Raw genomic sequence first — 281,089 nt, forward strand, 5'->3', positions numbered from 1 at the left:
AGAATTACTCCAAAATTCATTGAGAGAAAACATGAAAAAAAAAACAAGAAAATAGAATTCATAAAGGGGAATTGTATTATAATAAAGTGTAAAACAAGAATAATAAACATAGCATGGTAATGGAATAAACAAACAGTCGTGGAACAGAATTCAAAGCCTGAATATATCTAAGAGCACTTACCAAATTTAATATGTGGTAAATCAAAAAAAGATGAATCCAGTGAAAACATTGAACTAGATTTAGAGGAGAAAGATAATTAGATCTTTACCTTATTCCCAGAATAAATTTCACATGGATTTGTGACTTAAGTGTAAAAACTGAAGCCAGATTCTCAATATATGTTGATTGGCATATAATTGGCACAATCTTTAGCAATATCAATTAAATATTAATAACTTTCAATACAGCCTTTCAATTCTAGAAATATATCCTACAGAAACAAAATATCTGCATAAATATGGGTAATGCAGTATTGGAATATCAAAAGTACTACACTTATGAAATAGGATATGAATACCTATATCATGCATTCACAGAGGGGCAATATCGCAACCAGGAGGTGAAAATTGATTTTTGAGGGAAATTTTTTTTTCTAAATCATAGATATGTGTAAAGCATATAAACAGATATATAGTATATATGTGGTATTAAAACTCCATGGGACAGTAATAATTAAGAAAAAATGTCTATGCTGGGTGCAGTGGCTCACACCTGTAATCCCAACACTTTGAAAGGCCGAGGTGGGTGGATCATGAGGTCATGAGTTCAAGACCAGCCTGGCCAAGATGGTGAAACCCCATCTGTACTAAAAATACAAAAATTAGCCGGGCATGCTGGCAGGCACCTGTAATCCCAGCTACTCAAGAGGCTAAGGCAGGAGAATCGCTTGAACCTGGGAGGTGGAGGTTGCAGTGAGCCAAGATCATGCCATTGCACTTCAGCCTGAGCAACAAAGTGAGACTCCATCTCAAAAAAGAAAAAAGAAAAAAAGTCTAAAAGGCTGAGAAAAACTGTCGTATACAATTTGATACCATGTTAAAAAGAATGAGGTAGACTTGTATGTTGACAAAAGAGGATGCCCCAAGATGCACTGTTTTTAAAAAACAAGTTGTAAAATAATATGCATAATAGGATTCCTTTTTTAATGATTAATATATGTTGATACAAACAAAAAAGTATTGATGGTGTTTTTCTTTGGGGTTAAAATTAATGTTTAATTCTATATTAAGTAGAGGGGTCCAGCCAGAGGAGGGTCAGAACAGGGGCCCCTACCTTGGTGTAAGTACTACAATATAATTCCCACAGTCTGAGTTTTGCAGATCGCATCCCCAAGGTGTCATTAAATAAGGTTTTTTTTTTATTCCCTCTATTTCCTGTAAATTGATGTTTAGATCTAGGAGCTTGATCAGATTCAGATTCAAAGATGTTGGTAGTATTTCATAAGTGACTTTGTGTGCACCCATCAGGAGGCACATAAAATCTATCACTTTTTAATTGAGTTATAATTAAAATACACAGATAGTAACAGCTCAATTTGTTTTCACAATTGCGTGCACCCATGTAGCTTCCTCCAAAAACAAGACACAGAATATTTCCTTCATTCTGGAAAGTTCTCTCATGGGTCTTTATAGTCAGTTCCTGTCCAGCCAACTATTTTCTCATTTCCATCACCACAGATAGTGTCTTAGTTATTTTATGCCACTATCACAAAATACCCTAGACTGGGTAATTTATAAATAATAGAAACGTGTTTATCACAGTTCCAAAGGCTGGGAAGTCCAAGATGAAAGCACCAGCAGATTCAGTATCTGCTAAGGGCTTGTCTCTGCTTCCAAGAGTAGTGCTTTGTTGCTGCAACCTCACATAGTGGAAGAGGCACTGTGTTCCCACATGGCAGAAGAGACAGAAGGACCAGGCAGCTCCCTGAAGCCTCTTTTATAAGGGCACTAATCCCATTCACAAGGGCAGAGCACTTACCCACTTACCAAATGGCCCCACCTCTTAATAACACCACAATGGAGATTAAATTTCAACACAAATTTTGGAGAGACATAGGCATTTAAACCATAGCAGGCCAGGCACGGTGGCTCATGCCTGTAATTCCAGCACTCTGGGAGGCCAAAGAGAGTGGATCACTTGAGGTCAGGAGTTCAAGACCAGCCTGGCCAACATGAGGAAACCCCGCCTCTATAAAAATACAAAAATTAGCCAGGCATGGTGGCACACACCATTAGTCCCAGCTACTCAGGAGGCTGAGGCACAGGAATCACTTGAACCCAGGAGGCGGAGGTTGCAGTGAGCTGAGATTGCACCCCCCTGCACTCCAGCCTGGGCAACAGAGTAAGACTCTGACTAAAAAAAAAAAAAAACAAAAAACCCATAGCAGATAGTTTTGCCTATTCTTGGACTTCCTATGAATGAAATAATACAGTATGTAGTATTTTATGTCCAGTTTCTTTAACTTAACAAAATGTTTTTTAAATGTATCTCCATGTTGTTGCATATATTAATGCACTAGTTCATCATTTTTTATTGCTAAGTAATATTCCATTATGTGAATATACCATAATTTGTTTATCCATTCTCCTTTTCATAGACATTTGGGGTGTTTCCAGTTTGGAACTGTTTGGGAATAATAGTTTGGGAATAAAGCTGCTGTGAACTTTTCGTTTTTCTGTTTTAGAGACAAGGTCTCACTCTGTTGCCCAGGCTAGAGTGCAGTGGTGCCATCCTGACTCACTGAGCCTCGACATCCTGGGCTCAAGTGATTCTCCCACCTCAGCCTCCAGAGTAACTGGGACTACAGGTGCAAAACGCCCCACATGGCTAAATTTTTTAATTTTTTTGTACAGACAGGGTCTCACTATGTTGCCCAGGCTGGAATTTTTTAGTACTTTTGTAGAGAAGGGGTCTCTCTATATTGTCCAAGCTGGTCTCAAACTTCTCTTCAAGTGATCCTCCCACCTTGGCCTCCCAAAGCACTGGTATTATAGGTGTGAGCCACTATGCCCAGCCCTGAACATTCTTATGCACACCCTTTTGTGGGCATTTTAATTTCTTGTCAGTAAGTACTTGGAAATGAAAATTATTATTATTTAACTTCAAAAGAGACTGTCAAACAGTTCAAAGTGGTTGTATCATTTTTCATTTCCAACAGCAATGTATGAAAATCCTAGGTGCTCCACATTCCATCAAAATTTAGTGTTGGTGGTCTTTTTTATTTGGGGTTGTTGTGTGTGTGTGTATATGTGTATGTGCAAGTGGTGTATGTGCTGTTAGCAGTTATTGATTATCATTACTTACATATATTAAGGTTTACAAAATGGTGATATTCTAATTCTGTCATCCATATATTTGCTGAAATGCTTTTATAAAAAGAAACTTCCCTTCAACATATATTTGGTCTCCCTAAAATACAGTTTATATGGGAAAGACAGGATTCATGCTTAATTCTTTCCCTTTATTTAACAATTTTCAGAATAATGAGTTGGTTCCCTCATATCCATCAAAGACTACAAGTGAGAGTTGTGAGGGTTTTAAAGAATTTAAGAATTTAAATGCAGGCCGGGCATGGTAGCTTATGCCTATAGTCCCTGCACTTTGAGAGGCCAAGGCGGGCAGATTGCTTGAGCTCAGGAGTTCAAGGCCAGCCTGAACAACATAGCGAAAACCCATTTCCACAAAAAAAAAAAATCAAAATTAGCCAGGCATGGTGATGCACGCCTGTAGTCTCAGATACTCTGGAGTCTGAGGTGTGGGGATTGTTTGAGCCCAGGAGGTCAAGACTGTGCCACTGCATTCAGTGGAGCGAAACCCTGTCTCAAAAAAAAATATTTTCAATAGTGGTTGAGCATTCCTAATCCAAAAATCCAGATTCCAAAATCTGAAACTTTTTGAGCACCAACATGATTCCACAAGTGGAAAATTCAACACCTGACCACATGTGACAGGACACAGTGGAGACTGAAAGCAGCCATGTTGGCTGTCACTGTTGTTTACCAGTTGACACAGGTGTTCTGGTGATGCTACTGTGCCATTTAGTTACCCTGAACACATTAGTTTTCACTGGATTAATAATGGTGGGTCACATTTTTTATTGTTAGGCACTTATGTGTGAACAAGTGTAAGAAAATGTTTGCTTATCAGTAGCATATAAATTCAGAGTCAGGAATAATGGTGATGTCAAACAACCACAGATTGTCCAGATGGGTGACTGAGATAGTGACACCTTTGCTTTCTGATAGTTCAGTCTACACAAACTTTGTTTCATGCACAAAATTACTTAAAATATTGTGTAAAATTACCTTCAGACTGTGTATATAGCTGTATATGAAACATACATGAATTTTGTGTTCAGATTTGGGTCCTATCCCTAAGATATCTCATTATATATATGCAAATATTCCAAAATCCAAAAAAAATACAAAATCCGAAACATTTCTAGTCCCAAGCATTTTGGATAAGGGATACTCAGCCTGTATATTTGATGTGTTTAATTCATTTCAATTCTCATTCTCATTGATGTTGAAATTGTCCCACCTTTAGCCAATGGGAATCTTCTCAAAGTAACTTCTGAGTTCTTTGACATGACTATAAAAGCCTTTGATAGCTTCCTTACCTTCTAAATAACAAGATGTTCCAGACTCATCTTCAACATTTCCTGCCTCAGATGTGGAATCAGCACGTCTCCAAGGAGCCCTAATTCTTCTCAGTGGGAAATGGTATTTTAGAGGCCACTATCTAGAATGGGTGCTTATTCCTACAGGGTCATTCTTGACTGGTTCATTGTTTCTAGACCTTTGCAGTGGGTGGAACTAGGAAATGTTGTTGTTTTAGAGATATAAAACATCATGAGTTTTATTGCTGTATCCAATTCAAAACCAGTACTATCTTCATCAACCTCATATCTGTATCTCCTTTTCCCCTGTGCCTAAAATCCCACCGTAATTACCTATTTAATTTTTCCCATCATGTATAGTCTCAGAATAACAGTCCACAGCACCACCACAATATGATCACTGAACATAGTTTGGGTTTTTTGTTGTTGTTTTGGGGGGACTTTTTTGCAATTCTTTTTCTGATTAGGGTATATTCCAATAGAGATGTATAGTCAATTACTATGTTTTAAAGTCACTTGGAGGCCGGTTGCAGTGGCTCACACCTATAATCCCCGCACTTTGGGAGGCCAAACTGGGCGGATCAGTTGACGTCAGGAGTTCAAGACCAGCCTGTTCAACGTGCTGAAACCCCGTCTCTACTAAAAATACAAAACTTAGCCGGGCATAGTGGCACACACCTGTAATCCCAGCTACTGGGGAGGCTGAAGCAAGAGAATTGCTTGAATCCAGGAGGCAGAGGTTTCAGTGAGCCAAGATTGCACCACTGCACTCCAGTCTGGGTGACAGAGCGAAACTCCATCTCAAAAAAAAAAATTAATAATGATAATAATGTTACTTGGAAAAGTTTCTCATGTGTGGTTATGCCACTAGCTCAGTACACAGGCTGATGTGCTTAATTTTTATTTCAATTTTTAGGGGTTGCATTTTTAGTTTCAATTTTGTTTTATAATTATATAAATTATTTGTGTGGTTCTAAAGTCTATAAAACAAGGTCTATTTGAGAAAAATCTAGCTTCCACTTCATTCCATAAATGCTCCCTCATTCCTTATTATATAAATGGCCATTTATTTTTATGGTTTGTCCTTCCATTTTTTAAAGTATAAGCAATATTTCAGATATATGTATATATGTCCATCCTCTCTTTAAATATAAATGGCACCGGGTGCGGTAGCTCATGCCTGTAATCCCAACACTTTGGGAGGCCAAGGCAGGCAGATCACGAGGTCAGGAGTTCGAGACCAGCCTGGCCAAAATAGTGAAACCCCGTCTCTACTAAAAATACAAAAAATTAATCGGACTTGGTGGTGGGCACCTGTAATTCCAGTTACTCAGGAGGCTGAGGCAGGAGAATCACTTGAACCCGGGAGGCAGAGGTTGCAGTGGGCTGAGATTGTGCCATTGCACTCCAGCCCGGCTGACAGTGCTAGACTCCATCCCAAAAATAAATTAATTAAATAATTAATTAATTTTAAAATGGCAACAGACTGCACTCAATTCACTCATTTAAATTATACAATTCAATGGTTTTTAGTATATTCACTAAGCTATGCAACCACTGCAACAATCAATTTTCAAACATTTTCATTATCCCAAAAAGATATTCCCACCAGCTGGGTGGTTTCCAATTTCTCTGAATCCTTGCCACCATTTATTACTGTCCATTTTCTTTATTATAGCCATCTTAGTGGAAATGAAGTGGGATCTCATTGTGGTTTGGTTTGCATTTCCCTAATGGCCTATAATATTGATATGGTTTGGCTCTGTGTCCCCACCCAAATCTCATCTCAAATTGTAATCCCCACATGTCAAGGGAGGAACCTGGTGGGAGGTGTTTGGATCATGGGGGTGGCTTCCCCAATGCTCTTCTCTTGAGAGTGAGTTGTCACAAGAGCTGATGGTTTTAAAGTGTGGCACTTCCTTGCTGTCTCTCTCCTGCTGCCATATGAAGAAGGTGCTTGCTTCTCCATTCACCTTCTACCATGATTGTGAGTTTCCTGAGGCCTCCCCAGCCATGCAAAACTGTGAGTCAATTAAACCTTTTTCTTTATAAACTACCCAGTCTCGCCGGGCGCGGTGGCTCACTCCTGTAATCCCAGCACTTTGGGAGGCCGAGGCGGGCGGATCACAAGGTCAGGAGATCGAGACCACAGTGAAACCCCGTCTCTACTAAAAATACAAAAAATTAGCCGGGCGCGGTGGCAAGCGCCTGTAGTCCCAGCTACTCGGGAGGCTGAGGCAAGAGAATGGCGTGAACCTGGGAGGTGGAGCTTGCAGTGAGCCGAGATTGCGTCACTGCCCTCCAGTCTGGGCGACAGAGCGAGACTCCGCCTCAAAAATAAATAAATAAATAAATAAATAAATAAACTACCCAGTCTCAGGTAGTTTCCTTATAGCACTGTGAAAACGGACTAGTACAAATATGGAGCATCTTTCATGTGCGTTTTGGCCATTTGTATATCTTCTCTTTGAAGAAATGTCTGTTCAGATCCTTCACCCATTTATCAATTGAGTTATTTATCTTTTTGTTGTTTTAAGAGTTATTTATTTTTTTTGGACGTAAGTCTCATCAATATTTAATTTGCAAATACTTTCTTCCATTCTATTGTCTTTTCTTTTTTTCTTTTTTTTTTTTTTTCATGAGATGGAATCTCACTCTGTTGTCCAGGCTGGAGTGCAGTGGCACAATCTTGGCTCACTGCAATCTCTGCCTCCTGGGTTCACGCCATTCTCCTGCCTCAGCCTCCCGAGTAGCTGGGACTATAGGTGCCCACCACCACTCCTGGCTAATTTTTTTTTTTTTTTTTTTTTTTTTTTGTATTTTTAGTAGAGACAGGGTTTTGCCATGTTAGCCAGGATGGTCTCAATCTCCCGACCTTGTGATCCACCCGCCTCGGCCTCCCAAAGTGCTAGGATTACAGGCGTGAGCCACTGCGCCCGGGCCCTATCGTCTTTTCTTGATGGTGTCCTTTGAAGCACAAAAGGTTTTTAGTTAGTTTGTTTTAATTTTGATCAAGTCCAATTTATCTGCTTGTTCATTTGTCACTTGTGGTGCTAGCATCATGTCTAAGAAGGCTTTGCCTAACCCAATATCACAAAGATTTACTCCCACATTTTATTCTAAGATTTTCATAGTACTATTTCTACATTTAAGTCTATGATCCATCATTATGAGTTAATTTTTGTCTATGGCATGAGGTAGGGATCTAACTTTATTCTTTTGTGATATTCAGTTGTCCTAGCACCATTTGTTGAAAAGACTATTTCCTTTTTTCTCTGATTTAATTGGGTTGGCACCATTATTTAAAAAAACAATTAGCCACAAATATAATAGTTTAATATAATATAAAAACAAATATAATCGTTTTTATAGAGATTGTGTTTAATCTGTGAGTCAATTTGGGGAGTATTGCCGTGTTAGCAACATTAAACATTCCAATCCATGAACGTTAGATGTCTTGCCATTTATTTATGTCTTCATTAATTTCTTTTAACAATAATCTTTTAATTCCTTTTTTAGTTTTCAGAGTACAAGTTTTGTACTACTTTTGTTAAATTTATTCCTATTTCTTTTTGTGCTGCTAATATAAATGGAATTGTTTTCTTCAAGCCATTTTCAGATTTCTCCTTCATTTTTTGTCTTGTTTTGTTTTCCTTTTTTGTTCTGTTTTTTAATAGGTTTTATTTTTTAGAGCAGTTTTAGGTTCACAGCAAAACTGAGCAGAAAAGTAAAGAGAATTCCCATCTGCCTCCTGTCCCCACACATGCATAGCCTCCTCCACTATCAATATCCCACACCACAGTGGTAAGTACATTTTTTACAATCGATGAACCTACATATCATTATCCATCATTTGCGTTAGGGTTCACTCTTGGGGCTGCACATCCTTTGGGTTTTGACAAATGTATAATAGCATGCCCATCATTACAGTATCACACAGAATAGTTTCATTGTCCTAGGCCAGGCTTGGTGGCTCATACCTGTAATCCTAGCACTTTGGGAGGTCAAGGTGGATGGATCACTTGAGGCCAAGAGTCCAAGACCAGCCTGATCAACATGGCAAAACCCCGTCTCCACTAAAAATACAAAAACATTAGCCAGGCATGGTGGCACACACCTGTAGTCCCAACTACTAGGGAGGCTGAGGCATGAGAATCACTTAAACCCGGGAGGTGAAATTTGCAGTGAGCTGAGGTCACACCAATGCACTTCAGCCTGGACGATAGAGCAAGACTCTGTCTCAAAACAAATAAATAAAAAGGATAGTTTCACTGTCATAAAAATCCTCTGTGCTGCCTATTCATCCCTCCCTCCCCAATAACTACTGGCAAACACTGCTCATTTCATAGTCATGGTTTTTCCTTTACCAGAATGTCATATAGCTGGAATTACACAGCATACATCCTTTTCAGCTAACTTCCTCTACCTAGTAATGTGCATTCAAGTTTCTGTTGTTGTTGTTAGTTGGTTGGTTGATTTGTTTTTTTGTTTGGGACAGGGCCTCACTCTGTCACCCAGGCCGGAGTGCAGTAGCGCTATCGTAGCTCACTGCTGCCTCAAACTGCTAGGCTCAAGGGATCCTCCCACCTTGGCCTCCTGAGAAGCTGGGACTACAGGCACCCACCACCATGGCTAACTTTATTTTCTTGTAGAGACAAGGTCTCATTACGTTGCCCAGCTGGTCTCAACATCCTGGACTGAAGCCATCCTCTCACCTTGGCCTCCCAAAGTGCTGGGATTACTGGCATGAGCCACCATGCTCAGCCACATTTAAGTTTACTCCATGTCTTTTCTTTTTTTTTTTTTTTTCTTTTTTGTGGACATGGATCTCATTGTGTTGCCCAGGCTGGTCTCGAACTCCTAGGCTCAAGCAATTCTACCATCTCAGCCTCCCAAAGTCCTGGGATTATAGGCGTGAGCCACTGAACCCAGCCTACTCTGTGTCTTTTCACATCTTGATAGCTCATTTCTTTTTAGCACTGAATACATTCCACTGTCTGGATCTACCACAGTTTAATTATTCATTCACCTACTGAAGGGCATCTTGGTTGCTTCCAAGTTTTGGTAATTATAAATAATGCTGCTATAAATATCCATGTCCACATTTGTGTGTAGATGTAAGTTTTCAGCTCATTTGGGTAAATACCAAGAAGCATGATTGCTGGATTGTTAGTAAGAATATGTTTAGTTTTGTAAGAAACTGCCCAACTGTCTTCCAAAGTGACTACACCATTTTGCATTCCCACCAGCAAAAAATGAGAGTTTTTCTTGCTCCACATCCTCACCCATATTTGGTATTTTCAATGTTTTAGATTTTGCCCATTCTAATAAGTGTGGCACTTCCTTGCTGTCTCTATCCTGCTGGTGTAGTGTGTAGTGATATCTCATTGTTTTAATTAGCAATTCCCCAATGACATATGATGTTGGCCATCTTCATACCCATTTATTTGCCATCTGTATATCTTCTTTAGTGAGGTGTCTGTTCAGGTTCAAGTGTCTGTTCAGAAAAATTTTTTAATCAAATTGTTTTCTTATTATTGAATTTTAAGAGTTCTTTGTTTACTTTGGATAATAGTCCATTTTCAGATATGTCTTTTGCAAATATTTTCTTCCAGTATGTGGCTTGTCTTCTCATTATCTTGATCTCCTTGGTTTTTCTAGACCTAAAGATCATACCATAGTAGTAAATATACTTCTCACTTCTCTTTACAACTGCAATTATTTTATTTGTTTATAGCTTAAGTTTTTCAAAACGATTGTATATTTGTGTAATTTAACAAGAAGCTATTATGTATTTTGAAATAGATAAAATAATATGCCCATCAGATAATTACTTTCATTACATTTTATGATGTGGCAAATATTAGTATATTTGAGATGCCAATAATTGCCTGCCTGCCCACATCTTCTAAAAGAACTTGTTTTGTGCACAGATTTTCTTTCCCTAAAGGATAATTTAGACAAATGTGGTGGCTCAGACCTGTAATTCCAGCACTTTGACAGGCGAATCACTTTGAGCTGCTCAGGAGTTCGAGACTAGCCTGGGCAACTGGTGAAACCCCATCTCTACAAATACTACAAGAAACAGCAGGGCATGGTGGTTCACGTCTTTAGTCCCAAATACGCAGGAGGCTGAGGCTGAAGAATCGCTTGAGCCCAGGAAGCAGAGGTTACAGTGAGCTGAGATCATGCCACTGCACCCCAGCCTAGGCAACAGAGCAGACCCTGTCTCAAAAAAAAAAAGATAATTTACTAGACCAAATAACCACTTATCATCACCATGACTGATCAGGCCAGGGAGTGCAACACTGCATTCAATACCATTCTCTCATTTTCCTTTTCCATCCTAATAGAAAAATTCCTTTATCTTAGCCAAATGTATTATGACACGCTGAGCACCTTCTCAGCCTAAGAGGATGAACCTTAATTAGTCCAAGTCAGCCACAATAGTTGTCATTTACCTTGCTTAATCTGCCAATGAGATGTAAGGGGAAGTTTGTGGGAGGCCTTCTGGGAACATTTTTCCCTGCCCTAAAAATGGAACACATAGGAACAGAAAACCAAACACCGTATGTTCTCACTCATAAGTGGGAGTTGAACATTGAGAACACATGGACACAGAGAGGGGAACAACACACACCAGGGCCTGTTGCAGGGTGAGGGGTGAGGGGAGGGAACTTAGAAAATGGGTCAATAGGTGCAGCAAACCACCATGGCACACATATGTATACCTATGTAACAAACTTGCACATTCTGCCGATGTATCCCGTTTTTTGTTTTTGTTTTTGTTTTTTTGAGAAATTTTTTTTAAGATGGAACACATGAGAAGGACAGTTCATTTTCTGTGTCCCAGTGTTGTGAACCCCTGTAATGCCTGAAGCTATAACAACCAACTTGGAATCATGAGAGACACCAGCCTCAGTGGAAAAGCCAACCTGTTGAGGATGGCAGAGCAGAAAGATGGGAGACACCTGGGCCCGCAGGTAATGAGGTCACTGAGCACATGCCCTATCTCTAGATTACTATTATATATGATAATAAATGCTTAAACAACTTTGGATTGGGCTTTTTGTTACTTTTAGCCAAGAGCATCACAACTGATCAAATCAGATACCTAACTCAAGGGCAGCCAATCCCTAGGCCTGCCAGTTGGCCACAGAAATATGCAAGGTGTCATCATTCACACTAATGCCAAAGCATGGAGCTGAGGCCCACACATTTCTGCTTAAATCCAGAGCCACTCTCCAGCTCTCGTCTGTTGATGCCTAATCCCAGTATGTCTCCTATTTGTCGAGTGCCAGGAAAATTGGTCCCCCTTAGTGCAATTATCACCTTTTGTTTGAACTAGCTTGAGTGGCTTATAACCAAATGAGTTTGATTAGAGCAATCTGGAAAAGTTAGTACCTCGGGAAATAACCTGATTTCTTTAAAAGAGAGATGAAGCTTGTCACCTTTAGCCTACAAGACATAATAGATGCATTATGCTGCATTTTGCTCTTTTAGCTACCCCTATTACAAATTAAGGAACTAAAGACAGTCCATTTGACGGGCAAATATGGAATCTGGCCTAAAAACTTCACAGAAAATTTTATAGTATATTTTATATACTATGTTTTATATACTTTTCAGGAAGATATTTTAGTACATATGTGAATTATAGGTATTTATTTTAGTTTGTTTTTGCTGAACCTTTTGAGGCTTATTACAGAGATTATGACTCTTCTCTCCTAAGCACATCTGCATGTATGTACTTAGGAGAATATGAGAAACCAGCCTCAGTGGAAAAGCCAACCTGCTGAGGATGGCACAGAAGAAAGATGGGAGACACCTGGACCCCCAGGTAATGAGGTCACTGAGGATATGCCTTATCTCTAGATTATTGTTACATATGATAATAAATGCTTAAACAACTTTGGAAGTTGTTTAATATACATTCCATCTTCAAATTTCAATATTATCAATATTGAAATATTGATAATAAAATACCAATATTATCCTTTATAGAAATGTTTTTTTACAATCTAGAATCACATATTTCATGTAGTTGTCATGTCTCTTCAGTCTCTCTTTTTTTTTTTTTGAGACAGAGTCTCACTCTGTCGCTCAGGCTGGAGTGCAGTGGTGAGATCTTGGCTCACTGCAAGCTCTGCCTCCCAGGTTCACACCATTCTCCTGCCTCAGCCTCCCGAGTAGCTGGGACTACAGGCACCCACCACCACGCCTGGCTAATTTTTTGTATTTTTTTTAGTAGAGACAGGGTTTCACCGTGTTAGCCAGGATGGTCTTGATCTCCTGACCTCGTGATCCACCCACCTCGACCTCCCAAAGTGCTGGGATTACAGGCATGAGCCACCGCGCCCGGCCTCTTCAGTCTCTTTTAATCTGGAACAGTTCTTGGCCTTGCTTTGTCTTTCATGACAGTGATGTTTTTGAAGAATACAGGCCCATTGTTTTATCCCCATTGTTTCCCTGTGATTCAATTAAAATTATACATTTTTGGCAGAGACACTACGTAAGCAATTTATGTTCATCACATCAGGACACACCTACAGTCAGTTTGTATTATTTGGGAGGATGTTGTTGACCTTGATTACTTGATTAAAGTGGTTTCCACTAGATTTGTCCTCCTTTTTTCTCCTTGTATTTAATAAATAATCTGTAGGAATATACTTTGGTACTGTGTAAATATCCTCTTCTCCAATAAATTTTCTACCAACTTCCAGCATCCACTGACAATTCTTTCCTGAATAAATTATTACTATGGTAATTGTTGCAGGTGTGACTTTCTAGGGCTAGTGGCGCAGGCTGTAAAGGAATTTACCAAGACAGTTGTAGGTAAAGAAAGTCAGATTAAGACATGACAATGCGTTGCAAGGATGCAACAGGCAGCACAGCAGAGAAGGAGCTCATGTGCAAAGCTCCTGCAAAGAGGCAAGGGCTGGAAGGAAGTTTTATAGGGCCATGCTGGAGGGGCCTACTTGCCGAACAGGTCATTGTGCCACAAGGTCATTGTGCCCTTGGGTTGTTTGATAAGCCATCTCTCAGAACAATTGTTCACTGTTCTTCTCCACCTGGGGCCCCTTCCTTGCTTTTGCTACTTATCAGTACTCCACAGTAATTGCATAAATGGTGACTTTCTAACTCATCATTACTTCTACATTAGTTGACACCCTACTGTAAAGAGCCCTCCTCCTCCCTTCCCTATCTGCATTTGCTTGCTTGCTTGTTTTTTACTGTCAGTATGAATTCATGGATTCTATTTTATTCAGTGGGATGTAATCCATTAATGTCACTACTTATTTTTATGCTCAAATTATCCCAGGTTTGGCCAGGGAAAGCCCATCAGCTGGCTTCTGTGTCATTTTGACATAATTTCATGCATTTTTAGCACTTCTTTACTTTCTGGCCTAGCAAATTTTTCAGGCCCATGTTACATTTTCCCTCCTCTAGCCATGAAAACAGTCCCATCTTCAAGAAGCCCTGGTTCCTTGTAGCAGACAGTGATTTTTTGAAAACAAGATTTGGAAACCAAATCTCTTCATTGAAACTTGCTCTTTCAGCAAACATAGCTAGGATGTTGTTTTGTTTGTTTTAAAAAGAGGGAAAAAAAAAAAAAACATGAGTGTATGCCAATCCAGCACCACCACAAGGTTCTTCCTTACCTTTCCCCATTCCATATTGAATCTCCCTCCTCAAAGCAAGAACTCTGGCTCCCAACAATTATCAATGCAATTATTTGCTCAATACTATAATATACAAAAAATAGTTTCAGAATTGCTACACCTGTGCCACCACCAACAATAAAGCTGTCAAGTAGAGCTCAAAATTTCTCACAGCTCTTTTGTTTTTAAACTCAGGATATATAGTCAAGATACTTTGTCCAAATGTTACTTGAGTAGGTTGGGTTTCTTTTTCCTTCTGTGTGATTCTCCATTTTTATGTACATTCAGTTTCTTTGTTTCTATTTGTATCCAATTTTAGGACTTCTTCCCCAAAATTGTTGATTATTTTATAAACACGTAAAGCATTAACATGATTCCAAAAGTCAAAATAATACACTAGTGGATATGGAGATGTGTCATTCTCTCTATATATTCCTCCCATTCTGTTCCCACTCTCCCCCTGCAAGTAACAAATTTCAGTCCTTTCTGCTTTGTCCTTCTAATATGTCTTTTTGTTAAAAGGAAGCAGATACATGTGCATTCTCTCCCCTTATTCCTTTTCTATGGTAGTGGCATACTATTATTCTCTTTTGCTCTTTGCTTTTTTCACTTAGCAGCAAAGCCTGAAAATCACTCCTTAAAAGCTGCCTAATATGCTATTATGTGTATGTAATGTAATATAATTTATTCACTCTGTATCCTTGTGTATACACATTTAGGTTATTTCCATTTCGCAATTACAAATAATACTGCATATAAAATCTTACACATGTGTCATTTTATATTGTTGAAGATGTTTCCTCAGGTTAAATTCTTAGAAGTGAGATAATTAAGGCTGAGCACAGTGGCTCATGCCTGAATTCCCAGCACGTTGGGAGGCTGAAGCAAGCAGATCACTTGAGTTCAGGAGTTCGAGACCAGCCTGGCCAACATGATGAAACTTGGTCCTACTGAAAATACAAAAATTAACCAGCCATGGTGGCGCATGACTGTAATCCCAGCTACTCAGGAGGCTGAGGCAGGAGAATGGCTTGAACCCTGGAGGCAGAGGTTGCAGTGAGCTGAGATCACACCACTGCACTCCAGCCTGGGCAACAGAGTAAGACTCCATCTCAAAAAGCAACCATAAAACAAGAAGATGACTGGATCAAATGGTAAACTTACATGTAGTTTTCATAGATGTTGCCAAACTATGGGGATTATGTCATTTTGCATTCAATACCAGCAATCTATGAGAATGCCTGCTTTTCCACAGCCTACCTGACAAAGGTCACAGTGTTGTGCTTTTGATTTGTTTGTTTGTTTGTTTTGAGACAGGGTCTTGCTCTGTTGCCCAAGCTGGAGTGCAGTGGTGCAATTATAGCTTGCTGCAGTGTCAACCTCCATGTCTCAAGTGATCCTCCCATCTCAGCACCCCCAAGTAGGTGGGACTACAGGTATAAGCTACCACACCTGAATGATTTTTAAAAAAAGAAATTTGTAGATACAGTGTCTTACTATGTTGCTGGCTGGTCTCAAACTGCTGGGCTCAAGCAATCCGTGTGCCTCAGCCTCCCAAAGCGTGAGACACTGCACCCGGCCCACAGTGAGTTTTTTTGTTGTTTCTTTGTTTGTTTGTTTCTTTTTTGAGACAGAGTCTCGCTCTGTCACCCAGGCTGGAGTGCAGTGGCGCAATCTCAGCTCACTGCAACCTCCGCCTCCCGGGTTCAAGCGATTCTCTTGCTTCAGCCTCCAGAGTAGCTGGGGTTACAGGCACCGGCCACCACACCCAGCTAATTTTTGTATTTTTACTAGAGACGGGGTTTTGCCATATTAGCCAGGCTGGTCTCAAACTCCCAACCTCTTGTGATCTGCCCGCGTCGGCTTCCCAAATTGCTGGGATTACAGGCATACGCCACTGTGCCTGGTCACAGTGTTTTTTAAACTACTGGTAACACTCATTTAAAAAAAAAAAAAATACAACTGGAATCATCATGTCTATCTATGTATCCTAAAATTGATGCATTTTCCAAAAGAATTCTAGGTAAAAGTCTGTGGAATCATGAGCAGCTTGCATCCATGAGTCTACATTACGTGGCTTTAGAACCATGTTGATTCTCTATTTGGATTTTTTTCCTTCTTTTTTTTTTTTTTTTTTCCAGCTATACTTTGAAACAGTATGGGACCTAGAAGAAGGCAAGCACCCAGCCCCTATCATGTAGTCAGTCTGGCTGCCATCCCAGCAGCAGGATATAGTGAAAATATTATGCCCTGGGGATAACCACCCAAATAGATACCCACAAACCCCTTATGCTTGTCAGTGTCTTGAGACTGGTATTGCATTGTGTTTGTCTTTCTTGCAAAATGTGTCTGTTTTATTCACATATTTTCATCATGTAAAAAAAAAATTTCACTGTTTTGAAACTCTGGCACCAAGGAACAGAGAAAAATGGATGTGAAACTAAACATTATGGATGTGAAACTAAACATTATCAAGAACTATGTGCCAGGAGAAGACAGCTAACATCAAAGGTTGCTTGGATCTGACTGAATGCACATTGCAAATCTCAAGAAGCTCAAAGCTCTTGAGTGGCTGGAGTGGGCACATGCCTTTAACCCTCATTTTGTTCTTACCATCCTCAGACTCCCACACAGGAAAAGGCCCATCTGTCAATGTGCAATATTGTAGAATCAGCCTGGAGCCACAACTCCTCTTTAAGGGAGTCAAGCACCTCACTCATGTCTTCTTCCTCAAAGTCCGCCTGCCTAGCTGGCCTTCAAGCCATCAACCTGTGGAGGGTGGAGGAAACCACCCCCACTAACTACAACCCTGCATCCAACAGCTTTCCCTGCTTATGCCTCACCTCGACTTCCTTTCCTTGCTCTTTCTTTCTTGCCCTGCACTTCTCCTACTCTTGGTCACTTCACCAATTACCCCGTTAGTACTTCAATAAGCCCATCTGGGTCCTCTCCTTCCCCAGCCTGATGGAGGCTGCATAGTATACTGGAAATAGCACAGGCTTTGGATAAAAATAGTAAGTTTGACTTTTGGCTCTGCTTTGATGAGTTTTCTTTGATGAGTTTTATGAGCTTGGTCATGTTATATAGCCCCTCTAAGTCTGTGTCTTCATCTGTTAAATAGGGGTAATAAGATTTACCTTGCAGGAATGAAATAATGTATTTCGCACAACTTGAATGGAGCTAGAGGTCATTATTCTAAGTGAAGTAACTCAGGAATGGACACCCTAATATCATAGGTTCTCATAAGCGGGAGCTAGGGTGTGGAGATGCAAAGGCATAAGAAAATTCGTGGGTGACTGAGTGCGGTGGCGCATGCTTGTAATCCCAGCACTTTGGGAAGCTGAGGTGGGCGGATCACAAGGTCAGGAGATCGAGACCATCTTGGCTAACACAGTGAAACCCCGTCTCTACTAAAAATACAAAAAAATTAGTTGGGCAAGGTGGCGGGTGCCTGTAGTCCCAGCTACTTGGGAGGCTGAGGCAGGAGAATGGCATGAACCTAGGAGGCGGAGCTTGCAGTGAGCTGAGATCACGCCACTGTATTCCAGCCTGGGTGACACAGAGAGACTCCATCTCAAAAAAAAAAAAAAAAGAAAATTCCTGGGAAGACTTTGGGGACTTATGGGAGATTGGGAGGGGTGAGAGATAAAAGACTATACATTGGGTATGGTGTACAACTGCTCAAGTGATGGGTACACTAAAATCTCAGATATCACCACTAAAGAACTTACCCATATAACCGAAAACCATCTGTACCCCAAAAACAATTGAAATAAAAATTTAAAAAATTTAAAAGATCTTCCTTGCAGAGTTGTTGCAGGATTAATAAAGATGGTTTTAGTGTCTGACATATTAGTAGTGAAACAGGACAGTTCCCTGACCCACCTTGCAGGACATGTGACAGGGGTGTGGCTCATCTGTTCAGACGCTGCCGCTGCTCAAACCCCTTACAGGATGGGAAGCACATAGATGCACAGGTTAAGGAGCCGGGGTGCTGGGCTCAGGCCCCATGGCAGCATCCAGGGTTGGGAGCCTGTGACTCTTGGAGCCCAACGGGCATGTGTTTCAGTGTGCACTTTTAGCCTTGCTAGTGTTAACCAGCTCAGTGGACTCTCTGCCTTTTTGCAAGGGCAGAGGGCCAGTGTGGCTGCTTTCTGTATCCTGAGCTCTTATCCAGTATCCCGGAAGTATCAGATCACATATGGACTTGAAGGATGAATGCAGGGGTTTTATTGAATGGTGGAGATGGCACTCAGAGGGATGGATGGGGAACTGAAAGGGGGATGGACTGGGAAGATGATCTTCCCCCGGAGTTTGGCCATCCAGCAGTCAGTCTCCTCTCCATTCGTCCCCAGCCGAACTCCTCTTGGCGTTCAGATGCTCCTTCTCTTCTCTCCTTCTCCATCATTCATCTGCTTATCTCCTTGTCAGCTTCTGGAGCCTGGGGTTTGGGGCTCCAGGTCTACCCCAGGATAGGAGGATGGCAGGCCAAAAGGCAAATTTTTGGGTGCAAAAACAGGAATGCCTGTTCTCATTTAGGGTGACAGGTATCTGGGCTTGAGGGTGGGACCTTTGCCAGGGAACTGCCCTCTTCTACCCAGTATTTCCCTGTCTCCTGTCGATATCATTAGCTCAGTAAGCAGTAACTGGTAGTGGTAGTGGTCATGGAAGGAGAGAAGGAACTTCAGGTTCCTATGCAAAAAAACACCACACAAGGAAGGCTGAAAGGTAACTTTATACTTTCTTTTTTTTTCCATCTTCTATTCTGTACTTCCTTACTTAAAAAAATAAATGATTTGTAAAGCCTTTCCGATACTAGAATTCTGTTTTTAATGTCAAAAAATAAACATCCATATTAAAGGCCTATTATGTACAGAGAAATTCAAATACATTGCTTTAGGTCAACCTGCTTAAGTTAAAATCTGCTAAAAAATAATCTTTAGATTTTTGTTTTTTTCTTTCTTCACACACTATTGCCACTAGTCTCACTACAATCTCAGAAATCATCACTAAGTTACCACTCTGAGGCTATTTTCATATATATGTATATATTATATACACATACATATGTGTATATAATACACACTCACATATATACATATATATATATATATATATATATATATGAAAATAGCCTCAGGGGCCAAAGTACTTATGTAGAGGAACACTTGTCATTTGCTGCTCCCTTTGATCACATACACAGTGACACTAGTGGCAATAGTGTGTGAAGAAAGAAAAAAAACAAAAATTCTACTAAGCTCATAAAATATGAATAATCATAACTGAGATGTGCTGTAAGTGCAGATTACGCACTAGATACCAAATATTTACTTTGAAAAAATGGAATCTACTTCACTGACCAGCCTGGCCAACATGATAAAACCCCATCTCTACTAAAATATAAAAATTAGCTGGGCATGGTGGCACACGCCTGTAATCCCAGCTACTGGGGAGGCTGAGGCACAAGAATCACTTGAACCCAGGAGGCAGAGGTTGCAGTGAGCCAAGATGGCGCCACTGCACTCCAGCCTGGGTGACAAGAGTGAGACTCCATCTCAAAAAAATAAATAAACAAATTTCTCTTGCTTATTTTTACTTTTCTTAACGTGGTTATTAGAATTACCTAAGGGGTTCACTTTATATTTCTACTGGACAGCACTGCTCTAAACAAATAGGAAATCTATATAACATCAATAATCCCCAAAACAGTTCTTGTCACAAACTTATAGTAAATTTAATTTACTAAAGAATACTATGTATGATTTCTTTGCCTCTACATACTCTTCAGGGGAATAAAATCAATACCCTTCTTAGTAATTTTTACTTTTTAATTTTTCAGAGTGATTCTCAAATCAGTAGATATCAGTAGCTATCTCATAAAGACTGGCTGTTCTACTCAACAGTGTGGTCTCATTCCAAGGAGTCCATGAGGAAAAGATCAGGCTGAGATGGTTGCTTTTCAGCTTCAGTGTCTAGAAATTCATTTTATTAAAATTGAATCTGTTCATTGCAACCCAGCTAAGTGTTCTCCTGGGTACTATGAGAGTCTTTGGTGGGAGAGAACAATGCTATCCCTAGGAAGCCTCATTTCACCCGTTTGTCTCTTCTGAACATACCTTTTGCCTTTTTAACATCTGCAAACATTTTTACCCTGGGTCCATGAGGTGTGCTCTGGTGAATTCATGAACCTCTCAAAGCTGTATTCAAAGTTTTGTGTGCATGTGAATTTTTCTAGATAGAAGATCCCCGGCTTTCACCAGGTTCTCAAAGGGGCCTATGACACTCAAAGAGTGAAGGACCATGGATGTAAGGAATTAAGTAGTGCTCTACCTTTTGTATTAGTTTTCTATTGCTGCACAAAGTACCACAAATTTAGCAACTTGAAACAAATGTATTATCTTACAGTTCTATAGGTCAGAAGTCTGAGGTGGTCTCGTGGTCTCATCAGGCTAAATTTAAGGTTTCAGCAGGGTGGCTTTTCCTTCCTGAGGTTCTAAGGGAGAATCCGTTTCCCTGCTCCTTCTGGTTTCGGGCAGAATTCACCTCCTCGTGGTTGTCAGACTGAGGTCCCATGTCCTTGCTCACTGTAGTCGGCTGTCCCTAGCTTCTCGAGGCTGCCACGTTGCTGGCCCCTGGCCCCTTCCTCCATCTTCAAAGCCAGACTGTAAGTACTTCTCACACTTCGAGTCTCTCCTGCCTCGTCTTCTGTCTCACCTCCCTAACTCATTCTTCTGCCTTTCTCTCCACTTTTAAAGGCTCTTACGATTCACATTACGACCATCTGGATAATCTAGGATAATCTCCCTATTTTCAGTTCATGATCTTAAATCCCTCTGCAAAGTCTCTCTTTTTTTTTTTTTTTTTTTTTTTTTTGAGACAGAGTCTCTCTCTGTCACCCAAGCTGGAGTGCAGTGACGTGATCTCAGTTCACTGCAACCTCTGCCTCCCGCGTTCAAGCGATTCTACTGCTTCAATTTCCTGAGTAGCTGGGATTAGAGATGTGCACCATCACGCCCGGCTAATTTTTGTATTTTTTGTAGAGACAGGGTTTCACCATGTTGGCCAGGCTTATCTCAAACATTTGACCTCAAGTGATCTCAGCCTTCCAAAGTGCTGGGATTACAGGCGTGAGCCACTATGCCCGGCCAGCAAAGTCTCTTTTACTATGTGATTTAACATATTCACAGATTCCAGGGATTAGGGCTGGACGTCTTTGGAAGGGGCCACTCTTCTGCCTATCACATCTTTCTACCCATGTTTGTGCCATTTGCTCTCTTCCAAGCACAGGGTGGGTGAGGCCGATCACTAGCCCCCATGCAGGGAATCCCTCAGCAAACATCGTGAGGCAATGTTTGTCCTCAAAAGCTTCCTAAGTCTTCTTTTAATTACTCATTATTGAACTATCATCCAAGCCTCTCACCTAAAGATTCAATGCACTTGGGCCCCAGTCACACCCACTCCTCCTGCCCCTCAGGCCAGGCTGTGACCACCATCTCTCCACCTTTCCTCCTAGTTAAAAATAAAGTTCCTCAGTGACTGCCTGGTAGGGATCTAAAGAACAATTTACTCTAAATTGCTTGTAACTGTTTAGCAGTAACCCTTCCATAATAATCTTAGTGCAAAAAAGAAAATCGCAAAATGTATTAAAGTGCAAAAGAAATTTGTTACTAAATTTCTGTGAATTGCAATTAAACTGTGTCCAATGCTAATTAAATACTTCTACTTACCTCCATCCTCCTCTTTTTTTCTTCTTAGCAGCAGCAATTGACCCCACTTACTTCGTTTTATCCTGGGGACTATCGTTCATCCCTTTTGCTCCTAGGAGACTCACCTTCTGTGCCAGACCCACAGCCCCTGGTTCCACACACAGGTCTCCAGGAGAGCATTGCAGGGCTGCCTGTGATGAAGCTCACAGACAATCAAGGAAGGAGGTTGCATTACAGGAAGATGGCCCAGGCTTCTTGGCCTAGACATTCTTTAACTGTCTTCTTTATAAATGAAATTTTTATAGACTTCCCAGCTAATTCCTTAAAGTATCCTAATTTTTTACAAAAATAGTCAAATGTAAAAAGATATTGAGAATACTTATATTCACCAGTAGAGATGATCTCTCTCTCACACACACACACACACACATGCACACACATGCAACTATTTCTGCTATGCGTGGTCACAATAAATAAAAAAATTTGTTGCTGATAGACTGTTTCATTTTTAAAAGTCAAAGTTTCAGGTGTGCCTAACATTAAGCCAACGCCTCCCTGACACCACAGACAAATGGCAGGCCAGGCCTCTTCAGCACAATACTTGCTCACCTACTGATGCTGGCCACAGTGGAAAGGGGAACATTACATTGTCATGCGGCTGTTTTGATGTGGCGCCATTTTTTAATAAGGTCTGAAAACCGACATCACTTCTTTTCTCCCTCTCTCTCCACAGCCCTTTCATTGTTCATCATCAGGTGGTGTGTGCAACGCACGTCCTCCTCTCAACCCTTCTCTCCCATCTCTGATCTCTGCCCCATTCCTCAGTCACCTCCAAGGGTGGACTCACAGTGAAGCTAATGAAACTTCAGCTTCAGGGCCCCTCACTTTCAAGGCCCCTACAAGTGTTGAGAGTTGCTGGGAGTTGTGAAGGGGTCTAGGTGGAGAGGGGAAGCCATGCTGCAATCACAAAGCATTTCTGCATGAGCAATTTTGGTAAATTGCCTGAAAGGCTATTAGGAAAAGGATTCTGGTTCCCCAAAGCATCAATAATTTTTCTGTGATTTATTGTCTCATCCTAAATAAGTACCTAAATAGGTACTTTTGTACCAAATTTAGCATGTTTTTTATTAAAGCACCCTCCTGCCAAATTGTAAAAGCTTCAGCCCCACGAAGCCTGGATCAGCCCCTGCTCACCTCATCACAGTTCCCCACAGCATCCGCAGGTGTCAACCCACTCATACTTCATTCCTAGCCCCAACCCCATCCAGCCTGCCTCAGCTGTGGGAGCCACAAGGGGGAGAAGTCAGTTGAAATACTTTATCACTTATTAGCTCTGTGGCCCTGGGTGAGATATCGAAGCTCACTGAACTTCATATTCCCACCTGTAGAAACTGAATAATAACAGTACCCATCTTGAAAGATTAAGGTTCAGAAAGAATGGATGAGAAGTACCCATCATCACGCTTGACATGTAGGTGTTAAATTTATATAACGTAAGGCTTTCAATTACTAGGGTGGATGGAGATGGGGAACACAGACTACACTCAAACTAGGTAAATTCCATAAATAGTTAAGTACTTAACATTTGCTTACCACAACTTATATATCATCATGCTCTTAACAGAGGGTTGCTTTAGGTTTGACCCATGTACTAACCATCTTCAGACCCAATCCTGGGTGTCTCGCCCTTTGGTAGCTGCAGAATCTACCTCTTAGTCCTTTTCTGCAGTTCTGCAGGTTCCCAAATTCTGCCTCAGACTCTGCCTCCTACTTCCCGATTCCTCCCAGTGCCTCTTCACATTATGTTTCTGCTTCAACCCTTTATTTCTAGTTTAGAAAAACATTAATTGCTGCTTCCCCCATTTATATTATTTCCAAAGGATTTCTCAGTAATCAAATTTTTTTTTATTTTTTGAGACAGGGTCTTGCTCTGTTACCCAGGCTAGAGTCCAGTGAAATAATTATAGTTCACAGCAATGTCAACCTCCTGGGCTCAAGTAATCCTCCCACTTCAGCCTCCAGAGTAGCTGGGACTACAGGCACGTGCCATCATATCTAGCTAATTTTTTAAACTTTTTGTGGAGACCAGGTCTCCCTATATTGTCCAGGCTGGTCTCAAACTCCTGGCCTCAAGGATTCTCCCACTTGGCCTCCCAAACTGCTGAGATTACAGGCATGAGCCACTGCACCTGACCCAATTGTTGTTTAATATTCATTGAGTACCTGTGTATGTGCTGGACATTTTGTTAGGCTCTTGAGAGAAAACAAGGAACATAATACAAGACCCTTTTACCTGAAGAGGGTTAGAGGAAATGAAATGGATTCTAAATTACTACGACAGTATAGGGAATATGTTAAGTGCGGTAGAAGTTCAGAAAAGTGATTTTTTAAAATGGTTTGGGCTAAAAGAATCAGGGAAGGTTGAAAGGACTATTCGATCTTGACCTTAAAGGATGGAAGGAATTTGGGTGATGACACAGAGGTAGGGGAAGTGAGCTCCAGTGTGCCTGAGGTTCTGGCTGGGTGGAAGTGAGTGGAGGAATTCTGAGCTAAAGCTGGAAGGAGAAGTTGGGATCAGATTTTAGGGGCTGAATGCCAGGCTTGAGAGCTACTCTGTAGGCAGTGGGGATCCCTGGGAGAAGGAGACTAAGAAAGGGAGAATGAACGATTGTGATGGGGAAAAGTGATCAGAACTACTCGTGAGCCAAGCTGGTGAGATCACAGCGGGAGAGAGGTTGCAAGGGAGAGGCCCAGGGGGAGGGAGCCCACTCCAACTCTAACTGTGGCCAGCTCCTGTCTATGCAGCAGAACCTTAGGGCAGAGAGGGGTGCTCTTACAAGAAAAACCTTTACAAAATGTGAAGACAAGCATTGAACAAATAAATAAGCAAACGCATGGTGCAGAAAACACAAGAGCAATTCTGTCTGGACCAGGCTTCTGATCCTGTTAGGCAGACTCTAGCCCAGAGTTGACTAGCCCTTTAAGGACACCTGCCTCGGCCAGTTTCCCCTTTGGTTCTCCTCCTCTCCTAGCTCCTCTTCTGCCCCTCCCCACCCATTCTTTGGTCACCAGAGTTCATCCTCTGCTCTCCCCACTGGTCACACACTCCGCACACTCTCTGGGTTTCTTTCATTCAGTTTTGTGATCCTAAACCCAGACCCATGTATTCAGATGCCCTCTTGACATCGACCTGGAGGTGCCACAAACACCACCACTATGTTCTTTGCCTTCCCTTCAAAATCTGCTCCAGGCAGGCCCCACGCCAAAACTCTGGGTGGCATCCATCCTAGACCCTTCTCTCTCTTACATTGCCTCTACTGATTTCTGTATTCCCAACAGTACTCAAATCCATTCTTTCCTCAATGTTCCCATTTCACTGACAGGACTTCGTCATCACTCACTGGGTTATTTCAGTAGGCTACTAATTAGTTCTCTGCCTCCTTCTCACTGATGCCAAAATTGTTTTGAAAACATAAATATGATCATTGTCACTCCTCTGCTTAAACCCTTCAAAGGCACTCCACCCACACCCTCTCTCACCTCTTCTAGCATGACGTTCAAATTCCTTAGTGTTATGACCTGCACCCCGCCCCCCATAACCTCTTCATCCTCCTCTCTCACCATTCCCACCGTCATCATTCATAGATGCATTCATTCAGCAAGGATTTATGCAGCATCTGCTACCTACCTCACACCATATGCTACAGCCCAGTGCAATGTCCCACCTGTCTGCGTGTGCTTCCCAACTGCCTGGGCCTCCCTCTCCAATCCCCACCCTCACCCACCTATCTGGAAAACTCCTTATTCTCTGAGACACAAGTCAGGTGCTAACTCCTCTCTTTTAAGCCTTCACTGACCTCAGGTAGAGGGGCCCATTCTGACTTCTGTCCTCACAGTATGGTATGCTCTTCCATTGTTATTGCACCTATCACATTACATGGCATTTCCTTGCTTTATTGTCTGACTTTTCTGCTACACTTTTAACTCTTTGAGGACAGGGCTTATTCATATCTAATTCAGCCTTAAGTCCCTAACAGCACGTAGTACAGAGGCACACAGTAAAAACTCAATAAAATTGTATTGACTCATTTCTAAGATCCTTTCCAGCTCTAAAATTCTATGATTCAAAAACAGGATAAAGATTTTTTTAATTGAGAATATGTCATAAAACTCCACCACCCCACTCCACCCAAAATTATGAATTGGGATTGTCATATTTGGGGTTTTTGTAAATCTCCTGTGGGCAGCAGGCAGCAGATACCACGCCAGCATCGGTGCTGTCCTGGCTCCTCCCGGAGCCCCATCTGCTTTAGGGCATTAAGTAAACGTTAACTGTTAACTGCCTTCCTTCCTGATCTGTATCTTTTCTGTAATCCTGAACAAGGCAGGGCAAAGGATTCCTACCTAGGGCGTCATACCACTTCTTGCCACGAGAGGACAGCAGGGAGCCCTGGCCTGTGTTAAAATCTTTCTGGCCACCAGATGGTTCCCAACACCACTTTAATGGAGGCCGGGACTTAATTTAAATCAGGTGCACTCGACAATCGTTTTCCTTTATTCCCGCTCCCGGAAAAGTGAAATCTCTCCCACCGGTGAACACACAAATACCTGCCAATTGTTTAGAGTTGTCATGTTACTTTGCTTAGGAAGAGGAAATGTAGGAAGAGAGAGGAGCAACACTGACAGCTTTTTAAACATTGGCTAGAAAGAGAGGCTCTCTTTTTTTTTTTTTTTTTTTTTATGACAGGGTCTCCGTCACCCAGGCTGCAGTGCAGGCGTTACCCACCGCGCCTGGCCGCTAGTGGTGTTTTTATTAAGAAAATAACAAATATACATACCTAAAAGCAAAACAAACAAAAGCCCTTCAAAAAGTCCTGGACAGGCCGGGCGCGGTGGCTCACGCCTGTAACCCCTACCCTGGAAGTCCAAGGCGGGTAGATCACTTGAGGTCAGGAGTTCAAAACCAGCCTGGTCAACATGGTGAAACCCCATCTTTACTAAAAATACAAAAAAAAAATTAGCTGGGCGTGGTGGTGGGCGCCTGTAATCCCAGCTACTCAGGAGGCTGAGGCCGGAGAATTGCTTGAACCAGGGAAGCGGACTTTGCAGTGAGCCAAGATCGTGCCACTGCACTCCAGCCTGAGCAACAAAGCAAGACTTCAACTCAAAAAAAAAAAAAAAGTCCTGGGCAGAGGGTGAATCCCTTGATCATCAAATTATATTCCTGTAAGCCCAGCATTCTCACCATGGCTCAAACAACCAAAATGAGAGGAGAGGTGTTGGTGAACAAAATAAAAACCGTGTAGGGGACAGTTCTGCTGTGCCTAGAAAAGTGTATAGGCCAAGTACTGTCACGTAAGCCCTTGGGGACTGGCAGGTGCAAAGAGAGGAGGCGAGATGAGGAAGCAAATCCTTCAAACCTGCTTCAAGGAAGATGTTTTGCCTTGAAGGGCAGTGAATTCAAGAGAGGGGCTTTTCATGTTAGTTCTGGATAGACCTCTGGAATTTAGATTCTCTTTCAATGCTTTTGGGTCCTCCCATTAAATATGGATGGTCATCTTTTACCTCAAGGAAGAAATTTCCGTGAAAAACCAAGATGCACATCCAGATTGAATGAAAAGACTGCACTTGGGGTATCTGGTGTTTGCATTCAGCAAGAAAAGCTATCCAGGGAGGCTCATGGCTATTTTCATTTTGTAGACCCCAGAAGAAAAAAGTGCATACCCTGCTTTTCTTCTTTGTATACTGGTGCTGTTTCTCCTCAGTTAAAAGAAAACTGTTTATATCAAAGCTGATTATAGGAGGGTTTTTGGGTTCTTTTTGCCATGTCATGAGGTGTTTTTTATTTTCAGTAATCGTACAAATAATGTTCTTTAATGAAAATTCTTTGTATGATTAATACAAAATTATTTGTATTAATTTTCATTACAGAAAATTATTTGTATGATTTTCATTATAGAAAATTATTTTGTATGATTTTTCGTTATAGAAAATTATTTGTATGATTATTGAAAATAAAACACACCTCGTGGAATGGCAAAAAAAAAACATCCTCGTATAATCAGCTTCCTCCACATGGCAGACGAAGTCTGGAAGATGATGGGGTAGGGAATCCTCCAGGCTCTTAGGAAGCCTCTCACCGTTTCTCCTGCTCAGCAGTCTCTTGGGTTGGTTGGCAGGGTGTTCTGCATCCCCATTTTCCTCAGCTTGACCTTATGAAAGCTGGCGACTTCCTCCATGCCCAGTTCATCTGCCATTTTCTTAAAACAATCCGAGGCGTCCTGCTCTGAGCCCAGGCTCCTGATGCTCCTGCTGGCATGGTTGCAGCAAAAGACCTGTAGGAGGTATTTTTAATTCCAAAATAAATGTTAGTACCCAAACACCCACAGAATGTGTGTGACCTTCCCTGACCCGCCCACTAAAGTCAATCCCATAATATTCTCTGTCACAGCACGTGTGTATGTACCGCACAGCACTTACGACAGCTGTTAAGTATTTTATTTGTTTACTTGTTTATTGATTATCCCTCTCACTAGACTGTAGGCTCCGTGAGGGCAGGCCCTAGGTCTGTTCACCACTCTTTCAGCTCTTAAAAAAGTGGCACAGATGGCCGGGCGCGGTGGCTCAAGCCTGTAATCCCAGCACTCTGGGAGGCCGAGGCGGGCGGATCACGAGGTCAGGAGATCGAGACCATCCTGGCTAACACGGTGAAACCCCGTCTCTACTAAAAAAAATACAAAAAACTAGCCGGGTGAGGTGGCGGGCACCTGTAGTCCCAGCTATTCGGGAGGCTGAGGCAGGAGAATGGCGTAAACTCGGGAGGCGGAGCTTGCAGTGAGCTGAGATCCGGCCACTGCACTCCAGCCCGGGCGCGACAGAGCGAGACTCCGTCTCAAAAAAAAAAAAAAAAAAAAAAAGTGGCACAGAATGTGAATGTGGTAAGCAGTTGATGGATGAGTAAATGAGTGAAGAGAAAGCTTAATGTCATCCAAATTGTACTGAATGCAAGACAGGGAAAAATGGAATCTTGGCTGGTTTCTCCTTTGAACATTCTTTCAGGCATGAACAGGACTATTAAGTCTATTGCTGTTTTTCAATAGAGCCCAATTATAATTACTGTTAATTTACCTGTGTTCTCCAAGAGGGACTACTTAAGTCAATTATTGACATTAAAACATAGAAATATGAAATTTCACTGTTGAGATGGCAATCTATTTAAAATATGTTCTAATTTGACTCTTTTGTTATGAGGCTCTCCTGATCTCCGTATAGAAGCCAAGTCTTCCCCTAATTGAGACTAATCATGGTAGAACCATTAGTATGCTGCAAAGAACGGGGCTGAAGAGTGAGCTAGTCCCAGAGTTGAATCCAAGCTTAGCCACTGACAGCCCTGTGACCTGGAGCAAATCAGCTTTCTTGAGCCTCCATCAGGGCTGCATGCCTGGTACAGGCCAGACCCTCAGAACTATTCCATTCCACCACTCTTACCACCAGCCAAGGGCAGCCAAGCTGCACAAGGCACTTCAGACTTCCTCACCAGGGCATTAGTAACGTTTCACTTAAGAAATGAGAATGCAGACCACATTCCTATTGCTCCAACTCAAACTTTCTCTCCCATCTCTGTTTATCTTACCTTTTAATAGAAGATGGGCATCCACAGCGTGCACGCTCCCTACCCTAGCTGCTCCTACTTACACAGAACTACATTGCCCCTCCTGCCGCCTCCACAAAGACTCCAATTGCAGCTTTTTACATTCTTGTGCAACACAGCTAGTGTTCAAGGGCCAAAGCGGGCAAATGTGGTACAGAGGCTCAGGTTTTTCTAGTTTCATCCTCAATGGCCTGCAGTGAGGAGGTACACATGCAGCACGTAGCCACATACACGGCAGAAACAGGGTGTATTTCTTTAGTATTCAGAAAGCCTTCACAAATCAATTAGGAAAAAGCAAACTACTCAATAGAAAAATGAAGAAAACAGAAGAAGAAATGTAAAAGGCCAGTAGCCTGTGAAAATATGCTCAAGCTTACCCATAATTAAGACAGATCAAAACAGTGAGACACCATTTTCACCTATCAGATTTAAAAAATTAAAATCATTCAGGCCCAGTGTTGGCAGGAGTGTGGAAAACCAGGCACTCTTATACACTATTGGCAGAAGTACAAGCTGAGCAATTAACAATATCAAAAATTTAAATACAAAACTCAACTATATTACATCAACTTCCGTTCATCAAAAGTCCACTCATTTTAAAAGTGAAAAAATAGCCAAGCATGGTGGTGCACACCTGTATTCCCAGCTCAAGGCAGGAGGATCACCTGAGCCCAAGAGTTCGAGGCTACACTGAGCTGTGATCGCACCATTGCGCTACAGCCTGGGCGGCAGACTGAGACCCTGTCTCAAGAAAAAAAAAGTGAAAAGATAATCAACAGATGGGAAATATATTTGCAAAACATTTAACTGATAATAGACTAGTAAGCATAATATTTACTGGAATTCTATAATCAATATGGAAAGGACAAGCACTCCAAAAGAAGAAAATGGGCAAAGGTAATTATCATAAGAGGAGATACGTATAGCAAAAAAAAAATATGTGAAGAGATGCCTAACTTCACTAGTAATCAGAGAAATGTAAACCACAACAAGAAAACATTTCATACCAATCCAATTCACAAAAATTGAAAGTTTGACAACAGTAAGTGATGGTAAGGAGGTGGAGTAATTGGCTGTGGATAAGACTGTAAATTACAATAACCACTTTGGAAAAGACTTCTTTTTTTTTTTTTTTTTTTTTTTTTTGAGACAGAATCTCACTCTGTCACCCAGGCTGGAGTGCAGTGGTGCAGTGTTGGCTCACTGTACCTCTGTCTCCTGGGTTCAAGCAATTCTGCTTCAGCCTCCAAGTAGCTGGGATTACAGGCTCATGCCACCACAGCCAGCTAATTTTTGGGATTTTTTTTTTCTTGTTTTTTTTTTTTTTTTTTTTTTTGAGACGGAGTCTCGCTCTGTCGCCCAGGCTGGAGTGCAGTGGTGTGATCTCGGCTCGCTGCGAGCTCCGCCTCCCGGGTTCACGCCATTCTCCTGCCTCAGCCTCCTGAGTAGCTGGGACTACAGGCGCCCACCACCACGCCCGGCTAATTTTTTGTATTTTTAGTAGAGACGGGGTTTCACCGTGTTAGCCAGGATGGTCTTGATCTCCTGACCTCGTGAGCCGCCCGCCTCGGCCTCCCAAAGTGCTGGGATTACAGGCGCAAGCCACTGCGCCCTGCCAATTTTTATATTTTTTTAGTAGAGACAGGGTTTCACCATGTTGGGCAGGCTGGTCTCGAACTTCTGACCTCATGTGATCCACCCACCTCAGCCTCCCAAAGTGCTGGAATTACAGGCGTGAGCCACCGTGCCTGGCCTGGAGAATACTTCCAATATCATTGAAGATTCCCATAATCTATGAACCAGTCAGTAATTCCACTCCTAAGCAAATATCCTAGAGAAACCCCCACACATGTACAAGCAAGAGATGATGTATACAAGAATGTTCATAGAAGCACTGTTTGTAACAGAAAAAAAAAACTGGTACAACTTTAATATTCATTAACCAGAAAATGGATACATAATTGTAGTATATTCATACAATTTGAAGTTATACAGTGAAAATAAATTTGTTTTAAAAAGGTAGCAACATGGAAGAATCTCAGAAATATAATACTAAGGAAAAGACAATGCGAGTTTCAGCCAGGAACAGTGGTGCATGCCTATGTAATCCCAGCTACCCGGGAGGCTGAGGCAGGAGGATTGCTTGAGGCCCAGAGTTCAAGAAGAGCCTGCGCCACATAATGAGACTCAGTCGCCACAAAAAATTTGTTTTCGCCAGGCACAGTGGCTCACGCCTGTAATCCCAGCACTTTGGGAGGCCAAGGCGGGTGGATCACGAGGTCAGGAGTTCAAGACCAGCTTGGCCAAGATGATGAAACCCCGTCTCTACTAAAAACTACCAAAAAATTAGCCAGGTGCAGTGGCAGGCGCCTGTAATCCCAGCTACTCAGGAGGCTGAGGCAGGAGAATCACTTGAACCTGGGTAGCAAAAGTTGTAGTGAGCCGAGATCATGCCACTGCCCTCCAACCTGGGCAACAGAGCGAGCCTCTGTATCAAAAAAAAAAAACTTGTTTTCATCAGCCAGGCATGGTGGCGCAAGCCTGTAGTCCTACCTACCCGGGAGGCTGTTGTAGCAGTTTGAGCCCAGGAGTTAGAGGTTATAATGAGCCATGTTCACACCACTACCCAGCACGGGCAACAGAACAACACCCTGAATCACAACAATGAAAGATGCAAGTTTCGGAAGAATACATACAGTAAAATATAATTTACATAAAATGTAAAAACATTCAAAGCATTGCACAGGAAGGATAAACGCCAAATTCTAGATCCTGGTGTCCTCTAGGTAGAAGGGAAGTGATGGCAAGATCAGGGTTGTATAAAGCAGCATTCTGCTTGTGTTGACAGTGTCATTTTTTAAGCTGCTTTTTTTTTTTTATGTCTATTCATATGCCTTAAATAGTGTATTTTAAAATTTAATGTATATATACTTTCATCCAATTCCATTGCCAGGAGTTTATCTTATGTAAGCATTAGTGTATGCGATAACTATCCGCAGAGCATTTTACCAATACTTGCCTTACTCAAATCACCATTCTAAAAACCACAAACTGTCTTTTCACCTAACAAGTTTTTTTTTTTAAGAAACTCATTCAAAAAGGAAATTAGGACCCAAAGTATATTAGCAGGGTGGGTTAGCATGCCCCAGCCACGGTGGTTCCCCGGCCGCCATGACTTCAGGTGCTGCTGTTCATCCTGCCTGATCAGAGACAGTGCACCTGGCCGTCTGCCTTGCCCCAAGCTCAGCTGGTTCACGCTCGTGCAGCTGAAAGCTGGGCAGAGCCAGGCTGTTGGCATCATCGCCAGAGTCAACACTTGGCTCACACAGAGGGCACACCTAGGGGTCTGTGAAGCCTTCTTGGGCTGGGGCCTGGCTTTCACCGTCAGGAAGTTTGTGGCTAAAAAGGAAAAGAATGAAGCTTAGAGGGAGAGGCTCTGGGTGCTGGGTTACCCCACAAGGAAAGCCCCACTTCTCAGCCTGGCCTGGGGCTGGGAGTGGGAGCACAGCCAAGCAGTCGTGACTCAGAACCTCCCCACTGCACTGAAACCAGAACTGGGTTGCCTATATCTATTTTATTTGACTACTGAGTAAAATTATTTCCAAAAATAAAGGGCTACAAATAGAAGTTTAGAAAGCTCTGAACTAGAGAGTACTGATTAGACATGTGGCTCTCAACAGAATAATAAAACTTTTTACAACCATTCTTCCATTTCTTCAGCTGTAGGGGGGAAAAAAAGGCTCGATAATACCTGCCTTCCCAAACCCTGCAGGGCTGCTGGAAGGATCCAGTGAGGTAATAGCCAGCTTCAGCTAAGAGGCCCTTAGGAAAAAAATTTATTATTTCCTTCCTTCGTAATGGAGGGTATTTCCAGTTCAAATAATTAGTCATGCAAACAAGACTGTGTGTTTCTTCTAGAAAAAGAAGAAGGAGATGAAGCAGAGGAGGAGTAAGAAGAGAAACAACAATTTGAAAGGAGAGAAACTGTGTTCAGGTGCCTGCCATGAAAGGACATAGAGGGTGTGGCAGGAAGGGAAGTGCGGAAAGGAAGAACAGCTGGTGCTTGCCCTGCGCCAGACACTGTGCAGTGTGTGAGATGCTTCAGACATTTCACGTCATCATCACAGAAAGTAAGGCAAGTGCTGTTAGTGCCATTTTATAGATGAGAAAACTGAGGTGCAGACAGAATAAACAACTTGGCCAAGGTCAGGCAGAGACACTTCGCGCCCAGGTTGGTCTGTCCCTGGGGTATGAACATTCCTTCCACAGCCTTGCCAGCGGCTCCTTCTCCTAAACATGGGTGTCCCCTGGCCCTACTTCTCTTTCTCCCTTTCTGTGATCTCCCTGTAAGATCTGCAAGATGTCTTTCATCCCTTGAGTTATTTCCTCTGACTTCCAGCCCACTGGACATTTCCTAGTTAAGAGCCCACTGTCTTCACAAATGCCATCTCCAAAAGGAGCTCCTCCCCCGGCCACTCGCAGCCCCACCACAAGGGCTGCCCTCTTCTCCATGCCACCCATGCTCAAAATCAACATCACTTCTGGTGATTTCTCCCCTTTTCTGTATACACAATCACTCAATTATCTCCATTCTTTCTTCAAAATCTCTTATTTCTCACTGTTCATTTTCACCTTTTCTCTTAACACCCCAGCACTGTGACCTTATGTCAGCCTGGTTCCTTGCAGAAGCCTCCAACGGGTCTCCGTCAATGCTTGGAGTTTATCCTGCACACTGCTGCCAGACTTGTGGTCCTTGAAAACACCCCCTTCATCATACCGTTCACCTGCCCTCCCACCTCTGCAGGCTCGCCCACTGCCTTCACCAGACCAAGTCCACACTCAGCCCTGCACTCAAGGCCAACTGCACCTGGCCCCCCACCCCCCACAGCTTCCCACCCTCATCCCCTACTCCCCCTCTCTCCAGTTCCTCAGTTTAGCAAAGGGATTACTCCAACATCATGCTCCTTTCTCCGCTCCTGACACATGCCGTCCCTCCTCCCCCAGCTCCCTGTCCCCCTCCTGCCTCTGGCCCACCTCTCAGTCAGGGCCTCCAGAGCCCTCCTCCCAAGGCCTGCAGGACTCATTATCTGTACTGTTGATCAAGCAAGTAATTATGCACAGCCTTGTAAGGCTCTTCTGTTTAGCCTGGAACAGGTATTGAAACTGACTAGTGCTATTTAATCTCTGTATCTCAGGTCTGCCTCTATGTCTGTATCTACATATCTCATCACCTAAATCCTATAAACCACTTGAAGGTGACAACTGTCTTAAAGGTCTTGGTTTCTCCCTACAGTGGCTAATAGGTAGACAATAGGTGCTGGATATATATGTTGAGCTCGTCTTTCTGCCCACATAACTTGGTCTCAAACAAATAACCAGGGCTGGTCAGAACAGTAAGCATCACCGTTAGAAGTCTGCTCTTGGCCACGGCAAATCTGCCACAGACCAATTTCACTGTAACCCCTCAGCTCAGGGTCCCCCACGGGCATCGCTGGTCTCCAGAGTGATCGCTGACCGAGGCGAGGCGCTGGAGGCCGCCCCAGCTCGGCTCTGCCTGCTGATTTGGCGATCGGATTTCCATGCCCCTCCCTGGTCCCCAGCTAAAAGGAAACATCCCGGGGATGGGGGATGGGTGGGGGGATTCCTGAACCCTGAACCCTGACCCCTCCTTGGTGAAACCACTCCAGCCCAGCTCAGGGGTCGTCAAAAGCACTCTGGGGAACCTCTGCCCTTGGGAGAGAAAGAAGACACTGCACCTTTAAGTCTGCAGCCGGTTGAGAAAAACAAGCTGTGATTTATATAAGCGGGAAAATCATGTGATTTGCAGGAACGCTCCCTCCTCCCCCGACCCCCTCCCCGCGTCGCCTCCAAGCCCTTCCCAGAGGGGCCCGGGCGGCGGGCTGGGCCCGGCTGCCTATGAGGGGCGCGGGCGGGGGGCGCGCCGAGCCTCGGTTCACAAAGCCTCCTCCCCGGGCCTGCACTCCCGCAGCTCTTCCTTGTGGACTCGGGGACAGGCGGCGGCGGGCTCTGGGGCGCGGCAGTTTGGTCCCCACGTTGCCTCGCGGCGGGATGCAGTTCAGGGGGTCCTCGATGGGGCCCCGCGGACCTGGGCCTCCGAGGGCGCACGAGGCCCACTCCCCCGACTGGGTGGGCTGTTACCCTCAAGCCAGGGTGTGCGGTGGAGAAACTGAGGCTCTCCTTCAGCTGCTCAGGGAGAAAGGAAAGCCGGGGACCCCACACACTGGCGTCTGTGTCCCAGAACACCCAGCAGGGGGGAGAGCAATTTAAGAAATAATCTGGTTGGCAAAGGGCATAATGAAAATCAGCCATTTCTAGAGCTGAGGGGCGGTCGTGTTTAGCCCAGAGGACCTAGCCAGCTTTCAGGGAAAAAACGGATGTGGCCTTTCAGGCAGAGCTCAGAAAAAAAGAGCTGTGATTAGGAGACCCTAAGAACCAGGAAAGATCTTTTAAATATTGGAGGGGAGGTGGTGTAGCTGCTGAGGAGCCCACACCCACGCTTAGTTAGCTCTGACAGCTTCTAAAGGAAAGGGAGATGCTTAGATCACCCTGAGAAACTGGAGGATCTCCTGAGTGACCTGAAAAGGTCATCTCATCCATCCCCCTGCTGCTGGAGGAATATACAGAGCCCATCCCAGAAGAACTCCCAATGGGAGAGGATGAACAATCACTTCTGAAACCAAGCTCAGGAGAAGTTGAGGAGCTTTCTCAAGGGAGAAGAGCTGCCAGGAGAAGCAAGGGTCTCTCTCATTGCCACTTCCTTTCCATAAACCATATTGATGGGCTCTGAAATTGTCCAAGGAAGGAAACCTGTGGCTTCTCAGAGCAACCAGTACCAGGGGTTCAAGCTCATCGGAGAGCATGTTGAAGTTCTGTTTTATTTTCCTCCATTGGTCACCTGCTGGGGATGAGGCATAGGCCTAGGGTTGTCACCTGGAGGAAAGACATGATGCAATTAACAAAGCTGCTAATGCCTCCTCTCACCCTGAACTCTGCCCTCAGCCTCTGTCCCAGCCCACCCTCTGCATCCTGCACAGCCAGCTGGGCCCTGGGGGGGTCCTCCTGGCCCTCCTCCCACCCGCCCTTTCCCTGTCAGATGGAGGGTCTTTATGCTGAGATCACTGAAGGAACAGAGCCTCAGTGCGCTCTGTCACACCAGCAATGAGAAAACCTTTCTAAAGGCGAAAGCTCATGGAAGGCAGATTCCTGATTATTCCATAAATCCTGGAGAAGAAAAATATAGTTAACATAAGGATTCAAGAGGATGGCACTCTGTGTGTTCAGGCATATGCTAACTTCACTCATTCCGTTATTTAGTGATTTTGTTATTTAGGGTGTGCCTGGCACTGAGTTAGGCACCAGGGCTACCACATAAATAAGACAGAGATGGTCCCTCCCCGAACCCTGCTGCGCAGTCCTTCACTCTGCCTCCCAGGACAGGAGGCTATGATAGGCTTTTCTCTCCTGCACCAGCATATGTCTGTCTCCTTCCCAGCCCACCCCTAGCAGGTGTTGCCCCCAGCCCCAGCTGCTTATGTCTCGTGTGTTCTGCCAAGAGCTGCTTCTGTCAGAAAGCACTAACTCTCTGGTGATTGGGTGGTGGATAGAAGAGGTAACCTAAAGGCCTGTCCAGAAAATGAGATCAAAGTTGGCAGCCTCCTGGGCTCCTCCCAAAAAAGGATATAACCACCACCATTTATAATTATTTCAGGCCCCACTTCACTCTGTCGCACCCACTTTCTGTCTCTCTCTCTCTTTTTTATTATTATTATTTTTTTAGTTCTTTTTCTGATATGCCTGGATGCCCCAGTGCAAGTCTCCTCTTTCTGAAGCCTCCTGTGCCAGGGACCTGTCCACCTCAGAGCCCTCCCAGGTGCAGCTCAGCTGCATCCACAGGGGGTCCTGAGTCCCTAGGCCCTGCACAGATGTCTACCCAGGGTCTCTTGGTCCCTCCCCATTGAGGGTGCCCAAACACCATCCTTAATCACAAGTCTGCCAGCCTCCACCTTCTAACTCTCCTAGACCACACCAGCCCCTGCCTTATTCCAGTATTTTCCTGATTTCGCCTATTTCCAGCTTCCCTCAGCCATGCACAAGCACAGCCTGATGCTGTGCATAGGAAGAACTGGCAATAAGCCTGTGGTGAACAAATATTTCTAATGAAAAAAAGGAATTATGGCCCCAAACTGAAAACACACTGGAAGCCACAAACTCTGTTACCTTCAAAAGAAGTCATATCTGGACCGCTGAGGTTTTAAAAAAATGCAGAGTGAATTAGTGAAATCAGCTCATCACGGACACTGTCTCTTTCAGGAAATGAAGCCTCAAAAGAAAAAAGGCATCCCAGCCCCTGCCAAATTCCATTCTGTTTCAAATTAGCCTTCCAGTAAAATGAGGGGGCTGTCCTAACTGGTCTTTAAGGTCCTCCTAGTACCAGCGCTCTGAGGCTCTCTATTTCCCCTGAACAACCTCTTGGAACTCTCCACATTCTCTTAACTGAGAAGAAAATGCATTTGTGCTCTGGGCTGAAGCTCAGAAGTGGGCTTTCACGACAGTCATTTCAGGCCTGTTTCCCTTTTTCTCCCTTCCCTGAAAGGGCCTCTGGTCTTTCCCAAGCTGCCTGAGTAGAAGGGAACACAGCTCCCCCAGAGCAGAGGGGCCCACGAGAGGGAAAGCTGGCCCAGGCCCAGGGCAGGCTCGCCTCTGACTCTGCAGGGACATTCTTCCCTCCCAGCCGGCAGGGAATTTCTGGAACTTCTAAACAGCACATCCTCGAGCCAGCCCAGGCCCCCACGGCATCCTGCACCCCAGGTTTACAAGCTTTTTAGTGGTAACTAACACATTTGGCAAACCTCCTGAAGTGTGAGCCAAGCCAGGCCTTTTTCCCCAGGTCCCAAGTAACAAAGGGATACTGGGCTGGGCCAAAAACAGGATCCATCCAGCCAGATGAGCCTAGAGCCTTGGTTCTCGGGGCCAAGGCTGGAGAGGACAAGAGGGAAATGTCCTCGGCCAGCCTCACTGTGGGCTCCGTCACCATGCAGGCTGGTCCAGAGATTTCAGGATGCATCACTGATTCCAGGCAGGGCTCCATCCCCGGCCCACATTCAGCCCAGGACCTGGCCAAAGAATCACCAAGAATTCCCAACACCACGACGCACGGCCCATTTTCCATGTCAGGCTCCTCCAGGATTTCTGGGTGGGAGCAGCCCGGCCTTCTCACTGGGTTCCTATGTCTGGGGGGTACAAAAAGCATATGTTGGCCAGGCACAGTGGCTCATGTCTGTAATGCCAGCACTTTGGGAAGCCGAGGCAGGCAGATTGATTGAGGACAGGAGTTCAAGACCAGCCTGGCCAACACGGTGAAACCCTGTCTCTACTAAAAACACAAAAATTCGCCAGGTGTGGTGGCACATCCTATAGTCCCAGCTACTCGGGAGGCTGAGGCAGGAGAATCACTTGAACCAGGGAGGTGGAGGTTGCAGTGAGCTGAGATCACGCCACTGCACTCCAGCCTGGGCAACAGAGCGAGACCCTGTCTTAAAAATAAAAATAAATAAATAAATAAATAAATAAATAAGGCATATGTCTCCATCAGAGATAGTCAACTGCCATATATCTCTGCTTTCAGATGATTTTAAAGAGAATGTTGTTTTGAAAGCTCGAGACATGTTCAGGGTTTGGCTTTGGTTCTACCTCCATCTCTGTTTTGAGAAACACAGTCCTCTTCTCTGTGCATCTGGAAATCTTGAAGGCAGTGAGCTGTGTTGCAGGGACTTCCTGATTACCCAGGCTGTGCCTCGTCCAAATGTTGCCGAAGGTCTCCAAGAAGAGAAATCCATCCACTCCTTCCTTCAGGCTGTCTAACTGGCGTGCCTGCCCTGTAATATCCAAGCAGTGACTCCAGCCCCATTCCCCTAAGTGCAGGGACTCCATCATTGTGTCCCCCCAACTTTGCAGTGCCTCTCAAATCTTGCCACAACCCCCTACCTTCTGAGTGCCAAGATTCTCAGGTTTGTGCTTCCTCTGGTGACCTCTTGCTGGGCTTCCCTGCTTCCCACCTCTCACCCTCTAACTGCACCTCTCCTCCCGCAGCTGCTCTCCTCTCCCACCCCCTCTTTATCACCCTCTGCTTAGCCCCATCCCTGCATTCCCCCAGCCACCCACAACTCACACAGCAACAAACTTTTACTCAAGGTTAGGGGTCATAGAGAGGAAATGGCAGTAAGCAAATGAGAATCTACGAATAGATATTACCCTGAAAGTTCACCAACCATCTCCCACCTCAGAAAACTTCTCACTGTCCCCTAAGTCCCAACTGTTTTAAACCATCTTCTCTCCAGCCTTCCTCTTCTCTTCTAGACCCTTCTACTCAAACTCCAAGTTCCTGGGGATTCATCTTGCAAAACAATTTGTCTTGCCTTCTGCATGCACAGAAAGTTCCATTGTTCTCACCGGAGCACTTCCCTATCGGGGTTCATCATAGCTTAATCCTCAAAACAGAGGCATCTACCTCCAGGATAGATGCCAGCCCGCCCCTGGAATGATAAAGCACAGCATTTTGTTTTCTATGTAACACTTTCTTCCTATCCACCCCCCACCACCGCCCCCTTACATCTGGTACCCCTGACAGTCAAGAAATCCACCCCAAAATGTTCCTGTTTTCTTTTTCCTTTTTGCTCCTTCTTTTTTTCTTTCTTTACTCCTCTATAGGCATGGCACATCACTGATCCGCATTCCTGCTGCAGTTGAAATGGTGATCTAATTAAAAATAAGTCAGCATGAAACAGATACAAAAGCACAAAATATTGTATGATTCCCCTTACATAAGGTACCTAGAGTAGCCAAATTCCCAGAGACAGAAAGTAGAATAGTGGTTACCAGGAGCTGGGGAGAGGGGAGAAGGGGGAGTTATTGTTTAGTGGGTGTGGAGTTTCAGTTTGGGAAGATAAAAATACTTCGTGTCACTAAACTGTACACTTAAAAATTGTTAAAATGGTTTATTTTATTTTATTTTATTTATTTATTGAGACAGAGTCTCACTCTGTCATCCAGCCTGGAGTGCAGAGGCGCCATCTCGGCTCACTGCAACCTCTGCCTCCTGGGTTCAAGTGATTCGCCTGCCTCAGTCTCCCGAGTAGCTGGGACTACAGGCGCCCACCACCACGCCCGGCTAATTTTTGTATTTTTAGCAGAGATGAGGTTTCACCATGTTGGCAGGCTGTTCTCAAACTCCTGACCTCAGGTGATGCGCCCACCTCGGTCTCCCAAAGTGCTGGGATTACAGGCGTGAGCCACCATGCCCAGCCAAAATGGTACATTTTCCATTATGTATACCTTACCACAATACAAACAATAATGTTAATAACATTCATTCTGACCTCAAGAGAGACCTGCAGTTAATTCCACAAATAGGGGCTTTTCCCTCAGCAACTTTGGATCATATCACTTCTGTGAACTCCTGGGCAGACAGCCTGTGCTCAGGAGATCAGCCTCACCTGCCTCAGGCTTGATGTTCAATCATCTTTCTGCTGACCCCACCCACGTGGCTGTAGACTTTAGGCTCCCCTTCCAAACTGATGGAAAACAGAAGCAGCACGCAGCAGCTGACACTGGAATAGGAGCCTTCAGAGTTGGTTTTAAGCCTAGTTCAGTCATTAACTAGCTATGCAGCCTTGGGCAAGTTATTTAATCTCTTTCAATATCCTTATAAAGAAAATGGAGAAGATAATAGCCAGTCCCCAGTGAAATAATGGATGTGAACACACTTTGAGAAGTATGTGCAAGCTTCATCATCTCTTAAACACCTCAGACATTAGAAAGAAGTTGCTACCTGGAAATAAGGAGGTAGCCAGCAAATAGCTCAGTAAATACAGCCGAAAAATACCACTTTGATCTTGGGCCAATGTCCCTAAATCATTATCCTCCTCAAAGATGGAATGAAGCAAGGTCCTTCACGGTCTGGTCTCTACTAAGAAAACTCCATTTTACTGAGACACTGATTTTCCCCATGATTTGCTTTTATTCAGAACCAATATCCAGCTTTGTCCACAGGGTGCCCACTGCATTGCTTCACTGAGGTGAGGAGTGGGTTCTGAGCAAGAGCATCATCAGGGAGGAGTGGGAACGGGACAGAGGGAAGGGCTGATTCCCAGGAGCATGTGTTCCCAACAGCCCCCTCTCATAACGTTCACAGCACTCGGGCATGTTGACTGTCAAAAGACAAATGAAAAGGTGACAGCACGAGTAGGGTGGATACAAGACTAAAGTTCTCATAAAAGACGGTGGCCTGATAGTGGCTTCAGACGGTGGCACTGGCTGCCCCTCAGTCTGGCTGCCAGCTGGTCCCGCTGCCCTGGCTCTGGTCCATTCGGATGTAAGAGGCAGCACTTCTTGTCAGGAAGTCCCTCTTTCCCTCAGGCCTTAGGAAGAAGTTCAGGTCCCCACAGCCCAGGTAAGTCCACACTCTTCCTCCCTCTGCCCTCCCCTGCCTCACCAAGACCCTCTCCGTCCTTCTCTCAGCTGTCCCCTCCCACCTCCAGGGAACGCCCAGAGGCAGAGGACCCTGTACTCCATGTCTCTGGCCCCAGCCACACTCAGGCCCGTCTCACACACCTCACAGTGACCCGGCTTAGCCCAGATGGAAGTCATCTGGTTAGGGCTTCAGACTGATTTCACCAACAATGACGTTATGCTTGTCCACACCCATTCCCACATCACCTCCTTCCGAGTCCCCTTCCCACTCACTCAGGCAGTGCCAAGAAGTGAAAATGGAAGCAGACTCAAAGGAACCCGGGCTGGGGTTGTGTCTGGGGACACGACCAGGGCCCAGGGCTTGGACCACGGACAACTTCAGGCTCCGACCTTATCCAGCCCAACCTCCCAAGCCACCACCACACCACAGCTGCAGAATCTGCAACCTACAGGAGCTCGCTTTTCACTTAAAGCCAAGGGAGGGGAACGGAGAGATTTCCCGCAAAGCCGTTCTCTCATAGAGTAGCCTGTTTCCCTGCTTGCCTCTGGGCCTCGGGACACTCAGGGTGGACTGTCCTTGCTGCGGCCGCACAGCCTTCAATCCAAGCCAGTCAGGGGCGTCTGCGTATCACCACACCCCAGGTCCGAGGACCCAGAGGGGCACAGGGTTGTTGTGGGCTCTGAGAATGTCACCGTGAGTTGCAAAATTTATGGGATTTTAACTTTACTTAGTACCCAGCCAGGACAGACCCAGAGGACCTTGATCCCACAGACGACCAATGGAATAAACTGTTCCTACAAATGGGACCTCATCCCAACCTCCTCTCCACCCCTCCTCTCAAAGGTTGCCTGTTTAAGAGCAAGCTGCTCTAACCTTACCACACCTTCCTGAGAGCTGGGTGGAGGGGAGGGGTAGGGGTGCTGAGCAATCACTGTGGCTGAGAGCTCCCTGGAAAGGGGGAGAGAATTCAAGAACTCCCCATTCTTGAAAGAGCCAGAGTGGTTCCTCACAAGAAACCATGGAGTGTCACTGGCCAGACCACTAGCACAGCCTGGAATGTATGAGCCACCAGCTTCTCCACCAGCGGCCCTCTCAGCTCCTCCATGGAGGCTGGGGGTGGAAAGGAATAACGTTTCTTCTGAGGCCCTCCGGGGCGTAGTCCACCCCAGCCTTCTCACAGGGTGCTTTGAGGGAGAAGCTGCAGCCCAGCCTCTCCAGCCTCTGCCCTCACAAAGGCACCCTCTGTCACAGCCTCCCCCACGCTCCCCACTCCCCGCACCCCGCACCACACACATGCACTTCCTACAGGAGCAGATTCCAAGCCCAGTTAATGTCGGATGCTGCCTCCCGCCAACATGCTGGAACAAAGGCTGCTCATGACTAAATGTGCCGGGGTGCTTGTCAGGGCTTAGGCAAATGTAATTATAGGGAGAGGCAAAGCCGCTCTTGCAGCCACACCTGGCCATACAGTAAACAGCACTTTTTCCTGTCGAGCTGGGGGGAGCTGAGAGACAGGGAGGCGACAAACCACAATTTGAATCATTTGGAGAGAAGCTATAAATATAATAATGAGTCATTTGTAAAATATAATTTCATCCAAAAGCCTGGAAAAAAATAGGAAAGAAGTTCTTATGCTATTTCAGGCTAAATTGTTCAAGGGTGTTCTGCCAGAACCTGGGGAGGGGACCCAGCTGCCCACCAAGAGCCAGGCTGGGATTCACATACGGGCCTTCCCGAGCTCCCCGCCTCCCACCGAGAGTGCCGCCTGGGACAGCGCCTTCCCCTGGCCCTCGGAATATGCCGGGATGGAAATGCCGCAGACTCTAGCGCTCACTCTGTGGAGAGCTGATAAGAATCATGGACAAGCCAACCTGAGGTCCAGGCTGTGCAGCCTCAGAACAGTTTAGGGCAGGCCCACTGTTGTTTTTGGTAAATTCTGGCCCAGCCTTGAGGTCCTACCAGCCTTTCATGCTCAGGGTGGCTTTTCTAGTGGTGTTCCAAGGTCTCTTCTAGAACACTGGGAAGACAATTCCAGCCTTGGGCCCCAACTGCTCTGGGGGAAGAAGGTGGAGCCTTTCTAAAGCTCTGTCTGGGGGAGGGGGCTGAGGTCACACTAGGGTTGGCCCAGGTCACCACCACCATTCTGGGTAGTTGTGAAGAGCACGTGCTGTGGAACTAGACTTTTCTTAGGTTCAATTACATCTGGGCCACTTAATATCTTTGTGACCTTAAGAAAGTTACTTAATCTCTCTGGGCGCAGTTACCTCACTTATTAGATGGGTTTAATAATAACTGTACCTTCCTCAAAGGATTCTTGACAAGATGAAATGAGTTAATATGGAAACACTTGGAATAGGGCTTGGCATAGTCAGTACTTAATAATGTTGACTAATAAGTATTATTATTTCTCACTGGCATCTCTGTACAACAGAAAACCACAGGACAAAGGTACCATGGCATACATTGTTCACCATGGGTGGCTGTGGATACACAGGGTCAGGTCCTCTGGCTTGTCCTGTCAACACTGAGCAAACTCTTCAATCTCTGCAGCCAGAGGATCCCCTTTATCCCTCCTTACACCCCTACTTTGCCTCTGAACCGAACTGCAAGTAGGGAGAGGAGACAGGGTAGCATTCTACCTACTGGGGTTTGGTTTTGGTTTTGTCTTTTAGAGACAGGGTCTCACTCTATCACCTAGGCTGGAGTACAGTGGTGTGATCATAGCTCACAGCAGCCTCTAACTCTTGGGCTCAAGTAGCTGAGACTACAGGCCGCACCATCACACCCAGCGAATGTTAAAATTTTTTTGGAGATAGGGTCTTACTATGCTGCCCAGGCTGGTCTCAAACTCCTGGCCTCAAGCGATCCTCCTACCTCAGCCTCCTGAGTCATGGGGATTACAAGTGCAACAAGCCACTATGCCCGTCTTCTACCTACTGTTTAGGGGCCCTAAGTCAGTTGCTACTTTAAAACAACTGAACACATCCTGACCTCTAACTTCAGCCCCTCCTTCTCTCGCCTCTTCTCCTCCTCCTTTCTTCGCTTCACTTCCCTCCATACTTTCCTGTTCTTCGTGCTATACCTCTCCTCCTTCCTTGTCTTCTAATCCCAGGGCAGAGCTGGGAGAGTGGGATGAGATCAATGTACTCAAAGCCTCTGTTCCACCCAAACCACCAGGTCCTTTTCTCTTGTTGCTAAGAGTGGCCTTGAAAACTCTCAGTAACACTTCTCCCCTGCCCTTAGGTGCCTGCTACACCCAGGGAAGCCAGAAGTGGTGGACAGAAATAGTCTCCATGTCAATATGCTGCATCTTCCTTTCTCAGAAACCAGAGCACCACAGTCAGCTCTAGCCCAGAGACAAAGTAAGAGGATGTTTTTGCAGCAGGTGTCCTTTCTCCTGTAACTACTAAACTGTCACCCCTCACTAAAGAGGATGTCTTTGCCTATGCTGTCCCCACCCCTGAGGCGAGCTTCCTCCTCTATTGGCATAGGTAACCATTTTCTCTTCAATAATTCTTTAATGTTATAAAATACTGCCAGTGTTCACATTCCCCTGAATGATTTTGAATTCTTTTTCCTTTTTTAGTATGTTTGTTTGAAGTAGGAATCTAAACAAGATCTATATATTGTGATTAATTGATATGTCTCCAGAGTCTCTTGTTTATAATTCTCTCTCTTTGTAAATCTCTCTCCCCTTGCACTTTTTTTTTGATGAAAAAAAAAATTTGATTGTTTATCTTACAGAATTTCTCAAATCTGGATTTTTTTTAAAAAAAATCAAAACACAGTGATATCATTTAACATGTTTCTCTGTCTCTTGTATAGACAGTAAATTGATAGTTAGATCCAGTGGCCAGGGTCAGGTTTGACTATTATTATCTCTTTTTGTTCTTATTTTTTGACAATATTACTTCACATGGGTGGTATATAATACCTGGTTGCCTCTCTTTTTGTCACATTGTCAGTCATTGTTGATCATTGCCTACACTCATTAATTCATTAGAGCATACAAAATTTTGTTACTCTATTCTGTTATTACTTATTCATTCATTAGATAGAATTCCCCATTTCCAGGGCTCTTAAATTGTTTTGTATAGATTCAGATTTCTATCTAGTGTAATTTTCCTTCTGTTTGAAGGACTTCTGTCACTGTTTTTTATAATTCAAGTCTTCTGGTGATCCTTGACATTTTAAATGCCAAAAAAGTTTTTATTTCCCCTTCATTTTTGAAAGCTACTTTTGTTGGGTATAGAATTCTAGGATGACAATTTTTTTTCCTTCAGTATTCAAAAGATGTTACTCTACTGTCTTCTGGCTTTCACTGTTTGCCAAAAGAAGTCTGTGGCCAGGTGCAGTGGCTCACGCCTATAATCCCAGCACTTTAGAAGGCCAAGAAGGGCAGATAACCTGAGGTCGGAAGTTCAAAACCAGCTTGGCCAACATGCCGAAACCCTGTCTCTACTACAAATACAAAAAGTAGCTGGGTGTGGTGGCCCACGCCTGTAATCCCAGCTACTCAGGAGGCTGAAGCAGGAGAATTGCCTGAACCCGGGAGGCAGAGAACGCAGTGAGCCAAGATCATGCCACTACACTCCAGTCTAGGCCACAGAGTGAGACTCCATCTCAAAAAAAAAAAAAAAAAAAAAACCAGCAGACTTCTTTTTGTTTTTCTTTTTTTTTTTTTTTTTTGATACAGAGTTTCACTCTGTCGCCCATGCTGAAGTGCAGTGGTGCGATCTCGGCTTACTGCAAGCTCCACCTCCCAGGTTCACACCATTCTCCTGCCTCAGCCTCCAGAGTAGCTGGGACTACAGGCACCCACCACCACGCCTGGCTAACTTTTTGTATTTTTAGTAGAGACAGGGTCTCACTGTGTTAACCAGGATGATCTCAATCTCGTGACCTCATGATCAGCCTGCCTTGGCCTCCGAAAGTGCTGGGATTACAGGCGTGAGCCACCGTGCCTGGCCTGCTGTCATTTTTAATGTTGTACTCTTGTACATAGTGTATCCTGTTTTCCTCTAGCTGCTTGTAAGACATTCTGCTTCACAATGGTTTTAAACAGTTTGGTTATGATGTGTCTTTGGGTAGTTCTCCAGTTTTTTGTGCTAAGGGTTCATTAAGCTTCTTGGATTTGTAGACTTACAGTTTTCATCAAATTTGAAATATATTTGGCCATTATTTCTTCAAATTTTTTTTACCATCTCCCTTTTCCTGGGACCCCAATTACACAAATATTAGGCCACTTGAAGTTTTCTTACAGATCACTGGTGCTCTGCTCTTTTTTGTTTTCCTCAATCTTTCTTCTCTGTGTTTCTTTTGGATAGTCTCTGTGACTATAGCTTCAGGTTCATTTGTCTTTACCTCTGCAGTGTTTACTCTGCTATTGATTTTATCCAGTATGTTTTTTATTTCAGTATATTTTTTGTTTCACATTATATTTTTCATTGCTAGAGGTTTAATTTGGATCTTTTTAATATCTTCCATGCCTTTATTTAACATACTTAATCTTTCTTTTATTTTCTTAAACATGTAATAACTATTTTAATGTCCTTGTCTACTAATGTTCTTTTTCTAACATCTATGTCATTTCTGGGTCTGTTTCTGTTGATTGGTTTATTTTCCTTGTTATTGGTCATATTTTCCTCATTATTTGTATGCCTGTATCCAATAATTTTTGACTGGATAGTATACATTGTGAATTTTACCTTGTTGGGTGTTGCATATTTTTATATTTATGTAAATACTCTTGAACTTTGTTCTGAGACACAGTTATTCGGAACCAGATCTTTTCAAGTTTGATTGTGTTTAAACTTTGTTAGTTAGGACCATAATATCCACTAGTTTAGTGCTAACTTTGCCCCACTACTGAGATAATACCCTTCTGAGTACTCTGATGTCTTGTGATTTATGAGGTTTTTCAACTGGCTGGTGAGAACATACACTCCAGGGATTAATTATTTCCTCTGCTCCTTTTGTGTGGTTGTTTCCCTAGACTCAGATACTTTCCTCACATACATGCTCTGATCAGTACTCAGCTGACGACTCAATGGGACCTCTGCAGATTTCTGCCTCTCTCTCACGCTCTCTCTCTCCCCGCATCTCCTGCCCTCCACCCTTATTCTCCTCCTTCATCTCTCTGTAGCTCTCTCCTGTCTGGCACACTGCCCTTAAAACCATAGCTGCCTTGGCCTCCCTGAATTCCCTGTTCCATCTCCTCAGCTCAGAAAGACTATTGGACTCTGCCTGGGTTGCTCCTCTTTGCAGAGCAGCCTGGAAACTCTCTCAAGGCAGTAGGATGGAGCAAATGTACAGCTCAGCTCACTTGTTTTCCCTCTCTCAGGGATCACTGTCCTGTGCTATCTGATATCCAAAACCACTGCTTCATATATTTTATACAACATTTTAATTGCTCCAGGAAGGAGGGTAAAGTCCATCCCTGTTATTGCATCTTGACCAGAAACAGAAGTTGTTCTGGATAACTTCTGCTTAAATTTGTATATTCAGCTCAGGACCTTGCTTTCAGAAGATTTCCCTATGCCCCACCATTATCTCCACCAGTGCAGGTTGGAAGCTCTTTATCAGTGAGCTTATAATACCTTACCTGTGAGTATGACTATCGCTCATGAGTCTCCCTGCAGGGCCACCAAGTTGCTTTCTAGTCTGTGAGTTAATCTGGAGTACAGTTATGTCTACACATCTTTGTATTCTCTCTGGCATCTTGAATATAGTAGGTGCTGAATTAAATGTTTAGGATATCTCAGTAAACATAAGATTCAGTTAAAAAAAATAAATAAAAAGAAAAGAAAAAGCAAACAAGAAAGAAAAATAGAAAAGAAATAAATATTTAGGAGAATGAGGCCAGGTGCAGTGGCTCATGCCTGTGATCCCAACACTTTGGAAGGCCAAGGCAGGAGGATCACTTGAGGCCAGGAGTTTGAGGTCAGCCTAGGCAACGAGAAAGACCTTGTCTCTACAAAAAAAAAAAAAATGAAAAAATTAACTGAGCATGGTGGCATGTGCCAGCAGTCCCAGCTACTCAGGAGGCTGAAGCAGGAGGATCACTTGAGCCAGGAGTTCAAGGCTGCAGTGAGCTGTCACCATGCCACTGTACCCCAGCCTCGGCAACAGAGCAAGACACTTTCTTTAAAAAACAAAGAAAGTTTAGGAGAATGAAAGAAGAGAAACCCATAGTCACTTGGCCATCACCAGCTATAACTAAACAATGATAAGACCATACCTATAACTGGCATTTACCATTAGACTCACCATAAACTATGGGCACTGACACTGACAGCTGTCTCTGGGCACCTCCCTCATCCTGAGCTGACCTGGCAATGTCCAGAGCACTCCCAAGAATGTGGCTTTAAATATCCTGACCTTGACAATCCCAAGGACTTCAATGGAGGGTGTGTGTGGCACTGAGACATATGAGTCATTCAAGGTGCCAGAAAAGTGTAACTGCTTCACTAAGGCTTTCAGAATACTCCCTGTCCTAAGGTGAGGTGGAGGAAAGAAAATAAACATGGAAAAGCCTAGTAAACACCCTCCCCAGAGTTTGTCACAGTCTCTACCTCCCACAGACGTGTCCAGAACTCTCTGACTATACAAGGGACACTGACAGAGGATCCCAGGCACACTCACTGCCAGGTCAGTGTCTGGACAAAGCAATCCTAATAGAGCCAAGGCAGAATCAAACATAATCAAGGAGTAAGGGAGCAGGGACTCAGGGCAAATCAGTTCCTGAAATCATAGTCTGCAAACTTCCCAAACCCACCTTGGCTCTAGAAACCCATGCTTTCCAGGTCTAATAGACAAGGCTGTGCTGAGCTCTCACTCTGGGCGCTATGCAGTGCACAGATACTATCAGGACAAAATGAGTCCTGCTGATCATCCCTAAAGAATTTAATACTAGGCCAGGCGCCGTGACTCACGCCTGTAATCCCAGCACTTTGGGAGGCCTAGGCTGGCAGATCACAAGGTCAGGAATTCGAGACCAGCCTGACCAACATGGTGAAACCCCGTCTCTACTAAAACTACAAAAATTTAAAAAAAGAAAAAAGAAAAAAAAAAAATATATATATATATATAAGCCAAGTGTGGTGGCACGGACCTGTAATCCCAGCTACTGGGGAGGCTGAGGCAGGAGAATCGCTTGAACCCAGGAGGCAGAGGTTGCAGTGAGCCGAGCTCATGCCACTGCACTCCAGCTTGGGCAACAGAGCGAGACTCCGTCTCAAAAAAAAAAAAAAAGGCTGGGCGCAGTGGCTCACGTCTGTAATCCCAGCACTTTGGGAGGCGGAGGCAGGCGGATCACGAGGTTAGGAGATCGAGACCATCCTGGCTAACACGGTGAAACTCCGTCTCTACTAAAAATACAAAAAATGAGCTGGGTGTGGTGGCGGGCGCCTGTAGTCCTAGCTACTCGGGAGGCTGAGGCAGGAGAATGGCATGAACCTGGGAGGCGGAGCTTGCAGTGAGCTGAGATCACGCCACTGCATTCCAGCCTGGATGACACAGAGAGACTCCATCTCAAAAAAAAAAAAAAAAAGAAAAGAAAAGAAAAGGTAATAATTTCCTTAAATGCAATGTTTCCCAAAGCAGGGCTCCCTAGCCCCCCACATGTGATTCATCAAGGATATTTGTTAATAATGCAGATCCCTAAGCCCAATCTCAGATGGAAGGAGTCAGATTCTTTGGGGATGAAGCCCAATAATCTATATTTTTAATAAACATCTTATGTACACAAAAGTGTGAGAACCACTGTTTTAATGTTCACAGAAGACATTAAAGCAGTGGTTCTGTGAAGACAGATTCATTGTGCTTTGGGACCTGAGAATTATGTTAGGAGTTGAAAAGTCTCCAGCCATTGTCATCTGGGCTTGGAGCTTCTTTGTGGGCTTCAAGTTTATTTGCTTCTGGTTGATTCTATCAGCTAGTATATGAAACCAGAGCTTTTTTTTTTTTTTCTTTTTTTCCCTTGAGGCGGAGTTTCATTCTTGTTGCCCAGGCTGGAATGCAATGGCGTGATCTCGGCTCCCTGCAACTTCCACCTCCCAGGTTAAAGCAATTCTCCTGCCTCAGCCTCTCAAGTAGCTCGGATTACAGGCAGGCGGCACCAAGCTCAGCTAATTTTTGTATATTTAGTAGAGATGGGATTTCTCCATGTTGGTCAGGCTGGTCTCGAACTCCCAACCTCAGGCGATCTGCCCACCTTGGCCTCCCAAAGTGCACTGAGACTGCAGGCGTGAGCCACCGCGCCCAGCTGAAACCAGAGCTCTTTGTGAGACTAGTCTTTGAGTCTGCAGTCTGCAGTCTGGCCTGGATATTTCTTTCTCTAAGCAAATAGGTCTTAGTTCTCTTCCCAAATACCCAGACTTACATTTAGTCTCGAACTGTACCTTTGAACAACTTGAAGAAACTGGCTGGGAGGCACTCTAAATCTGGTCATTGCCTATAAGCTGTGTCCCACTTACATCTGTCATGGAAGTTATGGCCATCTTTGTTTTAGAAGAAGTAAAAACCAGGAGGTGCTTGGGAAGGGGCTAGGGATAAGCCTTCAACCATATCCCATATCCTATATCCCATATTCCATATTGCATATCCCACATCCATATCCCATAGCCCATATCCCACATCCATAGCCCATAGCCCATATCCCATATCCCACATCCATATCCCATATCTCATACCCCATGGCCCATATCCCATGTCCCATATCCCACATCCATATCCCACATCCATATCCCATAGCCCATAGCCCATATCCCACATCCATGTCCCATAGCCCATATCCATAGCCCATATCCATATCCCACAGCCATATCCCATAGCCCTTAGCCCATATCCATATCCATACCCCATATCCCACATCCATATCCCATATCCCATATCCCACATCCATATCCCATAGCCCATATCCATATCCCACATCCATATCCCATAGCCCATATCCGTATCTCATAGCCCATATCTTATATCCATATCCCATAGCCCATAGCCCATATCCATATCCCATAGACCATATCCATATCCCATGTCTCATGTCCCATGTTCTATATCCCATATCCCATATCTCATATCCCATATCCCATACAATGCACTCCCCATCCCTGCTTCTGTTCATATTAGGTTAGTGCAAAAGTAATTACAGTTTTGCAATTCTTTTCGATGGCAAAAAACGCAATTACTTTTGCACTAACCTAATACTAACTTACTTTGAGACAAAGTTTTTGGAGTTTTCCAGTACTTCTCAGTCTTTTTTTTTTTTTTTAACCATAGGCACAAAAGGCTTCTCTTATCAAAGCTGTATTTTCTTCCTTCTTTGTTTTGCAGTAGGCTAGTTTGAGCATAAGCTTACCTTTTTTTTTTTTTTTTTTTTTTTTTGAGACGGAGTCTCACTCTGTCACCCAGGCTAGAGGGTAGTGGCGCAATCTCAGCTCACTGCAACCTCTGCCTCCTGGGTTCAAGAGGTTCTCCTGCCTCAGCCTCCTGAGTAGCTGGGATTACAGGCGTATGCCACCACGACCAGCTAATTTTTGTATTCTTAATGGAGACAGCGTTTCACCATGTTAGCCAGGCCGACCTCGAACTCCTGACCTCATGATCCGTCCGCCTTGGCCTCCCAACGTGCTGGATTCAGGCGTGAGCCACTGCACCCGGCTAGCAGCTTACCTTTTTATAGTGCTTTACTAATAGTAACAAGAAGGAGCCAACACAATCCAACACTCTACATTTTTTTACTAAGTAGTGTACCGCTACAGCCGCAGTAGGCACGTGATCTGCACATCAGGATCGTCACAACAGGAAACTGTAGAGCTAATTAGATGACCAGTTTCTCAGCCGAAAATGTACGGGTTCTTTATCCTTCATCTTACCTCTTTGGTTGGACAATCCCATTTTTAGGGCCTGTCTCTTGAAACACCTTATGGAACTCATTTCTGTATCAGTTAGGAATCTTTAGGTTACAGTAAACCAATCTCCAGTTCAACTGGTTTAAACAATACAGAGAATGTATTGGCTCACTTTACTGTAAAGTCCAGAGGAAGAGGTGGCTTTAAATAAGGCTTGAGGCCAGGCGTGGTGGTCATGCCAATAATCCCAGCAATTTGGGAGGCCAAGGTAGGCGAATTGCTTGAGCCCAGGAGTTTGAGACCAGTCTGAGCAACATAAAGATACCCTGTCTCTACAAAAAAAAAAAAAAAAAAATTTAATTAGCTGGGCACAGTGACATGCATCTATGGCCCCAGCTACTCAGGAGGCTGAGGTGGGAGGATCACTTGAACCTATGAGGTCAAGGCTGCAGTGACTGTAATCACACCACTGCAGTCCAGCCTGGGCAACAGAGCAAGACCCTATCTAAAAAAAAAAAAAAAAAAAAAAAAAACAGTAAAAAGTAAATAAGGCTTGATCCAAAAGTTGATACAATGTTACCATGAAATCAGTTCCCCCCCTTCTCTCTCTGCCTTTCATGGCATCATCATGTTTCATACAGTGGTTTTCCAACAGCTCCAGATTCTCCCATAATAGTCATGGCCTGGCTACAGCAATTCACACCTCACATCTTCATACTAGTAACTGCTATACAAGTCCTGAGACTCATATTCTCTCATTCACTTAAAATGGATCAAGTGCCCATCCCTGAACCAGCCACTGTGGTCAGTGCGCTAATTAACTTAGCAATGGTTGGGAGGAAGAGCTCATCACACCCCAATCAAATGGTTGAAGATGTGAAATCCTCTAAAGGAAAACATGACTATGGCAGCAGGTGGGGAACAGACACTGGCCAGGCACCCAACAAAGGGGTGTAGCCAAATAGCCAAAAATGAGTGTGATCTACTAATTTTTTCCCATACTTTGGTCAAAGTGATCTTACTAAAACTCAGATTCAATCCCATCACCCTCCTGCCTTAAATCTTCAGGCTTCCCATTGCCTTTTGAATAAAGTCAATATTTGTTCATAAGGTTAGCAGAATCCTGTATGATCTGGCCAATCTCTCTTCCTCCATCACACTTCAGATAAACTGACAAGGGTCAGTTTAGTGTCTTAAATTTGCCGTGCTCTTTTTGAGCTTTCACACATGGTCTTCCCTATAACTGAACTTTCGTCATACTTCTTTTTCTTATTCCTACTCAGTCCTCAGATTTCAGTTTAGAAGTCACTTCTTCCTGGAAGCTTTCTCCGCGTCCCCAGTACTGAGTCATGTACCCCTCCATGGACTCCACATCACCTCTAATTTTTTTTTTTTTTTTTTTTGACAGAGTCTCACTCCGTCGCCCAGGCTGGAGTGCAATGACGTGATCTCGGCTCACTGCAACCTCTGCCTCCCGGGTTCAAGCAATTCTCCTGCCTCAGCCTCCCAAGTAGCTGGGATTATAGACACATGCCACCACACTCAGATAATTTTTTTTTTTTTTTTTTTTTTTGTATTTTTAGTACAGACAGGATTTGCCATGTTGGCCAGCCTGGTCTCGAACTCCTGACCTCAGGTGATCCACCTGCCTCGGCCTCCCAAAGTGTTGGGATTACAGGCATGAGCTACTGTGCCCGGCCTCCAAAATCATTTTTTAGTGTCATTGGCATTTAGTAAAAGATAAGGAGATCATTACCATGGTACTCAAGAAATGACCACCTGAACTAAAAGCATGGCTGCAGAGACAAACAAGGGAGAGAGGGTAATGAGGGAAGCATTTAGAATAACTCCCATGTTTCTGGCCTGGTTAATAGGAGAACACCAGTGTCATGAGAGGGAGGTTAGATCCTATCAAGCCGGTGATGGAGCTGCAGCAGACAACTTTAGGTGTCCTGTACTCTATACCCTCTCTCCCTGCTCAGATTCGGGTGCAGCTGTGGCAGACAGTCCCTCCAGGCACTCACATGGCTGGCTTTCTGCCTTGGGCAGCCCAGAAATGCAAGGAGGCTAATATCCCCAGTACAGCGCTCAAGAAACGGGGCACGAGAGAACATTGAAGTGCCCTGGCTTCCTATGCTGCTGAGGGCCAATCTGAGATGCATTCACCCAGTTCCTCACAGGCCCAGCCAGATCGAGGTTCATTTGCTCACAGTGGTAACCAGCTCAATAACATACTCTTTGTGGCTTTTCCTTCTTCCCTGCCTCACTCTTTTTGCTCTCGCACCCTGCTTCCCAGGATCATCTCCCAAATAAACTCCCTGAGCTCAAGTCCAAGTCTCAGTCTCTGCTTTCATCCCAAACAGAAACTCTTGAAGACTCTTTGACAGAGAAAATAAGAGGAGAAGCAGGTTGAGGGGCAGCTGGCACCTTAACAGTCACATGTACTGTGTGAGAAGCCCATGGGACAACACAGGACTATGATGTCAGCAGGGATTTGACCTCTGCTCAACCTACAGAACATCTACCCTTTATTTGTCACTGCTGATCTCTCTCTTTGACGTGCTTCACTGACACAATCCTTTCCTGGTCTTCCTTCTACATTCCTGACTACTACTTTCAATTTCCTTTGTAAAATAAAGTTGTTAGTGTTGAGGCTGGGTATATAGGAGGTTGTGACAGAATGTTACACTTTTGTGTGTCTTACTCTTTCCAAAATACTTTTTGTTTTGTGTGTGTGTGTGTTTTTGTTGGTGTTTTTTGTTTTTTGTTTTTTTTGAGACAGAGTCTCACTCTTGTTGCCCAGGCTGGAGTGTAGTGGCGCAATCTCCCTCACTGCAACCTCTGCCTCCTGGGTTCAAGCTATTCTCCTGCCTCAGCCTCCCAAGTAGCTGGGATTTACAGGCACTCACCACCATGCCTGGCTAATTTTTTTGCATTTTTAGTAGAGACGGGGTTTCACCATGTTGGCCAGGCTGGTCTCAAACTCCTGACCTCAGGTGATCCACCTGCCTCGGCTTCCCAAAGTGCTGAGATTACAGGCGTGAGCCACCACACCCAGCCTCCAACATGCTTTTAAGGAATAACTTTTAGGCCAGGAGTGGTGGCTCACGCCTGTAATCCCAGCACATTGGGAAGCCAAGGCGGGTGGATCACCTGAGGTCAGGAGTTCCAGACCAGCCTGGCTAACATGGTGAAACCCTGTCTCCACTAAAAATACAAAAATTACCCAGGCGTGGTGGTGCATGCCTGTAACCCCAGCTACTTGGGAGGCTGAGGCAGGAGAATCGCTTGAACCCGGGAGGCAGAGGTTTCAGCGAGCCAAGATTGTGCCACTGCACTCCAGCCTGGGCAACAGAGTGAGACTTTTGTCTCAAAAAAAAAAAAAAAAAAGAGTAACTTTTAAATGGGGTTTCTCTTCTCATCTCTTCTTCATCTACCCTAATGGTTTTCAAATGTGTGCAGAAGCTTACATAAGTGTCACCTGGGGATCTTGTTCAATGCAGGCTCACCTTGCCCTACTTGAATGCCTGAATGGGCCCCTGCTATTTTTCTGACTTCATCTCCCACCACTCCCTTGTGCCTACATTGCTGCAGCCACACTGGCCTTCCTCCTCTTCCCCAAACACACTGATAAGTCCTCCAGGCCTCTGTGACCTTTGCACTTGCATAACCACAAATGACAAATACCATGTTACCTCCTCAAAGCAGTCATTCTAAACTAGTGTGCATGCACACACATGCATACACCCTCTATCACACTGACCTGTTTTATTGTCTGCATAAAACCTGTCACTATCTAAAAATATCTGGCTTACTTACTTGTTTACTTGGATTTTGGCCACTAGCTCCATATTGGCTAGCACTCCTAGAAGGTGAGTTCCTATTTACTGCCCTATCGCAACTCTGGGCATATTCAAACAGCTTCATAAATATGTGCTGTGTGGATAAAGAGCTATATGCCTACAGGACTCGGGAGGGAGAGCTGGGGGCATAGACATAGGAGCTGGCGTCATCACAACAGTAACAGTGGAAACCATTTCGCAAAACGGTTTGCCCAGTAAGAGTGGGTAGAAGTGAGGAAGACCAGAATAGAATCCAGGAGATCAGCCACAGAGTGGAAAAAGGAAAAGGAGCCTGGGAAGGAAACCAAGAAGCAGCCAGAGAGGCCGGACAAGGCTGGAGGGAGAACTGCCATAGAAACCAGGATAGAGAGCGTTCAAAAAGAGGAAGTGGTGGACAGAGCAGGCCAAGATGAAACGCAGTCAGTGGATTCTTGTCACTAGGAAGTCACAGGAAACATCCAGTTTTAGTAAAATGAGGGGCAACTGGCAGCCAATGAAAGTCTCTGGATAAATGCCCCAGCCTCCTGCCATTTGGAGGGACAATTATAACAATAAGCTCAAAAGTACGCCCTTTGTTGGCTTCTCTTCCTTTCCTGTTTCATTCTCCCCACTCCCTTCTCCCTCCTCCCTTTTCCCTGCTCCCTAGAATCCCTTACCCCGTAAACAATTAGCATTTTAATCCTGTCTCAGGCTTTGCAATCCAGGAAATCCAAACTAGAACAGACTAGCTGCATTTCTCACCTGTTCCTGTTTTCCTAGGAGGGAACGAGACTTTCTCTTTACATTTCATCATCCAAAACTGGTTTGTGTACCCATGTCTAAACTAATTACAGCCACCAGGGAAAGGGATTATTAGGATTCGCCTAGACCAACCATGCTTCATTCCCTGGAGCTGGGCATGCTGGGCGTCGATATCAAGCCTAGTCCTGGTTCCATCTCCAAACCATCAAGATTCCCAAGACTGGCCGGGTGTGGTGGCTTATGTCTGTAATCCCAGCACTTTGGGAGGCCAAGGCAGGCGGATCACAAGGCCAGGAGATCAAGACCATCCTGGCTACGGTGAAACCCCATCTCTACTAAAAATGCAAAAAATCAGCCGGGTGTGGTGGTGGGCATCTGTAGTCCCAGCTACTCGGGAGGCTGAGGCAGAGAATGACGTGAACCTGGGAGGCGAAGCTGAGATGGCACCACTGCACTCCAGCCTGGGCAACAGAGCGAGATTCTGTCTTAAAAAAAAAAAAAAAAAAATTCCCAAAGACTAATGAGTACCGGGGCCCCTGGAAAGGATGACACCTCCCAACCTCTGCACCTACGCCCAACTGCATCCACCACAGCGAAGAACTGCTGCACATTCATCCCTCCCCTCTGCAGGGCACTATGCTGAGGGCTGTGGGCCAGAATGCTAAGATCGTAACATAGGATTTCTGACCTGCCGGGGTTGTCATCTGGACACATTACATACACACGATATAATGTGAAAACACAGAGGACAGCACAGTGGATTGCAACGCAAAGAGGGAAGGCTTAGGGTAGACTCAGTTGTGCTGAAGAAACAAAAGGCCCCCTCAGATATATGTGTCTCACACTACATAGCGCCCACAGGTGGCCAGGAGATTCTACTCCATGGTACCATACACACTCCAGAACCTCCAGCCTGAGAACAGCTTTTTTTTTTTTTTTTTCAGACAGAGTTTCACTCTTACGCCCAGGCTGGAACAAAGTGGCATTATCTTGGCTCACTGCAACTTCTGCCCCACTGGAGTTCAAGCAATTCTTCTGCCTTAGTCTCCTGAGTAGCTGGGATTACAGGCATGTGCCACCACACCTGGCTAATTTTTGTATTTTTAGTAGAGATGGGGTTTCACCATGTTGGCCAGGCTGGTCTCGAACTCCTGACCTCAGGTGATCCACCCACCAAAGCCTCCCAAAGTGCTAGGATTACAAGTGTGAGCCACCACACCCGGCCTGAGAACAGCTTTTATCTGGATGTCACCCATCACTGAGCCAGAGGGAAAGACAGCTCAGAGGGTTTTGAATTAGCAATTGAATTCTGGAATTCTTGGCCCAGAAGCGAAATGTATGACATCCACTCACAACCCATTGGCTAAAGCTGGTCACATGGCCCCATCAAACTACAGGGAGCCAGGAAGAGAGATCCTACCATATGCCAGAAGGCAGAGAGGCACAGATATTTAGTGAGCATTGGAAAGACATTCAGAAACCACCAAGGAAGAATGATATTTGAACCGAGCTTTAAAAAATATTTTAGACTTCAATAGATGAAGTTAAGGGCCAGGGAGGAGGACCTGCCAGGTAATTACATAAGAGAAGTCACGGAGGCATGAAATGGCCTGGCAGATATGACCAAAAGCCAGGTTGAATAAAGGGATAGGGATTGGCCTGGGATCCCCATCCCAGGGGATGGTAAGGAAGGAAGGAGGAAGGCTGAGCCTGACTGTGAAGGGCTTTGAATCACATAATAAGGATTTTGTACTCTACTAAATTATTGGCAATAGAGAGCTACCAAAGAATTTTTAAGCAGGAAAGCACCATGATATGATTTGTGTTTTAGGAAGATCTTTGGCAGCAGAATGGGAAGAAGACTGGATGGGAGAGAGATCAAAAGCTGGGAGACTCTAAGAGGCTGTTGCAGTACAGTCCAGGTAGGTAGTAAGAAGAAACTGAAGTGAGGAAGGGGCTGGGAGAATATGAAGGAGGAGGTAGATGAGAGAGACAATTCTAATCTAAAAGGACCACTGCTTCTTTTTTTTTTTAACTTGTATGGAAATATTCAAACATGTACAAGAGTAGAGAGAATAGTTTAATGAACCCCCACATACCATCACCCAGCTTTGTTACCCACACATGGCTGATTTTGCTTCACTTCCACCCCTCACTTCACCCCACTAAATTATTGTCAAGCAAATCCCCATATCATATCATTTAATCTTTAATTTCTTCATTATGTGTTCCAAAAGATAAAAACTTCTTTGGAACATGACTACCATACCATTATCAAGCTAAAAATTAACAATGACTACTTAATGTTATCAAATAACTAGTCAATATCAAAATGCCCCTCATGGCCTCTTTTATTTTTTCCCAGTTGGTTTGTTTGGATTGGGATCCGAACAAGATCCTCACTTTTCTTTTCTTTTCTTTCTCTCTCTCTTTCTCTCTCTCTCTCTCTCTCTCTCTCACAGAGTCTCACTCTGTTACCCAGACCAGAGGGCGGTGGTGTGATTGACCTCCTGAGCACAAGCAATCCTCCTGCCTCAGCCTCTCAACGAGCTGGGACCACAGGTGCAAGCCATCACACTCAGCTAATTTTTAACTTTTTTGTAGAGACTGGGGTCTCGCCATGTTGCCCAGGCTGGTCCTGAACTCCTGGTCTCAAGCAATCCTCCCACCTCGGCCTTCCAAAATGCTGGGATTACAGGTGTTAGCCTCTGTGCCCGACTGGCCTTCACATTTCACTTGGCCCTCTCTCTTTTCATTTGTTCTTTGAGGATTCTAGGTCATTTGTCCTATAGAATTTCCTAAATTCTAGATTTTGCTGATGAAATCCCCCCCGCCACCACCACCATTTACCATGCTTATCTTCCTCCTGCATTTCCTGTAAACTGGTGGCTGATTACAAAACTCTTCTCCTTTTTAACAGAAGCAGAGGGAAAAGGAAAGGGGGAAGGGAACCATTATTTATCAGCACCTACTGTGTGCCAGGCACTGTGTGGGTTCTTGTATAAACATGATCTCATTTAATCCTCACTGATACCCTTTGAGGTGAATATTTATTATCACTATTCTTATGGATGAGGAAACTGGGACCCAGAAAATCTGAGATCTGACAAAACTGGAAAATGACAGAACCAGGGTTGGAACCTGGCTGTGTGTGACTCCAGAGCCCCTTCTCACTGCACTACACAGCCCCGGAGTGAAAAGGGGCTTGACACGTGAGCGATGGTGCAGGAAGGTGGTCTAGCTAGCCTGAGTCCTGGGACTATTATTCATACTGTTCAGTGTTAATAATACATATTGTGACTTCATATGTGCCAAGTACCTTACATGCATCACGAGGATCTGGACAATGGATGCTTTATTATCCCCATTTTACAGGTGGGGAAACTAAGACAGTGAGGTCCAGAAAGGGCAAGTGGCTTGCCCTGGGCAGTGCAGCTGGTCTCACCAGGTTTTGCTGCCAGGTTTGTCTGCCAGTGGAGCCCATGTTTCCACCACTGTCCTACATGACCTCTCCTCACGAATGGCTCCAACCTCCTAGATGCAATGGATGGAGCCAGGTGCAGAGATGGAAAGAGCAGCCCAACTTTCCTAACTGGAGGACTGGAGCAAGAGCTCTCACTGTCGGCCTAGTGTAGATCGACTCCTTTCCATCACATTCCCCAACCAAGGACAGTCTAAACCAAGCTCACAGCACTGAGGCACTGGGGGAGGGCCAGCCCACACCTAGCCCCGTCAATCTTGGTGGCATGGACTCCCTCCTAGGGCTTTCTCAGGAGACCCCATTTCCTACTGCAGCAGGGCAAGAATTCAGGAGGAGCCCACTCAAAGGGGAGACAGAGGCAGTGCTCCCTGTGAGCAGCTCTTCCTCCCCAGAGCTGTCATGGACAATTGGAGAGAAAAACCGGGACATTCTCCCCCACCAGGATATTTTGTATGCTTTGCACTTACTGCTGCGTTCCCTTCATCTGAAAGCTCTAAAATTTCAAATAAAAAGGTACAATGAAAGCAGCAGCAGGATAAATAGCCACAGTGATCTGAGCTGAAACCCTGGAAGCTTTATTCACATCTTTAGAAAAACTCTGAAGGCTCCTAGTAGCAGCTGCAGTACAAAGCCTCACACTTTAATTCTAAGGCTGCCAGAAATAGGTCTGTCAGGCCTGAAATATCACTGCATTTCATTACTCTTAAATGTGCATTACCATCTTCGCTTCATTACCAGCTGGGGGGTATTCTCCGGATCAACTCCGGAGAGCACCAGGGATCTGGGACATATGCGGAAGGGCAGAGGACAGAGTTGGGTCTAGAACACCCAGATGGGCGGGAAGACCTAGTGGGCTTAAAGATCACACTGAAGCCCACAGTAGAGGAGGATCCATGTCCCCAGCAGAGGAAGGCGAGCTGCACTCTCCAAGTCTGATGTCACCCACTTGGGCAGTGAAGCCAGTAGGAGATGGGAGAGGCAGCGGCAGGACTGCTGGGGCGGTGGAGAGGACAGTTTTTAAGCACGGAATAGGGCTTGTGGAAGCAATGGGTAAAGGGCCGAGGCTTTCAAGTCCAGCAGCAGGTAGGAACTGGTCAAAGGGAAATTAGGCCATCAAGGCCTGGGGAAATCACAGGCACAAAGCAGTCACTGCAAAATCCTGGAGGGAGACGGTTGCTGGAGGTTTGGAAGTTTGGAGCCTGGAGCAATCTGCATGTTTATAATAAAACTGACACTCAGGGCAGCTCTGAATAATTCAGTAGGCACTGTGATCTCGTTACAGTGCGTGTCCCTGGGGTACAAAGGGAGAGGGGCTGGCTCGGCCCAGGCTGGCTGCCGCCACCAGGCTCCCTGAAAGGGCGTGACAGATGGGCCGACACCAGCCACCACCCAGTCACGCTTCGCATGGTGATTGGTTTTCAAAGGAGGACAGGGTTTGTGAATGGAGCCAGCTTGTTGCTTGCGGCCTTCAAATGGATGCTGCTGGGTCGCGTGGCCGACCAGGCCCCCTTGTGAATGGAGCATCACCAGTGGGTGGTGAACAAGCCCGAGATGACTCCTGCTCCCCTCCCCTGTCGTTGCTGAAGCTGAGATGGAGGGAAAGGGGAGCAGGGCCCCTGACCCTTCTCTCTGCTGACGGGCTTAACCCTCCATTGGTCCTCCTCTGCTCTAACCCTGCATCAGTGAGAATAAAGTTCAGGCGCATATACCAAAAAACAACAACAACAAGTTAAAACTAGATGGGAGTGTCTTTTTCTCTCATATAAGCAAATCTAAAGTACAGACCTAGTTTGTGAGCTCCACCACCATCAGAGACCTAGGCCCCTTTCCCCTCACTGCCTGCCATCCTCAATCCTTAACATGCTAGTCCTGGTCCCACATGACTGCTCAAGCTCCAACATCATGTCCACATTCCAGCCATCAGGAAAAGAAGACGGGAAGAAGCTGCCCAGGGTGCATGCTAGTCATTGAAATTTCCCAGAAGCCGCCACACACGCAACAGATAACAATTTAGTTACATGGCTACACTTAGCTGCAGGAGAGGTTGGGAAATGTATACTTGTCTTATATGGCCGTTTGTTCGTTGGGAGACAATGCTCCATGGTTCTATTCCATTTCTACACATCTTGCAAGTGAGGCATTGACTGTCCCTTGTTCCAGATTATCATTTTCAGGATATAGTGGACAGCCTTGGAAGATCTACAATGTCTCCCTCCCAAAGGGGCAGGCATGCTGCCCCTTATAAAATATTCATGGAACATTCTAAAAGATCTGGGTTCCCTAAGTTCAGGGTTCCTGTCTTGAAATGCAATCCACTGGGTGTGCAGGCATCACCAGGCCCTTTCTGCAAAATCCTGTGGGAATTAGGACTGATACTCTTGTTACTGCTATTGCTGTGAATAATAAACTGTCCTTCATCTCTGACCCAGGAGTCTAGGCTTCTATCACAAGCTATGACACAGGTGGGCTAATTTGTTAGCTTGTAAGTAGGACAAAATCTCAGACCCTTTACAGTTCCTGGCAGTGTTCAGCTAAGAATCAGGGTTTCTGCAGGGGTAGTTACTAGAAATCTGCCATAGGCTTTTTCCAGCTACTTGAGTTGGCCATAAAGGCGTTCCCAGGTATCTGGACCCCTCCCACAACCAAACAGAGGAGAGTGCCTTCAGGTCAAACTCCAGTCACTTCCAAAATTATAGCAAGTCTCAAAATGCCTAAAGACAGTAGGAGTCGGCCAGGCATGGTGGCTCACACCTATAATCCCAGCACTTTGGGAGGCCAAGATGGGAGGATCACTTGAGCCCAGGAGTTCAAGACCAGCCTGGTCAAAACAGGGAGACCCTGTCCCTACCAAACAAAAAGAAAAGAAAAGAAAATTAGCCAGGCTTGGTGGCACATGCCTGTAGTCCTAGCTTCTCAGGAGGCTGAGGTAGGAGGATCACTTGAGCTCAGGAGGTTGAGGCTGCAGTGAGCCATGATTATACCACTGCACTCCAGCCTGGGTGACAGGGTGAGACCCTATCTCAATTTAAAAATAAAAAGTAAAAAAAAGACAGGGAGCTCATGCACCTGCTTACCTCCTTAGCTCTGAGTGTTCTCTAAAGAACCCCATGGACTTCCTTGTTGCTATCCAGTAGGACCAGGTGCAGGCCTTGGGATCCGGATTTATACCAGGTGCTACCGGAACCAGCAGGCAGACCTAGCAGGAATCCCTTAATAGCATTCTCAGGATATCCAGGGCTCGAGGTGTTTCCTGGGCCATCAGGACAAGGACAGGGAGGTCAATCCAGTGCCAGGGACTCTGCTTCCTGCCTCATTGTCAAGGGGAGAGACTCTACACAATGAAATCTGGATTACATACTAAAAGGCTTCAAACCCCTAAATGCACGGTGATGTACCAGACTGAATTCTGAAACAGAAAAAGGACATGAGTGGAAACATGTGAAATCCAAATAAAGTCTGTAGTTTTGTTAATAGCATTGTTCCAATGTTAATTCTTCATTTTGACAAATGTACCATAGTTACGTAAGATATTAATTTTGGGGGAAGCGGGGTGAAGAGTACATGGGAATTCTCTACACTATTGTTGTAACTTTTATGTACATCTAAAAATTTTCCAAAACAAAAAGTATACTAAAATAAAATAAAGCTAAAAAAATTCAAGACCTAAGCTCAAGATTTAAGAGGCAGGAAAAGAAAAAGACGAAGGGTGGGGCATGGTGGTTCATGCCTGTAATCCCAGCACTTTGGGAGGCCGAGGCAGGCAGATCACTTGAGTCCAGGGGTTCAGTACCAGCCTGGCCAACATGGTGAAACCCTGTCTCTACTAAAAATACAAAAATTAGCCTGGCATGGCACACATCTACAGTCCTATCTACTCAAAGACTAAGGTGGGAGAATCGCTTGAACCCGGGAGGCAGATGTTGCAGTGAGCTGAGATTGTGCCACTGCACTCCAGACTGGGGGACAGGGCAAGACTCTGTCTCAAATATGTATGTGTATATGTGTGTGTGTATGTATATATGTGTATGTGTATGTATATATATGTGTGTATATATATATATACACGCACACATAGATGATTGTTAAGTATTTAAATTCAAAGAACTGAGTTAGGACCCCTCTTCTGGAGTTAACTATAAACTGTCCTCTTTTCATCGACAAAGAATCTCCAGGATTGGAGTAAAAATGGAAGCAAAGGCGCTCTCACTCAGTACAGGGCGTCAGAGTGGGCGGTCAATCCGGACCAACGCCAACACAAGGTCGGGTGAGGCCCGGCACCCGCTTGGTCATTGGGCAATCCCGCCGGCGCTGCAGGAAAGGGTAGGCTGGGACCCGGGCTCTGCGGCCCCGGTCTCCGGGCTCGGCTCCCCGGGGAGGGCCTGGCAGCCGCGCTCCACTTAAACCCGGGGCGCTGCCAGAGGCCCCGGACACTAGGGCCGCGCCCCGCGAGGGCCCCAGCGCTCGCGGCCCCGCCTTGCCTGGCCCGCCGCCCTCGGAGGAAAAGCTGTTGCTCAACCCGGAGGAATGCGGGGCCGGCGCTCCAGCGGGGGAAGCGCGGGAGACAGCAGGGCCGGCGGCGGCCACAAACTTCGCCCCTCTGGACGCTGCGGCTCCGGGCGGGAAGAGAGGGGCGGCCCCAGGCCCGGCCCGCAGCCCAAGGGTGGCCCAGCCAGAGCTCCCAACTTCGGGGCCGTTTAAAAACGGCGGCAGACGCAGGCCCGAGGGCCGAGGCAAGACCCTCCCACGGAAAGCTCCAAGGAGGAGGGGATTTCTGCCTCACTGTTGTGTTCGTGATTCATCTGCGGCGCCTGAAGAGTGCCTTGAACATAGTAGGCGCTCAGTAAACATTTTTGAAAGAATAACATAATCCCTCCCGGCCTCAGTTTCCTCCTGTGTACAGGAAGGGTTTGATCTCGGAGGGCCTTATCAACTCTGAAATTCTAGGATGTTGAGATTAAATCCCATGTGTACTGCTGTGGTTTTGCTTTTAGTTTTTCGGGGACATTTTTAGTGCTACCCTTTATGATGTGCCAGGAGTGAATTTGACACCAGATGGCTTTTTTTTTTTTTTTTTCTTAATAAGAAAGAAGACAAAGGGAGGGAGAAAAATATTTTCCAACTGGCAGTGCTGACAGCATTTTGGAAAAGAATCCAGGGAGGAAAAGAGGAGCTGTTTCAGCCTGATTCTGCCTCCTCCTGCACACTCTGCCACCCTGGCCTCCACCATAAACGAGGTAGATCTGAGTGGAGCTTTTTATGGATGAGGCAAAGGGAGCATCATTACAGGAGGCTCCACCCCGAGTTAGCACTTGCTTTGTCCTCTGTGGCAGTCACAGCAAGCTGGCCCCTGAGCTGCAAGGTGGATTCCAGCTACAGGCAGGGCTCTGGCTAAAGGCTGAGTCTGGTGTTAATTAGAAGAACAGAGAGACACCTGGCCGAATCAAAAGCTGGCACTCCCTGCCTGGGGAACATTCAGGAAAAATAGCCAAAGTGTCAGTGCCTCTTCTGGAATTCCTCTTCTCTGGGATCCCAACTCCCACTCATGGAAAGGCAGAGTGGAGAAGGGTTCCTTGCTCAAAATGACCTCTAGCTGAGTTTTTAATATGTCATGGCGCAGGGAAGGGAAATTCCTAGAATAAGACAATTTGGCGGTGTGCACAGGGGTGCCAACCAGGGATGCTGCAGGCAGTCTGCTTGGGTTCAAATCGTGGCTCCACTACTTACTAGTTGTTTGATAAGGGTAAGTGACTTTATCTTTCTGTACCTTAGTTTCCCCAACTGTAAAATGGAATAATTAAAATTCCCACCAAAGGCAATTGTTGTGTGGATTGAATGAAATAATACAAGAGAAGTGTCATTGGTCTGCCTCTTTAAACAGACACTGGCACAAGGTAAGCACTCAATATTTTCTCATTTAAGTGTCAGGACCCCCAAAACTAGAACCTTGTGCTGGATAGGTCTCAAAATGACTGCCTGTGAAGAGCCCCACTGTGGTACTATCACCTTTGGGCAAAGAAGTCTCCATCCAGCTGACTGGTCCCTCCCTCCTCCTCCTTCACATCCCCAGGAAATTGGAGGAAGGCCACACACGATGAGCAGAAATGATATGTCAGGCTCCAACTTGATGGATCACCTCCAAAGGGATCTTGGAGGGAAGAAGGGAGTAGTGGACAAGGAGAAGAGGACTGTTGGTGCCAGTTTGGGAGGCTGGGACTAATGCAGTAGATGGTATATAAACCAGTGCACTGTATACCATAGGTGGCTTGTGATGGCCACACATGGTCTACACCTCTGTTGGATGTCCTTTATTTTCTACTGATAAATTATTTTCTAATTATTTCAGATGCAATGTTCTCGAATTTGACCAGCAAACTCCTTGAGGCCAAGTCTTGTCTTTCTGTCATGGTATCCACCCGACACAAACATGTCAAAGACGCTACTCACAAAGTGAAGACTTCAGAGGCACATATTGATTGGATGAGATGTTAAACAGGGGAGCAGATTGGAATTCCAGACTGCATAGGCAAGGGGAGACAGAGGCAGCTGGGCATGTAGGGATCAGAGGTGTGAGTCATCTGCTGGCCCCAAGTATCTTCCCTCCAACCCACAGTAGAAAATCAAGTAGCAAATCTATTTATCAGTAGAAAATTAAGGACATCCAACAGAGTTATAGACCATGGTGGCCAGCACAAGCCACCTATGGTATATAACGCACTCCAAATATTCCACTCAGACCTCTCCAGCTTCCAGAAAGTCAGCAACACCAGGGTTCCCAGTCTGTCCTGCCACAGGGGAGGTGATATCCATGCCAGCCCTGGGAAAATATATCTCTCCAGCTGCTCGGTCACTCGTGGCCTGCAGGAACCTCAAGGCAAACTTTGCTACCATTTCTTTTCCTTTTCTGAATGGACATTGGACTTCATTGCTGTAGTCAGGACAGAGCCCACTGTTGCCCTGAGATGTCTTCTGGAGTCCTCCTAAGTTTCTTCATGTGGCTGGCCCATCCCTGTACCCCCAGGCTATGTAACCTTGGGCAGGTGCATTACATGAATGTTCAGTAAATATTAAAGTGAACTGAAGGCCCCCCTCGGTGGCTCACGCCTGTAATCCAGCACTTTGGGAGGCCGAGGTGGGCGGATCTCATCTTCTTCAGAGGAGACTTTCTGGACCATCCTCTATCAAAATTAACTGCCCCCCCGCCAAATTACTTCCCATTATCTTATCCTGTTTATTTTGTTACTTACAAGTTCATTGTCTCTCTGCCCCACCCAGACTGAAAGCTTCCCTAAGAGCAGGGACCTTATATTTCTATCTATCACTGTATCCCACCCCCTTTCATAGTGCCTGGCATATGGCAAGTGTCTGCTTGATGAGTGGTGGCCTCCTTCTCCCTGAGTTAGTCCCCTTCTCTCTAGCATTTTCAGTCAGTTCTTTTCTATTAGGTAATTATTCTGCCTTCAAAAAATATATCAGCTCCTTTATTTTGCAAACTCTTTTCATTTCACCCTTTAGCCATCAGCTTATTTTCCCATCTTTAGCCCCACCTACTACCCAGGAAAAATAGCTAGCCTTCATGTGTCAGAACCTTTCAACTAAAAGCACAGAAGACCAACTAAAAGCACCTTAAACAATGGGCAAGTATATTATTTTTCAGAGGCAGAGAGCATTAAGTCCACCTTTAATAAAGTCAGCTTCTCTGTGTTTCTTTCCGAAAGCCCTGGCCTAGTGGGCTTCCCCTTGTGTGTCCTTGGCCAGGGCTGCATCACATGCCTAAACCTAAACCAATCACTGGCACAGAGGCAGGAAGTGCCCTGGTTGGCTGAGACTCATCAACATTCATCCCGTGTGGCTGAGGAGGGGGTCTCCTTTCTTGGGTACAGGCAGGTAAATTTCAGGACAAAATCAAGCCTTTACCAGCACAGAAAAAGGGTAGAGAGTAGCTGTTGAATCTATGAGCTGCCCAATTTTTGAATCTATGAGCTGCCCAATAACCTTCCAATAAATTGTTTTTCTGCTTAAGTTAGCCAAAGTTGGTTTCTGTGGCCTGTAACCACAGAAGCCTGGCTGAGCTACACTCAGGGGCTGCCTGATGAGATGACAGGAGCAGCCTTCTCGGCCAGGAGGAGTGCTATCAGCACACATCTGTGAGGCGGCATAGAATGACCATATAGAAGCACATGGAAAATAGTCCAAGGACGTCAGGAAAAGACTGTGGAGTCATGCATGAGAGCTGAGTTGTTACAGCTTAGAGTAAGAGGCTATGTATTTTAGGTGTCTTATTGTGACTGTACCCCAAGCTATGTAACCTGGGGCAGGTGCATTACATAAATGTTCAGTAAGTATTAAAGTGAACTGAAGGTCCCTTTCGGTGGTTCACACCTGTAATCCCAGCACTTTGGGAGGCCGAGGTAGGCAGATCAGTTGAGCTCAGGAGTTTGAGACTAGCCTGGGCAACAAAGGGAAAAACCCTGCCTCTACCAAAAATACAAAAATTAGCCGAGCTTGGTGGTGTGCACCTGTGGTCCCAGCTACTCAGGTGGCTGAAGTGGGAGGATCCCTGAAGCCCAGGAAGTCAAGGCTGCAGTGAGCCGTGATCGTGCCACTGCACTCCAGCCTGGGTGACACAGCAAGACCCTGTCTCAAAATATAAATAAATAAAATAAAGTGAACTGATCACCATTCCTTTTTAAAATTTTAAGTCAGGCGTGGTAGTTGGAACCTCTTGTTCCCACTACTCGGAAGGCTGAGGCAGAAGGATCATTTGAAGGCCGAGTGCAGTGCCTCACACCTGTAATCCAAACCCTTTGGGAGGCCATGGTGGGTGAAGTGAGTCCAGGAGTTTGAGACCAGTTGGGGCAACACAGCAAGACCCCATCTGTACTAAAAATACAAAAAAATTAGCTGGGTATGATGGCATGTGCCTGTAGTCCCCTATTCAGGAGGCTGAGGTGGGAGGATGGCTTGAATCCAGGAGGCAGAGGCTACAGTGAGACTGCACCACTACACTCCAGCCTGGGCAACAGGGCCAGACCCTGTCTCAAAAAAAAAAAAAAAAAGAAGGATCACTTGAGCCCTGAAGTTCAAGGCTGCAGTGCCCTATGATCGTGCCTGTGAATAGCCACTGCACTCCAGCCTAGGCAACATAGTGAGACCTCATCTCTAAAAACTAAATAAAATAAAATAGTATCTTTCCTTGGTTCCTGAGAGGCCACCCATCTAAACAACTGGCCTCTCCCACCTGCTGCCATTCTTTCTGAAGACTTAACCATTATACCACTGCTTCTTCCCACCTCACCTCTTGCCCTCCTCAGGGACACCCTGCTTCATGGGTCTGCACGTGAGCAGTCTCTCACCGCTGGAGCAGGAGACTCCATCATCACTCAGACCTGCCCCACTCCCACCTCCGGGACTCAGCCCTTCCTTCACTGACCTACACCGCCTTTCCTTTCTCCTCCTGGCTGCCCACTCCCACTGAGCCTGCTTTGAAGAACCTGGCCCAGTCTCTGGCACATCACCAACATCTAATCAGTGGCTGTCAATACTGTCTTGTCCTCTTCCGCTCCCTGGCCAACGGCCTGCCCCCAAGCCACTTCACTGCCCTCCTTCTGGCTCTAGAATGCCCCATCCCCTCACATCCTCCTCTGAGCTAGAAGCTGTTGCTCACTGCTCTCTGTCTCCATCCCTGTTCCCTGCTGAACTCACCACCGATTCTCACGGTCTCACCTCAACCAGGCCTCACTGGGGCCCAGTAATCTTTTTCCTCTTGGGCCCTCTTAGGAGGGCGGGGGTCAGGGGTTCCAAATCAAGTTCCCACAGCAGCTTGTCTAAGCTCCGGAAGCTTCTCTCCTCCCCTCCTCACCTTCCTCCTAACAGATGGCCCACTTTCAGTCACTTTGTCAGCAAGAGTGTCTGGCACAAGCACCACCACTTCCACCTCAAGAAGACATATCTGGCCGGGCACCGTGGCTCACGCCTGTAATCCCAGCACTTTGGGAGGCCGAGGCGGGCGGACCATGAGGTCAGGAGATCAAGACTATCCTGACCAACACGGTGAAACCCCGTCTCTACTAACAATACAAAAAATGAGCCGGGCGTGGTGGCGGGCACCTGTAGTCCCAGCTACTCAGGAGGCTGAGGCAGGAGAATGGCGTGAACCCGGGAGGCGGAGCTTGCAGTGAGCCGAGATCGCCCCACTACACTCCAGCCTGGAAGATAGCGAGACTCCGTCTCAAAAAAAAAAAAATAGAAGACATCTCTGCCTTCAGGTCACAAGATAGTGGAGTAAAGCCCCCTTCTCCTCTCAAAAATCACCCCCAAGATGATAAGGAAAATAAGAAACAGGAACCCAAAGTCCATCTTCAACGAAACAAGGATTTAGAATCCTGGCCCCCCATCATATGAAAACAGAAAATGGATAGAAGAATGGCAAACGACCCCACAGAGTCCAAGAAGGGCAGACCAAAAACATTTGGAGGCACAGACCCATGAGAAGCAAGCTGATTCTTCCCTCGGAAACCCAGGAAAGCTCGGGAATTGGAAGTAGCAAGTAAGTCAGAAGGATGGGCAGGGGTCTAAAACTGAGGCAAGGTCTGAAACTCCAGAGATCGCTTGAAGATCTCTTTAAAGAGCAATTAGACTGTCAGGAACCCTAGCCATCCCCAGCACAATCAGGTAGCTTAATGTGTCCCCTCCCCATTCCTGCAGGAGACAGGAAGATGGAGTCTAGAGATATTGAAGCAGAAAGATTCTGGACTTAGGGGTTGGGGAGATGCAGGAAAAGGAGTGGGATCAAAGACTGAGGGAAAGTCGGTGATACGGTTTGGCTCTGTCCCCACCCAAATCTCATCTTCAGTTGTAGCTCCCATAATTCCCATGTGTTGTGGGAAGGACCCAGTGGGAGATAAATGAATCATGGGGGCAGTTTCCCCCATACTGTTCTCAAGGTAGTGAATAAGTCTCACGAGATGGGATGGTTTGATAAGGGGTTTCTCCTTTCGCTTCATTCTCATTCTCTCTCTTGCCGACCACCAGGTAAGAAGTCCCTTTGCTATTCCTTCCTCTTCTGCCATGATTGTGAGGTCTTCCCAACCATGTGGAACTATGAGTCCATTAAACCTCTTTCCTTTATAAATTGTCCAGACTTGGGTATGTCTTTATTAGCAGCGTGAGAACAGACTAATACAGTTGGCATCTGAATGATAACACCCGGTCTCCCTGCCACACACTTCTCTCTTAACTCCCACACTATAGCTGGCTCTAGAACTCTGGATGAGGGGTTTGTAACCTTCAAGCAGGAGATGAAACTAGATCATTCTTTTCTGGAAAAAAACAAAATGTGCCAGAGAAAAAGCCTATTGACACTGACAATTGATACCCTCCAATGAAGGAGTCCAGCCAGCCACTTGATTGCCCTACTGGGAGCCCACAGGGAGAGCTTCCAACTGGATCGCTAGAGCCTCCCTCTCAACAGGAGTGGACAGCCAAGGACCACCAAACCTCTGAGGAGAGCCTCCAGCATGATGCAAATCAAAACACGGGGGAAGAAAAATTCAAGTTAATATCCTCAGAGAGATAAAATACTTCACGTGTCCAAAGGACATGAAACTATTTCTTTAAAAAAAGGGAGAAAGAAAGAGGCCGGGTGCGGTGGCTCACACCTGTAATCCCAGCACTTTGGGAGGCCAAGGCAGGAGGATCCCTTGAGGTCAGGAGTTCAAGACTAGCCTGGTCATCATGGTGAAACCCCATCTCTACTAAAAATACAAAAAAAAAAAAAAAAAAAGCCGGGCGTGGTGGCGGGTACCTGTAACCCCAGCTACTCGGGAGGCTGAAGCAGGAGAATCGCTTGAACCTGGGAGGTGGAGGTTGCAGTGAGCCAAGATCACACCACTGCACTCCAGCTTGGGTGACACAGCAAGACTCCGTCTCAAAAAAAAAAAAAAAAAAAAAAAAAAAAGGAAAGAAAAGAGGCCAGGCGCCAAGGCTCACACCTACAATTCCAGCATTTTGGGAGGCTGAGGCGGGCAGATCACCTGAAGTCCCCACCCAAATCTCATCTTCAATTGTAGTTCCCATAATTCCCACATGTTGTGGGAAGGACCCAGTGGGAGATAAATGAATCATGGGGGCAGGCAGCTCAAGACCAGCCTGGCCAACATGGTGAAACCAAGTCTACTAAAAATACAAAAATTAGCCAGGCACGGTGTCAGGCACCTGTAATCCCAGCTACTCAGGAGGCTGAAGCAGGACAATCGCTTGAACCTGGGGAGCGAAGGTTGCTGTGAACTGAGATCGCACCATTGCACTACAGTCTGGATGACAGAGTAAGACCGCATCTCAAAAAAAGAAAAGAAAAAGAAATGCTGGGCATGGTGGTACAGCAACTTCAGAGGCTGATGTGAAAACGTCACTTGAGCCCAGTTCTGGGCTGTAATGTGCTACGCTAGGATCAGGGAATCACCCATTTGCCTAAGAGGGAAGAGGGAACCGGTTCAGGTCAAAAATAGAGCAGGTCAAAACTCTCATGCTGGTTGGGTGCGGTGGCTCATGCCTATAATCCCAGCACTTTGGGAGGCCGAGGCGGGCAAATTGCTTGAGGTCAGGAGTTCGAGACCAGTCTGGGCAACACAGTGAAACCTCGTCTCTACTAAAAATACAAAAATTAGCCAGGCGTGGTGGCACACATCTATAGTCTCCTGCCTCAGCAGCAGAATTGCTTGAACCCAGGATTGCAGTGAGCCGAGATCACGCCACTGCACTCCAGCCTGGGCAACAGAGCAAGACTGTCTCAGGAAAAAAAAAAAAAAAAAAAAAACCTCCCATGCTGACCAACAGTGTGATCATACATGTGAATAGCCACAGCACTCTAGCCTGGGCAACGCAGTGAGACTCTTTCTCTTTAAAAAAATATTTATCTTAAAAGAAAGAAAAAATAGAGAACATGAAAGCACTGTTGAAAATTATATAAAGAAGGCCGGGCGCGGTGGCTCAAGCCTGTAATCCCAGCACTTTGGGAGGCCGAGACGGGTGGATCACGAGGTCAGGAGATCGAGACCATCCTGGCGAACACCGTGAAACCCCGTCTCTACTAAAAAATACAAAAAACTAGCCGGGCGAGGTGGCGGGCGCCTGTAGTCCCAGCTACTCGGGAGGCTGAGGCAGGAGAATGGCGTAAACCTGGGAGGCGGAGCTTGCAGTGAGCTGAGATCCGGCCACTGCACTCCAGCCCGGGCTACAGAGCGAGACTCCGCCTCAAAAAAAAAAAAAAAAAAAAAGAAAAAAAGAAAATTATATAAAGAAAAAAGAAAAAGAGTAATAACGATATACTTAGCAAATAGATTAGGATATAACATAGCGAATACCTACCAGAAAATAGAACAAAGAGATGGTTAATAAGAGAGAAATAATAAAAAACTTAGAGGATCAATCCAAGGAGCCTAGCATCCAAGTAATCAGAAATACAGAAGGAATGAACAGGGAAAATGGAGGAAGAAATTTCAAAGAAATTATAAAGCAATTCCCAGAACTAAAGTACATAAATTGTTTTGGGACAGAGGTTCTTAAGCTTTAGCATGCATCAGAATACTTGGTAGGCTTGTGTTTGCATTGCTGACATGTTCCCACAGGTGATACTGATGCTGCTGGACTGGGGACTATACTTTAAGAACCGCTGTATTAGATTTAAAGAACCTGACAAATACACAGAAAAATGAATAAAAAGCGACCAACAGCAATATACCGTGACATTTCAAAACAGCCGAGATAAAAGAAAACAATCCTAAAACTGGGGGTTGGGGGAAAGGGCAGAGGTGAATTCAAAGTCTCAGAAATCAAAATGGCAAGAACTTCTGAACCACAAAATTAGAAGCTGAAAAATAAAGGAACAATGTCTTCAAAATTATGAAGGAAAATGATTTTCAACTTAAAATTCCATACCCAGCCAAAACTATCAATCAAGTGTGAGGATGGAATAAAGCCATTTTAAGTAATGCAAAAGTCTAAAATGTTACCTCCCAGGCACTCTTTCTCAGGAAGCTACTGGAGGATGTGCTTCATCAAAACAAGGGAGTAAACCAAGAAAGAAGAAAACACGGAGTCCAGGAAAGAGGAAAAGGGCAAAGGTGATGAGAAACCCAGGATGACAGGTGTACCACGGCCCAGAGGGCAAAACGTCCAGAGTTATGTGCAAGTATGGAGCACCCCAGGACAAAAATCTCCAAGGGAAAAAGAGAACCAGTAAGATTATATGACAGGTTTGGCCATATGCAAAATTGTACTGAGAGGGCGTTTTACAGAACTGTTGAAGGGTGTGGGAAGACAGAGCCAGAGATTCAAAGAAAAAAACCAAGCAAATTAAAAATGAGGCAATTAACTCCAGAAAAAACAAAAAGGTTGTACAAGAAAGGAAATATAAACAGAGTATATGACAAAGTTATTTAGAAAAGGAAATGTAACCAGAATACTTGCCTTGAGAATAAACAATATTTACAAATTCAATAATGAAACCACTGAATATGGATTTAACTATAGATTATGATATAAACATAATGTGAGTCGGGGAGGGGAAGAAGCGAGTAGAGAATCAAAATCCTCCACTACCAAGACAAGAAGTCAACAAATTAGATGCATCCAGAATGGCAGTACATATACTATTTAGAAACAAGGGGCCAAGCATGGTGGTTTATGCCTGTAATCCCAGCACATTTGGAGGCTAAGGCGGGTGGATCACCAGAGGTCTTGAGTTTGAGACCAGCTTGGCCAACATGGTGAAACCCCATTTCTACTAAAATTACAAAAATTAGCCGGGCATGGTAGTGTGCGTCTGTAATCCCAGCTGCTTGGGAGGCTGAGGTAGGGAGAATTACTTGAACCTGGGAGGCAGAGGTTGCAGTGAGCCGAGATCGTGCCACTGCACTCCAGCCTGTGTGACAGAGCAAGGCTCTGTCTCAAAAAAAAAAAAAAAAAAAAAAAGCATAAATAAGGAAGGAAGTACCAGGAAAAAAACAGCTGAGAATTGAAAGCAGTTGACCCTGGGGACTAGGCTAAGAGCTGAGAGAAAAGCCAGGGGGACTTCTGTTTGCGTTACAAGCCTTTTAGCACGATTTGATTTTTCAGCTAGGTGTATGTATTATCTTGATAAAATAAATACTGATTTTCTAAAGCAACTATAACTCTGGTGCCACAATCTCCACTACAGCACACCTGCAGGACTGTGTGGACCCAAAGGAGCAGGGATTTCTCCACGCTCACCCCGTCTGGACAGGTATTATCCATCAGCTTAACCCTCTTCCACTCACTAAGGCAATTTCTCCATCTCCTCCTGTTCCTGTGGCAGCCATCAACTGGGTGGCTGTATTGAACTATAAGTTTCTAGAGGTCAGGCACAGTGGCTCACACCTGTAATCCCAGCACTTTGGGAGGCCAAGGTGGGAGGACCGCTTGAGCTCAGGAGTTCAAGATCAGCCTGGGCAATGCAGAGAAACCCTGTCTCTACAAAAACATTTAAAAATTAGCCAGGTGTGTTGGTGCTCACCTGTGGTCCCAGCTACTTAGGAGAGTGAGGTAGGAGAATTGATTGAGCCCAGGAGGTTGAGGCAGCAGAGAGCTGTGATCACACCACTGCACTCCAGCCTGGGCAATGGAGCAAGATCCTATCTCAAAAATTAATTGATTAATTAATTAAAAGTAAATGTCTATAACATGCTTTTAAGGCTTTACAGGTACTCACTGTGCCCCTTGCTGGAAGACTAGTCTTCCCTCCTCTGCTCCCATCCAAATGCTGAACTCTAGTTTATACTTCAGATAACATTTCCTCCATAGCTGTTGCTCTCTCCACTTATCTGAGCTATCCCCACTTAGCCCTCCCCCGGCCCTCCTGGCACTCCTCCCCTTCTTCCTCCTTCCTCCCTTTCTACTCCTTCCCTCTCCTCCTCCCCGCCCCTCCTCCTCTGCTTTCCCTGCTGAAGCCTTTAGGGCATTGTACTGTAACCGCCCCTCACTGTTAGACTGTAAGCTCCTTGAGGCCAGAAACTCTGTCTTGATCACTGTAGCCTCAGGACGGGGCCTGGTGCACTGTTAAGGAGTCAGTAATTATGCAAATAGATGAATGCATGACTCACTTTTAGTAAGAGCTCAAAAAGGATTTGAGCGAATTAATGAGTCACAAAAAATGCAGGCTCCCCTCAATATTTAAAGTCTGCCTCTCTCTGCCATCTCCATTCTACCATCTACTCTCCGTCTTTCCTACAAGGTCACACCCTCTCAAACAAGTTGGCTGTCGCCAGTGCTCCACGTCCAATTCATTTACGCCTGCCTCAACCCCATAAAGAAGCCAGGGCCCCCTTCATGTGACCAGGGTCAGCTCCAGTACAGGGCTTATTTTTTTTTAGAGATGGGTCTTGCTCTGTCCCATGGGCTGGAGTGCAGTTGCCCGATCATAGCTCACTGCAGCCTCGAATTCCTGGGTTCCAGCAATCCTCCTGCCTCAGCTATGGCGGCTGGCTTTCCCAGGGCTTTGCTAGCTATCTGAGTTTGTACTATACTGGAATGAGCTGCTTAGGGGATATCTGTCTACCCAGCTCTGATGGAAATCAATCCTGTCTCAGTTTCCCTTTCCCTAGGCCCAAAGTACAGCTCTCAGAGGTCTAGGACCCAAGCTTGACACGGGGTACCCAGGTAGCTCTGGACTTTGGCCTGCCTGACAAGGATAGATCTTGGCCTAAACTAAGTGGCTGGCCCTTCCCAGTCTTCTCACTTTCCCATCCATTTTGCAGGCCAAGAGTTGAGATTCTAGTCCTTTAAGTTCACCTGCCCCGGTGACTCCCGGCCAGTATCTTCGAGTAGGATAGCTATGCAGCCTGGGCTGGGGGTACAGGGAGGACTGGAGGACCGCTTAGCACCGCAGACCCTGGAGAGTGAAAACCTGCCTTGCGCAATTCCCCACTGAGTTCTTGAGGCCAGAACGAAGTTGGCCCCTGGGAGGTCTCGGGAGAAGGGCCCCCAGTCTGTTGATAACTGAAAGGCCTCAAGTACGCCCGCCCGGGTCAGGGCGGTCCCCTCCCCACCCCCACCACGCCACTTGACCTCAAAGAGCCACCCGGGTTTTGGAATACAGCGACCTAAGCTGTGCCCCCAGAGGGCCCAGCAGGCGGCGGGGAAGGGAGGGAGGTAAGGGAGGAGAGCACCCGGGCTTGGAGGATTGGAGAGGTGGGGGTGGGGCGCAGGAGAGGCCCCTTCTTTCCTTTGCCCACCACCGGAGTAGGGAGGAGCGTGGGAAGTGGGAGGTTTGGTCTGTAAATAGGGAACATGTAAATACCGGCCGAGAAACTCGATCGGGTCTCGTCGCTTCCCAATTTAGGAGAAGGGCTGGAGCCAGGCTCTCAGTGGCTGCTTGGGGCGCAGGTCACGTGGTCGCCCAGGACCAGAGGGTTGGGGGGAGACTAAAGGGGTGCTCCCGATGTGGGTAGAGGGGAGGCAGGAATCCCGGCAAACCTCGCCAGCTCTGGCACCCAGTAATTATTTTTGTCCTTACGGCACACTCCCCCAACACTGACTGTGGGGCTGGGAAGGTCGGGGGGCTGCGCTGCTCCGGATTCATCCGCCCCAGGCACTTTCTGAATGCTAAGGAAAGGTGTGTCTGTGGTTTTCTCCAAGCCTCAGTTGGCCTCGGTCTTGTTTCAGAAGACAGGTGTAGATCTGACTCCTGGGCGGCTCGCTGCTGCCTGGGGTGATGGGCAGGGTGCTGGCAGGCTCTGCCCTGAGTTGAAACTCCATCACTGACCGGCTTGTGGAGAAAGTGCCTAGGAGGCTGGCATCCCGCCTCCCAACCTCGCTGGCTCAGTGCCCCAGGGAGCTCAGCAGTGCCCAGAAAGGAAGGTGCCCGCTGGGACTGGTTTCCAACAGTGTGCCAGGCTCTGTGAGAGGCATTAGGGGTGTGCAGAAAAAGAGACAGCGCCTGCCCTGAAGGAGCTTACACTGCAGTGGGGAAACAGGCAAGTAAACCAGAATGAAAATACAGGAGCTCCGAGAACCTTCTAAGTCAGACGGGGACCTGGGAGGATTTGAGGAAGAGGTGGCACTTGAATTGTATCTTCAAGGATGAAGTTTAGCACACAAAGGAGGGGGAAAGGGCATCCAGGCAGAGAAAACTGCCTGTGCAAAGGTAGGGAGGCATAGGAGATGAGTAACAGAATCCCAGACACTTAGTTCCTCCTGACAGGAGCACAGGGGGCTGTGGGGGAAAGTGCTGGAGATGGGGTGGGCAGGCTGACAGGAGCCAGATCTTGGGGACCATGGGTGCCCAGCTAGGCATCTGAGCTTCCTTCTGGAAGTCTCAGGGAACTGCTGAATCATTCCATACAGACAGGATCAGGACAAGACAGAGTCAGATTTGCATTTTCTAGGAGAGCTGGGAATGGATTTGAATTTGGGATGTAGAGAATGAAAAAGGTTGATGAGAAGCCTGTTGCCAACCTCCCCTGAGACAGCAGCCAGCCATGCATTCGAATCGAAAGAAGGAAAAGGCCTGACAAATCTTTGGGAGTGGAGGAGCCATTGGTTTTCAGGACTGATTAGGGGTAGGCATGAGTTAGGTGGAAGAGAATTGGATGATCTCAGGTTTCTGGCTTGGGGAACTGGGCAGATGATGGATGCAGAAGGAACAACTTTGGAGGAAAGGAGAATGATGATGATGAGCATAGTATCTATTAAGCACTCAGTTTCAGGCATAAACACTTCATATATCATCTCATTTAATCCTCACGATAACTTACAAAGTAGGTACTATTGTTGTCTCCATCTTAAGGGGAAACTGAGTCAAGAGGTTAAGTAACTAAGTGGTGGTGTTGGAGTGAGCATGAGTGAGTGGATGAGCATGTGTGCACCTTGCAGGCAGTGAGGTTTCCCAGGCTGTTGCACAGAGGAGCTATCCCCACTACCACTAGCTCCTCCCTCCCTCTCCAGCCCTCAGCATCTGGCACCCCCACAGCAGTTCAGTCATTAGTCGCTGGGTCTCTCTCCCTCACCCCACCCGACCTCAGCCCCGAGACTCTGCCCTGGGAAGCCAGGACAGGACCATACCACACAAGCCTTGTGACAGGAGGGCACCAAGCTCTGGAATCGTGGCACTGACATCCACCTACCCATGAACAATACAAAGCAGAGCTGAGACTGCAGGGACAATCAGAAAAACCAAGAAAATAAGTGTGTTCCTTTCCTTTTTATTTTTTTTTATTTTATTTATTTATTTTTTTTTGAGATGAAGTCTGGCTCTGTCGCCCGGGCTGGAGTGCAGTGGCCGGATCTCAGCTCACTGCAAGCTCCGCCTCCCGGGTTCACGCCATTCTCCCGCCTCAGCCTCCCGAGTAGCTGGGACTACAGGCGCCCGCCACCTCGCCCGGCTAGTTTTTTTGTATTTTTTAGTAGAGACGGGGTTTCACCGTGTTAGCCAGGATGGTCTTGATCTCCTGACCTCGTGATCCGCCCGTCTCGGCCTCCCAAAGTGCTGGGATTACAGGCTTGAGCCACCGCGCCCGGCCTTTTTTTTTTTTTTTTTTTTTTTAAAGGTTTTAAGAAAAAAAAGTAGCATCTGAGTGACATCAGAGATAATCATGAAAGGTCAGTAACCCAACCTTGTACTTATTTTCTGTGGGGAAAAGGGCAATTAGGTATCTTCCATGGAGGAAGCTCCTCCAGCTGTTTCCCTTTCGCCGGCCTTGGCTCAGGACACCCAGTCCGACGTCAGTAGCCACAGCAGGAGACAGACAAGGACAGCCACACCGTGTTTGCCCCACCTAGTCCCCCGTTCCAGCATTTGGGGGTAATGGGGACACCGCTGTTGTTTCCAAATTGCCTCTTTCCAACCATGCCGTCAGAGAGGATAGAGGAAAGGGGATAGAGCAGGTAGGGAACCAAGTGAGAGTCAGTGGACATTCTCCTGGGAGAGTTGTTAGACCTGGCTTCAGCTATCTCCCTTGAACCACCTAAAATGAACCACCTAAAGTTACACAACCAGCAACTGGCCCAGGCCCTGTAGGCAAGATGTTATTTTTAAGGCTGTTTTAGGCAGAAGTTAGAAGGTCCACTTGCCTCCCACCACCCTCACCACTTTACAGGAAAGAGGCCCACCATGACCCTAGAGCTTTCCAGAATGCAGACCTTTTCTTAGTCATCTGTGGGCAGAGCAGTGAGAAACCTGTGGCATCAAGAGAGCAAGCCCCACCTATGTTTGGGGTTCCAGGCTCCAGTAGAGCCTCCACTGCTTTTGTAGTCTCTGGAAACACGGGGTCCTCACCAGGCCTCTTGGGAACTGTCCCTCCTCCCTCGTTTACCCCTCCTTGCTGGGTTCTATTTGCATCCCTGTGCCTCTGGCCTTGGAAGGGGTTCTATCTGTTATACGCAAACTTTTCTTTGACCTCAGAGCAAGAAATGCTTGAGGACCATCTCCTCTGCATTTTTCTTTTTTTTTTTTTTTTTTTTTTTTTTTTTTTTTTTTGAGACGGAGTCTCGCTCTGTCGCCCAGGCTGGAGTGCAGTGGCGCGATCTCGGCTCACTGCAAGCTCCGCCTCCCGGGTTCACGCCATTCTCCTGCCTCAGCCTCCCGAGTAGCTGGGACTACAGGCGCCCACAACCGCGCCCGGCTAATTTTTTGTATTTTTAGTAGAGACGGGGTTTCACCGTGGTCTCGATCTCCTGACCTTGCGATCCGCCCACCTCGGCCTCCCAAAGTGCTGGGATTACAGGCGTGAGCCACCGCGCCCGGCCTCCTCTGCATTTTTCAGGGACAGCCAGAGCCCTACACACGAAGGCATCCACTGTATCCAGGAGTGAAAGTAGCATTGTTTTAACACTGGGTGGTGGTTTGTGAATTCAATTTAGAAGGTCATGGCTGGCGCCTTAAAACCAGCAAATAGAATACAATACGTGCAATAGAAAATATGAGTGTGCACACATAGCCAGGGTAAGTATTGTCCATGAAATTTTTGTATCATTTATCCCACAACATAAAATGTGTTTCTTGCTGTAGGTCACTGAACAAATCCCTGGACAAAAGAACACTGGTTAAGACATAAAGTCAAGGCCAGGCATGGTGGCTTACACCAGTAATCCTAGCACTTTGGGAGGCCAAGGCAGGTGGATCACCTGAGGTCAAGAGTTCGAGACCAGCCTGGCCAACATGGTGAAACCCCGTCTCTGCTAAAAATACAAAAATTAGCTGGGCGTGGTGGCGGGTGCCTATAATCCCAGCTACTCATGAGGCTGAGGCAGGAGAATCGCTTGAAGCCAGGGGGCAGAGGTTGCAGTGAGCCAAGATCACACCACTTCACTCCAGCCTAGGCAACAGAGTGAGACTTCATCTCAACATGTACAGGTCACCTGTTCTGCGCTAGGCACTCTGCTAGGCACAAGAAACCCAGTAAAGACATCCCCTAGTCTCAATCCACCTTCTGGTTGGGAAGCCAATAAGCATACAGTTGCAAGATATGATGCCAAGTGGTCTGAGAGAGTATGTACGAGGCTATGAAACCCTGACATGAGGGCGGGCATCTGGGAGGGCTTCCAGGAAGAGGTGATGCAGTTGGAGCTCTCAGCAGGAAAAGAGAGCGATAGGTTCTAGTGTCTCCTCCATCCTATGGATAAGAAGGGAACTATGTTAAAATGTCAAGGGTTCTAGTCTTTTTTTTTTTTTTTTTTTTTTTTTTTTTGAGACGAAGTCTTGCTCTGTCGCCCGGGCTGGAGTGCAGTGGCCGGATCTCAGCTCACTGCCAGCTCCGCCTCCCAGGTTTACACCATCCTCCTGCCTCAGCCTCCCCCGTAGCTGGGACTACAGGCGCCCGCCACCTCGCCCAGCTAGTTTTTTTGTATTTTTTAGTAGAGACGGGGTTTCACCGTGTTAGCCAGGATGGTCTCGATCTCCTGACCTCGTGATCCGCCCGTCTCGGCCTCCCAAAGTGCTGGGATTACAGGCTTGAGCCACCGCGCCCGGCCTGGTTTCTAGTCTTAAAGTCCAAAGACATCCTGTCTCCTTAACAAGCCGTGAGGTCTCAGGTGAGTCAATTAACCTTCCCAGACCCTGATTCCTCATTTACAAAACAGGCATCTATAAAAATGGGCACAGTATCTGCTCTATCAACCTCAAAGAAGTGACAGATCAAATGAGACAGATTAGTACGTGAAAGCACTTTGTAAATTACAAAAGGGGAGGTATTGTCTCTATGGATGAGGAAATGGAAGCATAATGAAGTGTCCTGCCCTACAGTGCTATGGGTAGCAGGCCCCCCTCAATCCTCAGTCCTCAGCTCCTGCTTGCATTGCTCCCACTGTAACTATTCTACCTTAAAAGACAGCAGGGGCAGGGTCTAAAAGGCCCCCCTAGCAACCTGACTATTGAAGATTTACCTTAAAGATCCTATTGTTTTAATGATGGGAGGTGGGTATGTCAGAACTCCTCCGTTTCCCTTTCTGTTAATGAATTAAGATCTACCCAAATTCAGTGTTTAAAGTTACATAAGCATCATTCAGATCTGTAACAGCCACTTTCATTTTGGAAAAACAGCATTTCCATTAAAATGGTGTTATATAAAAAGGTTTTGTATACGTGCGTAGGAACAGCAGAAAGAAACAGGCACACATGATCACTGTATGGCACACAGGCATATGCAGATCATGACCTCACCTGTCCTCATGAGGAAGGGACCATAGGGAGCAGGTGTCTGATAGTACCTGGCAAGTTTAGCTGTGACCTAGTTGTCCTCTAACCATGGGTAAGACCTGATGCATGTTGGGCAATGGGAACTGCAGCAGGAAGGAAGCCCCTTCCCTGGCAGGGTGAGTGCCATTGAATCACAGAATATTAGGGTTGGATTTAGCTCAGAAGTCACCCAGTGCAATCTCACTCTGCACCACTTTTGCTGGCCTTGACTCGAACAGCTACCATTGTCCCAAGGCAGCCCGTGTCACCTGTGGACAGATGTAGATCACTGGAAAAGACCTGATTTTGACCTGAAACCAACCTTTCTGGAGCTACTGCCTCTGGGGAGCAAAAGCACCTACAACCTTGAGCAGAGACTCCAGGAGCCATAGCCAGCGGAGCATGTCCTGAGGCCTAAAGAGCAAGTGGGGAGGGCAGTCTGAGTCCACAAAGCTGAAGCTCCTCCCTGAGAGACCTCCATTCATCTAAAGGAAGCTGGGACGGTGGGGGCAGAGAGAGGGGTAGGATGAGGAAGGTAGGGTGGAGGGGAGGAGTCGGGGCTGCCTAAATTGGAGTAAGTCGTTGGCTGTGAGGAAAGCCCAGCACCTCAGGTCTCATTTTCAGTGTTGGGGGTGACACAGTCCTGAGGTCAGTTGCAGCTCTTATACTCTGGAGTCCTAGGTCCGCCCACACGCATACACCCCTTTCGGGATTCGAAGGTTGTACTTTTTTTTTTTTTTTTTTTTTGAGACGGAGGCTCGCTCTGTCGTCTACGCTGGAGTGCAGTGGCACGATCTCGGCTAACTGCAATCTCCGCCTCCCGGGTTCAAGCAATTCTCTGCCTCAGCCTCCCAAGTAGCTGGGATTACAGGTGACCGCCACCACGCCCGGCTTTTTTTTTTTTTTTTTTTTTTTTTTAAGTATTTTTAGTAGAGACGGAGTTTCACCATCTTGACCAGACTGGTCTTGAACTCCTGATCTCGTGATCCACCCACCTCGGCCTTCCAAAATGCTGGGATTACAGGCGTAAGCCACCGCGCCCGGCCTCGACGGTTGTACTTTTATGTGACTTGGTAGGTCCTTGATTCGAGGACTAAGCAAGGGGTAAGGTAACTTCCGATCCGCCCCATCCCCTGCCGGAGTCCGGTTAGGCTCAGCGGCTTGTCCTGGTCACCCCTGAAGGGCAGAACCATTCCACTTTCCCCGAGTGCAGCCACCGAGACAAGAACACTCCACCACTAAGGACAGAAACGTGAGCTTTGGAGTGGCCTTTTAAATAGTTGGGAAGGGGGTGTGGCCGAGGAGACTGGGAGGCCGCAGTCTGGCGATGGAGGAGTGGCCCGGGGGCGTGGCCGTGGCGCCTGGAATGTTGTTAGGTCCTCTCACCGCATAGTAAGGAGGGGCCACGCCCCTTTTCTCCAAGAGAGCCAATCGGAGCACCGGAGCGGTTTCAAGTCTCCCCCGCCAGCCCGCCCGCCAGCCCGCCCGCCCGCCACCCCACCCCCCTTGAGGATTCGCTTTTTCCGTAACAAAATAGCAAAGCTCGGGACTGTCCGAAGCCCCGGTCGCTCACAGGTGGAGGGTCCCGGGGCCTAGGACGCAGCCCCGGAGCGGGAAGCTCCAGTGGGCCGTGAAGAGGCCGGGTCGAGATCCGGGAGGCGCGGGGGTGGGCGCTGCAGCCGCGGGTTGTTTATCTGGAGTACGGAGGGGAGGGGGGAGCCTGGAAACCGCCCCGTGTCCCATTTCCTCCTCTTGTTTTCGCTCCGGATTCTCCATGTTGGACCCAAACTGAGGAGCCCGGAGCTGCCGCCGGGGGATCGGGGCCGGGGGCACCCGGGGGAGCCGTTGCCCGGGCCGCCCGCCCTCTGTACAGGCCGCCTACCTTCCCGGCCCGGGGAGGAAACGAGAGGGGGGATGTGAACAGCTGTGGAAGTCGGAATCTCGGGAGCTGGAGCGGGCCCCCGCCCAGGCCCCCCAGCCCAGCCCAGCCCGCGCGCCCGCCCGCCCGTCCTCCCGCCCAGCCAGCCCGGGCCCGCGGGATTGTTAGATGGAACACGGCTCCATCATCACCCAGGCGCGGAGGGAAGACGCCCTGGTGCTCACCAAGCAAGGTAGGGGCAGCAACTTCCCAAAACTTTGCGTCGCCCCCGGGCGAGGAGGGGGCTAGCACAGCCCCGAACCCCAGGTCTCGGCCCTTGACCTCCCGGGCTCAGAGCCAGTGATCCCGACTGGACCCCTTCGGTCCATCCGCCCCCGCATCCCGGCTGGCACTCAGACCTCCGTGGGGGCTGCACGGGACTGCACGGGCTGCCCTAGGGGAAGGGGCGTCTTCGGCGCAGCTGTCACCCTTTCCCGCAACCCCTCCCCTCGGGATTGAGAGACGGAGGGATCGCTCTCGAAGCACTGGGCCACTCCGCGTCCGTCCCCTCGGAGTTGGGGGATAGGGTCGTCACTTTCCCTCACAGCCGCGCGCGGCTGCCCTGGGATCGCGGGAGGGGTTAGGAAGGTGACGGAGGGACCCCCAGATGGAACGCAGCCGGGACTGGAATCCAGTACTTCCAGGCCCCCCAAGCCCGAGGTCGCTCCGGCAGCTAGCTGGCGGTGACGGCGTCCGGCGGGACTTGGGACCAAGTTCACCACTTGGAGGCGGGGGCGGTCGCGGTGGGGGAGGGGCCCGGGCCCTGGCAGACCAGACGTGGCGGGTCCCCGGCTCAGCGCGGGCCCCGGGACATTGGCGGCGCCGGGCTCCCTCCCGGCTGCCTCTGGCTAGTTTCGCTGAGCAAACAAGCCCGACTCCGAGGCCCGGCCAGAGCCCCTCCCTGCCCGGTGCGCTCCCCCGGGGCCGCCGCTGCACACACAGAGCCGCGTTTGTTTAGCTCGGGAGCGGTGTCCCTGGTTACATAATTCGCCGGATGGCATCAGACCCGGCGTGGTTCTGAATCGCGCAGCGAAAAAGTGCGAGTTCTCTGTGGGCAGGGGCTGGCGGCCCCCGCCTTCCAGAGTGTCAGGTGGGGGCGCGAGGGGGCCCGCAGGCCCTCGCCGGGGTGAGGCGGCGGCCGAGGCCTCTCCCGGGGCGGGAGAAAGCTGGGGAGCGAGGGTGGAACCTCTTAGTTTGGTCACAGTGGGGGACTCGAAACTCTTTCCCCCTCCGCCACGTTCTTCTGGCCTTGAAGAATGTGTCCAAAATAGCGGCAGAATTTCCGCGGGGTGTAAGGACGAGTGTGGCGTTTCTCTGGAGAGCCGCCGGACCCGGGCCACCTGGCCCCGGAGGCTGGGGCGGGAGCTGGCTCCTGGGGCGGAATCCGTAGCGCTCCCGCCCCTCCTCCACAGAGCGCGAGGGGCCGGTGCTGCAGTTGAACACACTGAGGCCTAGAGCCTGGTGGGCGGCCAGCTTCGGGGCCTTGTGTGCCCCACGTCTACCCGTTTGGCAACATTAGTCAGCAGGTCACTAATTCCTGGGGTTCACGTTCCAAGGAGCTCCCCCAACTTCCCTAGGAGCAAAGACGCTGAGTTGGTGGTGTCAGCCTCTCCCAAATTTCCCAGTGGAACGAGAGGAGCTGGGAGGGGGTTAGGGGTGGGGGAGGGGGCAGTGTGTTCCTCTTGCATCACTGGCCGGACTTTAAATAAGCCTGCCCTGAGGAGGGATGAGCCTGGCCTACTCAGATCCCAACCCCCCAGAAGGCTCCGGCCTCCCTGACCTCGGTGTTGCCATGATTTCTGCTCTCCTGGCTGCATCACTAACCAGACTGTGACCCAGGCGGCAACTTCACCGCCTCTGCTGGCTGCTCAACTGTGCTGACGGCTGAAAAAGGGAGGGAGGCTGCGTGTGTTCATAGCTCACTCCTGACTCTTCCCACTCCCTTCCCAAACTCATCCCAGGAAAAGGCCCTAAGAGCTAGCCAGAGGGGAAGAAATCCAGATGTGGGGGGATTCAAGAGGGGGCAGTGGTGATGAATAGGGGGAGGAGCCCTGTGCTCTGGAGTGTGCCTTGGGCATCGTGAGACCACGCAAGGAGTAAGGGATAGGTGGACTGCGCCGGGGCATCGTAGAAATCAGAGCTGGAAGTTTCATCCACCAGGGTGAATGGCAGGCCACAGAATAGATAACAGCAGAAAGCAAAGCAACTGGCTTGGCAGTGTTAAGTTGCTGGTGTTGGATTTTCTTGGAGTTAATGTTTCCCTTTTTTTGTGTGTGTGGTTTAAGCCAGCAGCCACTGAGTCTGTCCCTCCCCATGTAATTTTTTATTTTTATTTTTTAATTGAGACGGAGCCTCACTCTGTTGCCCAAGCTAGAGTGCAGTGGCGTGATCTCGGCTCACTGCAGCCTCCGCCTCCCAGATTCAAGCAATTCTCCTGCCTCAGCCTCCCGAGTAGCTGGGATTACAGGCGCGCGCCATCACGCCTGGCTAATTTTTTTGTATTTTTAGTACAGACGGGTTTCGCCAATTGTCCAGGCTGGTCTTCACTCCTGAGGTGATCAGCCCGCTTCAGGCTCCCAAAGTGCTGGGATTACAGGCCTGAGCCACCGCGCCCGGCCTCTCCCCAGCCCCTCCCCATGTAATTTGATTGCATTCCAGAGAGGGCATACTTTCTTCCTGGGCTGCTTAGGCACCCATCAGCCACTCAACCAACTTTCTCAGTCCCACATCATTTACAAACAAAACCTACATCTTCAAAACAAAACAAAAAACAAAAGCTGGGGGACTGGGGAAGCAGACGTTTTAATTAGCTCCTTTTGGAGTTCCTGCTTCTCCCCACTCCCTCCTGTCCATAACATCCCATCTCCATGCCTTGCCTGCCTTTGGAAAAAGGGGAAGAAGGAGTGTGAGGTACTTATTATTAATAAGTAAATTTCTGGAAAGAAACAAATTGCTCCTAGCTTGGGTGGCTATTTAGTGAAGTTACTTGCCATTGCAGATTTTTGTTTTTCTTTTTTAGCATTCTGTTCTCTGAGGTTTAAGGCTGTCTGGGTGTGTTGATGATTCAAAAGTAATTACAGTAGGGGAAGTAGAACAAAGTTGCTGAAAGCATTGATGATAAAAGCACCAAAATTGGATCATCTTCCCAGACAGATGGGTGAAATGGCTTTCTGGTACAGCAAGGACAGGATTGTGTGTAACATCAAAAAGAAAAAAGAAATGTTAATATCAGCTTGGCAAGAATGGCTGTTTACTGCAGCTCTATATGAGATTGTCACCCCATTGCTAAGAGGTTGTGACCTTGGCTTTTGGATTAGATGGGGAAAAGCCAAGAAAACAAGACCCACCCTGTAACCTCCCAACGTGAAATGAGAACTGGTGGAGGCAGCCTCTTTGGGAGCTCTCTGACCCACACGCCTTTTGGAGGAATCAGAGATTTTTTTGTTGTCCATGAATCCTGATGCCCCTTCCTCTCGATGATGCCTTGGATTACCTTCTCACATGCGGAACTGGACAGGTTCTGATAGCTAATCGCAAGGATTCTTCTGAGAGACTGACCATCTCTGAAAATTGGGATGTGGCAAGTTTTCAGGGTGGCTAGCTCTTTTGTTATCCGCATAAGGGGGAAATTCTGCCTTATTCCCTCAAGAAGTTGTTCAGGCACCCTTCATTGTAGATGTAGCCAAGACTTTAACTTGAAAAGCTTAGACATGAATCTTGCTGGAAGCTTCCTTCCATAGCTTGCTATGTGGGGGGCGGGAAGCCTCCATGTTTATAGCTGACTCCTCCTCCTGCCCTGCTGGTGCCTCTCACCTTCCTTTGCCTACCCTGGGTCTTGGCCTCTTTGTGCTCTCACAGTGACTGCTGAGGCTCCCTCCTGCATCTCCTTTGGAGTTTTTCCCCCATCTTGGGGTAAGGGTTGGAGCCTGTGTGGTGACTTAAGCTTGTGTTTGCTCCTGCCCCCAAAATCGCAGAAGAGTGCTGATAAATCAGCAACAAAGTTTGTAAATGTCTAACATCTGGGGCTGGGGGTTTGCAGTTGACTTGCGGAGCTTTCCACTGAGCAGCACTGGAATTGCTGTGAAAAATCCCTCGGAGGATGGCAGAGGTGGGGGTGTTCCTTTGTCCTCTCTTCTCAACCATGGAGGTCTTAAAGAAACTGGGTAACAGAAAGGTGTCATTTCATCCTCTCCGTGGGACCTTCCAAATCACTTATCATGGATTTTGTTAAAATGGTAAATACTAAAGAAGTCACATTTCTAGCCAACGTGAATTGATGCTCCCAACCTGTGGAGAATTAAAGTGTTTATAAATAAGTATGGGAAACAAAAGCAATATGTAAATATATATGGGATTATGTGTGTATGTGTGTACATATCAATACATAGCTTCCCTTCCTCTTCCTCCTCCATTTTTTTTTTCCTGGTAGTTTTTGGGTAATTTGGGGTATTGTCTTTTATTCCCATCATGGTCAGTTTGGTTCTTAGATTGGATGAAGTAGGACCAGGGTCGGGGTTAAAGTTTTCATTGTTACTTCAAAGCATTGTTTCTGAAGCAAAATTGCTTCAGACCTGGGTTCAAATCCCTTCTTTTCCTATTCACAGTGAGACTTGATAAATCACTTGATAAATCACTTTAGTAACTTATCTATAAAATAGTAATAATGATATCTACTCTTCTATTATACCTAGTAGGTGCTTGATAAATATTAACGTCTTCCTTTTTTACATAGTGAGACGACTCTGTTCGCCTTCCTCCATTCCCCCAAGGACACCGTGTAAACAGCACGTAGTCTTGTGGGTTTTAGTTTTCAAGACAGGTGGCCAGGGGTCAGAGGGGACACTGACTGTGGGGGCTTGGGCCTTCTGGAAGGATCAACCTCTGAGGCTTACAAAGAGCCTTGCTGCACAGACCCCTTCTTTGTGTCATGTGACTTGGGATGTGATTTTATCTGCCTGGGCTTTGGGACTTTTACCATTGTGTCTGATGCCTGGGCATCTGGGGGTGGGAGAAGGCCAGGCATGTGCCCCCTCTGAGTCTCTAAAGTCTAAATCTCTAAAGTCTAAACCTCCTTAGAGGTTCTCAAATATGGATATAACGAATATTCAAGACAACTGTATGCTACATTCTCTCACTGTTTGCTTTGAGAGTTAATGAATTCAGAGAAATTGAGGTTTCTTTTAGGTAATTTTAGTAAGAGGGGAAAAAGAAAATGGGGTTTGAAGAGAAATAGATGTTCTTAAGCTATTTGTTTTTTGCTGTGGTTTTAGGGTCCAACATTGAGAAAGTACAAAAGCAGCACTGATCTGCTTTTCATCTTGTCTTAGTCTAGCCAGCTCTGGGAAGCATGGAATTAACTCGCTTGTCTTGGGGACGTGGGATTGGGTGTGGCCCTGACATATTTCCCTCTCTCTTCTGAAATGGAGGAGTAGTTCTGAACTGGGATGCAGATGAGCACATTAACATACAAATCTTACGAAGAAACTACTAGAAATTAAAGTGGATAAGTTGACTTCTTAAAACTGGAAGCATCTCTGGACCAGAGACCAAATAGAATGGAGTTTCTTTGTTTGGCAAAATGCCCAGCCCTTCAGGTCTGAGTATGCCTGCACCAGGATCTGTTATCACAGGGTACTCCAGTGAACGCCACAGCCTCCCTCTAGGCAAAAGTGTGTATGCCCTGTTTTATGTTAGCTATTCTAGGAGTTAGCCTTGAACCTGATCTCTGAGTGGATCTGACCTTTCCATTTCCCTCCTAGGTGCTCTAGTCCTTCCCCAACCCCCATCCCCCCAAATCAGACTTTGCTCTTACTCTCTTTTTATTCTATACTTTCTTTTATTTCTTGCCATAGCTTTTTCCATCCTGTTGAATTTGCACTTTCCCACCTGCACTTTTCCCAGGGAAGAAATATGGCCCCAGTCCCAGTGACAGCCAAGCAGACTAGACTCATGGAAAGGCTCAGATTGCCTGTGGAAGGCTTCCTGGATAGTAGATCCCAGCTGTTCTGTTCCCACAGCAGAATAGAGCTAGGACCCCTCTTTCACAGGAACAGGGGCCTGCAGGTAGAGACAGCAGACCCAGGTTTTCTGTCTCACATCACATAGAACTATCCCTAGAGAAGAAAACCGGATCCTGGGCATGAGTCCTCCAAGGCTTGCAGAAACACTGAGCCAGTCAGGTATGGTGGGGAGAGGGGCCAAGGGGACTTTGGCTGAATTGCCTTCTAGCCCTGGGTTAGTCAGAGACCCTGGCACCTTTAGTTGTTGGTTCTCAGCCAGGGACACACATCAGAGTCTCCTGTGACACTTGCTAAAAATACAGACCCCCCACCTGGGATCTACTGAATCAGCTCACGGGCAGGTGGGTCAGGCATGCATGTGTTCCAAATGCTCCTTGTGGCTCTGACAGGTGCCCCTGGAGAAGAGCCAGGTAGGCACAGCAGTGGCCCCAACTGCCTGTTTTGCCCCGAGCAGGAAAATTCCTCTTGGTGGTCCAGTTTTACTCTTTGTTAAAGATCTGTGGCTCTTCAAGAGGAGTCCTAAAGTTTTCAGAGTAAATGGACAGAGTAATGATCCATCCTTGTTTACCCAGTAAAGGTTATAGCCAGTATTTATAGAGTACTTGCCATAGGCGAGGTACTATTCCTAGCATTTTGTATCTAGTATCTCAGTTCTCCTGACAACTTTTCCTTTCCGATAAGAGGAATTAACCTCACTTAACAGATAAAGAAAACTTTCTCTTTTTTTTGACAAGGAGTCTCGCTCTGTCGCCCAGGTTGGGGTGCAGTGGCACAATCTCGGCTCACTGCAAGCTCCACCTCCCGGGTTCATGCCATTCTCCTGCCTCAACCTCTGGAGTAGCTGGCACTACACTACAGGCGCCCACCACCACGTTTGGCTAATTTGTTTTTTATTTTTAGTAGCGATGGGGTTTCACTGTGTTAGCCAGGATGGTCTCGATCTCCTGACCTCGTGATCCGCCGGCCTCGGCCTCCCGAAGTGCCAGGATTACAGGCGTGAGCCACCGCGCCCACCCTGCAGATAAAGAAAACTTTCTTTTTTTTTTTTTTTTTTTTTGAGACGGAGTCTTGCTGTGTCACCCAGGCTGGAGTGCAGTGGCCCTATCTCGGCTCACTGCAAGCTCCGCCTCCCGGGTTTACGCCATTCTCCTGCCTCAGCCTCCGAGTAGCTGGGACTACAGGCGCCCGCCACCACGCCCGGCTAGTTTTTTGTATTTTTAGTAGAGACGGGGTTTCACCATGTTAGCCAGGATGGTCTCAATCTCCTGACTTCGTGATCCACCCGCCTCGGCCTCCCAAAGTACTGGGATTACAGGCTTGAGCCACCGCGCCTGGCCTAAGAAAACTTTCACAGAGAGAGGGGAAGGACTTTGCCCAAGGGTACATGGCTAGTGTCAGCCAGACATTTGCATTGTCTGGCATTTCACTTTTTTGAGTGCCTTTGAGTTCATGCTTCAGGTGCATGCTTCAGGTAAAGCCACCTTTTAAGGGACCATGCAGGGGAAACCTTTCCAGATTGACTTATGAGGAAACTGAACCCCAGAGAATTGTGCCCTAGCAAGGCCACGGAACTGTTGAGAAGCTGAACTGGAGCAAGAGCTGGGTTTCCTGATGTCTAGATCAGTGCTTTCTCAAGTGGACTCACCTATACAACTTGGCTGGTCCTAGGTGAAGCTGAGGGGTGTAGGGGGAGAAGGCGAATGTTCCTGGAGATGGGTGCCTCCCTGGCAGACTCCTTCCAGTCCTTCTGCAGAGGCCAGCCACATGAAGGAGGAACTGGTTGGCCAGCCTCAATGAGTGTGTATGTGTTTGTGCAAGTGATTGGTTTTTGTGGAGTCCCGGAAAACATCATTTCCGGTTTGGCCGTTACTACCTCTGAAATGAGGTAACCTCTGAAATGAGTTAGAAGAAATCTCTATGGTCCCTTTAATGTGAACATTTTGAAACGGGGACTGAGGTAGGAGTATGAAAGTGCTCTACGCTTAATGAGTAGCAGTTGACACTTACCAAGCTTTTGTTAGGACCAGGACTCTCCCTGAGCTCCCCGTAATTCTGACACTGAGAAATAGGTAGTCTTCCCGTTTTGCAGATGAAGAAACTGAGGCCCATGGCTGCATACCTTACACATGGCAGAGCCTAGATTCGAACTCAAGTCTAGGTGCCTTATGTATTGTTCCCTGGTCAGAACAGATACCCTTGCTTTGTCCTGTGTCCTCACTACTTTCTCCAGCTCACGTTTGTATCAACCTAAAGCAGGCCTACATACCTGGAAGGGAAAGAAGCACTGGATTCTTCCTAGGCTTCAACTGTATCCAAGCATTCCAGGAGTCAAGGGCACAGCACCAAGGCAGGAACTTGAAACACTCACTGAGAGGGTGTCTGTGTGTAGCCCCTCCCACAGGGGCTTGTTCTACACCTCCTTAAGGGGACGGAGGGGTTGAACTCCAGGTGGGCAAGTGTGGTTTCCAGTCCCTTAACAATCTTTGCTCTGGCTGGTGCTACATAGGGCAGGGTCTCCTGCTGAGGCAGGGGCAGGATCCAGCCCTTTGAGTTTTCTTGGATGGCATCTCAGGCTTGTCCCTGCTCCCCTGTGGGCTATTATATCACTTCCTGACATCCCCCAAGAGCCCTCTGGAGTGGGGCTTGCAGGGCTGAGCCTGCAGCTGACTTGTCTATGAGGAAATGCCTCCTCTGTCTCTGATCCAGGACCTACTACTTCTGGAGGCCCACCCCAACCCAGCACGTTTTTAAAGTATGTTAGAGCTGCCCAGGAGGGTGTTTTGGGAATAACTCCTTTAGAGGCTGATTCTGAAATCAGCATCCTTTAGAAGTTGCCAGAAGTCCCCTGCTCCCAAAACCGAGTCCTCTGACCTCTCTAGCTGAGGTCAGAGAACAGACTGCTGAAGGGGGAGAGACAAGAAAGTGTGTGACCTGTGACCCTCGCCCCACAGGTGGCATTAAGGACTCAGGTCTGAAAGAAGAGACAGCCATGTAGGGAGCTCTCCTGCCCAGGGAAAGGGAACTAATGGAGACACTGGCTTAGGTAGGACTGCCCCAGTTGCTGGTGCCCTCCCTGCACCAGCATACAACATGCTGGTATGAACCAAACAGCATGGCTAAAACTGCTTTTTTAAATTAAATTTAATTTTATTTTATTTTTTGAGACAGAGTTTCACTCTCCCAGGCTGGAGTGCAGTGGTATGATCTTGGCTCACTGCAACCTCCACCTCTTGGATTCAAGTGATTCTCGTGCCTCAGCCTCTAGAGTAGCCTGGATTACAGCAGCTCGCTACCACACCCGGCTAGTTTTTGCATTTTTAGTAGAGATGGGGTTTCACCATATTGGCCATGCTGGTCTCGAACTCCTGATCTCAAGTGATCCCCACCGCCTTTGCCTCCCAAAGTGTAAAACTGCTTTTTTCAAAAAATGTCCGTGCAGTTAGTTCACAGTTACTTTTTGGAACTTTGGGAGCCAGTGCTAAGCTGGGTCCGGCCCTGCCTTACTTGTTAGCAGTAGAGAACAGTGTCAGTGGCCGGGTGTGAAAGCAGTATACCCTCCCCATTGTTTGCAGTCTTTTGGGGGCTACCTAGGCATCCCACTCTCTTTTGTTCCCTGCCGACTCACCTGCTGGTCCCAGGAGCTCTTCCGTCCACCTGGCACTTTAGGGTATGTCCATAGCCAAGGCACAGATGCCCCTTGCAGAGGACCTGGGAGGACTTCTCTCCATGGGGGAGTCCCATTCAAATGTGTCTTGGCTGCAGGGTTCAGGCAGCCGGCCAAGAAGGGCCGGAAATGCTCCAAATACTCTCCTTCCTCCAATAGCTGAGAGGAAGGAGGCCCCTCAGAGGGGCCATTTTATAGTGATAGCCAGGCTAAGGCTAAGTCCTTTGCTGTGGGGGATGGGAGGTGGTGGGGAAGGAAGTACTTCTGGGGATGAACCAAAAAAGAAAGCAACTTTCTACGTGAATGGGCTTGTTAAAATCTGATTGCCTCAGAGGTTACCTTCTGCCAAATGCCAGGCAGATGTGTGAGAAGTTCCTTTGCTGGGACACAAAGCTGTGTTGTTGACAAAAGTGGTATCTGGACCTGACCTTCAGGAGAAGATTAAAAATACTGTTGCCCTGGTCACTCTGGTCTTCATTTATGTGTATGTGTGCATGTGTTCACGTGTTAGTACATGCATACGCTTTTTTTTTTTTTTTTTTTGAGACAAGGTCTCACTCTGTCACCCAGGCTGGTGTGCAGTGGTGCAGTCACAGCTCACTACAGCCTCGAACTCCTGGGCTCAGGTGATCAGGTGATTCTCCCACTTCAGCCTGCCAAACTGGGACTACAGGTGCACCTGGCTAATTTTTTTTTTTGTAGAACAGGATTTTGCCATGTTGCTCAGGCTGGTCTTGAACTCCTGGGCTCTAGTGATCCACCAGGCTCGGCCTCCCGAAGTGCTGAGATTACAAGCTTGAGCCACCTCCCCCGGCCCATGCATATGCTTCTTAAGAGGCAGAGGCAAATAGTGTCCTCACCTGGTACTTCTTGAGGGTGGTGGGGGTGAATACCAGGGGAGATGGTGATTTTTGTCTCAAGTGAAACAGTCTTACTTGCTTTTGTTTTTCACAGAATACCTAGTCAGGGAGTTTGTGAGCTGGAAAACAAATTTTGTTGTGGATTGGGGAGAAGGTATAGGGGCTGTTTTGACTTTCTGAAACCTGCTCATAGTAGAGCTCTCAGGCACCTTTCCCTCGTCTTCTTGGGCTTCATCCACGTGATGATGGTGGGAGGGCTCCTGAGCTATTGCTGGCCTCCTGGAATGAGGCCCATGATGTTGCCAATTAGTGGTCCTCTCCTCTTGGATAATTAATTAAAACAAGCACAGCATTTAGCTCTAGAGTTCGCACAGTGCCTTACTCTAACTTCGTTTATCCTTTCAGTCCTGAGTGAGGGCTTGCTGTTATCCCAGTTTATGGATGAGGAAACTAAGGCTCCAGAAGGCTGTGTGGCTGAGTCAGTAACTGGCAGAGCCCGGACCTCAGCCCTGATGATCCCCAGTGGGGGCATACTCCTCACATCCCCTCTTCTCCTCACACCCTGCCTCAGTAGGAAGCCTCACAGCAGTGAGCTGGAGGGCTGGCCTGGCTTCCCTGTCTTCAGCCACCAGCTCACTTTCTTCTTAAGCCAGAGCTGCTTCCCTCATTGGGTCTGTGCTGGTCCTCTCAGACATCTAGCCCCAAACCAAATGTTTGGGGCAGGGAAGACAGAAGCACGTCTGCATCTGGGCAGGAGAGGAGGGCTGGATGTCCACAGAGGGTAGCAGGGAATGAAGGAGGGAAAGCAGCTTGTCCTGGGGCTACATGGCATCCGCTGGAGTCCTGCCCTTCCTGGTTGGGGAAACCATGTGCAATGAATTTCCTGTGTGGACCAGGCATAATGGCTCACACCTGTAATCCTAGCACTTCGGGAGGATGAGGCAGGATCGCTTGAGCCCAGGAGTTCAAGGTCCCATCCTTTTTTTTTTTTTTTTTTGTAGATGGAGTTTCGCTCATGTTGCCCAGGCTGGAGTGCAATGGCGTGATCTTGGCTCACCGCAACCTCCACCTCCTGGGTTCAAGCAGTTCTCCTGCCTCAGCCTCCCTAGTAGCTAGGATTACAGGCATGCACCACCACGCCTGGCTAATTTTGTATTTTTAGTAGAAACGAGGTTTTTCTTTTTCTTTTTCTTTTTTTTTTTTTTTTTTTGAGACGGAGTTTTGCTCTTGTTGCTCAGGCTGGAGTGCAATGGTGCGATCTCCGGCTCACTGCACCCTCCACCTCCCGGGTTCAAGCGATTCTCCTGCCTCAGCCTCCCGAGTAGCTGGGATTACAGGCATGCGCCACCACGCCCAGCTAATTTTGTATTTTTAGTAGAGACCGGGTGTCTCCATGTTGGTCAGGGTGGTCTTGAACTCCCAATCCCAGGTGATCTGCCTGCCTTGGCCTCCCAACGTGCTGGGATTACAGGCGTGAGCCACCACTCCAGGCTAAGACAGGGTTTCTCCATGTTGGTCAGGCTGGTCTCGAACTCCCAACCTCAGGTGATCTGCCTGCCTCGGCCTCCCAAAGTGCTGGGATTACAAGCATGAGCCACCACGCCTGGCCTCTGTTTTCTTTTTTTTTAAAGAAGGAAATCCCTGTGGGCCTGTAAATCATCTTGTGCCCAGTGTTCCTCTCCTGGAAGGGCAGGCTGTGCCCCTCCCCATCACACACAGATGGGTAGGGGCTGGCCTGCACCTGGCTGTCAAGGACACAATGCTGAGTGCTGGCTGAAAGGAACCATGTGAAAGGCTCTTTGACACAAGTTTCAGATCCCTCTCTGAACTCTGTGGTTCCCTCACCCTTAAACCCAAGGAACAGTGCAGGTCTTGGACCAAAGCTCCTGGCTCCAGCCCCTCCTTCTTCCTCTCCCCCCATTGTTATCTTGATCTCCCAGAGGTATCTGCTGGTCACAGCAGGTCCAGGCAGGGGTGGGGGTGGATTCCCTGGAGTGGAATCCCAGAACCTTGCGCTGTTTTACCCTTTCCAACTTTGACAGCCTGCCCAAGAAAACCTGGGGCAAGGGGCAGGCGCTAGACCCCAGACTGGTCCTTTACCAGCTCATCCTAGAGAGGCAGAGAGCAAAAGTTCCCAAGAAGACTGTAGTCCTAGCTACTTGAGAGGCTGAGGTAGGAGGATTGCTTGAGCCTGGGACATCGAGGCTGCAGTGAGCCATGATTATACCACTGTACTTCAGCCTGGGCAACAGAATGAGACTCTTGTCTCCGAAAGAAAAAAAAAAAAAAGTTATCCAGAAGAGACCTTGAGAGTGCCCCTACACCTCCCATTTGTTGCATGAGTAAATGTGTATGAGACCCTATACAGGGTAATGGTTAAGAGCCTGGGCTCTGGGTTCAGGCAGATCTGGGTTCGAATCCTGGCTCTGCTATCATACTACCTGCATGACCGTGAGCCAGGTTACTTAACCTCTCTGTGCTTTAGTTTCCCTTCTGTAAAGTGGAGAACTAGTGCCTACCAAAGTGTTAATAGTAAGGATTAAATGAGGCTAATGATGTCAAGTGTCTAACGCAGGCCTGGCACATCCGTGATGCTCAGTAAACATGGCGGTGGCCTAGAAAGACTCAGTGGCTTGCCTCAGGGCCCCAGCTCCCTCAGTGTTCACCTTCCTCTCCTCACATAAAGGAGGCTTCTCTATCTAACTCTTCCGGGCTGTTGCAAATTAGTGGGGGCTTCCCCAGGTCCTGGCTCTGCAGTCGTGACAGGCCCTGGAGGACCCTGGAGTCATTTACTCAGCCAAAGTTACTGAGTGCCTGGTATGCAGAGGGTCACAGAGGCTGATGAATGCACTGAGTTGCGGCCATTGTGGGCCTTGCAGGGAGGCAGCCATGCTGGGAGAGGCTGATGCATTCTGATGAATTCTCTGGAGTAGTATTTAGAAAGGTAAGGAGGACAGCCAGCCTGGAAAAGGATTGGAGGGAAGCAGGACCCCATCAGGGGAGTGGGGAATGACGGATGCCTGAGGTGTTGACCTTGCTGTTGTGGGTCTGAGGTACTCTGCTTCAAGCTCCTGCCCCCAAGTTCAATGCATTTGTGGGCTCAGAGGCCCAGGGGCTGCCGGCCACATTGTGTTTTTGAGAAGACCCTCATCTCCTGCAGAGTCCAGGCTCCCTCCCTGTTTAGGACTGAGGCGTTTCTGCCTGTTGGGCTCCCTGCAGCGGGCACAAGCCAGGCCTTTCCATGCCCCCAGCCAGCTGCCCCTTTCACCGCCCCCCCAACCTCTCAGGATTACTCAGCCTTCACAGCGTCTGTCACTAAGATGCTGAGTGCATTCCTGACAGCCTCTCTTCAGGAAAAGCCCAGGCTGTGCGGCCTTTTAAAAAAGGCTCTGTGCCCGGGTTAAGCCTCTGATTGTGGTTCTGCATGAAGAAACCATAAACCAAAGGGAAAGCAATGGTTCAGCTTTCGTCTTGGAGCTTTGTGTCAACGTCTGCCCTGAGTCCCTGGGCTTAGAATTTAATGTGAGCCATACAGGCAGGTGGGGAAGCTGTCCTTTCCCTCCAATTTCAGCATAGAAATAGGGAAAGTCCAAGGAACCTCTGTCTTGATGACTTTTCTTTTTCTTTTCCCTTTTTTTTTTTTTTTTTTGAGCTGGAGTCTCGCTCTGTTGCCCAGGCTAGAGTGCAGTGGCCCGATCTCAGCTCACTGCAACCTCTGCCTCCTGGGTTCAAGCGATTTTTCTGCCTCAGCATCCCAAGTAACTGGGACTACAGGTGTGCGCCACTGTGCCCAGCTAATTTTTGTATTTTTAGTAGAGACGGGGTTTCACGATGTTGGCCAGGCTGGTCTCAAACCCCTGACCTCAGGCAATCTGCCCACTTTGGCCTCCCAAAGTGCTGGGATCACAGGTGTGAGCCACCACGACTGGCCTGTCTTTTTAAATTTGAGATGAGGTCTTACTATGTTGCCCAGGCTGGTCTTGAACTTCTGAGCTTGAGCAGTCCTCCTATATGAGCCACCGCGCCCAGCTTATCCTGGTCTCTTTGAGCACTGGGCTCTGCTCTGAATTTTTTCTCCTTGATAAAGGGCTCTGGGGGATGTCCCCAGCACAACTTCATGACAAAATCCCTGTCCCTGGAAATCTTGGTTCCTCTTCCAGAGCCAGGAGCTTGAAAGTGATGTCTAGGCTTTTAGGCTAATTGCTGGAAAGGCCCATTCATTTTCTAAAAGGTTTCCAATGGCCATACCAATGTTAAGGAATCTGGCCTAACCCAGGGAAGAGGGGGAGAGAGAGAGAGAGAGCAAGCTCTGGACCGGCCAGCAGGGGAGGGTGAGCCTGCACCTGCAGGAAGTCCTTTGCCTTTCTGTTGAGGCAGAGCTGAGTCCCTTATCCTAGGGGGTGATGCTGACTGTACTTGTCCAACTGCTGTGTAAAGGCCATTTTCCCACCCTTGGTCCTGGGGAGTAATTTGATCTTCCCCTGCTCCTCTCCAGGGGGCACTGGCAACCCAGTAACTGGATGTTATATGGCCCTCCCATCATCCACTTCTGCAAGGGTCACCTTGGTGCATTTTCTGGGTGTGTTGCTCCTGGGTAGCCCCTACCACATTGTCTTCCTCTTCCCTTCATCTTTGTCCCAAGTAATAACACAGGGCAGTTTGTCTGTCCTTCGTGGTACATTCTGCTTTCGTTTTTCCCCCACAAAGACAGAGGCATTTCCGGCATCCATTTTTCTGCACAGTAGTTTGCCCTGTGCTTTAAACTGGAATGGCTTGGGTTTAATCACTAGGCCCATCGGCTCAGGCTCTGGGAAACTCAAGACCCTCTGGAGAAGAGACCTGGGACCAAGGACCATTCTGTGAGTGGTTGTGCAGCGCCACCTCCTGGCCACAGTGCACATTGTAGCTTTCCACTCTTGCTCAACAGTCGTCAGAAAAGTTCATCTATAGCAGAAGGAACTTGCAAAAGATAATCTTTTTTTTTTTTTTTTTTTTTTTTTTGAGACAGAGTCTTGCTGTGTCAGCCAGGCTGGAGTGCAGTGGCATGATCTCAGCTCACTGCAATCTCCACCTCCTGGGTTCAAACAGTTCTCCTGCCTGCCTCAGCCTCCCAAGTAGCTGAGATTACAAGCACATGCCATCACGCACAGCTGTTTTGTATTTTTAGTAGAGACGGGGTTTCACCATGTGGGCCAGGCTGGTTTCGAACTTCTGACCTCTAGTGATCCGCCCACCTCGGCCTCCCAAAGTGCTGAGATTACAGGCATGAGCCACCACACCCAGCGCAAAAGCTATCCTTAAGTCCGTTTCTAGTTGATCCTGTAATGTTCATAGTTTTTTTCCGTATCTGCTTGGCCTTTCTGGGGATGTCTTGCCAAGTCTCCTATTAAAATGACTTTGTTTCCACCACCCAAATTATCAAGGTAGGACTAAGCAGCTTCAGTCCAGAAGCAAGGCTATCACCCTAGAACCTGAGGCTGCAAATGTGTGTTCCAAGGGGCTAATCCATGGTATCTTGTGTTTTACCAATTAGGCTCCCCATCCTGGGGTGGGGGTGGGGGGGCCTTAAAGAGAGCTGCTGGAGTGGAGGAGGAAGACAAGACTGTGAACAAAAAGTGTAGCTTCTTCCTTGGGGCTGGGGCTGCTCTGTAGTTCCTAGTCTCTTGTTTCTAGCCTGAAGGGTTTTTTTTTTGTTTTTTTTTTTTTGAGAGGGAGTCTCACTCTGTTGCCCAGGCTGGAGTGCCGTAGCGCAATATGGGCTCACTGCAAGCTCCGCCTCCCGGGTTCCCACCATTCTCCTGCTTCAGCCTCCCGAGTAGCTGGGACTACAGGCGCCTGCCACCTCGCCTGGCTAATTTTTTGTATTTTTAGTAGAGACAGGGTTTCACCGTGTTAGCCAGCATGGTCTCAATCTCCTGACCTCGTGATCCACCTGCCTCGGCCTCCCAAAGTGCTGGGATTACAGGTGTGAGCCACCGCGCCCAGCCTCTAGCCTGAGGTTTTTAGGCAAATTGGGCTCAGTTCTGCCTCCCCTGACCTAGTATCTAGGGAAGCTGATGCTGAACAGAACTACAGCTCCACTAACTCGAAGGGGACCAGGTTACTCCGTTGTCTGGAACTGATGGCCTTCCTGGGAATTGATGTTAGGGAGGATTTTTGTCTTCGTGAATTAATTTTGAGTGGGCTGCAGCTGGAGCAGCACAACACCTTGATTCTGTGCCTGGCCTCATCTTCCCCCATGGAATGAAGAATAAATGCTCTGTAGCTCAGGTCTCCCAACCCAGAGAATGGAGATTCCTGACGTTCCTGCTTTAAAGAGAAAAGGCTGGAATAAACATGTATGTTTTACTGTTAACTGTATGTGGTTGTTCACCAGCCGTATACTGTGTGCCCTAGTAGAGCTTACAAACTGGAAGAGCTATGGGCATGGTAGTATCTGTGGACAGAAACTGATGTCCCTAGAGCTAAGGCTTCTCATTCTGTCCACCCTAGGCCTGGTCTCCAAGTCCTCTCCTAAGAAGCCTCGTGGACGTAACATTTTCAAGGCCCTTTTCTGCTGTTTTCGTGCCCAGCATGTTGGCCAGTCAAGTTCCTCCACTGAGCTCGCCGCGTATAAGGAGGAAGCAAACACCATTGCTAAGGTAGGTGGGTTGGGGTGGTAAGATGCCAGCAAAGAAGGGACTGTTAGTGGGAGATCCCTGCCAATGATGGCAACCAGACAAGGAAGCCTTGCCTGAGGTTGCAAAGATTTCTGGCTGAGAGGGGCCCTTCCTCTATCCTTCCATAAGTAGTTCATTTCCTTTCTGTTCCTTCCCCTTTGCGGTATGGGCCATTCAGATGTCCCTGTGGTTTCTGACGGCCCCTGTGATCCTGATCCTTCCAGGTTCCAGGAACTAGGCAAGGTGCTTTGCATATATTGTCTCATGTGATCTAGCCAGCAGCCCTGTAAGGAGATCACAGGATTTACACTTTGCAGATAAGGGTTTATGGAGAGGGTCTATGTGGCACCTGAAGAGTTCATGGTTGATAAATAGTAGTGTCAGGATTTGAACTTAGATCTCTCTGGCTCTAAAGCCTGTGTTGTTGTTCTCAACTATGCAAAGCTAACTTCCAAGTTACCTGACTTACAGGGAACCAAGGAATTGAAACTACCATGCTGTTAATAACTCCTGTCAGTAATTCTCTCCTGTACTCACGCAAGGCATTTGGGATTTTGTGGGTATTTTTTATATGTCTAGTACTTCACAGGTGGGGCCAGCCCCAACCAACAAAAATTATTCTGCTCCAAAAGCCAGTAGTACTTCTCTGAAACACTGAGGTCTGGTTGTCCTTCCTTTTTCTCAAGACCAGGCTGAAGACATACATCAGTGAAAAATCACTGCATTTTGCAGTAGGGGAAATGGTTAAATAAAATACAACATGACAGTATTACTGAGTGATTAGCTTTTACAGAGTTCTCAATAACATGGAGAAGTATTGACTTGCAACATTAAGTAAAAAGGCAGAGTGTGTAATTATATAGCATTCTGAAAAAAGTCTGCTGACACAGATTTGAAGGCAGTACACTGAATGCCACATTGTTTATCTAAGTGCTAGGATTTTAATTTTTCTTCAGAGTTTTCATTAAGAACACTTAAAACTGTAACCTTTCTTTTTTTTTTTGGAGACGGAGTTTCGCTCTCGTTGCCCAGGCTGGAGTGCAATGGCATGATCTTGGCTCGCTGCAACCTCTGCCTGCCGGGTTCAAGCGATTCTCCTGCCTCAGCCTCCCGAGTAGCTGGGATTACATAGGCATGTGCCACCACGCCCGGCTAATTTTGTATTTTTAGTAGAGATGGAAAAGGTTTCTCCATGTTGATCAGGCTGGTCTCGAACTCTTGACCTCAGGTGATCCGCCCGCCTTGGCCTCCCAAAGTGCTAGGATTATAGGTGTGAGCCCCTGCGCCCAGCGGTCATAATATTTATATTAGCAAAAATTGGGGTGGGGGGGCTTGCTGATCTCTCTGCACTCCCTCCCCTCACATTTTGGGTACCCACAGTGTGGCTTACTTGATGTTTTGTAGGGCTTGTTCCCCCATATAACCCCTAAGGAGTGCATAGAAAACAACATATTCTCAAAGAGAAGCTGAGTTTAAGGACTTAGCGAGAGTTTGCCACTGTGAGGAATTCAGACTTTGGTTCTGCCTCGACTCTGTGTCCCTGAATCAGTTACTTGAGTTCCCTGTTCCTCACTTTGTCCAATTGAGAGGCAGTGTCAACTGAGAACAGGGACACTTGTCTTCTTCATCCTTCACCAGGCCTAATGTGGAAAGGAAGCTCTAGCCTTTCCCTTTTCCTGCCCCACTCCTAGGAAAAGTAAGTTTTCACATGGTAGGAGCTTCCAGGTGGCTGGGTCTGCAGGAGAAAGTTGCCCTTCAGGCTTAAGACAGAAGTAGCGGGTTTGAATGGGGTGGGAAGGGCGGTGAGATGGCGCTGACCACCTCCTCCTCTTCCTCAGTCGGATCTGCTCCAGTGTCTCCAGTACCAATTCTACCAGGTACGTGACTCTGGCCTGGTAAGTACTCAGAAGCCAGGACCCTGTGATCCCTGCCAGCTCCATGGGCAGGGTGACGTGCATAGTCCTTGGTGCCTGGCCAGCCACCTCCCTGACCTGCGAAGCCATTTATTCCCCATATTTGTTGAGGGCCTGCTGTGTGCAAGGCATTAGATTTTAGGGGACAGCTGGTGCTCCATGCCCTCTTCCCACAGCTGCTGTCCATCCCACACCAGCCCTGGCCACCACCTCCAATGTCCAGATCACTTAATAGTCCCATTGGGAGGCTGAAAGCAATGAAACAACTCCACCTTCTCTCTTCCCGGCCTTTAAGAGGTGCCTATCTTGGGTTGGTGATTGTCTCCACAAACAGCCCAGCTCTTCCCATAGTTATGCCAAGGGGTACAACTGGGCTTTCTTGGTGGGCAGATCTCAGCAACCTGGCTTGGTTTTAGATCCCAGGGACCTGCCTGCTCCCAGAGGTGACAGAGGAAGATCAAGGAAGGATCTGTGTGGTCATTGACCTCGATGAAACCCTTGTGCATAGCTCATTTAAGGTAACTCAACGTCTGGGGAACCCTTCCTACCTTTATCTTGGGCCCTTTTGTGAATCTGACAACAATTGTGTAAGGAAGCTAAAGGTGAGGAAAGAGGAGAGATTAGAAGGGAAAAGGCCAGGCCTCTGGCATTTTGGCCACCCTGGTGTCACAGGTATCTAGAGGCCCCACTAAAGACTGTTGAGTAGGAACCCTGTGTGTTCCACCAGGGCTGCTATCTCCAATCACTCTCAACAGGCTGCATCTGCCCCTGAGCCACATAGCACAGACAGCCACCAGGGCTCTGTGCAGGGCAGGCCTAAAAGAGTGGTTGAATCACCTTTGGCCCTTGCCCCTGCTTGTCTCATCAGGAAACTCAGGCCCCAAAACTCTCAGCTCAGGTAGAATTTGTCAGAGTGGAGGTGCTAAGGAGTAGGGAAAACCAGAATGGGATATCACATTTTGAACTAGGGTGAGAACCCCTTAATGGGGCGGCCAGAGGCACTTCCAGGAGTCTCTAAGATCTGTTTCTCCCCACCCACCTAGGGTTATGGTGGAGGCCTCATGTTTCTTTGCGACCATGCTGACAGCATTAACTTTTCTGCCTTCCAGCCAATCAACAATGCTGACTTCATAGTGCCTATAGAGATTGAAGGGACCACTCACCAGGTGAGCTGCCAGCCCGACCACACCCAGCCCAGAGGGTGGGGGGTCTGCCTTCTGCCCCACGCGTACTGGGGTCCTCCACCCGTCTCAGGGCTTGCATTCTGTCAGCTAATCCCTTTTCTATAACTCCAGCCTCCCCTTTTTATTGGTATCTTTCACACTCAAGGCTTTCTCATCTTAAAAAAAGAGTTTCAGCCCATATCCCCCCCAGCTGTCACCCTTGTTTTCTCTTTGCAACCAAGCTGTTTAAAAAAATAGTTTACATTTTATTTAATAATAATAATAATAGCTATCATTTGTTAACCACCATCCTCTCACGTGGCCAGCACTGTTAACATGATTTATTACATTTCTCTGTTCCTTAAGAAAGGTATTTATACCTGTTAAGATACCTTAACCAGGTATCTCTTTTCCTGTAACAGGCAAGGAAACCAGTAGTAACCATTTTCTCTGCTTGGAATGCCCTCTTGCCCATGCTCCCCCCCCACACCCCCACTGTGAATAGCTAGTGACTTTCTTCCTCCCCAGCCCAGACATCTCCTCCTCTGTGAAGCCTTCTCTGACTGCCTTCCCTGGGGCCCTCCATTGGATTCTGCCTGAGGAAGTACTCAATGTATGTCTGTCAATGTAAAGAGCACTCAAATCTAAACGGACCAGGCTCCAGCCTGCAGCCCAGGCAGTCCCGGCTTAAGGATCATGTGACATTGCTAGTGAAAGACCATTTACTCAGCTTGCCTGCCCAGAAGACCTGCCAGGCCCCGGTCAGAACCAGGCTTGGTCCAGCAGCCCTTTTACAGTCTAGCTGAGGGTATAGGGATGTGCTAAACCCTTGTAGAACAGGTGAAGGCATATTTTCAAACAGATACACACTGTGAACTCCTGGCTAACAAGGAAGGGTATGAATAATTTTTAAAAGGATGAGGTTAAAATAAGGGAGCACTAACTACCTGCCCAAGGTGGGTGAAAGGATGCCAGACTTGATGAATAGCTGGGATGAGGAAGGGGCTTGTTGGAGGTCAAAGGAATGGCAGGCTAACAGATGCTAAGTTGTGGCTGCCTAGAACAGAGGGTTCCTGCAGAGCTCTTGAGGGGTCTGGTGAGTTGGTGGCCAGTTCAGGCCCACTCTAGGAGGGAGAGTCACGGCAGGCTGACTCTCGTTGAGCTCGGGAGTTATGTGGGTAAAGGAGCTTTGGGAGTCAGGTGCCGTGGCTTACACCTGTCATCCCAGCACTCTGGGAGGCTGAGGCAGGAGGAACACTTGAGCCCACAAGTTACAACCAGCCTGGCCTCACACAGCAAGACCCCATCTCTAAAAAATAAGAAAAGAAAAAGGACCTTTGTGGAAATGGTTCTGATAGCACCTGTGTAGGCTAGAGTCATGGAAGCAATAGAGTGCAGACCGATGGGGGGTCAGGTAGCCAAAGGACTTGCCAAAATGTGCAAGATCGTAAAGGTGGACGCAGGTGTTAGGGGTGGCTGGCAGAAGCAAGCACAAAATCTGGTGCAGAGCAAGAGTCGGCAGGGTATCTGTCTAGAATGGGGCCATTGAGGGGAAAAAGTCACTGCTCCCTGGTGCAGTTCATTACCTGATCGTGACCTGGACAGACTGTCCTGTTGGAGCCAAGGACAGAAAGCTCCCATAGAGGCTGTGGCTGGATTCAAGTAATCCAGGATAGGCTGTTTCCATCTGTGAGGCCTATTCTTGATTACTTGTTTCTGGAGGCAGCTGATGGTCCGCCGCCGGAAACAGAGATGGCTCCTGGGACAAGGTGTATGCACTTCTTCCTGCACCAGGTTGAGGTTGGGACCACTGATCCATTGGAAACCTGGTGAGGGGATACAGCCAGTTCTCAGGGTCTGTGGACCCTCAGGGGGCCGCAGGCTTCCAGCCAGGTAGTCCAAGAGGCTGGGCTGCAGGGGTTGAGAGCTCCTTGCTGCTCTCTGTAACTGGTGAAGGTACCTCGTACTGCAAAGCTTCATCACAGGGAGGCTTCCAACAGGCTGCTCTGCTCTTCCTCAGGTGTATGTGCTCAAGAGGCCTTATGTGGATGAGTTCCTGAGACGTATGGGGGAACTCTTTGAATGTGTTCTCTTCACTGCCAGCCTGGCCAAGGTACCTAGGGGTGAGAGGGAAGAACCAGGAGTGGGTGTGGTGGCCACAGGGGTGGTCCAGCAGCTCCCTTTTGGTCCCTAGGGTGCCACAGGAGGACCAGGACTGCATCCATACTAAGGCATCTTCTCTCCTCCTAGTATGCCGACCCTGTGACAGACCTGCTGGATCGGTGTGGGGTGTTCCGGGCCCGCCTATTCCGTGAGTCCTGCGTGTTCCACCAGGGCTGCTACGTCAAGGACCTCAGCCGCCTGGGTAGGGACCTGAGGAAGACCCTCATCCTGGACAACTCACCTGCTTCTTACATCTTCCACCCTGAGAATGCAGTGAGTGCTCCTGACACGTCTCCACGGTAGGGATTGGGAGAGGAAGCAGACTGGAACTGTGGGCTCCACCAGAGAAGTACACCCCTCCAGGAAGACCCAGCCACCCTCTAGGGCTCTGGGGTGAGGGAGGAGGAAGCGGCAGTTGGGAGATTGACACCACATCTTCCCCCCACCAGGTGCCTGTGCAGTCCTGGTTTGATGACATGGCAGACACTGAGTTGCTGAACCTGATCCCAATCTTTGAGGAGCTGAGCGGAGCAGAGGACGTCTACACCAGCCTTGGGCAGCTGCGGGCCCCTTAGCCTGCCCTGCTTCCAAGCAACGGCCATCCCAGTAGGGGACTTTCCCACACTGTGCCTTTTTGATCAGCGTGACAGAGTAGAAGCTGGAGTGCCTCACCACACAGCCCGTAAAGAGTGAGAAGTAATTGGAAAGAGCTTTAGGACAGCTTAGATGCCGAGTGGGCAAATGCCAGAGCAACGATACCCAGAGCTATCTGCCACCACCTTGTTGAGATGTGTGTTTGAGAGAGAGTGTGTTTGTGTGTGTGTTTTGCCATGAACTGTGGCCCCAGCATATAGTGTTTCAGTGGGGGAGAAGCTGAAAGACCAAGACTCTTCCCAAGTTAGCTTGTCTCCTCTGTCACCCTAAGAGCCACTGAGTTCTATAGGGATGAAGACTATTGAAGGCTCCATTGCCAAACCATGGCCTTTCCTCAGTGTTGTAAGGCCTATGCCAAGGATAAAGGAAGGGTATGCCTTTGGGTACTCCAGGCACACACCTTTCTGAAATCCTTCTCCAGCCAGCTGCTGCAGACAAAAGATCACATTTCTGGGAAGATGAGGACTTATTTCCAGACCAGCACCCAGTGGCCATCAGGTCTTGTGGCCCAAAGGCTGTGCTTGCGTCCAGCTGAGTGCCTGGGACGGGCCCTTTCTGTTTCCGCAAGGCTGGGGTGCTGAGCCTGCCTTCCTCACCACCTAGTCATAGTCTCAAACGTGGGGAAGGAGGTTTTCTCCCTGCCCGGGAAGAGGACAGATAACTGATTTCCGTTCTTTTGACTCTGTTTTAAAATTCTCTTTCTAAACACGGAGTGTCGGGCCTGGTTTGTTTCTGACAAAGTTACAATCCTGGGCCTGTGATGAATGTCGGCAGCGCTGGGGTTGCAGGGAAAAGATAAATCCTCAAAGCGTGGACATGTGTGTCCCCGTGACTTGTGGATCAGCTGAGCTCGGGATCATTTCCATAAGTCTGCTCTTCAGGGATTCTCTGCTGGTGCTGGTGCAAGGACTTTTGTTCCAAGGGCTGGGGAGAACTAAGCTGCCCCAGCCCCTCCCATTTCTTGGGCAGGGCTCTTTCCTGTTGTGTCTTCCCCCAGGGCCTATCCTCTACTGAGCTCTGTCTGTTCCAGCCTTCATCCTTCCTGGCTGTTGCTTTGCCTCCCGAGGGCCTCAGAACTTCTGCTGTTCCTGGGCTGAGGGGGAATGAGTGTTCTTGCCATTTGCCAGCCTAATGCACATGCTTTCTGCCTCTGGTAACAGGAGTGAGTGAGCCCCTCAGACCTGCACTCTGGGTATCTCCTGCTTTTAAAGGTTCTTAATAGTGAATGCTTTAGAATTAAAGTCATCATGAAATGGAAGTTTTCCCAGGGTGGAAAATGAGGAAGTGCTGCTGTAATTGGGAGCACAAGGGGCCTCCCAAAAAGGAGCCCCACCTCAGCATCACTGCCTTAATTATGGCCTCCCTGGGTGGGTGGGGTTCTCTCTTCCCTCCCTCCCTCCCTCCTGGGGTGGGAGGGAGCTCCTATTCCCATCTCTGTTCCCTGGAGGCAGGTATCACAAAGCATTTATGAATTGCTTCAGGTGCAGGGACACCACCCACTCAGGACTCTTCCCCATTATCCCTTCCATTGCCACACCCTAGGTCCAGCCTCAGGAACTAATAAGTTCCGAGAAAAGCAGAGGGTAGAGCAGCAGCTTGGTGCTCTCAGTGGTAGCTGGCTGGCTGGCTGGCATCTTTCTCTAGCGTTGTGGTACCACCTTCCCTCCTGTTACAAGGTTATAGGGCCTTGTCTTTCTCTTTGGAATCAAAGTGGAACAGAGTCCCCAAAACTCATGTGGTCATTTCCGCCAGCATCATTCCCCTGGCCTGTGGGGTCCCAGTGTACCTAAAGGGAAAAGGGCCCCATATGCTAGCCAGAAATACCATCTCTTGAAGGAAAGCTGGAGCTCAGACCCTTAGAGCCAACTGTGGCTTTGGACCCAAGGCCTGGCCTAGGCTGCTATCCTAATATTGCAGGAGGGGCCTCTCTTCCAAGCCCCACCCTAAGGGTTAGCCCTTGGCCAAATCTTTTTCTGTATGGGCCCAGCTAGGCTCTTCTGACTAAATAAGCAATAAGACGCTCTAAGCTGACTTGAGTTTCTAGGACCCTTTCCACCCTCCCTTGGATCTCCATGTTTTTCCAGATGAAAGAAGAGCGTGTGCCACCCCCTTTCCTAACAGGCTTGTCCAAGTGCTTGGTGTGGGGCCCATGACCAAAGCCCAGGATGGCTTGGTGGGAGTGTCCCTGCTGCATCTGCATGAAGCCCCTGCTTTCTAGGCCTCGCTCCCATCAGAACCCTGCCTGCCCACCTGCAACTCCCCCACAGCAATGCCATTCCCACTTGCCCCAGAGAAGCTACTCAGCCAAACCTAGCCAGGGTCCATTCATGTGAACCAGAGCCAGCCTAGTCATTATTTGCTGTCGGGTTTCTAGTTTCACCGTGTGTTAGGGTGAGGGATGACTGTAAAATTTGCTCCTCAGAGGAATCAGGCCAGACTCAATTTTGGAGGGCAAGACAGGGAGGAAGCTGCTTCATCTCGGACTCTGTTCTAGGGCTTCCCACCATCAGCCCCTCCCACTTGAGACTGGTCTTTGGGAGGTAATAGGCCACCATGCTTGGTCAGCACCAATTCAAGCCATGCCAGGAATCTGCCTACCTGCCAGGTTCAGTTCTTTTAAGGTGCCTCTTCAGGGACACAGTGTGTCTCTCTGATTGGGCTTCTAAATCAAAAGCCTGATGTTCGTGTCCCTCTCATAGGGGGAGCTTTGGACACAGGACCAGTTTGGAAAAGGGTCAGGTAAGGGTTTCCACTCTGCACATTGTAGAGGGGACACTCTGTAGGCCCATGGGTCCCTTACTAGAAAGGTTGAGTGAATTTTCCTTCAGTTAACCTGGGACCTTCTGTTTAGCTTCCTTCTGCCTCCCAAAGATTTTAAGCATTTTGTAAATGTATAAACTCACCTCTGGTAACAGTGGCCCAGACGCTGCTTTGTGCTAAAAGCATGGGAAGTGTAAAGGCAGTCTTTCCCTGGGAAATGGATGTTACTCTATTCTGCTGCCCCTACCTGTTCCTGAGGCCTCATTTAGAAAGAAAGTCCCCTCAGAAGGCTGTCTGGCACTTAGTGTCCTAGCCAGGTCAAGTATATGAGAAAGGTAAGTTCATTTTCCCCTTCAGGTCCTCAGTGGATTACTTAACCACTGCTGTTCCTCGGTCCCTTTTTCCTAAACAGGGGTTTAGTTCTGTCTTTTTCTCCTTTTTTCTAAATGCCGGTAAATATCTACATTCAGCCAGGAAAGAGGAGGCCAGAGGTCAGGCCAGCTGCCCCCATTCTTTTAACGTTGTAGGGCCTGCCCCTGGAGTGGACCCTCCTCTTTGGGCCTCGTGAGCTTTTTTGCTTATCATGTTCAATCTCGTGCCGCTTTCCCCCTTCAAGACGCCACTTGGAGGGTAGGGGATCTGCTTCCCACTGTAACTGGGCTATGGGATGCTGACTACCTTGCTTACAGATTCATGGTTTGATAAATTTGTTGTATTCAAAAACTTGAAATGCAGGACGCCATTAAGTGTCTGTTTATATTTTTGGAATATTTGTATTACTTACAATTAATTAATAAAAGTGGTTTTAAAAACCTATCCAGGAATGTGAGCTGCCACTGACCTTCATTGGCCCTTAGGTGTTCACTGAGCCCTTAGCAATCACCGCCTTTCTTCTCGCAACCCCTTCCATCGTGAAGCAGCTGCACCCCAGGCTGAGTGGGGTGTTGTACCCACCGGGAGACCAGCTGCAGATGCCACATAGGGCTTCCACTCAAAGTTACACAAGTTCTGCTGTGATCAGCCCCATTGCAGTCAGGTGCTTAGCAAGCATATATGCTTGATGTCCTGTTGACTTCTGGGCATCAACCAGAAGCCCTAAGGGAATGGAGTCTTTTTTTTTTTTTTTTTTGAGATAGAGTCTTGCCCTGTTGCCCAGGCTAGAGTGCAGTGGCGTGATCTCGGCTCACTGCAACCGCCACTTCCCGGGTTCAAGAGATTCTCCTGCCTCAGCCTCCTGAGTAGCTGGGATTACAGGCGCCCACCACCATGTGCAGTTAATTTTTGTATTTTTAGTAGAGATGGGGTTTCACCATCTTGGCCAGGCTATTCTTGAACTCCTGACCTCGTGATCCACCCACCTCAGACTCCTAAAGTGCTGGGATTACAGGTGTGATCCATCACCGCACCGGGCCCTGGAATGGAGTTTTTTTTTTTTTTTTTGAGACGGAGTCTCGCTGTGTGGTCCAGGCTGGAGTGCAGTGGCCCGATCTCGGCTCACTGCAAGCTCCACCTCCCGGGTTCACGCCATTTTCCCGCCTCAGCCTCCGAGAAGCTGGGACTACAGGCGCCTGCCACCACGCCCAGCTAGTTTTTTGTATTTTTAGTAGAGACGGGGTTTCACCATGTTAGCCAGGATGGTCTCGATCTCCTGACCTCGTGATCCACCCGCCTCGGCCTCCCAAAGTGCTGGGATTACAGGCTTGAGCCACGGCGCCCGGCAGAGTTTTTTTTTTTTTTTTTTTTTGAGACGGAGTCTCGCTCTGTCCCCAGGCTGGAGTGCAGTGGCACAATCTCGACTCACCACAAGCTCCACCTCCCGGGCTCACACTATTCTGCCTCAGCCTCCCAAGTAGCTGGGACTACACGCACCCGCCACCACACCCAGCTAATTTTTTGTACTTTTAGTAGAGACAGGGTGTCACCATGTGAGCCAGGATGGTCTCCATCTCCTGACCTCGTGATTGCCTGCCTCGGCCCCGGAAAGTACTGGGATTACAGGCATGAGCCACCGCGCCCAGCCTGGGAATGGAGTCTTGATTCTTCTCTGCCCCTGATTCTTCTAAATTGGAAACTCTGAAGCTGAGAGCCCAGCATGGTTCCTGGCAAACAGTAGGTACTCAAATATTGATTGGTTTACTGTATGACTAATAGAGACCCCAACGAGCAAAACTAATAAAATTCTCCTGGCTCCTCTCCCAGACTTCCCCTCCCTTTGAGAAATGCCAGAAGCTTCTTCGGGAGGCTCTTGCCAGCCTAGACATCACAGGCACACATGGGGCAGCTCCAGCCTCTGCCTCCTGTCATCACCATAATGCATCCATATCTACAATATGGCAAATTTCATATCCTTCCAACCTCTTTCCTGCATTATTGATGGGCTGTGTGCACTTTTTAAAAAATCAATTAGATCAGGGCGTGGAGCTGGAGTTAAAAGAAGCCTTTAAAAGTCTGCTCTTCTTGTTTTGCTGTTTTGAATAGGCACAGATAAAGCTTTCCCTCTGGTTTGAATAAGTCAAGCTCAGTGCTAGGTTGGCTCTGATTGGCCAGGACTAGGAAAACGCAGTTAAGATGCAAACACAAGCAAATATAACCCAGTGTCTCTGCGGCCATTACTAAGCGAAGGCAGCAGACCCGGAGCCTCCTGCTTTGGAGTGGTTCTTCAATACTGCTGCTGCTGCTTACTCACCGGGAAACAACTGGGAAAGCTGGTAAGCGAGAAGGCAAGGTAAGGTCTCTGATTTACGGGGGCATGCCAGTTAATCCTCCTGAATGAGGAATAAATGAAAGGAACAGGAGCTTGAGATTCCCTTGGCTTTGTCCTCTGAGATGAGACTTAAAATGAACCAAGAGTCTCGCCAGTTTTGCAAACTTCTTGTTGAGAAGTAGAAGCCCTTAGAGGCAGCTGAACATATAGGGCACATTTTCAAAAGCTGGGAAAGACAGACCCCTTTCACCTATCCTCAGAGAAAAATGGTATGGAGCAAGGCAGGAGGAGTTAAAACCAGCTTCCTGGCCCAGAGAAGTGGCTCACACCTGTAATCCCAACACTTTGGGAAGCCAGGGAATGAGGATTGTTTGAGCCCAGGAATTTGTAACTTGTGACCATCCTGGGCAACATAGTGAGACCCCGTCTCTACAAAAAATAATAAAATAGCCAGGCATGGTGGTGCACACCTGTGGTCTCAGCTTCTCAGGAGGCTGAGGCAGAAGGATCACTTAAGCCCAGGAGGTGGAGGTTGCAGTGAGCTGTGATCGTACCACTGCACTCCAGCCTGGGTGACAGAGCAAGACCCTGTCTCAAAAACAATAACAAAAAACAGCTTCCTCTGCTCAGGGTCCATCCATAAGGGCATCTCTGAGAATTAAAAGCCACTGGCTTTTAACCTCAAAACTGTGCCCCCCACCCAAGGGGTTTCTGTAGTCCCCTCAAAGAACACTGAATTAGGATTTAGGGAAGAGAGAAGGAGAGACGCAGCTTTGGGAGACTTTGATGTTAGAACTGTGTTTTCTGTGTGTTCCAGTGTGGCAGGAAGTCCCTTCCTGGAGTTTATCCTCTCGCATTCCGGGTGTCTAGCCCAGTGAGCTCCTTGATTCCTAAATTCCTGCTGGGAAATGGGACAGGTTTCAGCCTCTGAGGCTCACAGTCCTAACTGTTGCCGGCTGGTGTGGCTTTTACCAGGGTGACAGTTCTGTCTCCAAGGAATAAATTCACTGGCCTTTGTCCCCTTCCCCCAATTGGCTCATGGCTTTTGCCTTTAATGACTGCTACACAGGGTCTGAAGAAAACCCAAACACCATATTTCCTGGCAATTCTGAGCAGCACAGGGTGGGGCAGCACGAGTTATCAAATTAAATTCTCAAACACTGGCTGCTCCGCACCATTGCCTTGCTTTAGTCCTGTTATAGCAGTAGACAAAGGGAGTTTGCTTTGTGCTTTATGGTTTTTTGCCAAAGTCCATACTAGATGGCGCATGTTCTCCAACTTGGCTTTGTCCATCAAGGTTCAAGAAAACAATGGTCAGACATGTTCCTCTTAACAAGCACAGTATGTCCCCAAATAGCAAAAATCCATACAGTCCTTTCTGGGTGAATTTTTAAATCTTATGTAAATCCATCAACCCCATCCTTTTTCCTTTGCGTGTCAGGAGAAATTCATCTAGCTTTACATGAATTATGCATGTTATCAGATTTCAAGCTCCTTGAGAGCAGGTATTTTAATTCTATAAAGCCTCTACGTGACCTTGGACATGGGTAGGTGCTTAATTACTCAAGATGCTCCTTGAATACAGACGGTACACGACCCACACAGACTTAGATCTTTACCACTTCCTCCCTCTCCCCACCCTGACTTGCCCAATCCTGAAGGAACTGGAGACGTCTAAGTGTCTGAGGTTCACACTTCCACGGAGAAGCTTGGGTCTGTGTGGGAGGGAGAAAGGAAGCCATCTGTCCACAGGCCAGACCAGGCCACACCCTGCTGGCACCCAGAACCCTTTGTCCCAGGCCCAGCCCTGTCATTTTACTTTCCTTTGTATCTGGAAAGCACAGGAAATATAGTAGTCATATGACAAAAGAAGGAAGGGTTGTTTGAGTTTTAGAATAGTTTACTCAAAAAAAAAAAAAAAACACATAAAAGCCAAAGAGAAGGTCAAAGTTGACTGTGGAGAAGGCCTTGCAAGCAGGGAACTTGGGAAGAATTAGAGGGAATGAGTGAGAGAAGGCAACTGAGTTTGGAAATATTTTTTCTGACTAGCTTTTCTTTCCAAATGCCACTGAACTTAGATTGGTTTAGAAAGGGTTGTAGTATATCAAAGTGGCTAGAAGCATAGGTTTGGGGATCAGATAAGGATTTCATTCTAGAGTGTGATCTTGTACAAGTTATTCAGCCTTTCTAAACCTCAAATTCACACAACGTAAGATGAAGAAAATCACCTTCTGAAAATTAGAGATAAGATACGCAAAGTGAATCAATACAGGGCTTAACATATTTATCACCCCTTTGGTAAATAACCATGACGATTACCAGAGTTGTTAAGGGCAGTGGCAGGTGAGAAGCAGAACTCATGGGTGGTAATCCCTGGGCCAGCCAGGCTGACCATGTGCACTTGGACGGACAAGTCCTTGACCCCATCATTGTGAAATGGTGCAGGGATGCACCACGAGGGTGTGGCAAGATGGCTGACAACAGACTGGGAAGCAACTCAGCAGAAAAACTGGATTGATGCCCACTATGGCGAGAGGCATCACCTCCCTGTGTTCTGTGATGTTTCAGTCTTGGAAAGACAAGCACCATGTCTCTGACCAGTGCCTTCAGGGCTGTGGACAATGACCCTGGGATCATCGTCTGGAGAATAGAGGTGAGGTGGGCTGGAGGCACCTTACTTGTGACTACTGGAGTCTGGAAGCAGAGTCTGGCTGCCTGGGGCTGCTAGGCAACAGCCCGCCAGCACCCCTTAGCCTGTGGTTTGAGGAGAATGAGAGGCAGCATCAAAGTACCTATTTCCCATCCTTTACCTCTCCTGGGTGCTCAAAGCAGGTGGCTGGCAGGTGGAGGAAATGTTCAGACCCGAAGAGCAGGGCTCCAGGCAAAAACAAGCTTGTCCTTTAGCCAGCCACCTGCTCAGTGAGTCTGCACTCGCAGGAAATACCCTGGAAAGACAGGTGGGACCTACTCAGCAGATTCCTGGCAGCTTCCATCAGAGAAATGGAACATGTCTTCCACAGGGCACCCTGGCTCCTACAAAATATGGGGAGAGGTGAGGGGGCACTGCAGAGATGAGGCGCTGTTCAGCCCATCTCCTCTTGGGCTTGGGCCACTCTGTGTGGCTGTGACATCCAGCAATCCATAGCTGGGAACTACCCTGGCCTGGGTAGCTCCACCTGCCAGATATGAAGATTCCCCCTAAGCCCCGCCCCGAGCCCAGTCAGGTGCTGCTGCATAAAACCCAGAGGTAATGCCTCACTTCACTATTCTCAACCAGGATGGGGAGTCAGCTCTCCAGCAAGCCTCTCAGAGATTGTGAGTCCCAGGTCACTTCCATTGTTTTAAGGCTTCCAGTTTCCTTAGAAACTAACAGGTACTGGCCGGGTGCAGTGGTTTACGCCTGTAATCCCAGCACTTTGGGAGGCCGAGGCGGGCAGATCATGAGTTCAGGAGATTGAGACCATTCTGGCTAACACGGTGAAACCCCGCCTCTACTACAAATACAAAAACTTAGCTGGGCGTGGTGGTGGGCACCTGTAGTCCCAGCTACTTGGGAGGCTGAGGCAGGAAAATGGCGTGAACCCAGGAGGTGGAACTTGCAGTGAGCCGAGGTAGTGCCACTGCACTCCAGCCTGGGCGACAAAGAGAGATTCCATCTCAAAACAAACAAACAAAAATAACTAACAGGTACTAAAACACGGTTACCAGAATTGCAATATATTTAACATTTAACACATTTCACATAGAACACACACAAGTATGGCTGCAAGTTTCCCTCACTTGGAGAGTGTGATGAAAATCTACATGAAGGCTGTGTGAACAGTCCTCCAGGGGCAAGCCATACATGCAGTGACAAATCAGGGCCCTGACCCAGACTCCAAATATAAGACACTTGGCACAGAGCCCTGCTGACCGCTGGCACTCTCCAAATGTTATCCTCCACCTCCCACGGCCCCGCAGAATCCAAGTGTTCTTTCCTACATGGGCCTGGTCCAGCACCCTGTGGTCAGCATTGGGAAGAGCGTTGGAGGTTCTGGCACAACAGCTCAGAGAAGGGTTTGTACTTGGTCGTTTATATCCAGCAAAGGGCTGGAGGTGGCTCACAGGCTTCCCACAATAGTGTGAGATGAGATCGGGTAGGAAGTGGAGAGAATAGGGCGAGGGAAAGCAGGATAGGGACCAGATTCAGATCCAGGGTGATGCAAGCAGAGCTCACAGAAACCAGAGGAGTGGCTACATTAACCCTGTGGCTGGCTGCCTCACGTCCTATAAGGTCATTGGGAACATCTCCCTTCCTTCTCCCCACCACCTGCACCAAATGACAGAGAGGAGAGGGAGGCTCGTGGGGAAGGGAGGTGGGAGGGGATGTAGCCTATACCCACCCCTTGTCCTTCCAGAAAATGGAGCTGGCGCTGGTGCCTGTGAGAGCCCATGGCAACTTCTATGAGGGGGACTGCTATGTCATCCTCTCGGTGAGCACCCTCCTCCTCCTCCCCACTCCTGTGAGCTTCTCCCCTGGGGCCAGTTCTTGGGCTCTACTGGGAGATGTGCTGGTGAGGGAAGATAGTCCCTGGTATTGGTCTCAATGGTTCCTCAGTGCTATGCAGCAGACCTCCAGTCTATCAAAGGCCATCATTAGGCCTGGGTTTTAAATTCTGCATCAGAGGATGGGGGTATGACCCTCAGTCTGAACCTCAGTGAGCCACCCACAAGCAGCACTTCTCCCAGGCCTAGGTCCCACATTAAAAGTGGTGTGGAAGAAAGCCAGATAAATGCAAGGCCTGTCTCTAGCCTTAAAGTGCTGATTCTCATGGAGGAGACTCACATGAACGGTGCTGACAGGGCCGTGCAGGTGTACAGATCAGCACTATGCCAGCTGTGTGAGTGTAAGGGACCAAGGGGACCTGTGAGGTAAGCCTGCAACCTGGCTGGGAAAAGATCCCCGTTGGTCTCTATTTATTTGGGGAACAACAAGCTGTCAACTTTACCCAGATGTGGGGAGGAATTTGGGCTGCCAAAGCTTATGCCATGATCGCAGGTCTGCTCGGAGGCCAGGGCAGCTCCTGCATCCACCACAGGAGAGAGGGCCCTCAGTCTGCCAAGGGCAGGCACATGTGCTGCATTCTCCCCATGACAGAGGGGCCACCAGCAAAGGGGGAGGTGAGCTGGCCCCTGACCTGATCTCTCTGACTACATCCCAGACCCGGAGAGTGGCCAGTCTCCTATCCCAGGACATCCACTTCTGGATCGGGAAGGACTCCTCCCAGGATGAGCAGAGCTGTGCAGCCATCTACACCACACAGCTGGACGACTACCTGGGAGGCAGCCCTGTGCAGCACCGAGAGGTCCAGTACCATGAGTCAGACACCTTCCGTGGCTACTTCAAGCAGGGCATCATGTGAGTAGGGGTGCACAGAGTAAGGACAGAAACAGCAGTTTACAGAGGAGGAAACCCAAAAGGCCAACATGCATATCAAGAAAGTAATCAGAGAAATGCAAATCAAAACAAAGCTGTCACTTCCACCCACTAGAGTAGCAAATTAAACAGCTGGGAGGTGACAAGTGTTGGCAAGGCTATGGGGAAATAGGAGCCCTTGTGCCCTGCTGATAGAAGTATAGACTAGCGCAGCATCCTGGAGAGTAGTCAGTGCCACTTGCAAATCGCACTTCTGCGTGTGTAACTCACAGAAATCCTCACGTATCCATGTCCATAAGGGCACATGGACCACACTGTTCACAGCAGCCTCATTAATGATGTTAGGAAGTTGCAGGCAACATAGGTGTCCATAACTGGGAGACAGGACATGCACACCACGGAGTATTATGCGGTAGCCAGAAGCAACAGATTAGATACATGCCTAACACAAGGACAGAGCTCACAAACATGGTGCTTAGCACACAAAGTAAGAAACAGACTAAGACATATAACAGAATGCCAATTTCTGTTTTAAAAAGCACATGCATGGACGGGCGTGGTGGCTCATGCCTGTAATCCCAGCACTTTGGGAGGCCAAGGCAGGCAGATCACAAGGTCAGGAATTCAAGACCAGCCTGGTCAACATGGTGAAACCCCGTCTCTACTAAAAATACAAAAATCAGCCGGGTGTGGTGGCGCATACCTGTAATGCCAGATACTCGAGAGGCTGAGGCAGGAGAATCACTTGAACCCAGGAGGTGGAGGTTGCAGTGAGCTGAGATCACGCCACTGCCCTCCAGTCCCGTGACAGAGCAAGACACCATCTCAAACAAAACAAAACAAAACCATGCACACAAAACAACATGATAGGTTGGGCATGGTGGCTCACGCCTGTAATTCCAGCACTTTGTGAGGCTGAGGCAGGAGGATCGCTTAAGCCCAAGAGTTCAAGACCAGCCTAGGCAACATAGTGAGATTCCCCATCTCTACAAAAAAATACTTTGTAAAAAAGCTAGCCAGGCATGGTGGTGCACTCCTATAGTCCTAGCTACTCCATGGGCTGAGGGTATCGAGCCCTCAGTTATCGAGCCTGCAGTCCCTGATGAGGATCACTTAAGCCCGGGAGGTCAAGGCTGCAATGAGCCATGATTGCACTACTGAACTCTAGCCCGGGTGAGAGAGAGAGACCCTGTCTTCAAAAAAAAAAAAAGGGGGGGAGGGCGAGGCACAGTTTACTAGAATGAAAATAAAAAGGTCAACAGTTAGAATGGAAGCGTATGGGGAAAGGAATGGGAGTAGGGCAAGCAGGTAAAGGGAATGCACAGACACCAAACACAAGAGAGGGAGTGAAGGCCGATGATAATGTTCCATCAACTGAGAAGTTTAACTCAAAACTTTGCCCCTGATATTAAAACAAAAAGAGGAATTCCAATGAGCTTGAGAACTGTGAGGCCGGGCCAAGATCAGCTTCTTGCAGGTCAGCAGTCTCCACTGACTGAGGCCCTTCTGGGCACAGAGGACCACACTGAGCCAGTGGGGAACCCAAGGACAAAGCCCCTCTGCTCCAGGGCTACCTTCTGCATTCCTTTCAAGTGCAGGACGCCTGGCTCGGAGGTTGGGCTGGACTGAGTGCCAGGGCGGGCGAGCTGATTCCTAGGGTAGGTGGTCTTAAGGCTGTGGAGTCATTAATGCTTCTGCTGCGGCCCAACTTGTACCCCTCTCCCAGTGACACACTGGCATTCAGACAGTTCCTGGAACAAAACAAGCCCTCTGTGCAGGGGGTCTTCGTCACTGATGTCTCCTCTGCCTGGAGCACTATTCCTCTGGGTATTGGTTCATTTTCCTTGTAGTATCTCAGCTCAAATGTCACTTCTTCAGAGAAGACTGTCCCGACTCACTACCAGAAAGTCACTCACCCAGTCTACTTGTGGGGCAGCAGCTGTCACCATCTGTATTTACCTTGCTGATAGGTACTGTCATCATCACACGAGTGAGGCTGCATCTGTGTAATTCACCACTGTCTCCCCAGAACCTAGCACATAGCAGGCACTCAAATAACTGAATGGATGTTCCCTTAGCTACAAGAAGGGGGGTGTCACCTCTGGGATGAAGCACGTGGAGACCAACACCTACAACGTGAAGCGGCTGCTACATGTGAAGGGGAAAAGAAACATCAGGGCCACTGAGGTTAGTCCTGCACACTGTCTGCCCCAGGCCCAGGATTTCTCTACCTGGCACCTAAGAATTCCTCCTGAACAATGTTTACCTCTCATCAACAGGTGGAAATAAGCTGGGACAGTTTCAACCGAGGTGATGTCTTCTTGCTGGACCTTGGGAAAGTCATCATCCAATGGAATGGCCCAGAGAGCAACAGTGGGGAGCGCCTGAAGGTATGGCTTCCTAGCCTTAGCACTCTCTCAAGTTCCTCTTTCTTCTTCCCTCCATGCTGGCTCTTTCCCAAGAATCAAGGTGGAGCCCTGCCTTTGAGTAGAATCTGTCTTGGAGACAGGCCAAGTGTGTGAGTTTGTGACTCACCCTGGACTCCTCAGCAACCGAGTAACTCCTGTGTCTGAGATCTAGGCTGTTCTCCCCAAAGACATCAGGCAGAAAGGGGTCCCAGAGGAGCTGAGGACTCCCTTGGGCTTCTCTGACAGGCTATGCTTCTGGCAAAGGATATTCGAGACAGGGAGAGAGGAGGCCGTGCTGAAATAGGAGTGATCGAGGGAGACAAGGAGGCAGCCAGCCCAGAGCTGATGAAGGTCCTTCAGGACACCCTTGGCCGACGCTCCATTATCAAGCCTGCAGTCCCTGATGAGATCATAGATCAGCAGCAGAAATCAAATATCATGTTGTATCAGTGAGTAACCAAACCTGGCTTTAGCTGGAAGCTGGGGTCGGGGGGAAGGTGTCCCCTAGAACATCAGCCACCTCTGCTTGGCTCCTTGTTTTGGGTGTAGTCATCTGGTTTTTTTCTTAGTCCTTTTCAAATGCAGCTCCTAGAAAGCTTGGAGATCCCCCGCTCAATGAGGCAGTTGTTCCTGTTAGCATCTCTCCTGATCTCTTGAGGAGACCTTTCCTTTACTCTGGCCTGCACACGCCCAGGGATGTGGAAGGAATAATGTTTGGGACAGAGATAAACAAAAGTCTCCACCAAAGAAGAGTCTGCACATTCCTGTCCTCCCATGGCTGTCTTATTAGGAGGTCACACTCTACCCAGAAACTCCAAACTAAAACCAAACCAGAACAACATCTAGTTGACTACAAGATGCTTTATAGAGGAAAAGGCACAGGCTAATCTCTCCCCTTCTCCAGTGTCTCAGATTCACCTGGGCAGCTGGCAGTCACAGAGGTAGCAACGAGGCCTCTGGTCCAGGACTTACTGAACCATGATGTAAGTAGAGTTTGGGTGGCCTTAGCTTGGGGTAGCCAGACCTGCTTCAGAAGCAGACTCTGAGCAAAATCTTCCTTCTGGTCTTGAGCAACCATACCTATCTCTGGCTGCTTTAGGACTGCTACATCCTGGACCAAAGTGGAACCAAAATCTACGTGTGGAAAGGAAAAGGAGCCACAAAGGCTGAAAAACAGGCAGCCATGTCTAAAGCGCTGGTAGGAGCTACAGATGTGCAATACTGTTCAAATAATTCTGCTAAGAGCACTTCAGGTGTGTCACTTCACAGAGTCATGCTAGGTATGTGAGCATATAACATTGTGCTTACATACATGGACTGCAAAGTCAGGCAGACAAACTGGGATTCAAATCCAGGTTTTGCCTTTTCCAGCTGAGTGCTCTGGGGAAGACTACTTAACACCTCTGGGCCTCAGTTTCCCCATATCTAACATGGAATCATACCCATCTCCTAGGGTTATTGTGAGGATTAAATATCATTTGTAAAGCACTCAAGGCTGGGCGCGATGGCTCATGCCTGTAATCCCAGCACTTTGGGAGGCCGAGGCAGGCGGATCCCCTGAGGTAAGGAGTTCGAGACCAGCCTGGCCAACATGGTGAAACCCCGTCTCTACTAAAGGTACAAAACAAAATTATCCAGGAATGGTGGCGCATGCCAGTAGTCCGGGCTACCTGGCGGGGCTGAGACAGGAGAATCACTTGAACCCGGGAGGCAGAGGTTGCAGTGAGCTGAGATCATGCCACTGCATTCCAGCCTAGGTGAAAGTGAGACTCTGTCTCAAAAACAAAAAAAAGCACTCAGAACAGTTCTTGGCACACAGCATCTGCTGAATAAAAGGTGGCTGTTATTATTGAAGGAGATATCACATACCAAGGTTAATAGCCCTGTCCTCAAGGAGCTTATATTTGTGCAGATTCATGCAGATGAACCAAGCAAGATGCACTTACAAAGCAATAAATGAGCAAACGGATGTGATGAAAAGTCAGTAAGTACAAAAGTACTGAAAGAACACAGCATAATCTTCCAAAAAATTAACAATCATAATCACTGCAAGTCAATAAAGAGATCCAGGCCGGGCGCGGTGGCTCAAGCCTGTAATCCCAGCACTTTGGGAGGCCGAGACGGGCGGATCACGAGGTCAGGAGATCGAGACCATCCTGGCTAACACGGTGAAACCCCGTCTCTACTAAAAAAAATACAAAAAACTAGCCGGGCGAGGTGGCGGGCGCCTGTAGTCCCAGCTACTCGGGAGGCTGAGGCAGGAGAATGGCGTAAACCCGGGAGGTGGAGCTTGCAGTGAGCTGAGATCCGGCCACTGCACTCCAGCCTGGGTGACAGAGCAGACTCCGTCTCAAAAAAAATAAATAAAAATAAAAATAAAAATAAAAAGAGATCCAAAAATGTTCTACTCTTTTTTTTTAGGCAGGTACCTTGGTCCTTAGATAGAAGTGAGTTAGAATTTGACTGACTCCCAGAGGGGAGACTCTTATCATGTGGCTTCAAAGAGGTGAATTACCAGACAAGCAAAAAACTCAGTGTAATCCACAACTGACATGCCTTTGGGAATGGGTGGCTCTGCAGGGCTTCATCAAGATGAAGGGCTACCCCAGCAGCACCAATGTGGAGACTGTCAACGATGGTGCTGAGTCGGCCATGTTCAAGCAGCTGTTCCAGAAGTGGTCAGTAAAGGACCAGACCATGGGCCTGGGGAAAACGTTCAGCATTGGTAAAATTGGTGAGATTGCCCCCAGATCATCCTCTCACTGCTGGGACCCTAGAAAGGCAGGCACACATGCTTCTTACTCACTCGGCTTTTCCCAACCCTTTCTCCACAGCTAAAGTTTTCCAGGATAAATTTGATGTGACTCTGCTACACACCAAGCCAGAGGTAGCTGCCCAGGAAAGAATGGTTGATGATGGCAGCGGAAAAGTTGAGGTAAGCCCAATGATTCAAATATCAGGGCAGGCAGCACTGGCCTTCCTGGCTGTCCTGCTAGGGGCAAGGGTGCAGGTGATTCAGAGTCTGCTTTGCTTTCCCTTTCCCCTCCAGCACCTCAGGAGTCTTCTCTAAGAGTCTTGTGGGTCTGTAGAGTTTTCAGGGGAAAGAGACACACATCCTCAAATGTGCTATCAATATCTCACCTGGAAGATCTATTCAAATCATCGCTCGGCCTTACAAAGACCGAGCCATGATGGGATGCTCCTGACTAGGACGGCCCAGTTCATCTCAGGATTCAAATCATGCAAATGTGATGAGTCCTCAGCACTGGGAAACCAGAGGGAGAAAGAGAACATGGAGTAAATGTCAGCACCTTCCCCACTTGGATTCTCCCTTTAGCATAGCCTAGCCCTTCCCAGCCCCCTATCTCTGGAAAACAGTGTCTCCTTCCATGCCCAGGTCTGGAGAATTGAGAACCTGGAGCTGGTCCCTGTGGAATATCAGTGGTATGGCTTCTTTTATGGGGGAGACTGTTATCTGGTCCTCTACACATACGAGGTGAACGGGAAGCCACATCACATCTTATACATCTGGCAGGTAGGCCTGGCACAGGCTTCAGCTTTGGATCCTGATGCGTCCTCTGGCCACTGGGCTGGGGCGGGGAGCATGGGTCCTTCATGGTCTCTCACCACTGCAGGGCCGCCACGCCTCACAGGACGAGCTGGCAGCCTCAGCATACCAGGCAGTGGAGGTGGATCGGCAGTTTGACGGGGCCGCTGTGCAGGTTCGAGTCAGGATGGGGACGGAGCCACGCCACTTCATGGCCATCTTCAAAGGGAAGCTAGTTATCTTTGAGGTGAGGATGCTCTGATAAAATTACACCATGAGCTGGAACGTTCCAAACTAACAAACCAGCATGGGACTATTGGCGAGCAGAGGAGGGGTCGGGTAGGGAGTCAGGCTTGGATTAGACAGAGGAAGAAGGGGGTTAATCCCTCTAAGACAGTCAAGTGAATCCCAAATGCCTAGGGCTTCAAGTCTGAACCACTATCTAAATTATGTTCAAGGTCTTTCATAACCTGACCCATATTACCTATGCAGGTGCACCACCCTCAGCTCCCTAACCCGCACCCTCCACTCCAGTCAGGTGGGTCTCCTCATTAGACCTCACGTGTGCCACACCATACCCCTCCTGCTGCAGATGTGCCCTTTCAAATTCAAGTCCCACTTCTTCCATGAAGCCCTGGCTGAAGCACTACCAAGCAATGCATAATGTCACATGCTTGATATCATACAAGTTTGGGGTCAAGTCTTAACCTTGTATTTACTAGTCAAGTTTCCAAGTCTCAGTTTCCTCATCTATACTGTGGAATAATAACATCTACTTCATAGAGTTATAAGGATCAATGAAATGATGTAGGTAAGGCACCAGTCACAGAGCCTGGCATATGATAAAGTTCTCAGAATGAAAGCTGTTGTTATTGGTACCATAACTCCAGCTCACCCTGACCCTTTCCAGTGAGCCTAGAAGCTCCTCAAGGGCAAACATAGTATTACAACATTCACGTTTCCCACAACAGCTCCTCTAGTGCTCTGCTCACATGGTGCTCCTCAGATCTGGACTCTGCTTTTCTTCTCTCTAGGGTGGGACTTCCAGGAAGGGAAATGCTGAGCCCGACCCTCCGGTAAGACTCTTCCAAATTCATGGAAATGACAAATCTAACACCAAAGCAGTGGAGGTTCCAGCCTTTGCCTCCTCCCTAAACTCCAATGATGTCTTTCTGCTGCGAACTCAGGCAGAGCACTACCTGTGGTATGGCAAGGTAGGATGACTGGGCCCAGGGGTCAGACCAGCCCCTGGGAGCCCAGACCTGCAGTCCCCTCCTCCTGTCAGCAAGGTCAAAGGACCTAGAGTAGGTTGGAGTGCTAGCTTCGGCAGCACATAACTGAAATTGGAACGATACAGAGAAGATTAGCATGGTCACTGTGCAAGGATGGCATGCAAATTCGTGAAGCATTCCATATTGGGGGAAAAAAAAAAAAAAAAAAAAAAGCCAGGTGCAGTGGCTCATTCCTGTAATCCCAGCACTTTGGGAGGCTGAGGCAGGCGGACCATGAGGTCAGGAGTTCGAGACCAGCCTGGCCAGCCTGGTGAAACCCCATCTCTACTAAAAATACAAAAATTAGCCGGGTGTGGTGGTGCGCACCTATAGTCCCAGCTGCCTGGGAGGCTGAGGCAGAAGAATTGTGAACTGGTTGGGGGCGGAGGTTGCAGTGAGCCAAGATTATACCACTACACTCCAGCCTGGGCAACAGAGTGAGACTCTACTTCAAAAAAAAAAAAAAAAAGAGTAGGCTGGAGCAGTCCTCAAAAAGGAAGCCTTTTTCCTAAGAAATCTTCAAAGGGATCACCAACATTCTCCACAATCAGACTCCAATTAGAAACTCACTGAAGGCTGGGCACGGTGGCTCATGCCTATAAACCCAGCACTTTGGGAGGCCAAGGTGGGCTGATCACCTGAGGTCGGGAGTTCAAGACTAGCCTGACCAACATGGAAAAACCTGTCTCTACTAAAAATACAAAATTAGCCAGGGTGGTGGCACATGCCTGTAATCCCAGCTACTCGGGAGGCTGAGGCAGGAGAATTGCTTGAACCCAGGCTGCGGTGAGCTGACACTGCGCCACTGCACTCCAGCCTGGGCAACAAGAGTGAAACTCCATCTCAAAAAAAAAAAAAAAAAAAAAAGAAAAGAAAAATAAAAATAAAAAGAAACTCGGCCGGGCGCGGTGGTTCAAGCCTGTAATTCCAGCACTTTGGGAGGCCGAGACGGGCGGATCACAAGGTCAGGAGATCGAGACCATCCTGGCTAACACGGTGAAACCCCGTCTCTACTAAAAATACAAAAAAAAAAAAAAAAAATAGCCGGGCGACGTGGCTAGTCCCAGCTACTTGGGAGGCTGAGGCAGGAGAATGGCGTAAACCCAGGAGGCAGAGCTTGCAGTGAGCTGAGATGCGGCCACTGCACTCCAGCCTGGGCGGCAGAGCGAGACTCCATCTCAAAAAAAAAAAAAAAAAGAAACTCACTGAAAACCCTGCTTACACCTAGCAGAAATCTCATAAACTTCTACGCAGATGGAGGCTGGATAAGTCAATCTTCCCATATGAGTTTGGTGGACTCTAACAGACAGGCACTAATACAGAACAAAAACACAAAATATTACGTCAATTCATATTGCAACAGTGGATTAAAATGCACTAAGTACGGGCACGGTGGCTCACACCTGTAATCCCAGCACTTTGGGAGGCTGAGGCAGGCAGATCACCTGAGGTCAGGAGTTTGAGATCAGCCTGGCCTGCATGGTGAAACCCCGCCTTTATTAAAAATACAAAACATTAGTTGGGCGTGGTGGTGTGTGCCTGTAGTCCCAGCTACTCCGGAGGCTGAGGCAGGAGAATTGCTCGAACCCAGCAGGTGGAGGTTGCAGTGAGCCAAGATCGCGCCACTGTACTCCAGCCTGGCCAACAGAGCAAGACTCCCTCTCAAAATAAAATAAAACGCACTAAAATTGTTTTACAAAAAAGAATTGAATAGGAAAAGATGCTTAACATCATTAGTCGCTAGGGAGATGCAAATCAAAATCACAATGAGATAACCACTACACATCTATTAGAATGGCTAAAAAAAAACAACATAAAATGTGAGCAAGGATGCAGAGCAACAGGAATTTTCATGCATGGCTGGCAGGACTGCAAAATGGTACAGCTTTTGGAAAACATTTCGCCAGTTTCAATTTTTTTTTTTTAAAGAGTCTCGTTCTGTCAGCCAGGCTGGAGTGCAGTGATGCGATCTCAGCTCACTGCAACCTCTGCCTCTTGGGTTCAAGTGATTCTCCTACCTCAGCCTCCCAAGTAGCTGGAATTACAGGCGTGTGCCACACACTAAGCTAATTGTTGTATTTTCAGGAGAGACAAGGTTTCGCCATGTTGCCCAGGCTGGTCTCGAACTCCTGACCTCAGGTGATTCACCTGCCTCAGCCTCCCAAAGTGCTGGGATTACAGTGGGGAGTCACCACGCCCAGCTGACAGTTTCTTACAAAGTTAAACATACACTTACCATATGATCCAGCAATCCTATTCCTGGGTATTTACTCAAGTAAAATAAAAAACTATCTTCACACAAAAACCTGTGCACAAATGTTTATAGCACTTTTATTCATTAGCAGAAAAAACCCAACTGGAAAATGGATAAACAAACAGTAGTACATCCACATGATGGAATACTACTCAGCAATAAAAAGGGATGAGCCGCTGGTAAACACAACAGAGATCTCAAATGCATTCTGCTAAGAGAAAGAAGCCAGACTCAAAGGCTAAATATTGTATGACTCCACTTATAGCATTCTGGAAAAGGCAAAACTATAGTGATGGAGAATAGATTCGTGGTTACCAGAGGTTAAGGATTCACAGAGGCTTTGACTCCAAAGGGGTCACGGCCCCAGATAATTTTGGGAGAGACTGAGGAAGAAACTGTTCTGTGCCTTTATTGTACTGACAATAACGTGATTCTGTTTGTCAAAATTCTTAGAATTGTATGTAAAAAGAGTATATTTTACTGTATGTACTTTTAAAAATAAATTTGGCCGGGCGCGGTGGCTCACGCCTGTAATCCCAGCACTTTGGGAGGCCGAGGCGGGCGGATCACAAGGTCAGGAGATCGAGACCACGGTGAAACCCCGTCTCTACTAAAAATACAAAAAAAAATTAGCCGGGCGCGGTTGTGGGCGCCTGTAGTCCCAGCTACTCGGGAGGCTGAGGCAGGAGAATGGCGTGAACCCGGGAGGCGGAGCTTGCAGTGAGCCGAGATCGCGCCACTGCACTCCAGCCTGGGCGACAGAGCGAGACTCCGTCTCAAAAAAATAAATAAATAAATAAATAAATAAATAAATAAATAAATAAATTTAATTTTTTTCTCTAAAAAAAAAAAAACCCAAAAGTAGGTACTTAAATTCCAACTGAAGCTGAAACGAAGGTGACTTTTGCCCATACCCACTGTGGGTTTCAAAGCCTAGTCCTGCTTTTTGCCCCACACTGTTTTCCTCCCCACTCCCCAGCACTAGAACAAACTTGTCTGTCTTTCCAGGCTGAGGGACTGTGGCTTGGCAGCTGATCCTGGCACACTGAGTTATTAGTCTCAGATGCTTTTCTTTCCACGTCAAAGTGCCCCTGTGCAACTAACACTTGTGCTCTCCTCGCCCCACTCTCAGGGGTCTAGTGGGGATGAGCGGGCAATGGCTAAGGAGCTGGCCAGCCTTCTCTGTGATGGCAGCGAGAACACTGTGGCCGAGGGCCAGGAGTCCCCCGAGTTCTGGGACCTACTGGGAGGGAAAACTCCCTATGCCAGTGATAAAAGGTATGGGAACACAGCCTCCTCCTCTTCTGGGCTCCCCCTGCCTGCCAGGCTTATGAATTGCACAAAAGCTAAAACCTCAGTTTTAAAAACATTTCTAAGCAGCTTGGTGCCCTTAAATGGACTGTATTGCAGACTTCAGCAGGAAATTCTAGATGTCCAGTCCCGTCTCTTTGAATGTTCCAATAAGACTGGCCAATTCATTGTCACTGAGATCACAGACTTCACCCAGGATGACCTGAACCCCGGTGACGTGATGCTCCTAGATACCTGGGACCAGGTAAGACACAGCTGCAGAACTCAGAACATGACAAAGACTCCCATAGTAAGGGTTGTTTTTGTGTAGTATCCCCACCCTAGATAAACCCAGGGTAGCCCTGGACCATCCCCAGCTCAATCAAACCTCTGTCAGCAGTGACCAAAAGAAAGCCTCCGTTTTTTTGCAAGGGGTGATGTTTGAGAATGATGTTTGAAACTCACCATCCTGGGCATTTTCCCACCTTGCTTTGGAAAAATCAAGTCATCCTATCATCATGCACTTTTTCATCTTAGGATCAATAGCAACGGACTCCACATGCAGAGGATATGGGCGTTTAGGGGAACAACAGCAGTCAGTAGCCTATTGTCATAGTCAAGTAAGAGCTACCGTGGGTCCACATAAGGGCAGTGGAGTAGGGATGGAGGGATGGTGACAGATTTGACAGATGCTTAGGAGGTAAAGTTGGTCAGCCTGGTGACTCATTGGATATGGGGGGTTTCTAGGAAACTCCCAGGTTTCTGCCTTAGGTGACTAGATGGATACCACCTATCAGAAGTGGAGACTCAGATACAAGTTTAGTAAAGAAGAGCTACATCTTGAGGGTGTTATTTTTAAGGTGCTTAGAGCAGTCAAGAGGAGGTGTTCTGCAAGAAGTTGGATTCAGGAAGCTGAAGTTCAGAGACAGCTCCGATTTGGAAAGGCAGATCTGGAAGATACACATAGCAATTAAAGTGATAAACATCAAGCTGATTCTGGGAAATCCTTTCTCTGCTGAACAAATTAGGCTGAGAAAGTTTTCTGAGGCTGTGAATTGCTCACGAAAGAAAGGGGAAAGATAGGGTAGTGTGTATGATCTAGTACTTAGTATGAACACAGTAACATATATTAAATCTCCACCATAACAGGTGTTCTTGTGGATTGGGGCTGAGGCCAATGCCACGGAGAAGAAGAGTGCCCTTGCCACAGCGCAGCAGTACCTGCTCACTCACCCCAGTGGCCGAGATCCCGACACACCAATCCTGATCATTAAGCAGGGGTTTGAGCCTCCCATCTTCACAGGCTGGTTCCTAGCCTGGGACCCTAACATTTGGAGTGTAAGAAAAGAGAGTGGGGAAGCTCTTACTTCCTGCCAGGAACAGCTCACTGAGCTCAGAACAGCTCAGTGGGCAGGAAGGTGGGGTACTGCTTCACGGCTCAGTGAAACCAGGACTTCATTTCCCTACTCCTGTCCTGCTCCCTGCCTTTCTTTTCTCCTCTTTTTCACCTGCCACAGCAGGAAGTCCAGGTAGACAATTCACAGCAGGTCTCAGCAATAAGCAGTGTGAAGTATAAACAGTTTATAAAGTGTATCCATACACATCATCTTTTTGATCTGTACAATGATCCTGATAGCCAGTAGAAGTACTGTTCCCTATTTTATTGATAAGGAAGCTAAGAGAATGAGCTATTTGTCCAAAGTCATAGTTAATCAACAGAAAGCCAGGTTTCCTGACTCCTAATCAACTTCTTTTTTTTTTTCCAAGACAGAATTTTGCTCTTGTCGCCCAGGCTGGAGTGTAATGGCATAATCTCGACTCGCTGCAACCTCCACCTCCTGGGTTCAAGCGATTCTCCTGCCTCAACCTCCCAAGTAGCTGGGATTATAGGCATGCATCACCACGCCCAGCTAACTTTTGTATTTTTAGTAGAGATGGGGTTTCACTGTGTTAGTCAGGCTGGTCTTGAACCCCTGACCTCAGGTGATCCACCTGCCTCGGCCTCCCAAAGGGCTGGGATTACAGGCATGAGCCACTGCACCTGGCCTTCAACTGCTCTTTCTTAAATCTTATAGGGAGGACTGAGGGGTTACCATCAAAGAATGTGCATTATGTTTAAGCACCTTTCAAGCCTTCATGGACCCAAAAGGGGGGATTTTCATTTTTACTTATACTTGAAATGTCTTCTGACTCCCTGGCTCTTTTGCTTTTCCTGAAGACACAGACCAGACCTAAGATGTCCCTCCCCTATAAGAAAGACCTCATCTTGTGTTTTCTCTCCTTCTCAGGCAGGAAAATCATACGAACAATTAAAAGAAGAGCTGGGAGATGCTGCTGCTATCATGCAAATCACTGCTGTGAGTCAGGTTTGCTCTTGGGAGAAGCCAGCCACACAGGCAACCAGAGCCAAAGAGAACCCACAAACGCTACAGATGCTCATGGGCAAAACTCATGTCCTCCTTAGTATTACTAAGGAGTATTACTATAGTTGTCTGTTTTGATGTAAAAATTTTTTGTAATCAATAGAAAAGCAGGTCTGAGAGCCAAGTTCTTTATTTTCCTGACTTCCAGATTTTCAAACAGACTTGCTGCTTAAAAACAAAAATGGGGCTGGGTGCAGTGGTTCATGCCTGTAATCCCAGCCCTTTGGGAGGCCAAGGCGGGTGGATCACCTAAGGTCAAGAGTTTGAGACCAGCCTGACTAATATGGTGAAACCCCATCTCTACTAAAAATATGAAAATCAGCTGGGCATGGTGATGGGCGCCTGTAGTCCCAGCTACTCAGGAGGCTGAGACAGGTGAATTGCTTGAACCTAGGAGGCAGAGGTTGCTGTCAGCTGAGATGGCACCACTGCACTCCAGCCTGGACAACAGAGGGAGACTCCATCTCAAAAAAACAACAACAAAAAAATGAAAACTTGTTTTATTATTCAACTCTGCCATTTAGGAGAGATTAAAGTCATTGGCAGTATTTTTCAGAAATAAGCTTCTAACCCAAATGACATTTTTATTCGTTTCTGACAGTGAAGTCCACAGAAACTTAGACCATTTACCCCTATTTTAATGGTTAAAAGAAGTAGAGCTGGCCGGACGTGGTGGCTCACACCTGTAATCCCAGCACTTTGGGAGGCCAAGGTGGGCGGATCACAAGGTCAGGAAATCGAGACCATGGTGAAACCCCGTCTCTACTAAAAATAGAAAAAATTAGCCGGGCGCAGGGGCAGGCGCCTGTAGTCCCAGCTACTCGGGAGGCTGAGGCAGGAGAATGGCGTGAACCCGGGAGGCGGAGCTTGCAGTGAGCCGAGATTGCGCCACTGCACTCCAGCCTGGGCGACAGAGCGAGACTCCGTCTCAAAAAAAAAAAAAAAAAAGAAGAAGTAGAGCCCCTGGCCAGGAATCCAGTAGTTCTTTAACCTCAGGAGGAGTGCATGGCACCAGGAGTTCAAACCTGCAATTCTGTCCTTTGTGCTCCACAAACTCAGATTCTAAAGCTAATGTTGATATAGTATCTTTAAATTATATTTAAGTAGAACTACAACCTGAAGTCATTTAAAGGCTGGAAATGCAGGGCTAAATAAAAGTACCAAGAGAAGGTATGTGATCCCAATATTCAAATGAGATTCCGGCACAACATGTATGCCAAACTGGCTATACAGGACTTGCCTTGAACTTACTGAATCACTTTTCCCAAAAACAACCCCAAAATCTGAATATTTTCTATTCCCAGATGATTCTGACATGCAGCCAGGTTTGGGGACCATTGCTCTGAAAGATGATTATAGAGGGTGAAGTGGCACAAGTCAAAATGTTAAATATTACACACATTTAGAACTGTAACCATACAGACACTGAGGAGTCTTTTCCCTGTGCCTACATTCTTATCTTACCTAGGACATGAAGAATGCAACCCTCTCCGTGAATTCTATTGACAGTGAGTCAAAATATTACCCTATAGCAGTTCTGTTGAAAAACCAGAATCAGGAGCTACCTGAGGATGTAAACCCTGCCAAAAAGGAGGTGAGTGACTGAAGAAAACTGTCTGTTGGAAGTGGAGCTCTCCATGAGTAAATGGCCTAGGACAGTTCTGGCACGGCACACTGTAGCTGCTCAATGGACATCTGAGCTACTCAGGAGCTCAAACCAAAAGAAAGAGGGTTCTTTCTTGATTCTTTTCTCTTCACCTACATCAATCTATCAGCTAGCTTCTGTCCACTGCTCTCCATCTCTCTGCTACTAGTCTAGTGCAGCCATCTTGGACTACATACTACAATCCAACTGGTTTCCACCTGTTCCTACAATCCGTTCCCCACGCAATAGCCAAAGGGATCTTTAAAACATATGGCACTGCCCTGTTTAAAACACCTCGAATAGCTTCCCACTACATTTTAAAAAAGAATGTGAAGGCCGATACAATCTGGCCCCTGCCTAGCTCTCTGATTTCATTTCATATACCAATACCCTCATCATTCACCACCCTACAGCCAGTACAGCCGCTGCTTTGCTGTTCCTTAAACATGCTTATTCCAGCCTTTAAGCCTTTACACTTGCTAGTGCTCGTGCCTGAGAAAACATCCCTCTCCCAAATCACCACAGTGCCAGCACCTTCTCATGGTGTAGGTCTCAGCCCCAGTGTCACCTCCCCGAGGAGGCATTTCCTGACCACCCTAATACTGCTTCCCATACCTGCTCCAGTCCCTTTATACTTGTTCATTGCCTATTTCCCCCTCTAGTAATATCCTTAAGAGTAAGGACCTTTGTCTGTCTTGTTCACCATCATATTCTCAGCTTCTCAGCACCTACAACAGTGCCTAGCAGATAGCAAGCATTCTTAAGTTTCACTTGAATGAATTAACATATTTGAGTTAAAAGAATAAATTTCTTGGCCGGGCGCGGTGGCTCACACCTGTAATCCCAGCACTTTGGGAGGCTGAGGCGGGCGGATCACAAGGTCAGGAGTACAAGACCAGCCTGGCCAATATGGTGAAACCCCGTCTCTACTAACAATACAAAAATTAGCAGGTGGTGGGTGCCTGTAGTCCCAGCTACTTGGAGGCTGAGGCAGGAGAACTGCTTGAACCCGGGAGGCAGAGGTTGCAGTGAGCCGAGATCGTTCCATTGCACTCCAGCCTGGGTGACAAAGCAAGACTCTGTCTCAAAAAAAAAAAAGAATAAATTTATTTTCCCCTTGAAGAAGTTGATTTGGGAATGGACTCTGGATTTCCCACAACGTCTTATCTAACCAACTCAAGTATCTGGACTACAATTTTCTTGAAAGCAGAGCCCATATATTAATAATCTTTACTTAATTAATAATCTTTACTTGTATATAAATATTCAATAAATCATTAAGTAAATGTTTAGAGTAATTTTATGCTCAATAAGATCATGCATTTGAAAATTTCTGGGTAAAAATGGTAGTTACAGACGGAAAACAAGGAAAACCATGGCTCAATTTAGTTCTTCATTCTGCCAAAATTTGATGTCTGTAATTCATCCTTAATACATAACCCATTTATTGCCTTCTGGCAAGAAACTGGTGCTTGCTGGCACTGTGAGAGCAGTGAATCCAGTAAGCTTCTGTCACAGGCCAAAATGGGACTCCCTGAACTGAAGAACACCTCTCCAATGAATAATTTAAATCTCTAACAGCCTTTCTGAGAAAGTCATCCTACTTCCCTCTTCAAGGATCCACCTAGAACTCCCTCTCGCTCTGACTTTCCCAACTTCTGTTGGCACTGATGTCATGTCTTCCTTCTAACTAGAAACTTTGTTTCCTCTCTTAGAATTACCTCTCTGAACAGGACTTTGTGTCTGTGTTTGGCATCACAAGAGGGCAATTTGCAGCTCTGCCTGGCTGGAAACAGCTGCAAATGAAGAAAGAAAAGGGGCTTTTCTAAAGCAAGAAGGCCTATATCTACTGCAAGGCCACAGAAGAGAGCAGATAGTGCCAATATCAGGAAATAATTTATCGACCAATTTCTGCCTGACATTCAGCTACTTAATTTAGATATAATAGAGTCTGAAAATCACTGTTCTCCATTTTTTCTCATCCTTGCATTCCTTCCTTGTTATATACCTAAAATGTTAACCACATGGTTTTTGGATTTTGTGGCCCTCTAGCTAAAGCCTCAGCAGAAAGCACTAAAACTGCATAAATCTGGAGAAATCAAAAGAAAGAGAACCAAAAAACAATGCTCAAAATGTTTAATAACTTTGTTTAGCATTATACCAGGACCTACCTTTGTTTTCAATTTTAAGATCATTATTTCTAAAATCTATTTAACCTGTAAATCATTTCAAAGCATTTTTAACTTTTCAAATAAAGATACCTCTAATGAACAAATGCGGTTATTTTCAGTATTCTGGGTTTGCTTGTTATGGTAATTTCATGTTATATTGGAAGAAATGTTTCAGTACTGGGGAAGTAAAGAGGCAATGTTAAGTGACCTCTCTGGATAACCGGACTACTCTAATTTCTGTTTCTGGCACAAGAATGTCAAAATCTGCCTTACAGCTGGCCAGGAAACCTCAGTATTCACCCACCCACACATTATCCAAAAGAGAAACAGAGGCATGTGTTATTAATTTAATTAAATGAAGCCAGAACCAGTGTGCCTACCACTGCAGAGCACCTTCAAAGCATGCTACAGACAATCACAAAGAAGAGAACCCATAGTTTCCAGACAACTCTAGGTTTGAATCAGTAATCCCAAAGAATTCCATGTGGCAGAAGTAATATAACTAGGGAGGTTCCGAGGCAGAAGCATGGTCCACAGTATCGCAAAGCAAAAACAGAAAAGAATTCTATGTCATAAAAGGTGGAAGACAGAACATGTAAGTTAGAAATTTCAGAAACACCATAATAAATCTATGTTGAAGGGAGCAGCAGTATTGTTGATGCCTGTTCTCCAAGACACTGTCAATCACGTCAATAAGGCCCGCCCATTATTTTTGAGAGGCACAGAAAAGCTAAACCCAGTATTATGCAAACAAGGAAAAAATTATTTTTATTATATAACTATTTAATAATTTTACCCATGAAGTCTATAATCTCGTTATAACTCAAATGAAAAATACATTCTCAGTCTGAAGAGGCTTGGGAAATACTCCTTTTTGTAATGATGTCCAGAGCTAAAAATAAATATTCCTCCTGGGCCGAAAGTCTCTAGAACCTATTCAGTTTCTGCTGCCTCTTCACCTTCTCCACATTCAAACCGCACAAAGTCTACTACCGACACCCCCTGAGGCTGCACATACTGCCCCAAGGTAATGGAGGGATCCAGCAAGTATGGCTGGGACAACATCTTAGTCTCTGCCTCCCCCCCAGGCTCATCATCCAGGGAGCCAACAGAGAGGGGGGCCATGCCCACCACATGCTGCCCAAGGCGGCGGCCAATGTCTTCAAGGTTTGTTTTCTGTTCAGACGTCTCACAGATGACCAGGGCCCCATACTTCCCCAGCACCAGGTTGTGAAGTGAGGGACTCTGCATTGCTCCGTGGACATAAGAGCCAACGTAGAACCCAGATGGCACCTTCACCCATGCAGCTCGTTTAAGAGTCATGTTTTCTCCCAGTTTTCCTATTAAAAAAAGCAAAAACAAAAAACCAAACACACCAACAAATTGTGATGTCTGTGATGGTACCAAAATAAGAACAGAAGAGGCCCAGTTTGGAAGACAGTCCCTTTGCATTTACACAGGCTATGCAGTAAGATGAAGAGACATCACTTTCAGTTTTTGTATAAAGAGGAAAAGGGGCATGGGGCGGGGCAGTGGGAGTGGGGGAAGTGAAGAATACCTTTATGAAGCATCAACTATGTACCAGGCACTCTGGTACTTAAAAACAGGTTGTGAGGCTGGGTGTGGTGGCTCATGTCTGTAATCCCAGCACTTTGGGAGGCTGAGGTGGGTGAATCACCAAAGGTCAGGAGTTCAAAACCAGCCTGGCCAACGTGGATGAAACCCCGTCTCTACTAAAAATACAAAACTCAGCTGGCCATGGTGGTGTGCACCTGTAATCCTAGCTAATCAGGAGGCTGAGGCAGGAGAATCACTTGAACCCATGAGGCAGAGGTTGTAGTGAGCTGAGATCGTACCACTGCACTCCAGCCTGGGCAACAGAACAAGACTCTCTCTCCAAAAAGCAAACAAACAAACACAGGTTGTGGTGACACAAGTATGTGTGACTCAGGTCTCACTTCTGCCTCTCTACTGACTATATGACCTTGGGCAAGTGACTCAATGACATAATCTCATTTACTAAATTTATCAAGCCTTTGTTTCCTCACCTTTAAAATAGAGATGAGACCACCTACCTTTCAGGGTTTTGGGGAGAAATAAATTATATATGTAAAAGCAGCTGGGCACAGTGGCCCACACCTGTAATCCCGGCACTTTGGGAGGCCGAGGCGGGCAGATCACCTGAGGTCGCGAGTTCGAGACCAGCCTGACCAACATGGAGAAACCCCATCTCTACTAAAAATACAAAAATTAGCCAGGCATGGTGGCACATGCCTGTAATCCCAGCTACTTGGGAGGCTGAGGCAGGGGAATCTCTTGAACCCTGGCGGCAGAGGTTGCATTGAGCGAGATCATGCCATTGCACACCAGCCTGGGCAACAAGAGCGAAACTCCATCTCAAAAAAATATATATATATATAGAAAGAGAGAGAGAGAGCATTAACTATAGTATCTGGCACAGAGTGAGCACTCAAAAGCTAGCTATTATTACAATAAGCTTAGGCTTAGAGAACTTAGGTAACCCACCCAGTAACACAAGGCAGAGTTAAAATTAAAACTCAGATCTGACTCCAAAGCAATTAAGTACTTTTTCCCACCATCCTGAATGCTCCATAACTGACACAGACAAGTCCTGATCATCCCTTGTATCAGGAGAAAGTCCTCATCAAAAATAGAAAAAATAATATTGTCAGAGTTATTTATGAGAACCATAAACAGAAAGTATGCCTGGATGAGCCACAGTAATATCTAAAAGTCACGGAAAAGGAGAATACAGAAACCAAAACGAATTTGAAAATAGCTCAAAGCATATACCCAATAGTTAATTCCCAGAAACCGACAAGGTTGAAACACCCAGCTCTTCCAGAATTTCTTAATAAGCCCCATACACAGCTGTCTGCCTGGTTTCTAACCCATGACTCATTGAAACATCATAGATAATACAAGATGACCTGATAAAAACGGAATTGATGCTTTGACTGGAAACTTCAGATGAGCAGTAAATTCCCAGCAAGCTCCAACCCTTCCCTACCACCCTCCCTACATCAAGCACTTAGGAAGAAAGCAAGATCCCCGCTAGTCCCACCACAATGATCCAGATGTGGTTCCTATAGCCAACAGGCTCTAAAAGAATGTATCTTTACAAATTCACAACCAGATTTTTTGAAAAGAAAGATCAAATTCCTAAAAACAATGCTCAATTGTCCTGCAACCTTTTATAAAGAAGAGAAAATAATCTTTAATGTACTATTTTCCCTATAGTGTATGCTAAAGTACTTAGCTGGAAGTCAAAAGGCCATCTCTGCCTGAAGACATGCTTTGTTTTGTTGGCACAGTAATGAAAATAATTTTAATTAGTTGCAAACAGCCAAAACCTGTGAGATTTTGGACATAAATGTAAATCTTTTTAAGGAATTTAGAAATTCTGATGACCCCGGGACTCCATTTCCCTAGATATAACAATTGGTTAGAGCTTGGTAATGACACTTCCTCCAGCAGCGTATGAGCTCTTTAAGATGCCTAATGTTCCCTAACATCTAACACACAAACCACTTCTCACATTCATATCATCTGACCCTTGTAGGCACATGATTCTTGACCTAGATTTGGAGGAACAAGATAGAGATCCAGTCCCTAATTTCCAGTTTCCAGAACCTTTACAAATACTCACCAATTGCTAAAGCCAACTGATCCTTGAGTGAGCCATCTCTGTCAGGCCCAGCTGGAAGTCCAGAAAGCTCAGAGGAATTTAAGAAGCCCTAAGTACACAAAGAAAACAAACATGAACTGATTCTGTACTATTCAAATTATCAAAAGAATAGGCAAAAATAGTCTATTTCTAAGAAAATTATTGGCCAGGTATGGTGGCTCACACCTGTAATCCCAACACTTTGGGAGGCCGAGGAGGGTGGATCACCTGAGTTCAGCAGTTTGAGACCAGCCTAGCAAAAATGGTGAAACCCCATCTCTACTAAAATACAAAACTTAGCTGGGCATGGTGGCACACGCCTATAATCCCAGCTACTGGGGAGCCTGAGACACGAGAATCGCTTGAACCTGGGAGGCGGAGGTTGCAGTGAGCTGAGATTGTGCCAATGCACTCCAGCCTGGGAAACAGAGTTGAAACTCCATCTCAAAAAAAAAATAAAAATTATTTAAGACAACTAAGTGTAGATAATATTTTCATTAAGCCAAGGATGTTAAAAATTGGTAACAGTTCCATCTTTATAAATATTTTATTCTATCACTGCACCACCCCAATAACATTCCACTCTCATCCTCCAGTCTAACTTCTTAGAATGTAATTTCCTAGAAATCAAGAACAATTATTTTCTTTTTATTTTAAATATAGAGATGGGGTCTCCCTGTGTTGCTCAGACTGGTCCCGAACTCCTAGCTTAAGAGATCCTCCTGCTTTAGCCTCCCAAAGTGCTGGGATTACAGGCGTAAGCCACTACACCCAGCCAAGAACAGTATTTTCGGCCGGGCGCGGTGGCTCAAGCCTGTAATCCCAGCACTTTGGGAGGCCGAGACGGGCGGATCACGAGGTCGGGAGATCGAGACCATCCTGGCTAACACGGTGAAACCCCATCTCTACTAAAAAAATACAAAAAACTAGCCGGGCGAGGTGGCGGGCGCCTGTAGTCCCAGCTACTCGGGAGGCTGAGGCAGGAGAATGGCGTGAACCCGGGAGGCGGAGCTTGCAGTGAGCTGAGATCTGGCCACTGCACTCCAGCCTGGGCGACAGAGCGAGACTCTGTCTCAAAAAAAAAAAAAAAAAAAAAGAACAGTATTTTCTTTTTTTTGAGATGGAGTCTCGCTCTGCCGCCCAGGCTGGAGTGCAGTGGCATGATTTCAGCTTACTGCAACCTCCGCCTCCCAGATTCAAGCCATCCTCCTGCCTCAGCCTCCCGAGTAGATGGGACTACAGGCATGCGTCACTATGCCTGGCAAATTTTTATATATTTTTTAGTGGAGACAGGGTTTCACCATGTTGGCCAGGCTGGTCTTGAACTCCTGACCTCAAGTGATCCACCTGCTTCAGCCTTCCAAAGTGCTAGGATTACAGACGTGAGCCACCGCACCTGGCCAAGAACAATATTTTCATAAAATCATAAAATGTTAGAGCTAAACTTGCACATTGTTGATGGGAATGCAAAATGGTATAAATCCAATGATGTGAAATTGTAGTATCTAATAAAACTACATATGTATTTATCCTTTGACCCTGAAATCCTATTTCTAGGAATTCACCTTGATGATATACTTACAATAATACTGCACAAGTTTATTCATTGAACAATTATTTCTAATCATAAAATTGTAAAAACAGCCTAAATGCCCAAACATAGGAGATTAAACTATAGCACATCCATACAACAGAATACTATGTAGTTGGAAAAAATAAAAAGGATCACCTTCATGAATTGTTATGGAGTATTTCCAGGATATATTATTAAGTGAAAAAAGCAAATTATAAGTGTATATGCGTATTATACTACTATCTGTGCAACAAAGAACTATTTGTATTAATATGCTTATTTTTGCAAAAAGAAATACTGAAAATGGATAACCACAATCCAATGACACTGGTTATCTAAGTAAACAGATGGATGGGAACAGGGTAGAAGGGACAGAAGCAGTAACACCTCTCCGAGTATAGCTTTTTTTTTTTTTTTTTGACAGTTTCAACTTTTGAGGACTTTGTTAATGTATTTTATATATTCAAAAATAAAACTAAATCTGGCCAGTCAGGCACGGTGGCCCACGCCTGTAATCTCAGCACTTTGGGAGGCTGAGGTGGGTGGATCACCTAAGGTTAGGAGTTCGAGACCAGCCTGGCCAACATGGTGAAACCCCATCTCTACTAAAAATACAAAAACTAGCCAGGTGTGGTGGGGGGTGCCTGTAATCTCAGCTACTCAGGAGGCTGAGGCAGGAGAATCACTTGAACCCAGGAGGTGGTGGCTGTGGTAAGCTGAGATCAAACCACTGCACTCCAGGCTGGCTAATGAGCGTGAAACTCCATCTTAAAAAAAAAAAAAAAAAAAACCTGGCCCAGTACCGTGGCTCATGCCCATAATCCCAGCACTCTGGGGAGGCCAAGTCAGGCAGATCACTTGAAGCCAGGAGTTTGAGACCAACCTGGCCAACATGGTGAAACCTCATCGCTATAACTATAAAAAATATTTTAAAAATAAACAAACAAACCCCAAAGTGCTGGGATTACAGGCATGAGCCACGGCACCCAGCCAAAACAAACAAACAAACAAAAAAACCCCACACATTTAAAAAATAAAATTAAATCACATATTTGGGGTGAAAATAAATGTTGACTACTAAGAAATATAAAACTATATTTCAAACGAGTAACATAACCTCACAGAAGGAAAAAAAAAAAAATCCAAATAACAGAGTCACGTGACCACCTAACTTCAATGTAAAGACAAAACGAACTACAAATAAATCTTGAACTCCTTAGTAGTTTTGTTATTTGCAGTGGTCAGGGGTAGCAATTCTGAAACAATTTTGTATATATGTTGTAACACTGAGTACATATGAGTACATAGGTAAAAACAGTAAACATATTGAAGTTGCTATGAAAAAGGAACCACATACACACAGCACATACACCTGCACTGTCTGCTAAAAGAACAAATGACATCTCAGTAGAAATCAGCACACTTGGCTGGGCGAAGTGGCTCATGCCTGTAATCCCAGCACTTTGGGAGGCTGAGGTGGGTGGATCACGAGGTCAGGAGTTCAAGACCAGCCTGGCCAACATGGTGAAACCCCATCTCTACTGAAAATACAAAAATTAGATGGGTATGGTGGCATGTGCCTGTAATCCCAGCTACTCGGGAGGCTGAGGCAGAACTGCTTGAACCGGGACCCGGGAGGCAGAGGTAGCAGTGAGCCAAGATCGCGCCACTGCACACCAGCCTGGGCTACAGAAAGACACTCTGTCTCAAAAAAAAACAAAGAAATCAGCACACCTAATACTCAAATCTTGGTTTCTAAAAACCATTCCCCAGCTAAAAAGGACTAGGACTCCTTGAAGAAGTGGCCCATTCCACACTTGAGGAAAGAAAAGTATGACATAAACCCAAAAGATAAGAATAAACAAAAAAAAGGGCTGGGCGCGGTGGCTCATGCCTGTAAACCTAGCACTTTGGGAGGCCCAGGTGGGCGGATCACCTGAGGTCAGGAGTTCAAGACCAGCCTGGCCAACATGGTGAAACCCCCGTCTCTACTAAAAATACAAAAAAATTAGCCGGGTGTGGTGGCAGGCACCTGTAATCCCAGCCACTTGGAAGGCTGAAGTGGAAGAGTCCCTTGAACCGGGAGGGAGAGGCTGCAGTGAGTGAGATGGCACCATTGCACTCCAGCCTGGGTGACAGAGAGACTCCATCTCAAAGAAAAAAAAAAAAAAAAGCGATGATAACATGTACATAAAAAGTGACAGGGCCAGCTGTAGTGACTCAAGCCTGTAATCCCAACACTTTGGGAGGCCAAAGCAGGTGGATTTCTTGAGCCCAGAGGTTTGAGACCAGCCTGGGCAAGATGGCAAGACTGTCTCTACAAAAAACTTAAAAAAGAGCCTAGCATGGTGATGTGCACACATAGTCCCAGCTACTCAGGAGTCTGAGGTGGGAAGACCACTTGAGCCCAGGAATTTGAGGCATCAGTGAACAATGATTGTGCCACTGCACTCCAGGCTGGGCAAGAAAGCCGGATCTGTCTCTATTTAAAAGAAAAAAAGAAGTGATAAAGCAAACACAGTAAAATGTTAACAAATGGTGAATCTGGATAGAGTACACTGAGGCCAGGCATGGTGGCTCACGCCCGTAATCACAGCACTTTGGGAGGCAGAGGCAGGAAGATCACTTGAAGTTAGGAGTTCAAGACCAGCCTGGCCAACATGGTGAAACTCTGTCTCTATAAAATATACAAATACTAGGCGTGTGTGGTGGCACATGCCTGTAGTCCCAGCTACTCGGGAGTCTGAGGCAGGAGAATTGCTTGAACCCAGGAGGTGGAGGTTGCAGTAAGCCAAGATTGAGCCACTGCACTGCAGCCTGAGCAACAGAGCAAGACTTCATCTCAAAAAACAAAAACGAAAACAAAAAAAAAAAAGAGTACACTGGTGTTTACTGATAAAATCAGAGCTAAAATTTCTGGTTCAAGTGACTTATCTACTCAATACAATTAAAAAAAATAATCTCAACATTGTTTTCCATGTAATATGACTATGTAATGCCAGTAATAATTAACATTTACCAAGACATCTCAAGAGAAGGATAAAGAAGATAAAAAAGTTAGTAATAAATTCAAAAAAATTACTGTGAGTGGTTGGTTCATTTTTGCTTTGGCAATAAAGCTGAGTCAAAGGCAGAATGACATAATTCCTTTCCTTGATCCCTCTATGGATAAGAATATGCTTATTTTCCTAAACTGTGTCTTTTCCAATCTCTCTTTTTTTTTTTTTTTCCTGAGACGGAGTTTTGCTCTTGTTGCCCAGGATGAAGTACAACGGCTCACTGAAACCTCCACCTCCCGGGTTCAAGCGATTCTCCTGCTCTAACTGCCCGAGTAGCTGGGATTACAGGCATGCGCCACCACGCTCAGCTAATTTTGTGTTTTTAGTAGAGACAGGTTTCTCCATGTTGGTCAGGCTGGTCTTGAACTCCCCACCTCAGGTGATCCGCCTGCCTCAGCCTCCTAAAGTGCTGGGATTACAGGCCTGAGCCACCACATCCGGCTCCAATCTCTTTATTTAGAAATCCTTTCCTAAGATCATTCCAAATTTCTGAACACAAAGCCTAAAATGGCTTCACTTGATCTGGCTAACTCCATTTCACTGGCATGCATGCATTCATTCATTCATTCATCTGACAAAGATTTATTGAACTCCAACTAAGTAGTGGGCCCAATTCTCTTTCACCAGAGATACAACAGTGAAAAGACAAATTCCCTGCCTCATAAAGTTTACATTCTATTGGGGAAGACAGACAACATACAGCTAAATTAAAATGTAATATATAAACACCATAATAAAAAATGTTAAATGAAGCACGACATGGGGATATAGTAATGGGGGAAGGGTAATCCTATGCAAAGAGATAGCATTTAAGCAGAGATGTGAAGTAAGGGAATGAGACATGAGAGTGTCTAAAACAGGAACAGCAAAGACCCAATGAGGAGAGCAAATTCAGCACACTGAAGACAAACCCCAAACTTACTTTACTGTATGTAGAGAGTTGATCCTTTAGGCTCTGACAATACATCATGGTTCCAAGGGCAACTTGCTGGACCAACTGTTGAAATTTTAAATTTCTAGAAACAAAATCTGTCTCACAGTTTACCTGTGGGAACAAATTGATATAGCTGTATAAGCTGTTTAATAATTTCCAAAAGTGCCTTAAGGCTGGAGAGTAAATCAAGATACTGACAGAACAAGCTACAGACTCAACAGAAAAAAAAAAATGACTCCAAAATTTTAAAGCTACAGTTCCTCTCCTAGCCCGAAACAGAATGAAGTGATTCACGTTGGGTCAGTGAGTTAGCAATAGCCTGTATATTTGGAAGATGGTTCAATAATGTCCTGAAGGACTCACCACAAGTTCACCACTTACCTGTGTCTGCACACCATCATCACCTCATTCTCCAGCCATCCCAACTCCAAACCACTTATGCTATTATCTTGTTTATTCCCACCTCTCATTCTAAACTAATCCACACCTGATTCTTCACCAATTATGGCCCCCAAACCTCCTCTAAAATAGCTACACTCTATTCAACAACAATTAATATAATTAACTTTGTAATCTAACTGTTCCAGGAAACAATCAGTGACAAGGGGTAAGGCTGCACCAGACTCACATTCAGGAGTAATATTCTAGACTGCTAGGCCATTTCTCATCAACACACCAGTACATTTCTATACTTAAATGAATTCATAACTAATACCCAAGGTTTCATGAGTTTAACTTCAACTACCCTTTATGGTTCTTAAACAGATCTCTTCCTCAAGAAGATAAAGGGCCTACTACAAGCTTTATACCCAAGGGACAGCTATTCTTGGTATCTGGAATTTCCAACAACTCACCTCTACTAATACAGTTGTGTTTCCTTCCTGCAACAGCCCAATCAGGCCTTCTTTGGTCTTTCTCCCTTGGAGCTTGGCAGCTTTGCTCCAGCCCTCTTTCTGGGCCTGCTTGTGGAGCCAGATCTCTGCCTATAAATTGAGAAGAAAAAGAGCAGACAACAAAGTCACAGAATTTAGAACTAAATGTAATTCTAAGATATGCTCAGGTTTCCTGATTCTCTAAATTCTCTAACAGAAACTGAAGTAATCTATCATTTACTGGCAGTCTACCACTAAATGCCAAGCACCAGGTATTATTACAACCGGTGCCTTGGATGAATTTAATCTTCACAACAACCCTATGGGGCACACAGTTGTATTTTCTTTATACAGTTATGCAGCACATAACAATATTTCGAACAATGACGGACTCCACATACGATGATGGTCCCTAAGATTATAATGGAGCTGAAAAATTCCTATTGTCTAGTGACACTGTAGCCCTCCTAACATTGTAGGGCAACATATTACCTACATGTTTGTGGCAATGCTAGTGTAAAGAAAACTTCTGTGCTGCCAGTCCTATTAAAATATAGCACGTACAATTATACACAGTACACGATACCTGAAACAATGAACAACTATGTTACCGGTTTATGTATTTACTATAATATATATACTTTATTGTTTTTTTAGAGTGTACTCCAACTGATAAACTACTCGGGAGGTTGAATCTCTTGAACCCAGGAGGCGGACGTTGCAGTGAACCAAGATCAAACACGCCACTGCACTCCAACCTGGGTGACAAAGTGAGACTCTGTCTCAAAAAAATAAAAATTGAAAAAATTTAACAGTAAAACAGCTTCAGGCAGGTCCTTTAAGAGGTATTCCAGAAAAAAACATTGTTATCATAGGAGACAACAGGTCCATGCCCGTTACGGCCCCTGAAGACCTTCCAGCAAGACAAGATGTGGAAGTGGAACACAGTGTTAATGATGATCCCACTCCTGTGTAGGCCTAGGCTAATGTATGTGTTTGTGTCTCAGTTTTTAACAAAACAGTTTTTTTTTTTGTTTTTTTTTTTTGAAACGGAGTCTCACTCTGTCGCCCAGGCTGGACTGCAGTGGCCAGATCTCGGCTCACTGCAAGCTCCGCCTCCCCGGTTCACGCCATTCTCCTGCCTCAGCTTCCCAAGTAGCTGGGACTACAGGCGCCCGTAACAAAACAATTTTTTAAGGTAAAAAAAATTTTGGCCAGGCGCGGTGGTTCATGCCTGTAATCCCAGAACCTTGGGAGGCCGAGGTGGGCAGATCACGAGGTCAGGAGATAGAGACCATCCTGGCTAACATGGTGAAACCCCGTCTCTACTAAAAACACAAAATAATAGCCAGGCATGGTGGCAGGCATCTGTAGTCCCAGCTACTCGGGAGGCTGAGGCAGGAGAATGATGTGAACCTGGGAGGCAGAGCTTGCAGTAAGCCCAGATCGTGCCACTGCACTCCAGCCTGGGGGAGACAGTAAGACTCGTCTCAAAATAAATAAATAAATAAATAAACCATTTTTTAATAAAAAAAAAGTTTGAATTTTTTTTTTTGAGACAGAGTTTCACTCTTGTTGCCCAGGCTAGAGTGCAATGGCGCGATCTCGGCTCACCACAACCTCCACTTCCCAGGTTCAAGTAATTCTCCTGCCTCAGCCTCCCGAGTAGCTGGGATTACAGGCCCTCGCCACCACACCCGGCTAATTTTATAGTTTTTTAGTAGAGACGGGGTTTCTCCATGTTGATCAGGCTAGTCTCGAACTCCCAACCTCAGGTGATCTCCTCGCCTTGGCCTCTCAAAGTGATGAGATTACAGGCATGAACCACCACGCCCAGTCAAAAAAAAGTTCAAAATTTTAAAAATAGAAAAAAGCTCACAGAATAAGCACATAAAGAAAAATATTTTGGCACAGCTGTACAGTATGTTTTACACTGTTATTACAAAAGAGTCCAAAAGTTTAAAACATGTTAAAAGTTTATAAAATAAAAATGTTACCTTAAACTAAGGTTAACTTATTATCGAAGAAAAAATTTCTTACAAATTTAATGTAGCATACGTGTACTGTTTTGATGTCCACTGTAGTGTACCATAGTGTCCTAAGGCAGGCCTTCTTATTCACTAACCACTCACTGACTCACCCAGAGCAACTTCCAGTCCTGTAAGCTCCATACATAAGTTCCCTATAGAGATGTATCTTTTTTATGTTTTATGCCTATTTACTGTACTTTTTCCATGTTTAGATACACAATACTTACCACTGTGTTATGACTGCCTACAGTATTCAGTCCAGTAACATTCTGTAAAGGTTTGCAGCCTAGGAGCAGCTGCCTATTCCATATAACCCAGGCTGTAGTACAATACACTATCTAGATTTGTGTAAATACTCTATGACGTGCGTAAGCCAAAATCTCCTAACGACCCCATTTCTCAGAATGTGTCTTCCTAGTTAAGAGATGCATGGCTGCACAGACAAAAATTACACAACTCTGAAAAATTAAGATGTCTAAAGTCAGCCGGGCGCGGTGGCTCACTCCTGTAATCCCATCACTCCGGGAGGCCGAGGCGGGCAGATCACCTGCGGCCAGCAGTTCGAGACCAGCCTGACCAACACGGCGAAACCCCATCTCTACTAAAAATACAAAAAAAAAAAAAAAAAAAAAAAATTGCCGGGTGTGGTGGCGCACGCCTGTAATCCCAACTACTAGGGAGGCTGGGGCAGGAGAATCGCTTGAACCCAGGAGGCGGAGGTTATAGTGACCCGAAATCGCGCCATTGCACTCCAGCCTGGGCCACAAAGGCAAGACTCCGTTTCAAAAAAATAAATAAATAAAAATAAAAAATAAATAAATAAATAAATAAATATGCGCCTAAAGTCAGACTGGTGGGGCACCACAATGTGACTCCTGATCGATCTAACTGTAAAGCTCACACAAACCCTTTCAGCTCCAGGCAACAAGAAACACCATAAGAGTCTGGTTTGTTAATCCTGGGATACTCAATTGCTTCCAAATAAGACAAAGTGAAGGCCAAGGTTGTCATTTAAGCCAGATTTCCACTTAGGGCTATGCCATTATGGTCACTGGAGAGCAGGTCTAACTTCACGCTCCCCAGCGTGACCATTCCAAGAGTCTGAGGTCGAGCTCTAGTACTCTGCCCTGCACCCCTCCACACACACACCTGTTTGAGGTCCCCGCCACAAGTCTCCAGAGCTTTCTTGCAATTTACAAAGGAGTAGCCTGTATTCCGCCGCAGTTTCATGAGGAGCTCCTTGCTGGAGGCCGAGGCAGACAGACGGGGCCCAGCATGAAGTGTGTGCCGTGGCTGGGGCGACTGACGCAGAAGAGACCCAGCCTGGATGGGGTAAGAAAGGGATGAGAGGCAGGAAGCAGCAAACTCCAGAGGGTGGAGGGTACACTGGCAGGGAGTGGACGGTGTGCAAACGGGGGTGCACCGGGACTGGACTGGGCAGAGGAAATGCTGTCCGGGAAGGTGGGATGGAGTCAAACGGGGTTGGGAGGAAGGGAAAGGTACAGGCGCACAGAAGAGCTGCAGGGAAAGCAGGCCGGTACCAGGACCAGGACTCCTCACCGAGTGGCTCCCGGTCCGCGCGACCAGGAACACACGCAATGACCGTAGCAGCGACATCTCCCTAGCCGCAGTAAACTCCCTCCCGCGGGCGCAAAGGTGAGGCGACAACCTACGGCGCGGCGGAAGGGCCACAATTCTCCAGCGGAACGCACCAAACGAGGATGGTGCCACCTGCTGGCCGGAGGAACACAGTCCTCTCCTCTACTTGATATCTTGAGACTACACATTTGTTTTTGGTTCTTTTTTTTTTTTTTGAGTCTCGCTCTGTCGCCCAGGCTGGAATGCTAGTGGCCCGATCTGGGCTCACTGCAAGCTCCGCCTCCCGGGTTCACGCCATTCTCCTGCCTCAGCCTCCCGAATAGCTGGCACTACAGGCGCCCGCCACCACACCCAGCTAACTTTCTGTATTTTTAGTAGAGACGGGGTTTCACCCTGTTAGCCAGGATGGTCTTGATCTCCTGACCTCGTGATCCGCCCACCTCGGCCTCCCAAATCCCAGCTCACGCTGGGATTACAGGCGTGAGCCACCGCGCGCAGCCTGAGACTACACATTTCATATGGGAATTACCCCCCACCTCCCACCCCAGGTAAAATAACAGAAACCAAGAAATAAAGTTGTCACAAAACAACAACACAAGAAATGTGGGTAACATTTTATGTTTATTTTCAATGCGCGTTTATATTCATTATCCATTTATGACTCACAACAAACTTGTGTAGTTGGTGAATGGGTTCTGAAATTTGTCCAAGGTCGCCTAGAAAGGCAGGGGTGGAATCCATTGAACAAAGCGAGTAAATATTTATTGAATGAGCACAATATCTGTGTGTGCCAGGAACTGTGTTAGGCTTCTGGGGACTAGACATGAGTAAATCACAGCCCTATCCTCCAAGGTAATTTAATGGTGAGAAAATGAAAATCAAAAATGTCAATGCAAGACAAATTAAGGTCCCATAAGACGAACAAACAGTTAAAGGGTCTCAGGGAGAAAGAAATCACATTCAAGCAAGGGGCTCAGGAAAGAGGCAAAGAATAATGAAGATTTTGACAGGTGGCAATAGCCTTTCAGGCAGAGGATTATCATAAAGAGTGAGAAAGAAGTCAGGAAACTTTAGTGTGGTTTTAGAGAACAAAGAGTACTTTTTTTGTAATTTGGCCAGAGGTCCAATACATGTAGCAAAGGAGTAGGAAATGCAATAGGAGGGTAATTTGGGATAACATGGACGCAGACTAAGTACCAAGCAGAGGAGCTTGTTCTTGCTTCTATAGGCAGTGAAAGCTAATCAAGCTAATTTTGGAAGATCCCAAGAGTTTGCAGAATGGACTGAAGGAGAAAGCATGGAGGCAGGGAGTCCAAAGAAGGTGACTATGTGCCTAAGCAGTAAGTAAAGAGAGCCCCAACCAGAAGTACCAATGTGGGAAGAGAAAAGAGGTGAAGGGAAAACACATTAGGAACTGTGTTAGGCTTCAGGGGATTACAGATTAGGAAGGAAGGACTGATTAAGCTAAAGAAAAATCAAAGATGAAAACTTAGTACTGAGTCCAGTGTTCTGCACAGCATGATGTTCTGTGATCAAGGCTCTAACTCTGGAAAGCATGAAGAAACTACAGTCCAAAGGACAGCTCTGCAGCCTCAGCTTCGGAGCTGGGAGGACTTGACTCAGTTAGAGCCATGGTTCCACGAGATTCTATCTCTAAAAAGCAGGAAACAGGTGGTTTGAGGCTTCTTCCTTCTCAGCTCCTGAGCAAAAGCTGAGTTCTTGCACAACAGATTTTTAAGGCTTAATTCTTTTTTAAAAAATAAAAAACAAAAACAAAAAAAATCCTGGGCTAGCACAGTGGCCCATACCTGTAATCCCCAGCACTTTGGGAGGCAAGGCAGGTGGATCACTTGAGCCCAGGAGTTTGACACCACCCTGGGCAACATGGCAAAACCCTTCTCTACTGAAAATACAAAAATTAGCTGGTATGATGGCTCATGCTTCTAGTCCCAGCTACTTGGGGAGCTGATGCAGGAAGATCATCTGGGCCTTGAGAGGTTGAGACTGTAATGAGCTGTGATCATGCATCTGCACTCCAGCCTGGGTGACAGAGTGAGACCCTGTCTCAAACAAAAGAAAAAAGAAATCCCATAGAATTTTTTTTTAAGTCCATTCTGTATAAACAGCAACAGGAATGGAAGTGATCAGTGACAGTCTCTCTACAACCACTGCTCTCATATCCCATATACCTGCCTTAGCCCCTAAAAATCCTAGATACCTTACCATCCTCCTCCTCTGAGAACAGGAGCCAGGAACCTCCTTGGTGTTCTAACACTAGTGCTGCCAGAGCTCTGGGATTCCTGGTAAGCAGGTCCCTCACTGCACCTGCCCAAGAGTATCTGGGGTAACAAAGAGGGAAGGAAGAAAGTGAGAGAGGCCAGGGAAATCCATCCTTTTTGGTCTTCATGTTTGTGGCTCTGGAAACATGATTTTTGAGATACCCAGTTCCTTCATTAGGGCAAGAGACTGAGAAGAACAGCAGGGGTGATGTCAAGCAGGTCTTGGTTCCCTGTGCCTGGCCCTATAGATGTTGACATTTTCATCCTCATCCCGCTGAGCCAGCTCCAGTTGGAAATGCTGGGGCAGGAGGTGCTGAAAGAAGCTCTCTGTCCCGTGCTCCTCTCTCATCTTGGAGGCCAGATAGATGGTGCCATGGGGCCTGCACAGGTGTTGGAGGGTCCCCAGCAGCAGAGGGAAGGTGGGTTCCAGGTACACGATATCGGCCCCCAGCACCAGGTCATAGTCTCCAGGGAAGACATGATGGTCAATCCCCCAGGACAAGGCACGCACCTGGGCCTGGCCTCCAGCTGGCACATTGGCCTGGACGTTGCCCTGGATCTGTTCTAGGGCCAGGGGTAGGTCAGTGATGGTAACATCCCCCCCTGAGAGAGAGGAAGGAGGAAAAATGCAAGTCAGAGGGACCAACCAAGGGTTCTTGGCTCCTGCCTGGAAGGTCCAGAAACCTCAGAGCATAGAGGACAATGTCTTGACAGCCCGGAGCCCACTCTGCCTTTTAGTTGCTTCAACCTCCATTTCACCCACTGCTATTCTCATTACCCTACATTCTACAACATCAACATTCTCTCTGAGCTAATCTTCAACCTCTCTGGCCAACACACAACAATCAGATGTCAGCAGAAGCCTGGGCAGGACTAAGCTGGAGATGGGTTATGCACCCACCCCCACTGACACAAGCTTGCCTTAAGGGTCTGGAAAACTTCCCAGAAAATGTGACCTCAGCTGAGTCCTAAAGGACAAGTGGGAGTTAGTCAGGTGGAGCTTTCCAAGAAGAGAACAGTGAGTACAAAGGCCTGGGAGTGAGAGAGCATGGCATATTCAAGAAAGGCTGGATCTTAGAGGATATGGAAGGGGGAGAAAAGTGTCAAGACATGAGATAAGGGGAAAGTGATTATGATATGCTAAGGAGATTCAGGTTTGGTACTGAGGGCAATAGGCTTTAAGAGCAGAAACAGGGGTGAAGATGGTCAGATTAGCATCTCAGAAACCTTCATTCATGCAGTACATATAATTTCGAGCACCTACTAAGTGCTGGGTGTATAAGGTGAGCAAGACAATAACACAGCTTTCTTTGTTTCATTCTAGAGATAGAGACACACTAGGTACTGCATCATAATCATGATGACTATGATAGAAAGAGAAGCAAGAAGTACTAGGAATCCATCCATTCATTCATTCATTTATTCATATTTATTATGTGCCTATATGCCAAGTGCTGAGAACATAATGATGAACCAAGAAGGTAAGAATACCCCCTCACAGAGCTTATGGTCCAGTGGCAAGAAACAGATAACAACCACCAAAATAAATAAAATAAAATACACTGTACATCAGATGATCATATATGCCATGGTGAAGCCCCAAGCAGGGAAAGGGGATAAGAATTGCTTGAGGGATGGGGAGAAATGCAAGTTAGAGTGGACCAACCAAGCGTTCTCAGCTCCTACCTGGAAGGTCCAGAGACCTCAGGGCATAGAGGACAAAGTCTTAGCAACCTGAATGTAATTTTAAATTGAGTGGTCAGACCAGCCTGACCAAAATGGTGAAACCTCGTCTCTACTGAAAATACAAAAAATTAGCCAGGTGTGGTGGCGGGCGCCTGTAATCCCAGCTACTCGGGAGGCTGGGGCAGGAGAATCGCTTGAAGCCGGGAGGCAGAGGTTGCAGTGAGCAGGGATCTCGCCATTGCACTCCAGCCTGGGCGATAACAGTGAGACTCCATCTCAAAAAAAAAAAAAAAAAAAAGAGGCCAGGCGCGGTGGCTCACGCCTGTAATCCCAGCACTTTGGGAGGCCGAGACGGGCGGATCACGAGGTCAGGAGATCAAGACCATCCTGGCTAACACGGTGAAACCCCGTCTCTATTAAAAAATACAAAAAACTAGCCCGGCGAGGTGGCGGGTGCCTGTAGTCCCAGCTACTCGGGAGGCTGAGGCAGGAGAATGGCGTGAACCCGGGAGGCGGAGCTTGCAGTGAGCTGAGATCCGGCCACCGCACTCCAGCCTGGGTGACAGAGCGAGACTCCGTCTCAAAAAAAAAAAAAAAGAATGGCACGTGCTGGCTGGCATGCTTTAGGAGGAGCACACTGGCTGCTGTGATGAGAAGAGTACAGGAGGGCAAGGTCAGAAGCTAGGAGACCAGTTAGGAGGTGACAGCAACGACCCAGGTAAGAGATGATGATGGTTTAAACCAGGGCAGCAGCAATGGCTAAGAAATGGTCAGATCCTGAATATATTTTGAAGGTAGAGTCAACAGGATTTGCCAACAGATTGGATATGAAATATCAGAGAGAGAGAAAAGCTTGGGATGGGCCAGGCACGGTGGCTCACACCTGTAATCCCTTTGGATTACACTTTGGGAAGCCAATATGGGATGATTGCTTGAGTCCAGGAGTTTGAGACCAGCCTGGGCAACAGGGCAAAACCTCATCTCTACAAAAAATACAAAAATTAGCTGGGTGTGGTGGTACGCGCCTATAGTCCCTGCTACTTGGGAGGCTGAGGTGGGAGGATCGCTTGAGCCTTGGGAGGTTGAAATGTCAGGGCTTTAGTGAGCCATGATTGCACCACTTTCACTCCAGCCTGGGCAACAGAGCGAGACCCTGTTTCAAAAAAAAAAAAGCTCAGGATGGTTTCTGGGTGTTTGGCCTGACCAACTAGAAGACCAAATTGCCACTCATTTAGATGAGGAAGGTTGCAGGAGGAGCAATTTGGACAGGAAGATCATGAGTTCATTTTCTGAGCACATTAAGTTTGACATAGACATCTATATCACATCAGACAACCACATGAAGATACTGAGTAGGCACTAGGTTATGCAAGCAAGTCTGGAGATAGAAATGGGATAGTCTTAGAGTCATGATCACCAACAGGGCATTTTTTTTCTTTTTTTCCCTGAGACGGAGTCTCACTCTTGTTGCCCAGGCTGGAGTGCAGTGGAACGATCTTGGCTCACTGCCGCCTCCGCCTCCCAGGTTTAAGGGATTCTCCAACCTCAGTCACGCAAGTAGCTGGGATTACAGGTGCTTGCCACCACGCCCAGTTAATTTTGTATTTTTAGTAGAGATGGGGTTTCACCATGTTGGTCAGGCTAGTCTCGAACTCCTGACCTCAGGTGATCCACCCACCTCAGCCTCCCAAAGTGCTGGGATTACAGGCGTGAGCCATCGTGCCCGGCTTCAACAGGACATTTAAAGGCATGAGGTGATGGGCTGCTCAGGAGTGAGGTAAACAAGAAAAGGAGGGGATCAAACGACTGCCCCTGAGCCCTGGGGCACTCACATTTTCAGTTGTGAAGATGAAAAAGAACCAACAAGAGAACATGGAAAGGGAGTGCCTGCCAGGTAAGCAGAAACCAGAAGTGTGGTCCCCTGGAAACCAAAGGAATTGTTCCAAGGAGGAGGGAGTGTTAGCATCAAATACAAAGTCAACAAAGGTAGGCTGATAACTGACTCCTGCATTTAACAACCTGGAGTTGGAAATGAAGCTCATGACTTTAACTAGAACAACTGGATTGAAGGGGGCACAGTGGAGTGAAAATCTGATCGTAATGGTTTAAGGAAAGAATAGGAGGAGAGGAACTAGACACTAAATATTAACTTTTTTGAGGAGTTTTTTTTAAAACGGAGCATAGAAATGGAGTGATAGCTGGAGAGAGATGTAGGATCAAGAGTTTTTTTCTGAAATAGGAGAAATCATATCATATTTATATGCATTTTGTATTCCATATATTGCTACATATGGAATGATCCAAAGAAAAGGAAAAACTGAGAATGCAGGAGAAATGGGAGTGGGTGTTACTGGAACAACGTCTTTGAGTAGGCAGAAAGGTTTGGGGTCTTGTGACAAGTGGGGGTCTTGACCTTAGCTAGCATAGTATGTTCATCCATGGTAACAGGAGAGAAGGCACTGCACACAGATGCAGATGCAGTTACATAAGTAGATGCTGTGATAGGGATATGTGGACATTTTCAGAGAAAACAGAAGCAATCATTAGAGATAGGAAACACCCAGGCACAGTGGCTCACATTTGTAATCCCAGCACTTTGGGAGGCCAAGGCAGGTGGATCACCTGAGGTTAGGAGTTCGTGACCAGCCTGGCCAACATGGTGAAACCCCATCTCTACTAAAAATACAAAAATTAGCCAGGCATGGTGGTGCGTGCCTGTAATCCCAGCTACTTGGGAGGCTCAGACAGGAGAAGAGCTTGAACCTGGGAGGCAGAGGTTGCAGTGAACCAAGACTGCACTACTGCACTCTAGCCTGGGCAACAGAGTGAGACTCCATCTCAAAAAATAAAATAAAATAAAAGGATAGGAAGCAAAGTCATCAGGTGTGGGTGAAGATGGCAGAGGAGGCATTTGGAGGTTTGAGGAATAAGAAGGTAAGAAACAGTTGTTCAGGAGAGTGGCAGAAAAAGTGAACAAGAGAATGTACCAGGCTAGCTGGGAAGCACTTAGGACCCAACTAAGGTCAATGGTAACAAAGTTAAAATTAGCCCAGTTAGCATAGTTGTGTATGTACTATGAGGGTCTGAATTAGCCTAGGAGTGGGAGTGCCAAGGATGCCTTCCCTTCGAAGTGATGTTTGAGCTGAGGAAGGAGGGATGCATATGCATTAAGCAAATGGTGAAAAGTTTCAGACAGAAAGTAAGCCTGGGTGAAGTCCCCAAGGAAGGGAACATCAGAGTAGGTTTGAGGAACTGATGGATGGGCAACAGGCAGCCCAAGAAAAACAAGAGAGAAAGAGGCACAGAAAGAAGGAGGCAGTACCTTGGAGGCCATGCCATAGGTGTTGGTTCTATCCTGAAAGCAACATGAAGCCACTGAAAGTTTGGGGCGGGAATACACGATTACAGTTTTATTTTGAAAATATCACTCTGACCGCTGGGTGAAAGAGCAGAGGTCTAGGTGAGGACAAGGAGTCAAAGCAGGAAGACCAGTGTGGCTGTTGTAGTAGTCCAGGCAAGTGATTGTGGTGGTTTGGACTGGGGAGCTGTCAGTGGAGATGGAAAAACATGAGAAGATTTAAGAGATTTTTAGGAGATAAATTGAAAAATGGACATGTAGGTGAAAAAGAGGGTTGTGTCAAACGTGATTTCTAGGTTTCCCACTGGGCGCATGGTGGTTTGATTCACTGACATAGGGAAGTCTGAGGGAGAAATGGGTTTGGTGGGGGAAGGTCACAAGATCTAGTTGGGTATGTCACACTTTCCCAGAAGAAGCTTGAAGAGTCTTGTGAAAATTCAGGCAAGAGATGCCAGTGGCCTGAACTAGAGATGATGAAAAGAGGAGCAGACAACTGGGGAAGTATTAAAAGCATATAACTTGGCTCAGTGCAGTGGCTCACACCTGTAATCCCAACACTTTGGGATGCTGAGGTGGCCAGATCACTTGAGGCCAGGAGTTCATGACCAGCCTGGCCAACATGGCGAAACTCCGTCTCTACTAAAAATACAAAAATTAGTGAGGCATGGTGGCACATGACTATAATCCCAGCTACTCGGGAGGCTGAGGCAGGAGAATCGCTTGAACCAGGAGGCGGATGTTGTGGTGAGCCGAGATCATGCCACTGCATTGCAGCTTGGGTGGCAGAATGAGACTCCGCCTCAAAAAGAAAAAAAAAAAGAGAGAAAGAGAACATTTAACTCATAGGACTGGATGATTGCTGGAATGTGAGGAGAGAAAGTGAGGGACAAGATGACATCCAGCCTTCTGATTTGACAGCTAAATAGGAGGCAAAGAAGGAGAAGCCAGTCTGGGAGCAAGTGAAGCTAGGTGTTCCCATCCATACCGCATGCCTTTTCTCCCCTTTTTAGCGTAGCTGCCTGCATCCACCCATGCTTCATGCAAAAACTGCTGTTGGCACCCTCCACTGTTTCTGAGCCTGCTGTGTTCACACTGTTCACCTCCTCCTCACCTGACAGAGCTTTCCTTGATGGATTCCCAGGGAGTCATGGTAGACATGGACAGAGCATGTCCACAGGCTCCACGCATACCTCACCAGAGTTCTTGTTATATGACATCGTCCTCTGTCTCCCTCACTAGACCATAAGCTCCTTGGGGAGAGAAAATCTATCTTACTCATTGTTGAATCCCCAATACCTAGCATGATTCTTGGTACATAGGGGACTTGAAATACATTTTGGTTGAATTAATAGAAGAATGAATGCCTGCCTCTGGAAAGATTTCCCTTTTTTTATTTTTGAGACAGAGTTTCGCTCTTGTTGCCCAGGCTAGAGTACAATGTGCAATCTCAGCTCACTGCAACCTCCACCTCCCGGGTTCAAGCGATTCTCCTGCCTCAGCCACCCAAGTAGCTGGGATTACAGGCATATGCCATCACACCCGGCTAATTTTGTGTTTTTAGTAGAGACGGGGTTTCACCATGTTGGTCAGGCTGGTCTCAAACTCCTGACCTCAGGTGATCCACCCACCTTGGCCTCCCAAAGTGCTGGGATTATAGGCATGAGCCACTGCGCCCAGCTAGACTTCCCTTAATATGACCTAGTTCTGTCCCTATGAACAAATACATGTTAATTTACATTCCTAGAGAGATGACATTGTAAGAATTTTTAAATGAGTGCTTTCAGTTTGAGGTTTTGTCTGCCGATTAGATTATAATTTGTGAAACTGTTTCCTCTGTAGTTTTTGGTTCTTGACAAAAGAGAAGCAAATTTTTCCTTACTTTTTCCTTTTCCAAGTCTGCAGTGTCTAATTCTACCCCCACTTCCTACAAAACACATCCTAACCCTTGGAAACTCATAAGCTTGTTTCTCTTAGCAATAAAAAACTAAGGAATCTGAAACATATTCATAATAAAGTTATAAAGCACTCACGAAGTTTAATGTCCACAAGTCTCCCTACAGAGTACCCCCATATGTGCATCTTGACAGAAAACCATCTTCAAAACCAAGGCGCTTTTAAGTGATAGCATTCTCCATAAAATCACAAAGAGCAACACAAGGCTGGGTGTCGTGGTTCACACCTGTAATCCCAGGTGCTTCTCAAGGCAGTTGGATCACCTGAGGTCAGGAGTTCGAGACCAGCCTGGCCAACATGGTGAAACTCTGTCTTCTACTAAATATACAAAAATTAGCCGGGTGTGGTAGCACAAGCCTGTAATCCCAACTACTTGGGAGGCTGAGGCATGAGAATTGCTTGAACCCGGCAGGCGGCGGTTGCAGCGAGTGGGGATAGCGCCACTGCAGTCCAGCCTGGGCGACAGAGTGAGACTCCGTCTCAAAAAAATAAAAACAAACAAAAAAAAGAGCCACGCTATAGAAACAACTCCTTCTTATAGGCCTGCCTGAGTTTTATTTCCTGCCCTCCCCAATCACCCACCCTAGGTGCTTTGACAGGCAATTCCCGCTGTCTGGCATACAGAAGTAGGCGCCAAAACAAAAACAAATAAAAAAAAGTTTGTTAAAAAGAAGGGGTTGGACTGGGCCCAAAGTACTCCCCTCTCCCCCAGTGATCCACGAAGTGACCATTTCTCCGCGCCCCTGGGTCCCCACTCTTTCCCGCCACAAAGCCAGCTCACGCACCCTGCAGCGCTGCCAAGATCCCCACGATGCCTGTCCCCGCACCCAGTTCGATCACCTTCTTGCCTCGGAAATCCACATTTTGACTCTCGAAATAATTGCACAGGCTCAGGGCCTACGGGAGAAAAGAGAAAGAAAAAGACAGTCGTGAGGATGGCTCCATATGGGAGAGGCAGAGTCCGGGATCTGGACCTCCCACGGACCCTCACCCGGCGCAGCCCACTCCTCACCGCGTCCCACACGCGCGCCGCCACCCCGAGGCGGGACCCAAAGTTCTGAGTGATAGTCAGCACATGCCCACAGAAACAGAACTGGCTCTTCTCCGAGTAAGAGTCCGCAAAGAGCCCGACCTCCCGTGGGAACACCGATTCCGACTCAGATTCGGGATCTGGGCCGGGGTCCGCCATCCGGCCCCCCAAGGGAGTGCCCGGGCACCACGGCCAGCGCTCAGATCCCGGCTCCGGAGCAGGGTAGAGGTTGGGGGCCGCGAGCCGTCTTGGTGTCCCTGTGGCACGAGCCCCGCCTCCCTGTGTTTGCCCTCCTTCCTCCAGTTCGACTTCCTGGAGTTGGAATGAGGAGCTGCCCCTCCCGCCCCGGCCCCGAGCGGACACGCGACAAAACCCACATGGGACCACACGAGTCAGACCCGGCGGACTGGTCGGAGACCGGGAGTGAGGGGGGAGGAGCGAGGACTGATGCTACTGTAGGAGGTGAGGTGTCTAGACCCCTTTCACCTGTGGGGTACACAGGTGCCTGCAACCAGGATGGTAACCCAGACGAGGCAGAAGCAAGCTAAGAGAAAATGTTGGGTCCCTGGGCCTGGCCTCACCCTCCCAGTTGGAGGCTAACGGTGCGGAGGTTCCCTCCAGCACTCGCTCCTTACAGCCCTCCCGACCCAGCCCGGCCCAGCCCAGCCGAATTTGCTCTTGGGTCTTTAAGGGGCGGGAACTGCCCCTAACGCGCATGGCTGCGTCATTAACCTGCGCCTCTGGCCTGTGCCTCCACGTGGATTTGGTAGAGAAACCCCGGACTAGGATCATGGCAGCCGAGACTTGGAACGTGGCCGGAGCAGAGGCCCCGCCGCCCCAGAAGCGCTACTACCGGCAACGTGCTCACTCCAACCCCATGGCGGACCACACGCTGCGCTAGTGAGGAGTGGGCAGAGGGACAGACAGGAGGGAGGGATTCTCAAAGCAGCCGGGAGAGCAGTTGTGCTGCGACTGCTGGGAGGATTTGGGATAGACCCGGGAGGATCAGATGGGTGACGTCAGTTTTAGGGGTGGGACCGGGAGATTCGACCGAGAGTGGAGTTGGCGGGTTGGGAGTGGGCGTGGCGTTCGGGCCTAAGACTGGGTAGCGGTGCTAAGTTTGGGAAGAGGAATAAATTATTACTGAGACTGAAGTGATAGAGGCAAAATGTCGTTTCCATCTTTTGCTTTTGTTTGTTGGATTTAATAAAAAGGCAAACATATACACAATCCTGCCCGCGCCTTCCCTTCCCTCCCCGCAGAGCACAAACACAAAGTAGGATCCCAGTGCATTAGGCAGCCAGTCTCGGGATAAGGGGAACTTGTGCCCCAGAAAGGGCAGCTACCCGGCCAGGGTCACATAAACCGCCAGAAGTGGAGTTGAGCAGGTCAGCGTTTATGGGCCTCATGATGGGCCTATGATTCACACTGGGAGTTAAGGGTGGTTTCCATTGTCTCTCTTAGAGGCCACAGGGCCCAGTGTTACAGAATTTTTGAGAAACCCTCCTCCCATTTACCTCCCACCCTCACCCACCCACACACTTTCACAGTACCACTTCTGCAATAGTGTGACCAACCACCTCATGCTTCTTATGTCTTCTTTCCAATAGCCCTGTGAAGCCAGAGGAGATGGACTGGTCTGAGCTATACCCAGAGTTCTTCGCTCCACTCACTCAAAATCAGAGCCACGATGACCCAAAGGATAAGAAAGAAAAGAGAGCTCAGGCCCAAGTGGAGTTTGCAGACATAGGCTGTGGCTATGGTGGCCTGTTAGGTAACACTTAGGCCCTCTCTCTGGGGTGAGAAGAGGCCTAGTAGTTTCTGCTGCCTCAGCGGCTTTTGTGGGGGGTCATAATCGGCCTTTCCCCTTTCGTCCAGACACTGGTGACATCAGCATGGAGAGGCTCCACCTTCCCTCTACTCTGGGTCTGTGACCTTTGCCCTGGAGAGTGGAGGAGGCTGCCTCAAATGCTTCTTAAAACCTGGGTTGTCCTTTATGGTGTCAATCCCTACATGAGCCATTTCACCTGCCAGGTACCGGGTCAGTGAGCTGGTCAGCGCAAGCATCAGAGATTAGCCATTGTGGCCAGTGATCCTGAACTGTCTTTCTCAGGGATTCTACCATCTCCCCTCCCCTTTGCCCCTCCCTCGCCAGATCTCATTCCTTCTGCCCCACGCTCCTGTTTTTTTGGGTTCCTCTTGTATTGTCTATATTGTCGCACCCATGCATGCCAAGCCACTCCCTATTTTTAGATCTTCCCAAACAGATAACATTCTGATAGCGAGGAAGAGCATGGTACATAGAGGCAGAAAACCTTGGTTTAAGGTCCAGTTCTGCCTGGGCACAGCGGCTCACACCTGTAATCCCAACACTTTGGGAGGCTGAGGCAGGTGAACCACTTGAGGCCAGGAGTTAAAGACCAGCTGCCCAGGAGGCTGAGACACAAGAATTGCATGAACTTGAGAGGCAGGGATTGCAGTGAGCCGAGATTGTGCCACTGCACTCCAGCCTGGGTGACAGAGCAAGACTCCATCTCAAATAAATAAGTTCCAGTTCTCGGTTTCCTCATCTTCACAATTTACCACAGAGTGTTATAAGGATGAAATAATACAATGTGTGAAAACACTGTGGAAACTCTATAGCAATGGCAAATATACATGTATTCTCAGCCCTCCCATTCTGGTCCTGATGACAATTTTCATTTCTCCCCCAGCCTCTTCAGCATAATACTATCCATATATGTATCTCTGTCCTCTCTTGCCATTCTGGACTTTGGTAGTTGCAGATTGAGGCTTCCTTTCCTGTGTTGACCCCTTTGCACTTCCTACAAGTATATGGTTGATGATTCCATTGCTATTTCTGTGTCCAGTGGAACTGTCACCGCTGTTCCCAGATACACTGATTCTGGGTCTAGAGATCCGGGTGAAGGTCTCAGACTATGTACAAGACCGGATTCGGGCCCTACGCGCAGCTCCCGGAGGTGGCTTCCAGAACATCGCCTGTCTCCGCAGCAATGCCATGAAGCACCTTCCTAACTTCTTCTACAAGGGCCAGGTGGGGAGGGGCCCTGGTGGGTTAGGCTGGTAGGCAGGTGGGGGCATGGAGGCCAGGCTCTCACAACCCTGTTGGTGCGTGTCTGTCTCACAGCTGACAAAGATGTTCTTCCTCTTCCCGGACCCACATTTCAAGCGGACAAAGCACAAGTGGCGAATCATCAGTCCCACCCTGCTAGCAGAGTATGCCTACGTGCTGAGAGTTGGGGTGAGTTGGGATGGGAGGGAGGATGGGGTGAGTAGCCTATCCAGGGGCCCTTCACTAAGAATTCAGTGGTGGTGCATTTAGGGACTCACACCACCACTCCCATCATCTGGCTGCTAATGATGTTGCATGCAGCCTCCTGTCTAGGGTGATTTTGCCTATGCAGGGGCTGGTATATACCATAACCGATGTGCTGGAGCTACACGACTGGATGTGCACTCATTTCGAAGAGCACCCGCTGTTTGAGCGTGTGCCTCTGGAGGACCTGGTGAGTAGGGAATCTACAGGATATGGAGGCCCTTTCCAGAGTGGTTCTATATTTGAACTTAGCTCAGTGCCAGGAGGATGGGATGGGTGTCTAAGGGCCAGGGGCAGTCTGAACAGTGGGCACTTATTAGACCCTTCCTTCTCCCAGAGTGAAGACCCCATTGTGGGACATCTAGGCACCTCAACTGAGGAGGGGAAGAAAGTTCTACGTAATGGAGGGAAGAATTTCCCAGCCATCTTCCGAAGAATACAAGATCCCGTCCTCCAGGCAGTGACCCCCCAAACCAGCCTACCTGGTCACTGACTGCTTACTCTACCTTAGCTGGACCTCGTCTCCCAGGGACTAGAGAAAAGAGCAGGAGTCCTGGGTCTTCCCAGTTGAGACTGCTGTAGCTGAGACACAGTACTCTCTCAAAGAAGGTGGGGAGCTGCCCAGGGCAGAACCCGCTGGTGTTCATGACTACCCCTGGCTCTTCTCACCTTGTCCCTCCACTGCCAACAGAAAACAAAGCAGCTGACTGAGATGGTCAAAGGACTTTGGACCATAGGGAATCTTTGGAAGGCTATGGGGTCTTGCTCTCCCTTCTCCTTGTGAGATCTCTCCTCAGCTAGAATGAGGAATGTAGTCTATCTAAACTGCTTGCTAGGCTCAATTACCACTTCTGTTTGCTTTGTGGATCCTGGGATAACATGTATATGTGTATACATGCCCATTCTGCTATTTCTCAGGAAATGATGGAGTATGTATCATATGCCTTCTACCATCCTCCTGTCCTCTCCCTGCGTAAGACTCGAGCTGGGGAATCTATTCCCTAAATGTCTCTGGAGAGTCCTTGGGAAGGTGTGGGGGTGGAGACCCTCTCCTTTTTCATGTTGACCTTCAATTCAGAACTTCAGATCTGACTGACTGGCACAGAGCCTGACAGGGTTGGAGTAGGGAATGAGGGAGTAAGGAGCAGAGAGGTAACTGTAAGGGATTCTTTTATTTTAATTTTTTTTAGAGACAGGCCCTCTGTTGACTAGGCTGGAGTGCAGTGGCACAGTCATAACTCACTGCAGCCTTGACCTCCCAGGCTCCTGTAATCCACCTCAGCCTCTCAAGTAGCTGGGACTATAGGCACGCGCCACCATGCCTGGCTAATTTTTGTATTTTTTGTAGAGACAGAGTTTCACTGTGTTGCCCAGGCTGGTCTCAGACTCCTGAGCTCAAGCAGTCTGCCCACCTCAGCCTCCCAAAGTGTTGGAATTATAGTGATGAACTGCCGTGCCCAGCCTAATTTTTAAACTTCTTTTGTAGAGACAGAGTCTTGCTGTGTTGCTCAAGCTTGTCTCAACCTCCTGGCCTCATGCCATCCTCCCGCCTCAGCCTCCCAAAGTGCGGGGATTATAGGCATGAGCCACCATGCCTGGCTCTGTGGAGGATTCTGATGCTGAAAGTAGAAAGGGGCTGCTAACCAGAAAGCCCCCCAGAGGAGACCGAGTCAGCTGGGGAATTAGAACATCCACATCCATGTAGCTTCTCTAACAGCCCAGAGACAATCTTAGAACTTAACTAATGTACAAAAAGTTTCTTCATTTCTGCTTCTCAAGCCCCAAATTTCCATGTCTGGCAGAAGTGGGCTTGTACACCCAAGAGGCCCCCTTATCCTCAAGAAAGAAAAATGGAGGTTCTAGGAGCCATTTTAGCCCATTAACCCACCTGCCATCTGCCTAGTGTATGTTAGGTACAGGAGGAGGGGGAGATGTGGCTAGTGCAGGAAAATAATGCAGAGAAGAGACAACCCACTGAGTGAAGAATGTGGGGACAGTTACAGCTGTGCCTCCCCTGCTTCCCTTCCCGGAGGAGCTGAAAGATGGGGAATTCCTGAGGATGGGCCTAAAGGGGCTGGGCTCCCTGGTGGAAGTGGTGGGAATATCAGAGACTGACTAGTGTAGCTTGGTCACTTAGTCCATACTAAAAAGCCTTATAACCTTTCCTAGGATGAGACTTTTAGGCTCCTAGACTAGGGCACTCTCCCAGGAGGAAAATCTTAGGCCCTCCCTCCCATGAGGGTCATTGCAACACGAGACCCACGGGCGTCGTGAAGTCAGCCCCAGCCCCGCCTACTGTTCCTGGGTGCTAATCCCCAGCACAGACCACTCAGGAGGAGGGATTGGCTGAGGAGCTTGGAGAGGGGGCGTCATCACCTCACCCAAAGGTTAAATAGGGGTTCAGACTAGGTGCTCAGGAGAAGCGCTTTCTATCGCGGGCACCCGGAACCAGACCATGACCCAGACCCTCAAGTATGCCTCCAGGGTGTTCCATCGCGTCCGCTGGGCTCCCGAGTTGGGCGCCTCCCTAGGCTACCGAGAGTACGACTCAGCACGCCGGAGCTTGGCAGACATCCCAGGCCCCTCTACGCCCAGCTTTCTGGCTGAACTTTTCTGCAAGGGGGGGCTGTCGAGGCTACACGAGCTGCAGGTAGGAAGGGACGCCTTTCCCGAGACTGAGTGCTGGGGAAACTGGCTTTGACAGCGTCAAAAAGGACTGACTAGTGCAGAGCAAATGTGGGAGAGCCAGAGAGAATGGATACCCATGAATTAAGGAAAAGGCGAGTTGAGGCTGGGGACGGTGTGGCTCGACCCGCATAGAGTCCGTCCCGACTCTTAGCAGAGGGCGCTGGGAAAGCACTTTCTCGCTGTCCTGAGGTGTGGAGATCCTGCAGATACAGTGCAAGTGCGCGGGAGGCGGGAGCACGCGGTACCCTCCGCCTGCGTAGGGCTTAAAGCTACATGGGCTCGTTTTCATTTACTGAGAACTCGTCCTGAGATGGACAATCTAGACATGGAACTTTTAGAGATTTCTCCTCGACCAAGGTGATCAGAGAGGTCCTGAATGTCTGCCTTGCGCAAAGTTCCTGTTTTGCCCATCGCACTCAAACTTTCTAGGGATGGGAAGTGAGAGGAGGAGTTTGCAGTATCAAAGGCATGCAATAGCTAGCTGGGCACCCTAGAAGGAGCAGAAGCTCCCTCTTCCCAAGCCCAGTCAACACCCTTGGCGTGGGCACAGGTCAAGCTGAAAGTCCCCGCCCAGGTATCCAAGTGTCCGCTGCGCCCCCTCCCCCAGGTGCAGGGAGCCGCGCGCTTCGGGCCGGTGTGGCTAGCCAGCTTCGGGACAGTGCGCACCGTGTACGTGGCTGCTCCTGCACTCGTCGAGGAGCTGCTGCGACAGGAGGGACCCCGGCCCGAGCGCTGCAGCTTCTCGCCCTGGACTGAGCACCGCCGCCGCCGCCAGCGGGCTTGCGGACTTCTCACTGCGTGAGTCTTCTCTGCCCCCAGAAAGCCAAACACCCTGCAGCGGCCCTCTCCTGCTGCGGGTCCCGAAACTATCGGATTTAGGGGCATGGTGGGAGGTTGGCTGTCCTACTCTATCTTTGGTCATCTTGGGTTTCCCATCCCAGTCTACTTCACCCACACTCGGGTTGAGCCCCAACCTCACTCCCCGCCTACCTCCTTATCATTTGAGACCAGAATCCTGGGAACTGGGGGAGCCAGAGGAATTGGGTTAGGGTACCAGGATCTGGATGGAATGAATGTAAGGTTCTGTGATTCAAGTTACCCGGGAACCCCAGCCCCTGCGGCCAGGAAATGAGTAAAGAGGAAGGGGGTTGGAAGACAAGCGCAGGCCGGTGTAGGTTTCTGTACCCCAAGGGGGCAGACGCAATCCCTTTCCTGGCCACCGCAGCCGAATGCGCTTCTTCACTACAACCAGTCCCGTCGAGCCGTCCCCACCTCCCCGATGCGCACTCTCTCCTCAACCCTGCAGGGAAGGCGAAGAATGGCAAAGGCTCCGCAGTCTCCTGGCCCCACTCCTCCTCCGGCCTCAAGCGGCCGCCCGCTACGCCGAAACTCTGGACAACGTAGTCCGCGACCTTGTGCGGCGTCTGAGGTGCCAGCGCGGACGTGGCACGGGGCCGCCTGCCCTGGTTCGGGACGTAGCGGGGGAATTTTACAAGTTCGGACTGGAAGGTGAGCCCCAGGACAGAGCTGGGCAGGCGTCGGGGGCGCCCTACCGGAGCCTCCCTGAGCCCTGACGGCGCCCCCTCCCGACAAGGCATCGCCGCGGTTCTGCTTGGCTCACGCTTGGGCTGCCTGGAGGCTCAAGTGCCGCCTGACACGGAGACCTTCATCCGCGCGGTGGGCTCGGTGTTTGTGTCCACGCTGTTGACCATGGCGATGCCCCACTGGCTGCGCCGCCTCGTGCCTGGGCCCTGGGGCCGCCTCTGCCGAGACTGGGACCAGATGTTTGCATTTGGTAAGGCACAGGACGAGGTGGGAATGGGGGAATGTAAAGCTGTCGAGGGGTAGCGAGGTATTCACGTGCCTTCTACCTACGCAGCTCAGAGGCACGTGGAGCGGCGAGAGGCCGAGGCAGCCATGAGGAACCGAGGACAGCCCGATGAGGACCTGGAATCTGGGGCGCACCTGACCCACTTTCTGTTCCAGGAAGAGTTGCCTGCCCAGTCCATCCTGGGGAATGTGACAGAGTTGCTACTGGCGGGAGTGGACACGGTTAGGTTCTCCCTCCGTGCTGTGAGCCTGTTCCAGGGCTTAGCCTCCCCAGACTCCGGGACCATTTTTCTGTTGCAGGGGATCCGTTATGGCCACGTAGACCAGCTTGGCTTAACACCCAGACTGTTCCCTAATCTGCACCCTCTGCTGGGTTCCCACACCCAACACCTCTCTTGCTTTCACGTTTCTCAGGTGTCCAACACGCTCTCCTGGGCTCTGTATGAGCTCTCCCGGCACCCTGAAGTCCAGACAGCACTCCACTCCGAGATCACAGCTGCCCTGGGCCCTGGCTCCAGTGCCCACCCCCCAGCCACTGTTCTGTCCCAGCTGCCCCTGCTGAAGGCGGTGGTCAAGGAAGTGCTAAGGTGAGGGGAAAGGAGAGGAGGAACAAGAGGAAATGCCAAGGAAGGCTGCGGAAGCAAATAGTGGATGGAAGCAGAGAGACAGCAGAGAAAAATGGCACTCTACTACTGGTCAAAAAGGGTTTGGAAGTTGGAAACAATGCGAAGAAGGCTGCAGCCCCTAGCCTCACCTTGCTGTCTCCATTTTGTGCTTTGCAACCTAGACTGTACCCTGTGGTACCTGGAAATTCTCGTGTCCCAGACAAAGACATTCATGTGGGTGATTATATTATCCCCAAAAATGTGAGTAGAGCCTATGCACCCTTTCTACTGAGCCATTCCTCACTATCTTAGGCCCCAGCCCTGTTCTCAAGCACTCTCCTAAAAGCCCTTCAAACACTCCCCTTGACCCCTCTCTAGGATATGCCTTTCTGGGATATAATGGGACAGTGGAGAGATCCTTCCAAAAGTAGCCCCAGAAAACTTCCCCATCACCCACCAGGACCTGCCTTTGTCCCTGTCTGAATATCCTATTCATGCCTGCCCCCATTCTGAGCACAAACTGACAAGTTTGTTTTTCTTCCCACCAGACGCTGGTCACTCTGTGTCACTATGCCACTTCAAGGGACCCTGCCCAGTTCCCAGAGCCAAATTCTTTTCATCCAGCTCGCTGGCTGGGGGAGGGTCCCACCCCCCACCCATTTGCATCTCTTCCCTTTGGCTTTGGCAAGCGCAGCTGCATGGGGAGACGCCTGGCAGAGCTTGAATTGCAAATGGCTTTGGCCCAGGTAAGTGCTCTAGATTTTATACCTTCCCCAGGCTGGAGAGACCCTAACCCTCTAAAGTTGTGAGATCTTTCCCCTGACAAGCATAGGAAATCATGTAAGACCCGGTAGAATGAATATTCTAAAATATGATAAGCCCATTATAGGCCCGGAGTGTAAGTGAGGGTATTCAAACTATTTTTTCCCTTCCACAATCCCTCACCCTTATTAACCAAGAAGTCCCCTACTGGCCACAGGTGCCACCCAAACATTGACCATTCTAACACTAATAATGCATGCCCTTTACCAATCAATCCCCCCACTATAGATATCTTTCACAGTAGTGCTCACCTTCTTCCCTTTCCAGATCCTGATACATTTTGAGGTGCAGCCTGAGCCAGGTGCGGCCCCAATCAGACCCATGACCCGGACTGTCCTGGTACCTGAGAGGAGCATCAACCTACAGTTTTTGGACAGATAGTCCTGTGGAAAGAGGCTGTCATCATCACCCTTTCGTTCATCGTAGGGATAATATTTTTTGTAGGCACAAGACCAAGAGATACATCTGCCCCTAAGGCCTATCTGACCAAACTGGATAGAATGACCATAGTGAAGTGTGAGGCAGCCCTGACCAATGTGTGAAGTATGCACTTGGCCTGACTCAGTAGGCCAAGTGAGAAAACCATTGTCTCTCTCCGTGCTCGGCCCTTCTGATCATGTATGCATCCCCCAAGGATGAAATCAGATTTTAACTAATAATGCTGGATGGCCTGAGGAAAGATTCACCCGCCGCTGTTTTTGGGCTTTCATAGTGTTCATTGATGCTGCTGGCTAAGCACTTATCAAAGCATAAGCTCAGTAACTGTGTATCTGCTCTGTACCTGGTTGGTCCTTCCTCTTTGCATGTAAGCTCTTTGAGAGGAAGGATGAAGCCTTATTTGTTTTTTATATCCCCTGCCAGGGCCCATCTCTGACTGGGTGACACCATACACATTCTTAGATTGAATCTGAACCATGTGGTGGAAGGGATAAGCAGCTTAGTAGGCTCTGTCTACCCACTTCCTTCTTTGTCTCACCCATAGGAAGGTGAATCTGCCCTAGCCTGGTTTACAATTTCTTACAACTCTCCTTTGCTCTCTGGCCACTATTAAGTGGGTTTGCCCCATCACTTAGTTCTCAGGCAGAGACATCTTTGGGTTTGTCCCTGCCCAGACCTCTGGCTTCTTTTTTATATTGAAAAGTTTTAAATATTCATAAATTTTAGAATAAAAAGTCAAGGCCGGGCGCGGTGGCTCAAGCCTGTAATCCCAGCACTTTGGGAGGCTGAGGTGGGCGGATCACAAGGTCAGGAGATCAAGACCATCCTGGCTAACACGGTGAAACCCCATCTCTACTAAAAAATACAAAAAACTAGCTGGGCGAGGTGGCGGGCGCCTGTAGTCCCAGCTACTCCGGAGACTGAGGCAGGAGAATGGCATAAACCCGGGAGGCGGAGCTTGCAGTGAGCTGAGATCCAGCCACTGCACTCCAGCCTGGGTGATAGAGCGAGACTCCATCTCAAAAAAAAAAAAAAAAAAAAAAAGAATAAAAAATCAAATATTGCATTCTTGACTTTGACTTATTTCTCTCATATTACCACTTCCTATAAGACCTGGAGGTAAGACCCTAACCCTCCCATCTCCCACCTTGGTTTCTCAGGTCCTGGGGGTGACCCCCATAATAATGGGAGGTCTGGATGCCTAGAAGAGTAGTTTGTAACACAAACCCAGACATGTTTCTGTCTGTAGTGGGAACGGCCAAGTCTAGTCTGGCTTCCTGTAAGAGATTAAGGGGTGGGGGGTGAAAAGTAACTGCAGGGGCTAAGCTGTAAAATCGGCCGGGAGCTAGGGATTTGCAGAGATTGCTGACTTTGGTAAGCAAAGTGCTTTTGGACTGCCAGGATTGAAGGAAGTCCTAGATTGGTCACTGCCCTCTCTGGAATAGTTCTTCCAAGATAATTTCCTTCAGAGGAAGGGATACAAGCAGAGAAGTGGAATCAGACCGACAGAATGAAAGCTGAGTGTGGGGGTGGCCAGAAGCCCTGGGGCAGTGGGCAGAGGGAGCCTGTTTCCCTGAGTCAGCATTCTCTGGCCCCCCAGAGGCTGGGCACAGCTCTCCTCTTGTGATGTATACAGATTAACTCATCTTCCATCCAAATAAATCTCTCAGCACACTGCACAGTTCCTTCTGCATCCCAGATTACCCTCCCATGTCAAGACTTGCCCCACTTCCCCTACCCTCACCCTATTCCAATTAGCTGGGTGTAAATGGAGATTTCACTTCACACTTCTTCCTCCTCCACACCTTGGTCTCCTGGCCTAGACATGGCTCCCTGACCACAGAAACTCCATTTAGCCACCAGGCCTTCTGCGGGGGCATATAATTATGCAAGATCTACAGAGGGGCAGGGAGGACCCAAAGGCTCGTACAAAGATCAAGGTTTCTGTGCAATTTTCTGACCTTCTCAACTCCTTCCCTACTGTATACTCAGTCTCCACCCCATCCCTCTATCACTGAACTCAATTTGAACGTAAATGACCAAATTTTTAACAGATTTGAGCTTTGAGGGAGATAAAGCCCAGCTTGTGGTCAGACCCTTTCCCCTGGAATCAGTGATGAGAATTCTGCCCACTCGTACTCTCTATTTTCCAGTGGGCAAGTAGGAATGCCCACTTGAGGAGGGCAGTAGTTCCCATGACCCCTTTCCTGGACAATGATCTTTTTAAGTTGGAAAAAGGGAAGAAGAGGAGACCATACTGATTGCTGGCCCCAACCCCCATACCAATACTTCCATTAGTGCTGAAGGAGAGGGGAAAGTGTCCCACTTCGCCTCATTTTAGGACCCAGAGTGTAAATGGATACAGTGTGTTTGTGTGTGAATATGTCTATTTTCTTTGGTATGTCTAACCTTCCCTGCAGATCCATCACAGAGGACAGCTCAGGCTTGGCACAGGAAGCTCCACATGTGTCCTATATGCCTGAGCCCTACCTGCCAGTATAGATAATAGTAGTCACTCTGATTTGCAATCCCCCATTTGGTCCCCACCAGCTCTTCTGTGAATGGCAAATCAGGAAAGTCTGGCCTTTCTGTCTCCCAACTTGGGGGGTATAGAGGGTTCTCTCTCTGGGGAAACAGTTTCCTACTGAGCAGACGGAGGACTCAGTCTCAGCTCCCTATCCACTCTACTCCTTCAGAAATTGGAAGTTATATACTTCCACACTTTGAAATTACTTGAACCCCAGTCCAGCTTTAGTTCCTACATCCCTAGGTTAGTCTGGATGCCAGCACCATGGACAGCGACAAAGACCCCTTTTGGGAGAGGCAAGGGGATCAAGGTTTCCTGGGCAAGTATATGTGTGGGCCTTTACAAGAGAATCATTTTCTCCAAAACATCCCCAGGGAGGAAGGAGGCAGAGCAGAACCTTCCCTGAGAGAAGGATCAATAATAAGAAAGGCCTCCAGATCTAACTTTAGCTGTGAATGAAGGAATTATTTAATTGCTGATGAATGGTTTACTTAAAAAAAACAGCATCATTCATATAATACACAACCTCAAAGTCACAGAAGAAAGTGCCCAGCCTTCAGGCTGACCCACATTTTAACCAGTCTTTCCCAAATCTTTTCTCTATAAACAACAGTCCTCTATGCTGCTGCCTCCAAACATAATGCCATCCATTAATACCACTAGCTGGGCACACCGGGATCAAACCTGTGACCCTAAACTGCCATAGAAATAGCTTAAACTGGGGTTGGAGACTCATAACTGAGGGGGGGTTCCCTCCATCTCACTCCAAATGAGTCCAAATTCACTCCACACTGCTTTTCTGGGTGAGCACAGTACTTGAGAAGGGCTAAAAGAACCCAGATGATCTCCAGAACAAGGCGGATGGCTCCAGCCTTCCCCAGCCCATAGGCCCAAATATTTAGTCAGAGGAGTTCTCATTCTTACAAATAATCACCATGCTTCACATTTGCAATGTCTATTTTCCCTCATATTTCCATACCTATTATGTCACTCAACATAAAATTCCAAGATTCTGTGCAACTTCAGATGAAAAACACATTTTAGAATTTGTTATACCAGCTACTATTTGAAATAAATGAACCATCAACTAGTCTAGAAATCTCCTTATGTCATTGCTGATTTTCTTTGCAACGACATCCAACCTGTCCCTCATTTATCCTTATTCCAACCCTATGAGGTAGACAGGAAAACCATAGCTAAGAGATTTTTTTCTAAATCATACAACTCATAGGTGGCAGGTTCAGATCTACCCCTTAGATACCTCTGAGCGCTGCCACCTAGCAGCCAACATGAATTATTCACCAGCAAGTGGGAGTCACACCTACAACTCGGAACCCACTGCTGCATTTGGGATTTGCAACCTGTGCAGAGAAACCTCCCCACACCTCCCAACCCTCCAGAAAAGCCCCAGATGAGAAAGGAGTCTCCACGTGCATATAAATGATTCTTTATGCCCTTCCCCCATGCAATGGGGGATGGAGCAGGGGGAAGTCCCCCGCCCTCATGCAGGGAACGGGAGGTCAATGTATACTAGTCTTATTGCCAGATGCCCTGTGGCCATGGGGTAGGGAATAGGGGTCTACAGCCCCTTTCTTCTGGCATCGGTCCCCCTTCACCAAGTCGCCATGGTGGAGCTGGGGGGCTGGAGGCCCTAGGAGCTGAGGTAAAGACGGTTCTCTCCAGGGAAGGAAAGCTGCTCTCCCCGCCTGCCCACCGGCCATCTCTGGATGAGTGTGAGAAGCTGCCAGTGGGTACTGAAATGTCATCCAGGTGTCTCTACCCAGTGGGCAGTGAGGCCAGACAATGTCTCCAGCTTGAGGCTGCCCACAGAGATCCTAGGTGATGGGGGCAGCATGCCCCAAACACCTTGTCGAGCTGGTACCTCCAGCAGTCATGAGAGCTCTTCTCTGACTGATGCATTGACTCAAGATCCCTGCTCCTGGAGTCCAGTTCAGACTGTAGTGACCCTCATGACAACCTCTCGGCCAGAATGGGAGCTGGAACGGGTATCTGGTGGCCGCAGCTGCCCAAGGAGGTGCAAGATTGTATAACCGCAGCGCTGAGGCAAGAGCGTCCGCATGCGCTGGGCAGCTGGGGGGCGGCTGGTGGCCCCAGAGGTGGGGCCCGTCCGTGAGGTCCTGGGGCCCGGCTTCCCTGCCGTCCCTCCCCCTGCATCTCCTCCTATGTCCTTGGTCTTGTCATAATTTAGGACCTTCCACTGCTGGTTCACTGCCTGCCAGCGCTTGAAGATGCGGTAGACAGAGGAGCCTTCATGGATGATGAGGCCTGAGCAATAGGGATAAGAAATCCAGGGTTAACTGTGGCCTAGATACTTAACTGTGGCCAGAGGTACTTAAGCAAGCATTTCTTCAGAGTGAGAAGATACAGTTGCAAAGGGCCCTGGAGAAGCAGGGAAGTGGGTTGAGGGGGCACCAGGATAGCCCTAAAGGCCCCCAGTGGCAGAAAATAAGGCCATGAAACTGAGGGGATGGGCAGGGGAGTCAGGTGTGTAAGAGGAAGATACAGAGCAGGTAAAGGAGAGAGGTGCCCTCACCTATGCAGACGACATCCATGAAGCCATACATGCCGTAGCAGATCTGAAAGAGCAGATCCTGTCGTTGCCACTTGGCTGAAGGGCTGAGTGAGGACCAGATGAGCCAGGAGATGCTGGCAACCAGGAAGAGCGAGCCCAGGACTATGGCAGCAATCTGGACCTTCTCGATGACCGTCAGGGAGATGGCCTGCCACTGTGTGGGAGAAAGGGCTCCAAAGAGTCCCAGAAAGGGATGGAGGGCCAGGTGATGGGTGGCCCTGAAAAGCAGGGTGCTCCAGTAACCTTCCCTAAAACCTTCAGGCAGGATCAACATCTGTCTTCTCTGTGCCTTCATTAAATCTAGAACGTGGCACTTGTCTGACACCATTTGTCTGTCTTATTTTAAAAAGGCAGGATTGGGCAAGTGCTCTGAAACCAAAACATCTAGATTTGAATCCCAAATCTTGACTCCATCACTTACTGGCTAAGTAACCTTGGGTAAGTTTTCAAATCTTTGTGCATCAGTATCCTCATTTGTAAGAGGGGATAATAACAGTATCTAACTAATAAGATTATTGTGAAGATTAAAAGAGTTAATACACACCAAAACTTGACACAGAAAACACTACACGTTTGCTATCATCATCAACATCATGTTTTCTTTTCTTTTTCTTTTTTTTTTCCTTCGAGACGGAGTCTTGCTCTATTGCCCAGGCTGGAGTGCAGTGGCTGTTATCTCGGCTCACTGCAACCTCTGCCTCCCGGGCTCAAGGATTCTCCTGCCTCAGCCTCACGAGCAGCTGGGATTACAGGCAAGCGCCACCACGCCCCGCTAATTTTTGTATTCTTAGTAGAGACGGGGTTTCACCATGTTGGCCAGGCTGGTCTCAAACTCTTGACCTTGTGATCCGCCCGCCTCGGCCTCCCAAAGTGCTGGGATTACAGGCATGAGCCACCGCGCCCGGCATTTTTTCTGTTTTCTTTTTCTTTTCTGTGTCTGTGTGTGTGTGTCGGGTGGGGAGTGGTGGTTATTCCAGTGCCTAGAACAGTGCCTGGAATATAAGTGGCACCCTGTAAATGTTTTTGTGAATAAATTAAGGGAGGAAGGATATACAGACACACAGGTGACTGCAGTAATTGGTGGGGAAGGGTGGCTTTGGGAAAAGAGTAAATGAAATAGGCCTCCTGGAAGGTTCCTCATTCCAATAGCTAAAAAGTCCCCGCCCAGTCTCTGAGTCCTCTCCTTGCACCTCACCTGCAGTGGGTTCTTGGTGCTGATCGCCAGGACCTGGTACTTGAAGTAGCAGAGCTCACAGCTCCAGGAGCCCCTCTCGCTGATCCAGCGGATGAGGCAGGGCTGGTGCGTGCAGCGCACTGAGCCGTCGCAGCGGCAGGGGCTCAAGAGCTCCCCCTGGAGGAAGAGTGAGGAGGGACCCTGTCAGCCAACACCACCCCGACCCCACTCGGCCGCGCTCCCAGACAGGGAAACCTCTTCAGGTCACTTGCCCACGTTAAAAAACTCAGGCCTTTCACCCAAGACAGGGCAAGAGGCTAAGTAAGGCTACAACAGAAAATAAGTTTCCCTTGGAGATCAAGGGAAACTTCCCATACCAAAGAGATGAGGGATGGAAAGGGATGGGGGGATTAGAGGGGAGAAGGACTGGATCTTCTCTTTTCCTAGAATTTGGAATGGGTGGTCTTTAAGACTTCTCAAAGGAAAGGCTTCCTCTTAGGATCTGGAGGGAGGAGAGGGTTAGAGCTTCTGAGCCATGTTTTCCTTCCCCCACCCCATCACTGTAAAGTTACTTCACAGATCTGGTGCAAACTGGGATGGGTTACGGTCCTCGGTTTCCACGTATTAAAAGGGAGAAATTCCGGAGGTGGAAGTGAAGGGTGTTTCCCTTTAATCAAGGAATCAATTCTCACTACAGAGACACCCTCCTAGCACTATTCTGGGACAACTTTGCCCATAAAATTTTAACAAAGAATACTCTTTAGAATAAGATAGAAAGTTGCAGGATGGGAAGTGAAAAAAAGTACCCCATAGGGAGAAATACTGAGCTAAGCAAGGGCGCTGGCTGGGCCCCTCCCTTCTAGGTGGGCACAGAAGCACTCTTTTCTGCCCACCTGCAAGAGAACAGGTCCCCTCAGCTTACGAGACCCTGGGGGGAGGCAAATAGGAAAGAACAGCAGTCCCTGTTAATGGGTGAGATGGATTTTGTGCTCTCCGGGGAGAAAGCCCCACCCCTTCCTGGGGACCCTTGACCCTCCAACACAAACAAGCGCTCCAGGAGTCCCCTGCCAGCCCCTCGGCCTCACCCCATTCCCACTCCGCCTCACCCCATTCCCACTCCGGGTCCTGGGGCCCGCCCAGCCTCCTTAGGCACCGCCTCTGCTCGCAGTCTCCGCTGACACCCCAGGTGCGCGCCCCCACCCCTCCGCGCCCGGCCAGGTGCCCAGGCCTGACCTGCTCCGGGCCCTGGAAGCAGATCCGGCACTGAGGGGTTCGGAGTCCGCTGTCCAGGCTGCTGCTGAGCGACAGGGCGTCCAGTGCGCCCGGGGGCGGCAGCGGCGGCGCGGGCGGCGGCAGGGGTCCGGCCCGCGGCTCCTTGTCGCCGGCCAGGCCCCGAGCCCGCGGCTCCGACCCGTAGTACTCCTCCTCGTCGCCGTCGCCGTCCCGGGTGGAGCAGCCAGCGAAGGGCGCCCAGCCGCAGCCACCTCCCCCGCCCCCCCGGGGCTGCGGCTCGGCCCGGGGCCGCCCCCCGCCTGTCAGAACCAGCAGCTTCAGCTCGTTCAGAAACATGCGGAGCCGAGACTTGAGCATCGTCCGGGCGCTGGGGCGGGGGGCGGCGTGCAAGGGGGGCTCGCTGGCGGCGGGGGGAGGGGAGAGGACAAGGCTGGGAAGGGGGCGCGCGCTGGAGAGCCGAGCCGGGCCGGGGTCTTCCGGGCCTGCGACCGCCGTTCACTGCTGTCACAGCCGGGACTCCGGTGCTTACGGGGCCGAGCGGGCTGGCGGCCCGGGGGCGGCGGGGTGGGCGGCCATGGCCAGGGCAGGAGGCGGGGAGGGGGGCTCAGGGTGCCGCACCCCGCGGGTCTGGGTCCGGAGCGGGCCGGGCCCCCGGGGTTACGCGCCCGGGTCCTCCTGCGGCGGGGCCGCCCCCCATCGCCGTCCTCCCGGTCCCAGTCCCCCTCCGGCTCCGGGATCAGGCTTGGCTCGGCCCGTGCGCTCGGCGGTGGCAAATGGCGGCTCCTTCCGGCGGCGGCGGCGGCGGAGACCCCCCCGGAGCGGCGGGCGGGCGGGGCGGGCGGGGCGGGCGCCGGGGAGCGGGTGAAGGATGGAGGGAGGGGCGAGGCGGGGAGGGGGAGAGCAGAAGGGGCCGCGGCTGCGCATCCCCGCCCTGCCCCGCACGAGCAGGTGTCCCCAGGGGCGGGGGCAAGTGTGAGAGCCCGAAGAGGGTGGAGGAAGGGGAGTGGCCAAGGAAGGGGAGTGTGCACACGAATAGACTAGGTGTGTGTCTGGGAGTGGGAGATGAACGGGTGAGCATGGACGGTGAGTGGTCAAAGGACGCAGGTGTACCGGGGAGGGAGAGGCTTGTGCAAAATGGGAATGTGCAAAGAAAGAGCTGTTAAAGCGTCGGAGGTGTGAAGGAGGTACATGGGCAAGGGAGGGACTCAAGCAATATACACTTTACCCAAAGGGCTGAAAAGTGTGCTCGATGGGGACTGGGAAAGAGCGGTGTGTAAGGAATGGAGTCGCGTTGTCTGAGAAACAGAAGCCTGTGATTGTAATGTGTGAAGGAGGTGAGTGAGCAGGGGAGGTAGAAGTGCTAAAGGGATGGGAGTGTCTTTCCTGGTACTCTCCTGCCCTCACCTCCACTACATTGAAGTGAACAACGCACACACTTACCCTTTGCTCTTATGGAGCCTTCACTCTGAGAAAAAGCTCTACCCTCATCACATTTTTTTCTGCCTTACACTTACATTCTCCCTCTCCTTCCCTTTGCAAAGCTGAGGGAAAAGGGATTCCAGGGGAGCTCATTGGGTCAAACGCACTGGGAAAAAAATTAATTAGTGAAAGAGTAATTAACAGAAGAAGGGAGGGGACAGAGCCTGGGACAGACTGCCAAATTAAGGTTCTTCAATAGAAAGTGATGGAGAGACAGTAATGTTCCCATGAAGTATTCAAATGTTTTGGATGGACTAATGAATGAATCAGAAAAAGAGGCTGAGACCCAAGCAGACAGAGAAGACGGCTTCTGTTGTAAAGAGAGTAAGGTGCGAAGGGCTTATGTGGAAGGTGAGGCTGAAGTGGGGAATGCTGGTGTGGGAAGGGAGTTTGAAAAACTTAGACACTTATCTTCGCCTCCAGAAGGCTTACAAAGCACCCACCCCTAGCAAGGTAGCCAATAAAACATTCACCTCTTGAGCCCCTTAGTCAGTTCAGTCCTTGAGATTTTTCTTACTAGTGTTTCAGCTGCCCTTGCCAGGAGGGGCCCAGGACTACAAGTATCAGGATGGAAAGAGGGGGCATCTGTATTAACATGTATTCCATTTTGCTCTAAATCACGGTTTATATTCATCTTCTAGTTTGAACTCTTATATTCTCAGCCAGATGGTTAAGGAAAACAAGTTAGAGTGGAAGGAGTGGCAAATAGGGTAATAAAATGGCTTTAGATTTTACACAAATTCTCACAAATGAGACACTAACCGCTTTCCTCCTTTACTCCCATACCCTCAAAGGGCTAGGACATGAAGACCTTGGAGCCAATAAAACAAAGAAAGTAGGAGAAATCTACCTACGTCTACCTCGGTGTCTGTGGGCAGAGGCCATTTGGGAAAAAGTGTGTTCTGGACACCGCTAAGTGCTAAGAAAGAGGCACTAGGGAAAAAGAGGGAAGCACAATGACTCCAAATGAGCAGTCACAAGGTTTACAGAAGGAGACATGTCATTTTCATTCATTGTGGTGGTCTGGAGGGTGCAGGGGGTGTGGTGGTAACTTTCTTGCACATGTACACTCCTGTATCCATCTTATATATTACATGTAATAAATAATATATACATACATATATACATAGAAGTATATATACACATATATAAATATCACATAATCATAGAACCGTCCTACTGGGGAAAAAAAAAACTTAAAGGTCAAGTATTCCTGTCTCCTGCTCATTAATAACTTCTCTGCCAGATGGCCTCAGGTCTTTGCATTAACACTCCCAGGGAGATTTGGAAGTTGAGAAAAGAGGGGGCATTACCTTGTCACTGAACCTGTTGGATTACTGTATTAATCTGCCTTCTGTCCGTCCTTTAATCGTAGTTTTGCCCTCAAATGGGCATTGTTTACTCCCTATTTTAGAAGACCCCATTGTTGGCTACATCTTTCTAGATAGTCGTACCACTACTTTAAAGGGCCAGTGACAGACACCAGAAACAAAACAAAATAAAAACCCACATACACACTGGAAGCAAGCACTCAGTAAAATGTTGTAGAATTAATGAATGAATCAATGACACAAATGAGAGTATGTTTTATCATGGTGGAGCGAAAAGGTGACAGCATCACCTCTGGTACCCCAACTCCCATTCCCTCCCCAATGTAGACAGGCTGAAAGACCGGTAGTGAGACTGGAGTTCAGCCTTCAGACCGGTAGTGAGACAATCCTTCAGCCGGGAGTTGGGCTCTGGGTGGCCTAGGTTGCCATGGCACCGCCTCGGGCTCCACCCTCTCTTGTCCCCTTACCGCGCCCCCCCGCGGCGGGGGTTGTGGCAGCCAGTCACGTGCCCGCCGCGTAACCACACCTCTGCTCCTCAGAGCAATGTCAAGCGGTCACGTGTGATAGCAACAGATCACGTGGCTACCATCGCCCCTCCGCCCCCTTACACTCTTGGCCCTCCTCCCCGTCAAAGCGGCTCCTGGCCACCCCTCCGCGCATGGGTGGCAGTCACGTGCCCAGAACGTCCGGCGTTCGCCCCGCCCTCCCAGTTTCCGCGCGCCTCTTTGGCAGCTGGTCACATGGTGAGGGTGGGGGTGAGGGGGCCTCTCTAGCTTGCGGCCTGTGTCTATGGTCGGGCCCTCTGCGTCCAGCTGCCCCGGACCGAGCTTGGGTGTATGGGGCCGTAGGAACCAGCTCCGGGGCCCCGATAACGGGCCGCCCCCGCAGCACCCCGGCCTGGCGTGAGGTAAGTGCAGTCCCTTCCCGGGAATGAGAACCGGTGCCCACCCCCCTCACAGTTTTCCACGCGTTCGTTTCTCGAGCTGGTTATGGAGGGGTCGCTCAAGGGCGGGAAGTGGGGCCTTTGTGGTCATGGGAAAGTATAATTTTAGGGACTGAGGTGTAGGATCTTTGATGCAAGGCATGTGTCATGTGTGATCTTTGTGCAGGGCGCGATTGTCCCAAAGGAAAATGCGTTTTTTATTGCAGGGCCTCACGTGGCTGGAGGGGTTGGTATTGAGTCATTGTGTTATCTCTGGGGCCGGCCCCAAGGAAGACTGCGAGCGGGGGATGGGATGCTAGTGTTGCTCTTTGTGCTTTTTTTTGGGAGTCCTTTTGTTGCTGCAGGCTCATACCATGCTAATTCTGTAAGGGACTTTTGGTGATAGGAGTCTGTGATTGTAGGGTCGCCCTTGATCTGAGAATGGCTACCTCTCGATATGAGCCAGTGGCTGAAATTGGTGTCGGTGCCTATGGGACAGTGTACAAGGCCCGTGATCCCCACAGTGGCCACTTTGTGGCCCTCAAGAGTGTGAGAGTCCCCAATGGAGGAGGAGCTGGAGGAGGCCTTCCCATCAGCACAGTTCGGGAGGTGGCCTTACTGAGGCGACTGGAGGCTTTTGAACATCCCAATGTAGTCCGGTGAGAAGGTGGTGACGAGGGGAGTGGGGAGTAAAGGGAAAAGACAGCCTATAGGTGGGGTGTGGTGATCTGTAGAGAAGTGGGGACCCTGAGGAAATAATGAGAGGCCATGTTGGGTTAAAGGGGATTGAAAAGTGAGCATTTACTCTGGCCAGGCTGATGGACGTCTGTGCCACATCCCGAACTGACCGGGAGATCAAGGTAACCCTGGTGTTTGAGCATGTAGACCAAGACCTAAGGACGTATCTGGACAAAGCACCCCCACCAGGCTTGCCAGCCGAGACCATCAAGGTGAGTGGTGTTGGTAGGCATTGAGAGGTGGATTGGGACCTTTGTAGTAAAACCTCCTGGGATTTCAGGTATGGTGCCTAGTTTCCAGTGCATCTGTACCTCCCCCTTCTAAACTAGGATTTGATGCGCCAGTTTCTAAGAGGCCTAGATTTCCTTCATGCAAATTGCATCGTTCACCGAGATCTGAAGCCAGAGAACATTCTGGTGACAAGTGGTGGAACAGTCAAGCTGGCTGACTTTGGCCTGGCCAGAATCTACAGCTACCAGATGGCGCTTACACCCGTGGTCAGTAGAAAGATGGTACCAAAATGGGTTCTGGTTGGGAGTAGGAGAGTGATTGCCTGTAGCAATTGAGAAGTCATGTGCTTCATGTGTTCAGTCAAGCAAGTTGTGTTTTGTGGTAACCCATGGAGTCCCCATCCATTCTTTCTATTCTCTTTAGGTTGTTACACTCTGGTACCGAGCTCCCGAAGTTCTTCTGCAGTCCACATATGCAACACCTGTGGACATGTGGAGTGTTGGCTGTATCTTTGCAGAGATGTTTCGTCGAAAGTATGGGACCCACATACCCTGGACCACCTTGAATTCCCCAAATTGCTTGTTCATAAACCACGTCCACACCCTGCCCATTCTTTCTTTTTCTTTTTCTTTTTCTTTTTTTTTTTTTTTGAGACCAGGGCTTGCTTTGTTGCTCAGGCTGGATTGCAATGGCATGATCACAGCTCACTGCAGTGTCAACCTCCTGGGCTCAAGTGATCCTCCCATCTCAGCCTCCCAAGTAGCTGACACTCCATGCCCAGCTAGTTTTTTAATATTTCTGTAGAGAGGGGGGGGTCTCAGTATATTGCCCAGGCTGGTCTTGAACTCTTGTACTCAAGCAGTCCTCCCACCGCTACCTCCCAAAGTGCTGGGATTACAAGCGTGAACTACTGGACCTGGCCCCATTCTTTTACTTGCATACTACTGACTACTTTGCCCATAGCAGAAAGCTCTGAAATGTTCTAGAATTAGGAACTTCATATCCCTTTATTCTCTTTTATTTATTTATTTTTGCAATAAGGTTTCACTCTGTCACCCAGGCTGGAGTGCAATGGCCCAATTACAGCTCACTGTAGCCTCTATCTCCTGGGCTCAAGCAATTCTCCCGTCTCAGCCTCCTGAGTAGCAGAAACTATAGGTGCATGCCACCATGACTGGCTTTTTTTTTTTTTTTTTGAGACGGAGTCTCGCCTTGTTGCCAGGCTGGAGTGCAGTGGTGCGATCTCAGCTCACTGCAACCTCCGCCTCCCAGGTTCAAGTGATTCTCCTGACTCAGCCTCCCAAGTAGCTGGGACTACAGGTGCGTGCCACCACGTCCAGCTAATTTTTGTATTTTTAGTAGAGACGGGGTTTCACCATGTTGGCCAGGATGGTCTCAATCTCTTGACCTCATGATCCGCCTGCCTCAGCCTCCTAACGTGCTGGGATTACAGGCGTGAGCCACTGTGCCCAGCAATTTTTTTTTTTTTTTTTTTTTTTTTAAGAGACAAGGTCTTGCTTGCCCAGGCTGATCTGGAACTCCTGGGCTCAAGCAGTCCTCTCACCTCAGCATCCCAAAGTGCTGGAATTATCGACCTTTATTCCCTGTGCTTTCTATTTTGGGCCACTAAGCAGTAACCATTCAACTAAGATATCTTTGAAAATGACTGCTACCTTATGTCCCTTCTCACCTTAGGCCTCTCTTCTGTGGAAACTCTGAAGCTGACCAGTTGGGCAAAATCTTTGAGTAAGTGACCCAACGTGGGAGAAAAAGATTTTCTATTCTCAGTCCTCTTTCTGCTAAGCCCAGGATGGCAACTGGCTCTGCCCATGGGGATGGGAACTGGAGGACCCTCCTGACCAGAGTTCTCCTGTCCCCCACAGCCTGATTGGGCTGCCTCCAGAGGATGACTGGCCTCGAGATGTATCCCTGCCCCGTGGAGCCTTTCCCCCCAGAGGGCCCCGCCCAGTGCAGTCGGTGGTACCTGAGATGGAGGAGTCGGGAGCACAGCTGCTGCTGGTACTGGAGATGGCTGTGGGCATAGGGAGAGACTGGGGAAAGAAATAGAGCAGTGTGCAGGGCCCTGGCCACTGTGGTTAATGAAACTTGGTTGGTAGATGGGCTGTAGTTTTTATTACAGCTGCAGATGGCCACCCACAGAGAGGGATGTGGAAGAGAACCCATCCTGGCTGGGCGTGGTGGCTCACGCCTGTAATCCCAGCACTTTGGGAGGCCAAGGTGGGCAGATCACCTGAAGTCAGAAGTTGGGAGACCAGCCTGGCCAACGTGTTGAAACCTTGTCTCTACTAAAAATGCAAAAATAAGCCGGGCGTGGTGGTGCACGCCTGTAATCCCAGCTACTTGGGAGGCTGAGGCAGGAGAATCACTTGAACTCAGGAGGCAGAGGTTGCAGTGAGCTGAGATCATACCATTGCACTCCAGCCTGGGCGACAGAGCGAGACTCCGTCTCAAAAAAAAAAAAAAAAAAAAAAAAAAAAAAAAGAAAAGAAGAGAGCTCATCCCAGGTATTGTCATGGGTGGGTAGAAGTCTCTCTCAGTTTTCTTCATGGTTTTCTGACCTTTGGCTCTCCCCTCAGGAAATGCTGACTTTTAACCCACACAAGCGAATCTCTGCCTTTCGAGCTCTGCAGCACTCTTATCTACATAAGGATGAAGGTAATCCGGAGTGAGCAATGGAGTGGCTGCCATGGAAGGAAGAAAAGCTGCCATTTCCCTTCTGGACACTGAGAGGGCAATCTTTGCCTTTATCTCTGAGGCTGTGGAGGCTCCTCCTCCATCTTTCTACAGAGATTACTTTGCTGCCTTAACATTTCCCTCCTACCTCTCCTTTTGAGGCTTCTCCTTCTCCTGCCCCACTATTTCTCTACACTAAGGGGTATGTTCCCACTTGTCCCTCTCCCTACCTTTATATTTGGGGTCCTTTTTTATACAGGAAAAACAAAACAAAGAAATAATGGTCTTTTTTTTTTTTTTTTTTAATGTTTCTTCCTCTGTTTGGCTTTGCCATTGTGCGATTTGGAATAACCACTTGGAAGAAGGGACTTTCCTGCAAAACCTTAAAGACTGGTTAAGTTACAGGGCCTAGCAAGTCAGTGGAGCCCCTTGACTGACAAAGCTTAGAAAGGAACAGAAATTGCTTCTTTGAATATGGATTTTAGGGCGGGGCACGGTGGCTCACACCTATAATCTCAGCACTTTGGGAGGCCAACGCGGGTGGATCACTTGAGGTCAGGAGTTCGAGACCAGCCTGACTAACATGGTGAAACCCTGTCTCTACTAAAAATACAAAATTAGCTGGGCGTGGTGGCGCACACCTGTAATCCCAGCTACTTGGGAGATTGAGGCAGGAGAATCGCTTGAACCCGGGAGGCAGAGGTTGCAGTGAGCTGAGATCATGCCATTGCACTCCAGCCTGGGCAGCAGAGCAAGACTCAATGTCAAAAAATATATATATATATATAGATTTTTAAATGGCTTTTTTATATTCACTGAACTTTCTCAAACTGGGTCCTGCTTATTACAGGAAAGAGCTCTTGGTGGTTTTCTCCTTGGCTCTGTCCCTGATTTACCCTTAGAGCCACACCCCAGAGTATGTTGAGGTGATCCAGCATATGGACGGAGGAGGGGAAACAGCTAAGAATGACTCCAGCCCATCCTATGTACCCTCAGAAGCTTCCCATATCCTCTTGGAGAGAGAGGGAGAAAGTTTTTCCTTTTATTCCTTATAGTCTGGCTCCCACTAAAATATGTCAAGCCATAAAGTCTTGCTATTCCATCAATTTTAGAGGATTTGACAAGGGGCCTTTCCTTTTTCTCAAACCAAAATGGTTACAGACCCTAGATATTCCCTAAGGGAGGAAGAGAAAGCTTAGAGCAGAAGAGAAGTCAGAAGGATCCAAAGTCTCATAGAAAGGCACTGGGGTTGGCTCTAGGATCCTTCTGATTCCGAAATCTCATTGCTAGCCAAACACCAAGGATCTGTAGGAACAAAGGGAGAGAGAAGCATCAATCAATTCTCAGTCTCAAGTTGAAAAGGATGTGCGTGAGGAAACTGGAGAATGTACCTCTGTAAAGCTAAAGAAGAGTCCAACACCCCCTAGGATTTTCAGGGCTTCATCTGAATGCTTAAGAAACTTTTCTCCACACATCTGGCATGTGGGGCTCTGGTTCTTGCAGATCTGAGGATAAAACGTGTGTGTGAAGAATGCAAAGTTGCTAATGTAAAGTTGCTAGTCACCAATACCTATGCCGAATGTCTCTAGAAACTTTCCTGTTATCTGACCAGCGTCCTACAAACTAAAATCCGACTTGGCTAATTCCCCAGCCTCTTTATCCACCCCCACCCCCCACCAATACACAGCCCCAATACAAGAGGGCTTCTCGAGAAACAATGACATTCGAACTAAATTTGCCAACTTGGGCATTGTCCTTACCCAGTTTCCTACCTCCCCTGCCTGCTGCACCACCCCCAACACACTCACTGCAGTGCAGAAATCATAATCTTGTTGGTACAGGGTTGTGAGGTTGAATAAGCCACAACAATCAAAACTTCTTTCCAGTTCATCCCGAGTCTTGTTGCTCATGACCCACCAAGAAGCATTGATGACATCTGTCTGGAGGATATGGGCAGAGAGAAATTAAGTCTCCCTACATCCCAGTATCAGTTCAAGTGCCTCAATTTCCCTAGTCCAGCAAAAGAAGTCAACCAGAAGCATAACGGTGTGCCACAATTATAGACACAATACATATCTACCTTTTCAGGTTCTCTAGATCATCCTCATGAAAAATTAACCAGACATTCCAGAGGAAGCAAATAGCCCAAGGGGCCAGAAGCAGTGCACCTAAGGATGATCTTTGGGTAGCTGGGGCCAGACTAAGGAAGGAGTTTGAGGTTAAGAGGAAAATTTTAAAAAGCAAGTAAGTACTTGAAAGGGTACTGTCTTACCTGTTTGCTTCGGTTAATAGCCAGACATGAGCAAGAGATTACAAATTGGAAGATGAAGACCAAACCAAGGATGATCATGTACTGAGAGGAAAGGTTATGGAAAAAAGTCCTAGATTCCTTTATGTTCCATCTATAACTGGTCTCATCTGTTCACAGAACTTATACCACCATGTCAAATTGAAAGCAATAAAATCAGCTCTTGTTTCGTAGATTATGGGACAGGGCAGGGCAAGGAGACATGTCCAAAATCCCTGAGGTCCCCTACCCTTTTAACATCTTCCATAGATGACAGCCCTCCCAAGAGCCCAGTTGCCCCCATCACTTCAGGTTAGGATACAAAGAACAGCAGGACTTGGTGGTGGTTGACAGCACCCACCAGTCCAGCCACTGCGATAAGGAGAAGGAAGACTCCCACAGCAATGACTCCGCCGATGATGTGGATGCTGGACACCAGACCCAGGCCCTTGCCCCAAGCAGCCACTCCAATGAGCAACAAGCTCACCAGCTACAAAGAAAGAGCAGGATACATCTCAAAAATTCTAGCATGAGCACGGCCCAAGGCCATTACAAGAGGACTTGGGGGCGGGGGTGGGGAAGGAATAATAGAATGGTGTGTGAATGGGAGGGAGGGGGGTGGGCGGGGCGGGGGTGGTGCTATCGCCACCAGGAGCATCCCTGGGCATTCCCAAAGGTTAGAATGGCTGGGATGGGGTATAGGGGGTGGCAGGGATAGTACTATGAATACAAAAGCTGAACCCTCAGGATCATCCTATCACTTCTACTTTGGGAGAAACTGAGGTTCAAAGGAGGGAGGGATGGAACTTATGCCCACGGCCTTAAGTTCATTCCCCCACCCCCAGACAAACCCCTTCATCAACCGGTAGTCTTCCCTCTCCCATGGAAGTCCCCAGGAATTCCCTCTTCGCCGGAAGTTCCTGGGAATCTTCCCGGAACCCCTATACACCCCTTTCCCCACCGGAAGTACCCTGGAGATTCTCCCCACGGGGCCTTTCCGCCCGAAAGCTTCCCCCACCTCCAAAACCTCACCATGTAGACCACGTTGAGAGCGCAAAGCGCATTCTTGGAGCAGGCAAAGCCGCCGCAAACCATCTCCCCAGCTCTGGGGACCCAAGTGGTCCCAAGGACTTGGGGGGAGGGTATTGGTGACCGTCTTCCAGGACCCCGACAGCTTCTGTCTCTTTAAATCGAGGCCAGCCAAACCCAATTCTCTGCGCCTGCACCGTCCCTCCCCTGCCTCTGGATTGGCGAAATGCGTGGCTAATCCTGGACGTCCAAGGCCTGCATGCCAATCAGCCCGCATTACGTCACTGACCCGCCTTCTGTCCTCCTCCTCTTGTTTTTTCATTGGGCGAAACTGAAAACTAGGGGCAGGGCTTCTAGAGATTCTCTCAGGGACAACAGTCTAAACTCCAAAAGCTTGAGTTGAAAGCTGAGCTTTCTGTGGTCGGAGTTAGGAGAGGGCTAATTCGAGGGAGACGGCTCTGGAGGAATTTAGGTGAAGGGGACACGGCGGGAGGGGCAGGTGGGGGGCCGCTCCGAGAGCTGGACAGAAAGGGCTCCACCGGTAGAAGGAGGGCCCTTCCGCCCTCCCTTCCCCCTGTGCTGCAGTGACTTCATGATGACGCCATTGTTTTGTTAATGCGTCACGCTCGGGAACACCCAAAGGAGCCACATATTGAGCTTATTTAGCCCGGCCACAGAGTCCGCGGATTGGACACAGCAACACCCAGCAAATCATCATACGTTTGTGTGTCCGCCAGTACCCATGTCCTCTACCATATACCCTCCTAAAAAGGGTGTGAATATACCAGAAATTCAGTGTGGAAATAGCGGCCTCAGGCCAGCGCATTCCTGTGTGTGGCATTGCCACAAGTGCACACACGGGTGTGCTCAGCATTTTCAGAGTACACGCCTGATCCAGGGCTTGCAAAAAATGACAGGCAAGAGGAAGAGTCTTGGATATAAATAAATATAAGGGGAAGGAGTCTCCACCTTTTCACTTACGGGTGGACTGATCAGTAACTTTATTATCTAGTAAGTGCTTTGACAAACCGTCCTTTTCACGGGGGTAGGGAAAGGCATAATCCTTCTCTCCCCAGGAGAAAGAAACAGTAGGAACAAAAAAGAAAACCCTCTAATCAACTCAACAGAATGATTTATGTTTGTGTGTACTTAGATTCTATAGTCTACTGCCACAGTCAGATTGCCACTTGGATTGCCACTTCTAGCTGTGTAACCTTTGGCCAGGCGCTTAGAAACTGTCTGTGCCTGTTTCCTCATCTGTAAAATGGGGATAAATAACAACACACCTACCTCTTGGGTTGTGAGAATTAAATGAGTTAATATATGTAGAATACTTAGAAGAGTACCTGGCACATAGTAAACACTCAATGTTAATTATTACTTTTCAGGTCATTTTACAGGTTCCTGTGGGCAATTCCAACCTTAATTCCCTTATCTGTAACTACACGGTATTGATATAAACTTTCAGAAATTAATATCAAAAAGGTATGCAGAAGAGATATTTGACAGGGCCAGAGAGGTGTTTGGGTCTTGAAACAAGGTAATGTATTATTATTATTATTATTATTATTATTTTGAGACAGAGTCTTCCTTTGTAGTCCAGGATGGAGTGCAGTGGCACGATCTCAGTTCACTGCAACCTCCACCTCCCGGGTTCACACAATTCTCCTGCCTGGCTCAGCCTCCCGAGTACCTGGAATTACAGCTGCCCACCACCACACCCAGCTTTTTTTTTGTATTTTTAGTAGAGACAGGGTTTTGCCATGTTGGCCAGGATGGTGGCAAACTCTTGACCGTAGGTGATCTGCCTGCCTGGGCCTCCCAAAGTGCTAGGATTACAGGCGTCCAGTGTAAACAAAGTAATTAAGTCAAACTACCCACTACCTCCCACCTCCCACCCCCTCACTCCCCACCTACATCCCCTTCCTACCCGAACTCCCATCTTCATTGTCTCCTTCAATTCCTCATCTACCTTCTTTTCTTTCAGGTCCTAAATCAAGGGCAAGACAATGGTATTAGAAGGGGAACTGGCTGACAAGCATTTTGGTTGTGTGGTGTAGTGAAAGGGGTATCAAAATTATAATCAATCTGGGCTTTATGTGCTTGGTAAAAAATAAAAATAAAAAAGTAAAAATAAAATAAAATCAGAAGACCTAAATCCATGTCTTTGTTTCACCTCTTAATGGCTTCTCTGAGCCTTAGTTTCCTTTTATTCAGAATAGGTATAAATAATCTTACCCCTCAGGGCTGTCATGAGGATAATATATATGAAAGTAGGTTGTAAACTATTAAGTGTTATAGACATGTTAATTATTATGAAACTGATTGAACATGGAACATGGTAGTTTTTGTCTTTTTATAGGTTACTTTCCTCCTTCAGAACTCATTTTCCCCGTAATCACTTGGCCTATTTATTTATTTATTTTTGACATGGAGTCTCACTAAGTCACCCAGGCTGCAGTGCAATGCACTGCAACCTCCACCTCCTGGGTTCAAGTGATTCTCCTGCCTCAGCCTCCCAAGGTGCTGGAATAACAGGCATGAGCCACCACGCCTGGCCTCACTTGGCCCTTTTAAACAGGAGGTGGCCTCAGTGGGTAGCTGACTGAAAAAGGGTTACGTTGTAAGACGTAAGGATACAGAGCTCATTGAGATATGTAGAGAGGGCGATGGGTACAAGTGTACACTAGAATGCAGGGCTCTGAAGGTAACAGACCAAGTGTGTATGAATTCCTGTGAGAGTTCGAAATCTGCAAGTCATCAAGAGTTTAGGATTGCACCTGGGACCTAGCTTGCCATATTCTCCCAGAACCAACACCCATTTTAATTAACCACCTCCCACAGGAGGCCCTGGGACACTGTTAAGATCTCTCCATCCACCTGGCTGGGAAATCATAGCAGGGGCTGGCTGGCAGGGCTGATGGGCCAACACTAGAGGGGGTGGGAGGTGCAGGAGGTAGTGCTGTCCCAGGCTGTGGGTTTGAAACTCACCAGTCAGGAAGTGAGGTCTATAGACGGAAGGGCGGGCAGGGGCGGGGAGTTCTGGGCACAGCAGAAGGGGCCTTCTGAGGTTTGGGGGCTGTAGGGCCATGGGCCTCAGGACCAGAGGTGGTTGTTAGCCTGGAAAGACAGGTCTGGGCAACATGCATGCCCAGAGGCAGTTCGTTGTAGCTGCAGTGAGAGCAGAAGTCAAACGACATGAGGTGGCCAAGCAGGCTCTAAAACGCCTCAGGAAGCTGGCAGAGAGAGTGGACGACCCTGAACTTCAGGACAGCATCCAGGCCTCATTAGACAGCATTCAAGGTAAGAGAAAGGTCAGCCCTCAACTTGGGTGTATCGGGGACTAGCAGGTGCATAGAAGGGTTAGCTGTATTATATATCACTTCCCAGTCGGCTACTTCCTAGTCCCCAAGATGGAGCTGGGACTCTGGGGAAGAATACATTTAGGGAGGATGGAAAAAGACACGGGAGGTATCATTCTGTCTCTTTCCCTGCTCTGATCCTTCTCCCAGGAGATCAAAATACAGGTCCCTGTTGAGCTGACCTTCTTGGCAATGAAGAAATGTGTGAGCATGAGGAAGATAGGCTGTGACAGACTCATGGTAGACTTGGTCCCTGCCTGGGGAGTCCAGAACAGGAAGCAGTCTGGAGCAGCAGGTTCTGGGACTGGATAATGATTTCATTCCCAGGACCCACTAAGGATCAGTGACCTCTTGTTCTCCAGCTGTAGAGAGACACATGCACACACGTACACACACACGCATGCACATTGAAGTACACCATGCAGAGAATCTTAGGCTCCCAAGCGCATACTAACTCTAACACACCATGCTTTGCAGAGCCAGAGTGCAGATAGGTCCCCAGAACTCTTCTTGGTCCCCTCTCCTCCCCTTGCTCCTGTTCCTGTCTTCCCCCCACACACCTTCCGCTCTACCTCCTTAGTGCCATTAGAGCAAGTGATGACAACACAGGGAGGAAGTGCTGCCATGGCAACACCATCCGCCACATCCTCCTGCCCACCCCAGCCTTCAATCCTGTGGTGGAGCCCTGGCAGGAACAGCTTCTCTCCATCCACAAGGCCCTACCACTGACGAACTGGTGGAACTGGAGGTTGTTTCCAGCTCGCTCTCATTTCATTCACCTCTGATGTGGCAAAGAGCTAACAAAAGCAGCCTTCTTTGCTCATGAAAGTTATCTGGTGGAAGCACTTCTTCCATCATATCCTGATCTCTTTCAGCCATTTCAGTCCTCTCCATTGTTACCTGCCTACCTGGGGGGGTCAACAGATCATTCTTTCCCTCAAGGACACTTCCTGCCAGACCTCTCTGCTGGTACACCAGAGTATAACTTGGGGAAGGAACGGTTTGCTTTGGATGCCTAGTGGGACCAGCTGATGATCCCCTTCCTATTGCTCTTCGGAGGCTAGTGCCCCTCTCACCTCCTGTCCCACACCCTTTGCCAGGAACTACACCTGAAGTCTCCCCTGACAGCCTTAGTGTTTGGAAAGGCAGACCAAGGGGGAGTGGCCCATGGGGCCTCCTAGGGAGGAACTCTATGCCCCACCCCTGTCAAAAATGATAATGATAATAATAATAAAGGAGAAGAGTGGTTTAGGCCAGGGAGAAAAGCTGTGCTCCCTCTGGAGAGGGAGGGAGTTGAGGAGGGGTGGAGGCTGAAATCCCTGAGAAGGCTCCACTCCTCATAAGTGATTTGTTTTACTCCTTCTCTAAGAATTAGTATTCTGTTCCCATTGAACATAAAGGAAAACTGAGGCCATCAAAGGAGGGAAGTTTAAACCAGAGCCAACAATTCTCCTTCACCATCTCCATCAAAAAACATTACTGAAGGGTCTCCTGTCCTGGGGATGGTGTCATCCTGGTTCTGTAGGGAGGGAGGGAGAAGCTGCTGAGCCCCAGGACAGAACACTGGAGGGATTGGGTACAGGCCTCTAGGAGAACAAAGGGCTCGTGGCATCCTGGCTCAGCGCTGCGCCCCCCCCCCCGCACCCTCAGCCCCCCACCAGGCCGAGCACGCTGCGGGCTCCTGCCTCCAAGAGCCGCCCACGGCAGCACTTATTATAGTCTCAGCTGCGTCAGGAGGGTGGGATGCCAAATCAGGGGACCGCTGTGACTCCCCAAGTCCTGGGAAGGGGTCTCCAAGGCTGCAGAGAGAACTTCTTTCGCCCATCTTACCCCACCCCCCAGGGGTCTCAACCTCTTTTCCACTTTGGCTTAACCACTTCAGGATTCTCACCTGGCTGAAGGATAGACAGCCTTGAACTCCAAGACCCCTAGAGGTGTGGGGGACAAGGAGCAGACGGTTTCCATTCACTCATCTGCCTCCTCTTTAACCTTCCGTAAGAATCCCACTCAGCAAACCTCAGGAGACTGAAAGGGAACTCTGAAGAGGCTGGCTCTCTCTGCCTCAACTGAAGGGTCCTTATACTTGGGGAGTGAAATCCCCCACCTTTGAGTAACCAGGTTTGCGGGCAGTGCCTCCACTAATTCATCATCCCCCGGTTGGTCTCCCACCCACCATACACAGGGATCCCTCTCTGCTTCTGCCCGCTGTTTCTGAGGCACTCTTGGAGCTACGGTTGCTATGGAGACTGGATGCATTTTGGCATGGGGGGGTATCAGTCTAAGACACATCCTTCTCCCTCCTCCTAGAGCTGGAGCCTTTGACTTACCCTGTGGCCTGGGCTTCTCCAGCACTCAGATCTCTCCCCTCTCTCCTACCCTGCTAAGTTTGTCCCCATCCCTGGGGAACATTTTCCAAGTTCACTTTGGGACAGTCGAGCTCAAGTCTTGGCCCCATCAAAGTATTAAGTGTGGGGGTGTGAGTGGGAAAGGGAGTTGGGTCATGAGAAAGGGAAGGCGTCCAGGTACCTGGGGGAGACGAGATCCTGGGGGAAGGGATTTCAGGGCCCCCGTTTTCCCACTTCAGCTTACCTAGAATTGACAGTGACCCTGGATTTGCTCTGTTCACCGCGGCCTGTTCACCCAATAGATCGATTTTCACCCTTATCTCTAAATGCCATACCTCGCAGTCGCGAGCTTCCTAACCTTGGTGTGCGAGAGGAGGGGGCTAGGTTGTTGGAGGAGGTGAGTCCAAGTCCCAGGAAATCCAGCCCAGGATTTGGGAGAGAAATCCAGTCCTGGATTTTGCACCGCCCTCGCAGACATCGGTGCTGGTGGAGAAAAGGTGGGGGGGGAGATAGGGTGGGGGGGCCTGGGGGCCGCCTCCTCCTCAATGTGAGGGGAGCGCCCGGACACAGCTCGCATCCGGACCGAGCCGAGCCCGGGCGAGGCCCCCGGACTCTTCGCCCGGATCTCACGCCCCTCCCCTCCCAGACCCCAGACCCGTGGGTTCCCACCCACCTCCCGTTCCCTCTTTCCTCCCCCGCTGCCTCCTGTATCTCCATCCCCAGCATCCTCCCCGCGCCCCTGCGAATCCCCCGCACGGCCAGCCCCACTAGCTTCCCACCCTCCTCAAGACCCTCTCTCCGACCGCATCCGCGGCCCCTGTCCCTTGAGCCCCAATTCCCCGCCCCTGCCTCCCCCGCACTGGTTCTTTTCCCCTAGCCTCTGGTCCCCTTTTCTGCCCCCTTTTCCTCTCTCTCCCCCATTTGCCCCCACTACTGTCCTCCCCGCCCTCCCCCACCCATCTCAGCGCCCCCACCCAGGCCGGGGTGGACGGTCCGGCGCGCCTTCCTGGAGCAGCACCAAGGTCCCGGGGCTCCAAGAGGGTGGGGGCGCAGGGCGGGGAGCATGGGGAGGGGGCGCCCCATGTGATGGGAGGGGGGCGCAAGCGGAGGCGGCGGAGGCGGCGGCGACAGCGGAGCCGGGCCGGGGGCTCAGAGGGGTCCAGGGGCTGGGGGCAGCGAGCAGGGCGGCCCCATGGCCGGGCCCCCCTGAGTCAGTCCGGGGGAGTCCCCTCCCCTCCCCAGCTCGGGGGTCTCCGGGCCCCATGAGCCGGGGCGCGGGCGCGCTTCAGCGCCGGACAACGACCTACCTCATCTCGCTGACCCTGGTTAAGCTCGAGTCGGTGCCTCCGCCGCCGCCTTCTCCGTCTGCGGCCGCGGTCGGCGCCGCCGGTGCCAGAGGCTGCGAGACTGGGGATCCTGGCAGCCCCCGAGGTGCGGAGGAGCCGGGCAAGAAGCGGCACGAACGTCTCTTCCACCGGCAGGATGCGCTGTGGATCAGCACCAGCAGCGCGGGCACCGGGGGCGCGGAGCCCCCAGCCCTGTCCCCGGCTCCGGCCAGTCCGGCCCGCCCAGTCTCCCCCGCTCCCGGCCGCCGCCTCTCCCTCTGGGCCGCCCCTCCGGGACCCCCGCTCTCCGGGGGGCTGAGCCCCGACCCCAAGCCTGGGGGCGCCCCCACCTCCTCCCGGCGCCCCCTTCTCAGCAGCCCGAGCTGGGGCGGCCCGGAGCCCGAAGGCCGGGCGGGCGGCGGCGTCCCTGGCTCATCCTCTCCGCATCCTGGCACCGGCAGCCGGAGGCTCAAGGTGGCGCCTCCTCCGCCGGCTCCCAAGCCTTGCAAAACCGTGACCACGAGTGGAGCCAAAGCCGGCGGGGGCAAGGGCGCGGGTAGCCGCCTGTCATGGCCCGAAAGCGAGGGCAAGCCCAGGGTCAAGGGGTCAAAGAGCAGCGCCGGGACTGGAGTTTCTGCCTCTGCAGCCGCCACCGCCGCCGCCGCCGAGGGAGGGGGCGCTACAGCTGCGACCTCTGGTGGGGTCGGGGCTGGGGCCGGAGCCCGAGGGAAGTTGTCTCCTCGGAAAGGCAAGAGTAAGACCTTGGACAACAGTGACTTGCATCCGGGACAGCCTGCCGGTTCTCCTCCTCCGCTAACCCTCCCACCAACTCCGACTCCAGGCGCTGCTGTCACCGCCGCTTCCGCGCAGCCCCCTGGGCCTGCACCTCCAATCACTCTGGAGCCTCCAGCTCCAGGGCTGAAACGGGGCCGGGAGGGGGGCCGAGCGTCCACTCGTGATCGCAAGATGCTCAAGTTTATCAGCGGCATCTTCACCAAGAGCACAGGAGGGCCTCCTGGCTCCGGGCCCCTTCCCGGACCCCCCAGCCTGTCTTCTGGCAGCGGGTCCAGGGAGCTGCTGGGCGCCGAGCTCCGCGCTTCCCCTAGTGAGTTGAGTCAGGGCTTGAGAACACGAAGGGAAGGGTACCTGGAATGCTCAGCTTGGGGTGGAGGAGCGAGGTGCAGGAGACTAGGGAAGCTTTTCTCTGGGGTGGGCGGATGAACCAAGCTCACTCCTCTGCCAAGGATTGGGGCAAAGAATAGGAGTCCTGAAGCGGGGTGAGTAGCTACATTGTGCCACATGAGAAATGACTTGATTTCAGAGGGACTAAGAGAGCCTCAGAGCTTTCTGGGAAAATAATGCCCTTGGTCAGAGTGACTAGAAAATTGCTCCCAGAGAAGCCCAGGACCCCACTTCCAGCCTCAGCTGAACTCTGGGAGCATGGAAACGGGGATTTGCCGTATTTAGAGGGACGTTGAAGGTGAAGAGGATGAGGAAGCCTCAGTTTCCCCTGAGCACTTAGGGCAGGTGGCATGACAGTGACCTTGCAGGCAGCTTCTCGCCAGGGACCAGTCGTCCCCTGGGCTGAGAGCAGGCTAGTGATGTTTTCCGTGCGCTGAAGGCGGATTGGGCGGTACGCGAGTGTGCGGGGGCTGGAACGTGCAGAATATTTAAATGTGAAGTGAGGGGGGCGGATAGGAAGCCTCACTTCCCCCATTGCCAGCCCCCTCCCCAGAGCCGCACTGAAACCCACCCGGGGCTGACCCCGGAGTGAGTCAGTGGGAGCGGAACTGCTGCAAAGGCAATCCGTACCCTGGGAGACTTGGGAGGCGGTACGGGGAAGGTAGTGTTTTTTACGGGGGCAGGGTGTCTATTATTATTACTATTTTCTTACTGGAGGAGATAAGCAGGAGACTCTTGGTTCGGCTCACACTCCTGGGAGAGGAGGCGGGTCCGGGAGCGGAGGCGGCCCCCGGGGTTTGGCTCCAGAGCGGGTGGGAGCAGATGGCTCCGGATCCCAGAGTTCCCGCCGCAGCTGCGGCGCCCCGGGAACGTCCGGCCGGTGTCAGGCGCGGGGGCTGGACCCGGCGGGCGGAAGGAGCATCCTTTCCCCCAGGCCTGTGGCTTCTCTTGGCCAGGCGATGGAGCCCTTCACCACAGTTCTTTTGGAGGGCGTTTGTGGGGAGGGTGTGGGAGATGGAGGCATAGGAAAATCCTAGCTCTTTCCCTTGGGTTGTGGGGAGGGGTACAGGGCCACGGTGCCGTTGACCTTGAAGAAGGGGAGGGAAACCCCTCAACTCAGTTTCTGTCCTGTGGAATGGAGGTTGGGGAAGACACACTCTCTTCTGTGTTTCAGCACCTCCTCTCAGGGTCTGCTCTCGGAACCAGTGGGTTAGGGAGGAGCTCCTCTTCTATTCTTTTTCCAGAGGGAAGAACCTGCCACTGTCAGAGCCCTGGTCTCCCTGTCTGGGGCCGGGACCCGCGTTTGGGGATGTGCTTTAAGGGAGATGCCAACTGAAGTATTTTTGTCTTGCTAGCTCCGTTGCTAAGCAACCACTGAGCGGCAGCAACAGCTGGGGGAGAGCGGCTGGGATGGGAGGCCTGGGGACCACCCTCAAACCTGTCTGTACCACACACCTCTCCAGTGCAGGCAGGGTTCAGGGGGTTTGGAAAGCTGCAGAGGGAGGAGGGGTGGCTCAGTGTTGGGGGTCCTCCTGAGCCAGGAGCCTCCCCTCTTACTGCCCTTCTCCCATTACAGAGGCTGTGATCAATAGCCAGGAATGGACTTTGAGCCGCTCCATTCCTGAACTGCGCCTGGTAGGTATCCCAGTCCCCTTGCCTATAGGGAAGGCTGACCTCCCACCCACTGCACTCTCAGCTCTCTCCCTTCACCTCTCCTTTTCTCTCTCTCTCTCTCTCTCTGAGAATAGGGAATCGTTTTCCAGTTCTTCTGAGAGTCTACCTTCATAGCACCAACCTGGGAATTTGCTACATCTTCCTCACAAGTTTTTCCTCTCTAGTCTTTATGCAGCCATCCCCTTTTTCCTGTTTGTTCATGGTCCTCCTCCAGGCTTCTCACTTCTGGCATCTGCCCTTTGGCCTTCATGTTGTGTTGCCTAGAATTGGGTAAAGTTTTCCAACTAGTGCCTAGAGCTGTGACATGCTACAAACACACACACAGACACACACACACACACAGGTCTAGTTTGTTTTCTAAACAACCCAACACATACGAAAAAACTACTGAATTGCTGACATTCTTCAGCTTGTGCTCCACTTTGAGCTTGGGATCATTTCTTACCCACACTCATGCCCTGATCCTCCCAACTGCTCCGATCCCCCCAGCTGCTCTGATCCTCCCAAATGCTCCGATCCCTCCAGCTGCTCTGATCCTCCCAGCTGCTCCGATCCCCCCAGCTGCTCTGATCCTCCCAGCTGCTCTTTCTGGAATGACTGTCATCCAGGCGCTGTAGGGCCTACTTGGATGATTTATCTCTCTGGGTTTTCTGGAGTGTCCAGACCCACACATCCTGCCTTCTCTTACATCCCACAATTTCTGCTCCACATCCTTGCCCTCAGGGTGTGCTGGGCGACGCCAGGAGTGGGAAGTCATCACTCATCCACCGATTCCTGACCGGTTCATACCAGGTGCTGGAGAAGACAGAGAGTGAGTTCTCAAGAGCCATAATAAGCTAACGATTGGGGTTAGGGATCCAGGAGTGAGATCAATGATTAGGCAGGTATGGAGACCAGGAGGGGAAGGATGAGGCCATAATAGCAAAAGCACTGGGAGCATGGGGAGGTTTGGTGACCTGTCACCTCTGACCTATTACCCTTTCCAACTCTTCTGGACAGGTGAGCAGTACAAGAAAGAGATGTTGGTGGATGGGCAGACACATCTGGTGCTAATCCGAGAGGAAGCTGGGGCACCTGATGCCAAGGTGAGGGTGGAGGTGGTGGGGGACAGGCTGGCTGGGGTCAGCACTGGCCAAGGGAGAGGGCTCTGGTTTCCCAGGTCTCCATCTGGATTGGGTCCAGAGGAGTAGACCTGCCTGACTTTCCATTTGCTCCCTCACTCCCCGCAAGTTCTCAGGCTGGGCAGATGCTGTGATCTTCGTCTTCAGCCTGGAGGATGAGAACAGTTTCCAGGCTGTGAGCTGTCTCCATGGGCAGCTGAGTTCCCTTCGTGGGGAGGGACGAGGAGGCCTGGCCTTGGCACTAGTGGGGACACAAGGTAAGGAGGGGTTAGGAAAGCACTGCTTTCAAGGGAGGCCCTGAGGAGGCTACTGGGATATTGCCCAACATGGGTGAGAACTTGGTAAGGTGTGGAAACGGCCACTTGGATTACAGTACCCTTCTGGAGGGAGCCTGGTCTCCAAATAAGGGAGTCATGAAACCAAACAATAACTTCCCAAGGTCTGAGCAGAGAAAAGGGGATCTCCAGGGAGGAAAGGACAGCTATAGTAGCCATCTCCTTGCCTCTCCTGAGATGTCACCTACCTTGTGTTCTCACATTGCCATTTCCCGGTGCCACCATCACAGGACACAGAAAATCTCAAGTCCTAGTGTGGATAGGAAACCTTTTCCATCTTCCTTTTTGCAACAGCTAGGTCAGACTGACACCTTTTAAAGGAACTTATCCAAAAACAAAGCGAAAACACAAAGGAAATGATGAAAAGAAGAGAGCAGAAAACCTTTTAGTTCTCAAAGAAGTGACTCAGAGGCTCCCAGACTCTGCCAGGGCCAGGAAATGCTTTTCCAGCACTCCCTTGTGTCGAGCTGGTGGGACTTGGTCTGGATGCCTGTTCTGCTGGTGCCTGCCTCCACCTGTTGCTTGCCTCCTGGTTTCTTGCTGCAGAGTGGGCAGTCCAGCCATGACCCATGGGTACCCAACCTTTTCCTAGTTCACAAGCTGGTGTCCTCCCACCAGTTCAGGTTTCGATGGATTTGCAGGGCAGGGTGATTATTGCTCGCACCTGGGTCTCAGCTATGTAGCCCTTGTCAGGAAGCACCACTCAGTATTCTTTGAGGACACACACACACACACACACACACACACACACACATACACACATACACACAGCTCACCCATCCTATTCATACACAGCTAGTTGTGTGAACTGGGCCCAGTACTCAGAAAGGGCTTATGTACTCTCATTCCACCTGGTCACAAAAAAGATGATCTCTCACACCCCATCCCCAGTGGGTCCAGCCTGAGGGCCCAGCACAGGGATAAGGGAATTGTGAAAAATCGAACAAGGCGAGGCTCCTTCTTCAATCCTGCCCCTTTCCTATCCCATCAGACAGGATCAGTGCTTCCTCCCCTCGGGTAGTGGGAGATGCTCGTGCCAGAGCTCTGTGCGCAGACATGAAACGCTGCAGCTACTATGAGACCTGTGCAACCTATGGGCTTAATGTGGATCGGGTCTTCCAGGAGGGTGAGTGTGGTGATCTCCAGTATATGTGGGAAGCCAGTGCAAGGGACCTGGCATCCAGGCCTCTCTCTGTGCGTGACAGGAAATTGGCCTTTGTGGGAAGGAGGAGAGATCGGGGAGGCCAGAGGTTTGCTTAATAGTCACAAGGTCTTTCTGGGTTGGAGGAACTGGCAAGGCCACAGGTGGCATAGAAGCCACAGTGACAAGGAAGTTGGGTCCTGTGTTGTCTACTGGGGATTTATCAAAGCTGGGCATGGAGGGGTGGTCTTGGGTATCTGGCCTGCTCACACCTCCTTCCCTCAACTCCCCTCAGTGGCCCAGAAGGTGGTGACCTTGCGCAAGCAGCAACAGCTTCTGGCTGCCTGCAAGTCCCTGCCCAGCTCCCCAAGCCACTCAGCTGCATCCACTCCGGTAGCTGGCCAGGTGAGTTGGGGTTTCAGAGTCTGCAGAGGGGCTGGTAAGATGCAGAAGGGCTGGGGATCCTAGGACAGGTGCAGAGTACCCAAGGAGGTTCAGGGAGTGGGGAAACAGATGGAAATGGCAATGAAACTATTGGAGAAAGTGCATTGGACTGGAAGTCAACCAGACTTCCAGTGATTTGAGACATCATTTGCAGTGTCCTTAAGCAACTCACCTAACCTCCCAAGGCTATCAGGAAGATTGTATGACATAATACTTGTGATTCAACCTTTGCAACATTTATAAAAAGCACTGTCACAATGTTAGTGAGGGTTTTAAAAATTATTAATGACAATATAAATAAATGGTGAGGTGATCAAGGAATGTCTCAAATTCTCCGTAACTAGATATGAGTGTAGCTTGGTGGGGTAGGGGGCATCTCAGCTCTGCTGACTCTTCCATATGCTCCCAGGCTAGTAACGGGGGCCACACTAGCGACTACTCTTCTTCCCTCCCATCCTCACCGAATGTTGGTCACCGGGAGCTCCGAGCCGAGGCAGCTGCAGTGGCTGGATTGAGCACCCCAGGGTCCCTGCACCGGGCAGCCAAGCGCAGGACCAGCCTTTTTGCGGTATTGGACATGGACATGCTGACCCCCATCCTCCTGTCCCCCATGACCTGCCCATCTTCCCTAGTCCCTAGACTCCTCTGTTGGGCCCTTCTTCATCTGTCTTCCCTATCCTCACATCAGTGTATCCCTCTATCCCTCCTTAAACTGATTCCAATAACCATTCCAGAATCGTCGGGGTAGTGACTCCGAGAAACGGAGCTTGGATAGTCGGGGAGAGACAACAGGGAGTGGACGAGCCATCCCCATCAAACAGGTGAGTGGTCCAGGGGCTGGGGCAGGCTAGGGGCAGCTGGTCTTAGTTGGCTTTTTTCTCCCATGTGTCTTTTCACTTTCTCCAGAGCTTCCTACTAAAACGAAGTGGCAATTCCTTGAACAAAGAATGGAAGAAGAAATATGTAACCCTGTCCAGTAATGGCTTTCTACTCTACCACCCCAGCATTAACGTGAGTGGCAGAAACTGGGCCACACTGGCCAGCTTTGGATTTCCCTCAAGCTCTACCTGTCTGTGCCTCTGACAAAGCACTAACGTCATTTCTAGGAAGTGCTAGTCCTGTTCACTTAAGTTTAGCAGGCATGTGTTAAGAGCCTGCCATGTGCCCATGCCAGGAATGTAAGGGTAAATGCATTGCCCCAGGAACTTGCAGTCTAGTGGGAGAGCACCCAGGAAGGGAATGCTTCCTGGAGGAGACAATGCTGGATCAAGTCTGATGGGCCCATCCCCTAGATGCTCATCACAACCCATTTGGCCCCCAAGGCCCCCTCTCCAGTCCCTCTCTATTCTGTAACATATTAACCGCTTCCCAGCATACCAAGGACCCCAACCTTCCCTACACTCTCGGCCCTGTACCCCTCCAGGATTACATCCACAGTACTCATGGAAAGGAGATGGACTTGCTGCGAACAACAGTCAAAGTCCCGGGCAAGCGGCCCCCGAGGGCCATCTCTGCGTTTGGCCCCTCAGCCAGCATCAACGGACTCGTCAAGGACATGAGCGCTGTCCAGATGGGCGAAGGCCCCGGTGAGTAGGGCTTATGACATAGGAGCAGGAGAGGGGCCAGGGCTGGGGAAAAGGAGGAGTAAGAGGGAAGTGAGGGCTGGCACTGGGCAAGTAGGAAGCTGGGTGATAAAGAGGGACCATGTAAGGAGTGGGGCCAGAAGAAAGAGAGGCTCACTGAGGTTTCATCTTCTTTTTCCGACAGAAGTCACTACTCCCATGCCAAGCCCCAGCCCCAGCCCTAGTTCCCTGCAGCCACCACCAGATCAGACATCCAAGCACCTGCTGAAGCCAGACCGGAATTTGGCCCGAGCCCTCAGCACAGGTCAGTGGGGATGAAATTCCATCCGCTGTCTTCCACACCCAAATAGGGTGGATGTGGGAAATGAATTTGGGGTGAAGGCTTGGAGGTTGGAATAAATGCATGAGTGAACACATGGAGCCCCACACATGAACACCAAGCTCAGTCATACCATGTCTATCATAATGGTTAAGACAAGTGGACTCTAACGTCAACTGCCTGAGCTTGAATCCTGGCTTGTCACATGGGCAAGTTACTTGACCTCTCCATGCCTCAGTTTCCTCATCTGTAATGTGGAAATAATAGTTTCTACCTCAGAGGGTTTCTTTGAGGTTTAAACAAACTGAGAATATTGTCTAGTACATAGTCAGCCATGTTTGACATGTTTGAAAAAAATATATATATAGTATGCAAATGACACATTGTAAACAGATGATCCTCACAACAGTTTTGTCAGGTCAAGATTATTATTCTTATTTCAGAGATAAAGAAACTGAGGCTCAGAAGATTAAGTGCTTTGCTCAAGGTCTTAAGGCCAGTAAGTAAGTGGTAGAACCAGGATCTGAGTGCAGGTCTGACTTTAAACCTCTCATCTGCCTGCCTCCCCAGGAATGATCAAGGGGGAACTCTTGGAGAGGGACAGTTGAGGAGGGGTGCCCTAAAATGCCAAAGTAGTTCAGGGAATGAGACAGGCTATCAAGAAATCAGGAAATATGTGGAGGGGGCTATTGAGGCAGCTGTGTCTTCCTCCCTAAGACTGTACCCCATCTGGAGACCTGAGCCCCCTGAGTCGAGAACCCCCTCCTTCTCCCATGGTGAAGAAACAGAGGAGGAAAAAATTGACAACACCATCTAAGACTGAAGGCTCGACTGGGCAGGCTGAAGGTGAGGCTCTGGCAGGCACTTCCACTCCCACCCAGAACCCTCATCCCCAACATCAGCTCCCCGGGCTAACTCCTGCAGCAGGAGGAAGTGCCTGAGCTGAGTGCTTAACGACCATTACTACTGCACACAACTTAGTGAAAGAGTGTGTGGACATCCCCCAGCCCCGTCCTTCTTTCCTTGTTCCCCAGCCAGTTCCTTTCCCCAGCCCCTATTCTCAATGACGTCCATGTCTATAGCTCCTGCTCCCTCTCCTAAGGATGTTCTAGTTCCTCTTCCTTCCCTCAACTCCACTTACCACCCCAGCCCCTGCACCCAGATGCCCCCCACCCATCCGCAGTGACTCAGCCCCTGATCTCTGCGTCTCCCACTGATTTCCCAAATCCTGGATTCTGTGACCACCCAGTCCCTTCTCCCAATAGCTTTCTTTCTTTCTTTCTTTTTTTCTTTTTTCTTTTCTTTTTTTTTTTTTTTTTTGAGACGGAGTCTCGCTCTGTCACCCAGGCTGGAGTACAGTGGCGTGATCTCGGCTCACTGCAAGCTCCGTCTCTGGGGTTCACGCCATTCCCCTGCCTCAGCCTTCCAAGTAGCTGGGACTACAGGTGCTCACCACCACGCCTGGCTAATTTTTTGTATTTTTTAGTAGAAATTGGGGTTTCACTGTGTTAGCTAGGATGGTCTCGATCTCCTGACCTCGTGATCCGCCCGCCTCAGCCTCCCAAAGTCCTGGGATTACAGGTGGTGGGGATTACAGGCATGAGCCACCACACGCAGTCTTCTCCGGATAACTTTCTATTGCCAAGTGCTCCCCAACAGCCCTTGACCATAGTGATCCCCATTCTTGTCCCTCAGTGATACCCCGCACCCCCACCACCACCAGCCCCAGGGCCCTCTCAACTCAGCCCTGCGCCCCAGCTTCTGCCCCCTTCCCCCGTGTTCACTCAGATCCTGACCCTCCCTTCTCCTCCCAGAGGCCCAGCTCCTGGCTGGTCTTGATAACCCATCCCTGCTGCCCCTGCTCTCTGCCGGGTGCTCAGACCCAGGTTCCAGATCTGCCTACTCTCATGGCTCTTGGCTTCTGCTCCACTCTGCTCCGGGGCCACTGACTTTAGTTCTGCTTTCTCTCCCCATCTGTCTGTCCTGCTTTGTCTCTGGCACTCTGTCACTCTCTCTCTCCATCTCTCCATCTACCTCTCTTTTTCTCCTTCTTTCTTGGTCTCTCTTTCTCTGTTCTGCTCTCCATTCTATCTCTATCTCCTTCGCTTCGGGAAACCAGCCAAGCGCAAAATGTGGAAACTAAAATCCTTTGGTAGTTTAAGAAATATTTATAAAGCAGGTAACAAGTGGGGAGCCTGGAGGGGCGCTCAGCTGGGGTGCAGAAGGGTGGGGGTGCCTCCGCCTTCCCCTGCATGTGCTCGGGCTTCCTGCTGCCCCCCACCCTCTGCTTCCCCTACCCCCACTGCCCCACTCCCAGGGGCTCGGGATGGATATCAGGGAGGACGGGCTTGGGGAAGGCAGCCCCTGCTTGAACTCTGTCCCTTAATGACTCCATCCCATCCCCCACTCAGAGGAAAACTTTGAGTTCCTGATCGTGTCCAGCACGGGTCAGACGTGGCACTTTGAGGCAGCCAGTTTTGAGGAGCGGGATGCCTGGGTCCAGGCCATCGAGAGTCAGATCCTAGCCAGTCTACAATGCTGTGAGAGCAGCAAGGTCAAGGTAAGGGTTTGAGGTGGGGTGGAGGACTGACCGCAGGAGCTAACCCTGGTGCTGACGGCCATTGGCTACTACACGGCCGAAGTCATGTGGGAGGAGAGCAGAGGTGTCTGAGGAGAAGGGGGTGGGGCTTGGAGGCAGAATCAGTACCAACCCAAACCCTCTCTGCAGCTGCGCACAGACAGCCAAAGCGAGGCCGTGGCCATCCAGGCGATCCGGAACGCCAAGGGGAATTCAATCTGCGTGGACTGCGGGGCCCCCAGTGAGTGCCAGGAGGCAGCGGTGGGGCTAGGGAGTGTGGTTCACTGGAGGCGGTGAATGCCGGGGTGACTGTGCTGCCCCGCTGGAAGCCGACCTCTACGCTCTGTCCGCAGACCCCACATGGGCCAGCTTGAACCTGGGCGCCCTCATTTGCATCGAGTGTTCTGGCATCCACCGCAACCTGGGCACTCACCTGTCCCGCGTCCGCTCGCTGGACTTGGACGACTGGCCACGGGAGCTGACCCTGGTGCTGACGGCTATTGGCAACGACACGGCCAACCGCGTGTGGGAAAGCGACACGCGAGGCCGTGTCAAGCCCACGCGGGATTCTTCGCGGTAAGGGTGAGGGAACAGAGCGGGGGGAGGGTTGCTGAGGGTGTGCGAGCCTGAGACGGTCCCTTGGGTAGGGGCAGAGGTCCTGGCTGGGAGTCCCTAGAGCCTTTTCAGTTGATCCCTGGTCTTGCAGGGAGGAGCGCGAGTCGTGGATTCGCGCCAAGTACGAGCAGCTGCTGTTCCTGGCGCCGCTGAGCACCACGGAGGAGCCGCTGGGCCGCCAGCTGTGGGCCGCCGTGCAGGCCCAGGACGTGGCTACCGTTCTTCTGCTTTTGGCCCATGCGCGACACGGGCCGCTCGACACCAGCGTAGAGGACCCACAACTCCGCTCCCCACTCCACCTGGCTGCCGAGCTCGCCCACGTTGTCATCACGCAACTGCTGCTGTGGGTACGTCAGCTGGGGGGAGGAAAGGGGGTCTTTGAGGCCTCATCTCGGAAAACGCCTGGCGCGGGAAAGCCCGATCTTCCCAGAGGGACCCCGGAAGTAGGCTTGGCCATGTGGGGGAGGCGGTGCCGGGTGTGGGCGCCCTGGGGACGTGCGGTCACGCGGCCGTTTCCGCCCTCCAGTACGGCGCGGACGTGGCGGCCCGTGACGCCCAGGGCCGCACGGCGCTGTTCTACGCCCGCCAGGCTGGAAGCCAGCTGTGCGCCGACATCCTTCTCCAGCACGGTTGCCCGGGTGAGGGTGGCAGCGCGGCCACCACGCCCAGCGCGGCCACCACGCCCAGCATCACAGCCACGCCGAGCCCCCACCGCCGGAGCAGCGCCGCTAGCGTGGGCCGCGCCGACGCCCCAGTTGCGCTGGTATAGTTGCCCAGTGGGAGAGACACCCCCACCCCCACGCGGGCCGGGCACGACCACACCGGGCGGACCGCTGGACAGACGCACCCACTCACCTCTCCGATCCGCACCCAGCCCCACGGGAGCACTTCCTACCCCCACGAGGGCACAGCCCCCACGCCTCCCAGAAGACACAAACTCACCTCCCTCTCCCCAACGAGGCATGGAGACCCCAGCTCAACACGCCCCCTCTCCACTGTTTCCACACTCGGATTGCTCTGGGTCTACCCGCTCGGGTTTCGCGGAAGGGGACGTTTCCCGCGGTACGGGCTCCTAGGCGCTTGGACATGGCCGCTTGTGCCCCCTAGGGGCGGGAAGAAGACCCGGTCCTGCCCGAACTCAACAATCCCAGGGCGGGAGCCCATACCCAGGCTGGCTCCTGGGGCGACGCCACGCCAGAGGGAGGGTTTAGTACGTGGGAGGGCTAGCCCTGGGACTTGGGGCCAATATGGAGACCCTACCCCTTCCATACTCATCTCACTGCCCAGTGAAGGGGGCAAGGGCAGCGAGGGGCAGGACCCCTGCTGCTCATGGGGGTGGGGGGTTCCCAACCCTTTCCGTGAAAGGGACCGTGAGTAGTGGAAACCAGGACGTCCCCTTACACCTACCCATGGGTGGAAGCTAAAGAGTCCGGGGGAAGCCAAGAGTCTGGGTCCCTCCCACTACTATCTTGGGAGGGAGAAGGGATGTAGCAGGAGCGGGCTAAGGGGGCCTTGTAATTTATTGCTTTGTTCCCCAACATGGGGGTGGGGGCGGGCAGGGGCGTGGGGAGGGCGTTTTGGGGTAGGGGAAGCCCAGGGTGGGCAGGGGGTGGGGTGGGGTGGGGTGGGGGTGCTCTCGGGTTGTGAGTGTCTGTGACCGTGACTGCGTACCTGTGACTGTGCAGCGCCCGTGGTGATCTGGGGTAGGGGGCACCCCTACAGTGGGACCCCTCCCCCATTATTCTTTCTCTCCAGCCCCTCCCTCCCACTGGAGCAGCTCCAGAGCCATTCCTCACCCCCGTGACCTCTCCCAGCCAGGGCTGAGAGGATTCGAGGTGGCTGGGAGGGTTTCCAGGCCCCCTGCCCCATCCCCACAAAGTGGGTGGTAGGGCGGACTTGCCTGGCCTAGCCCTGCCTCCCTCAGCCAACCCAGCCCTTGGGCTGTCTGTGTCAGTGGTTTCCGGTCTTTTTTTTTTTTTTTTTTTTTTTTCTGGCTAAAATAGTTTGCAAAGGACCAGGTAATCGGGAAGGGGAGAGAGGTGGGGGCAAGGGGGGAATGCCCCCCCATCTCCTTGGAGGCAGTGGTGTGAATCTTCTTCAACAGCAATTAAAGAGGAAGTGATTTTGTCTAGGGGGTGAGCTGCTGGTCTGTTCTTGGAGGCAGGTCAGGGCATGGCCTTGGTCAAGGTGGGGTACTGGGGTGGGACAGGGACAGGCAGAGGTGCCTCCCACTGGGGGCTGGTGGCAGGACAGTACCTATGGGCATGGAGGTAGTTCCATTATGTACAACAGATCCGGGTTCATGTAGTGGAGGACATGGCAGGTTAGAGTCAGTGGGGACCCTGGGAGCAGAGAAGGCACTGACTTTTAAGATGATGCCAGTCCTGGGAGAGTTGGGATATGGTACTTAGAGGCCATGGAGAGGGGTGAGAAGATGGGACAGCTTTGGTTAAGAGCAGGAACTTTGGAGACGGATCTGATTTTGAAACCTGCCCCTCCACTTCACAGCTAGATGACCTTGGTGGCATCTGTTTATCTGTATTCTGAACAATATCTGTTCAGAGGGCACCTGAAAGGTGCACCAGCTCTGAAGAGGGCTGCCCCAGGCCAGCCTGCTCGCTGTGAGCACTAGGTACCAGAGTAGAACATAGAGTAGGGGTTCCTCCCCTGGCCCCATCAGGGGGTGCTCCAGAGGGAAGGGGTGGGAGACCTCGGAAAGATTTCCCAGCTGGCTGCAGAGGTCCCTGGTGTCCACAAAATCAGTGTCAGCTGATGCAGGCATTTATCCACCTCCGTGCCATCAAAGGGACCACCAAGGCCACAGTGGCCTGAAGCCAGTGCTGCCTCGTGAGCTGCAGTGCCGCTAGGCTCAGCACATAGCCAATCCTACCATTTCTCGAGGGCAGCTGAAAGTGTTTGCTCAGGTAGAGGGGCTGGACAGGGTAGGGTTGGGTCAGCAGCCAGTGCAGGTTGGGCATAGCCATATGTTGTTATCTACTTTGAGGAGTTAGTTGGTAGCACCAGCATCTTTGGGTAGAATTGCTTCTGACCTTTGGTGCCCACCAGCCCCAAGATGTTCAGGTGCAAGTGTGCCACTGAACTGAGGACACAGCACCAGACCTGAATGCAGTTCACATGGAGGCTGCAGCTCTGCAGGGCCTTAGTCTGTGACCACCCAGCACAGCGGCGTGACCCAGGAAAGGTGAATTCAGCAGTGCAGGTGCAGTGACAAGTACAGAGGCAGGTGTGTGGTCTGGGCAAAGCGAGGAGATGGGGAGGTCACAAAGAAAATTGGACTGGAGGACCTGGCCATTCCCCCTTCACCTCCAAGACCCTGGACTCTTATTTCAGCTCCACTCCTTCCTCGTGGTCAAAGTTTGCTCCCTTCTTCAGCAGTTTGGGAGTGTGAGAGAATATGGGGAGGAAATAAGTACCCTGGAGAGAATGAAATTGCCTGCAAAGAGCAAGTGGGAAGTTCCTTTCATTTCCAGCCAGTGAAAAATGGTCAAGGTGTCAGCAAACCTCACAACAAATCCTAACACCAAATAATCCACTTGCCTCTTCTCTTAATGGGGAGTATCTTCGGTCTTGTGGGGGAGATGTAAAAGGCGGTAGTGGATGGAATGACAAAATATCAAGTCCTCCAGGTTATGACAAAATAGGAGCCCAGAAAGGGACTCCCTGGGTGGGTGAAGGAGAGCTGCTGCCCCTTTGTGCCCATGCCCCCTTCACAGCTCGCCCTGGGCTGCCTTGCTTGGATGCCCTATTGCCATCCGCCAGCCTTCCCTGCAGCCCTGCTGGCTGCCATCTGCCACACCCTGCTCCCCTCCTTTTGTTTGTCTTAGCACAGCTGAGGCAGACCGACCTTCACCATGGGAGTGCTGCCAAAAGCCAAAGGAAAGGAAAAAGGAATTTTGATTGAAAGTACAAAATGATTGACAGAGTGAGATTTCCAAAACTCTGCTTTCTGGCGATGCTGAGACTCCATCCCCAGCAAATCAAAGCACAGTCCTCCTGCCCCAGCCCCTTCCCATTCTGAGCTGCTGATCAGCTGTGGGGACTCCTGAGACCCTTGCTTCCAAGTAACCCAGTCTTTTCAGAACTCAGGAGCTAGCTTATAATAGAAAGCTAGTGAGCACTTACTTCGGGCCAGGTTCTGTGCTAAAAGCAAGACATACACTCTATGTCATTAAATCCTCGCAACCATCTTAAAAAGCCAGTACTGTTGTCTACAATTTACCAATGAAGAAACAGCATTTAGAAAGTTAAGTGACTTGTTCAAGGCTCCGCTGGTGGGAGATGAGGGGTGTGGTCTGGGCACAGCATTCTGACTACTGCTGCCCTCAAGGCAGTGTCTAAGCTCTTGCCCAGCTAGAGCATCCCTCCCTCAGGGGGCACAGATGGACCAGGGGAAGCAGGGTTTTCTAAGTCTGCCAATTTACACTTCAAAACAAAACAACGTAAGCATAGCATGCACAGTAAGCACTAGTCCACATTCAGCAAGAGCTTCCTTCAACAGTTGAATCCTTCACTCTCCATTTACAGACATGTGGGAGTTCCCGGCCCTCTATCCTTTTTTTTTTTTTTGAGACAGTCTCACAGTGTCGCCCAGGTTGGAGTGCAGTGGCGTGATCTCAGCTCACCGCAACCTCCGCCTCCAGGGTTCAAGCGATTCTCCTGCCTCAGCCTCCCGTGTAGCTGGGATTATGGGCACCCGCCACCACACTCAGTTAATTTTTTGTATTTTTATTAGAGACAGGGTTTCACCATGTTGGCCAGGCTGGTCTCGAACACCTGGCCTCAAGTGATCCTCCCGCCTCAGCCTCCCAAAGTACTAGGACTACAGGGGTGAGCCACCGTGCCTGGCTCCTCTATCCCTTTTCTTTCCTGTGAGCCCGGGGGGAGCCTTCAGCAGAAAGGCCGTTCACCTCAGAGCAAAATTAGCAGAGCATGGTGGTGCATGCCTTTAATCCCAGTCACTGGGAGGCTGAGGCAGAACTGCTTGAACCTGGGAGGCAGAGGTTGCAGTGAGCTGAGATCGGGCCACTGCACTCCGGCCTGGGCAACAGAGCGAGACTCTTGTCTCAATAAAAGAAAGAAAAAAAAAATCAAGAGTCCTCCACACTGGGAGGAGGCATGTTGGGGGACCCATGCTTGCACTTGGTAGTGAAGAAGAAAGGGAGACACCAGGCCCACATACCCTTGGCACACTAAGAAACTGGCATGTGTGGGCAGCAGCCCTCTCTCTGGGCATGCCCAAAGGTGGAGGTCTTTTTGGGAAATGTTGAAAGGACAGGTGGGTAGGGGTGTGGGTGACAAATGGAATCTGGAGCATGCTGTGGGCGAGACCGCAGCAGAAGGAAGATCCCCGCTGTGGGGAACTCCATGGTGTGCATTTTGGCTTTCAGGGTATAAAGGGGGAAATGATAGGGAAAGACTTGGTGCAAGAGAAGGGAAGGAACAGAAACAGACAGATGAGAAAAAGAAGATGACGGTACTGCAAGTGTTTCTTTCAATCCTTGCCAGGCCAGGCTTCATTTAGCCACTCTGGTCTCTTCCTGCATACCCCAGCCCCTGTTTATAGTACCTGGGGAGTGGGGAGCAAAGAACAGGATCAGAGCATGATCTGAAAAGAACACTGAGCCTCCTCCCTGCTGGAACCCCCACCCCACAAAAAAGGTTGACAGATTGATGGTCCAGTTCTTTATTTAGAAACCTGATTGTTCAAGAACATGGTGGATGCTTCACACCTTTTTCACTGGGATTGTGCTGGAGGTGATGGGCAGCATTCTCCCATTTCCTCAGCAACAGAGGTGAAGGCTCCTCAACTCAGAAGCACAAATTGTAGGGGACAGGGTGGGCAGGGAAAGGGAGAAGGACATCTCAAGGCAATTCAAGAGAAGGGGGTAAAGCAACTCCAAACAGCACTAAGGGCAGGTGGAGGCCTGCTTGCTCAGTGCCTGCTAAGTGTCCTGCCCTCCTTGCTCTCTCTACCCACCTCCACTCAGAAGATCCTACCGAATCTCCAGGTAGGGAGCAGGGAATATCCTATCATTAGAGTACAATAACAAGAAAAGCCACAGAGGAAGAGGAAGAGGATTGAGCGAAAGCTCAGGAGAGCAAACATCACAGGCCGGGTGAGCTCTCAAGGTGGCTGCCAGCTGGGGTGGCAGCATTCACCCAGGGCCCCCACACCCACAGAATTGCCCGAGAGGTCCACAGCTCAGCTCCACTCTGCTGTTTGGCCCTCAGGGGTCCCAGGGTGGGGAGGTGGGGAGGAGGCAGGCCAGTCCAGGAAGACTCTGGATTCTATGAAGGGTCAAGTGCAGTGTTGGTCTCAGAAGTCAAATTCGTCCAGGTCCCCTGTGCCCTCCCCACCTTGAGAGCCCCACACCCGGCGGTAATTGCTCTCCAGCTCTTTCTGCCGCTGGCGTTCCTTCTGGGCCTCTTCAGCTCCCGGCACCTGGTGGGAGAGGGTAGAGGTGGGCTGGAGCTACTCGCTGTTGAGCTCAAGGAAGTCCTGGGCCAGGCAGCTGGGGGAAGGCAGGGAATGAGGACACCCATGTCCTGAGAGGCTCTTCCTGCATGGCAGCACTCTGAATCACTGGAACCCTAGCCTTGTCTTACAGATCAGGAAACGGAAGCTCAGCAACGGCATGGCTGGGGCAGGCCCACACCTCCACTCCAGGCGGGCTGGGGACAGGAGGCCTGGGGGCCAGGACTTGGGGGTAGAAGCCTCTCACCAAGATATTGAAGAAGATCTCCTTGAGGTTTCTTGTGTCCTCATCAGTCAACCAACGTGCACCCTCTTCAGTTCCTTCAGCCCATGGGCGGACAATTTTGATCTCAATTTTCCCTGGAAAGGAGCAGTATGCAGTGAGAGGAGAGGATGGCTGGGAGCCTCAGGGCAGGCCCCCTGCCCCACTGGTCCCAGCCCCTCCACTTCCGGCAGCTTGCCCTTCCGACAGTGCTGGGTCCAGCCGCCCTCCAGGGCCCACCTGCAGCTGTGAGTCCCTCCCTCTCCAGCAGCTCCTTCACCAGCCCCTCGATTTGTTTCAGCTGTGGGTTTTCCCGTTTCATCTCGAGGACAGTCAGATCCTGATTAGGGCCTCCGAGACGGAGCTTGGTGACCCGGACCCGGACTCTGTGCTCAGGATCCTCCTCTTAGAGGGGGAGACACACAGGGAAACACAAAGCAGAGGCATGACTCCAGGGTTAGGGGTGGCAGCTTTGGCAGCTATTCCATCTCAACATGTGTATGAGCCAGGGCTCAAAAAAATGTGTGCCCCCACTCCCAATTCAGCCTATAGAGCTCCCTCCACCAATTGCTGCCTTCCGTCTTCCCACCCTACCCAATAATTCCGCCCATCACCTATAGGAAAACAAATGTTTTCTGAAGCCAAAAGCAGGCCACCTGCACCAACAAAGTTTTGTCTGAAGAAGCAGGTTGGAAAAGTGTGGTCTCCTCCTCCATATGTTAGGACTTTAAAGACATTTCAATGTTTATAGGGAGAATGGGATGGAGGGTTTGAAACTGGAACATTTCATTTGGAACATCTGATGTCCACACCCATAGGACCCTATGAAATGGACACAAGGGGATGCAAGAAGAAGATATAATTTAAAGTCTATCCAGGCTATTGGCTCATGTGCGGCTGGGCTCTCCTATTCATGCCCTGACAGCTGGGGACTCTCTTGGTGCAAAGTCCTAAATGTTGACAGGTTGCATCCTTCATAGATGTGTGGTTTTCACATATAGACTCGCAAGCATTCAATTACTACCTACTGATCATCCATTGTGTGCCAGGCAGAGTGCTAGGTACTGGGTGTACCGGAGCAAACCAGAAAACAGGCAGACATGCTCTAAAAGCTGCTTCCCAGAGGGATGAATAGGAGGTAAGCACGCAAAGGGATGATGGTGATGGGAAGCAGGCGCAAGTGAGGACAGTGTTCCAGAAAGCGGGGAGAGAATGAGCACCCTCAGAAGGGAAGGAACAGGGTCCCCTCTGGGAATAGGACCAGCTGAGGGATGAAAACAACGGACTGGGCTACTCCTTCTTGTCTGACTGCTCTCACCTGTAGGTTGGGGTGATGGAGGAGGTTTTTTGGGGACAACCCTCTTTTTCTTGTGCTTCTTCACCAGCTCTGGACTCTGTTTTTTCTCCAGTCTTTTGATGAGTTTGTTGAGAGTGGATGTCAGAGCCAGCATTGCCCGATCCCGCTCTGACTCCTTCTTCAGTCCATCTGGGTCCAGCTCCTTCTCGGTCTGGAATACCCAAGAGAAGAGAGTGAGTCAAGGGTCTGGGGCGTGGAGGCAGCCAGCGGGCTGGGCTGTGTAGGAGAGTCTGATATTTTGAAATGGAGTTTTGCTCATCACCCAGGCTGGAGTACAGTGGTGCCATCTCGGCTCACTACAACCTCCGCCTCCCGGGTTCAAGAGATTCTCTTGCCTCAGCCTTCCAAGGAGCTGGGATTACAGGTGCCCATTGCCATGCCTGGCTAAGTTTTTTGCATTTTTAGTAGAGAGGGTTTCACCATGTTGGCCAGGCTGGTCTTGAACTCCTGACCTCAGGTGATCTGCTCACCTCGGCCTCCCAAAGTGCTGGGATTACAGCGTGAGCCACTGTGCCTGGCCAGAGAGTCTGATATTTAAGTCTTGTGCCTCTCTCTGGTCCCCCTTCCCCAATAGCCCCGATTAATTAGGGAAACAGCTATCATTTCCAAGTGCCCCGTCCTTGCCCTGTGCTGTGCTCTCTGTTTCTTTTAGTCCCTCAGCCTGTCCTGCTTCACGGGACCAGGCGGCTGTGGAATTAACAGGAGGAGGAGCTGGGCTTGCCTCCTGGATGATGTTCTCCAGTTCCCTCTCCATGCCAGCCTTCACCTCCGAACGGAGCCGGTCTCGGTCTGACGGAAGCAGGATCCCTTCCAGTTCCTTCTCAAATTCTCCCAGTAACTGCTGTTCATCTTCATCTTCATCCTCATCCTCATCCTCATCCTCCTCTTCTTCCATTTCTCTCTGCCGTTCTGGATCACCCCTTTCCTTCTCCTCTGGTTCCCTCTGAGGGACTTCTGCAGCATCATCCACAGGCTGCTCTTGGCCTATATTTGGCTTCCCCTGGGTGGGTAGGGAGTGGGGAGAAAGAGGTAGACAGTTGGAGTTTCAACAGAGACACATGGTGGGGGGCAGACAAATAGTAGCAGGTGTGTGGTACTGGGGGACCCAGGAGTTGAGTCCCAGGTCAGCGTAGGTTTTCAAATGCTCGCAGTTGGGAGGTGGGTTCTACCCATTCCCTGAGCATGGCCTATACCTTTTTTGTTCCACCTTTCAGCTCCTCTATGAATCGAATCAAATCTGCAGGGCTTCGAATGACTTTGACCTGCACGTTGTTCTGAAAATCTGAGATGAAAGAGTAATAATCATGAACCAGTTCTGTTGTGTTTAAATTTTTTTTTTTTTTTTTTGAGACGGAGTCTTGCACTGTCACCCAAGCTAGAGTGCAGTGGTGCAATCTCTGCTCGCTGCAACCTCTGCCACCCGGGTTCAAGAGATTCTCCTGCCTCAGCCTCCCAAGTAGCTGGGATTACAGGCGCCTGCCACCACGCCCAGCTAATTTTTGTATTTTTAGTGGAGATGGGGTTTCACTATGTTGGCCAGGTTTGTCTCAAACTCTTGACCTCAGGTGATCCACCTGCCTCAGCCTCCCAAAGTGCTGGGATTACAGGCATGAGCCATCGCACCCGGCTCTTTTTCAACATGGAGTGTTACTATGTTGCCCAAGCTGATCTTGAATTCCTGGGCTCAAGCAATCTTTCTGCATCAGCCTTCCAAGTAACTACGATTACAGGTGTGCGCTACTGCACTCCTAAGTGCTCTTTGGATTCCTAAGGACAGGTAATGAGAGACCAAGGAAGGACACGGTCCCTGCCTCTAGGGTTTACCTGTTAAATAGTGAGACAAGGGCAAACATTCGTCTGCAGAGAGCACTGTTCTAAGGTGGACACTCCGGTAGGAGAGATGGATGCCAACAAGCTGCTAAGTCCCCACTCTTCCATGCACTTCTGAGGCCTTTCTGGCAGTCACTCCAGCTTTTAGGACTACAGAGGAGATCCTGGGGCTAAGGACTTATCTTCCCTGGAACCCTTCTCCTCTTTCCACAAATATTAACCATTTAGTTTATTCAGTTCCAGGCCTTCTACTATGAATTATGGATGCATTCTCATTTAATCCCGTGCAACTCTCTAGGGTAGGGGTTATTACCCTCATTTTATGGGTAAGAAAATTGAGGTTAAGTGAATTACAAAGTCACCAAGTGGTGGAGCTACTGTGTTCTGCCACCTTGCTAAAATAGCAGTGCTGTCTACAAAGAGTATTAACTCCTGTAAAAATGAATTTGCTGCTGGCCTGGCTACTCAATCTCCCTCCCAGTGCTTAGCTCTCCCTTCCATCTCTATCCCTGCCAATCCTAAAATATATATGGTAAAGGAGACATGGAAGGTTCACTCACCATTGGGAGCACCTGGAGCTGAATCTGTTGCCTCAGGGCTTGGGTCCTGCTCCTGACAAGGAGAAAAGGAAAGAGTCAAGTATGAAAGCCTGTTCATGCCCTCCATACTATGAAGGCAAAGGTTCTGGGGATATCCTTGCATCCCTAGGTAGATGTAGGTCACCTCACAATGACCCCAGCTACAGTGACCCTCCCCATTCCCATCCCGCTCCTCTGAGGCAGCTGGTCTCACCTCAGCCTGCATCTCCTCCCCTCCTGGGGCCTGGTCCTCTGGTTCATTAAGCATCTTCCAGAAATCTGAGTCCTTACTGTCATCCTTGGTCGGGCTCCCACCTAGGGTACAGAGAACAGGGAGACATTGATCTGACAGGAGGGGTGAGACAGAAAGGAGCAAATAGGATGGGGTCCCTTCCCCTCCTCTATCACCAAGGGATGAGGGCCCATGGTACTCTCCCACTCCACCCCACCAGTCAGTCAGGACAGTAAGATCAGGGGAAGGGAAAAAATGGAAGCGAGTTTCATGGAACAGGTGAAACAAGGTCCTACCTGCCATCTTTTGGGGTGCCACCCCAGACTTGGTCTCACTCCACACTTGGGGGCCCAAATCTTGCAGCTCCTCTATGATTTTATCTCCATACTGCTTTGAGTCTACTGAGAAACAGCATGCAAGCAGGCCAGGAACGCATTCCTCTGGCTATTCAATACTTGATCTTTTGCCACCCCCTACCCCCGTATCTTCTCCTCCTTCTCTAATTACTCACCTGCTTGCCTCTGAACGTAGGCCATGTACTCCTCAGGCTGCAGGGAAGGGTGACAGAGGATGGCCTGGGGTGCAGCACTGGGTGGGGGCCGGAGGAGAGGGTGGGGGCAGAGCCGAGGAGTGCGAATGGTCAGCACATAAGAGCAGGACAAGGGCTCGTCCACGCGATCGATGTAGTCCCCAGAAATACCTGCACCCTCGTCACAGAGGAACTGCCAGGACAGAAAGGGTGAATACACTTAATCACCAACAATAACTTGCTTTAGTTCTTAGAGCAGGTGTCTTTACTAAGCACTGATTATCTGTCAAGCATTGTGCATACACTGTGCATATGGCACTTTACATAAATTTGCTCACTTAATTATCACAAAGACCCAGTGAAGGGGTATTGGTATCTCAACTTCGTGCCTCAAGAAACAGGTGTGATGCAGTTAAGGCACTTGTTCAGGTTGACCAGCTTTTAAGTGGTAAAAACAGGAACTGAACTCAGGCAGTTTAACTGTAGGTAACCAATTTGTGTTTCATATTCTTATTTTGTACAAATATTGTGTGTGTGTATATATATATACTTATATTTGCTTTATATATGTATTATTATTATTATTATTGAGATGGATTCTCGCTCTGTCACCCAGGCTGGAGTGCAATGGCATGATCTCGGCTCACTGCAACCTCCGCTCCTGGATTCAAGCGATTCTCCAGCCTCAGTCTCTCAAGTAGCTGGGATTACAGGCACCTGCCATTATGCCTGGCTAATTTTTGTATTTTTGTAGAGATGGGGTTTCACTGTGTTGGCCCAGCTGGTCTTGAACTCCTGACCTCAGGTGATCCACCCGCCTTAGCCTCCCAAAGTGCTGGGATTACAGACATGAGCCATGAGGCCTGGCCTGTATTATTTTTTAAAGTGTATATATATTTGTGTATAAATATGTATTTTTCATATATGTGTATATGGTTAAAAACTTCAAACAATTCTAAGATTCTTATATCATTCAGAAAGAGGGTAAAGATATTGATTGGCCTTTGATAAATTAAGCATGCAATATTCTAATTTCTAAAATAACTATTAAAAGACAGCCTGGTGGTTCACAACTGTAATCCCAACACTTTGGGAGGCCAAGGCAGGAGGATGGCTTGATGCCAAAAATTCAAGACCAGCCTTGGCAACATAGTGAGACTTATCTCCACAAAAAATTTTTAAAAATTAGCCATGTGTGGTGGTGTGCACCTGTAGTCTCAGTTATTTGGGAGACTGAGACTTAAGGGATCTTCCGTTAAGAAGATCAAAGTTGGCCGGGCGCGGTGGCTCAAGCCTGTAATCCCAGCACTTTGGGAGGCCGAGACGGGCGGATCACGAGGTCAGGAGATCGAGACCATCCTGGCTAACACGGTGAAACCCCGTCTCTATTAAGAAATACAAAAAAAACTAGCCGGGCGAGGTGGCGGGCGCCTGTAGTCCCAGCTACTTGGGAGGCTGAGGCAGGAGAATGGCGTGAACCCGGGAGGCAGAGCTTGCAGTGAGCTGAGATCCGGCCACTGCACTCCAGCCTGGGTGACAGAGCGAGACTCCGTCTCAAAAAAAAAAAAAAAAAAAAAAAAAAAAAGAAGATCAAAGTTACAGTGAGCCAAGATCATGTCACTGCACTCCAACCTGTGTGGAAAGCAAGACCTTGTCTCAAAAACAAACAAAAAGTGGGAGAGGTCCTACTTCTGAAATGGCAGCATGAGGGACTTCGCACACTCCACAGGGAAACTCCATAACTGATGAAAATTTAAAAACACAAAGCATGGCCAGGAGCAGTGGCTCACACCTGTAATCCCAGCACTTTGGGAGGCCGAGGCAGGCAGATCACCTGAGGTGAGGAATTTGAGACCAGCCTGACCAACGTGGAGAAACCCCATCTCTACTAAAAATACAAAATTAGCCGGCCTCGTGGCACATGCCTGTAATCCCAGCTACTTGGGAGGCTGAGGCAGGAGAACCGCTTGAACCTGGGAGGCGGAGGTTGTGGTGAGCTGAGATCGTGCCATTGCACTCCAGCCTGGGCAACAAGAGCAAAACTCTGTCTCAATACAAACAAACAAAAAAACACACAGCATTTAAACTCTTTGGAAATTTTCCTAAGGACATATAACAAATGAGGAAATGTTTACTCAAGAAAATCTACTAAATCTTTTTTTTTTTCAGACAGGGTCTCACTGTGCCACCCAGGCTGGAGTGCAGTGGCACGATCACAGCTCACTGAATCCTCAACCTCCTAGGTTCAAGCAATCTTCCCACTTCAACCTCCCAAGGTAGGACTACAGGTGTGTGCCACCATATCCAACTAATTTTTAAAAATTTTTTGTAGAGACAGGGTCCCACTGTGTTGTCCAGGCTTTCTCAAACTCCTGGGCTCAAGCAATCCTCCCACCCAAAGTGCTGGAATTACAGGTGTTAGCCACCATGCCCAGCTACTAAATCTTGAATAGTGAGAATTTGCAGCACTTGAGCCATGACCTGCTCCCTCCACAAAAGCCATGGGGTGGAGGGCAGGAATTTCTATCTGGAGTTACTACAACCCCACCCAATAGCTCAGTTTGACAAAAGCTCCACTCCAGCAGGTGAGTGTAGTTTAAAAAAAAGGTGGGGTGGGGCGGTGGAAGGGGGGAGGGACTTCCTATTCTCTTAATATCCAGTCATGAGATATGGTATATGGTGTTTTACCAGGAGGGCCACGAGCTCCAAGGTACAGCAACTAAATTCCTAAAAAAGATCAAGGGCTCCCTTCCTCCACCCAGCCCCACCCACAGGGCAGAGGCTTTACTTCAAGTGCAGTGGGACAAGAGTATCAGGGCCCTGATTGCCCTCACTGAAGCTTGCTCAGAGAGTGGAGGGTTCACAAAAGGAGATGCAAACTAAGAGAGTAGAGGCTGTCATCCCTGCCTAGCTCCCTGCTCATAAAACAGGAATGTCCTTCCAAGGGAAGCAAGCCATTGTTCCTGACCCCAACTCCAGAGCAGGGCCTGGGAGATTTTGCCCAGCAGGAGAGGCAGTCCATAAGAACACACAGCTCTAACATTCTCCAAAGGACCTGACTTAATATGAAACAGAGTATGGGGAAATTCAAGCTTACAGGCACTTCAAAAATGTAGAGATTTTGGCAGGAGGCAATTAAAAGGAGGCTGATTGCTCCGTGATAGCAACAGGCTAAACTTTGGGACAGCTAGTTTAACAGAGAGAACCAGGGAAAGGGCAACTGAGAGCCGTCCTGGAGTCATAACAAACCTACATATTGCCCTCAAAAACTAGCCTGACAAAGGGGCCCACAATTAACTGGACCAAACTATGGAACAACTTATGCCCCACATGTCGAAAACAATAAAGCAATTAGTTGGCAATGAGTGGAGCCTAACAGCTGGGGGTGATACCAGCAGAGGCAGATGGCTTAACAAATTCATGAAAGAAACAGTCAGAAAGAGCCTGTTGAAACCACTGTCATCTAGTGTGGCTGTGTGCAGGGCCAAGATTGCCCTCTGAGAAGACACTAGAGGCTTCATGTTGTGAGGGAAAGAGACTCCACTCAAGTAGTTCAGCCAAGTCACTGAACAAACAAAAGCCATGGGGTGGAGGGCAAGAATTTCTATCTGGAGTTACTGCAACATACTATCTAAAATGGTTTTCAACAATTACAAAACATGCAGAAACAGTAAAGTATGAAACATATATAGGAAAAATATGCAGGCAACAGAAACCACCCATGAGAGGGCCCAGATGTTGGATCTCACAAAGACTTAAAAGTAGCCATTACATTAATAAATACGTTCAAAGAATTAAGAATTTAAGTCATACAAGGTGTGTTCTCTGACCACAATGGAATAAAATTAGAAATGAATAAGGAAAAAAATTTGGAAGTTCAGAAATATGTAGAAATTAAACAATAATCTCATAAGTAACCAATGAGTTAAAGGAAAAAAAATCAAAAGAAAACTATACAATACCTCAAAAATGAATGAAACTGAAGACACGACATATCCAAACTTACAGGATGCAGCTGAAGTAGTGCTTAGAGGGAAATTCATAGCTATAAGCATCAATTTTTTAAAAACAAAATCTTGACTCCATAATCTACCCTTCTACCTTAAGAAACTAGAAAAAGAAGAACACACTAAACCAAGAGCCAGCAGAGGGAAAAAATAGAACAAAAATAAATGAAATAGAGAACAGGAATACCATCCTATGTGTCCAAAGACAGGGAACCACAGATACACCTTTGTAGGGAGTTTATATATGTTTTTAAGTTTCTGTAATAAAAGGTTTCAAAAAAGACAATCTTTAAATATCCATAACTTGCAACTGGCAATTATGCTTTTTTTTTGCTTACTTTCTTTTCTTTTTTTATAGATGCAGGGTCTTGCTGTATTGCCCAAGCTGGTCTCATACTCCTGGGCTCAAGTGATCTTCTCTCCTCAGTCTCCCAAAGTGCTGGGATTATTGGCATTAGCCACTGTGCCCAGCCCAATTATATATAAGAGATATTTACACATGCATATATGTACAATGTAATAATCATTTGTGATAACAAAAGAATTAGGGGGGGAACTATTTCAACCAGTAGAATAATGGTGACAAAATGATGGAACACACAATGGAACTTTATGCAGCTATAAAAACTAAAAAGGGCCAGGTGTGGTGGCTCATGCCTGTAATCTCAATACTTTGGGAAGCCAAGGCAGGTGGATCATGAGGTCAAGAGACTGAGACCATCCTGGCCAACATGGTGAAACCCTGTTTCTACTAAAAATACAAAAATTAGCTGGGTGTGGTGGTGTATACCTGTAGTCCCAGCTACTCGGGAGGCTGAGGCAGGAGAATCCCTTGAACCCAGGGGGCGTAGGTTGCAAGGAGCCGAGATCACACCACTCCACCCCAGCCTGGGCAACAGAGCAAGAATCCGTCTCAAAAAAGAAAAAAAAAAAAAAAAAGATGTACTGCCATTGAAAGATCTCTAAGGTTTATTGTCAAGGGAAATAAAAGCAAGGTATAGAACAGTGTGTTTAATTTACTATATATTGTTTATAAATAAAAAGGAAAGGAAATAAGAATCTCCATTCATAATTGTTTATAATCATACAAAAAAAGGCTGGAAGGATACATGCAAAAATAAGACCAGGGATAACCTGTGGAGCTGGAGAAGGGATGGTGGGGAGAGAATGGGAAATAAGCAGATGAGAGACAAGTAAGGGAGGGAAATATTTCTTTTTTTTTTTTTTGAGACAGAGTCTTGCTCTGTCGCCCAGGCTGGAGCATAGTGGCGTGATTTTGGCTCGGCTCACTGCAACCTCTGCCTCCCGGGTTCAAGCGATTCTCCTGCCTCAGCCTCCTGAGTAGCTGGGACTACAGACATGCCCCACCACACCCCGCTAATTTTTGTATTTTTAGTAGAGACGAGGTTTCACCATGTTGGCCAGGCTGGTCTTGAACTCTTGACCTCAGGTGGTCCACCTGCCTCGGCCTCCTAAAGTGCTGGGATTACAGGCATAAGCCACCGTGCCCAGCCGGGAAATATTTCATTACATACCTTTTAAATAGTATTTTCTGGATTTTGTATCATGGGAAAGTATTATCTATTTAATAATTATATAAGGAATTTAAAATAGCCATTAAAAACTTGTGAGAGATATATAGGTAGTTGGAGACAAATTTATGAGATATAAAAGAGGAAAAGCTGAAAAATGAATGAGCTAGGCATTCATTTCAAGAAGTTGAACAAACAGCAAAATAAACCCAGAAAAGTAGAAGGGAGGAAAAGAAAGATTAGAGTAGAAATTAATAGAAAACAAATACAACAGAGAAGCTCAACAGAGCCAAAAGTTGGTTCTTTGAAAAGACTAATAAAACTGACTTACCTCTGATGCAACTGACCAATACCAAATGAGTGACGCAAAAATAACCCATAAGGAATGAAAAGAGGAACCTCATTACAGATGCCACAGAGATTAAAAAGATAGAAGAATATAATGAACTTTATGCCAATAAACCTTAAAAGTCAGATGAAATGAACAAACTCCTGAAAAGAAAACTTAAACTAACCAAAGAAGAAATAGAAAACTTTGAATATTCCTAAAACTACTTCAGAAAATGGATCAGTAGTTAAAAATCTACCCTCAGCCAGGTGTGGGTGGCTCACGCCTGTAATCCCAGCTCTTCAGGAGGTCAAGGCAAGCAGATTGAGGTCAGGAGTTCGCGACCAGCCTGGCCAACATGGTGAAACGCCGTCTCTACTAAAAATACAAAAATTAGCTGGGCATGGTGGCGCACACCTGTAATTCCAGCTACTTGGGAGGCTGACGCACAAGAATCTCTTGAACCTGGGAGACGGAGGTTTCAGTGAGCTAAGATCATGCCACTGCACTCCAGCCTGGGTGACAGAGTAAGACTCTGTCTCAAAAAAAATAATAATAATTAAAAAAAAAAAAAAAGGATAGTCAAGGATAATATATATGACCACATTCGGTCCATTTCAGGAATGCAAAGTTGGTTCAACATTAGAAAACCTATAAATTATTTAATTTCAAAATTAAACATGGCCTTAAAACATATAAATAAAAAATTAACAAAATTGCCAAATCCACCATCACAGTGGGAATATTAACAGAGTTCTTTCAATGATCACGAGTCAACTCAACATAAAGTTGTAGAAAATCTGAACAATACAATGAACATCTTGAACTGCTTAAATGGAGAAAAGACATGCTTTCAAGCACAAACATACAATTTTTAAAAATTCATCAAAAAGAAAGTCTCAACAATCTCCAAAAGAATCATTGACACAATGGCATAAAATTAGAAACCAACAGCAATCATATAAAAACAACAAAGCAAAACACATTTGTTTAGAAATATATTAAGCTAATTCTAAATAAGTTCAGAAGCATGTAGAAACCATAATGAAAATGGAAACATCACATATTAAAATTTGAGGGATGCAACCAAAATAGTACTCAGAGTGAAATGTAGAGCTTTAAGTGTATAATTAAGAGAGAAGACAGATTGAAAATTAGTGAGGTAAGCATTTCGCTGAAGAAGCTGTAAAAATATTTGCAACTTATATCACAGACAAAAGGATAATATCTCTACTGTATACAGTTCTTGTAAATTGACAAGAAAAAGACCAGTAAGCCATTAGGAAAATGAGCAAAGAATTTGGATAGCTGAAAGAAAAGAGTAAAGAAGGGAATAGAGACAACCCTTAAGTGAGTAAAATTAGACATTTTTTTTCTTAAGAGAAATGCAAATTAAAACCACACTAAGAAATCATTCTTTCTCTGATGCCTAGCTGATGATGGCCAAAATCCAAAAGTTTAAAAATATACGGGGTTGGCATGGCTATAGGGAAATCAGCATTCCCATACATTGTTAGAGGGAAAGTAATTTACCTAAGCAGAGTAATTTGGCAGTACATAGCAAAATTACACAAACTTACTTCCAGGAACTTAATTTACATATATTCTATAAGTACAAGATTATTCACTGCAGCACTCGTGTGTTAATAAAAGATTTAAAACAAGCTAAATGTCCATCAACAGGGAACTATTTAGATAAACAATGATACAGCTATATAACAGAATAACAGAAACTATATACAGGAATAAGGATGACTTTTTTTTTTTTTTTTTTGAGGCAGAGTATCACTCTGTTGCTCAGGCTGGAGTGCAATGGTATGACAACAGCTCACTGCAACCTTGACCTCCTGGGCTGAAAAGATCCTCCCTTATCAGCCTCCTGAGCAGCTGGGACCACAGGCACACACTACCACACCTGACTAAATATTTTTTTGTAGAGATGGAATCTCACTACATTGGCCAGGCTGGTCTCAAACTACTGGCCTAAAGTGATCTTCCTGCCTCCACTTCCCAAAGTGCTAGGATTACAGGCATGACACACGACACCTGGCCCAAGTAAGGTTTTAGATATATATATTTATTTGGAAAGAGTGCGAAGATATATGCTTATATGTGCATTTAAAAAAATCTCAGAGTATATAAAGAAATTAACAATGGTTACCTTTCTTTAAGGATGGAAAGAGGCTAATGAGGGACAAGATGTGTTAATCCTTTTCTCTGTATATCTTTTAAGCATTTCTATAGTTGAGTTATGTGGATGTGATGCCTATTCAGAAAATTTAATATAGAATTTTTTATTTAAAAAATTTGAGATGATGTCTTGCTGTGTCACCAAGGCTGGAGCGCAGTGGCGTGTTCATAGCTCACTGTAGCCTTGACCTCCTGGGTTGAAGAGATCCTCCCAACTCAGCCTCCCAAGTAGCTGGGACCACAGCACATACCACCACACCTGGTTTTTTTTTTTTTTTTTTTTTTTCCACAGAGGCAGGGTCTCATTGTGTTACCTAGGCTGGTCTCAAACGCCTAGCCTCAAGTGATCCTTCCACCTTGGCCTCCCAAAATGCTAGGATTATAGGGCATGAGCTACCATGCCTGGCCAGAATTTTTTAATGTTAAACAAAATTCAAGTTGTTAGAAAAAAAGAAATCAGAATAACACAAAGAAAGGAGAAGGAAGGAAATAACAAAGATAAAATAGTGAACGTGTGGCGGGGCACAATGGCTCACGCCTATAATCCCAGCACTTTGGGAGGCCGAGGCAGGTGGATCACCTGAGGTCAGGAGTTCGAGACCAGCCTGATCAACATGGAGAAACCCCGTCTCTACTAAAAATACAAAAATTAGCCAGGCATGGTGGCACATAAAGCACTATGTGCTATCTCGTGATAGTGAGTGAGTTCTCAAGAGATCTGGTTGTAGCACGTCCCCCCTCTCTCTTTTGCTCCTGCTCCTGCCATGTGAGACTCTGGCTCCCCATTTGCCTTTCACGATGATTGAAGCTTCCTAAATCCTCCCCGGAAGTAGAGGCTGCTATGCTTCCTGTATGGCCAGCACAACTGTGAGACAAACCTCTTTTCTTTGTAAATTGCCCAGTCACAGGTATTTCTTTATAACAATGTAAGAATGGACTAATACAATGTTAGTGAAATACTAAATGGACAACAGGATAAACAAAACCAAAAGGTGATTATTGGACTAATAAAGTAGACAAGCCTCTGGCAACATAGATCAAGAAAAAAGAGAAAAGGCAAAGTCAATATTAGGAAAGCAAAAGAGGATATATCTATAAAAAGAGTTTATTAAAAAACCTGTAATTTTATGCTAATACATTTGAAAATTTAGACAAATGAATAATGGCCTATGAAACTATACTTTATTAAAGCTTCATGATGGAGCAAACCTAAAAAGCCTTACAATCTTTAAATAAATTAAATTAAATCAGTAGCAACAACCATCCCCACAATATACCAGTTTTGTAGCATATTGCGGGGATGGGGAGGATTCACTTTATCTAACCTTTTTTTTTTTTTTTTTTGAGATAGAGTCATGCTCTGTCACCCAGGCTGGAGTCCAGTGGCGTAACAGCTCCTAACAGCCTCAACCTCTCCAACTCAAGCAATCCTCCTGCTTCAGGCTCCCAAGTAGCTGGGACTACAGGTGTACACCACCACACCACGCTAATTTAAAACTTTTTTTTGGAGAGACAGGAGTCTCATTATGTTGCTCAGGCTGGGCTCCTAGGCTCAAGCAATCTTCCTGCCTTGGCCTCCCAAAGTGCTGGGATTACAGGCATGAACCACCACACCCGACCCTACCTAACCTTTGAAGAATAATCTCTATCTTAGCAAACTGCTCCACGGAGCAGAAAAAGAGGGAAGCTCCTCAAGACATTTTATGAAGTGAATGTAACTTTATACAAAAACAAAGTAAGTATAAGAACAGAAAATTACAGACCAATCCACTTATGAAAATAGCTATAAAAGTTAATTATACTATCAGGATATTGAATATAGCAATGTATAAAAAATACTTCATGACCATGGATTATCCCAGAAATGAAAGAATAAAAAAAAACTATAAATTTAACATTTTTAATATTAAAAAAACCATATCACTATCTCAATAGACACAGAATAAGCATGTGTTAAAATTCCACACCTGTACATGGTGAAAATATCCAGCAGTCTAGGTACAGAATGGAACTTCACATACCTGATAAAAGGTATCTGCAAAAAGCCGCAGGAAAACATCATGCTAACAGTGAAACTTCAGGAGCATCCCCTTTAAAGTCAGAAACAAGTCAAGGATGCCCATCATTGCCACTTCTGTTGCATTTGAGGTATAAGAAAAATGAAATGTATAAGACTTAGAAAGGAAGAAACCAAAACTGTCTCTCTTGCAAATGACATAATTATCTATACAGAAAATCCACAAGCATTTGTGAACTACTAAAAATGAAAGAGTTCAAAAAAAGTTGCTGAATATAAGATCAATATGTAAAACCAATAATGTGACCATGTGCCAGCAACAATCAGAAAACGGAATTTTTGGCCAGGCACGGTGGCTCATGCCTGTAATCCCAACACTTTAGTAGGCCAAGGGTGGATCACATGAGGCCAGGAGTTTGAGACTAGCCTGGCCAACATGGTGAAACCCCCTCTCTAAAAAAAACACAATAATTAGCCGGGCATGGTGGTGCACACCTGTAATCCCAGCTACTCGGGAGGCTGAAGCAGAGAATCACTTGAACCTGGGAGGCAGAGGTTACAGTGATCCAAGATCGCACCTCAGCCTTGATGACAGAACAAGACCCCATCTCAAATAATAATAACAATAAAGAAAATGAAATTTGTAAAAGATGCTATTTAAAATAGAATCAAAAAACTATAAGGTCCTGTATGTTTGAAATATTTGTATACACAAACAATACAAAAATAAAAACTATAAGGTATCTAAGACTAATCTCACATAAGATGTACAAGAATTTTTAGAGAAAATTAAAACTTTACTAAAGTATAGGACAACAAGCAAATGGAAACAAACATGTTCATAGTGTGTGAAGGCTTCAGATTATAAAGTATCAATTCTCTCCAAATCAGTCTAAAATTAAATTCTAACCAAAATCCCCAAAAGGAGTTTTAATAGAACTTGACCAATGATAGGCCTGACAGTTTTGAAGAATAAAGGCAAGTATATCCTACCATATACCAAGATTTATGAAAAAGCTATAGTAATTAAAACAATGTGGTAATGACATAAGAATAGATAGACTATTGGAACAAAAGAGAAGCCAAGAAGAAAATGCACATATATTTGAGAACTTGGTAAATAACTGAGGAGGCATTACAAATCAGAGAGGAATGTATGGTGTATTCAATAAACAGTGCTGGGGCAACTGTGGAAAATAGGTGTATCTAGGTCCTAATCTTATAACATACATTAAGATAAATTTGTATTGAATTGTAGTCCAAAGTATGAGAAACTCTATTCACACTTTTCTACTTTTTTAGAAACCCCCCCAAAAAATGAATAGTAAATAGGAAAGGATTAAATAAAAAACATAAAATGTACAAGGTATAAAGAAAAAGACTGATAAGTTTGACTATATTGGAATTTAAATTTTTTTAAATTAAAATTCATTTAAGACACTATAAACAAAAAAGACAAAGTATAGATAGACAGAATGTAGGTGACAAAATAATTAAATCTGAAATTTATAAAGAATGCCTTCCTAACTTATTCTGTGAGACTGGCATTGCCATAGTATCAAAGCTAGACAATACTACTACAAAACACTACAAGAAAACAATAGACTAATATCTTTTTTTTTTTTTTTTTTTGAGATGGAGTCTTGCTCTGTCATTTAGGCTGGAGTGCAGTGTGCAATCCTGGCTCGCTGCAACCTCCATCACCCAGGTTCAAGCAATTCCCCTGCCTCAGTTTCCTGAGTAGCTGGGATTACAGGTGGGTGCCACCACATTCAGCTAATTTTTGTATTTTCAGTACAGACGGGGTTTCACCATGTTGGCCAGGCTGGTCTCAAACTCCTGACCTCAGATGATCCACCTGCCTTGGCCTTCCAAAGTGCTGGGATTACAGGTGTGAGCCACCACGCCTAGCGACTAATATCTTTTATACATACAGATGCAAAATTCCTCAACTAAATGGTAGCAAACCAAATTCAGCAGCATATTAAAGCATTATACATCATGATTTATGTTGGATTCACTCCAAGAATGCAAGGATGGTTCAACATAGGTAAATCAATGTCATACACTATATTAATAGACTGAAGGGGAAAAAACCCACATGACCATCTCAACTGATGCAGAAAATGCACTTGATAAATTAAATAACCTTTTCATGTAAAAAACAATCAACTAGGAACAGGAGGGAATGTCTTCAATTATTGATAAAGTCCATATAAGAAAAACCCACAACTAACATCATACTCAATGGTGAAACATTGAAAGCTTCTCCCCTAAGATTAGGAACAAGACAAGGATAGACACTTTTTTCATTTCTATTCAATATAGTACTGGAAGTTTTAGAGTGATTAGGAGTGAAAAATAAATGAAAGGCATCCAATGGTGTTTTTTGTAGAAAAAAAATCTTAAAATTCACATGGAATTTCCAGGGATCCCAAATACCCATAACAATCTTAAAAAAAAAAAGAACAAAGTTAGAGGACTCACATTTCCTGACTTAAATCTTAATACAAAGCTACTATACTCAAAACAGTGTGATCCTGGCATAAAGACAGACATATTTACCAATGGAATAGAATAGAAAGGCCAGAAATAAACCCTCACATATATTGTCAATTGATTTTTGGTAAGGATATCAAGAATATTCCATGGGGAAAGGACAATCTTTTCAACAAATGGTGCCAGGAAAACTGGATATCCATATTCAAAACAATGAAGTTGTACTATATGCAAAAATTACACCATATACAAAAATTAACTCAAAATCAGCAGCTGGGCACAATGGCACACCCTTATAATCCCAGCTATTCAGAAGCTGAAGTAAGAAGCTTACCTGAGCCCAGGAGTTTAAGGCTAGTCTGGGCAACATAACGAGACCCCCATCTCTAAGAAAAAAATATTAACCTCAAATGAATCAAAGACTTAAATTTAAGAGCTAAAACTATAAAACTCTTGGAAATCAAAATTAAAAGCTTTTGTGTGCCAAAGGACACTGCTGAGGCTGGAGAATCGCTTGAACCTGGGAGGCGGAGGTCACAGTTAGCTGAGATTGCGCCATTGCACTCCAGCCCGGGCAACAAGAGTGAAACTCTGTCTCAAAAAACAAAGCAAAACAAAAGATAGTAAAAAGGCAACCACAGGATGGGAGAAAATATTTACAAAGCATAGATCTGATAAGGGATTAATATTCAGAATATATTACATAAAGAACTCTCACAACTCACCAAGAAAAACCAACTCAATTCAAAAATGGGCAGAGGATTTGAATAGACATTTCTCCAAAAAAGATATACAAATGGTCACCAAGCACATGAAAGATGTTCAACATCATTAGTTACTAGGGAAATGCAAATCAAAAACCACTATGAGATACTACTTCACACCCATTAAGATGGCTATTACTGAAAAAAAAAAAAAAAAAGAAAAAGAAAACAAAAGAAAGGAAAATAAGTGATGGAGATAGCATGGAGAAACTGGAACCCTATGCACTGCTACTAGGAATGTAAAATGATGCAGCTGCTATGGAAAAACAGTTCAGCAGTTCCTAAAAAAATTAAACCTAGAATTACCATAAGGCACATTCTACTCCTAGGTACAGACCCAAAAGAACTGAAAACAGGACTCAAACAGATACTTGAACACCAATGTTCATCACAGCATTATTCACAATAACCAAAAGAAGAAAACCCAAGTGTCCATCCATCAACAAATAGGTAAACAAAATGTATATACAGACAATGGAACATGATTAAGCCATAAAAAGGAATAAAATTCTGATATATGCTACAACATGGATGAACCTTGAAAACACCATGCTAAGTGAAATAAGCCAGACACAAAAGGACAAATCTTGTATGATTCCACTCATATAAAGTACCTCGAACAGGAAACTGATACAGACAGAAAGTAGAACAGAGTCTGGGAGAGGGAGAAATAGTTATTTTTGTTTGGGATGATGAAAAAAGTTTTCGAAATAGTAGTGATGGTGACAGAACATTGTGAGTGTTTCCACTGAATTGTACACTTAAAGACTGTTAGAATGAACTTTTAGGTTATATATTTTTTCAATCATTAAAAAAATTGAGGGCTGGGCATGGTGGCTCACGCCTGTCATCCCAGCACTTTGGGAGGCCAAGGCAGACGGATCACAAGGTCAGGAGTTTGGGACCAGCCTGGCCAAGATGGTGAAACCCCGTCTCCACTAAAAATACAAAAATTAGCTGGGCATGGTGGTGGGCGCCTGTAGTCCCAGCTAGTCTGGAGGCTGAGGCAGGAGAATCGCTTGAACCTGAGAGGCAGAGGTTGCAGTGAGCCAAGATCGCGCCATTTCACTCCAGCCTGGGCAACAAGAGTGAAACTCTGTCTCAGAAAAACAGAACAAAACAAACAAACAAAAAATTGAATTCACCAATAACATACACTCCTGTAACCCAGTGATTCTACTTTCTAGGTATTTCCCTGGAGAAATTCTTGTACACTCACAATAAGACCTACATTGCAGCACTGTGTATAAGGGCATTAGAGTTGAAACCCAACTGTTTATCAACAGAGGAATGGGTAAGTAAGCAATGAAACACAATATAGACATTAAAATCACTCAACCAGGCTGGGCATGGTAGCTCGCACCTGTAATCCCAGCACTTCGGGAGGCTGAGGCAGGTGGACCACTTGAGGTCAGGAGTTCAAGACCAGCCTGGCCAACATGGTGAAACCCCTTCCCTACTAAAAATATAAAAATTAGCTGGGCATGGTGGCGGGTGCCTATAGTCCCAGCTACTCAGGAGGCTGAGGCAGCAGAATCACTTGAACCCAGGAGGCAGAGGTTGCAGTGAGCCTAGATTGTGCTACTGTACTCCAGTCTGGGTGACAGAGCGAGACTTTGTCTCCAAAAAAAAAAAAAAAAATCACTCAACCAGAGCTCCACGTCATGCCATGGAGTGGCAAACACACTGATCAGTGAAAAAAACAAGTTGATACTCCTGATGTACAATTTTAAAATACAAAACACTATCTATTGTCTGTAATACATATATACCATTAATAAAAATACAAAACAAGCATAGTGAGGGTTGTGGTTGTTTCTGGTGAGGAGGGAGTGATTAAATATGAAGGTGGGCTTTAGCTATTAGCATAAGTATTTTATTCCTTTTTTTAAACCAGAGATCTGAAGCAAATCAGGCAAAACATTAACATCTGTTTAATTTGGCAGTGAATTTATGGGTCTCTATGACATTTTTTTTGGTATAATTATGTTTTATAACTTAAAACTTTGATATCTCTAGAATTTTACTTGATAAGAATTGAATTGGCCTACTACCCTAGACCTTCCTTTTGAGGCAAATTACTCTCCCAGGGTTCTGCATCCCAGCCCTGTCCACATTTTTTTCTCATTCTTTCTACTACACCTTGATCTCCCTCTCCTCCTCTTCACTAACATCCCCCCAACAGCCTTCAAAATATTCTAGTCTGTTGCATCTTAAAACACACACCAATAAATAGAAATTTATTTAATTCCACATAGCTAACCAGTTGTTCCCTAGCCCCACAGAGACTGCACTTTCAACAAACAACATGCACGCTCTTCCTACTGAGGAGGCATCAGGCCAGCAACAGGTCACAGTGCCTGCCCTGGAGTAGGGGCTTTACTTGATCACCTAGGCAAGTGGCATAAGAACTGACAACTAGAAGCAACCAGATAGGAATGGCCTCAACTTTCTGCCACCAAAACCTCCAGACTCATTAGCAAATACACTTCCAGTTACGACCCTAGACCTTCCTTTTGAGGCAAATTGCTCTCCCAGGATTCTGCATCCCAGCCCTGCCCATATTCTTTTCTCATTCTCTCTACTGTATCTTCACCTCCCTCTCCTCCTCTCCACTAACATTCACCCAACAGCCTTCAACATGTTCTAATCTATTCTATCTTAAAACACACACCAAACACAGAATGCCCCCTCTCTCAATCCCCCAGCACCTCTCACTAATGCTTACCTTTTATCTCTCCTTCATAGCCAAAATTCTTCAAAGATTTCCATTCTTTTCCTTTGAGACAGAGTCTCACTCTGTCATCCAGGCTTGAGTACAATGGCGCGATCTCAGCTCACTGCGACCTCTGCCTCCTGGGTTCAAGCAATTCTCCTGCCTCAGCCTCCCAAGTAGCTGGGATTACAGGCACCCACCACCACACCTAGCTAATTTTGTATTTTTACTAGACATGGGGCTTCACCATATTGGCCAGGCTGTTCTCGAACTCCTGACCTCAAGTGATTTGCCTACCTTGGCCTCCCAAAGTGCTGGGATTACAGGCATGAGCCACCATGCCCTGCTGAGTTCCACTTTTTCACCACTTTTCTCAACACCTCATCTTCACCACTCTGCTCAAATTGCCCCAGCAAAGATCACCAATGACGTCTATCATTAAGTCCAACCAAAGGACTGGTCAGGAGTGCCTGGGAGTAGAGGATTTATACTTTCCATCTGGCTCTCTTCTCTACTGTCTGGATTTTTTATTTCCATGTACATGTTTTGCCTTTATTAAAATAATAATGACTATGATTGCCTACAAGCAGTTTTTAATCCTCCTCTTCCTTGAAGGTTCAGGCACAGCCAACACCATGGACCAATTTCCCCTTGAGATATGTCCTTCCTCATTTCCATGTCACCATAGCCTCCTCTCTGGCCCCTTCTTCTGGCAAAGCCCTCTTCTTCCCATGCTCTCAATATTGGCTTCCTTGAAGTTCTGTCCCATTTTTCTCATTAGATACTGTTTCCTTGGGGGATTTCATCCATACCTTGGCTTCAGTTGTAGCTGAGACGAGGATGACTCCCCACCTCTGGGTTCAATTCAGATCTCTCTGCTGAACTCCAGACCCAGAGATCCACAGCCTCCTTGGAAATCTCTACCTGATCGCCTCACCATTTACCTTCATCACACCTACTCCTGTTCCCATTATACCTATCTCAGTAACACGAATCACCGTCTATCTAACTGCACAAGCCAGAAGCCTGGAAATCATTCTTGAATCCTTCTTACTCTATTGATTTTGCCCCCTAAATCTCTCTCCAAATATTCACATTTCTTCATTCCCCGGCCACTTTTATTTCATACCTGGATTACTGCAGCTGCCTAAGTGAGCTCTCAATCTTTGCTATACTCCAGCTAGAGTGGACCTTCAAATCCAAACCTGAATATGTCATCATTCTGCTTCAGATACCTCATTGCCTCCCCCAACCACTGTCTCTTGGATTGTCTAAACTCCTCATCATAGCTACAGAGCCCTTCGTGACCTGTCCCCTACCAACTGCCCAGACTCATCTCCTATACTCCTCTTCCCATGATTATCCCCATCAGTCCCTGTGAATATCTGTCAGTTCCTGGGATAGGCCATTGCCTCTTGTCTCCAGGCCTTTTGCACTTAGCGCACCTTCCATTTGGAATGCCCTCTTCTTCCCCACACCATCCTCTCCATCTGCTAGGCTAACTCCTCATCCTCCAATGTCAGTTCAAAGGTCACTTTTCCCAAGAGGCCTCCTTTTTACCCTGGACTCCGTCCTGACTGTGTGCTCCCCTGCAGGCTGCACTTCACTGCTCATGGCATTTATCCTGCTTGTTGTGGCTGTTTATTTAACATGTTTCCTGAAAGCAAGACTACGTCTCATCCACCTTTTTGTTCCTAGTTTCTATTAGTGCTTGGCACAGAGCATATGTTCACCAGAGATGAGGAAGCTATGCAGTCTTGACCTCAGTTCTTGGCCAACTGAAGATACAAACACTCAAAGGAATAACTAGAATACAATGAAGTAAGTGCTATAACGGATTATATATGTGTTTGGATGCTTGTATTATTAAGTGCTGAAGGAACACAACTAACTAATTTTCTGTGTTAATCAAGAAAGGTGACATTAGAACTGGCTTGTCATTCATTTCATTCATTCATTGAATAATTTCTAGGTACCTATTTGAGCAAAGCACTGTTCCAGGAGCTGTGGATACAGCAGAAAACGAGACAGACATCATCCCTGCCTTCCCAGAGCTTATCTTAGTGAGGGAAGACAGAAATTAAACAAATACAGTAATTTCAAGTAATGATACATGCTTTGAAGAATGCAAAACACTGTGGATGCTTACTCGGACAGGAGCAATAGGTGCATGTGTGTGTATGTGTGTCTGTTTGCTTATGTTAGGTTCCCTGGGAATTGTCACTTGAATATAACCTGAATGAGGGGATGGGGCTGATCATTCAAACATCTGCAGGAGACTGCTCTAGGCAGAGGGAACAATGAGACCCACTGGTTTGAAGGACAGAAAAAGGCCAGTGTGGCAGAAATACAATGAGTACTTATATCTCTATCCCAGAACTTGTCCCTGAATTCCAGAATCACAGAGCCAACTGTCAACTGGACATCACCACTAGGATGTCTAAAGGCACCTCAACCTTCAATATCCAAAACCAACCTAATTTCCTCCCCCAAACCTGTTCCTTCACACTTCAGTAAATTACAATTCCATCATTCCAGTTGCTCAAGCCACAAATCTTGAAGTAATCCATGATTCTATCCCACATCCAAACCATCAACAAATCTCATTGGCTCTACCTTCGAAATATATCCAGAATCCAACTACTTCCCATCACCTCCACTGCTACCACCCTGGTCTGTGCTGAAACATTTGGATCTTAGCCTTTGTGCAAGGCAGAAACACTGAAGGTTTTTCAGGACTGAACGAAGAAGTGATGCAGACTTACAGGTGTGTTGGAGCCAACTGGTAAGTTTTGGAGAATGCTGCAAGACAGTTAACATCATTTGACTTGGGCATCATGGGAGTATTTTTACCACAGATATTGGCAAACTTTACAAATCAGGGGTTCCCTCTCACACCCACAGAGATCTGGGTGTCCAACACTTACCAGCACACGACTGCAGGTACAAATCTGCATTATGGAAAGATAACTCTGACAGGTGTCATGTAATTCTTTACAGGTGTGTATATTTATGAATACATGAGAATGACCTAAGGAACTTTTTGCATTCTATATTTGCCTGCCTCCACTCAGCTAAGGACCACTAGATCAGAGGCACTTGTAAAGAAGCTGTTCGCAAGGATGCAGGCAAGAGTGAAGGTACCGACCACACGAAAGCATAGGAGAGTTTTGAGAGATATCTAGAAGTAGGAAAAACGGGCTTTATTTACTCTGAGAGAGCTAGATTCCTTTCCTTCATCTCACTTCTTAGTTGATAATTATAGACTCATTTCTATGATTCTGTGTTCCCCTCTAATGCAGCCTGTGAGGGCAGGGGCTGCACATTTGCTCACCATTGTATCCCCAGAGCCCAGCCTAATGCCTGCATATACAGCAAGACCTCACTGAAGAGCCATTAAATAAATAAAAGGAGGGACAATGCAGAGGAGAAGAAAGAGTCAAGGATGGCACTCAGGTTTATTGCTGAGGTGACAAAAAGGAGAAATGTGGGAAAAAGATGAAGTGTGGTTGGGGGTATGGAGAAGAGGATCTGGGAAATGTTGACTTGAAGTGCCTCTGAATATCCAGGTAATGATGTCCAGGTGGCAGCTGGAAACACGTTTTATTTTATTTTATTTTGAGATAGAGTTGCGCTCTAGTCACCTAGGCTAGAGTGCAATGGCGTGATCTCACCTCACTGCAACCTCCGCCTCCCAGGTTTAAGTTATTCTCCTGTCTCAGCCTCCCAAGTAGCTGGGATTACAGGGTGCCCACAGCCATGGCCGGCTTAGTTTTATATTTTTAGTAGAGACAGGGTTTTGCCATGTTTGCCAGGCTGCTCCTGAACTCGTGACCTCAGGTGATCCACCTGCCTTGGCCTCCCAAAGTGCTGAGATTACAGGCGTGAGCCACTGCGCCCAGCCTGGAAATAATGTGTTTTGCTATTTTTTTTTCTTTTCTGAGACAGAGTCTCACTCTGTCACCCAGGTTGGAGCACAGTGGCACAACCTTGGCTCACTGCAACATCCACCTCCCTGGTTCAAGCAATTCTCCTGTCTCAGCCTCCTGAGTAGCTGGGACTACAGGCACCCGCTACTACACCCAGCTAATTTTTGTATTTTTAGAAGAGATGGGGTTTCACCATATTGGTCAGGCTGGTCTTGAACTCCTGACCTCAGGCGATCTGCCCCCCTCGGCCTCCCAAAGTGCTGGTGGCATGAGCCACCATGCCCTGCTGGAAATATGTTTTAAATCTCGGAGGGAGCCCCCTGACTATAAGATGCAATTCTCTTCCCTTAGAATCTGAACTGTCCCTATGGGAGTGTCAACTTCCTCTCTCAAGACTCACCCGAACCTCGGCCTCTCGGGGCCTCCCATTGAGGTCGCACTTGGACCCATTGCCATAGGTCTGGCTGTGGTAGCGTTTCAGACGATGCTGCTTGGAGGCCTGGAGAAGACATGAGGCAGGAGTGGGGGAGATGAGAAAGACAGCAAAGAGGAAGGATGGCACTGCATCCTCACAGAGACAAAAGAATGGCCTGTGCCCCCCAGGAAGCTTTGTCCTAATGGCCACCAAGCCCCAAGAAACAGATCAGCTAATCTTGACCCTCCCCTTCTTGTCAGGGCTTTCAGCCGGTGGCCAGAACCCCTTCTCCCCGAATCCCACACTCTTGCCACCTTGGCTGTTTCATCATCCCAGTCGAAGGCCGATTGGTAGTAGCCAAGATAGAGGACTTCACCTTTGATCTCTGAATCTGCAAGAGAAGCCACAGAGAAGCACTGTTACCCCTAAGAGGAGTAGGAGGGAACTGGGGAGGCAGGTTACCTTCAATGATACGATGCTGAGGGCTTAAGGAAAACATAGGAGGGAGTTACCTTCCATGTGGTATTGCTGGATGTGGCGTCCATAACAGAATTCATATGTCCACCAGTCCTTTGTCTGACAATTAAAAATTAAACAATCAGGGGGATGGGGTGCAGACGTCTTTTATTGGAATCAGAGTCTCCTGGCTCCAAGACACATAGCCTCTCATCTACTTGCACACTCAATTCTCTTCCCTTCACTTCCACTCTCAATTCTCCAGACTTTCAGTAAGGAGGGAGGGCTGCTTTCCTTCTGTGACGTAGAGAGTTATCTCTAAAGTCTATTTTCCACTTGTGGTCTTTCCATTCCTCCCTCTTAAAAGATTTTTTAAATCCTCATTTCCCCTCCATAAAGATAAGAAATTATGGTATCCCTGAAGCAATCATATTAGGGAAACATAGAAGAACCCAAAATTAAATATTAATTGAACTTCTTGGACATTCCTTGCACTGTTCTGGCCACTGGGAATACAACTATGAACAAGATAAATTATTTGACCTCATGGAGTTTACATTCTAATGCTGGGATTCAGACCGAAAATAAACAAACTGATTCAGTTAATATGATTTCAGATCATGAAAAGTGCTACGACGAAAATAAAATTGGATACTGGAGTGGAGTGATAGGGCAGGGGGTGACTTTAGCAGGTAGGCTTAAGAAAGTACTCCTCCTACCCGACGCAGACCCTCAGTCTTGCGTTAGCCCTTTTCTGTGATCTTCTTTTTTGTTTTTTGTTTTTTGGTTTTTTTTGAGACAGAGTTTCACTCTGTCGCCCAGGCTGGAGTGCAGTGGCCCGATCTCAGCTCACTGCAAGCTCCGCCTCCCGGGTTTACGCCATTCTCCTGCCTCAGCCTCCCGAGTAGCTGGGATTACAGGCGCCTGCCACCACGCCCAGCTAATTTTTTTTTTTTTTTTTTTTTTTTTTTGTATTTTTAGTAGAGACGGGGTTTCACCGTGGTCTCGATCTCCTGACCTCGTGATCCGCCCGCCTTGGCTTCCCAAAGTGCTGGGATTACAGGCGTGAGCCACCGCGCCCGGCCTTTTCTGAGATCTTCTATCCTAACCTGCTCCTACATTCAGCAAAGTGTCATCAATGGTTACAGGATTCTTTGCTTCTTTCTTGTCCGTGTAATCTGTCTACTCCTCCAATGGTCTTCTTAACCACTACAGGTCCCCTAGATCCTGCCTCATTCACTGGACTACAGTTCTCGGATGAACTGCTAGTTCCCAAGCCCTCATTCTATCTAACCCAGTCCCTTTCACCTTCAGCAAGCAGGGAGCATCTCTCATTGGGCTCAACAACTCAGGGATCCCAGGCCCTTGGTAAGCAGGTGTTTCCTCCTCCCTTTCACGCTGGAAGTGAATAGCTCCAGCTGGCAGGCGACACTCATAGCGCTGTTTGTACTTAGAGGAGACAATCACCACGTCCGAAGATTGGCTCTGGGAAAGAAGGGAGGGTCGGGGGGCAAGGAAGCAAAGAAAGGCTGGGATCAGGGAAAACAACGAAATCCCTCTTCAGACCCTGGGGAAGAGCTCAGTCGAAGACAGAATAAGCCACGAGCTCTCCAGCTGTATTTAGTGGGTGAGGCGAGAGGGCGCTCCCATTTCTCCACGGGAACGGAGTCCCGGTGTTTCGATAGTAAACTGAGACCTGAACGTTGACAGCGGGAAGCCCCACGTCTCCCAATTCCTGGCCCCTAGAGAATGGGTCTCAGTCTGCGATCCCCAGGGATCACCGTAAAAGCAATACCTACTCTTCCCGATTTCCCGTAGGCTCCAGCCCCAGACTCGGGAGCTGCCCTTCTTCCTCTATCTCTTACTCGCTTCCTCTTCTGCCCGGACCCTCGCCCCTTATACGCCTCTCACCTGCCCTCCCATGACAGGCAACGGTAGGATCTCGATCCCATAACGCATCTCACTCAGCTCCTCCAGGTTCAGGCTCCCAACACCGCCAGTCAGACTTGCGGGTAACAGGAGTCCCAGAAGCAGCAGTCCCAACACACTGGACAGCACCGTTTCCGCCGCCATCTTTCGTTCCCCCGCTTATCCAGAGAATCTGTTTCCGCCCTAAGCCTGGCAGCGGCCTCAACACGCCCATCGGCGCCACATGATTTTATTGGCTATATGTTCTATCCCTCCCACGTACCCTATTCCTATTTGTAAACGTAGCTTCAAGGCCCCGGGGAGGTGGATCACGACGATTAGAAAAATCAATTGCGGTCTGTGATTGGTCAGAGACCAGCCAATCATCGACAAGATCAAACCCCTCTCGCCTACCCCAATTTCAGAGGCGTGGTCTATGCGCTTGGCCCTTTTATGTTTGCCCTCTGTCTTCGCCTAAATGTCATGCGCATCTCATTGCTTTTTCAGATGTTTGTACCTGCCCACCGCTGGGCGGAGTATTGAGGCAGATAGGTAACTTGCGCAGTGCCCGTGAAAGTTATTCAATGCTTGTTGCAAAACAAATAATTATTATACAGACGCTTACCTCTTTTCATATATACATATTGCTTTGGGGCAATAAGAAAATTTGTGTCAAAATCTTCCTATACGATCCTGCAGTTGACCTCCAAAAAAACTATCCTAGAGAAATAATGCGGGCAGTCAGACGCGGTGGCACGCACCTGTGGTATCAGCTACTCCGGAAGCTGAGGCAGGAGGATCTCCCGAGCTCAGGAGTTCAAGTGCAGCCTGCACAACACAGCGAAACCGGGTCTCGAATGAGTGAGTACATACATACATACATACAGGGGCTTCCAGTTAAAGGTGGAATTATGTATTACTCTCCAGGCCGTAAGAAAGGGAAAGGAGACAACAACAGCAACATTTTGGAAGCTGGAAATCGAACCGAAGAATGGTAACTGGTTTAGCAAACTTGAGAATATTGATTACGAAACAAAGGTAAACAAGAGCCTGATTATACCTTTGGAAAATCCTCTCTGGGGAATCTCACCAGCTCCAAAGAAAAATCCCAAAGATACCCTCATCAGAATTCTCTTAATGATGTAGATAATTATAATGAATTCCACATGTAAGACTTTGGCCTAGGTGCCCCAGCCCTCATTTCACTTTCCAATCAGCGTTTTAGTGTTCTTACTCTTCAAAATAAATAGCCAGAGATCATTAGACGTTTAAGGAAGGACTTTAATATACAAGTAAGAAACAAAAACAAACAAGGAAAAAGCAAATGAGAGGAAACATAAATTGCAACGGAGTGGGGAAAAAAAAAAACCACCAAAAATAAAACATTTAAAAATTGGCTGGGCACGGTGGTTCATGCCTGTAATCCCAAAACTTTGGGAGGCCGAGGTGGGCGGATCACTTGAGGTCAGGAGTTCAAGACCAGCCTGGCTAATGTGGTGAAACCCTGTATTTACTAAAAATACGAAAATTAGCTGGGCATGGTGGCACACGCCTGTAGCTACTCAGGAGGCTGAGGCCGAAGAATTGATTGAACCTGGGAGGCAGAAGTTGCCTTGAGCTGAGATTGCTGAACTGCATTCCAGCCTAGGCCACAGAGCTAGACTCCATCTAAAACAACAAAACATTAAAAATAATCCATCATCAGACTTCTCAAAGAGATATTATAGTGCATTCATAAAATAACAACAGGAAACTACTTGAGAGTAACTACTATTTCGATAAGCAAAAAGAGCTCTTGGAAACTAAAGCCATGTTACAGAAATAAAAATTCTGTACAAAGACTGGAGGATAAAGTTGAAGAAGATCAAATTTGTTCTACTTTAGGAGAAAACATAAAAATTAAAGGATCAGTCCAGAAGGTCTGGACGAAATAAGAGTTCTAAATTAGAGTTCCAGAAAGAGAACAGAGAATCAGAAGCGAAGAAATCATCAAAAAAATTATTTAAAAGGACTAACCCAAACTGAAGAACAGAGTCTCCAAATTGAACGGGCACCCTAAGTATCCAGAACAATAAATTAAACCCACACCAAGACACATCATTATAGAATCTCAGAGCACTGGACACAGAGAAACAATTCTAAAAGCTTCCAGAAAGAAAGAACAAGTTGCATACACAGACAAAAAATCAGAACATGTGACTTCATGTTGTTGCTTTGTTAATAAATTTTTAAAAAATCAGAACAGCGGCCAGGCGCGGTGGCTCAAGCCTGTAATCCCAGCACTTTGGGAGGCCGAGGCGGGCGGATCACAAGGTCAGGAGATCGAGACCACAGTGAAACCCCGTCTCTACTAAAAATACAAAAAAAAATTAGCCAGGCGCGGTGGCGGGCGCCTGTAGTCCTAGCTACTCAGGAGGCTGAGGCAGGAGAATGGTGTGAACCCAGGAGGCGGAGCTTGCAGTGAGCCGAGATCGTGCCACTGCACTCCAGCCTGGGCAACAGCATGAGACTCCGTCTCAAAAAAAAAAAAAAAAAAAAAAAAAAAAAAAATCAGAACAGCATTAGGATTAAGAATCAGAACACCATTACTACCCAAAGCAATCTATAGATTAAATGCAATCCCTATCAAAATGCCAATGACATTCTTAACAGAAATAGAAAAAACAACCCTAAAAGACCTAGCATGGAACCACAAAAGACCTAGAATAGCCAAAGCTATCCCGAGAAAAAAGAACAAAACTGGAGGAATCACATTACCCGACTTCAAATTATACTACAGAGCTATAATAACCAAAACAGCATGGTACTGGCATAAAAACAGACACAGACCAATGGAATGGAATACAGAATCTAGAAACAAGTCCATATATCTGTAGTGAACTCATTTTTGACAAAGGTGCCAAGAACAGACACTGGAGAAGAGACAGTTCTTCAATAAATGGTACAGGGAAGACTAGATATCTGTATGCAGAAGAATAAAACTTGACCCCTATCTCTTGCCATACATAAAAAATCAAAATGGCTTAAAGACTTACATCTATGACCTGAAATTATTGAACTACTGTAAGAAAACATTGAGGAGCCTCTCTGGGACATTGGCCTGGGCAAAAATTTCTTGAGATACCCAACAAGCACAGGTAACCAAAACAAAAATGGACAAATAGAATCACATCAAGTTAAAAAGCTTCTGCACAGCAAAGAAAACAATCAACAAAGTGAAGAGACAACCCACAGAATGGGAGAAAATACTTGCAAACTACTCATCTGACAAGGGAGTAGTAACCAGAATATATAAGGAGCACAAACAAAAGAAAAAAAATCTAATAATCTGATTTTAAAATGGGCAAAAGATCTGAATAGACATTTCTCAAAAGAAGACATACAAATGGCAAACAGGTGTATGAAAAGGTACTCAACATGATTGATCATCAGAGAAATGAAAATCAAAACTACAATGAGATATCATCTCACTCCAGTTTAAATGGCTTTTACCCAAAAGATAGGCAATAACACATATTTGAGAGGACGTGGAGAAAAGGGAACCCTTGTACACTGTTGGTGTGAATGTAAATTAGTACAACCACTATGGAAAACAGTTTGGAGTTTCCTCAAAAAACTAAAAATAGAGCTACCATAAAATTCAGCATTCCCACTGATGGGTATATACCCAACAGAAAGGAAATCAATATATCGAAATGATATCTGTACTCCCATTTTTGTTGCAGCACCATTCACAATAGCTAAGATTTGGAGGCAACCTAAGTGTCCATCAACAGATGGATTTAAAAAATGTAGTGCATATACACATAGGAGTACTTACTATTCAGCCATGAAAAAGAATGAGATCCTGTCACTTGAAACAACATGGATGGATCTGGAGGTCATTATGTCAAGTGAAATAAGCCAGGCACAGAAAGACAAACTTCACATGTTCTCACTTATTTTTGAGAGCTAAAAATCAAAGCAGTTGAATTCACAGAGATAGAGAGTAGAAGGATGGTTACCAAATGCTGGGAAGGGTAGTGTGGGGTTGGGGAGAAGTAGGGATGGCTAATGGGTACAAAACATAGAAATAATGAAAAACACCTAGTATTTGATAGCATAACAGGGTAACTATAGTCAATAAAAATTGTACATTTTAAAATAAAGAGTATAATTGGATCGTTTGTAACACAAAGGATAAATTCTTGAGGGGATTGATACTCCTTTTTTTTTTTTTTGAGACAGAGTCTCGCTCTATCACCCATGCTGGAGTGCAGTGGCATGATCTCAGCTCACTGCAAGCTCCGCCTCCTGGGTTCACGCCATTCTCCTGCCTCAGCCTCCTGAGTAGCTGAGACTACAGGCGCCCACCACCACGCGCGGCTAATTTTCTGTATTTTTAGTAGAGACGGAGTTTCACCATGTTAGCCAGGATGGTCTCGATCTCCTGACCTCGTGATCCGCCCGTCTCGGCCTCCTAAAGTGCTGAGATTACAGGCATGAGCCACCGCACCCGACCAGATACTCCATTTTTCATGATGTGATTGTTACTTATTGTATGTCTGTATCAAAGTGTCTCATGTACCCCATAAATATATACATATATACACCATTGTGTGCCCACACAAATTTAAAATACAATTTTTTAAATTTTAAAAAAAGGAATCAGGACAGCATTGGGCTTACAAACTCATCAACATTGGGAGGGCTGGGTGTGGTGCCTCACTCCTGTAATCCCAGCACTTTGGGAGGCCGAGATGGGAGGATCACTTGAGCCCAAGAGTTTGAGACCAGCCAGGACAACATAGGGAGACTCCATCTTTACAAAAAAATAAAAAATAAAAAAGTAGCAGGGCATGGTAGCGAGTGCCTGTGATCCCAGCTGCTTGGGAGGCTGAGGTAGGAGTATTACTTGAGCCCAGGAGGTCAAGGCTGCAGTCAGCCATGAACACGCCACGGTACACAACCAGCCTGGGTGACAGAGTAAGACCCTGTCTCTTAAAAAAGAAAAAATACATTGGGAGCTAGAAAATAATATAAAGTACCTTCAAATTTTTTAGGAAAATTACTTCCAACCTATAATTCTATACTCCACCAAACTAAAATGTTTGTTGATTCAACATTATTTTTATATAAATTTGTGGAATACAAGCGCAATTTTGTTACATGCATAGATTGTGTAGTGGTGAAGTCAGGGCTTTTAGGGTATCCATTACCCAGACAATGTGTATTGTACCCATTAAGTAATTTCTCATCATCCAGCCCCCTCAAACTCCATCATCCTTCTGAGTCTCCATTGTCTATTATTCCACACTCTATGTCCATGTGTACACATCGTTTAGCTCCCACTTATAAGTGAGAACATGCAACATTTGTCTTTCTGTGTCTGACTTGTTTCACTTAAGATAATGGTCTCCCATTCCATCCATGTTTACGCAAAAGACAGATTTCATTCTTTTTTATGGCTGAATAGTATTTCATTGTATATATATATATATACCACATTTTCTTTAACCAGTCATCCATTGATATACACTTAGGTTGATTCCATATCTTTGCTATTGTGAATAGTGTTGCAGTAAACATACAAATGCCAGTATCTTTTTGATATAATAATTTCTTTTCCTTGGGTAGATACCCAGTAATGGGATTGTGGGATCAAGTGGTAATTCTATTTTTTAGTTCTTTGAGAAACCTCCATTCTTTTCCATAGAGGTTGTACTAAATTTACATTCCCACCAGCAGTGTTTAAGTGTTCTTTTTTCTTCATATCCTCACCAACATGTTATTTTTTGACTTTTCCATAATAGCCATTCTGACTGTTGTAAGATGGTATCTCATTGTGGTTTTAATTTGCATTTCTCTGATGATTAGTGATATTGAGCATTTTTTCATACATTTTTTGGTCATTTATATATCTTTTTGGGGAAAAAATGTCTATTCATAACCTTTGCTCACTTTTAATGGAGTTATTTCAGATTTTTGTCGAGTTTTAGTTCCTTTTATATTCTGATATTAGACCCTTGTTAGATGTATATTTTGCAAATAGTTTCTCTCATTCTGCAGGTTGTCTGTTCATTCTGTTGACTGTTCCTTTGCTAGGCAGAAGCTTTGTCGTTTAATTAAGTCCCATTTGCCTATTTTTGTTTTTTGTTGCCTGTGCTTTTGAGGTCTTAGTTATGAATTATTTTCCTAAGCCAATGTCCAGAAGAGTTCTCCCTAGGTTTTTGGCTAGTATTTTTAAAGTTTCAAGTCTTACATTTAAGTCTTTAGTCCCTTGTGAGTTGATTTTTGCATATAGTAAAAGATAGGGGTCCAGTTGCATTCTTCTGCACATGGCAATCCAATTTCCCCAGCACTGTTTATACCATTTGTTGAAAAGGTTATTCTTTCCCATGTATGTATGCCTGTGTGTATTTATTTATTTTGTTTATGTCACCTACAATTTCTTTCACGTTTTGTAGTTTTTCTTATAGAATTCTTTTACCTCCTTGGTTAATATATTCCTAGATATTTTATTTTTTGGTAGCTATTGTAAATGAGATCACCTTCTTGATTTCATTCGCAGCTAGAACATTGTTAGTGATTAGAAACACTCTTGATTTTTGTACATTTATTTTGTATCCTGAAACTTTACTGAATTAATTGATCAAATCTAAGAGTTTTTTTGGTGGAGCCTTCAGGATTTTGTAGATATAAGATCATATTGCTGGGCGTGGTGGCTCATGCCTGTAATCCCAGCACTTTGGGAGGCCAAGGTGGGCAGATCACCTGAGGTCGGGAGTTCAAGATCAGCCTGACCAACATGGAGAAACCCCATCTCTACTAAAAATACAAAACTAGCCAGGCATGGTGGCACATGCCTGCAATCCCAGCTACTTGGGGGGCTGAGGCAGGAGAATCGCTTGAACCCGGGAGGCAGAGGTTGTGGTGAGCCGAGATGGCGCCATTGCACACCAGTCTGGGCAACAAGAGCGAAACTCAATCTCAAAAAAAAAAAAAAAAAATCATATTATCAGTGAATGGGGATTATTTGACTTCCTCTTTTCTAGTTTGGATGCCTTTTCTTTCTCTCTTGCCTGATTGCTCTGGCTAGAACTTCTACTATGTTGAATCAAACTATAATTTAATTGTGAATCCAGAATAAAAATGATTTCAGACATGCAAGTTCTCAAAGTATTGCTATTCCATGCGCTGCTTTTCAGAAAGATAGAGGATTTATTAGGCCAAGACAAATTAGTCAGTTGAAAAAAAAAGAGAGAGAGAGAGAGAAATGCATGAAGTCCAAGAAATGAGATCCAGCACAAAAGAGACCAAAGGAATCTCCAGGACAATGGTGAAGGGAGATGCCAAGTTGTATGGCAGGACTAGAGATCAATTCATCAAAATTAGAGCAGTTCAGAACGGTTTGAGAGTAATTTCTTTAAGAAATACAAAGACTACCTAATGCATTTGAACTTAGGGAGAAGAGATTTGCATGAGAAGAGTTTGCAGATATATTAGTGGCAAGTTGGTAGAAAGCTAAGGAGGATAAAAAACAATTATTAATTCTATAAAAATAAAAAGTTGTATTGGAAAAGCTAAACAGATTTCTGTTTTCTTCCATATAGTAGGTTAGGTATTCAACTGATACTCCCACAAAAAAACAACTAAAAAATGCTGGAAAAAATGGAAATACCTTCTTAAAAGCATGGTAGAGCCAAGAAGACAGTAAAGAATCAACAGGCCAAAATATAAAGGGGGTCAGAAACCTAAAGAAGTATTCAAAACAGCAGTCACATTTGCTTGGAGGGCATCTACCACATATGCAGACTTGAGCTTCGTTTTCTAGAGGAAGGGACGGAAGATTCACCAGGGTGAAGAGTCTGAGAGGAGATTCCCTCCATAGTGAACCTTCCTTTACCTCCCCATTCTCAGGGAACCACAGCAAAAGTTACCTTGGTGTCAGAGCAGAGGAATTTGTGACCACAAATGGTCCCTTAAAGAAATTTTCAGTGTAATTTCAGATTCAGGTAGTTTAAAAACAGACAAACAAAAAAATCTACTTAATTTGTACATTTAGTTTGAGGTGGTCTTGAAGAGGTGAGTATAATGTGCCCAGGGATGGGCAGAAACAAATCCAAATACACACTAGAAAAATGTCTTTTCATCCTACCACCAAAGAACTCCTAGAAGTCATTTTCCAAGGAAAATTAGTAGTTCATACACACACACACACACACACACACACACACACACACACACACACACACCCCACCCCCCACAAACACATGAGGAGACCTCATAAATAAGAACCAGAAGAAATAACAGCAAAAACTGAGCCTGAAAGACTTTAGATATTGTAATTATCTGATACAGATTTTAAAATAATTACACTTACTCTGTTTAAAGAAATAAAAGAGAAACAAGAATATATTGAAAAACAGAAAACTAAAGAAATAAGGAATAAATAAATAATAACGTAGCACATTTTAAGATAGAGGCTCCAGAAATAAAAGGTATAAAATTTTAAATTAAAAATAAGACTTTACTGAATTCATTTATCAGATCTAGGAGCTTTCTGGATGAGTCTTTAGGGTTTTCTAGGTATATGATCCTATCCATACACCACACCAACAACCATGCTGAGAATCAAATCAAGAACTCAATCCCTTTACAATAGCTGCAAAAAAAATAAAATACTTAGGAATATATTTAACCAAGGAGGTGAGAGATCTCTACAAGGAAAGCTACAAAATGCAGCTGAAAGAAATCAAAATCGTAGATGACACAAACAAATGGAACTATATCCCATGCTCACAGCTAGGTAGATTCAACTGTGAAAATGACTACACTGTCCAAAACAATGTACAGATTCAATGCAATTCTCATCAAAATACCATCGTCATTCTTCACAGAACTAGAAAAAACAATCCTAAAATTCATGTGGAACCAAAAAAGAGCCCACATAGCCAAAGCAAGACTAAGCAAAAAGAACAAATCTAGAAGCATAACATTACCTGACTTCAAACTATACTACAAGGCTATAATTACCAAAACAGCATGGTAGTGGTATAAAAATAGGCATGTAGACCAATGGAACAGAATAGAGAATCCAGAAATAAAGCCAAATACTTGCAGCCAACTGATCTTTGACAAAGCAAACAAAAACATAAATCAGGGAAAGGACACCCTATTCAATAAATGGTGCTGAGAAAACTGGCATGCCACATGTAGAAGAATGAAACAGAATCCTCATATCTCACCTTATACAAAAATCAACTCAAGATGGATCAAAGACTTAAATCTAAGACTTGAAACTATAAAAATTCTAGAAGATAGCATCGGAAAAACTCTTGTAGACATTAGCTTAGGCAAAGAATTCATGACTAAGACCCCAAAAATAAATGCAACAACAACAAAGAGACCTAATTAAACTAAAAAGCTTCTGCACAGCAATATAAATAATCAGCAGAGTAAACAGGCAGTCCATAGAGTGGGAGAAAATATTCACAAACTATGCATCCCCCAAAGGACTAATATCCAGAATCTACTAGGAACTCAGACAAACCAGCAAGAATAAAAGCAAATAATCCCATCAAAAAGTTGGCAAAGGACAAGAATATACAAACAGCCAACAAACATCTGAAAAAATGCTCAACATCACTAATTATCAGGGAAATGCAAAAACCACAATGATATACCACCTTACTTCTGCAAGAATGGCCATAATAAAAAAGTGAAAAAATAATAGAGGTTGGTGTGGATGTGGTAAAAAGGGAACACTTTTACACTGCTGGTGGGAATGTAAACTAGTACAACCACTATGGAAAACAGTATGGAGATCCTTTAAAAACTAAAAGTAGAACTACCATCCAATCCAACAATCTCATTACTGGGTATCTACCCAAAGGAAAAAGAAGTCTTTATAAAGCTTATAGCAGTACAATTTGCAGTTGCAAAAATATGAAACCAACCTAAGTACCCACCAACCAGTTAGTGGATAAAGAAAATGTGGTATATATAAACACACAGAATACTATTCAACCATTTAAAAAGAATAAAATAATGTCTTTTACAGCAATTTGAATGGAGCTAGAGGCCATTATTCTAAGTGAAGTAACTCAGGAATGGAAAACCAAATACTGCATGTTCTCACTTATAAGTGGGAGCTAAGCTGTGAGGATGCAAAGGCATAAAAATGATATAAGGGACTCTGGGGACTTGGAGGTGGAATGGGAGAGGGGGATGAGGGATAAAAGACTACATGTTGGGTACCGTGTACACTGCTTGGGTGACAGGTGCACCAAAATTTCAGAAATTACCACTAAAGAACTTATCCATGTAACCCAAGACCACCTGTATTCCAAAAACTATTGAAATAAAAAATAAAAATAGGTGGGCACGGTAGCTCACGCCTGTAATACCAGCACTTTGGGAGGCTGAGGCAGGAGGATCACTTGAGGTTAGAAGTTTGAGACCAGCCTGGCCAACGTGGTGAAACCCCTTCTCTACTAAAAATACAAAAAGTAGTCAGGCATGATAGCATGTGCCTGTAGTCCCGGCTACTCTGGAGGCTGAGGCAGGTGAATTGCTTGAACCCGGGGGGTGGAGGTTGCAGTTAGCCGAGATCATGCCATTGCACTCCAGCCTGAGCAACAAGAGCGAGACTCCATCTCAAATAAATAAATAAATAAATAAATAAATAAATTTAAAAATAAAAATTAAATTTTAAAATGAATGGATTGGCTGGGCGCGGTGGCTCAAGCCTGTAATCCCAGCACTTTGGGAGGCCGAGACGGGCGGATCACGAGGTCAGGAGATCGAGACCGTCCTGGCTAACACGGTGAAACCCCGTCTCTACTAAAAAATACAAAAAACTAGCCGGGCGAGGTGGCGGGCGCCTGTAGTCCCAGCTACTTGGGAGGCTGAGGCAGGAGAATGGCGTGAACCCGGGAGGCGGAGCTTGCAGTGAGCTGAGATCCGGCCACTGCACTCCAGCCTGGGTGACAGAGCAAGACTCCGTCTCAAAAAAAAAAAAAAAAAAAAAAAAAAAATGAATGGATAAAGTAATTAAATAACTTAAGAATTCTTCTTTATAGAAGAATTTCAGCTAATAAGTGGAGAAGGAATAATATGCTGCCATCTTTTTACAGTCCTAATGAAATAAATAATCTAGTCAACTGTCACCAATGACCTCCAAAAACATTAGTTACATGGCTTGTGGGTGAATCAAACAGACACTAAGTGAATACACTGACAAAATCTAACATCATGAAAGGAGGAACAACCAGGGCTTCTTGATGTGATACAATAGGAAACACAGAGCATTATCTATGAAGGATTCTTGCTCTCCAAAGAAGAATTTTTTTGTTTTGTTTTGTTTTAAGACAGAGTGTGGCTCTGTTGCCCAGGCTAGAGTGCAGTGGCACGATCTTGGTTCACTACAACCTCTGCCTCCCAGGTTCAAGCGATTCTCCTGCCTCAGCCTCCTGAGTAGCTGGGATTACAGGGGCGTGCCACCATACTTGGCTAATTTTTGTATTTTTAGTAGAGATGGGGTTTCACCATGTTGGCCAGGCTGATCTTGAACTCCTGACCTCAGGTGGTCCGCCTGCCTTGGCCTCCCAAAGTGTTGGGATTACAGGCGTGAGCCACTGTGTCCAGCCCAAAGAAGATTCTAAATATAACCAACAGTTTACAGGAAGTATGAGAAATCTGAGAACATGTTAAATGACATCGAGGGAATGTAATCAGGAACAAACAGAATAAAAGCTCCAGTTTCTTCAACAAAGTACACTGCAAGGGGAAAAAGGTGGGAAAGGAGAACTGTTAGAGAGTAAAAGAGATCTAGGAGACATAGCAGCCAAATGTAATGCATAGATCTTATTTGGATCCTGAATCAAACTATCTATAAAAAAACTTTTATTAGTCAATTATGGACTCTGGATATTATGTGATATTAAGAAACTGTTGGCTGAGCGCAGTGAGTCAGGCCTGTAATCCCAGCATTTTGGGAGGCCAAGGAGGGCAGATTACTTGAGGTCAGGAGTTCAAGACCAGTTTGGCCAACATGGAAAACCCCATCTCTACTAAAATAAAAAAAAAATTGACCAAGCATGCTGGCTCACACCTGTAATCCCAGCACTTTGGGAGGCCAAGGCGGGTGGATGACTTGAGGTCAGAAGTTTGAGACCAGTTGAGGCAAGAGAATTGCTTGAACCTGGGAGGCGGAGGTGACAATGAGCTGAGATCACGCCATTGCACTCCAGCCTGGGCAACAAGAGCGAAACTCTGTCTCAAAAAAAAAAAAGTAAAAATAAAAATACAAAAATAAAAATACCATAAAATTAGTAGGCGTGGTGGCAGCCGCCTGTAATCCCAGCTACTTGGGAGGCCGAGGCATAAGAATCTCTTGTACTGGGTAGGCGGAGGTTGCAGTGAGCTGAGATCTTGCCTCTGCACTTCACCTCTGCCTCAAAAAAAAAAAAAAAAAAGAATTTGTTAATTTTGTTAGACGTAGTCGTGGTATTTTGGTATGGTTTTTTTTTTGTTTTTTTTTTTTGAGACAGAGTTTCGCTCTGTCGCCCAGGCTGGAGTGCAGTGTGGTATGGTTTTTAAAATGGTCCTTAACTCTTAGAGATACAGATGCATGTATTTATTAATGCAATGGCATAATGTCTGGGATTTGCATTAAAATAATCCTGTGGGAGTCCAGGGGAAATTGGTGGGATATAGATGAAACAAAATTAAACTTATTTTGTAATTGTTGCAGCAAGATGATAGGTACAGAGGGATTCATTGTACTTTTGATTGTGTTTGAAATTTTCCATTTAAAATTTAAGTAACCCAAAGACCAGTTTAGATTTAGCTGAAGATAGGATTAATGAACTAGAAGATAGATTAGAATAAATTATCCAGAATAAAATGCAGAGCAACAAAGAGGAGAGTTTGAAAGAGAAAGATATATGAAGAGTAGAGTAAAAATCTAACTAGGCTGGGCACTGTGGCTCATGCCTGTAATCCCAGCACTTTGGGAGGCCAAGGCAGGCGGATCACGAGGTCAAGAGATTGATACCATCCTGGCCAACATAGTGAAATCCTGTCTCTACTAAAAATACAAAAATTAGCTGGGTATGGTGGTGCATGCCTAGTCTCAGCTACTCAGGGCCTGAGGCAGGAGAATCACTTCAACCTGGGAGATGGAGTTTGCAGTGAGCCGAGATCACACCACTGCACTCCAGCCTGGCAACAGAGGGAAACTCCATCTTTAAAAAAAAAAAAAAAAAAAAAAAACTAATTGGAGTTCTGGAATGAGAAGAGAGCATGGTAGCAAACCTATTGATTGGGCATTTTTCAGAACTAATGAAAGATACAAATCAACACAGATTCAAGAGGCCCAACAAGTTTCAGGCAGGGTAGATAAAAAGAAGTCCACACATAAACATAGTATGGTGAAACCGAATAACATTAAAGGAAAACAGCAGATCTTAAAAGCAACCAGACTGTGGGACATATAGGTGTATGCATTTGTCAAAATTCACTGTCCTTATACAGGTAAGGTCTGTGCACTTCACTGCATGCAACTTTTACCAGAGTAAAAAATTAAATTAAAAGCAGCTAGAGAAACAGCTTCCCTTCAGAGGAGCAGCAGTTTAGACTGAAAACTGACTTCTTATGGCAACAATGAAAGACAGAAGACAATAGTTGATATCTTTAATGTGATGAAAGAAAACAACTTCCACTAGAAATTTTATGACTAGTGTAAATACATTTCCATAATGAGGAGAGCCAGGTGTGGTGGCTCATGCCACCACAGAATGTTGGGAGGCCAAGAGGAGAGGATCATTTGAGGCCAGGAGTTCGAGACCAGCCTGGGCTACATAGGGAGACCCTGGCTCTACAAAAAAGAATAAAGAATAAAGAATAAAACAACAACATTAATGTCTTCTAGAATTTAAGTAAAAATATAGAATTAAAACACATTAAAACAATAACATAGACATTGGGAGGTGAACCAACAAAGTTAAATTGTTCTAGGCTTCTCTTATATTGTCCGCAAGGATAGTATGCTGATTATCAAACTATGTCCTTCAACTTCAAATCCACCCTTCTATACACCATGATGCTGGGGGTGGTATTCTGCAAATTACATTTTGTTTTCTTTCTTAAATTGACTTATTTTTTCAAACAACAGATTTAGGTTCACAGTGAAACTGATGAGAAAATATGAGTGTTTTCATATACCCTTTGTCCCCACACATGCACAGCCTCCCCCACTGTCAACATCCTGCTGCAGAGAGGCACTCTTCTTACAGCTGATCAGCCTATATTGATACATCATTATCACCCAAGGTCCACAGTTTACACATGGGTTCGCTGTGGTGAACACAACTCTGTGTTGTACATTCTCTGGGTTTGGATAAATGTATAATGACCTGTATCCATCATATAAGTATTATACAGAATGGTCTTACTGCCCTAAAAATCCTCTGTGGTCCACCCCTTTATACCTTCCCCTACCCCAGTCCCTGGCAACCACTGATCTTTTCACTATCTCCATAGTTTTGCCTTTTCCAGAATGTCACATAGTTGGAATCACAGTATTTAGCCTTTTCAGCTGGTTTCTTTTACTTAATAATATGCACTTAATGCATGTTCCTCCATGTCTTCTTATGGCTTAACAGCTCATTTCTTTATAGCACTGAATAATATTTCAATTCTGGATGTACCATGGTTTAATTTTCCATTCACCTACAGAAAGACATCTTGGTTGCTTACAAGTTTTGACAATTAAGGATAAAGCTGCTATAAACACCCATGTGCAGGTTTGTGTGAACATAAGTTTTCAACTAATTTAAGCTTATACCAAAAAGCACGAATGCTGGATAATATTGTAAGAGTATATTTAGTATTGTAAGAAATTGCCAAACTACCTTCCAAAGTAGCTGTACCATTTGGCATTCCCACCAACAAAGAACGAGAGCTCCTGTTGTTCCACATCCTTGACAGCATTTGGTGTTTTCAGTGTTCTAGATTTTGGCCATTTTAATAAGTGTGTAGTGGTATCTCATTTTTGTTTTAATTTGCAGTTTCCTAAAGACATATGATGTGGAACATCTTTACATATGTTACATATGTTTATTTGCCTTTTTTTTTTTTTTTTTGGAGACAGGGTCTCACTCTGTCATATAGGCTGGAACGCAGTGGCATAATCATGGCTCACTGCAAACTGAACCTCCCAAGTTCAATCAATCCTCCTGCCTCAGCCTCCCAAGTAGCTGGGATTATAGGCACATGCCACCACACCCGGCTAATTTTTGTATTTTTAGTAGAGACAGGGTTTCACCATGTTGGCCAGGCTGGTCTCAAACTCCTGACCTCAAGTGATACGCCTGCCTCGGCCTCCCAAATTATAGGCGTGTGCCACTGCACCTGGCCTTAGTTCTTAGGCCTTTGGACTCAGACTGAGACTTAACACCCTTAGCCCCCTGATTCACAGGTGTTAGGTTTGGACCAGAGCTACAGCACTGGCTTTCCTGGCCTCCAGCTTGCAGATGACAGATTGTGGGACTTAATCATTGTGTAAGCCAATATCTCATAATAAATATCTCTCTATCTATCTATCTACCTTTCTACCTACCTGTCTATTTACTTATCTATCTCTCCTATTGATTCTGTTTCTCTGGAGAACCTGACTAAATACATTTAATGTTGAAATTTAAGAGTTCTTTGATATTTTGGAAACTAGTCCTTTATCAAAAACACCTTTTTTGTGTGTGTGTGTGTGTATATATATATATATATATTCTTGCTCTGTCACCTAGGCTGGAGTGCAGTGACATAATCATGGCTCACTGTAGCCTTGAGCTCTCCCACCTCAGCCTCCTGAATAGCTGGGACTACAGGTGCATGCCACCACATCTGGCTAACTTTTCATTTTATTTGTTTGTTTTCAGATGGAGTCTCACTCTGTCACCAGGGTGGAGTGCAGTGGTGCAGTCTCGACTCACTGCAACCTCTGCCTCCCAGGTTCAAGCGATTCTCCTGCCTCAGCCTCCCAAGTAGCTGGGACTACAGGTGTGTGCCACTACGCCCAGGTAATTTTTTGTATTTTTAGTAGAGATGGGGTTTCACCATATTGGCCAGGCTGGTCTCACACTCCTGACCCTGTGATCTGCCTGCCTCAGCCTCCCAAAGTGCTGGGATTGCAGGCGTGAGCCACCACACCCAGCCAAATTTTGTCTAGAGACAGAGTCTCGCTATGTTGCCCAGGCTGGTCTTGAACACCTGTGTTCAAGTGATCTTCCCACCTTGGCATCCCAAAGTGGCAAATATTTTCTCCTAGTCTGCATCTTATCCTCTCATTTCTTTTTATAGTGTCTTTCACAGAGCAAGTTTTTAGTTTTAATGAAATCCAGCTTATCAATTCTTTCATGGATCATGCTTTTGGTATTGTATCTAAAAAGTTATGGCCATACCCAAGTTCATCTAGATTTTCTCCTATGTTATATGCTAAGACTTTTATAGTTTGCATTTTACATTTAGGTCTATGATCCATTTTGAGTTAATTTTTGTTAAGAGTATAAGGTTTGTGTCTAGATTCTTTTTTTTTTTTTTTTTTTTTTTTGGCATGTGGATGCCCAGTTGTTCAGGTACCATTCATTGACAAGGTTATCTTTTCTCCATTGTATTGGCTTTTCTCCTCTTCTTTGTCAAATATCAGTTGACTGCATTTATGTGGATCTATTTCTGGGTTCCATTGGTCCATTTGTCTATTACTTTGCCAATACTTCACTGTCTTGATTTTTGTAGCTTTATACTAAGTCTTGAAGTTAGGTACTATCAGTCCTCCAACTTTGGTCTCCTATGTCATTGTGTTGGCTATTTCAGATCTTTTGCCTCTCCGTAGAAACTTTAGAAACAGTTTGTTGACATTCACAAAACAACTTGCTAGGATTTTTATTGAGATTGCATTGAATGTATTAGTCAAGTTGGGGAGAATTGACATCTTGACAATATCAAGTCTTCCTTTCCATGAACATGGACTATCTCTCCTTTTATTTAGTTCTTATTTGATTTCTTCCATCAGAGTTTTATACTTTTCCTCACATAGATCATGTACATATTTTGTTACATTTAAACCTAAGTAGTTTATTTTTGGGGAGTATTGTGTTTTTAATTTCAAATTCCACTTGCTCATTGCTGGTATAAAGAAAAGCAATTTACTTTTTTATATTAATCTATATCCTATGAACTTGCTACAATCATTATTAGTTTCAGAAATTTTTCGTTAATTCTTTTGGAATTTCTAAATAGACAGTCATGTCATCTGTGAACAAAGACAGTTTTATTCACATTTCTTTCTTGTCAACTGGCTCCCTCTTAGTTTCTATCAATAGGAGTGCTAAGGGAGACTGGAAAACTGAAAGAAAAGTGACTTTCATTTTCCTCTTTGCTCGCTATGCCTGTCAGTGTTGGCCTGCATCAGTCCAGCCTCAAGCTTCTTTCAGCTCTCCCAGAAACAGACTCATTGTGCCCCCTTAAACATCCAGCACCAATCAGGAAACATCCCATCCTCAGAGGTCTGAGCCTCAGCTCTGTTAGGGCCTTTCTCTGAACTTTTGGTCTAGATAACCCCAACCTCTTCCCTTTGTTTCCCCAGATCCAAAGGTGGTAGCTACTCCTTGCAGATTTTATCTCTGTGTTACCTCAATGTTTCCCTTTGCTTTTTAATTCCTCTGACACTTATTTAATCAACTCCCTGCATTACATTCTAGTGTTACTTTTGTTTTCCTGAGTGAACTCTTATTGATACAAGTAATACTGATTAACTTGATATTTTGATAAATAAAAGGTTTGTGTTGTAGGTAATCAGTAAAAGTGTGGAAATGGAATTATTAACTTCAAATTGATCAAAGGAAAAATGAAATGAGAAATAAATACCAGTTATGATGCCACAAGTATTTCAGGAAATACTTGTATCTGTCATCAAATAGAATATTGGCTGGGCGCGGTGGCTTATGCCTGTAATCCTAGCACTTTGGGAGGCTGAGGCAGGCAGATCACGAGGTCAGGAGATTGAGAGCATCCTGGCTAACATGGTGAAACCCCATCTCTACTAAAAATAAAAATGAGCTGGGCGTGGTGGCGGGCACCTCTAGTCCCAGCTACTTGGGAGGCTGAGGTAGGAGAATGGTGTGAACCCAGGAGGCGGATCTTGCAGTGAGCTGAGATCCGGCCACTGCACTCCAGCCTGGGCGACAGAGCGAGACTCCGTCTCAAGAAAAAAAAAGAATAAAAGTAATTTATTTGATTCTGGTCACAAAATACAGGCAAGAAGCATGGGCAATGCCTGTAACCCCTTGATCACACATCTTCCCAGTCTGTGCTTTTATAGATACCCTTTGTACAACAGCAAGCTCATGCTGCTGTCCCCAAGTGCTTGTTCACATTCTAACAGCTGCAAAGTATAGTATATGACCAGTTGGGAATTAAACAGATGCCTACTCACAAAATAGGGCCCCTCTAATTAGTGTTCCAGCTCCCTTTTGCTGATATTGAAACTGAAGTAACTGGTTGCTCTGTTGGTCACAGATGAATTATGCCTGCACAATTCTTTGAGTGCTTTAAGTAACCTTATTGAAAGGCAATGACTAAGACCCTTTCCTTGCTCCCAAGCTTCCTAAATCCCAGGCTGCCTGTGGCACCGGGACTGCTACCGCTGGGTCCCCACATTCCAGGTCCACGATGGAGGAAGGGCAGGACAGGCCAAGCATGAGGAATAAACAGTCTTTACTGGACTCAGGCCAGGAGTCCATGGGCCTTGAGGACCTCTCTGTATTTGTCAGTTTTCTTCTCCACATTATTTTCGGCCTGTCTCCGTAGCTTCAGGAGTTGTTTCTTCTGGTCGTGGATCTTGGTTTTCTCCTTCCCCTTCTCCTCCAGGGTGGCTGTCACGGTCTGGCACTTTCAGCCAATCTCGTGAGCCAGGCACCCCAGGTAGGCGAACTTTCTCATAGGCTTCAGACGCACAACCTCGAGGGTAACAGAAAGCACCATCCACTTTTTCCTGTCACAGGGCGGTGGGGCGCCACCGAGCACCTAGCGGCTGGTCCTAGGCGGCCTGACTGGCTGCTGTTGTGGGGCAGCCCGCCTCGCAAGCTCTGCCAGAAGACGTGGGGCTTTGGCAAGGGCTGATGTTCATCCACTTGTGGAGGAAAGCCAGGTACTTCAACTTGTTTCTGTAGAAATTTCCAGAAATGTTGATGCCCTCGCAGTGTACGACCACCACCTTCTGGCCCAGCAGTACCTGCTTAGCCACGATGGCTGCCAGGCGGCCCAGGAGGTGACCTTGGCCAGCAAGCAGTAGAAACTGCCCCTCCGCCATCTTCAGCAGCCGCCTAGAAGAGATTGAATTATAAATCAGAAATTTCCGATGAAAAAATATCAATTAATACTATTTCTTCACAAGTTTTTCCAAAAACAGAAGAAAATGAGCTCTTCCAAGCCCATTCAAGGATGTAGTACTACTCAGATACCAAATCAGACAAACACAATACAAGAAAACTAGACTATTTCTTATGAATATAGACCCAGAAATTCTCCACAAATTACCATGAATTCAACAACAAATAAAAAGGGTTGTATACCATGACCAAGTGGGATTTATCCTAGGAAGGCAAGATTGAGTTAATATAAGAAATAAAATTAATGTAGTACATCCTATCCATAAAGGACAAAAACCACATGGTCATCTTAACAGACACAGAAAAGACATTTGACAAAATTCAACATCTCTTCATGATAAAAACATTTAATAAACCAGGAAGATAAAAGGACTTAACCTGATAAAAGTCAACAAGCATCTACAAAAAACCCACAACTAATATCATGCTTTTTGGTAAAAAATGAATGATTACTCTCTCTAATATTAGGAATAAGACAAGAATACCTACTCTTACCGTTTCTATTCATCATTGTACTGGACATTCTAACCAGTGTAATTAGGCACGAAGATGAATGTAGTATGTAGATGAATGAATGAATGTAAAAGGCATACAGACTGGAGAGAAAAACAAAACCATCTCTATTTGTAGGTGACCTTATATCTAAAATATCCTAAGGAATTCACTAAAAAATCTATTAGAACTAATACAGGAGTTCAACAAGGTTGCAGAATACAGTTGTATTTCTATACACTTGCAATGAACAATCTAAGAACAAAAGTAAGAACATAATTTCATTTGCAATAGCATCAAAAAGAATAAAATAATTAGAAATATACGTAGCAAGATGTACAAAACATGTACTCTAGAGCCGGGTGCGGTGGCTCACGTGTGTAATCCCAGCACTGTGGGAAGCCCAGGCGGGCAGATTGTCTGAGGTCAGGAGTTTGAGACCAGCCTGGCCAACACGGTGAAACCCTGTCTCCACAAAAGTAGAAAAATTAGCCTGGCATGATGGCGGGTGCCTGTAATCCCAGCTACTCGGGAGGCTGAGGTAGGAGAATCACTTGAACCTGGGAGGCGGAGGTTACAGTGAGCCGAGATCGTGTCATTGTACTCCAGCCTGGGTGACAGAGCAAGACTCCATCTCAAAAAAAATAAATAAATAAAATGAAAAACATGTACTCTAAAAACTACAAAACATTGCTGAAATAAATTTTAAAAGACTTAAATAAATGGAAAGACATTCGCGTTTATGGATTGGAAGACTAAATATTATTTAGATAGCAATACTCCTCAAAATGATCATCAGATTTAATGCAATCCCCACCAAAATTTCACCTGGTTTCTTCCCAGAAATTAGCAAACTGATTACAAAAGTCATATGAAAATTCAAGGGACCCAAAATAGGCAAGACAATTTTAAGAAAGAAGAGCAATGTTAGACAACTCACACTCCTTGAGTTCCAAACTTACTACAAAGCTACAGCACTCAAGACAGTGTGGTATTAGCCGGGCGCGGTGGCTCACGCCTGTAATCCCAGCACTTTGGGAGGCCGAGGCGGGTGGATCACAAGGTCAGGAGATCGAGACCACGGTGAAACCCCGTCTCTACTAAAAATACAAAAAATTAGCCGGGCGCGGTTGTGGGCGCCTGTAGTCTCAGCTACTCGGGAGGCTGAGGCAGGAGAATGGCGTGAACCCGGGAGGCGGAGCTTGCAGTGAGCCGAGATCGCGCCACTGCACTCCAGCCTGGGCGACAGAGCGAGACTCCATCTCAAAAAAAAAAAACAAAAAACAAACAAACAAACAAAAAAAGACAGTGTGGTATTAACATAAGGCTAGACATTATACACCAATAAAATATAATTGAGAGTCTATAAATTAAATCCTCACTTTTACCAAGAATTGTTTTTTGACAAAGTTGCCAAGAAAATTCAATGGGAAAAGAATAATCTTTTCAGCAAATTATGCTGGGACAACTGGCCATCCACAAGCAAAAGAATGAGGTTGGACCTCCCACTTCATAATATATACAAAAACTAACTCGAAGTGGATCAGAGACCTAAATGTAAGAGCCAAAACTATAAAACTCTTAAATATTACATTAAAAACACAAGCAACAAAAGAAAAAATAAATTGGATTTCATTATAGTTAAAAGCTTTTGTGCTGCAAGGAATACTACTAAAAATGTGAGAAGACAACCCACAGAATGGGAGAAAATATTTGTAAATCATTATGTCTGATAAAGAACTTCTATCCAGAATATATAAAGAACTCTTACAACTCAATAATAAAATACCTAATTTTTTGTTTTTGTTTGTTTGTTTGTTTTATTTTCTTATCGACCAGGCTGGAATGCAGTGGTGCAATCACTGCAGTCTCAACCTCCTGGGCTCAAGTGATCCTTCTGCCTAAGCCTCCTGAGAAGCTGGGACCACAGGTGCACACTAACATGCTCAGCTAATTTTTAAATTTTTAGTAGAGATGAGGTCTTGCTATGTTGCCTAGTCTGTAGGCTGGTCTTGAACTCGTGGCCTCAAGATATCCTCTCATCTCCTAAAGTGTTGAGGTTACAGGAGTGAGCTACCATGCCTGGTCCCAGTTTTTTTAATGGGCAAATAATTTGAATAGACATTCTCTCAAGAAGATAGATAGATTGCTAATAAGCACATGAAAAGATGCTTGACATCATTAGCCAGCAGGGAAATGCAAATCAAAACCATAATAAAATACAATTTCATTCCCAGTAGGATTGCTGTGGTCAAAAGGACAGATAGTAACAAGTGCTTGTGAGAATGTGGAGAAATTGAAACCCTTATAAAATACTAGAGGGATTTTAAATGGTGAATCTGCATTGGAAAACAGCCTGGTAGTTCCTCAAAAGGTTAAACAGTTGCTATATGACCCAACAGTTCCACTCCTCGGTACGTACTCAGAAGAAATAAAAATACATGCCTACACAAAAGCTTTTACATAAATGTTCATAGCATTATTCATAAGAGCCCCAAAGTGGAAAGAACCCAAATGTCTGTAAACTGATAAATGGATGAATAAAATGTGGTATCATTATACAATGGGATATTATTTAACAATAAAATGAAATGAAGTACTATACTGGTACATGCTATACATAGATGATCCTTGAAAACAGGCTAAGCATGGCCAGGCATAGTGGCTCACACCTGTAATCCCAGCACTTTGGGAGGCTGAGGTGGGTGGATCACCTGGGGTCAGCAGTTCGCAACCAGCCTGGCCAACATGGTGAAACCCCACTCTACTAAAAATACAAAAAAAAAAAAAAAAAAATTAGTCAAGCATGGTGACTGGTGCCTATAATCTCAGCTACTTGGAAGAGTGAGGCAGGAGAATTGCTTGAACCTGAGATGCGGAGGTTGTGGTGAGCCGAGATCATGCCACTGCACTCCAGCCCGGGTGACAGAGCAGGACTCCATCTCAAAAAAAAAAAAAAAAAAAGAAAGACAAGAAAAGAGGCTAAGTGAACAAAGCTAGTCTTCAAAACCACCTATTGTGTGATAACGTGTCTATGAATTGCCCAGAATAGGTAATTCTATAGACAGAAAGTAGATTAGAGGTTGCCTTGGGCTGGGGAGCTCACTGAAAGTTGGGAAATGGGTAGTGATTGCTAATGGATGCAGAGTTTTTTTGGGGGTGATAAAAATGTTCTAGAACTAATTGTAGTGCACAACTCTGTGAATATACTAAAAGCCATTGAATCTACACTTTAAATTGGTGTGATAGTTAATACTATCAACTTGATTGGATTGAAGGATGCAAAGTGTTGTTCCTGGGTGTGTCTGTGAGGGTGTTACCAAAGGAGATTAATAATTGAGCCGGTGAACCAGGAGAGGCAGACCCAACCTCAGTCTGGATGGGCACCATCTAATCAGCTGCCAACACGGCTGGGATAAAAGGATAGGAACGTGGAAGGAACAGACTGACCAAGTCTTCTGGCCTCCATCTTTCTCTCGTGCTGGATGCTTCCTGCCCTTGAACATTGGACTCCAAGTTCTTCAGCTTTTGGACTCTTGGACTTATGCCAGTGGTTTGCCAGGGGCTTTTGGGCCTTTGGCCACAGACTGAAGTCTGCATTGTTGGCTTCTCTACTGTTTTTTGTTTTTTTTTTTGTTTTTGTTTTTTTTTGACGTTGAATCTCGCTCTATCACCCAGGCTGGAGTGCAGTGGCTTGATCTCGGCTCACTGCAAACTCTGCCTCTCATGTTCAAGTAATTCTTCTGCCTCAGCCTCCCAAGTAGCTGGGATTACAGGCACCCATCATGCCTGGCTAATTTTTGTATTTTTAGTAGAGATGGGGTTTCACCATGTTGCCGAGGCTGGTCTTGAACTGTTGACCTCAAGTGATCTGCCCGCCTCGGCCTCCCAAGGTGCTAGGATTGCAGACTTGAGCCATCATGCCTGGCTGGCTTTCCTACTTTTGAGGTTTTGGAACTTGGACTGGCTTCCATGCTCCTCAGCTTGCAGATGGCCCATTGTTGGACTTCACCTTGTGATAGTGTGAGTCAATACTCCTTAGTAAACTTCCTTTCATATATACATCTATCCTATTAGCCCTGTCCCTCTAGAGAACCCTGATATAATGGGTAAGTTGTTTGATTTGTGAATTAGATATTCTTTTGTTTTTTGGAGACAGGGTCTTGCTGTGTTGCTCAGGTTGGCCTAGAACTCCTGGGCTCAAGGGATCATCCTGCATCAGCCTGCTGAGTAGCTGGGACTTAAAGTCACATGCCACTACACCAGACTTATATAAATTATATATTGATAATACTACTATTTTTTTAAAAAAATGAAAGGAACAGAGCACATAGCTTCCAACCTAGATGAGGGGAAAAAAAAATAGGCAAAGGGCCAGGCGCAGTGGCTTATGTCTGTAATACCAGCACTTTGGGAGGCTGAGGCAGGTGGATCACTCCCGGGTCTGTCCCGCAGACCCTGGCCGATGGATGAAATGAGTACTCAGACAAAGGTATGCAGTGTAAGAGCAGCTAGGTGACTGCCTGGCTCTAGTGGCCAGACAGCAGCCCTGAGAAGCTGGAGCTGCTTGCTTTTATTCAGTGCAGGCACAATGCCGAAAACCTGGAGCCAACACAACCTGTAGGTAATTAACATTTATTGTTCCCCTTTCAGGGAAAGTCTGGCCTGTGGATAATCAAAGGTCAGTTCCTGGTCAACATAAGTAAACAAGACTGTTTAAGATAAATTCCCCCACACTCCCTTACACCTACTCCTTGCCCTCTGCCTGAGGGTTACAGAACAGCTGCCTTCAGCTATTCTCCCCCAGAGGTCTGCAGAACCTTCTGACCTTTCAGAAAATTTGCGTCCTTTCCGTATAGTTTTTCCCACAACTCTGATGATCCCCCACAGATCCCTTGAGCCAGGAGTCAAGACCAGCCTGGGCAACATAGTGAGATTCCGTCTTTACAAAAAATGTTTCAAAAATTAGCCAGGCATGTGGGTACACATCTGTGGTCCCAACTACTTGGGAGGCTGAGGTGAGGTGGGAAGATCACTTGAGCCCAGGAGGTCGAGGCTGCAGTGAGCCAAGATCATGCCATTGTACTCCAGCCTGGGTGACAGAGTGAGACCCTATCCAAAACAAAAAACAAAAAAAACTAAAGAAAGAAAAAAAAAGATGAAATGATTAAAACAAAACAAAATCCAGAGGGGAGACAAAAGAAACAGAAGTTGAATAAATAGAAAGCATAAAATGTTAGATATAAATGCAAATATATTTATATATATATATAAAATAAGTGTAAATTGATTAAATTTTTTAGATAATGACATGCCACACTGGTTAAAATTTTGAAAGCACAACTATATACTATCTAGAAAACACATTTAAAATACAGGAATACAGAAACTTGAAAAGGATGGAAATATATTTAAAAATGGTAACTCAATATGAGTGGTGTAAAAATTTGAGTATAGTTGTTTGTCTCCATCAAATCTCTTGTTGAAATTTGATTGCCAGTTTAGCAATGTTTGGAGATGGATGTAGTGGGAGGTGTTTGGGTCATGGGGGCAGATCTCTCATGAATAGATTAATGAGTGGGGAGAAAGACGAGTGAGCAAGTTCTCACTCTATTCATTCCTGCAAAAGTTGGTTGTTAAAGATAGCTTAGCACCTTCTCTCTTTCTCTCCCTATCTCTCTCTTGATTTCCCACTGTGTGGTCTCTGCACACACACCGACTTCCCTTCCCCTTCTGCCATGAGTGGAAGCAGCCTGAGGCCTTCACCAGATGCAGATGCCCAATCTTAAACTCTTGAACTTTTCCAGCCATCAGAATCATGAGCCAAATCAACCTTTTTTTCTTTATAAATTACCCAGCCTCAGGTATTCCTTTATAACAACACAAAAATGGATGAAGACAAGCTGTTAACACAATATTAACATCACACAAATTAGAGTTTACATTAAAAATTATTAAAGATAAAAAGGTCATTTCATAATGTTCAAAGACTCCATTTACAGAAAGATAATTTCAAAATTGTATGCAATTATTTATCTTTCTTATGATCTAATTCTGTCAACAATAGCAGGAATGTTTGCCTATTTCGTTCACTGCTATATCCCCTAGCAAGTAGAACAGTGTCTGGCACTCAGAAAGCTCTCTCTCTCTCAGGCTGGTCTCAAACTCCTAGGATCAAGCAATCTGCCCACGTCTTAATATACCTTTAATGAATAAATGAATAAGTAGTTCCAGTACACCTAAAATAGCAAGTGACAGAATAATGAGGTGTATATATAAATTCATAATTATGGTAGGAGACTTATAAATCAATAAGGATACAAAAGATTTGAATAGCATGATTAACATTCATGACCTAGGAGACATACAGAAAACACAGTAGCCAACAATAAAGCATGCAAATAAACATTCACAGAAATTGACATATACTGGACTACACAATTCTCAACAAATGTAAAAGAACTCAAATCAAATAGGACAAGCTCTCCGACAATGATGTAATAAAGCCAGAAATCAGTAATAAAGAGATAACTAGAATAAATGCAAATGTTTGAAAAAGAAGAAATTGCTAACAACCCTATAGTTCAAAGCAGAAATCATAATGTAACTAGAACATATGTATAATAATGGAATAATATTCTATTGTCTGAATGTACTACAGTTTATTTTACCCATTCACCTACAGAAGGATATCTTGGTTGCATCTAAATTTTGGCAACTAAGGATAAACCTGCTACAAACACCCAAGTGCAGGTTTTTGTGTGAACATAGTTTTCAACTCATTTGAAGCGTGATTGCTGAATTGTATGGCACGAGTATGTTTCGTTTGGTAAGAAATTGCCAAACTGTCTTCCAAAGTAGCTGTACTATTTGACATTTCCATCAACAGTGAATGAGAGTTCCTGTTGCTCCACATCTGATTTGGGCCATTCTAATAGGTATGTAGTGGCATCTCATTGCTGTTTTAATTTTCAACACCCTAAAGATATATGACATGGAGCATCTTTTCATATGTTTATTTGCCAATCTGTATATCTTCTTTGGTGAGGTGTCTGTTCAGGGCTGCTGCCCATTTTTTAATTCGGTTGTTTTCTTATCATTGAGTTTTAAGAGTTCTTTGTATATTTTGGATACTAGTCCCTTATCAGTTATGTCTTTTGCAAATATTTTTTCCCTGTCTGAATCTGTCTTCTCATTCTCTTGAAGGACTCAATATTTTTAAGATGACAATTCTCCTTGGATAATTTAGACAATTCTATAAAGATTGATCTGTAGATGCAATGCAATCCATACCAAAATCCCAGAAAGATCTTTTGTGAAAATTGTCATGCTTACCCTAAAATTTATATGGAAAGACAAAGATCCCATAACAGCCAAAATAAATTTGAAAAAGAAGAAATTCAGATGATTTACCTCATCCCATTTCACAGCTTAGTATAAAGCCTCAATAATAAAAGACTACAGTACTGGGGTAAAACTAGGCATATAGATTAATGAAACAAATTTGAGAGTCTGGACATAAACCATTATACTTCTGGTCAATTGATTTTTGACAAAGTTGCCAAGGCAATTCAATAGTGGAAAGGGTGGTCTAATCAAGAAATGGTGCTAAGACCACTGCATATCCATAAACAAAATATAGACCCTTGTCACACACAAAAATTAACTCATAATGGATCACACACCTAAATTGTATTAGTCTGTTTTCACACTGCTGATAAAGACCTACCTGAGACTGGGTAATTTATAAAGAAAAAGAGGTTTAATGGACTCACAGTTCCACGTGGCTGGGGAGGCCTCACAATCATGGCAGAAGGTGAAAGCCACGTCTCACATGGTGGCAGGCAAAGAGGAAATGAGAGAGCCAAGTGAAAGGGGCTTTCCCTTATAAAATCATCAGATCTCATGAGATTTATTCACTACCAGGAGAACAGTATGGGGAAACCACCCCCATGATTCAATTATCTCCCACCGGGTCCCTCCCAAAACACATGAGAATTATGGGAGCTACCATGAGATTTGGTGGGAACACAGCCAAACTACATAATAAATGTAAAAGCTAAAACTATAAAACTTCTAGGAAAAATTCTTCGTGCTTTGGCTGAGGCAAAGCATTCTTAGATATAACACTAAAACATGACCCATAAAATTAAAAATTAATAAATTGGACTATATAAGAAATTTTAAATTTGTACAGACCAGTTCTCTGGGCGCATGGACCCACCCAGTTCTTCCCTGTTTCTTGCTTGTAAGAATAACTTGGAATGTGCTGGGAATGTAACATCCTCAAGAATAACTTGGAATGTACTGGAATGTAACATCCTGAGACAAGGAGGAACTGCCTGAAACAGCCCAGGCCTTGTTCCTGTCCCTCCTGGGGAATGGAACATCTTGAGTAGGGAGGAACTGCCTGGAATAGCCCAAGAGTTGTTCCTGTCTCCCCTGGAAGCAGTACATTTTTGAAAGCATTGCCCAGCAAGACATATGACCATGAGATATGTAACACAGAGCTACCTTTTGGGGTCCCTCAGCTGTGGTACAAGTGGGGCACATGCAGCAGAGACTACATCTGCCCCAGGCAGCTTTCTTGAGGCTTGGCATATCAGCTCACAGTGGACCCCAGGCTTCTGCCGTTCCTTGCTGCCTATCTGTGAGGAGTAATTCTGCATCATGTAACTTGCATATAAGTGCATTCTGCCTCACCAGACTGACACAAGTTGGTAAGCAGTGCACAGTGAACCTGCTTCACAAAACTGGCGCAGTGAGCAGCATCTGGTCTGACAAAACCATGGATTATTGTCAACATGGGAGGGGCGATACCCCCCAGTACCTGGCCCAGGGTGGAGAGATCAGCTTGGGGGTTCAGGAGCTGAAAATGCAAATAGATGATTTATGGGAAAGGAAGAGCGATGAGTAGGACATAGATTGCTAACCCTGCCCCAGCCCCACAGATGTGAGTGAGCTGGCTTCATGGATTGAAGCAAAGAAAGAGCAATGTTGTGTCAATCAAGAAAAATGACGAAACAAGTGTCAATCATTTTAGGAGGTTTATTTGCCAAAGTTAAAGACATGTGCCCATGACACAGTCTCAGGACGTCCTGACGACACGTACCCAAGGTGGCTGGGGCACAGCTTGGCTTTATATATTTCAGGGAGACATGAGATATCAATCAATATATGTAAGAAGTACATTGGTTCTGTCCAGAAAGGTGGGACAACTCGAAGCAAGGAGGGGGCTTCCAGGTCATAGGTAGGTGAGAGATAAATTGTTGCATTCTTTGAGTTTCTGATGAGCCTTTCCAAAGGAGGCAATCAGAATATGCACCTATCTCAGCGAGCAGAGGGGTGACTTTGAATAGAATGGGAGGCAGGTTTGTCCCGAGCAGTTCCCAGCTTGACTTTTCCCTTAGCTTAGTAATTTTGGGGTCCCAAGATTTTCCTTTCACAGTGGCAACAGGGAAACATAATGCAAGATCCTCTGGTTGTTGAGCACTTACGTGATCCCTCATTTGATCCCTCATTCCCTGGGCCAGAGTTTGGGAAGTGGCTACTCAGATGGACCCTGAGGTACTTGACTGGGTACAAGAAAGAGGTACTCAGGTGACCCCTGAGGCATCCAAGGGGAACCAGTGGTCCTTCACAGAAAGCGAGACTCACTATCTAAAGGTCAGATGTGGAGCCGTATGCCCCTCACACCTGAAAATTCGAGCTATAACAGTGGGGCAAATTCACTCCTACCTGCCGCCTAGCTACTCAAACCCCGATGGGTTATTCAACAAAAGCAGTGCTGCATACTAAAAGGAGAACAGGAGATCACTTGGTTAATTCAAAACTTTCTTACAAACCACCCCGTGATAATGTAACAGACCAGTTTGACTGGGCAAAAAAGGCTGTCCAGGCATGGAAACTAACAATGGACTGTAAGAGGCAGAATGCCAAGGTCGCCTGTGCTAAAAGTCAAAAAAAGTATCCCAGGAAGGTACAAACAGACGATGAAGGAAAAGATGACTAAGACTCCAAATGACCTGCAGAAACAGCGCCGTTCAGCAGGACTGCTCATGAATTTGGTGGCTGTTAAAAAAAAAAAAAATTAGCTGTGTTAGAAACCCTAAAACACTCACCCACCCAAAGAGCCTAAGAATAGTTCCAGTATGGCCAGGCGCGGTGGCTCAAGCCTGTAATACCAGCACTTTGGGAGGCCGAGATGGGCGGATCACAAGGTCAGGAGATCGAGACCATCCTGGCTAACCCAGTGAAACCCCATCTCTACTAAAAAATGCAAAAAACTAAGGCCGGGCGCGGTGGCTCAAGCCTGCAATCCCAGCACTTTGGGAGGCCGAGACGGGCGGATCACGAGGTCCGGAGATCGAGACCATCCTGGCTAACACGGTGAAACCCCGTCTCTACTAAAAAAAAAAAAAAATACAAAAAACTAGCTGGGCGAGGTGGCGGGCGCCTGTAGTCCCAGCTACTCCGGAGGCTGAGGCAAGAGAATGGCGTGAACCCAGGAGGCGGAGCTTGCAGTGAGCCGAGATCACGCCACTGCACTCCAGCCTGGGCGACAGAGCGAGACTCTGTCTCAAAAAAAAATTTAAAAAAATAAAAAATAAAAAAAACTAGCCGGGCGAGGTGGTGGGCGCCTGTAGTCCCAGCTACTCGGGAGGCTGAGGCAGGAGAATGGCGTAAACCCGGGAGGCGGAGCTTGCAGTGAGCTGAGATCGGGCCACTGCACTCCAGCCTGGGCGACAGAGCGAGACTCCGTCTCAAAAAAAAAAAAAAAAAAAGAATAGTTCCAGTGACATTCCACCTTCTTCTATTTAGTCACTCTTGGTAATCCACCACCATGCTTCAGGACTTAACCCCAACAAAATTGTAAGCGCTGATAGGTTTCTGTGTAAAACTCTTGCTATAACATGGATAGCTGTGATTGGTAAGTCAACCGTCCATGGCTACCAGTTACACCAAGATTGGAACAGCATTTTTTACTTTTCGCACAACAACAACAAAAAATCTTGTAAATAAAATCTTAACATTAAAAAAAAGTATCCATGCTGGGTGCAGTGGCTCATATCTGTAATCCCGGCACTTTGGGAGGCCAAGGCATGAGGATTGCCTGAGCCCAGGAGTTTGAGACCAGCTGGGCAACATTTTTGTATCTACAAAAAAATACAAAAAATTAGCTGGACATGGTGGCATGTCCTAGCTACTTAGGAAGCCGAGGTGGGAGGATCACCTGAGCCAGGGAGGTCAATGCTACAGTGACACCACTGCACTCCAGCCTGGGTGACAGAGCCAGATCCTGTCTTTAAAAAAAAAAAAAAAAAAAAAAGTATCCCAGATACTGTCAAGCAAAAATGTTTAACCCTGACAGTACCCACTAATAAAAAGGAGCCCCAACAGCTGGTAGGCCTCTTTGAGTACCAAAGACAGTATGTACCCCACCCAGGTGTTCTCTTGGCCTTTTTAGTCAAGGTCATCAGCAAAGCGGCCAACTTTGAAAAGGGTTCTTTGCAGCAATAGGCCTTGGAAGACTTTCAGGAAGCCATGGCCCAGTCACTGCCTTTAAAACCTTTAAAAGCACTTGCCTGAGAGGGTATGCCCCCTCACACCTGAAAATTCGAGCTATAACAGTGGAGCAAATTCACTCCTACCTGCCACCCAGCTACCCAAGCCCCAATGGGTTATTCAACAAAAGCAGTGCTGCACTAAAACCTTTAAAGGCAATGCCTGCTAGTCTGATGGAATTTCAGGTATCCCAACCTCCATACACACTGATTAGAGTCTGTGGCAACAGCAAACTGCCACTGGGGTGCACCAGCCTCACAGATTTTGGACATGTAACTTGCTTGAAACAGCATGAGACATAACCATTTTAAATGGCAACTCCATACTTGCTTCTGGGCCCTGGTGGAAACAGCATCTTACAGCTGGAGTGTCACATGTTGATGCTGTGACCTGAATTGCCAGTTATCACTTGGGTGCTCAGAAATCCCACCAATAAAACTGGATAGGTTCAACAGAGTGCAATTATCAAATGGAAATGGTACATTCAAGATAGGGCCCAGCCAGGATCCCAAGGGACCGGTAGGCTTCAGGGACAAATGGCCAGCTTACCACAAGGGACCAAGTGACCTGTAAAGGATGCTTTGGCTCATTCTGTGGCTATCTGTAGCCCAAGACTCAGACCTCAGAGACATGCCTAGTGCTGGCATGGCATGTTTTACTGATGGCTCTGTGAAACAACAAGCAGATGGGATCCACCAGGCTGCAGCAGCCATCCATTCATTTTCACTGATTCAAGGGCCATTGCCAACAGCCTAGCCACCTGGTCAGGAGAATGGCAACTAGGAGACCGGACTGTTAAAGGAACCCCTGTGTAGGGACAAGGACTTACTGCCTGAAAGAGACAAATATACATCACTCATGTGGATGCTGGGTCTAACATGACCACCCTCCACCCTTGAGAGGAACTTATGTCATGTTTTTGGATGCCCTATGGGACTTTACTCTGACCAAGAAACATGCTTCACTGACCAAGCAACTTGCCAGTGGGCACTCTCTCATTAAATACATACACCTCATCATCCTTTGAATGAAGACTTTTAATGATGAGACACCCAGCTCACACAACAACTGAAGAAAGACATCAAGCTGGCCTGCTAATGGGATGGCTAGGGCAGTATTGACACTAAACCTCTGTCTGACTAGGGCAGTATTGACACTAAACTCTACACTCCAGTGCAAGGGAAACAGCACCATGGTGCATGTTGAGAGACACTGAGTTTAGTAGGGGTGTTGGTGGACCAGGCAGCCACCTGCTAGGCTGCACCTTTGAAATCCCAATCTTAGTGTTCCCAGACATTCTTTTTCCTTTTTCCCTTTAGAATGCACACCTTGGGGGTGGTTTGCACTTCAGGCTGCCATAGTAGCCCAGAGAAGGCACCCCAACTCTAATCTGGAGGTGAGGCTTCACTGAGTGACTCCACTCTTTGTGATCCCACAGGAGTGGGGAATGGGACCCAGAAATACCAGGGTGCTAGGTCCCTCAAGCTGTGCTGGGGATGCCTGATTCTTCCATTCAGGTGAGCAACATGTTCAAACATGTCAAGTTTGTATAGGATGTGACCTCCCTTCCTGGACTGGACAACTAAGGCAGAAAGGTCTGAGTCAAGCAATGAGGGCAACGGGTGCCCATAGAGGTTAACAGCCTCAGGAGGAGAAAGACAGATGGAGTTGCTACACTAACCCAGGTGAAGCCCGTCTGATAGGTAGGGAATGCGTGAGACCCCGAGGATGGAGGGTGGGGCACTAACCTGTCCATCTGCTTTTTTCACAAGAAAATGGCAGCAGAGGTCTGGAAACAAAAAAACTTTTGTTAGGCTCTCCAAAACTGTGGCCACAAAGGATAACCTGAAGCAGCGCTGGATCTGCCACCCTAGACCTCATTTTGCTGCTGACCAGAATGACCTTCTTGTCCTGCAAGTAGTAAACCACACCAGCATTCCCAATGCCACAGTGCACACCAGCACACCAGCAGAATGCGAGCTCAGGCTTACTGAGCATCTGGCACCCTCTGTGTGGCAGGGAGGTGGAAATGGCCTGTTTTAACTGACTCTGGCAGAGTGTCACAACCACAACTAACCAAACTTTGATGGACTGGAACTTTATTGTACCAAGGTCTTTTGATTACATGAATGAGAAGTGTCCCAAAGGCAACAACAAAAACAAGGACTGGACTAATGCTAATCCTCTGAGTAGGGGCTTCATGAACAATATTATATGGGGGAAACTGAGCTCAGGCAACCATTCCATCAATAAGACTTGCTTGGCAGACACCAATGTATCCATACATATATAGAATATATATGATAAACTAGAAGAAAAAGAAAGGCAATATTTAAAACCCTGGATAGTAGCAACTGGTGGGGGAGGAAAAGGGTTGTAATAGGGAGAGTCATTTAGGGGCTTTAAAGCAATGGTTCTCAAACTTCTTAGTCCCAGGACTCCTTTACATACTTAAAAATTATAGGCCAGACATGGTGGCTCACGCCTGTAATCCGAGCACTTTGGAAGGCCGAGGTGGGTGGATCACCTGAGGTCGGGAGTTCGAGACCAGTCTGACCAACATGGAGAGAAACCCTGTCTCTACTAAAAATACAAAATTAGCCAGGCGTGGTGGTGGGTGCCTATAATCCCAGCTATTCAGGAGGCTGAGGCAGGAGAATTGCTTGAACCTGGGAGGTGGAGGTTGCGGTGAGCCAAGATCGTGCCATTGCACTCCAGCCTGGGCAACAAGAGCAAAACTCCATCTAAAAAAAAAAAAAAATTATCGGGAACTACAAAGGGCATTAGCTTTTGTGGGCTAATATCTTTTTTTTTTTTTTTTTTTTTTTTTTTTTTTTGAGACAGAGTCTCGCTCTCGCCCAGGCTGGAGTGCAGTGGCACAATCTCAGCTCACTGCAACCTCTGCCTCCTGGGTTCAAGCAATTCTCATACCTTAGCTTCCCAAGTAGCTGGGATTACTAGCATGTGCTACCTCTCCTGGCTAATTTTTGTATTTTTTTCAGTAGAGATGGAGTTTCACCATGTTGGCCAGGCTGGTCTCAAACTCCTGACCTCAAGTGATTTGCCCACTTCAGCCTCCCAGAGTGCCAGGATTACAGGTGTAAGACACAGCACCTGGCCTTGTGGGTTAATATCTATTGATATTTACCATATTAGAAATTGAGGCTGGACAAGGTGGCTCACACCTATAATCCTGGCACTTTGGGAGGCCAAAGTGGGAGGATCACTTGAGCCCAGGAGTTTGAGACCAGCCTGGGCAACACAGCAAGACCGAATCTCTAAAAACAAAAAAAAAAGCAAAAACAAAAAAAAATTTTTTTGAGATGGAGTCTCACTCTGTTGCCCAGGCTAGAGTACCGTGGTACAATCTTAGCCCACTGCAACCTCCACCTCCCAGGTTCAAGTGATTCTCTTGCCTCAGCCTCCTGAGTAGCTGGGATTACAGGGGCACATCACCATGCCTGGCTAATTTTTGTATTTTTATTAAAGACAAGGTTTCACCATGTTGGCCAGGCTGGTCTCGAACTCCTGACCTCAGCCGATCCACCTGTCTTGACCCCCCAAAGTGCTGAGATTATAGGCATGAGCCACCATGCTCGGCCAAATTTTTTTTTTAATTAGTCAGGTGTGATAGCATGCACCTGTGGTTCCAGCTACTCAGTAGGCTGAGAGGGAAGGATCATTTGAGCCTAGTTCTGGGCTGCAGTGAGCTATGATTTCACTGCTGCACTTGTCTGGGTGACAGAAATCCTGTCTCAAAAAAAAAAAAAGAAGAAGAAAAGAAATTAAAACAGAAAAACTGTAAATGTATACTTATAAATTCATGTTAAATAATGATAAAACCACTAATTTTAACATAAATATATATTTTTAAACTATTATATCTTCTAAAACAAAAAATAGTGAGAAGAGACGTTGTTTTAAACTTTTGCAAATATCTTTAGTGTGTGGGTTAATAATTAAAAAACAGGCCGGGCGCGGTGGCTCAAGCCTGTAATCCCAGCACTTTGGGAGGCCGAGATGGGTGGATCACGAGGTCAGGAGATCGAGACCATCCTGGCTAACACGGTGAAACCCCGTTTCTACTAAAAAATACAAAAAACTAGCCGGGCACGGTGGCGGGCGCCTGTAGTCCCAGCTACTCGGGAGGCTGAGGCAGGAGAATGGCGTGAACCCGGGAGGCGGAGCTTGCAGTGAGCTGAGATCCGGCCCCTGCACTCCAGCCTGGGCGACAGAGCGAGACTCCGTCTCAAAAAAAATAAATAAATAATAATAATTAAAAAACAGCTGAACTCTCATATCTATTTCTCCATTCAATATATTTGCTTTTCTGTGTTTTTTGTTAGTTTTTTGGGTTTTTGGGTTTTTTTGAGACGGAGTTTCACTCTGTCGCCAGGCTGGAATGCAGTGGCGTGGTCTTGGCTCACTGCAACCTCCACCTCCCAGGTTCCAGCAATTCTCCTGCCTCAGCCTCCCAAGTAGCTGGGACTACAGGTGTGTGCCACCATACCCAGCTGATTTTGATATTTTTAGTAGAAATGGGGTTTCACCATGTTGGTCAGGATGGTCTCACTATCTTGACTTTGTGATCCACCCGCCTCGGCCTCCCAAAGTGCTGGGATTACAGGCACGAGCCACCGTGTCTGGCCTGTTTATTTTTGAGATGGAGTCTCACTCTGTTGTCTAGGCTGGAGTGCAGTAGTGCCATTATGGCTCACTGCAGCCTCAGCCTCCAGGTTCAAGTGATCCTCCCACCTCAGCCCCCTGAATAGCTAGGACTACAGGTGTGCACCACTACACCTGGCTAATTTTTTTTGTATTTTTTCTAGAGATGGGGTTTTACCATGTTGTTCAGGCTGGTCTTGAACTCCTGGGCTCAGGTGATCCACCCAGCTCAGCCTTCCAAAGCATTGGGATTATAGGCGTGAGCCACCACCCTGCCCTCCATTCAATATACATTCAATATATTTGTGATACGTTATTTTGGCTAAACTATATGAAGAATTCTGAGCCACTGTACCTGTAGTCCAAGCTACTCCAGAGGCCGAAGCAGTAGGATCACTTGAGCCCAGGAGTTTGAGGCCAGCCTAGGCAACATTGTGAGACTCCATGTTTAAAAAAACAAAAAACAAGAACTCTAGCTATGTAGTTGTATGATGCAGGGTTTAGTTGCCTTTTCAGACAATTATGGACAATCTTTGTTTATTTTACACCACACTCAACAAATAGTCCTTCCTCCCTCCATCTTTCTCTCTCTCTTTCTCTCTTTCTTCTCTCTTTCTTACTTTTTTTTTTTCTCTTGAGACAGGACCTTGCTCTGACACCCAGGCTGGAGTGCAGTGGTACAATCATAGCTCACTGCAGCCTTGACCTCCTGAGCTCAAATGATCCTTCCACCTCCGCCTCCTAAGTACTTGGGACTACAAGGAGGTGCCATCACACCTGACTAAATTAAAAAAGAAAAAGAAAATTGTAGAGACAGCAACTCCCAATGTTGCCCAGGCTGAAATATTTGTTTCTTAAAGGTTAGCTGCAACTTAAACTCTGAAACCATATCAATAAGCCTTTTCTGCTCTGGGTTATATGAAAATCTATCTTGCACTTTGATTGGATTTTTTTTACCCGTGCATGATTTTGTATCATCAACGAATTGGTCATTTGGAAAACATTGGTTCACTGAGCTATGCAGAGCTTCCAAATGTTGCCACATTTCACTATACAACGTTTTAAAAATAACATTCATTAATATCACCACCAATCTCATCAGAAAAGTCTTTAAGTATTGGGAAACTGTCAAGCTCGGGTGGCAGGTACAAAATTCTATTTTTGGCTTGAAAGTTCTAACTTTATCGTTGCCAACAAATAATGTTAAGTTGTTTTCCTTGAAGTGACAGGCTTACTTTGTTTATTTTTGTAAAACTGTCTGCCAAATACTCAAGACTCAATAAACATAGTTCATTATACTTTCAAGTAAAAAATGTGTTCACTGAAAAAAATTGGCTAGTTCAGCTTGTGTCTAAATAACACAAGGGCTTTTCTTACAAACAACCAGACTTTGGTAGGGAGCAAAAGCACTTTATGCATACTTCCCATTTTGTTAGACAGAATTTTCAAAAGATGTTCACTGAAGGGTTGAGATTTAACAAAATTAATACTTTTCACAGCTTCACAAAGGATACTCTTTGTTTTTGTTTTTTTTTGTCTTTGTTGTTGTTGTTTTGAAATGGAGTCTCGCTCTGTCGCCCAGGCTGGAGTGCAGTGGTGTGATCTAGGCTTACTGCAACCTCCACCTCCCAGATTCAAGTGATTCTCGTGCCTCAGCCTCCCGAGCAACTGGGACTCTGTCTCACAAAACAAACAAACAAACAAACAAAAAAGAGACAAGTACTGTTTTGTTTGTTTGCTTGTTTTCTAATAGAGAAAGGATTTTCCTGTTTTGCCTAGGCTGATATCAAACTTCTGGGCTCAAGGTATCCTCCTGCCTTTACCTCCCCAAGTGTTGGGATTACAGGCATGAGCCCCACTTTTTTTTTTTTTTTTTTTTTTTTTTGAGGTGGAGTTTTGCCCTTGTCACCCAGGCTGGAGTGCAGTGGCGCGATCTTGGCACACTACAACCTCCGCCTCCCAGGTTCAAGTGATTCTTCTGCCTCAGCCTCCCGACTACAGGGGCCTGCCACCACACCTGGCTAATTTTTTTGTATTTTTAGTAGAGATGGGGTTTCACCACGTTGGCCAGGCTGGTCTCAAACTCCTGACCTCAGGTGATCCGCCTGCCTCGGCCTGCCAAAGTGCTGGGATTACAGGTGTGAGCCACCATGTCCATTTTTTTGTTCGTTTGTTTGTCTGTTTTTAAAGAGACAGAGTCTCGCTCTGTCATCCAGGCTGAAGTGCAGTGGCGTGATCTCGGCTCACTGCAGCCTCAGCCTCCAGAGCTTAAAGAGATCCTCCCACCTCAGCTTCCTGAGAAGCTGGGACTACAGGCGTGCGTCACCCCACCGGGCTAATTTTTGGGGATTTGTGTGTATGTGTGGAAACGGGGTTTCACCATGTTGTCCAGGCTGGTCTCAAACTCCTGGGCTCAAGCAGTCCACCTGCCTTGGCCTCCCAAAGTGCTGTGATTACAGGCGTGGGTCACCTCGCCCAGCCATATTTTTTAATAAAAAAGAAGATGGTGCTTTAGGAGGCCAAGGTGGGACGATCACTGAAAGCCAGGACTTTGAGAGCAGCATGAGCAACATAACAAGACTCTGTCTCTACAAAAAATTTTAAAAATTAGCCAGGCATGATGGCACACTCCTGTAGTCCTAGATACTCAGGAGGCTGTGGCAGGAGGATTGCTTGAGCCCAGGAGTTTGAGGCTGCAGTTAGCTGTGATCATGCCACTGCACTCAAACCTGTGCAACAGAGTGAAAACCTCTCTCAAAAAAAGAAAAGAAAATGGAAAAAGTGCCAAGAAAACATCAATAATATAATATAATAATATTAGCAAAAAAGTGAAAATATGTAGTAATAACAGCAATAATAATAGCACACACAATCCTTTTGTGGGTCATACCCATGATGATTGGGTGTTCATGCACAAATATGAGATGTGCCACCTTTTTACAACGTTGGCACATTACCTGTCTGATGACGACAATGACAAAGAAGGAGAAGGAGGAGAAGAGAAGGAGAAGGAGAGGAAGAGGGAGAGAAAGAGAAAAAGGAGGGCAGGCACTTTTTTTTTTTTTTTGAGACGGAGTCTAGCACTGTCACCCAGGCTGGAGTGCAATGTCACCATCTCGGCTCAATGCAACCTCCGCCTCCCAGGTTCAAGTGATTCTCCTGCCTCAGCCTCCCAAGTAGCTGGGATTACAGGTGTCCACCACCATGCCCAGCTAATTTTTTGTATTTTTAGTGGAGACTGGGTTTCACTGTGTTGGCCAGGCTGGTCTCGATCTCCTGACTTTGTGACCCGCCCACCTCAGCCTCCCAAAGTGTTGGGATTACAGGCTTGAGCCACTGCGCTTGGCCTGGGCAGGCACTTTTAAAGCATTTTAATTATGGTACATCTACATGACAGAATACTAGGCAACCTTAAAAATATGGTGGCAATACTTGGCGAGAGTGTAAATTGGTATAACCTTTCTGGAGGACAATTTAGGATTAACTATCCAAATTTAATATGTATATAATCCTTTCATTTAAAAATCCCACTGCTAGGAATTTATCTTAAGGACATTGTAATAAGTGTAATTAATAAATAAATTAAATTATAAGGTGATATGATGTATAAATTCAGAGTAATGTAATATATTCTATCATCCTGAATTATTTTCTGAGATGTGTTGGATGGGGTGAGAAGGAGCAATTTGTAAGTAAACATGTTACCTTAAACTTATAAAAACATATACAGGTCCACTAGGCTGTATCACACTCAAAAAGAAGCAGGTATTGTTTACACTGCTTCACCACTAATAAGCACTTGTTGTGTGCTTACGATGTAGACAACCTAAAATTGTAACTGTATTATGTAAAATATAATTTGTAAAAAAGCGACATCTGTTACATACACCCTTGTATAATAGGAATGTGGAAAGTGTGAACCCTGAAAATCTGAGACAGGTCTCAATTAATTTAGGAAGTTTATTTTGCCAAGGTTGAGGATGCGTGCCTGTGGCACAACCTGAGGAGGTCCTGACGACATGTGCCCAAAGTAGTCAGAGCACAGTTTGGTTTTATACATTTAGGGACACATGAGACATCATTAACATATGTAAGATGAACATTGATTCAGTCTGGAAAGGCTGGGCAACTCAAAGCAGGGAAGGGGCTTCCAGGTCATAAGTAAATAAGAGACAAATGGTTGTATTCTTCTGAGTTTCTGATTAGCCTCCCTG

At 47.0% G+C, this 281,089-nt stretch overlaps 11 protein-coding genes, 2 long non-coding RNA genes, 1 other non-coding gene and 2 pseudogenes across 39 annotated transcripts; 9 read left to right on the top strand and 7 right to left on the bottom strand.

Moving 5' to 3' along the window:
• Window positions 1–32,815: 32,815 nt before the first annotated feature.
• Window positions 32,816–44,181, bottom strand: LOC105474069 (uncharacterized). The gene is made up of 4 exons (XR_982657.2): window positions 44,000–44,181; window positions 40,269–40,414; window positions 39,938–40,191; window positions 32,816–39,534 (listed from the first exon to the last, which is right to left on the bottom strand). It is a non-coding gene; the product is annotated as an uncharacterized lncRNA (long non-coding RNA).
• A 21,363-nt stretch (window positions 44,182–65,544) lies between these two features.
• LOC105474070 (uncharacterized) lies at window positions 65,545–68,569 on the top strand. The gene is made up of 3 exons (XR_982659.2): window positions 65,545–65,874; window positions 66,129–66,279; window positions 67,389–68,569. It is a non-coding gene; the product is annotated as an uncharacterized lncRNA (long non-coding RNA).
• Window positions 68,570–85,432: 16,863 nt separating this feature from the next.
• On the top strand, window positions 85,433–112,330 carry LOC105474072 (CTD small phosphatase 2). 2 transcript variants are annotated; one of them, XM_011728377.2, is made up of 8 exons: window positions 85,433–85,843; window positions 102,687–102,835; window positions 104,692–104,748; window positions 105,183–105,284; window positions 105,876–105,932; window positions 107,950–108,042; window positions 108,180–108,365; window positions 108,542–112,330. In XM_011728377.2, the coding sequence occupies exons 1-8, from the start codon at window positions 85,780–85,782 to the stop codon at window positions 108,665–108,667; spliced, it is 834 nt and encodes a 277-aa protein (XP_011726679.1). In that variant the 5' UTR covers window positions 85,433–85,779; the 3' UTR covers window positions 108,668–112,330. The 2 variants fall into 2 exon arrangements, with proteins under 2 accessions (XP_011726679.1, XP_011726680.1); XM_011728378.2 differs by having other exon boundaries at window positions 85,446–85,843; window positions 104,692–104,730.
• Window positions 112,331–112,479: 149 nt separating this feature from the next.
• On the top strand, window positions 112,480–136,864 carry LOC105474074 (advillin). 8 transcript variants are annotated; one of them, XM_071071537.1, is made up of 19 exons: window positions 112,480–113,619; window positions 113,985–116,863; window positions 118,608–118,682; window positions 119,412–119,608; window positions 121,705–121,813; window positions 121,906–122,016; window positions 122,281–122,483; window positions 122,939–123,017; window positions 123,134–123,232; window positions 124,615–124,768; window positions 124,869–124,969; window positions 125,432–125,569; window positions 125,670–125,828; window positions 126,616–126,795; window positions 130,239–130,661; window positions 131,546–131,734; window positions 132,685–132,762; window positions 134,288–134,413; window positions 136,180–136,864. In XM_071071537.1, exons 2-19 carry the CDS (start codon window positions 116,798–116,800, stop codon window positions 136,291–136,293), a joined length of 2,601 nt encoding a protein of 866 aa, XP_070927638.1. In that variant the 5' UTR covers window positions 112,480–113,619; window positions 113,985–116,797; the 3' UTR covers window positions 136,294–136,864. The 8 variants fall into 8 exon arrangements, 7 of the variants coding, with proteins under 7 accessions (XP_070927638.1, XP_070927637.1, XP_070927641.1 ...); XM_071071536.1 differs by having other exon boundaries at window positions 112,480–113,615; XM_071071538.1 differs by lacking the exon at window positions 112,480–113,619 and having other exon boundaries at window positions 113,847–114,214; window positions 116,779–116,863.
• LOC105474073 (Ts translation elongation factor, mitochondrial) lies at window positions 117,911–150,454 on the bottom strand. Of its 6 annotated transcripts, none has more exons than XR_003016336.2 (7): window positions 150,352–150,454; window positions 149,941–150,114; window positions 146,744–146,872; window positions 145,878–146,000; window positions 140,306–140,393; window positions 125,176–125,299; window positions 117,911–122,714 (listed from the first exon to the last, which is right to left on the bottom strand). XR_003016336.2 is itself a non-coding variant. In XM_011728380.2 (6 exons), exons 1-6 carry the CDS (start codon window positions 150,406–150,408, stop codon window positions 125,268–125,270), a joined length of 603 nt encoding a protein of 200 aa, XP_011726682.1. In that variant the 5' UTR covers window positions 150,409–150,454; the 3' UTR covers window positions 117,911–125,267. The 6 variants fall into 6 exon arrangements, 3 of the variants coding, with proteins under 3 accessions (XP_011726682.1, XP_011726683.1, XP_011726681.1); XR_982661.2 differs by having other exon boundaries at window positions 117,911–124,737; XR_982662.2 differs by having other exon boundaries at window positions 117,911–124,807.
• Window positions 126,897–127,001, top strand: LOC112425282 (U6 spliceosomal RNA). Its single transcript, XR_003016352.1, has one exon. It is a non-coding gene; the product is annotated as a U6 spliceosomal RNA (small nuclear RNA).
• A 538-nt stretch (window positions 150,455–150,992) lies between the features above and the next one.
• EEF1AKMT3 (EEF1A lysine methyltransferase 3) lies at window positions 150,993–161,553 on the bottom strand. 3 transcript variants are annotated; one of them, XM_011728391.2, is made up of 3 exons: window positions 160,679–160,857; window positions 160,452–160,563; window positions 150,993–153,272 (listed from the first exon to the last, which is right to left on the bottom strand). In XM_011728391.2, the coding sequence occupies exons 1-3, from the start codon at window positions 160,853–160,855 to the stop codon at window positions 152,881–152,883; spliced, it is 681 nt and encodes a 226-aa protein (XP_011726693.1). In that variant the 5' UTR covers window positions 160,856–160,857; the 3' UTR covers window positions 150,993–152,880. The 3 variants fall into 3 exon arrangements, with proteins under 3 accessions (XP_011726693.1, XP_070927643.1, XP_011726695.1); XM_071071542.1 differs by lacking the exon at window positions 160,679–160,857 and adding an exon at window positions 161,429–161,553 and having other exon boundaries at window positions 150,999–153,272; XM_011728393.2 differs by having other exon boundaries at window positions 150,999–153,272; window positions 160,799–160,964.
• LOC105474076 (methyltransferase 1, tRNA methylguanosine) lies at window positions 161,014–164,875 on the top strand. The gene is made up of 7 exons (XM_011728390.3): window positions 161,014–161,158; window positions 161,467–161,596; window positions 162,307–162,470; window positions 163,567–163,751; window positions 163,845–163,958; window positions 164,122–164,223; window positions 164,371–164,875. The coding sequence occupies exons 1-7, from the start codon at window positions 161,020–161,022 to the stop codon at window positions 164,524–164,526; spliced, it is 990 nt and encodes a 329-aa protein (XP_011726692.2). The 5' UTR covers window positions 161,014–161,019; the 3' UTR covers window positions 164,527–164,875.
• A 246-nt stretch (window positions 164,876–165,121) lies between these two features.
• CYP27B1 (cytochrome P450 family 27 subfamily B member 1) lies at window positions 165,122–171,409 on the top strand. Of its 2 annotated transcripts, XM_011728395.2 has the most exons (9): window positions 165,122–166,683; window positions 167,329–167,519; window positions 168,028–168,230; window positions 168,316–168,516; window positions 168,601–168,773; window positions 168,966–169,138; window positions 169,339–169,417; window positions 169,705–169,902; window positions 170,246–171,409. In XM_011728395.2, the coding sequence occupies exons 1-9, from the start codon at window positions 166,489–166,491 to the stop codon at window positions 170,357–170,359; spliced, it is 1,527 nt and encodes a 508-aa protein (XP_011726697.1). In that variant the 5' UTR covers window positions 165,122–166,488; the 3' UTR covers window positions 170,360–171,409. The 2 variants fall into 2 exon arrangements, with proteins under 2 accessions (XP_011726697.1, XP_011726696.2); XM_011728394.2 differs by having other exon boundaries at window positions 168,601–169,138.
• A 2,965-nt stretch (window positions 171,410–174,374) lies between these two features.
• On the bottom strand, window positions 174,375–178,305 carry MARCHF9 (membrane associated ring-CH-type finger 9). Its single transcript, XM_011728397.3, has 4 exons — window positions 177,944–178,305; window positions 176,732–176,887; window positions 175,498–175,690; window positions 174,375–175,229 (listed from the first exon to the last, which is right to left on the bottom strand). The coding sequence occupies exons 1-4, from the start codon at window positions 178,298–178,300 to the stop codon at window positions 174,895–174,897; spliced, it is 1,041 nt and encodes a 346-aa protein (XP_011726699.1). The 5' UTR covers window positions 178,301–178,305; the 3' UTR covers window positions 174,375–174,894.
• Window positions 178,306–181,485: 3,180 nt separating this feature from the next.
• LOC105474081 (cyclin dependent kinase 4) lies at window positions 181,486–185,640 on the top strand. Its single transcript, XM_071071541.1, has 8 exons — window positions 181,486–181,660; window positions 182,098–182,334; window positions 182,490–182,625; window positions 182,743–182,910; window positions 183,068–183,177; window positions 184,340–184,390; window positions 184,528–184,663; window positions 185,242–185,640. The coding sequence occupies exons 2-8, from the start codon at window positions 182,117–182,119 to the stop codon at window positions 185,332–185,334; spliced, it is 912 nt and encodes a 303-aa protein (XP_070927642.1). The 5' UTR covers window positions 181,486–181,660; window positions 182,098–182,116; the 3' UTR covers window positions 185,335–185,640.
• A 720-nt stretch (window positions 185,641–186,360) lies between these two features.
• Window positions 186,361–195,751, bottom strand: LOC105474083 (tetraspanin 31). Of its 3 annotated transcripts, none has more exons than XM_071071543.1 (6): window positions 195,669–195,751; window positions 187,948–188,115; window positions 187,611–187,691; window positions 187,147–187,278; window positions 186,730–186,843; window positions 186,361–186,643 (listed from the first exon to the last, which is right to left on the bottom strand). In XM_071071543.1, the coding sequence occupies exons 3-6, from the start codon at window positions 187,686–187,688 to the stop codon at window positions 186,569–186,571; spliced, it is 399 nt and encodes a 132-aa protein (XP_070927644.1). In that variant the 5' UTR covers window positions 187,689–187,691; window positions 187,948–188,115; window positions 195,669–195,751; the 3' UTR covers window positions 186,361–186,568. The 3 variants fall into 3 exon arrangements, with proteins under 3 accessions (XP_070927644.1, XP_011726704.1, XP_011726705.1); XM_011728402.3 differs by lacking the exon at window positions 195,669–195,751 and adding an exon at window positions 188,658–188,837; XM_011728403.3 differs by lacking the exon at window positions 195,669–195,751 and adding an exon at window positions 188,477–188,497.
• LOC105474082 (ArfGAP with GTPase domain, ankyrin repeat and PH domain 2) lies at window positions 191,707–208,809 on the top strand. Of its 4 annotated transcripts, none has more exons than XM_011728400.3 (19): window positions 191,729–191,957; window positions 198,445–198,503; window positions 199,266–199,353; window positions 199,542–199,627; window positions 199,773–199,920; window positions 200,990–201,124; window positions 201,435–201,544; window positions 201,993–202,151; window positions 202,318–202,404; window positions 202,490–202,594; window positions 203,007–203,169; window positions 203,351–203,470; window positions 204,203–204,331; window positions 205,605–205,664; window positions 205,897–206,045; window positions 206,214–206,304; window positions 206,417–206,639; window positions 206,770–207,025; window positions 207,205–208,240. In XM_011728400.3, exons 1-19 carry the CDS (start codon window positions 191,798–191,800, stop codon window positions 207,445–207,447), a joined length of 2,571 nt encoding a protein of 856 aa, XP_011726702.1. In that variant the 5' UTR covers window positions 191,729–191,797; the 3' UTR covers window positions 207,448–208,240. The 4 variants fall into 4 exon arrangements, with proteins under 4 accessions (XP_011726703.1, XP_011726702.1, XP_011726701.1 ...); XM_011728399.3 differs by lacking the exon at window positions 191,729–191,957 and adding an exon at window positions 194,893–196,791 and having other exon boundaries at window positions 207,205–208,809; XM_011728401.2 differs by lacking the exon at window positions 205,605–205,664 and having other exon boundaries at window positions 191,707–191,957; window positions 207,205–208,809.
• A 3,557-nt stretch (window positions 208,810–212,366) lies between these two features.
• On the bottom strand, window positions 212,367–240,988 carry LOC105474084 (OS9 endoplasmic reticulum lectin). 5 transcript variants are annotated; one of them, XM_011728406.2, is made up of 15 exons: window positions 240,727–240,979; window positions 240,124–240,300; window positions 238,872–238,935; window positions 238,674–238,750; window positions 238,345–238,443; window positions 217,945–218,155; window positions 217,730–217,834; window positions 217,416–217,516; window positions 217,184–217,235; window positions 215,987–216,075; window positions 215,515–215,793; window positions 214,755–214,944; window positions 213,677–213,841; window positions 213,422–213,534; window positions 212,367–213,141 (listed from the first exon to the last, which is right to left on the bottom strand). In XM_011728406.2, exons 1-15 carry the CDS (start codon window positions 240,886–240,888, stop codon window positions 213,016–213,018), a joined length of 2,010 nt encoding a protein of 669 aa, XP_011726708.1. In that variant the 5' UTR covers window positions 240,889–240,979; the 3' UTR covers window positions 212,367–213,015. The 5 variants fall into 5 exon arrangements, with proteins under 5 accessions (XP_011726708.1, XP_011726709.1, XP_011726706.1 ...); XM_011728407.2 differs by having other exon boundaries at window positions 217,730–217,831; window positions 240,727–240,978; XM_011728404.2 differs by having other exon boundaries at window positions 217,416–217,831; window positions 240,727–240,988.
• Window positions 240,989–259,010: 18,022 nt separating this feature from the next.
• Window positions 259,011–260,277, bottom strand: LOC105474086 (large ribosomal subunit protein uL13 pseudogene; annotated as a pseudogene).
• Window positions 260,278–279,746: 19,469 nt separating this feature from the next.
• LOC112425301 (small nucleolar RNA U13) lies at window positions 279,747–279,842 on the top strand (annotated as a pseudogene).
• Window positions 279,843–281,089: the final 1,247 nt, after the last annotated feature.

The sequence above is a fragment of the Macaca nemestrina genome, chromosome 10 (assembly GCF_043159975.1).
Source record: "Macaca nemestrina isolate mMacNem1 chromosome 10, mMacNem.hap1, whole genome shotgun sequence".
NCBI classification, from domain to species: domain Eukaryota; kingdom Metazoa; phylum Chordata; class Mammalia; order Primates; family Cercopithecidae; genus Macaca; species Macaca nemestrina.

Excerpts from the sequence above, each read along its gene's own strand:
- LOC105474072 (XM_011728377.2), top strand. The coding sequence starts at position 85,780 with ATGGAACACGGCTCCATCATCACCCAGGCGCGGAGGGAAGACGCCCTG. Across the intron at positions 104,749-105,182 it reads AGGTACGTGACTCTGGCCTG|ATCCCAGGGACCTGCCTGCT; the intron begins GTAAGTACTCAG and ends GCTTGGTTTTAG. Across the intron at positions 108,366-108,541 it reads TCTTCCACCCTGAGAATGCA|GTGCCTGTGCAGTCCTGGTT; the intron begins GTGAGTGCTCCT and ends TCCCCCCACCAG.
- LOC105474074 (XM_071071537.1), top strand. The coding sequence starts at position 116,798 with ATGTCTCTGACCAGTGCCTTCAGGGCTGTGGACAATGACCCTGGGATC. Across the intron at positions 122,017-122,280 it reads ACAGTGGGGAGCGCCTGAAG|GCTATGCTTCTGGCAAAGGA; the intron begins GTATGGCTTCCT and ends CTTCTCTGACAG. Across the intron at positions 131,735-132,684 it reads GGGACCCTAACATTTGGAGT|GCAGGAAAATCATACGAACA; the intron begins GTAAGAAAAGAG and ends TCTCCTTCTCAG.
- LOC105474073 (XM_011728379.2), bottom strand. The coding sequence starts at position 150,408 with ATGTCGCTGCTACGGTCATTGCGTGTGTTCCTGGTCGCGCGGACCGGG. Across the intron at positions 146,873-149,940 it reads GTGGCGGGGACCTCAAACAG|GCAGAGATCTGGCTCCACAA; the intron begins GTGTGTGTGTGG and ends CTCAATTTATAG. Across the intron at positions 146,001-146,743 it reads ACACAACTGTATTAGTAGAG|GTAAACTGTGAGACAGATTT; the intron begins GTGAGTTGTTGG and ends TTGTTCCCACAG.
- EEF1AKMT3 (XM_011728391.2), bottom strand. The coding sequence starts at position 160,855 with ATGGCGGACCCCGGCCCAGATCCCGAATCTGAGTCGGAATCGGTGTTC. Across the intron at positions 160,564-160,678 it reads CGGCGCGCGTGTGGGACGCG|GCCCTGAGCCTGTGCAATTA; the intron begins GTGAGGAGTGGG and ends TTTCTCCCGTAG. Across the intron at positions 153,273-160,451 it reads GATCTTGGCAGCGCTGCAGG|GGGGGGATGTTACCATCACT; the intron begins GTGCGTGAGCTG and ends CCTCTCTCTCAG.
- LOC105474076 (XM_011728390.3), top strand. The coding sequence starts at position 161,020 with ATGAGGAGCTGCCCCTCCCGCCCCGGCCCCGAGCGGACACGCGACAAA. Across the intron at positions 162,471-163,566 it reads TGGCTATGGTGGCCTGTTAG|TGGAACTGTCACCGCTGTTC; the intron begins GTAACACTTAGG and ends TTCTGTGTCCAG. Across the intron at positions 164,224-164,370 it reads GTGTGCCTCTGGAGGACCTG|AGTGAAGACCCCATTGTGGG; the intron begins GTGAGTAGGGAA and ends TCCTTCTCCCAG.
- CYP27B1 (XM_011728394.2), top strand. The coding sequence starts at position 166,489 with ATGACCCAGACCCTCAAGTATGCCTCCAGGGTGTTCCATCGCGTCCGC. Across the intron at positions 168,517-168,600 it reads GGACCAGATGTTTGCATTTG|CTCAGAGGCACGTGGAGCGG; the intron begins GTAAGGCACAGG and ends CTACCTACGCAG. Across the intron at positions 169,903-170,245 it reads TGCAAATGGCTTTGGCCCAG|ATCCTGATACATTTTGAGGT; the intron begins GTAAGTGCTCTA and ends TTCCCTTTCCAG.
- MARCHF9 (XM_011728397.3), bottom strand. The coding sequence starts at position 178,300 with ATGCTCAAGTCTCGGCTCCGCATGTTTCTGAACGAGCTGAAGCTGCTG. Across the intron at positions 175,691-176,731 it reads GCACCAAGAACCCACTGCAG|TGGCAGGCCATCTCCCTGAC; the intron begins GTGAGGTGCAAG and ends TCTCCCACACAG. Across the intron at positions 175,230-175,497 it reads CATGGATGTCGTCTGCATAG|GCCTCATCATCCATGAAGGC; the intron begins GTGAGGGCACCT and ends CCTATTGCTCAG.
- LOC105474081 (XM_071071541.1), top strand. The coding sequence starts at position 182,117 with ATGGCTACCTCTCGATATGAGCCAGTGGCTGAAATTGGTGTCGGTGCC. Across the intron at positions 182,911-183,067 it reads AGATGGCGCTTACACCCGTG|GTTGTTACACTCTGGTACCG; the intron begins GTCAGTAGAAAG and ends TATTCTCTTTAG. Across the intron at positions 184,664-185,241 it reads CGGGAGCACAGCTGCTGCTG|GAAATGCTGACTTTTAACCC; the intron begins GTACTGGAGATG and ends CTCTCCCCTCAG.
- LOC105474083 (XM_011728402.3), bottom strand. The coding sequence starts at position 188,720 with ATGGTTTGCGGCGGCTTTGCCTGCTCCAAGAATGCGCTTTGCGCTCTC. Across the intron at positions 187,279-187,610 it reads CTATTAACCGAAGCAAACAG|ACAGATGTCATCAATGCTTC; the intron begins GTAAGACAGTAC and ends CATATCCTCCAG. Across the intron at positions 186,844-187,146 it reads ATTATGATTTCTGCACTGCA|ATCTGCAAGAACCAGAGCCC; the intron begins GTGAGTGTGTTG and ends TTTTATCCTCAG.
- LOC105474082 (XM_011728399.3), top strand. The coding sequence starts at position 195,624 with ATGAGCCGGGGCGCGGGCGCGCTTCAGCGCCGGACAACGACCTACCTC. Across the intron at positions 196,792-198,444 it reads CGAGCTCCGCGCTTCCCCTA|AGGCTGTGATCAATAGCCAG; the intron begins GTGAGTTGAGTC and ends CTCCCATTACAG. Across the intron at positions 206,305-206,416 it reads CGTGGACTGCGGGGCCCCCA|ACCCCACATGGGCCAGCTTG; the intron begins GTGAGTGCCAGG and ends CTCTGTCCGCAG.
- LOC105474084 (XM_011728404.2), bottom strand. The coding sequence starts at position 240,888 with ATGGCGGCGGAAACGGTGCTGTCCAGTGTGTTGGGACTGCTGCTTCTG. Across the intron at positions 217,832-217,944 it reads CTACGTTCAGAGGCAAGCAG|ACTCAAAGCAGTATGGAGAT; the intron begins GTGAGTAATTAG and ends GTTTCTCAGTAG. Across the intron at positions 215,794-215,986 it reads TGAAAGGTGGAACAAAAAAG|GGGAAGCCAAATATAGGCCA; the intron begins GTATAGGCCATG and ends CTACCCACCCAG.